Below are 288,358 nucleotides of genomic sequence, written 5' to 3'. Positions count from 1 at the left end.
GAGAAAGAAAAGGGAAAACCATCACAGTGTAGTGGAAAACAGGTTTATCATGCCTGGCAAGTAGAATATAAAGCTGTTCAGTTTGTCGTCTATGGAAATTATTTCATAATCACCTATATTAAAGCAAGCATAACATTCAGAATACAGAGGACAATCTTCTCCATCACTGACCTTCAAGCCACACCACTGTACAGTGGTACCAGGATCCTTTCAGCTACCGTTGCTACTGGTGTGGGAACACACAATGCAATGCTTACCAAAGTAAAACAAAAATACGCCAAGAACAAAATGATTTTGCCATATGGGATGCAAGAGAAAATAGTTTAGTCCAATACTGAAGAGGCAGAGGCTTATCTTCAATCCCGTCATCTAAGCATCCCAATACAAAGTGTTAAGGTGGGATTTACTATCCACCTAAAATCTGGATTTCTGTAACACAAAGTTGCACAATGCTCTCCCTTCCATTACTTACTGCCAAAGAGCGCTATCCATGGGTGGTCTAAGGCCGTTTCCACGCAACCACCCAAGGGGTTTGATATAAATCTCCACAAAGAATCATGGATAAGGATTTGCACCAAAATCCTGTGCCTCCCAGAGGCAGTCACAATGTGGAGAAATGTTTTCATTTTTCCTTGTTTGTATTCTACAGCAAACATACGTAGTGGGAAAAGCCTTAAAGCATACTTTTTGTACTGGAAGGGAGTCCTTCCAGCACAAACCTATGCTTTAGGGAACACAGATATCTCTGTTCTATGGTGCAAAGGTGTCTTCGTTGACGTATAGCTGCCAAAAGTGTGTCAGTGCTGCAGAGAGAACAGTGCCACATTTTAGTAGGTATTGTGCGGCTCTTCTATGTCCTTTTCACTCAACGCATCAACATCTTCAGCTGTACACACTGCAATAGTAGACGTTCCAAACAATTGCTAATTTTGATGCTGATGAGAAAACTGGCTCACAGTTGCACCCTGGGAAACACGAATATCATGAGATCGTTAATCACATTTTTTGAGGCATTTACATTTCTGACTATCCCAATGTTGAATGACAGTAGTAACTGATTCTCACTTGTTCTGCATTTGAATTACAATGATATCTGTAATGAAGGCTGTGGTCTAGAATGGAATGATTCACTTGAGCATGGCTACGATATTCCAGCTAACCAATTGATCCACTACCTCCCCAAAACTACTCAATTATTGTGGCTTTAAGGTTTTCGAATTTAACCATACTTGTACGTTATCTGAACATTTTTCATGAAACGTGTGTATTTTCTCACACCTGTAAATCTGAGAATCATATGAGTCTGTTCGAATTCCTTAACAGGGTTCTGCAAAGTCAGTCCTGGAGAGCCGGGTCCATGCCAGATTTTTAGCATATCCACATTTAGAAAAATGTAGATTTCTGAAACATCTTTTTTCTAAATGTGGATATGCTAAAAACCTGGCATGGCCCTGGCTCTTCAGGACCGACTTTGCAGAACCTGATACAGATACAGAGATCACCCTGACGGGAATGAAATCAATTTATTTTAAGCGAGGCACATAGCTGAGTTTAAAGCATAAAAGCTAACCCCTAACGGGTCAGGCCTATCCCACAAAGGCTAAAGACGATGGGCAGAAGTATCATCATTTTATGCTGTGCAGCAAGCCTCCTTCCTGCACTGTGTGAAAGGCAAAGGGCCGGAATGAGCCGTATCTAACATGATGCAGCACATTCATGTCTTTTCCTTACATTGACGCACAAATATGCTGCCTTGCGCCACACAGACAGGATTGTTTTTGTTTAGGAAGGGGCACCTTCCAACACAAAAAAAATCCTCAGATGCATTTTCCTGTTTCTACTTGTGCTGCACAATGCAGCACACTTAGAAAGAGGAAACACTGTGGCAAAATAACAATGTTTCTCATCATTGCGCCCACCCACTTGAGGGGGCTCTATGTTTCTGTAGCAAGTCTGTCTTCAAGGCGTTGAAGAGGTGAAGATAGTTTATTGATACCACAAAGTATGCCCATGACATGCAACTACCAGCCAGCTCAGATCCTAGTGACAATTGACGTGAGAATGCTAGAATCCTCGTCTGGCTGCACGTAACTACAAACACAAGGCTTGTTCAATACTGCTCATGGAAAAGTTCACCAAACATTGATAGTACAGCCTTAACCTGCTCTTCAAGAATGCATATACTCTAATTTGGCAAATCACCTGCCTTTACTGGGTTGTTAGCTCGAGGTACTAGATACAAACCCATTCTAGCAAGGTCTTGCCAACCGATGATGTCTTTGCCCTTGATTGCTACATAAACCTTTGTGTGTGTTTCTCTTCCCAAACTGTTTACCTTTGCATTGAAGCAACACAATATTTCAATATCTTTTCACCCAAATGCCTTAGGGACACATGTCACTGGATAAGAGGGGTTTGCTGCTGCCCCATTTGTCATAAAACGCATGGTAATTGGTGAGCCAAAATCTGCCATGATCTGTAAAGAAAAGTTATCAATATATGCATCACATATACGTCCCTTAACTTTAGTGCTAAACATTACACTCTACTGTCTACACAACACTGTTAATGGTGTTAGCACATGAATAGACATAAATATCTACATTAATACAATGCACTGGGCCTTCACTACTCCTACACACACTTTGAAAATGTCCAATTGTTTGAAAGATAAGCATCTGTGTCGAATGGCTGGACATCATGCAAAGTTAATAGGATGGTTCTTAGAACCACATCTATAACAAGTAGTAGATCGTTTCCTCAAGTTCCCTCTCTGCATATTCCCTTTGGATTGAACTATGCAAACTGATTGATCACAAATGAAGATGTCAAGATTATGACCAAACTTGCAGGTGGCTGCTTACATTCTGAGTGCAGACACATACTCTCCCACCCTTTCCTCACTATGTTGTCTCTGTTTGAAGAATTTAAATCTCTTTAACATAATGTTTGGTTCTTCATAGATATTCAATTGCTTCTGCAGAGGTGTTCCAATGGCCGCCCCCAGGTTGGCCACAGGAAGCTGATAAGGGAGGTAAATTGTCAAAAAAGTGTTGAGCTGTTTGTCCCAGACTGCCAAATAACCATTCAAATGTGTGTTCAGGACTATAGTTGCATGCATCAAAAGCCACAAGGTGGTTCTCAAACATCCTGAACCATTATGACCATTTTATTTAGGGTTTTCCAGGTCATGCAAGAAATGGAGGTGGTTGTGTAATTTGTTGTGATGTTGCCATGGTGGTATACAATTGTTGTTATTTGTTCAATAACAACAATTGAACAAATCGAGAAGATATGCCCCCAAAAATGAAGTTTGAGAGTAAACACTTAATAAAGTCATGAAGCAGTAGAAAGAAATTCAGCTGACGAAAGAGTTGAAATAATTATAAAATGATTTCGGCTAGTTGGTAGTTGAGTTGAACTCATATAAAGATTGTGCAAGAAATCAGTATGCATGTTCAATAAATGCCACTTTGCCCAATCCAACATGACCGCTCTTGGGGCTTAGCATGAAGCAGAGAGGACAGGAAATACAAACCGTGCTGACACGCTGTCCATATCCTGGCAACAGTAAATAATAGGCTGGAGCACGCCAAGCTCCAACAAAGATATCACGCAAGCATGTAACTACGTGGCCTGCTGAAATTGAAGCACAGAAGGATCGTGATGTGAAGATACTATAACGTCACGGCATTTGATGAGTTTAATGGATGCATGTGTATGGAAGTTGCCCAAAATACTGTAGAAATATCTCCTAAAAAACAGTACCTTAACTCCGCTGCTGTCTGTATCGCAGTAGATGCTAATGAGGAATATCAGCAAACTATCCAAGCACATGGCTCGCTAGTTGAATGTCAGCGTAACCATGGGTACCAACAAAGTGCCGAAAAGGTAAACTCTCCATCTATGGGCATGTAGAAGATCGTTGTCAAGTTGTGGTAAGTACGACTTCAAGATGTTGAAGAGATGAAGATACTTTATTGATACCACAAAGTACACCCACAGTATGCATTTTGCAGCATGTTTACAAAGAGGAAAATGCCTCAGAGGATTGTTTTCATACATGAAGGTGCCCCTTCCTGGACAAAAAAATCCTGCCTGCATTGAAGCAAGGCAGCACATTGTGCACCAGCACAAGGAAATTACAGGAATGTGCTGTATGTTGTTAAATACAGTGCATCCCTACTTTTTCTCTTTCACACAGTGCAGTGCAGCAAGGTGGCTTGCTGCAGTGTATGAAATAATGATAAATCTGCCCCCAAGAAAAGGAGCATTGGGGGATCATGCTGTTGAGGTGGCTTGTACTATTCTGCAAGTATATGGGACTGGACTGTCCTAACTTGTTCTATATTAGTATCATACCTGCAAGTGTGCCTCAGATTCCTTTGAGTTCCTGTATCCTTATTTCTCACTAAAGCTTGCCTGGGTCTTAGCTTCGTGGTCCCCCTCAAAAATAGATAAGATACTGTCAAGTGGACTGTTTCAGTGAGATTGGATGAGAAAAGATCCTGCTAGATATATTCTGAGCCTCTGCACCCCTAGGACAATTTGGCCCAGAAATATGGCTCTCTCCCTAGCACAAGCTCTGATTTGAGCTGCCGTGCACCACACACATAACTTTGTGCCATAGTGCAAGCATGTTTGCATGAATCTAGTATAGGTTTTGTACTGGAAGGGTACCCTTCCAGTACAACATACTATGGGGCTTATTTAAGAGCCCCTAGTGCCTCCTTGTGCCACACTAGCATCATTTTTTTCACTCTAATGTGGCCCAACAAGGCCAAATTTGAGGCGCCAAATTTACAAAATGGCACAATGCATGCATTGCGCCACTTTGTAGCCCTTTGAACTACAATGTGCCTGTGCCAGGCATATGTATGCAAAGGGTGGGGGGGCGAAAAAATGGCACAAGAAATCTGAGAGATTTCTTTGCATAATTTTTTTCAGCACTTTTAATGCCTGCTCAGAGCAGGTGTTCAAAGGAGGCACACCATTGTTTACAATAGGCCTCAATGGGCTTTGCAGGATTACCATCAACAGTTTGGACGCTAATCCTGCAAAGCTCCAAACTGGTGACAAAAATTTTAATGCTAGTTCCCTAACTACTGCCAGGGTGCACCTTGGATACGGTGCACACATGGTGGCGTTAGGGGGACAATAAGGGGCACAAGAAAGGTGGGGCTGCACTGGGTGCAGTGCCACTTTTCTTAAATATGGCCCTATGTGTAGACACACTTTAAAATGTTCCAGACCCTGTATGTGTGCTGTACAGTGCAGGACGCATGCAAAGTCAGAAAAGGAAGGCAACTTCTCCTTTTAATGCCTGATTTCACATGCAATAACTTTTGGTGCAAAACCCTCTCCCAGATTATGGAAAATGTCACGCAGTGCAGCACCCAAAAAAGCGGCACTGTGCTGCGTGACAAGGAGAGCACCATATTCACATAGAAAAGGCTCGCTCCTCCCCTCTCCCTATTGCTGGTGCTGATTTCAGCTGCTGGGTGCTATGCTCACACCTTAGTTCCATATTGCTAGGGTGTGTGCATGAGACTAACATAGGTTTTGTACAGGAAGAGTACCCTTCCAGTACAAAATACTATGCCTAGACAAGTGGAAATGCTTTTCCTTCTTTGTATGTGTGCTGTACAGTGCAGCACAAATGCAAAGTCGGAAAAGCAGGGAGAAATAAAAACATTTCCCCCTTTAGTGCCTGCTTTTCAAAGGAGTTACTTTTTAGTGCTAAACTCTTTATTTTGATGTTTTAGAACAGAGTTTTGCATCAAAAGTATGGGTGTTAGCATGGGTACGCCCATGTCCACCCAAGTATCATCCCCTTGACGCAAAGTAATGCAAAGCTGCGTTTACCGCTGCTTTGAGTTACTTTGCTACACACACCAATGCAAACACCTATTTGCATTGGTTCATGAATGGCAAAAAATGTTTTGCGTCGGGTTAGCATTACAAAAGCAACGATAAACTGATGCTAAACCTTTGAGAATCTTGGCCCTAGTCTACCATTGTTTGTAAATAGGTTTTTCATCAAAGAGCATGTGTGGATACATGTGAATGCCCATGTACCACACATGTAATGCCCCCTTGGAGCTAAGTAACTCAAAGCAGTGCTTGCTCTGCTTTGTGTCTCTTTTAGAGTACTTTCCAGTGCAAAACCAGATTTGCGCTAGAAAGTAATTAAGAAAAAAAGAGATTTTGTGCCTATTTGTGTTACTTTTGTGACACAAATACAGCACAAAATCTTGGTAAATATACCCCTTTCTGTACCTGTTTGCCACAGAACACAAATTGTACAAAAGTTTGCTGCTGTGAAATTCATAGATTTTCACAAATTTCTCGTAATGTTAAATATGTAAACGTGCTGATTGCAATGAAAATATCACACATGCCTAGTTCATAATGGGTTTTGGATGCTCGGTCACCTGTCCTGATATGAATTTGATGATAGTGCTCAATAGAGTGGGAGTCGTTAGGTTGTACTGGCCATTTTGTTAGTGGTGTGGGAAATAGGTTGACCTGCAAGTGGTGATGGCTGTCATGATGGGACGGGCAGGTGCGGCTCCTTTGTAATGGCGAAAGAGCGTCACCCCCCTGGCTAGGCCAGGAGCTGAAAAATAAAACAATATTTCTTTATCGTTTTCTCTTTTAACTGCTGGCTCAGGCAGCACCATGTGAAGGGAGAGTTGGGGCAGGGCCACAGGAGGGGGGTGAGGGGAAGGGAAGGAGCAAAGAGTGTGTCTTAGGCCAGCCAAACACACATGCACACTTAGGTTTCTCCAGCCCTGCTGTGTTGAACAGCCGGGATGGAGAAACTGCACATACCCCAGAGCAGTGTCTGAGCTGCAGTCCAAGCCACTCAGACCAATCCTGATGCTGCTTTCATGCTAGGTTTAACATGAAAGCAGTACCAGAATAGCTGCGGAGCCCCTGCTGGGACACCAGAAGGAGAGGAGTGAGGCGTCAGGAGGCGGCTGCACCGGCAAGAGGTAAGATTTTTTCATCTCCCCCCCACCCGACCCTCCCCTCAAGATTTGCGGCCACTGGTGATTGGACGTTGAAAGGAGCAAGCAGCAGTGCCCCGTGTAATTTGTCCCACTTTCAAGATAGATACTTGTCCCTTTTGAGCTTTGAAAAAAAACAAGGCCCAGATTTAAGAGGGCCTAGTGCCTTCTTGCACCTCATTAGCATCATTTATTTTACGCTAATGTGGCCCAATGAGCTCAAAATGTCAGTGCCAGATTCACAAAGTGGCGCAATGCATGCATTGCACCACTTTCTGGCCCCTTGCTCCACATTATGCCTGCACCAGGCATAATGTATGCAAGGGGGGCACTCCCCTGTTGAGGGGGGTGAAAATGGGTGCAAAGAAATATAAAAGATTTTTGCCCAGATTTAAGAGGGCCTAGCGCCTCCTTGCGCCACATTACCATATTTTTTTATTCCAATGTGGCCCAACGAGGCCAAAATCGCTTCACCAGATTTAACAACATGGTGCAATGCATGCATCGCGCCAATTTGTAACCCCTTGCGCTACATTGCACCTGCACCAGGCATACCGTATGCAAGGGTGTGTTCCACTATTAGGGGGGCCAGAAAAATGATGTAAAGAAATCTAAAAGATGTCTTTGCGCCATTTTTTGTGTCATTTTTAACACCTGCTCAGAGCAGGCATTGAATGGGGGAACAAACACAAAAAGGAGTACGGGGTTCTTTTATTACAACGAGGGATGGATCTATGGTGCATCAGTTGTGCCACCAGATCCCTCGTGGTCCTCTAATGGAGGCGGGGTATCTGTAAGCTGTGGTACTGCAGAGGGTCTGGAGAACAGGGGGAGTTTCCTTTACGGACTAGGTGGTCTCATACACTATATAGTGTCGTGCTTCATCATATGACCACCTAGCCCCACCCAGGTAGGACAGTGCCACCTGGGCGGACTCAACCTCACTGTTAAAGGAACAGGAGGGAGTGCGAAAATTTATTCTGGTTCTGGAAACAGAGGGATCCAGCTAATCTAAGGAATAAAAACGCCTAAACAGATACCTGTATAAGTATTTAATAAAAGGTTCTGTTTGGTGTGGTTAAAAAATGGAGATTGGGACACCTCTGTGAGAACAAGGACTCACAGGGTCACCTATCTAGGAAGTAGAAGCCGACATGTTTCTGCTCTCAGTAATGAGCTCTGGAAAGTCTCGGGGCATTCATCAGGGCGAAGGATCCCTACTACTCATGCTAAGAGTATGAGAAAAACACGGTACAGTGAGTAAAAAATGAGAATGGGCCTACCTTACCAGGAAACTACCTGGTGGGGGCCTATAGGAAATAAAACAGACCGACAATGAGAGTAGCATTGTGACACAGCACTGCACAGCAAACCACAGCACACGTGAGGCAGATAATCATGCAGCAAACAGAATTACTGAGTGCAAAATACATTCATCACATATAATTTATGGACAAAAATCATATCTAAGTAGTGGACAGTATTACTAGGACGGTATGTAGGAAGTTCTTACCCTGTCTTTAGAGGCTACTGGCCTCTGGTGACCGGGAGAGGGAGTGTCCCCTTATAGTCAGACACTAAGGTTCAAAAGAAGGGGGAGAAGGAGGAGAACACAAAGATAAAAACCAAAACTTAAAACCAAAAAGGAATGACCTGCCTCTGGGGTTCAAAGGCGAGGCCCAGTAGTGGAAGACCACCTGCTAGGTTTCATAAAACAAAAGCGCCTGTCCCAGAGAGGAAGGCGGGAGATGAAAGAAAAAAAGGAAGGAAAAGAAAAGATCAGAAAAAAAGGAAAAAAAGCAGAAAGAAAAAAGGAAGAAAGGAGAGGAAACAGGAGGGAAACAGGTAAAGGAAGAAAAGAGAAAGAATGAGAAAGCAGGAAGCACATTAAAATCTTATCTGTGTTGTCCAGGTTTTGCCGAATCACTCACTGCATCAAAGGAGGCGCTCACTGTGCGCCTAAACCGTCCTCTCCCAGGACCGCTTGGATAAAGTGGTCTGGGAGAGACGGGTTAATATAGTGTTAATCGCCAAGGTAGATTGTAAACAGGTGGAGAAAATCACTGCCGCAGCCCGTGGTCCGATCGATAATTGGACGTGGGGCCCGGAAGAGGAGCTTCCATTAGGGTCGGCCGGTTCGTTGTGTTTGCGATTCCGTGGGGGCCTACGCCAGGAAGTGACGTAGATCACATCTGGTCAACAGGGCTCGCAAGAGAGCGCGCAATAACAACAGGGACCACTTGCTGCAGCCCCGGGCAGTGAAACCAGACCTAGAGAAGATCGTGTGTGTCACCACCTTTAGCCCTTTATCCAACAGGATTCAGAAGATCATTAAAGAGGACTGGAAGATCCTCACATCAGGTGGTTTACCATTCCAGCAGCCACTACATGCATATAAGAGAGCTTCTAACATACGTGACCTAGTGGTCCACACAAGACCTAAAGAAAAACCCCATCCCAGACAGACTACGCTCTGGCATCTTCCACCCCCAGCAGGCCACTACCCTTGTGGCAATTGCAGCGTGTGTCGTCTAACCCTTAAAACTACCACTATTAACCTAGACCTCAAAACCCCATGGGTACAAAAATCTCACGAACTGCAATAGCAAGAATGTGGTTTACTTGATCAAATGTCCCTGCCAACTCAAATACGTGGGTATGGCCACCAGAAAGGTCAGTACTAGAATCTGCGAACACAGGAGCACGATCCGGTGTAAACACGATGCAACCAAATTGACCAGTCACTTCCTTCTGAAGAACCACTCTCCGGATGACAGGTCCTGGACAGTCATCAAGCAACTACCCCCCACAACCCTCAACATGTCACAGAAACTGTTTCGGGCAGAACAACGCTGGGTGTGGAGTTTGCACACAGACACTGCTGGTCTAAACGATGAAATACCCTGGTTCTCTCTTCACAATTAGGCCCTCTGCTATTTGCCTGCTGAACCGAGTTGGTCTTTCTGCCATCTCTGTCTTCTCCCTCTGTCCTGGTCCTCTGCGCCTTTTCTTGTTCCCTCCACATCCACTTCTTCTGCCCCTTTTTACCCTCTTTCCTTTCCCCTCTCTCCCCCATCCTACCTCTCCCTCTCCCCCTTCTCCCCCCTTTCTTTCTTCTTTTTTCTCCCCCTTCTTCTTGCGCTGCCCTACCTCCCCCATTGTGTCTTCCATTCTCTTTCACCTTTTTATCCTGGCTCTTTCTTCTCCACCCCACTCTTTTTTCTCCCCCCTCCTTTCTTTCCTTTGTTTCTTCTCCTCTAGCCCCCCTAAACCCTCCCCCCCTCCTTTTTTTCCTTTTTTTCCTCTTTCTCCTTTTTAATTCCCCCCCCGGACCCTTCCTCCTCCCACCCGCCCCTTCCTCATTCTCATTTCTCTCATCCCCCTCTTTCCTGGCCTCCATTCTTGAGCCCCACCCCCGTCCCCCCCTCCGCCCCCTCCTCCATCTGCCCTTTCTGAAGCCTTCCTCTGGCTTTTGTCCCCCTTTCTCTTTCCCTTTTCATTTCCCCCTCTTTCGCCTTTTTTGTTTTTTCATTTTTTCAAGCCTGCGGGCCGCCGGGCAGATCCGTTCCCCGGCGATCCCCGTGGACTACGTTTAATAGACTTCAAGAACACGCTCAAATGAGTAAAAGTAGTCGCAGCAATGAAAACAAAATATATCACAGTACTTCTCAGTTGCAATGTACACAGCAGATAGATAAGATATTCAAAGCAAAGCATAAAAATAAAATTCATCACCGTGTGAGACCTATCTTCAGCTTCATCTTTCTGGGGTCTACAAGTTGATGACTCCGGTCAACTGCGAGAAAGAGATTATCTACCCACACGGGAGACTGGCAACTGGCGCCTAGTTCCAGCCTGAAGTCAAGCAGATTAGAATCTAAATCTCTGAAGCCCCGAGTCATCCTTACAAAAGCGTGCCCCCTCCTCTCAGACTCGGGAAAACTACGCAAGCATTTGGAGACTGGCCAGATCTCCTAGACTTCTCCTCTTCCCAAGCCTGAGCAGAAAGGAAAACACCAAATGTACTCTCTCTTATCAGGTCTAGTCTGGTGGGAAGAAAACAGCTTGGTTCATCTTGTGGAAAAACACAGCTTGGAAGAATACAGACATCTGCGATGTTTCAACTGCAATGTCTAACTCCACGTTAAAGCCAATAGGCAGCTAACCTAAATATCAAATGCAATATCTAATGTCATGTCAAAGCCAATAGGCAGCTGAGCTGAATACAAAATGTGATGTCTAATATCATGTCAAAGTCAATAGGCAGCTAAACTGAATACAGCATGTCAAAGCCAATAGGCAGAATACAGAATGTAATGGCTAATGCCATGTCAAAACCAATAGGCAGCTAAATTGAATACAGAAAGTAATGGCTAATGCCGTGTCAAAGCCAATAGGCGGCTAGGCTGAACAAAACATACAGGCGGTCATTCCAACCGTGGCGGTCGGCGGTGAAGCGGCGGTAAGACCGCCAACAGGCTGGCGGTCTTTTTTCATGTATTCTGACCATGGCGGTTACCGCCATGGCCAGCCGGCGCTTCACCGTTCCGACCGCCATGGCGGTAACGACCGCCGGGCTGGAGACCTGGGTCTCCATCCCGGCGGTCGTCAAATACCGCCGGCGGTATTCCAACCCTCCTGACCCCGGATTACCGCCATGGATTTCATGCGGTTTGGGACCGCCATGAAATACATGGCGGTAAGCACCATCAATGCCAGGGAATCCCTTCCCTGGCACTGATAGGGGTCTCCCCCACCCCCAACCCCCACCCGACTCCCTCCCCTACCCCCCCCACCACCCCTGCCACCCCCAAAAGGTTGCAGGACCCCCCTCCCCCACCCCGATCCCCAACATATACAAACACATACACGCACGCATTCATGCATGCACTCATGCACATACACACACCCCCCCGCATTCATGCACGCACTCATGCACATACACCCCCCCCGCATTCATGCACGCACTCATGCACATACACACACACCCCCCCTCATTCATGCACGCACTCATACGCCCCCTCAACATACACACACACACACCCCCATGCACGCACACAACTCACAACACCTCCCCACCCCCCTTCCCTAGCGGACGATCACCTTACCTTTTCCGGTGATCCTCCGAGAGGGAATGGGACCCATGGGGGCAGCTCCGCCGACACCGCCACACCAACAGAACACCGCCACAGCGAATCACAGGTCCGGAAACGGGCGGAGCGCTGCCAGCAGTCAGAATGGCCCGTGCGGAAGACCGCCAGCACTGGCGGTCTTCCGTACGGCGGTCCCTCGGCGGTCGATTGAAAAGACCGCCGAGGTTGGAATGACCGCCACAATGTGCTACTGGTGAACATTGAGCAACTAATATGCGCAGTGGTGAAACACAAAGTCATTGGTCAAACACAATTAATAGCATCACAGGGCCCCACGTCCAATTATCAATCGGACCACGGGCTGCGGCGGTGATTTTCTCCACCTGTTTACAATCTACCTTGGCGATTAACACTATATTAACCCGTCTCTCCCATACCACTTTATCCAAGCGGTCCTGGGAGAGGATGGTTTAGGCGCACAGTGAACGCCTCCTTTGATGCAGTGAGTGATTCGGTAAAACCTGGACGCTTCCTGCTTTCTCATTCTTTCTCTTTCTCTTTTCTTCCTTTACCTGTTTCTCTCCTGTTTCCTCTCCTTTCTTCCTTTTTTCTTTCTGCTTTCTTCCTTTTTTTCTGATCTTTTCTTTTCCTTTTTTTTTTTTCTTTCATCTCCCCCCTTCCTCTCTGGGACAGGCACTTTTGTTTTATGAAACCTAGCAGGTGGTCTTCCACTACTGGGCCTCGCCTTTGAACCCCAGAGGCAGGTCATTCCTTTTTGGTTTTAAGTTTTGGTTTTTATCTTTATGTTCTCCTCCTTCTCCCCCTTCTTTTGAACCTTAGTGTCTGACTATAAGGGGACACTCCCTCTCCTGGACACCAGAGGCCAGTAGCCTCTACGGACAGGGTAAGAACTTCCTACATACCGACCTAGTAATACTGTCCACTACTTAGATATGATTTTTGTCCATAAATTATATGTGATGAATGTATTTTGCACTCAGTAATTCTGTTTGCTGCATGATTATCTGCCTCACGTGTGCTGTGGTTTGCTGTGCAGTGCTGTGTCACAATGCTACTCTCATTGTCGTTCTGTTTTATTTCCTATAGGCCCCCACCAGGTAGTTTCCTGGCAAGGTAGGCCCCTTCTCATTTTTTACTCACCGTACCGTGTTTTTCTCATACTCTTAGCGTGAGTAGTAGGGATCCTTCGCCCTGATGACTGCCCCGAGACTTTCCAGAGCTCATTACTGAGGGCAGAAACATGTCGGCTTCTACTTCCTAGATAGGTGACCCTGTGAGTCCTTGGTCTCACAGAGGTGTCGCAATCTCCATTTTTTAACCACACCAAACAGAACCTGTTTTTAAATACTTATACAGGTATCTGTTTAGGCGTTTTTATTCCTTAGATTAGCTGGATCCCTCTATTTCCAGAACCAGAATTAATTTACGCACTCCCTCCTGTTCCTTTAACAGTGAGGTTGAGTCCGCCCAGGTGGCACTGTCCTACCTGGGTGGGGCTAGGTGGTCATATGATGAAGCATGACACTATATATTGTGTGAGACCGCCTAGTCCGTAAACGAAACTCCCCCCCTGTTCTCCAGACCCTCTGCAGTACCACAGCTTACTGATACCCCGCCTCCATTAGAGGACCACGAGGGATCTGGTGGCACAACTGATGCACAATAGATCCATTCCCTCGTTGTAATAAAAGAACCCCGTACTCCTTTTTGTGTTTTTGCAGTTATTTTGGGAGCTGAGTACGGTTGTGTTCTCTCACCCCCCCTCTCCCACATACTCTCTCGTTGTGTATTGATTGAATGGGGGCACAACATTGGTTACAAGGGGCCCCTATGTTCTGTTCAGGGTTAGCACCAACATTTTGGCATTAACCCTGAACAGTACATCGATTGCCCCTACCCTGCGCCATGGTGCACCATATTTTAAATATGGTGCACACATTGTGGCAGTAGGCTGCACTAAAGGGTGCAAAAAAAGTGGTGCTGCACTGGGTGAAGTGCCTCTTTTCTTAAATCTGCCCCTTCTTTACACCATTTTTTTGGCATTTTTAACACCAGCGTTAAAAGGAGGCACGCCATTATTTATAATGGGCGTCAATGTGCTTTGCAGGAGAAGGCCCAGATTTAAGATGCACTACTGCCAAAATAGCGTCATTTTTTTACGCTAATGTTGCGTTAGGCTTCAAAAATCACCACGCCATATTACCAAAGAGGCGCAATGCATTTGTAACCCCTTGCCCCACATTATGTCTGTGCCAGGCATAATGTATGCAAGAGGGGGACTTCCACTGTTAGGGCACAAAGTGATATAAAAGATTTCTATTAACCATTTTTTGCAGCATTCTTAACGCCTGCACAGAGCAGCCATTAAAAGGAAGCGCACCATTATTGATAAAGGGCCTCAATGTGCTTTGCAGGATTAGCATCACAATTTTTTCGTTAATCCTGCAAAGCACCAAACTAGCATTTCAACACTAGTTCCCTAACTGCCACCATGGCACACCATATGTTTAATACAGTGCACACATGGGGCTCTTGGGGGGGTGCAATGGACCGCAAGACAAGTGTTGCTGCATTGGATGCAGCGCCACTTTTCTTAAATCTGTCCCTGAGCGCCAAATCTGCAAAGTCCCATACTAGTGCCCAAATTGTTGACCGTAGTTCCCTAACAATCTCGACGCATGGGTGCGCTAAGGGGCTCAAGAAAAGCAGGGCTGCATTGGAAGCAGCACCACTTTTCTTAAATCGGGCTCCAAGTTTGCAAGCACTAGAATGTTTGCAAGCCATTGATACGGGTTCTTGTGAGTGACACATAATGGCAACACGAAGTTCACATTCACATTGTTAATGAGGATTTTGATCTTGTAAAGCATTGATTTTGAACACCACCGGTTAACAGAAGTGACATCGCTTTCAAGGTGCTTCTTGTGTAGACTCCTCCGTAAATGAGCCCTTTCTGCTTGCTGCGCCTTCAGGTGAGAACATGACATCAGCTAGTAGTTATCATTGTACAGTTAGCATTGTGGTGGTATTGGAAATAATTAACAATGTGGAAAAGTCAATGAAAATAAACAGCGCAAGAGACCGCTTTTTTGGTTTTCGGAAAAGATAATCATTAACTAATGCTTCATGTCGGAAATGGGGGCGCAAGGTCCAGTATCTTCAATCCTATAAACAGAGATTTTTCTGCTGCAAGTATACGTGATGTTTGGCCAAACGCTCTATTGATGTACTGGGATCATCAATAACTATGTGAATGTGTCTATATTGTTATCGGTCGCCATATGGTGTCAGATGCTGCCATCAAGTGGTCATTCCTTTGAATAACCTGTATGACACTTGCTCTTACAATCTTCTTTTCCTTAATAAAAGATGCTTGCCGACTCCTAGTTAAACAAGCATGTGGTAAGAAAGTTTAAAAGGGCTGAGTAAGGTAGCATAATTTCACTCTGCCGTGCAATTCTATTATATTGTTCTATTATTTCTATAGCACGCTCCCTAACCCTTATAATACCTACAATTATAATTTTATTTCTCCTGTATGATTTGGAGGTCTGCAAAATCTTTGTTTGCAGCCTTCGCAAATAACTCTGGAAAGATTCGCAACAGCAAGAGTTCTGAAGATTTTAACTTAGCAGGAAAATCACAATTTCGCATTAATTCATGATTCTTTTTAACATGTGTAACACTGACAAAATATTTCTGCATCAGATATACTGTCCAGATAATAGGCCATCATTCTGAGTGGCCCGCTAAAACTGTGATGTAAAAAATGCAGGATAATTCCGTTACTGTTGATGGTACTGTGATCAAGAAATAATAATCTATACTCCTTAGTGGGGACCTTTAACTTCCTTTGCCCTCGTTTTCCCTGCAATACCTGTAGAATGTACGTGCTCTATTTGAGTGTTATGCTCCGGGTTGTACCCCCTCTCCTACTTTTTTGTGATTAACTAATCCATAAAAAGCACCATCACGCGCACATTTTTATTGATCATTGAGAAATGTACAGGTCTTAAACTTGTGCAAGTACCTGTGTAAGTCTACTATGGTTAATGTTTATATCCAGTATTGCCTAATAACCTTGAATTTAAACTCATTTGCATTTTAATAATAAAAAAATAAAAAAACAACTGTGCTGGAAAATGTAGGCATAGCATTGCTCTGCAATTATACCATTTACAAAGTATTTCTATCCCAAATGGAAATTGTATGCAACATTTTCCTTTTCATATTTATCTTTTCAGAGCTTTTCTATGTACAATGGTAATGCAAACAAAAATAACGCCAAGGCCCCTTATTCAGAATGGCCTCCAAACTGTTACGTTCAGTAGAAATACAATTCCCCCCCTTAACATGCCTGTTAGAAATGGGGTTTTTGGTTGGCAGTTAGGTTGCCCTCTGTCCAAGCAAGAACCCTCACTCTAGTCAGGGTAAGTCACACACAATCCAAAATCAACCTGTGCTCACCCTCCGGTAGCTTGGCACGAGCAGTCAGGCTTAACTTAGAAGGCAATGTGTAAAGCATTTGTGCAATAAATCATACAACACCATAGCATAACACCACAAAAATACACCACACAATATTTAGAAAAATATATAATATTTATCTGGGTATCTTCAGGTCAAAACGATCAAAGATGCAATATGAATTTGTAAAGATATCACTGAAAAGTGATATAAAGTGTCTTAAGTCTTTAGAAAGTAAACAGAGTCTCTTTCAAACACAAAGTACCTGGTTTCTGGTGGAAAATCTCCTCAGAGGGCCACAAAGGAAGAGGTGCGTTGAAAAAGGGTGTGTGCGTCGATTTCTCCCCAGCACACACGGACTTGCGTCGTTATTTTCCACGCGGGGAAGTCGGGCGTCGTTTTCCGGCGCGCGGACAGTCTCTTTCTGTGGGTCGCGGGGATTACCAGATGTCCCGGGTCTGTGCGTGGATTTTCCTGCTTGTTTTCCGACTGCGCGTCGTTCTGCGGGGCTGCGCGTCGAAGTTTCGATCTCACGGCAGGCGTTGCGTCGATTTCTCCTGCGGAGTCGGGCGGCGTTGTCCTTGCGAGGCCGTGCGTCAAAGTTTTGATCTCACGGCAGGCGTTGCGTCGATTTCTCCTGCGGAGTCCGGCGGCGTTGTCCTTGCGAGGCCGTGCGTCAAAGTTTTGATCGCACGGCAGGCGTCGTGTCGATTTCTCCTGCGGAGTCGGGCGGCGTTGTCCTTGCGAGGCCGTGCGTCAAAGTTTTGATCTCACGGCAGGCGTCGCGTCGATTTCTCCCGGGAAGTCGGGCGGCGTTGTCCTTGCGAGGCCGTGCGTCAAAGTTTCGGTCGTCCCGAAGGCGTCGCGTTGATCAGCGTCGGTGTGCGGCGTTTTTCTTGCCGCGGAACAAGCTGTTCGTCGAAAAGTTCGGCGCACGGAGCGTCCAAGAGGAAGAGTGAAGTCTTTTTGGTCCTGAGACTTCAGGGAACAGGAGGCAAGCTCTATCCAAGCCCTTGGAGAGCACTTTTACAGCCAGGCAAGAGTTCAGCAAGGCAGCAGGCCAACAGCAAGGCAGCAGTCCTTTGTAGAAAAGCAGACAGGTGAGTCCTTTGAGCAGCCAGGCAGTTCTTCTTGGCAGGATGTAGTTTCTGGTTCAGGTTTCTTCTCCAGCAAGTGTCTGATGAGGTAGGGCAGAGGCCCTGTTTTATACTAAGTTGTGCCTTTGAAGTGGGGGTGACTTCAAAGAGTCTCTAAGAAATGCACCAAGTTCCCTTTCAGCTCAATCCTGTCTGCCAGAGTCCCAGTAGGGGGTGTGGCAGTCCTTTGTTTGAGGGCAGGCCCTCCACCCTCCCAGCCCAGGAAGACCCATTCAAAATGCAGGTGTATGCAAGTGAGGCTGAGTACCCTGTGTTTGGGGTGTGTCTGAGTGAATGCACAAGGAGCTGTCAACTAAACCTAGCCAGACGTGGATTGAAGGGCACAACAAGTTTTTAGTGCAAAGAAATGCTCACTTTCTAAAAGTGGCATTTCTAGAATAGTAATATTAAATCCGACTTCACCAGTCAGCAGGATTTTGTATTACCATTCTGGCCATACTAAATATGACCTTCCTGCTCCTTTCAGATCAGCAGCTGCCACTTCAACAGTGTATGAGGGCAGCCCCAATGTTAGCCTATGAAAGGAGCAGGCCTCACAGTAGTGTAAAAACGAATTTAGGAGTTTCACACTACCAGGACATATAACTACACAGGTACATGTCCTGCCTTTTACCTACACAGCACCCTGCTCTAGGGGTTACCTAGGGCACACATTAGGGATGACTTATATGTAGTAAAAGGGGAGTTCTAGGCTTGGCAAGTACTTTTAAATGCCAAGTCGAAGTGGCAGTGAAACTGCACACACAGGCCTTGCAATGGCAGGCCTGAGACAGGTTTAAGGGGCTACTGAGGTGGGTGGCACAACCAGTGCTGCAGGCCCACTAGTAGCATTTAATCTACCTGCCCTAGGCACATGTGATGCACTCTACCAGGGACTTACAAGTAAATTAAATAGTCAATCATGGATAAACCAATCAGTAGTACAATTTACCCAGAGAGCATATGCACTTTAGCACTGGTTAGCAGTGGTAAAGTGCCCAGAGGTCAAAAGCCAACAACAACAGGTCAGAAAAAATAGGAGGAAGGAGGCAAAAAGTTTGGGGATGTCCCCGTCAAAAAGCCAGGTCCAACAATGCCCCATGAGGTAATTTAGCACAGAACCACATTTTTGTCCATGTAAAATTTGAAAGATAATGCATGGCGACGTTTGATGAGGTAAATAGGATATAAACGTAGAAAACATCTAGGGTTACCTTGTTGTAAAAACAAAACCAAGTTACTCCTCATTCTGACATATGACTCTCGAATTTGGGAGCTAAAACTACCAGAGGAAAATATGACATTACTGAAACGTGGGTTTATGATGTTGTTCTATATGAGCCGCTGAGCTTTCATCCTCCCAAGCGTGGCATGCTCAAAATAGTGTCTGTGGTAGTGGTTTCAGGCATGTGTGGGCTCAGCTTCACCGTTGAGGAAGTTCGTCCAATAGAGTATGTGAAGAAACTATCCCTAAACTCGCTATATAAGTGTGAGGGGAAGAGGGACAGAAAACCCAAACAATGTTAAAATGACATAGATGAGGACCTTGAACTATATCAAGGTCGTGACAGTAAGATTAAAAGCAATGCACAGAGTAAGATTTATCCTGCATATCAGATCAGCATGTTTCAGCCCTCTAAAACAAGCGCATTCAAGGTCTATGGTTTTCATCAAGAGAGGTAATTTCCTCCCATGTAGGACTCTTGAAACTAAGAATACCACACATAATAATGTTCTGTGAAACAGTGATGTGGGAGTCATATTACAAAGCCCAATGGTCACGAATTGCTGGCAGTATTACATTCTTCAGAAATCGAATGGCCTGTATCATAACATCACCCCATGAACTAAAAGGTGAAAAGTATAAACACTGTTTTCTAACATTACATGGAATGCTTACCCTTGCTATTTATTCAGCTATTCATAGAAACTCTTTCATAGGACTTGAGGGATGAATATGTCAGAACAATCACACGGAAAGAAAAGAAGCTGAAATGAAGGGACAGGCTCATAAGAGAGCTTCAAAAACGAAGAGTAAATGTATAGGATCATCCTGGCTCACAATCATGGTTATGCAAACTGTGTACCTATAGTTTACATCTCATCATGTCCAATTACATCTCCTAAATGTGTGTAAGGCTTTTACAGGATCAGGGCTGTAGGAAAGGGGATTAGTATTAGGGGAGGACACGTGTCCATCACAAAGGATAAGGCCGCCACCTGATAATTGTCACACAAATTAAATATAATAAACCTGTGCTTAATCTCTGGTATCGTGACACAGAGCAGCCAGGCGTAAGTCAAAGGCATTTGTAAAAATAGTACTTAAACAATAGAAAATGTGACACAAAACACAATAAATATCCACAACCAAATTTAAAATAAAGAGTAAAATATTATGAGTAAAATAAGTCCAACAAAACTCACAACACAAAATCCAATAAGGGGAATAGGAGATATACATTTGTAAAAATTTCAATTGAAGAAAGCAGTGAGGAACAAAGTGTCCAATATTAGTCACTTGCCGTGGTAGACTGGAACATATACATTAAGTGGACTGGTCCCATTGAAAGTTTTGAAGTCAAAAAAGTTCAAAAACATTTATAAATCTAATTTCAGAAATGGACTTTGTCACTTTCTCAGAGAAAAATCTTGAAATTACCAATGCAGAACAGGACTTCGTCAGTTTTTGAAAATAACATTCCTTTTAGTATGGGGCTCTATTGAAACTGTAGCTGTCCATGTGGAACTGAAGGTTGGATACCTGAAGCAGGTTGGTCTCTCAGTTGCTCTGGAACTTTTGAGATTTCTCACTGAATTTTCGGAGCTCAGAATGAGACTTAGGGCCTGATGTAGATTCTGGCGGTGGGGTCACAACGGTGATGGATAACATCTACCGTAATATAAATTCTATTATATTCCATGGGATTTAGAATTAAACGGATAGAATATCGCTGTGACAGAGTAACCCCTCTGCCAATATCTAAATCAGGTCCTTAGTCATTTTATCAAAGTTACAGAGATCTCCATGTGACATGGAGCTGAAATTCAAAACATCATAGTGGAACTTCTTGGATACTTTTTCAGTGGGCCCCACTGAAGTTCTGGAGGAAAAGTTTTCAGAAGCTTCCAAACTTTCTTTTGGTGTCCAAACAAGTACATGGGTACACTTCTAAGCCCTCAGGACCATATGGGGAGACAATTAGGGGGATGACTCTGTTTGCGCTGAAATAGTGTCATTTTTTTTAATGCTATTTCAGTGAAAACTTAACTCCATATTTATATTTTGACGCTAGACCCGTCAAAATATTGGAGTCAAAGTCATTTTTTTCCTGCAGTAAACTACCTTGCGTCAATGAGATGCAAGGTAGGTGTTCCCAGGAAAGAAATGACTCTAAGGCCCTAACGCCTTATTTATCCTCCCGTTGAGGAGGCTTCACAAGAGAGAGGAAGGGAGGGATGCAGGGAGTAAAATGTAATGAGAAAGCAATCAAATATGGAGAAGAGAGAGAGGGGAGAAGACAAGAGAGTTAATGGGTGAATGGAAGACGAGTGAGAGTGTAAATAGAAGGAGGGAATAGGGCTGGTTTGTGCATTTTTTGCCTGGGCTGCTTTTGGCCCATGTTTTAAATGGGGTCTCTAGTTGGTAGTGGTATGTAACAAGTGCAAGTAGGGACCACCACTCCAGTCAGGGTAAGTCAGACATACCCTAAAAGATAATCTGTGCTCACTCTCAAGTAGATTGGCACAAAGAAGTCAAGCTCATCTAAAGAGGCAATGCATAAAGTATTTGTGCAGCACACTCAGTAATACAATGAAAACATCACAAATAGACTCCACACGGGTTTAGAAGAATAGACAACAATTTTATGAATAAATCAAGACCAAAACAACAAAAATCCAATAAATAGAAGTCAAGATATTAATTTCAGCAGAATAAACAAGTTCTAGAGCTTACAAGCTAATATTGTTTTAGAGGTTACTTGAGGTCACACTGGACCAGGGCAAAGCCAAGAGTTCAGGCTGATGCAATAGAGCGCAGGCTGGCTATAGGACCCATGCAAGGTCTGCTGAGCAAAGTACCTTAATCCTGGTTGCAGTCACAAGATGCATTGATTTTCCTCACGCAGTGCTGACAATGCATCAGTTCTGAAGGCGATGCGCCGGTGCTGTGATGAGGTGGTTCTGAAGCTGATGTGTCAGACTTCTCCATGCAGTGAAGGGATGCACCAGTCTTCCTTCAGGAGTGGCGGTGATGCAGTGGCTCTGATGAGGCGACGATTTGATGGTGAAGCGCTAGTTCCAAATTCAGTGTGCTGGTCCTCCTACTGCAACAGGGTTGAAGCATTGGTTGCCACTCCAAGCAGGCAGAAGGGGCATCCATTTTGCTGGTGCAAGTATCTGGGTCCACTTTCAGTGAACCAGGCACAGGAGCAGTGGTAGAGACTTTGATATCCCTGAGTATCTAACTACAAGAGCCAAGCCAACAAGCCCTTGCAAATCACTTTGGGGTGTAAGGCAGATTCCAGCTTTCCCTCAGCAAGGTCAGAGCGCATCAGGCAGGAGGGAAGCACAGCAGAAAAGCAGTCCTTCCATGTCGGTAGTCCAACAGAGTGACAGTCCTTGATGTAGCACAACAGTTGTTCTGACAGTCGAGTTGTAGGTCCAAAAGTGACTGATTTACTGGGGTTAGAGAGCTAGTACTTGTACCCAAATGTGCCTTTGAGATGAGGGTGACTTCAAATAAGGGTCTATGAAGTGCACAAGTATCCTTTCTTCCACAGCCCTGACTTCAGACTGTCAGTAGGAGATAATCAGCCTTTTGTGTGGAGACAGGCACTATCTATTCAGGTGTAAGTGTCAGCCCCTCTAGTCCTTCCTGCCCAGGAAGAGCCATCAGAATGCAAATGAATGCAGGTGAGCACTCTGACACATCTAACTTCCCTGTGTTTGTGGCTGTCTAGATGGAATGCAAAAAGTGTAGCTGTCACCCTCCCCAGATGTGTAGTGGAGACAAGCTGCAGGCACACAGAGCTCTAAGAGCAAAGAAAAGCTCACTTTCTAAAAATGTCATATCTAAAATAGTAATGATAAATCCAACTTTACCATTAAAGAGAATTTAACATTGCCATTCCAAAGTTATGAAACATGACCCAACCACTTCTTTTTAATCGGACATTGCAGTTTAAAAGTGTATTAAGGACCTCTCAATGTTACCTTGCAAGAGGAGTATACCTCAGAGTAGCAAAAAAACAAATATAGGCATGTTTCATTACCAGGACATGCAAAACCTAAAAGTACATGTCCTACATTTTACTTACAAAGCACCCTGCACTATGGACTACTTAAGGCCTACCTTTGGCATGACATATCTAATAAAATGGGAGTTAAAGGCGTGGCAAGAAGTTTTAAATGCCAAGTCGAGGTGATAGTAAAACTGTACACACAGGCTTTGCAGTGGCTGGCCTGGGACAGGTTTAAAGGGCAACACAAGTCAGTGGCAGAATTAGTGTTGCAGACCCACTAGTAGCATTTAATTTACAGGTGCTGGGTATATGTATCCCACTTTGCAATGAACTTGCAAGTACATTAAATATGCCAATTTTGTGTACACCAATGTTATCTTGTTTAGAGGAGAAGCATATGTACTTTAGCACTGGCCAGCTATGGTAAAGTTCTGTCAAAGCCCAGCTCACCTGAGTCCTTGTTCAGTTCTGATGGAGGTTGAAGACAATCCAACCCCACCCTGAAACTGCTTGTTCCAGCACACTAGTTTTTAAAACAGTGCACTAAGAACAGAAGCTCAAGGGAAGGGGGGAAGTGGATAAAATAAAAAAAAGAGACAACACCGTTCTTGCGTTTCCACTGTTGAAGTGCTGCACAAATCTGCGGCCCTCTCTGACTTCTGTAGAAACTAGTGCCTAATGAAACATAAACAAAGAACAGATAAGTACAACCTATTCCTAACTGGGTTCCTGACTATCCCTTTATTTATTACAAATTTTCTTCTAAAAGTACCTCTTGGATCCTGGTCTCTAGTTTCCAGGTTTGGAATGTGTTACTGCTCTGGGATGTGCTTTCTATTACTCTAAAGCTTCTAAAACATTAAACAAATACCGTTATCAGAATTACCAATATCAAACATTCATCTTAATATAACTAAAGCCTAAATTCCCAATAGCAGACTCACTTTTCCCATATTTCCAGAATCTTTTATAAAACAAATACTGTACTTTTACGTCAAAATACAGCATGTAATTTGTGCAAGTCCTTGATTTACTGTTTGCCTTGCTGTTAATGGTTTCCACGGTTCGATTCTTAAAAGTTCCATAAAAAAAAAGTATGTTTGCTTCGCAAAGTTCCGCAAAGTATTCTTGTAACAAAGAGTTTGAATCACTATGTTCGTGGAAGGTATCTTGTTTCAAATTGTCTATACACGAATCCAGAAATTGTTGTCAAAGTTCTTTCAGGTAATAAAAGTTTTGCACTTACTTGTTGCTGGCAAGAGATACTGATTAGTCTAACCTTGTGTTCTTTCTCTTTTGCAGGTTGCTTGTAGGAGAGAGGCTGAGGCAAGGAGGAACCGGAAACCGGAAGAAGGAAGAGCCAGCAGCTGCGCCCATTGAAGCCAATGAAAGTCTGTAGAGAGCAGGAGTGCCAGCGCCGAGGGATCTGTCCTCAGGTAAGCGGGAGGTAGACGAGCACAAGCACTGGGTGAGGCTCGGGGCTGCCTTTTATAGACAGGGCTGGGTGTGGTCCTCACATGCTGCACATGTTCTTGAAAGGTGTGCAGAGCTGGGTGTGGTTTGAAGAGCTGGGTGTGGTCCTCACATGCTGCACATGTTCTTGAAAGGTGTGCAGAGTTTCAGTTATTATGCAAATGAGTTAAATTAACACATGGCCTAGAGAGGAGTGTTTTAAAGAAGCCTTGGTAAAAGCAAGGCCCAATGTGTAAACAAAACAGCACATTAAACAACATACACAGAAGCCTAGGGGGGAAGATGAGATAACAAGAAAGGCTTTCAATAGTAAGTTTAAAAGGGAGCTATTACAGAACCCACTAGTGCAGTGAGAGGGGACATGCTCTTTGCTGTGCACAAACCCTAACAATTTCACAGGGTCATAAGGTCAATAAAAAGAATCAACAAAAATATGAGACAAGCAGGCAAAAAGATTTGGAGAAGACCACCTAAAGGCAGGCAGGTCTCACAGCTCACCAGTCCAGCCCTGCTCAGGTCCTTTTCACAAGTCATGGATATAAAGTCCTGCAAGTTAAATTTTTCCTGGTATCCTTTCACAAGTCCAGCAGTGTCCTGAGCAGAGCTGAGCGAGGATTCAAATTTGCAGGGTTCTCCAGCTTGTCAGTGGGGTACACTCGAGACACTTCTATTCCTACACTGACAACTGATTAAATGTTTCCATTTTCTGGGCTATTTATTCATTAGTTCACATTTGCCTTACTGCAAACAGGCCCAAAATACAACATGCCAGGGGAAATCAAAGATTGCCAAAGTCTAAAGCCAAGCTAAACTTGGGCTCTGAGAGCTGGAAGTGTGTCAGGAAGTGTACTAATGAAATTATTACTGTACCCCAAATACAACACAAAACTCCAGTTTAAAATAGGCCCTGGACCTACAACATAAAATGAGATAGAAGTCTAGTAAGAAAAAGTAGGGTCCTTTAGTAACCAGAGGGATACACAGGAATTGTGATCTTGCCCTTTTTAATCCCTTTCAAAAGAAACAACAAAGTTTTACATGTGTCTCAGACCGGTATATCATGAAGGAATTGACACTGCTGTGTCAACAGGAAGGCAGCTGTCCCAACTATTAATATTCTGCTGAGCTTGCTGAGCCATCCCTGCCCATTCAAGTCGACATGCCAATGAAAGTGTGTTTTTCCTTGGTAGAATTTCACACCTTAACCTTTTCACTGCCAGGCCTTTTCCCCCTCAGGTGCCAAACCTTTTTTTGGCTGTTTGGGGCAGTTCGCTCTTATTCCCTCATAACTTTTTGTCCACATTATCTACCCACGCCAAATGTGCGTCCTTTTTTCCAACATCCTAGGGATTCTAGAGGTACCCAGACTTTGTGGGTTCCCCTGAAGGAGACCAAGGAATTAGCCAAAATACAGCAAAAATGTTGTTTTTTTCAAAAAAATGGGAAAAAGGGCTGTAGATGAAAGCTTGTGGTTTTTTCCCAGAATATGGCATCGACAAAGGGTTTGTGGTGCTAAAATCACAATCTTCCAAGCTTTCAGGAACAGGCAGATGTGAATCAGAAAACCCCATTTGTCAACACAATTTCGGCATTTTACTGGTACATACCCCATTTTTACTATTTTGTGTGCTTTCAGTCCCCTTCCAGTTAGTTACAGAAATGGGTGTGAAACCAATGCTGGATCCCAGACAGCTAAACATTTCTAAAAAGTATACAACATTCTCAATTCAGCAAGGGGTAATTTGTGTAGGTACAGCAAGGGTTTCCTACTGAAAATAACAGCTGAAATAAAAACAAATATTGAAATAGAGGTGAAAAAACAGCAATTTTTCTCCACGTTTTACTCTGTAACTTTTCCTGCGATGTCAGATTTTTTAAAGCAATATACCGTTAAGTCTGCTGGACTCTTCTAGTTGTGGGGATATATAGGGCTTGTAGGTTCATCAAGAACCCTAGGTACCCAGAGCCAATAAATGAGCTGCACCTTGCAATGGGTTTTCATTCTATACCGGGTATACAGCAATTAATTTGCGGAAATATAAAGAGTGAAAAATAGGTATCAAGAAAACCTTTGTATTTCCAAAATGGGCACAAGATAAGGTGTTGAGAAGCAGTGGTTATTTGCACATCTCTGAATTCCGGGGTGCCCATACTAGAATGTGAATTACGTGGCATTTCTCAATTACACGTCTTTTTTACACACTGTCTTACATTTGGAAGGAAAAAATGTTGAGAAAGACAAGGGGCAATAACACTTGTTTTGCTATTTTCTGTTCCCCCAAGACTCCAGATAAAAGTGGTACCTCACTTGCATGGGTAGGCCAACTGCTCGCGACAGGAAACGCAACATGGACACATCACATTTTTACATTGAAATCTGACATGTTTTTTGCAAAGTGCCTCACTGTAGATTTTGGCCTCTAGCTCAGCTGGCACCTAGGGAAACCTACCAAACCTGTGCATTTTTTAAAACTAGACACCTAGAGAAACCCAATATGGGGAGACTTGTGGGGCTCTCACCAGGTTCTGTTACCTAGAATCCTTTGGAAGCCCAAATCTTCCGATAAAAATGGTACCTCACTTGAGTGGGTAGGCCTAGTGCTCGCGACAGGAATTGCCCCAAAACACTATCTGGACACATCAAAATTATCAAATACAAAACTACCTATTTTTGCGGAGGGGGGGCACCTGTGTTTTTGGTCCTGGGCTCAGCAGCCATCTAAGGATACCTACCAAACCCAGACATTTCTGAAACATAGACACCCGAGGGAGTCCAGGGAGGTGTGACGTACGTGGATCGCCCAATGTTTTCTTACACAGAATCCTCAGCAAACCTCAAATTTAGCTACAAAATCTCATTTTTTGCACAGTGCCTAGCTGTGGATTTTGGCCTCAAGCTCAGCCGGCACCTAGGAACACCTACCAAACCTGTGCATTTTTTAAAACTAGACACCTAGGGGAATCCAAGATGGGGTGACTTGTGGGGCTCTCCCCAGGTTCTGTTACCCAGAATCCTTTGCAAACCTCAAAATTTGGCCAAAAAAAACACTTTTTCCTCACATTACGGTGACAGAAAGTTCTGAAATCTGAGCGGAGCCACAAATTTCCTTCCACCCAACGTTCCCCTCAGTCCCCCGGTAAAAATGGTACCTCACTTGTGTAGGTGGGCCAAGTGCCAGTGACAGGGAAGAGCCAAAAACATGTCAAAATTGAGGGGGAACCAAAGCGGGTCCAAGAGGGCAGTTTGAAAAAAAACATTTTTAGGCTGACAAGTGCAGCAGAATTTTTATCGCTATAGATGATGCAATGTTGGGTGGTAGGAATTTTGTGGATTCCTGCTGATTCCGAAGGTTCCATCACAAAAATTTGGGGAAAATGTGTGATTTCTAGTAAATGTGGCACCCCAAGACACCCATCACAAAACACTTTCTGGACCTGTGAACGAACAGAAGAAAGACAGAAACTTTTATTTAAGAACTGTGAGGGGGACCTGAAGGGCTGTACCTGTTCCCAGTTCTACCTAGGAGAAGGACATGAACTCGAAGAGTAAGTTGTTTTCCCTCCTGTATGGCTACAGGGACACAAACTACAATAGGCCCCAACTGACCTGTAGCAGCTGGAACTGAACTTGGCTGGGGAACTCTGCTGGAGTGATGCTTGATACCCCAAGTGCTGGCCCTGAGGTGCTGATTTTATCTAACTGTCCTTCCTATAATACCGCCTAAAAGTTAGGACTTTTATACTTCCAGACCTCTGGAGGACCACGACCAACCAACCAAGCCAATTCCCACAAGGCCCAGCTCTGTTGGCTAAGGAAACAGGCTTCCTCCACTCAGAACCCTCTCTGCAGCAGCAAATCTATTTCAGAAGGTCCTCTGCAAGATGGTATTGTGCCTCATGGAACTCATCTACCAATATAGGCTCCAACCTTGTTCCACTGGAGGGTTCAGCACTCCAGAAAGAGACTAAGGGCCTGATTTACAGTTTGGAGGGCGAGTTACTCCTTCACAAACATGACAGATATACTGTCTGCCCTATTACAAGTGCATTATATCCAGTTGCACTTGTAATACAGCAGAAGGGAATATCAGTCATGTTTGTGATGGAGTAACTCATCCGCTGAACTCTAAGTCCAAACAAAGAAATCTTGACCAGGCAAAGGCACCAAAAGTATCCAAACAGAAAAAGGATATATCTAAGCATGAAATTCAAGCCTTCCAACTTGTTTTTTTTTTTTCCACATAAACTAAAAGGTTTAGGGGCACTTTGACTAATGACTATCCAGCCTCTCGTTCTTCTTATAGGATACAGTCTGCAACCTTGCCATGTTGGAAGATTTCAGCTTCCATTTCTGAGACTATGGGGGTCATTCCGACCCCGGCGGGCGTCGGGCGCCGCCCGCCGGGCAGAAACCTCCAAAAGACCGCACCGCGGTCAAATGACCGCGGGGGTCATTACAACTTACCCGCTGGGCCGGCGGGCGATCTCCAAAAGATCGCCCGCCGGGCCAGCGGGAAAGCCCCTGCAAAGAGGAAGCCGGCTCCGAATGGAGCCGGCGGATTTGCAGGGGTGCGACGGGTGCAGTGGCACCCGTCGCGATTTTTAGTGTCTGCAAAGCAGACACTGAAAATCTTTGTGGGGCCCTGTTAGGGGGCCCTGCACTGCCCATGCCAGTGGCATGGGCAGTGTAGGGGCCCCCAGGGGCCCCACGACACCCGTTCCCGCAAGCCTCTTCCTGGCGGTGTAAACCGCCAGGAACAGGCTGGCGGGAAGGGGGTCGGAATCCCCATGGCGGCGCTGCAAGCAGCGCCGCCATGGAGGATTCCCTGGGCCAGGGGAAAACCGGCGGGAAACCGCCGGTTCCCCTTTTCTGACCGCGGCTTTACCGCCGCGGTCAGAATGGCCCGGGAAGCACCGCCAGCCTGTTGGCGGTGCTTCCTCTGCCCTCCACCCTGGCGGTTTGAAACCGCCAGGGTTGGAATGAGGGCCTATGTCCCAAGGTAAAATGTCTGACCTGGATGAACCTATTTGGAGTATGCCACCTGTGCTCTTTCACAATTGTCCTGAAATCACGCCTCGGTCCCAGTCCCCTGCAATTGTAGACTGTTATTGGTGCTTTACTTTTTCTTTGTACTTTTTTCACTTAAACCTTCAATAATTCTTATCTGTTATTCCCCTAATTGGGTTTTTGTCATTTTGGTGTCATTTTGCTTATTATATTTTTAATACTTTACATATTTTCACTAAGTTAAACCTGTCTGCTTTGTGCCAGAGCTACCAGGAGTTGAGCTTAAGTTTAAATTTCTGAAAAACCTTTGCCTGGACTTAATAGTTTGTTAACTTTATCTGTTGGGCTTCTATCCATCCAATTTAATAATTACCTTACTGACAGCCTTGTAAATGTACAGAGTGCCTAGCCAAGCATGTACACTGTACATTAAGGTTGTCAAAAATAGGTCGTGAAGGTTTTTACTGCTTCACCATGTGGATTGTCTGATGCAAAAATTAAGCAAAAAAATATCTTGCCACTTCCTTAGTTTGAGTAGCATTTTTACTGAAGAGAGTTAGTAATAACAATATGAGAAAAACTAAAAATGTTGTCCCAGATTTACTAAGTTTTTGATGGGGTTGCATTATGTTTGTCATACACATACCAGGCGCTAAATCCATTTTGAGGCTTACAAAGCTTATTTTGCATGGCTTTGCATTGCTTTGTAAGAAAAGAAAATAACACAGGGCTGTGAGGAGTCTTTACATGGATAGAGCATGGTGATTCCCATGCATCCACCCCTGTATTTTGAATCAAACACATATTTACTAAAGTCAGTAAATAGGGGTTTGTGCCAAAATGTTACACTTATTCGAAGCTGGTGTAACCTGTAAAATATATTTATTTATTTTTGTTTCTTTTTCATGTGTGCTGTATCCTGCAGCACACATTCACAAGAGGAAAATGCTTCTAAGAATAGTTTTTGTGGAAGAAAGTATTCCTTCCTGTACAAAAGCTATTCTGACCACCAGTACTTAATTTGTAACATAATGAGTGCCGGTACGCAAAGCACTGTTCAAAGGACATTGGCTGGTGCTATTAAATCACCCCATGCCGAATGCCAAGGCTGCATCTCTTGAATCCACCTCACCCCTCCTTAATCCACTGCCAGACACTCCCTGTCCCTTTATCTCACTCTTGCAGGCTCCTGCTTTATCCCTTGTTGATGGTTGTTCCATCTTCTCTAACTTTTTCTTTACAGTTTTTGTGTTTTCCATTCCGTGCTCTAAGGGAATGTCTGAGAAGGAAAAATTAGTGCCAAGGGGCCCCACCAGCCCTACAAATGAGTGCCAGTGGACCCAACAGGCAACGACCAGCTCAAATTAAGCACTGCTGACCACAACTAAGGCAATAAAGAAGTATGACTGTCTCTAAACGTAAGCAATGATTTCATGTCTGGTAATGCCCACTTGATTCAAGAAGACAATAGAGAATGGAAAATATTAAGCAATTGTTCACTCTGGAACTTTGAAACCTCCACAATATTTATTTAGGCTGGTCAGTGAGCTGTGGTTTTAGTCTCTAGAAAGTCCGGGTCAAAGTGCTCTCTTTGGGTACTTGTTAGAATTCATTTCTGGGGGACAGGTCCTGCTTCTGCAAAAGTCAATATAAACAAGGTGTCATTTATGCGGCCAGTAAATAATTTTAAGGACCGACTTGTATACTAATAGGTTGATTCTTAAAATTCTGAACCGAACTGAGTTGGAATATGACCTACCTCATGCATATTAATGAGGTAGGTCACTTATTCTGTCTCATCTTGATTGAAGGCCACCACCGGGATGGTGGCCCACTGGCAGCAACAGACCATCATGTCTCTAATTTCGTTTTTATAAAGCAAACCATTTTCTTCTTTAAATGCCTTTGAGGAAACAGGACACTGTTTAAAAAAGAAAGGTTTATTTATTTATTTATTTATTTTTAAATACGAGGAGGCAGCAGTTTGTCTAGACCTCCTGGACAAACATTTTTTTTACATTCGCAAAGGGAAGGGGTCCCACTTTCCTTTTGTGAACGAGATACTACCTTCTTTGAGGTATCAGTAAAATATCCGTGTTTTACAAGCAGGTTTTGCTTGCAAAACATTGATATATTAGATATTAGATATCGAGACATTATTTTAAAAGGATTGCTTCTGCAGGCCCTTTCCAGATATCGGCCCCTTCCAGATATCGAATCGGTATCCTTTCAGAATCCCAATTTTAAGAGCCAGAAAATATTTTCAGACTGCTAAAATGGGATTAGTGAATAAGAAAAGCAATTTAACGCACTCAAACACCAAATCAGTTCATTTGTGACCGTTGTAAATCTTAGTACATCTGGCGGCCAAGTTTCTTGCATAAAGTGTGTGCATGGCAGGTCCTCACTTTATGGTCTTGTGCAATACGGCATGCATGCACAGAGCCAGTGCATCACCTCATGTACACAGATGTCCCCCTAGATCATAGAATATACACTAGGGGCCCATAGATCATAGTATCGATGACAAAACCTATACTTTACTCTCTATATGAAAAGGGATTGTACACCACAGTCTGCGCTGAGGAGTAACAGTGTGCAGATGTAGTGGTACCGTGTCCCAGGGGTGACAGGGGTCCACTGCTTATGGATTATTACTGTCTTCGCTGCCATACCAGAGGGTGCTGGCCATTTTCCTGATCTGCATTGGAGCTCACAGCACTCTTACAATACCATTGTCTGTGCACCAAAAGCCTATGTATTACAGCATTTACATAAAAGACCGATATATCACAGCAGGTACAGGAAGAGCCTGCATATCACGTTTGACTCCACTTACCTTATATCACAGTGTGCACTCCAAGAGCGTGCACATGGCCAAACAGACTCCACTGCAGCATCTACTCCATGGTCCTGTCCTTCATTTTGTTCAATTTTAAGTTGAAGACATATTTTGAGTAGAAAACTAATTTGACCAAGTATATGGCTTTGCAGTAATTTTGACAAACAGTGAAAATCCCCTCGCGTAATTTTTGGTCAATGAAAGAAGGAAGACATTATTAGGCATTATTTATTAACGTAAGATTCAAAATTCATAAAACGCATCAGCAGACCTTTACATAAGGCTCTGAGTAAAAGTACTGCATCATTTAATTTTGTTCTCCATGGAATATGACAACATGATTTACCAACCAGCTGTCAAAAACCAGAAGCCATAAATTAAGCTGATGCATTTGTGCCAGCATGGAATTAAATCCATCATGCACAGGCCTTATTGAACACACCAGTGAGACCTTTCTGTTGACCTGTGATAGTTTTATGTGACAAACAACCCTTGTGTAATAGGCTGTGCAATCCATGGGGCTTTTCATGGGACCCCTCTCGGCACCCGTCGAAAATGCTAAGTGGCTTCAGCTGTGATTCGTCTTATAAAGTATCCTTGCGGAGTGATTGTGCTTCAGCTCAACGACTGTGCAGCTGCTTCCTGCTCCTTCGCCATCCTGAAGTTAAGAAATGTGTGTATGTATAGCAAACACATATTTGTCTATGCCAGTTTTTCTTTTTCTTTCTAAAGCATAATTAAATGAAAGTGCTTTTCTTTTTTGCACATAAATACATTTGCCAAAGATAATGCATTTGAAATTATCAATTTCTTCACTGTAACATACTTAGGCCCATATTTATACTTTTTGACTCAAATCAGCGCTATCGCAGATTTGCGTCAAAAAGTTTACCACCAGCTAACGCCGTTCCAACGCGCCAGCCGGGCACCTTATTTATGGAATGACGTTAGCCGGCGCTGCGCCCTGGTTAGCATCAAAATAACAGCAGAGGCGAAGGGAAGACTGGGGGATGTGCGCCAAAGAATGGTGCAAATCAGGTTAGAGTCAAAAATATTGGCTTTAACCTGACTAGCGCCATTTTTTGGGGCACAACCCCCATGGAAATGACTCCTGTCTTAGCAAGTTAGGCCCCCCATGCCACTTAATACAAAAAATATATATACTTACCTGCACTTACCTGCACTCACCATGGATGGGTCCCCCCCATCCATGGGTGTCCTCCAAGGGTGGGCGAGGGTGGCAGGGGGTGTCCCTGGGTGCAGGGAAGGGCACCTGTGGACTGGTTCCATGGTCTCCCACCATGGAAATAAGCCCACAGGTCCCTTAACGCCAGCCCTGACCCAGGCGTTAAAAAACTGCGCTAATCCGTCTGGACATCTGTTTTAAGGCCCACCTCCTCCTGTGTGTCATTTTGATGCCGGAGGATGAATAAAGCGCACATGCCTTAGAGACATTTTTTGCACTGGAACACCTACCTTGCATGTCATTAGCGCAAGGTAGGTTTTCACGTATAAAAAATGACTCACACTCCATAACTTTGGCGCTGGACGGGTCTAGCGCCAAAGTATAAATATGGAGTTAGGTTTGCACCGAATTTGCGCCAAAATAAAATAACTCAAATCCGGCGCATACAGAATATAAATATGGGGTGTTGTGCTACACTGGGGCCGGGTCTCCTTCATACCAGTGCATATGCCACTTGGGACCGCTGGTCGTACCACCTCTTCTTTATTTCCTCCACAGAGCGCTGTGCTACTCCGACAGCGCAGATTTTGGGCTGAATGTCTGCCCAGAGTCTGCGCTTTTTATTCTCAGGCACCTGGAGTGAGCTTTTCCCAAACAAATGGTCATGGCTCCTCACAACCTCCTCTGTGAGCACCTCCAGCTCTTGCTCACTAAACTTTATTTTCCTTTTCCTTTCTCCCTTCTCCTTTCCCTGTGCAGAGGTGTCCATGGTGGTTCTGCAGTGCTGCCTTCTTCACAGAGTTGCTCACTGTGGCTGGGCTGTCTCCCTCTGAGTGCTACTTTGGGTGTGGCACCTGCAAACTGCCTGGAATGACTCACTTCCTACTTGTGATGTCATCAGGCTCCTCCAGGTGTGCGTTCTCGCAATTTGCGATTTTCAATTACAGAATAGCAATTTGCGTTCTCGCAAATTGCGATTCGGTATTTGGGCCACGCAAACCACAAATAGCGATTTTTAAGAAATCGCTAATTCCGAATCGCAATAGTGATACATGGCCTATTGCGACTCGGAAATAGCGATTTCTTAAAAAGCGCTATTTGCAAATCGCAAGGCCCTATCATGATACATCTGGCCCTAGATTTAGAGAAACGGATCACAGAACTAGCTATGGCCACTGAGAAAGTACACTTGTTGATGGTAGGTCAAGGTTAGGCTGTCGGGTCAGTGCAACAGCTTTTTGAAGCAGTGTGCCTTAGATCTATTCTCAGTTGTAGTAGAGTTGGTGCTGCTGAAGCAGATGTCTTAATTATAATTTTTTTATGAATATTTACGTATTTTGAATAATGACTTTTGCAGAAAAATGAATAACGTAGAACAATAATATGCACGTTTGAAAATGTGACCTCGAAGAATGGCCACCAGTGTTCACGAAATGTACTAAATTCTAATCAATCCATATGAAATATCAAAAATGTATTAGATTATTGTAGTAATATGTCATATTAAGAGTTATGAATTATGTTATTGCTTATTAATTGTAGGCCTTAACTTAGTGAGTGTCTTGGCCTCGTTTGCCAGGCCTCATGCAGAAGCTGTATTTCTTAGCGTTTAATATAAAAATGCTGATAGGTTGAACTAACTGTGAAATGCTTATTGTTATAATAAAAGGCTTAGCAGAAACTTTCTATGGGAACTGACGGACAGGAGATGAAGTCTCTGGTAATGTATCCAGTTGTGTGTAATGTGCATGTAATGTACTTTCCCAGGACTTGAACAATGAAGACACTGACTGGAGACGAAGATGCAACAACATTGATACCTGACAAGCTGGATGATGAGAACATCGTAAGGTGAACCAATCAACCACATGTGAACTGTGAAATATAAAAATTCATAGATTTGGTGTGTGAACATCATTGCACAGAGTAATAACGTATGATTAATTTACCAATTGGAAATTGGGGGATAGTTTGGGGAACTTTTATATAACAACGTGACAGAGGAAAAAGATAGCAGACTTTATTCTGATTTGTGAGGCGATATTGCGAAGACGAGATTCGAGATTTTGTCATTGGGCTCATGCTCTCAGACTGAGAGCCTGATGCTTTGCTGATCGATTGATGACCTGAGGACGAAGACTGATTCTGATTGCTGACCTATACCGTGGATAGGTAGATATGACAATGACTGAATTGCATTTTTATGCCTTTTCTTTATAGGTACCAACTGCACTGGCTTAATACCTTTCTTTAGGGGGATGTTTTCAAAACTTGAGTTCTAAATTGTTTTGCATGAAGCCCCACATGCTGATGCTAATCTGGGTTAGTTGAGGTTATTCACTGACGAATTGCAGAGACAAATGGTTGACGGACTATTTTGCAGAACTTTATGGACATCTTAGCCTTGCTGAATTGGGTTTTACTAATGTTTTGTGTTGATGCCTTGGAATGTCTTTTGATTTAAGCTTTGATTAGATCATGTTTTCTGCAACTTGTTGATTAACCAGCATTATTAAAATTAGTTGATTTGAGTTGATGATTGAGATTCATGACTTTAGTATTGTTAATACAAGGGAAAAAACTTCTCAAACTTAAAATTAAAGGTGTGGTTATTCATGGCTGAAGAGTCATGGTGTGTAAAATTTACTGACTCCATTGATTATTGATTTGACTAATGTTTATTGATTATTGTGCATTGATTATTGTCTCTGTACTGAAACTATGGTAAGAACACCTTAAACTAATCAAAAGGTTCATCGACCTACATGCGTATCCCTGTAAGTTTACTAATTAAGGATCGACGCGCTAACAGTTATGGTAGCAGAGGATGGCTTGCTATAGGTGTACAGAACTGAGTGACAGGTGTTAGTAGTTGTGCTATGAGACTGATGGACAGGTGCTCTTAGTCATGGTAATAGTTTAAAGATTGATCAGTTAGAGAATTCAGTATTATTGAAATTTGAATTCTGTTTTAAACAAAATGGAATTTGTAGAGAGAATGATGTTCCCTTGAGCCCAGAAATGACTTTCCCAGATCCTCAATCCTGCTAGTAGTGTGGGGTATGTTCTCGGCGTTCCAGTGATAGAGTGAGAGACATAGGTTGTGCTTGCACTGCTTATGCAAATTGCAGGTGAATTGTGATGTATGGAATGCTTTAGGGAGTTTGCATACTCCAAATTAAGATTTAGTAGGAGTGTGCATACTCCGCAATGTGAGAGTAGGGAAGTCATCGAATTTCAGATGTGTGTGGCGCTTTGTGCTAAAAAATTGGCCACGTCGTTGATGTACGGACGGTGTGTGGTCTAAGGCTCCGGAGTATATTGGAAAAGTGTATGAGACATGTGGTTATATGTTGTAATCTGTCTGGTTTAGTAGGTTGATCGGGTGTGGTCAACGAGTCAGTGTATGTGTTAAGTGGGCGAGAGGAAAATTTCAACTGAGATCTGGCGAGTCCTATGTGCACCAGGACAGACCCACTGATCAGTTGAGAGTAAGGTTTGAGGGCCGAATTTTCCTGCGAATCTGGGAGACCGAGAAAGAGGAATAGCTGTATGAACGAAAGGGCCATCAGTGAAAATCTGTAAAGTTTCTGAAGCTATTGTGTTACCTTCCTGTAGAAAACCAGCAGATTTGTATTTGGTTTTTGGGTTTGAATTTGTGCTCGCAATATTTTGCATTCGTTTTGTGTGAATTGGAGTTTAGGAGGACAAACTGCAAGACTTTGTCAGCCGCAGAACATTTGAGTGTGACGTCATTGGAGATGTGCTGGGATAGGTCGCTTAGTGAGAAGAGTCATGCACGGATTGGCAGCCGTCCATGAGAGGCAATTGGTTGAGAACGTTGGTGAAAGGAATCTTGGGAGTAAAAATCAATTCCTGATTTGAATTTGAATAAACAACCAGTAGAAGAGACGAAGTTTTTCAAGGCATTGAAGAGTGCCCTAATGGGAGACGTGTAGGGTGAATGTAGGAGAGCCTACACCACCAGAGGGCACACCAACTTACATTGTAATGGAGGAACGAGGTGTCACGCCATGTCTTTGGTTAAAGCAATGGTGCAAGTTGACAGAGAAAAATGGGAGCTTAGTGTTTCCTGAGAATGGAACATTTAATCTGAGAATTGTGGAGCAATTGCGGATGGCGCTATATCAATTGAAGCCCCTTCTGAGACCAGCACATTTTGAGGCGTTAGCAGTTTGGGAGCTGGTGGCTAGACCGCAACAGCAATTGAAATTTGAGAGGAGAGTAAGAAAGGTTGAAAAGTCATTAGCGGAAGCAAGATGGGATTGGGAACAGAAGAAATAGAGATCAGTGACCTGGCAGGATGTTAAGTTGTTTCCAGTAATTACACAGGAAGACGAGACAGAAGGAAAGAAGGCAGCAAGAAAGTCTAATAAAGGTTCGCCTGAGAGGAAGGAAGCTAGAAAGTCTTCCATAGTGGAGGAGGACTCTGATGCTGAAGATCTTGTTACACAGATACGGAGAGATCGATCATCACTGTATACAGTGCATGATGATGGTCCGAGTACTAGCATTGACAAAACAGCCCCGGCACAGGCAATGGGAACAGTGAGCCCAGTACAGGCTAATACTAGCCAGACACAGGGTGTGGTGCAAGGACCTAATGTGTTGACTACTCCAGTAGTTCAGGCACAGATGCATTCACCACCCATACAGTGAATTTATCCTGATTTGCCTGTCTTAGAGACGACTTCGAACTTAGTGGCAACTATGGAGCAAGTGGATCCAAGACTACTGTTGGTTCAGACTGAGCCAACTCTGATTTTGTTGCCCCAGGTACAGCCGCAGGGGATGCCAACATTTACTCCAATGACAGGGACACAGTCGGACTTGACACCGATTATGAATCAGAGCATGGGAATTACTCTCCCACAATGTTCAGGTGCTAGAGCAGCCCTAGATGCAATATCGCTGCTGATTACTTTTGGTCCAGCGGTACCATTATTTGCGCAGAAGAACCCAGGAGTGAGTGAACAAGGAGAGATGCCCCAGAGTCTAGTGAGGAGGGGTCCAAATGAGCAAGTTCAGGTAGTCTCTTCTATGAGCCAGACCTTTGATGGGTCGAGATCATTGTTAGATCTCAGTCCACTCGTTGCACTTTCCAGATGCTGTGAATTGACCTAGTGCAGGTCAGAGTCTGAAATTATTGACACCGCAGACATCAAATACAGTGGTACAACAGGTGCCACTGGTGAATGCAAGTAACATTTTGTTACAGGGATTGACAGCTCAGCAGTTGACCGAATGGCTAGACAAGCTGAATACCTCACAGAATGCTTCCAAAGGTGAGGAGCAGATAAATTGTGTCAGATTGAGCATGGAAGCAGGTGAACTGGTTGAGGGAACAATGGGGGTGAATAGATTAGAGTCCTACACCGAAGCAGAGTTGAGATACTTATGCCTGAGAATTACAAGAGAGGTAAGCAAGGTACATCGGAGACTAGCAGATTTGGCAGAGGAGCATGGCGTTAAATTGAGAAAACTAAGCATTTGAAGAGAAGCTATAGATTAGATTTTGAAGCTAAAGATTTCGAACACATGGGGTCTGCCGTAATGAAGGCGCACCTTAAGGAATTATTGCAGAGTGCTCAGGTTTGGCGAGCATTAGAAAAGTGGGAAGGCAGATGGGTGAAGAAAAGAGATAAAAAGAAACAAGATTCATTAGAAGTGAATGAAATTGTACAACAGGACAAGGATCCGGTACAAATGAGGGAAATTCCAGGAGAAAATTTTGTTCATGTTCCTTGGAGTAGGAGTGATATTCTGTCATTCACGAACGATTATCCAAAGCTGAGGGAAAAGCCGATAGAGTGCTATCAGCAGATGGACAGATTTGTGAAGCTCTCGAAATGTCCGTGGGAAGACTTGAATACCTTACTGGAAATAGTGGTTCCAGCTGATCCATGGGTTGAATGTAACAGAGCTGTAGATTGGCCAACAAGTGAGCCAGAAAGACATAAGAGTACAGGTGCACCATCTCCTGAAGTAATGAAACATTAATATAAGGTGATTGATTTACTAAAGACGAGGATTTTGCCCCAAAACATTGATTGGCAGAGAATTGACAGTACAGTGCAGAAGGTGAAGGAATCAATACATGCGTACAATGAGAGATTGTTGAAGGCGTTTAAGGAGTATAGTGGCAAGGAAGCAATTGAGCCGAGGGACATGCTTCATTTTGTGTTCAGGTTTTGGAGGGACTAAGACCTGAGATAAGTCAAAAGATTAAGAGTCATTTGATTTGCTGGCAAGCCATTCCGATTGATGAGGTGTTGCAGTATGCAAAATACTGTAGTGATGAAATTGAGTTGACGCAGCAAATTTTGAAAGAGAAGGCAATGGTGATGCAGATTAAGGCAGCTCAAACAGGAGTGCAGGGAACTTTTGTACAACAGATGCCACAGCAGAAGGGAAATGTCATGTTTCAGCCTCAGATGAGAGGTGGAGGTCGCGGATGTAATATGAACCATGGTCCGGATTTGAATACTGTAGTGGGTCAGAATGATGTGCAGGGAATGAAGAAGCTATTGCTGTGCCACATTTGCAGAGCCGTTGGACACTGGAAGCGGGAGTGTTCGATGATGGTGCAGGAGGGTGTTGTTCAGCAAAATACCAACATCAACACATTTCAGAATATGAGAGGACCGAGATAATTGTGAATCAAATGCAGAATTGTCAGCCTATGCAAAAGGTGCAATTGACCTGTGCACAAGTGTCACAGTTGCAACCAATGCAGCAGCAGGTTCCCATGGAACCTAGACAGCAAATGCAGATACCTCAAGCCCCGATGGAGCAGCAACAGATGATGCTTTCTCAACAGGTCACAGGTCAGAAACAAGACAGAAGTAGTAATACATTGCACCAATTCCCGTTACACAGTGAGAATGAAATAAGTGGTGACTGCATGAGCGATAGTTCTGATGAGGAGCCATGTTTACTTGCGAATTCTCCAGAAGTAGATCAGAGAGGACCCTATGTGAGAGGAAAGGTGATGGGTCACAGAGTCTCATTTCTGGTAGACACAGGAGATGCACACTCTACGGTGAGAAGTGCAGAAGTTTAAAATTTGCCCCTTTCAGGTCAGACAATTCAAGTTGTAGGAGTAGCAAATCAGTATTTGACAAACCCAATTACAGATCCAATGCAAGTTGAGATTGGCAATTTTCAGGGACTGCAAAGGCCTGCGATTCAAGCTCGGTATCTTTACTGTGAAGGGACTTGCTGTGTAAGAAAAGTTGTCCGAATACTTGTTTAAATGATTGAATTGAGATTCAGACAAATAGTGACGATGAGGAAGACCCAGGCCCCAGAAACTGAGTGTGAAACTACAAATGAGGAGTACCTATTAATTGAGTTTTTCCCAATGTTCACAGGGAGAGACCTTCATTCTGATTTGCAGCGAACAGTGCAAGAAAATGTGTGGGATCTGAAAGGGAAAGAAGTGGGTTTAATCAAAGGAGTGGAGCCGATTAAAGTTACTCTAAAGCCAAATGCAGTGTTACCACAGCCTCCCCAGTATAATATGCCACAAGATGTCCTGATGAAAGTGGCTCATATAATTGCAGATTTTGTGAAGCAGGGAGTTTTGAAGGAGGTGTTGAGCACCTCATTTAATTTACCGATAATGGGTTTGAAGAAACCGTGTGGGAAGGTTTGAATTGTTCAGGATTTGAGAAAAATAAATTACATAGTGGTCAGGTGTTGTCCCATGGTGCCCAAACCAGCTGTAATAATGTTTCAGATTCCTTGTGATGCAGAGTGGTTCACAGTGGTTGATTTGTCACAAACATTCTTTTCTGTGCCTCTTCATGAGGATAGTCAATTTCTCTTCAGTTTCAAATTCCTAGGTCGAGTCTACTGCTGGTGTAGACTTCCTCAAGGGTACACGGAGTCACCATACTTGTTCAACCAGATTTTGAAAAATAATCTGGAGTCATTAGAATTGACTTTCCAATCGACTCTGGTGCAATACATTGATGACTTATTAATTGCATCTATGACAAGGGACGAGTGTAAGTATGACTTGATTGCCCTGTTGAATAATTTGGGAAAGTATGGTCATAAAGTGTCACCTTTAAAATTGCAGTACTGTCAGAAGGTAGTCAAGTATTTGGGACATCAAATTGAGGAAGGGTCGAGGAAAATATCCAGAGAGAGGATTACAATGATACTGCAAATAAAGCCCCCAACTACACAGAGAGATGTTAGAATGTTCCTCGGAATGGTGGGCTATTGTCACCAATTGATTCAGAATTTGTTAGAAATCTCAAAATCATTGCAGAAGATGACACATAAGGATGTCACAGCCCTTATAATGTTAGATGAAGATCAGATGAAAGCGTTAACTGAGTTGAGAGAGAGTTTGTGCAGGGCTCCAGCGTTGGATATGCCTGACTACACAAAGCCTTTCACATTGTTTTGTCATGAGCGTGATGCATGTTCATTGTCTGTCTTGACTCAGGTCCATGGAGGTGCTCATCGCCCAGTAGCATATTTTTTAGCTACTTTGGAACCAGTTGCAGCAGCCTTACTAGGTTGTCTGCGTGCAGTTGCTGCAGTTGTTCAGAGTCTTTCACAGTGCGAAGGAGTAGTGATGGGATATCCCCTGACTGTAATGGTCCCTCACGCAATTGAGATTTTACTGTCAAAAACCTAATACCTGACTGGTGCGAGGTTGAATAGGTATGAGACGAGTATCTTGGGTGCTCCAAACGTGACACTGAAAAGATGTACAGTGCTGAACCCGGCAACTTTACTTCCAAGTGATAGTACTGAAATTGAGAAAGAGGAAGATGTTGAACATGATTGTCTCGAAGTAACTGAGTTGTGCACAAAACCAAGACCTGACATTAGAGATACCACAGCACAGGGACACTGCGAGCAGAATATACTGTATGCACAATTACAGGTACCATAGTGGCTTCCTGGCTTCGAGGAGTGTATTCTGCTCAGGTAGCAGAATTGGTCACTCCTACTAAGGCTCGCCATGTGTCTGCTCGATTAAGAGTCACCATCTACACGGATATCCAATACGGATTTGGAATAGTTCATGATTTTGATCAATTGTGGTCGCAGAGAGTTTTTTTTACCTCTACGGATCACCAGTGAGAAATGGTGAAAGAATAAAGGAGTTGTTTTATGTGATTCAACTGCCTAAAGAAATTGCCGTGGTGAAATGCAATGCACATCTAAAGTCACAGGACTACTTGTCACTAGGGAATGGATATGCGGATCAAGTCGAAAGGTTTTGCGCTTTGAACTGTATATCGTTCAAAGATAAGTGTAAATTGTTACCTGAAGAGGACACAACATGTACAAGTTTTACATTAAAGGTAGTTGATACTTTAGAAGAGTTAAAAACTTTGCAGAGTAATGTAGATAAGGAAGAGAAAAGGCATGGAGCAAAATGAAATGTGTTCAAAGAGAGGATGAGCTGTGGGTATCTGAGGAGGGTCATATGGTTTTGCCAAATAGCCTGTTGTCTCAGATGGCGAGGTACTATCATGGTCAGGTACACATTGGGAGGGACGCCATGGTACGTCTGTTCAAAATTGAGTGGTTTAGCCCCAGGTTTAGACAAGCAGCTGAAGCAGTCTGCCATCGATGTGTTATTTGTCAGCAATTAAATGCAGGGAAAGGGACAGTGGTAAATTTGAGCCACATTGGAAGAGCATGAGGTCCATTCAACAGAATGCAATTGGATTTCATTGAGATGCCTGTGTGTGGAGATTTGAGATATGTGTTGGTGATTGTGTGCATCTTAAGTCATTGGATTGAAGCGTACCCTACACGGAGAAACAATAGCCTCACAGTAGCAAAATTGTTGCTTAGGGAATTGATACAGAGTTTTGGATTTCCGATCTCTTTATAATCGGATAGGGGAATGCACTTCAATAACGAAGTGATTAAATTGTTGTGTGCAGCACTGAATATTGAGCTGAAGAAGTTGCATTGTAATTACCGCCCTGAAGCATCAGGACTAGTGGAAGAGATGAATGGTACCTTGAAGTCATGAATTGCAAAGATGTGTACAGCTACAAATTTGAAATGACCTGATGCATTGCCTTTGGTGTTGATGTCAATGAGAAACACCTGACAGGAAAACAGGATTTTCGCCTCGAGAGATTCTTATGGGCAGAGCAATGAGGTTGCCAGCAGTTCCCTTAGATGCACTAGTGAACATTACAGATGATATGGTGTTGTATTACTGCAAGGGTCTGGCTGATGTAGTCCGCTCTTTCACTCAGCAGATGGAGGCCACCACACTGCCACCGATCCATGATCCAGGGCACAACCTGAGAGCTGGCCACTGGGTTGTTGTTCGAAAACATGTTCGCAACTGCCAACAGACAGGCAGAAGACAATGTACCGCCCACCCCACCACAACCCACCAATCTGCCAGCTTTTCCAGGGCAGTACCAACGGCATCAAAAGCACGTCGGAAACAGGACTTGGAAGGGAAACCACTCACCTCTCGACACTCAGCGAAGAACCAGGATGCCATGGAGCCCGAGCTGCAGGTCCTGCCCATGCTGGTCTACCTCCTCATCTACCAGGAATACGAAAGGTGGCGGCGCCAACCACAGTGAGTACTACACCTAGTACACAGGGGATGGGGGAGGAAAAAGAGAGTGGCACACACATGCAACACCTCCACCCTCCCCACAACACCATACACACAAACACATGCATCAACATTACATTTACACCCCGTAACCCTCTGGAAGAACGCAAGGACCAAAGGAATTGCGTTAAACAGTGATATTTCAGAAATAGGCAGATATACGTAATAAATAGTAAAACAGTATATACAAAAATATACAATATGTACATAAGACCGTACATTGTACATTCAATATGTCCGTGGGCCACTGGGCCAAAAATCATGGGCCAAGCCCACACTTGACTCCTGCCTCAATATGGAGAGAACACTGCAGGGGCATCAGGTCAAAAACACATAGGCACCTCAGGGGGATGGGGCAGGATGGGCACCTCAGCCGGAAGATGTAATAATGCCACTGCTCCTCGAGGGGGCTCCATGCCCACTGCTTGGTCCTGGGGAGTGCAACGCCACAGTCTCTCTAGTGGGTGGTTTGCCCACTTCTTGGTCCTGGGGAGTGCAAAGTCACAGTCTCACAAGTCTCTCAAGTGAGTGGTTTGCCCACTGCTTGGTCCTGGGTAGTGCAAAGTCACAGTCTCACAAGTCTCTCAAGTGGGTGGTTTGCCCACTGCTTGGTCCTGGGGAGTGCAAAGCCACAGTCTCACAAGTCTCTCAAGTGGGTGGTTTGCCCACTGCTTGGTCCTGGAGAGTGCAAGGCTACAGTTTTCCAAGTGGATGGCTTCTTCCACTGGTCCTGGAGGGGGCTTTGTGCCCAGTGTGCTTCATCCTGCCAAGGATAGGGTGAGTGGATTCATATCTCCACTGGTTCTGGAGGGGGCCTTGTGCCCAGTGATGCAACACTTGGGGTGTGGCAGTTCACAGTCCCTCACCTGGGTGTCTGAGGCACAAGATTTGCAAGGAACGGGTTGCATTATAGTCCATGGAGCCAGGGCTAGACTCCATTCTGGGGCGGATAAGGCTGCAATCTGCTGGTAGTGCAGTGCTGGTGAGGGTGCTGCCAGTGGAGGTGGGAGGTTCCAGCCCTTCTCCTGCAGCCACGGACGGCTGCCCACTGGGGCTGCTGCTGCTGGTAGTGGTCCTACTGTCAGCTGTGCAGGTGGCAGTGCTTGCGGCGTGGCCTGCGGCAGTGTGAGCAGTGGTGCAGGTGTCGGTGCTGGCCGTGGTGCAGGTGCTGGCAGTGGTGGAGGGAGGCTCCAGCCCTTCTCCTGCAGCCACTAGGACTGATGCTACTGACAGTAGTGGTGCTAGTGGCGGTGCAGGTGGCAGTGCAGGTGGCGGTGCAGGTGGCGGTGCTAGTGGCGGGGCTACTGGCGGTGCTGGCGCAGTGCAGGTGGTGGGGCAGACGGTTGTGCTGGTGGCTACCAGGCCTTCACCTGCAGCCTCCGACGGCTGAAGTGCCCTGCCTGGTGTTTTGTGCCCCTTCCTCACCTGGCAGATGGTGGTGTGACCTTGGCTCTGGCAGCTGGAGTTTTTGAGGAGACCTTGCTGGGTTGTTTGTGCTCCACACCCTTGCTTTACCTTGGCAGGTGGCAGGATGGTTTTCTCCTTTGCAGGGGTTGGTGGCACACTGGCTGGGCTAATGGGTGGCCCCTTTGAGCCTCTGTGAGTTGCAGGTACCACAGCAGACGTCGACTTGGTGGGTGAGGTGCTGGCCTGGGTTCTGGACACCCTGGCCCGAGGGGAAGAACTGGGGGGGAGGGGTAGGGAAGAGGTCAATATTTGCCAGGTAAAGCTTCTTAGAGACACTAGGGCAGGAAGATGGAGAGGGTTTGGGAGTGGAGGAAGAGGAAGTGGTTGTAGGAGGTGTCTGTCTGCTGAGTTTGGGTGCAGGTGCATGGTCTGGATGCTGTTGTGAGGTGGATGGCTGTTGGGTGGGTGGGTGCTTGCGTTTGTGTACTTTGGGAGGAGGTGTCACAGACACACCTAGAGAGGATACAGGGGACGTGTGCATGGATGTGGGGGTGGTGACTGCCCGTGAGGGGTGTGGTGTGATGGGCGTGCTGGTGATGGAGGTAGTGGATGAGGATGTAGTGCATGCAGGTGTGAGTGGAGACGCTAGTGGCCGATGAGGAGGAGGGGGACACAGTGGAGGCAGTGGATGTTCGTGTGTCTGCATGGGGATGCTGCTTGTGTGAGTGCCTGTGAGATGAAGTGTGGTACTTGTGTTTGCCTGAGCAACTTCTTGGGTGTTGATTTGGGTGAATGCTGGTCTGAAGGTGTGCTTGGGATAGGCTGGGGTTGCGGGGATTGGGTCTGGGTAGAGGAAGTTGGAGGAGGGAGGCTAGAGACAGGTACAAGGGCTGCCATCAGTGCTGAGGCCAGAACCTGAAATGCTCTCTGTTGGGCCGCTACGCCACAGTGAATGCCCTCCAGGTATGCATTTGCTTGTTGCAAATAACTCTCGACACCATGAATGGCATTCAGTATGGTTGACTACCCAACAGTGAGGGATCTCAGGAGGTCAATAGCCTCCTCACTGAGGACAGCAGGGCTGACGGGGACAGGGTCTGAGGTGCCTGGGGCGAAGGAGATGCCCACCCTCCTGGGTGAGCGGCACAGGAAGCATGCTGAGGGGCTGGTTGGAGGGCGGTGCTGGTACGGGGGTGGTGGCTGTACCTGTTGTTTTGGTGGGCACAGAGGTCTCCGCCACCGCCAGGGAGCTTTCATCAGAAGAGGAGTCGATGTCTGTGGTCTCCCCTCCTCTCCCTGTTGTGGTGTTCCCCTCGCCCTCCATCCCACTGGTTCCCTCACTGTCAGTGGATTCAGCCTCCAGGCCCATGTAGGATGCAGCTCCCTCCCTCAACGGTGCCTCTGCTCCTCCGCCAGATGATGCTAATGCACACAAGGACAGGGTGACAAAACAAAAAGGGGGGGAGAGACAGAGGATACACTTGGTCAATGCCAGAAACACCACTACCGTTGGCGTACAAAACACACGGAGCAGCGCTATGCACTAAACCATGCACTACCAGTTACTAAGATAGTCACCAGCCCATGGGGTACAATGCCTACCGCCATTAGCTGCACCCCTGAAACCCACAGGACCCTGCCCAGTAGTAGATGACCACTAACACTATTGGGGTAGGAGTGCTTCAAAGCCTGCCCAACAAGGGACCTACCCTGCCATTTTCACCCTGGCCTAGGGGCACCCATAGCCCACATCCCCCACCCAGGTAACTCTTAACGTGCGCAAAGTCCGGATTCACAATCTGTTCTCACCAAGTTGTGGCTGCAGTGATGCCTTCAAGCGCCCAGCCAACTCCGGATAGGCCACCGCCATGATGGAGAACATCAGGGTGTCATGGTGCGACGGGCACCCCTTCCTCATTGGGAGGCTGGCCACAGCTGGGCCTCAGCCATCTTCTTTGCCCAGCGGCGCAGGTCCTCCCACCTTTTGCGTCAATGGGTGCTCCGCCTGTCAAAGACCCCCAGGGTTCGCACCTCCTTGGCGATGGCTAGAAAAAATACCCTTTTTCTGGTGGGTGCTGACCTGCAGGGAAAAGACAGCAGAGAAAGGATTAGTCATACCATCCGGACTGTCATACTCATGGCCCACCATATCCCTCTCATCCCCTTACGCACATACATTGACCACCATACATGCAGCACTCTGCCCAGGACCCCTTTGCCCCCCCACATGTGGCTTACACAGACAGCACTCCATACATTCATGGCCCACGCATCATGTTCATAGTGTACTCACCTGTTTGTCTGGAGGACCGTAGAGTAACATGTACTGGAGTTGGACACCATCCACCAGTTTCTCCAACACCTCCGCAGTGAAGGCAGGGTCCCTTTCCCCAGACACATGAGCCATTGTCGCTTCCAGACACAGGTCACAGCAGCACTTGCAGTGTAGGTCCTCTCCTGTTGAAGGTCAGGTAGCAAATGAGTCAACAGATAGAAAATGGCGGTCACGTCCACGGCGGTGCGTACTGTCACCGCCGCCGTACATCGCCATTGGCTCCTGGAACCTGTAGGCCCCAATGATAACCAATGTGAAGTTGTGCGGTCTTCAACTGCCTACCCTGATGGCACACAACGCCAGCGGAATCACCTCATTTCCATTTGTCCCTCCTCACATGTCAGGCAGCCGCCATTTCAGGGGGGCAAAAGGCATGGCACCTAACTGCGTCACAGCAGACACTGGCACAGAAACTTACTGTCGGATTCACATACTGGTTCTGTAAAGGAAAAAAAAATCATCATTAGTGCAATAGATGTTTGAATATGACCCTCTGCTCACTTTTTTCTTCCATAGGCTTCAACCGTTGAGTCTGAATATGAGATTGCGACACCCTCCAGTGTACAGACCCCTGGTGGACCTTGCGACAATGGAGGACAGGCACATTATCATAACCTACAAACTTTATCGGGCCACAATCCAAGAACTGTGTGCCCAATTGGAGCCAGATGTCAGCTATCCGCCAGCCCACAGGTATCCCCCCTCTAGTGCAGGTCCTGTCAGTGCTCAATTTCCTGGCAAGTGGTTCCTTCCAAACAACAGTGGCCATGGCAGCAGGGATGTCTCAGCCAGTGTTCTCCAACGTGTTCACCAGAGTGCTGTCAGCCCTGCAGAAACACATCGTATTCCCCCAGGTAGAGGATTTGGCCACAGTGGAAGCTGACTTTTATGCCCTGGGACATATCCCCAACATCATTGGTGCCATTGATGGCACACGTGTGGCATTTGTCCCCCCGGAGAAATGAACAAGTTTTCAGGAACAGAAAAGCTATCACTCTATGAATGTGCAGATGGTGTGTTTGGCGGACCAGTACATCTCCCATGTGAAAGCCAAATATCCTGGCTCTGTGCATGACGCCTTTATCTTAAGGAATAGCAGCAGCCCATATGTGATGGGCCAACTCTAGAGGCACCAGGTGTGGCTAATAGGTGAGCCCAAGGTCGCAACACAGTATAAGTAGGTGTCTGGGTATGGGGTTGTCCCTAAGGGTTAGTGTGTGTCTAACAGTTGTCCCTTGATATTTGCAGGTGATTCTGGTTACCCCAACCTCTCATGGCTACTGACCCCAGTGAGGAACGCCAGGACAAGGGCAGAGGAACGTTACAATGAGGCACATGGGCATACAAGGAGGATTATTGAAAATACCTTCAACCTCCTGAGGGCCAGGTTCCGGTGCCTCTATCTGACAGGTGGATCCCTCTACTACACACCAAAGAAGGTGTGCCAGATCATCGTAGCATGTTGCATGTTGCACAACCTGGCCTTGAGACGTCAGGTGCCTTTTCTGCAGGAAGATGAGCCTGGAGATTGTCTTGTGGCAGCGGTGGAGCCTGTGGACAGTGAGGAAGAGGAGGCAGAGGAAGAACATGTTGACAACAGAAGTAATATAATAGAGCAGTACTTCCAGTGACACACAGGTAAGACACTGTAACTTCACTATACTTTTCAGTTTTCTGTTGGACATTGTACATGGCAGCCTGATTCCTCTATGTCCATGGCCACTTACTGTACCCTTTGGCATCTCTTTTTTCAGATCTCTGTGTCCCACTCTGGCTCCTGCTATGTGTACTGCTGTCAATCAAAGGTTATTCCAAAGTATATTTAACTGTACATATGACTTGCAATGCTTTGATAATGTTGAACTAATACATATTTCAATCATTTGACAGACTCCAGATTTGTATTTGTTCCAAGGGTGTTTATTTAAGTGCTCATAAGTAGAGGGGGATGAGCAATGGGCTGGGGTGATGATGGAGAAAAGTCCAGAGTATAGTCCAGTCTCTTGGTATCACTGGTGCATTTTCCAATGGGGCATAGGAAGGGGAGGAATGGCAGTTCAAGGTGGACAGGATGACAGAGTGGGACAGAAGGGCGACAATCGGGGAGTCTTATTTCCTGGCGGGGGTCTTGGCAATGTTCTCTGGCTTCTGCATGGATCGCAGGGACCATTTGCGGGGTTGTTCTCCTTTCTGCAGGGGGTGGGGTGCTGGTGGTTTGTTGTTCCTGTGGCGGGGCCTCCTGTCCACTAATGCCGGCGGAGGTGGAAGGCTGTTCTTTGGTGTGGCTAGTGTCAGGGGCCCGTTGTTGTGCCACTGCCTCCCTCATGGTGTTGGCCATGTCAGCCAGCACCCTTGCCATGGTGACCAGGATGGTGTAGATGTGTTTGAGGTCGTCCCTGATCCCCAGGTACTGTCCCTCCTGCAGCCTCTGGGTCTCCTGCAACTTGGCCAGTACCTGGCCCATGGTCTCCTGGGAATGGTTGTATGCTCCCAGGATGTTGGTGAGTGCCTCCTGGAGAGTGAGTTCCCTGGGCCTGTCCTCCCCCTGTCGCACAGCAGTCCTCCCAGCTTCCCTGTTGTCCTGTGCCTCTGTCCCCTGAACTGTGTGCCCACTGCCACTGACCCCAGGTCCCTGATCGTCCTGGGTTTGTGGGTTTGCCTGGGGTCCCTGTAGTGGTGGACACACTGCTGATTGACGTATCCTGGGGACAGTGGCATTGGCCCTGTGGGACTTTCTGTGGTGGTGTTTCCTGAGGAAGGAGCCTCTGTGGACGGTTGGGACTGTGGCAGGGTAACCAACTGTCCATGGGTCCCTGATGGGCCCAGTTGGTCATCCTGATCCAGGCGTGCAAAGCTGCTGTTGTCACTGTGGCCCTCTTCTGGGGGGGACTGGATGTAGCTGGCACCTCCTCTCCAGTGACGTTAAGTAGGGGTCCTGTGGGGAAGCAAATGCAGTGTTAGTGTATCTGCGTGTGCCATCTTGTGCATGGGTGTGTTTCCCTGTATGATTGTGATTTCCCTGTCAGCTTTGCCTTGTGTGTGTGGTGATTTTGTGGGCTGGGTGAGTCTCTCTACTGGGCATGCTGTGGTGATGGGTGTCCATGCAGGTCTGTGATGGGGGTCCATGCGTTGGTATTACACTTGGTATTGGGATGGGTGGGTTGTGATATTGGGTTATGTGTGAGATGTTGGAGTAATGGGGGTGAGGGTAGGGGTAGGAGTTTGTGATGGCATGCAGGTAGGGTGGAAGGATAAAGTAGTAAGAATTTGACTTGCCAGAGTCCAGTCCTCCTGCTACTCCTGCAAGGCCCTCAGGATGAATTATTGCCAAGACTTGCTCCTCCCCTGTCCTCTGTACGGCTACCTGGCGTCTTGCAACCACAAAATGTACCTTTCCCCGTAGGTTGTTTCACCTCTTCCTGATGTCATCCCTAGTTCTGGGGTGCTGTCCCAAGGCGTTGACCCTATCCACGATCCTCCACCATAGCTCCATCTTCCTTGCAATGAACGACTGCTGCACCTGTGATCTGAATAGCTGTGGCTCTACCCGGATGATTTCCTCCATCATGACCCTTAGCATCTCCTCCTAAAACCCGGGGTGTCTTTCGGGTGCCATGGATGTGGTGTGAGTGGTGTGTGTGAGGATGTGTGGTGTGATGTGTGGTGTGTTGTGTTGAGTGGTGCGCGGATGGTGTATGGGTAATGATGTATTGTGACTGTGAGTGAGTGGGTGGTCCTGGCTTGTCTCTCTCTCCTTAATATCTGTTTTTTTCGCTGTAAGGGGTTGTGGGTAATGTGTGTGTGTGTTTTATAGTTGTATGGGTGTGGTGTGTGTATGTGTGTCAAGTGTGTGTAGTTTGAATTGTCCAATGAGGTGGTGTCTTGTAAGTGTGTGTGTATTTTGAGCGCAGCGGTGTGTACCTCCAATGGAATACCACGGTTGAAAGACCACTGCAGTGATTTGTGGGTCGTGATACTGTTGGGGTATTCCTGTTGGCGTAATGGTGTGGGTTTTGGTACCGTCTGTTTATCACTGACCTTTGGTCTGGCAGACTTGTGTGGGTATCTGTATAGTGGCGGATTTCTTAATGTAGGTCATAGTACCTGTAGCAGAATACCGCTGTGGTCACGGTATTTTGGTGGCCGTCAGCACGCCCGTAGGTGGCATTTACCACCAGGGTTGTAATGAGGGCATACGTCTTTTTGTTTTGACAGGGAAGTTCAGAGTCAATATTTTAACGTGACCTGAAGAAGATCAGTGAACTGAACTATTGAAACAATCTGAGAATTATTTTTGAGAAAGAGACTGATGAAAGTAACTGGAAGAGACATTGATAACAGACATTGATAACCTGATTTGACTTTTGAAACCTGATTTTGACAAAGCTGCTAACCGATTTTGACAAGGAGAAGGGTTCCTGGAGGTGAAACTGATCTGCTGAAAGAATTGTCTATTTTTGATTTTTGATGCACGTTTTCTAAGTTACTTCTGCTTTCAGATTCTTAACAGATCATGGCTGATGTAGATAAGCAAATTTGGGATGTTAGGCGCTGTAAATATATGAGCATTGGTTTGCCAATTATGTGCAGGATTTTGTGTATAGTGTTGATTGTGGGTATGTCTGTTCTTGAAGCGAAAAGAGCCAACCATACTTCTGCTTTTGAGACTACAACATTAATGGCTTCAGAGAGATTCAAGTTAGACGAAAAATATTTGCATGACTTTACTAATGCTCAAGGAGAACTTTCTTCTAATGTTTTCTATCACCGAGTGAGTATGTTGAGACGATGGATGCAAAGGATTGTCGTTTGTGTACACAGATTCCTTCATCAGTTGAGGAAGGAGTTACCTACCATAGTTTTCCACTAACATAGGGGATACGTTGTAGTCTGTTACTAACAAGATTCTATAACCCGGAGTATATTCAGTATTTCTACTCTAATCATGACATGTGTTTTCATTTGTTCATATTCTTAAATACTTAAGTAGAGTAGCTAAGGATAATGACATAGAATTAGTTAGAGGATTCTTTAACCTACACTAACGTTTGCCACAGCTTATGCTCACAAAAATAATCTTGCATGGCTACTTAAACCATTTGAGAAGAGCTTCTTAGATCATACTGGTGACAGAAGAAAGGCATGGAAAGAGAAATTAGAAAAAAGCTTAGAGAAAATTATTTACAAAAATGTTCATGCTTACACTGCACTTAAAATGCAAGGAAAATTAGCTTTAAATGCATTACATGTAGGGAAGCTTTGTATATAGGCCTAAATCGCGCACTGACACTTTATATGTGGGTACAAGTGAATGTATGCATGTGTTTTTGTTTCAGAGTAAATGGACATTTATGTTGAATGGGCAGGGCTCTGTGATTCCGGGGATCTATTATATTTGTGGACTTAATGCTTATTACCATCTTCCAAGAGAATGGTATGGGACATGTTATTTGGGGATAGTTTCCCCAAAGATCTACCAGATGGAGGATTTGAAAAAGTTTCAGAAGATGACAGAATTACATCATAAGAGACAGAGGAAGGAGACCTCTTCTGCGATAGTGGGAAATATATTTGGTGCGGTGATTCCTTCATTGGGAGTCATCCTAAATTCGATTAAGGTTCAAAAGTTGTCTATTATTGTGGATAACATGCTGACACATTTTTCAGGGTATATACTCCTGATAGATACTGAATTGGCTGCAGATAGAGCTATGTCTCTTCCAAATTGTCTTGCCTTAGAAATTCTGTTAGCGAAAAATGGCGGAGTCTGTAAAAAAAAACTCTTTGCTTTGCTGTTCTTACATTCCTAACAATAGTAAAGAGATAAGGGACTCACTAATCTGACTAATGCAAGTAGTGATTTGAAGGAATTGAAAGAACCAGGTGTTTGGGAAAAGGTTGGTAAGGGGTTTGCTTCAGTGAGAAATTGGCTCAGTAGTATTTGGAATGGGGCACTATTGGAAATCATACAGGGAATATTAATGGTCATGGGTTGGCTATTAGGAATATGAGGATTATGTAAACTATGTAAAAGAATTACATTGAAGAAGTCTAAAAATAATCAGAGGAGGGAAGAAAAGAAAAGAGTAATAATTTTTAGGGACAATTCAAGGGGAAAACAAAATGCTGAAGAAATCGAACTGAAAAACTGTGGGTAGTAAATTTGGTGTGATGACATATTTAGTCACCAGAGGAGGGATTGCTGAAGCCGATGTCTTAATTAGAAATTTTTAATGAATATTTACGTATTTTGAATAATGACGTATGTAGAAAAATTAATAACTTAGAAACATAATGTGCATGTTTGAAAATGTGACCTCGAAGAACGGCCACCACTGCTCACGAAATGTACTAAATTATATTTGATCCATTTGAAATACTGAAAATGTATTAGATTAATGTAGTAATATGTCATAATAAGGGTTTTGAATTATGTTATTGCTTATTAATTGTATGCCTTAACTTAGCAAGTGTCTTGGCCTAGTTGCCAGGCCTCATGCAGAAGCTGTATTTCTTAGCGTTTAAAATAAAAATGCTGACAGGGTGAACTAACTGTGAAATGCTCATTGTTTTAATAAAATGCTTAGCAGAAACTTTCTATGGGAACCGATGGACAGGAGATGAAGTCTCTAGTAATGTATCCAATTGTTTGTAATGTGCATGAGATGTACTTTCCCAGGACGCGAAAAATGAAGACACTGACTGGAGTCGAAGATGCAACAAAATTGATACCTGATGAGCCGGATGATGAGAACATCGTAAGGCGAAACAATCAACGACATGTGAACTGTGAAATATCAAAATTCATAGATTTGGTATTTGAACATCATTGGGCAGAGTAATAACGTATGATTAATTGACCAACTTCAAAATGGGGGATAGTTTGGGGAACTTTGATAAAACAACGTTACAGAGGAAAAAGACAGCAGACTTTATTCTGATTTGTGAGGCGATATTGCGAAGAAGAGATTCGAAATTCTGTCATTGGGCTCATACTCTCTAACTGAGAGCCTGATGCTTTGCTGATTGATTGAAGACCTGAGGACAAACACTGATTCTGCTTGCTGACCCATACCGTGGATAGGTAGATATGACAATGACTGAATTGCATTTTTATGTCTTTTCTTTCTAGGTAACTTCTGCGCTGGCTGAATACTTTTCTTTAGGTAGATGTTTTCAAAATTTGTGTTCTAAATTGTTTTACATGAAGCCCCACATGCTGATGCTAATCTGGGTTAGTTGAGGTTATTCACATGACGACTGACGAATTGCAGAGGCAAATGGTTGACAGACTATTTTGCTGAAATTTATGGATATTTTAGCCTTCCTGAATTGGGTTTTACTAATGTTTTGTGTTGACACCTTGGAATGTCTTTGATTCAAGCTTTGATTAGATCATGTTTTCTGCGACTTGTTGATTAACCAGCATTATCAAAAAAAGTTGATTTGAGTTGATGATTAAGATTCATGACTTTAATTGTTAATATAAGGGAAATAAAACTTACTAAACTTAAAATTAAAGTTGTGTTAATTCATGGCTGAAGAGTCATGGTGTGTGAAATTTACTGACTCCATTGATTATTGATTTGACTAATGTTTATTGATTATTGAGCATTGATTATTATCTCTGTACTGAAACTATGGTAAGAACACCTTGAACAAATGAAAAGGTTCATCGACCTCTACACGTCCCCTTGTAAGTTTACCTATTAAGGATCGACGCACTAATAGTGCTAACTGATCTCTCGTCAATAGGGATGCTGTTCCAGATCATGGTTGCATGAACAATGGTAGGTTACCTTCTGGATCTTCCCATCTTCAATATTTTGTCTCCAATCTGGAGATATCCAGCATTAGGTCAGGTGTTTCCTCCAAACGTGCCTAATTTGATGCTATGTAAACTTGGGTCTTGTAGATTCGAACTTCAAGAATAGGTCTTTTAATGAGAGGGTTATGTGGTTGAATTTCTGTGAGCACTTGCTGAGCCACAATACTGCAGGTAGAATTATTTTAAGGGGTGCTAGGGCGGTATGGAGAGACAGGTCAGGAGGGAGTTGCCTCTGTCCAGGACAAATGCTCATGTGATTGTTCTGAAGTCACTTTTTTGGAGCAACAGCATCACCTTCTTCAAATGGGAGAGTTGAGATCAAGCTGTCTTGGCCTTCCTTGGACTGTGTTGCTTGAATGAGAGGCCTGTGTCGAGGGTGAATCCCAGAGTTTTTGCTTTTTCTGTTAGCAGCTTGAATGATGCTTGGTAGGTTTGAATTGAAGGCTTAGCATTGAATCTGCAGTTGTTTAGTGCTGTTGGAAAACAGGAGGAATTTAATAATTGTGGCCTTTAGCTTCAGGATGTTAGATGATATCCAAAATTGGATGCGTCTGAGGTGGGATTTTTCTCTCTTTATATTGTTGAATGATGATTTTTTATGTCGATTTGGATATTTTCTGCATATTGCTGTTTGTAAGAATGGCTTCAAGACCACCACCACCCAGGGCCAGCTCCTGTTATGTCCTGGGGTGCCCACCCCAGAACACAGCTGTTTGCTGTGACTTAGTGGAGCTGACTGCTCCCACGAAGTCACAGCAAACACTCCTCTTGTAGTAAGAGAGCACTGTCAAACAGTTCTCCCTCACTGCAAGCAGAGGTTTCCTCTGTTTCCCTGCCCATGGACATGCAGGCGGGGAAACAGAGTCAGTGGGTGGCCTTGGAGCATCTAGGTCACATTGCCCGGCCCTGGGGGATTCCGTACCCAGTGGGTGAGATCGGCCCTAAGGAGGGGGGCTATTCGTCCCTCCTCCCCAGAAAAAAATAATAAGTAGGCTGGGTCCTGGGGAATGAGATCCCCGGTGCTGAGGTCAGCCTAGGGAGTGGGGCTGTTCCGCCCCCCTCCCAAAAAATATTTAGGGCATGCCTCAGGGGATGGGGTCTCCAGAGCTGAGATTGACTTGGGGCGGGGGCCGTGCTGCCCCCCTACCCCAAATAAACAATTAAATATTTAGCCTGGGCTCTGCAGGATGGGGTCCCAAGTACCGAGATCGGCCTGCAGAGGTAGGGCTGAAATGCAGCGCAGCTCGGAATTAGGTGGGTATAAACCCTGCGGTCATACCTCACTGCGCATGGCCTTTGGCAGTGTGTAGCATGGGTTTGATTTGTTATAGGGGCTCGTCTCCTGTGGCCTAGCCCCACTGCACATGGCCGAAGGGTATGCAGAGCACGTGGATGGGTTGTTAGAGGAGTCCAAACACAGCCACGCATAGACAAAGGACGTACACTGCAGTAGTTGTATTAACATATAGTAATTAAAATTACTTTATGTTAAAAAAAAAACATAGGCATTCCCTCAAAAACCCAAAGGTTACAGGGATGGTATAGTTAGGAAATAGAATTAAAAAAACATAGAAATTGATCTAACTATAACAGATGAATTTCTATGGTTTTGTACATTTAAAATGTGAGCCTAACTATAACGTTCCTGTAGCCTTTGGTTTCTTAAGTGAAAATATATATATATATATATATATATATATATATATATATATATATATATACATACATATATATATATATATGTATGTATATATATATATATATATATATATATATATATATATATATATATATATTATACCGATATATTATACATATGTATATATGTAATATATAATATAATAGATATATATATATATATATATTTTTTTTTAGACTTAAAAAACAAAAGTTACAGGAACGTCATAGTTATAATATAGATATTCACTTAAAAAAACAATGTTTACAATGGAAGCTTCATTTGCACCAACCTACGTCAACCTCTATCTGGGATGGTAGGAAAAAGCGGTGGCATGGTCGGATGAATTAAGTCACTAAGGCCTGCACTGTGACCTTGGCGGTAAATACCGAATACGGCTGCGCTGACTGCCACCAGCATACCGCCGCGGAAGCAGACATCCGTCCACCACATTATGACACATACATACGAAACCGACAGAAAACATCCACAACCACAAATCCGCCAGACCCATTGAACGTGATAAACTGTTGGTACTACCACCCATACCATTACGCCACCAATACTACGTCCTCCTAATATTGACCCAGCAATCACCACAGCGGACATTTAATGACGGTAAACCACTGGTGATGAACACGGCTACGGCGGATATGGCCACACAAAGACAAAACAAGACAACATTGGCCAGAACAAAAAACCCACACCTGACACAAATTACACACACCCCACACACCCACCAACAGCACTATAAAACACACACCCACATCACCCACAAATCTTTGCAATCACAAAAAGACCCCAACAGATAGCCACGCAAATCACAGAGACAATTTCACAAACACACCACAACCACCCACTCATACGTCATGCACCACACACCCCACACCCCACCACATTACTCAACATCCTCTGCACAACACACACTACACAACACCCATGTCCCCACAAAGGCACCCTCGTTTCACTGATGAGGAATGTGGGTCATGGTTGAGGTAATAGTTGGGTAGAGCCACAGCTGTTTTGAGCACAGATCCAGCAGATATCTGTTGCCAGGAAGATGGAGCTATGGCAGAGGATCGTTTACAGGGTGAACGCCATGGGACAGCATCGACAAACAAGGGACGACATCAGGAAGATGTGGAATGACCTATGGGGGAAGGTGTGTTCCATTGCAGCAAGGCACCAGCTCGCTATCCAGAGGACTGGCGGTGGACCCCCACCTCCTGCCCCACAGCTGACAGCATGGGAGGAGCAAGACTTGCCAATAATGCATCCTGAGGGACTCACTGGAGTTGCCGGCGGACTGGAGAGTGGTGAGTCAACATTTACTACCTATCACCCCCCATACCTATATGCCACCACCACTCCTCACCCTGACACCCAGCACCCCACTCCATCCCACACAGTGCACCACCACAATTAAGAAACCTAAATGCCAAGCCCTGCATGCCATACCCACTGTATGCACATCCCTACCAGCCCTCCATGTACACTCACCACCACTGCATTCACAGCATGGAGAACTAACAATCCCACAATCCAGCACATACACAAACAAAAGTGGCAGGGCAACAGCAATAATATAGGGCAAGCTAGGGTGCAGAAAATTTCGCAGACATGTAGCATAATAGACCACTTACATACCCACAGGCACCCCAGCCAATATCAGCAGCGAAGAGGTATCACGGCTACCCAGTCCCCCACCAGAAGATGCCCCCTTTGATGACAGCAACTCTAGACTTCTGGATCTGGATGAACCACCTGGCCCATCAGGGACCACTGGTCAGTTGGCTACCCAAGTCCACACCCAGTCCCCCCCTCAGTATCCAACACCACAACAGCCACCCAACGTCCCCAGACCTCTGTCCCCAGGGCACATCAATCAGCAGTTTGCCCACCTGTACAGGGGCCCCAGTCCACACCTCACAGGCAAGAGAATGACGGTCCTGCGGTCAGTGCAGTGGCACACTGTTCAGGGGACACAGGCACGGGGCCAGGGACGGTTGGAGGACAGCTGTGAGCCAGGGGAAGGACAAGCCCAAGTAACAGACTGCCCAGTAGGCACTCACTAATGTCCTAGGGGTTTACCAACAGTCCCAGGACAAAATGGGTCAGGTGATAGACATCATGCAGGAGAACCAGCGGCTGCAGGAGGGACCCCACCAGGAGATCAGGAAAGAATTGCAGGCCCTGAACACAACCATGGTCTCCATTGCATGGGTGCTGGGTGATGTGGCCAACATCATGAGGGATTACACATTACACCAGCGGGCCCCTTCCACTAGCCAGTCAACTGCCCAGCCTTCCACATCTGCTGCAATTAGTGGACAGGAGGCTCTGCCAGAGGACCCACAGGCCACCAGCACCCCTCTCCCTGCAGAAGGTGAACCGCCCCGCAAACGGTCCCTTTGACCCAGACAGACACCAGAGACACTTGCCAAGACAAAGACCACTGCCAGTAAATTAGGCCCTCCTGAATGTCCCCCTGTGTTCCACTGTACACATTGTCTACTTTGAACTGCCATTGCTCCCCTTCCTATGCCCCCTTGGACACTGGACCTGTGCTACAAAAAGACTGGCCCACTACAATGGACTATTCCCAAGCATCACCCAATTCTATTGCACTCCCCATTGTATTCCAATTTTAAATAAATACCCTTGGACACAACTTGAGTAATAGTGCTTTATCTACAGGTAATGTCCAGTAATGTTGTTCCATCCAACAAATGTGTCTCAGCAGTCTGTAAACATCACAACAGTACACTGTTGGAACAACACCATTATCTGCAATAAGGGAAGGCATAGGTGACAGTCAGGTGGGATGCAAAGGGAATGACTTGCATTATTCGTCAGCCACACAGTAAAACACTAAAATGTAGAAATGTTTAGTTCAACAGTCTTACCTGGGTGTCATTGGAAGTACTGCAGATTCAAATATGACCTGTTGTCCACATCCTTCTCCTCTTCCTCCTCCTCACTGTCCTCAGTGTCCACTGCTGCCACAGCTGCATTGTCACCCCCCTCCTCCTGCAGATAGGGTGCATGCCATCTGACGGCCAAATTGTGCAACAACCAGCACATAACAATGATTCTGTAGACCTTCCAGGGGAGTAGCATAGGGATCCACCTGAACCTAGCCTTCAGGAACCTGAAGGCCCTTTCTACAATCCTCCTGGTACACCCATAAGCATCATTGTACCTAATTTCAGCCCCTGTTCTCGGATTCCTAACAGGGGTTATGAGCCATGACAGGTTTGGGTAGCCGGAATCACCTGCAAGAAATATGGGACACACATCAGCCTTAAACAATGCCATGGGCTATGAATCCTGAAGCCATACACTTACATACATTGGGTGGGGACGCAGGCTCACCTATTAGCCACACTCTGGCCCTCATTATGACCCTGACGGTGGGTGATAAAGGGGTGGTAATACCACCAACAGGCTGGTGGTAAGTATCCCCAAATTCTGACCATGGCGGTGATATCTCCCGTAGACAGCCAATGTATCACACCAACCGCCAGGGAGAAAACAACAGCCACCATGGCAGTAGCCGCCAACAGCCAGGCGGAAGACAAATTACCGTCTACCATATTTTGACCCTGCAAAATGCCACCTTTTCTGGGGCGGTACTGATGCCAACAAAAGCCTGGCGAAAACAGAGCTCAGAAGTGAAAGGACTCACCACTGGAGACACAGGGAAGAACCACGTTGCCAAGGAACCACAACTGCAAGTTTTCCCGATGATCTTTTACGTTATGCTCCACCTGGAACACCAACGCGGACGAAGACGATGACGATGAGTACAGCCGCCTAGCACACAAGGGCGGGTGGGAGGAAAACAACAGTGACACACACACGCACAACACACACCATTCACACACACACACCATACACACAACCAGCTGCACAAGAAAAACAATTTGTCCCTGAAAATTGGCAGAATAATGCAAGCACAACAGGAATTGACTAAAGGGATTGTAATCAAATCAACAACAAAATTAATAATTTGAATTGGCAATGAAACAGATATGTACACATGCACACAAAGGGACACTGCCCAGTCCAAAGTTCAAAGGGCCCACATGGCAACAGGGCACACTGACCAACTCGAACCCTGAGCACATCCGGATAGAACACTACAGGGGCATCAGTTTGCAAATAGGCAGGCACCTCAAGGGGAGGGAGGGCACCTCACCCGGATGAGGGAACAAGCCCACTGGTTCTGGAGGGGCAACATGCCCATTGCTTTGTCCTGTGGAGTGCAAGGCCACAGTCTCTCAGGTGGGTGACTTGCCCACTGGTTCTGGAGGGGGTAAATGTCCAGTGCTTTGTCCTGCGGAGTGCAAGGCCACAGTCTCTCAAGTGGGTGGCTTTCCCACTGGTTCTGGAGGGGGCAACATGCCCATTGCTTTGTCCTGGGGAGTGCAAGGCCACAGTCTCTCAAGTGGGTGACTTGCCCACTGGTTCTGAAGGAGGCAACATGCCCGCTGCTCTGTCCTGGGATTGCAAGGCCACCGTCTCTCGAGCAGGTGACTTGCCTACTGGTTCTGGAGGGGGCAACATGCCCATTGCTTTGTCCTGGGGAGTGCAAGGCCACAGTCTCTCAGGTGGGTGACTTGTCCACTGGTTCTGGAGGGGGCGACCTGCACAGTAGCCCCTGGAGGGTGGACTACATCGTGTCCTCCGGCGGTGATGGCTGCATGGTGGTGGTGGTTGGAGGAAGCTCCTGGGCAGCCCCTGCACTCACTGATGGCTGCATGGTGGTGGTGGTTGGAGGAGGCTCCTAGCCAGCCCCTGCACTCACTGATGGCTGCACATCCATAGCTGGTGGTGGGGGCCCGAGACAGCTGGTAGTGGTGCCGGTGTTAGCCTGACAGCTTCCACTGGTGTAGAGTTCTTCGTCTCTTCCTGTTCATAGGTCGGGGATCGCTTACCCTTACTGGTAGGGGTGGATGGGCTCTTCCCCGCTCTGTCTGGTGGTACAAGTTCCTTCCCCTTCCTCACAGCTGGTGCAATCTCCTTTCCCTTCTTCACAGCTGGTGTAGGCTCCTTCCCCTTCCTCACAGCTGGTGTAGGCTCCCTCCGCTTCCTAACAGCTGGTGTAGGCTCCTTCCCTTTCTTCACAGCTTGTGTAGGCTCTTCCCCTACCTCACAGCGGGTGTAGGCTCCTTCCCCTTCCTCACAGCTGGTGCAGGACTCTTCCCGTTCATCCCTGGTGGTGCTGGCTCCTTCCCCTTCAGTGTCATAGGTCTTGTGTCCTTTGTAGGTGTTGCTACCACTGTCCCTGTGGACTGTTTGGCTAAGGTGCTGGGTTGTGTCCTTGGTACCCTACCCAAACGTGCAGTATGGGGTGAGGGGGAGGGAAGAGGTCAATTTGGGAAAGGAAAAGCTTTTTTAGGGACCTTGGGGCAGGAGGAGGGAGGAGCAATGGGAGTGGAGGATGAGGGAGTGGTTGTTGGATTTGGGTGCAGGTGCATGGGCCGTATGCTGATGTGAGGTGGATGGCTGTTTGGTGTCTGAGTGCTTGTGTTTGTGTTCTTTAGGAGGGGAGGACAGACAAGGTGGGAGAGGACATGGGGGACACGTGCATGGCTGTTGTGGAGGTGTCTGCCTGTGAGGTGTGTGTTCTGCTTGTTGTGGTGATGCTGGTAGTGGATGTTGATGTAGTGCATGCAGGTGTGAGTGTGGATGTAACTGGTAGGGAGGTAGAGGCGGAGGAGGAGAGGGAGACGGTGGAGGTTGTGGATGTTGTTGTGTCTACCACGGTATGGTGTTTGTGTGAGTGCCTGTGGGATGAGGTGTGCTGCTTGTGTTTGCCTGTGCCTGTGTGCATGCTCGTCTGTTTGTGTGCTTGGGATGCATTGGAGATAAGGAGAATGGGATAGGGAACAGGGACAATGGCTGCCATCAGAGAGGAGGCCAGAGCCTGAATCGATCTCTGTTGGGCCACTAATCCACTGTGAATGCCTTCCAAGAATGCATTGCTGCATCTGGGATGCCAGCCCCTGGATGGCATTCACAATGGTTCACTGCCCTACAGAGATGGATCTCAGGAGGTCAATAGCCTCATCACTCACGGCAGCAGGGCTCACTGGGGCAGGGCCAGAGGTGCCTGTTGCGAAGGAGATGCCCACCCACCTGGGTGAGCGGGCACGGGAAACCCACTGAGGGGCTACTGGGAGGGCAGTGCAGGTACCTGGGTGGCGGCTGTACCTGCAGCTGGAGTTGTCCCATCGGAGGACAAATCAGAGTCAGTGGTGTCACTTCCTGTCCCTGCCATGTTTCTCCCCTGACCCTCTGCCCCACTGGTCCCCTCGGTGTTGGTGGACTCTGCCTCCTGGGTCCCGTAGCTGCAGCTCCCTCACTCACCAGTGCCCTTGCTCCTTCACCAGATGATGCTACTGCGCACAAGGACATGATGACAAAAGGAGGGAGAGGGGAGAGACAGAAAGGGAGCACAGGGTCAATTGCAGCACCAACAGCACAGATGGCAGACACATTACTGTCACACACTGAGACTGAGAATGGGTAGTATGGTCCATACTGGCATACCATTGGCTAAATACCACAGCGGGAAGGAGACAAACACTGCTAGCTACACACCAGCTGGGCCTAGGTAAGCCCTGCCTGAAATGGGAAGCCACCTACCTAGCTATCTAATACATGCTTTCAACCCTATTAATCTGAGCTGGACCACGCAGCAATGTCTGAACTGGCATATTGGGGCATCCACTGTCTAGTACCCTGCACCCAAATCCCATGCCAGGCAACAGAGATGGTTGACAAACATATTGTACTCACCACCTTGTGGCTGTTGTGATGTCCTCAAGCGCCCATCCAGCTCTGGGCAGGCCACAGCCAGTATACAGGCCATCAGGGGAGTCAGGTTGCGATGGGCACCCCTCCCTCGTTGGGAGGACATCCCCAGCTGGGCCTTCGCGGTCTTCTAGGCCCAGCGTCTCATGTCCCCCCACCGTTTTCTGCAGTAAGTGCTCTGCCTTCTATGGACCCCCCGGGTCTGCACGTCCTTGGCTATGGCATGCCACAACCCCTTCTTTTGATGGGAGCTGACCTGCAGACAAGACACAGAAGGTGGGACATCATGAATCTCACAATCCAGCCTGTAACACATATGGCCCACAAAAAGCATTATCCCCTCATGAGGCACACACATGACCCGTATCCCCGCATTAGCGCTGGCAGCATCCATACCCCACCACCTGACACAGTGCCAGTACACACACATCTCCATTCATCCATGTCGCATGCAACTTACCCATGGTGCACTCACCTGTTGGTCTGGAGGTCCATACAACTGCCCTTACTAGGGTAGGACCCTGTCCACAAGTCACTCCATCTCCTCCAATGTGAAGACTGGGGCCCTTTCCCCTGTTGTACAAACCATGGCAGGTTCCAGCCTCAGGTCACAGCAGCACACACAGTGGAGATGTCATCGTGTGGAAAGTTAGGAATCAAGTGAAGTGGTAAAAAGAATGGCGGTCTCATCCGCGGCGGTGAACACTGGCTCTGGCCTCTTCACTGACGGCAGCCAGTGTCCCTGTTTCATCCGTTGCCCCCTCCAAGTACCACGCCCAGTCCCAGTCTCCTCACCCCCAATCTATCCCACGCACACATTCTGACAAGCATGCACTCAAACAACACACAAGACTTGCACAGACAAACACAGGCAGCACACTTCAGTCCACAAGCACTCACACAGCCAACATACAGATGCACACACATCATTCACTGCCTCCACTGTCTCCCCCTCCTCCCTCACAGTCACATCCTCACTCACACCTGCATGCATTGCATTAACAGTCCCAGAACCTGCCACCTGCACAGCCTTGCCCACAGTCACCACAACAGCATACCTGCAAACATGCACCCCACACACCACATGCGCTGTCACCACCACCACCACCTCATGCAGCACACCCACCTCACTTGCAGACACCACCACAACATCCATCCACACGTTCTGTTTGTCCTCCCCCACCCTGTCTGCCTCCCTCCAGAGACACACAGGATCGCACTGAGGCTCCCAACAGCTATCCACCTCACACATGCACACTGTCCATGCACCTGCACCCAAGTCCAGCAGACCTCCTCCTCCTACAACCGCTCCCTCTACCTCCACTCCCATTCTCCCTTCCACATCCCACCCCACTGTCCTTAAGAAGCTTTTCCTTGCCCACCTTGACCTCTTCCCTCCCCCTCCTCCCGTCCTGCTTGTAAGAGGAAGGTCCCACCACCCCAGCCCAGTACCTCAAGCACCCAGTCTGACACAGATCCACCCCCAAAGTCTCCAGCTGCCACTAAGGGGCACATGAGTGCGATGCTAGCCCCCGCACCAAGGACACTCCTCCCCCAAAAAACAGGGGGCTAAAGAGCCGCTCCCTCCAAAACAGACTGGCAAGACTATGGGGCTACTTCCAAAATCTAGGGCCAAGGAGGCCCCACCCAAACTCCAGGGCAAGGAGGCCCCAACAAAATCCAAGGCCAAGGAAGTCCCCACACAAATCTAAGGCCAAAGCGCCCCACAAAAGTCCAAGGCCAACGAGGCCCCAACAAAAAACAAGGCCAAGGAGGCCACACCCAAATCCCTGGCAAAAAAGGCCCCACAGAAATCCCTGGCCAAGAATGCCCCACACAAATCCCTGGCCAAGGAGGCCCCACAAAAATCCAAGGCCAAAGAGGCCCCACTCTAACCTATGGCCAAGGAGGCCCCATTCGAAACCATGGCCAAGGAGGCCCCACTGAAAATTGTGCCCATTGAGCCCTATCCGGAACCAGAGGTCATGGAGCAGCATCCCGAAACACAGGCCAAGGAGTAGCATCCGGTATCAGAGGCCATGGAGCAGCATCCCAAATCAGAGGCCTAAGAGTGTAGTGAATCCTATCTTTTTAAAATGGGAAACAGGAGTTAGCTTAGCCTTTGGCTTGGTGACTCGTGCTCCCATTACCTAATGACTTTTACCCTACTTAGGTTGCTCTGTTTTAGCTATATATTTTAGGATGGCTGCCTTATTTCAAGTTAGGCCAATGTTTTTGTTTCACATTCTCAGTGCCACCAAGCTAAGGCGTCAATATCAAGCGTCAAATATTAAAAACTGTATGTGTTCACATTAGGTACTTTCCCTCTTCATGCCTTCGAGGGAATTGTTTACATAAATTGCCTTCCCAAGCATGTCTTGTTATCTATTGTTTGGGAACAGAGCTACGTCAGGGGTCCGAGCAGAGCTGTATAAATGCAACTCACTTAGACAGATAGTCAGAGGGATTCCGACCAGATGCCATCGCTGCTATCGATGTAGCATGTCGCCTTGACGTAGACCCAGTCTTCGTGTCCCTATGGAGTCTGAGCTAGCGACCTCATTCCAAAGTAACCAGGGTTGGGGGGCTCTTCTCATGGACATGGCATTGGCAGATTAGGTTAAACACACATAGCTCTCTCCTAGGTTAGAGATTAGGTTCACATTATTAGGGTATTAGGACATATTTCATATCTCACGTCATTTCATGTCATTGCAAGATGGTGGGGTCTTTGTATTAATGACTCTTGTCTTTACCATTCTGTTTCTTGCACTATTCATTATCCTAATCATTGCAGCACATGTAATTTATTGTAGATTGCAGATTTGTTAAATAAAACCTATTGAAAACGTAACTGCATCTCCTCCATTGCCTATGTTTGATTGAGGCATGTTCTTCATATGTGAGAAAGGGGTACACAACCCTCCCTGAGATGTCACACCCTTGAGTCTATGTGTAAAGGCTGCCACAAATCACCTTTTAATGTTTAGGTTTTTGGTGAGGTGCTGCTTGTGAGCCGGGAGGGTTGGGGCGACAGTTGTGACTTGATGTAGGATAGGCATAGTCACCTACAAACATTAGTACTGTCATCCTTAAACCAGCAGTCTTGCTTAGAGCAAGAGTCAAACTACGGCAGGAGCAGCATCCAGAACCAGAGGCCAAGAAGCACCATCAATAACCAGTGCGCAGGCAGCCCCCTCCAGAACCAGTGGGCAGGCAGCCCCCTCCAGAACCAGTGGGCAAGCACCTCCCTCCAAAATCAGTGGGCAGGAAGCCCCCTCCAGAACCAATGGGAAGGAAGCCCCCTCTCAATGGGTGCCCTCCAACCACCTCACAACCTGAGGTGCCAGCCCATTTCCACATGATGCCCCAGAACAATGGAGTCCTGTTGTTTTCAGGAGTCAGGCTGGGCTTGGAGTTTGCCCTGTGGCCATTTAGGACTTTGGACTGGCCTTTGGGCCTGCATGTATTTCTTTATGCAGTTGTATGTTTTTGCATTTTACAAATTCATACAACATGAATACATTGGTCGGAACTGTGTATGTGTGCTGGGTTTCTTAATTCTGGGGTTATGTTACTTTTATTTTCCTGTGTATGTGGTTTTGGGTTTGTGGGGTTTGAATGGTGTGTGCTGTGTGTGTCTGTCACTCTCCCTCCCTTGTGTGCTAGGTGGCTGTACTCACCGTCGTCGTCTTCATTGGTGCTCCAGGATGGCCATGGCGGGGTACAGCATCTGAAATACTTGCAGTTCTGGTTCCATGGCGGCCACGGACTCCTGTGTGTCCCTGGAGGTGAGTGTCTCCTTTTATATGATGTGTTTTCACCAGGCTCTTGGTGTCGTTGCTACCGTGGCGGGGTGCTAGTCATAATAAGGTGGGCGGATCCCTCTCTTCCACCTCCCTGCCTGTAGGTGGCTACGGCCATGTTCGGTGTTCATACTGCGCTGGTGGTTGGTGTGGTACATTGGCTGTCTGTGGGAGGGCTCACCGCCATGGTCATTATTTGACGGTCATTACCGCCAGCCTGTTGGCGGTGATACCACCATGTTAACCCTGGCGGTCACAAGACCGCCAGGGTCATAATGACCACCTATATGGAGAGAGTTGTGCTATGGGTGCGCTTCATTGATGATTTATTTTTGATTTGGGATGGCCGAGAGATTGAATTATGAGAATAAATCAATATAATGAACAATAACAACTTAGATATACAATTGGTGGCCATCTGGAGCGACACTAAAATTGAGTTCTTAGATGTCCCAATGGAGGTGAAAAACAGACAATTAGAAGAAAAAAAATTCTACTGCAGACCTACAGCCTGCAATTCAATTCTATATGCAAATAGTGGACATCCGAGGGCCTTAAAATGGAGCATCCCATATAGTCAGTTCTTATGAGCTAGCAGAATATGCTCTTGCGATGCAATGTTTGAGAAGGAAATATCTGCTATGACACATAGGGGATCATTACAACCCTGGTGGTCTTTGACCACCAGGGCTGTTTTGGCGGAAGCACTGCCAACAGGCTGTCGGTGCTTCCTGGGGCATTACGACCGCGGTGGAAGCTCCACGGTCACACCGCCGGGACCGGCGGTTTCACCGCGGTTTAAATCCCAGGGGATTACGAGTCCCCCTCCCGCCAGCCTTTTCATGGCAGTTTTGAACCGCCATGAAAAGGCTGGCGGTAAGGGGAGTCGCTTGGTCACTGGGGGAATGGGCAGTGCAGGGGCCCCCTGCCACAGCCCACTGCAGCTTTTCACTGTCTGCATAGCAGACAGTGAAAAGCGCGACAGGTGCAACTGCAACCGTCGCAAAGCCGCAACACTGCCGGCTCCATTTGGAGCTGGCTCCTGTGTTGCGGCCGAGATCCCCGCTGGGCCGGCGGGAGGAAACCAGGTTTCCGCCCGCCGGCCCAGCAGGGATCTCATAATAGACCCCCCGGGAGTGCGGCCGCATTGGTGGCCGCCCAGCAGTTCAACCTTGGTGGGCGGCCTCTGCCGCCTGCCAAGGTTGTAATGAAGGCCATAGATTTCTCGAGAGAGGATATCCTCAAAAGGTTCTCACAGATGCATATGAAAGGGCAAAAGGCCATAAAAGAGAGGACCGACTTTTCAAATCTCAGAAGCCCAGCGCATAAAACAATATTGAATCGTCTCAACTCAGATTCTTTTTGAAGTTCAACAATAAACACAAAGCAGTGAAAACTATTTTGACATGAAATTGGCATGTTTTGCAACAAGACGAGCATTTAAGGACTAAGATTGAGCCACATCCGCAGATTACATATCGTAAAATGAGGAAGTTGGGAGATATTTTAACGAAACGTTTATGCAAAAGGAAAGTGCAATATGGCTCCCAAAAAAGAGTTTGGCATTTAGGAATTACGGCCGCTGCAAAGCATGCAACTACGCCTTGAATACACAGTCTTTTATGACATTTGAGGAAAAACTGTGCTCCATCACAGAGAGGATCATGTGCAACACTGATCATGTAGTGTATGTCATCTAATACGCATGTGCAAAAATATATTTTTTAAGTACCATTCATAAGTTGAAGATCCGATTCATGCAACACCTTAGAGCAATTAAGAATCAAGACAGATTGTATCCCATAGTAAAACATTTTTGGGAAATACACAAAGGACATTGCAAGAGTTTGAATTTCTTTAGAATTCAACGTGTGAAAGTAGATCCCAGTGGGGGAGATAGGGTACTGGAATTAAGGAGAATGGAATCTAGGATGATTTTATCCCTGGGGACAAAAAAAAAATAGGGACACAATGTAGATGCTGAATTACATGTGCATATTTAGAAATTAATTGTTTCTACGAGTAATGGGAATAGGTTTGAAATGGAACAACAACTTTACTCTACATGGTGGTCCGCCTTAATAGGTGTAAGTACTGAAATTAAGGAGAATGGAATCTATGATGATTTTATCCCTGGGGACAGAAAAACTATAGGGACACAATGTAGATTCTGATTTACATGTGATCATTTAGAAATTAATGCAATCTACAAGTAATGGGAATAGGTTGGAATTGTAACAACAACTTTACTCTACGTGGTGGTCCCCCTTAATAGGTGTAAGTGAGACCATTGATTTCTTTCTGGAAAATAACACATAGAGATCGATTGGTACCCCAGCAGTAAGGTTATAGGTTGGAAAAGTAATAGTACCCTTACCTGGCTTTATCCCACAGTGGTACTTTTTAAACAGTTAACTTATGTCATTCTCAAGGTGCCATTTGGAAAGGTAACATTCTAATGTTGTAAAATGCAATATATGCACTACAAACCAATAGTTAGTAAGGGGTTTAGGAGGTATTTGTTTTGTTGCTTTTCTAATGATGGGTCATGTGTTTTTGTACTTTGTAACACTCTATTGTTAGCAACTACCTTAAGTAGTTATTCTTTCAATTTCACTGTTTCTCAGATCTCAGTATATTAACCAGATTATAACTTTTTATTATTTGTTGTCTTTATATTTTGAAGCATTTTGAGGAATGTCCAGGGAACATTTTCTGTATTCATATAGTATTTCTTTATGGCTAGTCTATATATGTATATTTTTCGATAATATTGCCTATTATTAGGATGTTACAATGCATAACACGATGCACTTTAGAAATTAATGGGTGCAATCCAATTGAGCATTGCTCTAGGTTGCAGAACTTGACAGAATACTTCACGTTTGGCATCTGTAGAGAGATGAAGAGAAACAGCACAAGTCATTTTACCATATGTTGAGGTCTTCAAGAGTCCAGTCATTTAATAATTTATTTTACATCTAGTGAATTCCTCAGTTTTTACTTTTTAATGATGTGATATATAGAGCACGAGTCACTTTATACATTTGGACCTCAATATGTGATTATATTGAGACAAATATCAATTGGATGTTCATCTCATGGGCAACATAGATGTAATTTCATGATTTTTAACAATATTAATAAGTCACTGTTCTACATGTCATGTTGCGATTTTGGTGACACACAGCATGTTATGCTGTAGTTTAATATCAATAATATTGCTTGAAATGTTTTGGTTTATTGAATAATGCAGTTTGCACTGCCCAAGTCATTTTATATATTTTGTGCAGGATATCGAACCACTGTCTGTGAATTTAGTCATATAATAATTTATCTCACAGTTTTTGAGATTTATATCCTTTAACTCTCAATGATGTGATATGCACAGCACAAGTCACTTTACAAATTTGGACCTCGATATATGATCATGTCAATAGATGAACAAATTAGATATCGATCTTATGGACTTATGGACGCTGGGATGCAGCTATTGGTGGTATAAAGGAACTCACCCAGATCACAATATATATATATATATATATATATATATATATATATATATATATATATATATATATATATATATATATATATATACACACACATATATATTACCTACTGGCGGTCACCTAGCTTCCATAGAAAAATCATTTTTTGACTTACCTATCTCTTTCGCACCATTTGACAAATCTTCCTGAAATTTTCCAAAAATAGCACCCTAGTGATTCTTGTTTCTCATGGAAAGATACAGGGTAATCCGTCAAGCAGGGGCGAGAAAAAGGTGGGGTCAAAAAGGTTTTTTTCCTATGTTGATTCCCAAAGGACCTTTAGTCAAAACTACCTCCTGAACTACTGGAAGGAATTACAGGAAATTTGGCAGAAAGCTAGGTTGCAGTACACAGATTACATTTTCATGTATTTAGTGATAATCCATGCAGTACGTTGGGAGATATTAAAATTAAAAGGAAAGCAAATTTGTATATCTGGGCTCGAGACGATTTTGTGATGATCACAAAGTATTCATGAGTGCATGTGACAGCAGAGATGCTGTGATTGACTGTGGTTAAGCTGGTTATAAAGTTGCAGCTGTCATCTTAGGGAATGGGTTATGGTCCTCAGGACTGGAATTTGATGTGGAGAGTGGCATAAGGGGTCGGGGGGGAGTTATAATGACTCCAGGGCTGTTATGTAGGAGGCTATAGTGGTCTAATAAGACCTTAAAATATTTTTTTCATCTAGAGTTGTGATAATCACAAATAAATTGAGATGCTCAGCTTTCCCCCTGTGTTGTGTTGCAACGCCTTAGTGAATATTGGCGACAACAAAAAAAAGAATACAGTTATCCACTCAGACAGTGATGCACTGACTTACAGACCCACTGAGTCTCATGCACCCACTCACAAACTCACTCAGACACTGACATTCCCACTCAATGACATCCACTCACAGACCACTCAGAGCCTCGTGCACCCACTCACAGACCCACTAAGATACTGATGCATCCACTCACAGATCCATTGAGACCATCATGCACCCATTCACCAACACACTCAGAAACTGATGCACTCACTCACGGATCCACTCAGACACTGACACACCCACTCACTGACCAACTCAGACACTGATGCATCCACTCAGAGACCCACTCAGACACTGTCACACCCACTCAAAAACCCACTCAGACCCTCACACACCCATTCACCGACACTGATGTATGTATTCACAGACCCATTGAGACCCTTACACACTCACTCACAAATCCAACCAGACCCTCATGCATCTAATCAAAGACCCATTGAGACCCTCATGCATCCACTCAGACACTCCTGCACCCACTCACAAATCCACTCAGACCCTCATGCACCCTCTCACAGACCCATTGAGACCTTCATTCACCCACTCACAGACCCACTCAGACACTGATGCACCCACTCACAGATGCAGTAAGACACTGATGCACCCACTCACAGACCTTCTGAGACATTCATACACCCACTCACAGACCACTCAGAGTGTAATTCATCCACTCACAGACCCCCTCAGACACTGATGCACCCACTCACAGTTCCAGTGAAACACTGATACACCCACACACAGCCCACTGACACACTGATACACCGACTCACAGACAACTCAGAGCCTCATGCACCCACTCACAGACCTACTAAGACACTGACACACCCACTAAATGACCCACTCAGACCCTCACACACCCACTCACAGACCCATCATGACACTCACACACCCAGTCTCAGACCCAATCAGACACTCATGTTCCCATTTACTGACCCATTTAGACCCTCGCACACTCACTCACAAATCCACTGAGGCTCTCATGCACCTAGTCAAAGACCCATACAGACACTGACACATCCACTCATAGATCCACTCACTCAACCCTCATGCACACACTCACAGACCCACTCAGACACGGATGCACCCACTCACATATCCAGTGAAACACTGATGCACTCACTCACAGACCCACTCAGACACTGAGGCACCTACTCACAGACCCACTCAGACCCTCACACAGACCATCACAGACCCACTCAGACACATACACACCAACTCACAGACCAACTCAGACCCTCCTGCACCCAGTCACAGACCCACTTAGACACTGATGCACCCACTCGCAGATCTATTCGTACCCTCACACACCCAATCACAGACTGACTCTGACTCAGACACTCACATATCCGCTAACAGACCCACTCACACCCTTGTGCACCTACTTAAAGACCCACTCAGACACTGATGCACCCACCCACAGACCCACTCAGATACTGACACACCCACTCTCAGACCCACCCAGATCCTCCTGCACCCACTCACAAACCCCTCAGACCCTCACACACCCTCTTTTACACTCAGACAGCCACTCTCACACCCAGAGACCCCAGAGATCCCCTGTAACACCTATTCTCACACAAAGAGAGACAGACTGGCAATATGCAGCATAGGGTTGGGTTGGTATAGGGGTTGGCAACCAACCGCGGCCACACAAGGCCAAAGGACGTGCACAGTGGTGGTTGGATTAATGTTTAGCAATTTTAAAAAACAGGGAAATTCACAGAAAAAAACAAAGGTTACAGAGACGTTATAGTTAGGAAATGAATTTGAAAAACCTAGAAATTCACTTAAAAAACCAAAGGTCACAGGGATGTAATAGTTAGGTTCTGAATTTACACGTACGAAACCATGGAAATTCAGCAGTTATAGTTATAATTCTTTCAAGTACCTATAAAACACGACCTAAGGTAACTATAACTTGCGCTCTCGCCATGCACTGCTAATTACCCCACCAATGTTAGCAATCATGACATCTTTGATAACATCATTGATAATGACCCTGTAACATCTACAGTAAAATTATTGATTAGATAACTGTGCATGGCGGGGGCGGGAGTTATAGTTACCTTAGGGTACAAGTTATAGTTACTTGAAATAACTCTTCGTGGTGTATTCTAAAGTGATTTTACCCTGCTGGGATTTCATGAATCATGCTTGAGAGAAGACTGTTTTCTTATGATTTTCCCATAGAGGTTATGGAAGGTGCTCCAGAAGCTAAAAAGAGAGCATATTTTGTGTGTAAATTCACACTATCTTTCTCAGCCATATGAGAATGAAGTCAAACTTTTTCAGTAAAACATGATTCCAGAAGAAGCAGCCTGTTATTTGATCCTCCTGTGTTCTACTGCAGCCTTCCAGAGTGTTCTAAAGAACAACTAGAGCGCTAATAGTCTTTCTTATGACAAAAGTGTGGCATACCTGAAGCCATCTTTATTGACTCAAACTGGTAAAACTTAAAACATTTAATTTAGAAAGGAACAAAATGAGGGGGTTTATTTATCATAGAAATTATAGTTTGTGCTGCAGATGCAAAAACTAGTCCTCAAATATCTTTCTTTTCTATTTCATAAAACATTCTGACATGCGGACTGAAACATACAGTTTCAACACCGGTAGCAGACTGCCAGTTAACTCCCAGGTTATCAGCAGCTCTCATAGTTCTAATGAGGGACTATTGTGCTAGCATTCTGAATTTGTGTCAAAAGTGTGCCACAACTGAATGCCATCTTGATGGAATCAAAGTTGAAAACAGAAAGGATTTTCTTATGAGGATACTGCAGTAAATAAGGAAATTACGGAGCCAGGCCCTATGCCTAATCCCTAATCCAACAACATTTCATCACAAGTCAGCCGAAAGAGATGCCTCGACTGACGACAAGAGAAAAATCTCCAAAATAGAGACTAAGGGGCTAAATTTGAATTTGCCAGTCCGACTGTCAGACAGCCAAACTATCAGGGATGAGGATGTCATCAAACCGACAGCCCCAACCCCCATTGTATTACAATATTTGCACTGGGCGTTTCAGTTGAAACATCACATTATGACATTTCCGCCGGTCAGCATGGCAGAAACAGTGCCACGCATTGGCCTCGGCTCCATCAGGGAACCGAGGCCAATACCATTGCACACCAGTACCTTTCGAATGCACACTGTCTGCATAGCAGACAGTGCACATTCCGGGGTGCTGGCAGGGGGGCCTCTGTGGCCCCCAGCACTGCCTTTCCCCTAGCCTTTTCATGACAGTGTTCCCACCATGAAAAAGCTTGCAGAAAGTGAAGTCATGATCAGCACAGTGGTACTGAACTCGACACTGCAGTGGCTGACCACGACTCCAACCACCGCTAACCTGTCATCAATCCATGATCTTGGTTGTGTAAGCGTTCCCCTGGTGGTCTGACCACCAGGATCATAATCCAGCGGTTGGACCACCAGGAGTGTGGCAGTCCTACCGTTACTATGCGTCTGGAGGTCCTCAGACCACCAAGCTCATAATCAGCCGAAGCGTCAGAAGGTAAAATTTTGACAGAGGCCTACTGCTCAGAGTTTCTGACTTGGACTCCATTGCGATCAGCCTCAAACTTGATTTTGCCCAGTCAAGCATGATCAGATGTCCCCGGTGGGCGCCTATTGCTTTTAAGCACTAGAAAGCACATTTTTACTTTTAGGGGGTCATTTTGACCTCAGCGGTCTTTTCTCAAGACCGCTGAGGGACCGTCGTGCGGAAGACCGCCATTGGTGGTGGTTTGCCACTCGCCGTATTATGACTGTTGGCAGCTCTCCGTCCTTTTTCGGACGGAAAGCCACTAACAGCCATACTGGCGGGTGGCGGGGAAGTGGAGGTTGCTCCACTGCCACGTCAACAGAACACCACCCACCGAATCACGTCCTGTGATTTGGCGTGGCAGTGTTCTGTTGACGGTGTGGTGTCGACGGAGCAGCCCCCAAGGCTCCCGTCCCCTCCCGGAGGATCGTCGGACCAGGTAAGTCGATCGTCCGTGAGGGGAGGGGGTGGGGGGTGTTGTATGTTGTGTGCGTGCATGGGGGTGTGCGTGTGTGTATGTAGTGGGGATGTCTGAGTGCCTGTATGCTTGCGTGGGTGTCGTGAGTATGGGAATGAGTGCGTGTATGTCTGTAGATATGTCTGCATGGTTGTGTGCATGTATGTTTGAATGTGGGTGTGCGTGTCTGCCTGTGTGTGTGGATGTTTGCATGTATGTCGGTGTGTGTGCGTGTATGTGTGTTAGTGGTGCCTGCGTGCGTGTCGTGTGTGCATGAGTGAAGTGATGTTGGGGATTGGGGTGGGGAGGGGGGTCTTGCCACCTTTGGGGGGTGGCAGGGGTGGCGGAGGGTATAGGGGAGGGAGTCGGGTGGGGGGTGGGGGAGATCCCTATCAGTGCCTGGGAAGGAATTCCCTGGCACTGATATAGCTTACTGCCATGGATTTCATGGCGGTTCAAACCGCAGGAAATCCATGGCGGTAAGCCGGGTCCAAATACCGCCGGCGGTATAGTGACGACCGCCGGGCTGGAGACCCTGGTCTCCAGCCCAGCGGTCGTCTAAGCCCTGGCGGGCGGAACGGAGAAGCGGCAGATGACCATGGCGGTAACCGCCATGGTCATAATTAAAAAAAAAAAGACCGCCAGCCTGTTGGCGGTCTTAACGCCGCTTCAACGCCTTCCGCCAGGGTCATAATGACCCCCTTAATCTTTAAGAAATCATATCTCTGGTCTCTACATTGTATTTTTGTCGTTCTGGTGTCATTTTAAAGATAATAATATTTCCTATTCTTCTAAATTTGTAGTGTATGTTGTGTTTTACTTATTTACTGCTTTGTTGATGTGAAATGTTTTCCACACCTGTCTCCTAAGTTAAGCCTAAATGCTCATGGGCCGAGCTACCAAGGGTTGAGTAAGAATGAATTTATGGAAACCTTGACTGTACTAGTGTGGGATTGTGGCCTGTTGCTAAGTGTTGGTACCTACCTGCTCTTACTTATAATCTAATTTGCAACAATGCTTTCAATTTATGTTTCTAATTATACCTAACACTAAAGTAGCAGTACTGAAAATTATAAAATGAAAATAAGAATAGAATTTCTTATAAACCCCAAACACAACAAGCTTTCAACATTACGTAACTATAACTTAAAGTAAAACAGCCCAAACACTGCATTGTTTAAAAATATAAATAAAATAAAATAAAGGCTTAAGAAACACAAAATGATTTTTAAAACACCTAACACTAACAAATGTTGTTTTTAAGTATGCAGCTATCAAGCACCGGTTCCATAGTGTTCGAACATATAAAACACCTCAATCAACATCTGTTTCAAAATGAAACAACATCCAATCTGCAAGCATACAATATAAGCAAAATGTAATGCACATTTATATATTAATGCTACCTAAAACTATGATTACATATAATGAACATATCATTCTAAAACGAGTTACAAAGTCAAATCTCAAAAAAGCAAACTGTTATTGACTGACATGGAAAATAATTGCAGTCAAGAGAGGACAAGCACAGGCACGATCTATGGGGGACAGCCTGTTGTGTTCCCCAGATGCTACCAACCAGATGCAGACTTTGGCCATATGTTATCAGAGTGCCCTACTCTACAAGTATACTGTGAGACATTTTGCTGGGATCTCCCCTGCACCCTTGAGGTATGCCTCTTTGTTGGGTTCTCTTGACACAAGAAGCTCAAAACTGGCTCCAGATTTCTGGACCTGGCCCTCGCCTTAGCTAGGCGCAGAACCACAATACACTGGAAGGCAACACTGGGACCATCCATAGAATCCTTGCCCAGGGATGTCACCCAATGTTCCAGGGTGGAAGAGAGCATCCTGCGTCAGGATGGTGGGAGAGGGCTCAGATGATGCCCTATAGCAGAGCTATGGTCTGAGTTACTGGAGATTTGAGAGCGCCTGTGAGGGGAAACAGGATCAGACCACAGTGAGTCTAGCGGAGACGACTTGGATTCAACCTCACCAGACACGAATTGAAAGAACACTTGATACATTGACTGCACTCCCCCCCTCCAACATAGGGAGAATGAAAGTACATACAACGGATGTCTGGAATGACTTAAACCACTGATGCACCCACGCACCCCCTCCACACAATTCAGTAACACCAGAAATCCCCTGAGAGATCCCCTCAGAGACCAGTTACGGTTAAGGTTTTGTTAAGTACTATCGTTTTTATTATTTCTCCCTCGTTGCTATTCTTGTTCCCTGTTCCTTTTAACATCACTTACCAACTTGCCTTCTCTTCCTTCAGGACATAAGAATACTGCAGTTACATGGGATAGTAGACTAGGACCGGGGAACCAACAGCTTTCTGGGTGAAGGCCCAACTGATCGACCTACCAACTTGCCTTTTCTTCCTTCAGGACATAAGAATACTGCAGTTACATGGGAAAGTAGACTAGGACCTGGGAACTGTTAGAAATTGGGTTCCTGGTTGGCTAGGGTATGCACCTCAGCCAGGCAGAACTTACCCACTCTAGTCAGGGCAAGGGAGTTACACATCCAAGATAACCCCTGCTCACCCCCTTGGTAGCTTGGCACGAGCAGTCAGGCTGAACCCAGAGGCAATGTATAAAGCGTTTGCACAACACACACAACACACGTGACGCAATATCCCCACCACAAAGGAAACACAACACCAGATTATATGAAAATATACTGTATTGTACACAAGGCAATTATCAGACCAAACATCACATATCAGTACTATCCTGCTACCTTAGCAGTTGTCAGAACGTTACACATTAGTTACACTGCAACCTAGCAGTAGTCACACATAACACACAGGTTACTCAGTATTCTACAACATAAGCAGTAGTCAGGAAAACACGTTATTACATCACAGCACTTGTCATAAGAATATCATAAAATGCCCATAGTAGGAACATTAGAAAACATATGGCAAGTTAGAAAAACATATTAGCAAGCATGTCCATAAAAGGAACATTTGCATACACATATGTAAAAACATCAAACGCAGGTAGGTAATATATGAATCAAACAAAAGTCTGTAGAAAGAGCTTTGGATTGCAACTATATTGTTCCTTTAAACAGTACCTGGCTGGATGAAGGCACCTCCAGTGCCTAGAAGGTGAACAATGGGGCCCCCGGCGCTCCTATGCGCAAAACGGGGGCCTCCCTTATACTCTGGGGTCAGAGGAGGGTGACATGCACTTCCTCTCTTTTATAGAAAGGCCCCTCCGGGGACCGTGATTACTGGGGGCCCCCCAGGGCTTCAACCGGCCCTCATGAGGGGGGCAAAAGCCAGCAAAAACAACTTAGGGCAGGAGGGGGGCACCACGCACCCCTCCGGTTTAATGACAGGCCCCTCCCGGGACCCGCGATCTCTGGGGGCCCCCCCCCGGACCTCCACTGGCCCTTCCACCAAGGGGGGGCCCACAATAATTCCCGTTTTACCTAACAGCAGAAAAGGAGCGTCCTGCTCCTAACGCAGAGGCCAGGGGGAAGGGGGCACTCCCTGCGCCTTCCCCTGGTTCTGCCGTGAAGCCACAAGAAGATCGGACCCCTCCTGGGGCCCGAGCAGACACTCACCTGCACCCGATGCGGTGTGCGAGTGTTCTTCCAGGTTCCCGGGCCGCTGCGGTGATCTTATTTAAAGGGGCACAATGCAGCAAGGAGCCTACGAGCTCCCAAGGCTCCATAAGCACGCTGCAATCAGCGCTATGGCAGCCGCAACCATGGAGATGCACCCCTCATGAAGAAATGGATGCAGGGGTCAGTGGCCACAGCACCCTGCCCCTGGGGAGCAGAATCTTAGGACAAGGTCCTCAGGTGGAGGGCCCAGCTACAGGCCAGCACAAGGGAAAGGCAGCAAGTGGCAAGTCCTTCACAGTGACCAGGCAGGTCACAGGTCAGCACAGCAGCAGCAGTCCATGGCGGTTCCTGGTGAGTCCTTTCAGCCTTTGGTGTCCAGTTCCAAGATGATTCCAAGAGTCTCCAAATTGTGGGGAAAATTCCCCTGTACTTATCGTCAGTTCTTACAGTGTTTTACAATGGTAGGGAGAGGAGGTTCCAGCCAGATACAACTGGTTCTGGGAGTGCCCCCTCTCTCCTTTCAGCAGAGGCTCCAAACATCAGTGGTGGGTTAACGACCCTATTGTGTGAGGCCAGGGCACAGTCTTTACAAATGCAGGTGTGCCCCGCCTCTCCCTTCTCTCAGCCCAGGAAGACTATTCAGTATGCAGATGCACCTCTGTGACACCTCCACCCTCCCTGTGTACAGGCTGTCTGAAAAGTATGCACAAAGCCCCAACTGTAACTCTGCCCAGACGTGGATTGGAGTCAAGCTGCAAAACACCAGAGTCATAAGCACAGATAAATGCGCACTTTCTAGAAGTGGCATTTCTGTGATAGTAATAAAAAATACACCCACACCAGTAAGCAGCATTTATTATCACCATCACAACCATACCAAACACGCCTACACTACCCCTCATAAATCAGACAATACCCCTTACACATAAGGCAGGCCATTTTTAATGCAATCCTATGAGAAGGCAGCACTCACAGCAGTGAGACACCAAGTTAGGCTGTTTGTCACTACTAGGACAGGCCATGCAATATGGCACATGTCCTGCCTTTCTACATACATGGCACCCTGCCCATCGGGCTAGCTATGGCGTACATTAGGGGGCGACTTACATGTAGTAAAAGGGGAGTTCTGGGCATGGCAAGTAAATTTAGATGCCAGGTCCCTGTGGCAGAAAACTGGGCACACAGGCCCTGCCCTAGCAGGCCTGAGACAGTTTTGAAAGTCTACTTCAGTGGGTGACGCAAGCAACGCTGCAGGCCCACTAGTAGTATTTAATTTACAGGCCCTGGCTATAGAGATACCACTGTACAAGGGACTTATAGTTAAATTAAATATGCCAATTAGGTATAAGCCAATCATACCAACTTTAGATGGGAGAGCACCTGCACTTTAGCACTGGTCAGCAGTGATAAAGTGCTCAGAGTCCTAGAGCCAACAGCGAGAGGTCAGAAAAACCAGGAGGAAGGAGGCAAAAAGACTGGGGATGACCCTGCATAAGGCAAAAAGTCAATCAGGAACCAACAGTATTCTGGGTGAAGGCCCAACTGATCCAACCTAAGTAAACATGCCATCAGAACACGCAACTCATCAGACATGAGCCAATGCATAAGACGAAACCTGAATGAAGCATACTATCTGGAATGAAGCTAAGCGATGAGTACTGCATAACTGATGCCTAATGTCAAAACTGCTGATGCATGTAAAATCCCATGCTATGAGCTGTGATGTACAGGAAAAACCATACAACCAATAAAATATATTTAAAAAAAAAAGAGAGGTCAATCACAGAAAATACCCATTGGAATTGTACAATGCATTATCCAAATATATATTATGGGAATGCCACAACTAGAAAACAAATCTGTGCACCAAATGTTGTAGAAGTCAAACTTTGAAATGTGCTCCAAGACCTTAGAGAAGATAGCACTAATTGACAAGAAACCAGAGAGTTGGAAAAGGGCTCTCTCTGAAGGGTGACATCGATTTTGTTAGCTTTAGGAATCTTTGCACTTTACTACTGCTAATCAGTGCTAAACTGCTTGTGCTCACTCCTTAAAATGTGGTAACATTGAATTATCCACAATTGGCATATTAACTTATAAGTCCAAAGTAAAGTGCACTGTATGTGTACAGGTTATGTAAATTAATTGCTACTAGTTGGCCTGCAGCACTGATTGTGCAACCCACTAAGTAGCTCTTTAAACATGTCTCAGGTGTGCCACTATAGGGCTTGTATGGGCAGTTTGACTGAAATGTCGACATGGTATTTAGAACCTCTTGCCAAGCCGTAAACTCCCCTTTTATTACATATAAGTCACCCCAAAGGTAGGCACTAGGTAGCCCATAGGGTTGGGTGCTGTGTAAGTAAAAGGTAGGGCATCTACGTTTGAGTTTTGCATGCTCTTTTTCATGAAAAACACCTACATTTCATTTTTGCATTTCTGTGAGGCCTACTCGTTTCTTAGGTTAACATTGAGAATTCCGTAATACACTTTTAAGCTGTAATTCCTGATTAGAAAGGAGTATCTGTATCATGTTTCATATCTGGAATGGTAATGATAAATCCTCTTTACTGGTAAAGTTAGATTGAACATTACTATTTTAGAAATGCAACTTTTAGAAAGTGGACTTTTTTCTGCTCTTACAGCTCTGTGTGTCTGCAACCTGTCTCCAAAACACATCTGGGTTGGGTGACAGATACACTTTTTGCATTCCCTCTAGTCAGTCACAAACAGGAACATTAGGTGTGACTGAGCACTCAACTGCATTCTGGTATCTCTTGATGGGCAAAAAGGGTGGGAGATGGTGACACACCTGAATGGACAGTGTCTGTTCCCACACAATGGGCTCATTATCCCATACTGATAGTCTAGAACCAGGACTGAAGAAGAAAGGATACTTGTGCATTTCAAAGACCCTTCTTTGAGGGCATCCTCACTTCAAAGGCATATTTGGGTATAAGCACTGGGTCTCTGACCCTGCCAAACAGACACTTCTGGACCTACAACTGCACCCTGTAAGAAGAACTGCTGTGCTGAATCAAAGGCTGCCACTCAGCTAGACTTCTGTTCTGGAACAACTGCCTTTCTGCTGTGCTGTCCTGCTGCCTGCTGCTATCTCACCATTCTGAGGGAGAGATGGACTCTGCCTTGTACCCCAAAGTGATCTCCTAGGGCTTGTTATCTTGCCCCCTGTTGCTAAAGACTCTGGGATATCAAAGTATTTTCCCCTGCTCCTCTTCCTGGTTCAGTGTAGGTGGACCCAGATACTTGCACCAGTGAAATAGATGCATCTCCTGCCTGCTGGAAGTGGCAACTGATGCATCAACCCTGTTGCTGGAGTAAGACCTGTGTATCACACTTAGGGCCTGAACAGCATCTTCAGAACTGCTGCACTGACAGTCGCATCCCCTGCCTTCTGGAAGTGGCTCCCAATTTATCGGCATCGATGCAGCACTGAAACCACTGCATCACCACTATTCCTGAAGAATGATTGTCTTATCTTTTCCAGAGCATCGGCTTCAAAATCAATGCATCACAACTTCAGCACACACCTTCAGAAACCAGTGCATCCCCATCAACATGTGGGAAAAATCAACTCATCCCTCGACTGCGGTAGTGACATTGAAGCATCTACTGACGCATCATTCCCACTTCTCATGCTTGTGACCAGGAACAAGGTACTCTGTTCCCCAGGCTTGCATGGCTCCTCTACACGGCCCATTCTCCACCGCAGTCGGCTTGAACACTTGTCTTTACCCTAATCCAGTGCGACCTCAAGTAATCCCTGAAGCGTTGTTTGCTTCTAAGCACTAGAAGTCTTTTATTCTTCTAAAATTCATATCTTGACTTTTATTTATTGGATTTTAGTTTTTTTGGTCTGTATTTATTTATAAAATTATTGTCTATTTGTGTAACATAGCTAACCTGGTGTGGAGTCTTTTTTGGTACATTCATTGTATTAATGTGTGTGAGGCAACACTAAAGTAAGATTTATTAAGCCACACAAGGCCACCTTGCATGGCGCACAGTGGCTTGATAAATCTGGAGTAACACAACGCATTGCAAATCACTGCTTTACATTACTCTGCCTGAGGGAGGCATTCCATGGCTGGAGTGTGAGTGTTCCCACACATCCATCCATGGATTGTGGCGTATTTCCAGATTCACGATTCATGGTATACCTGGGAATGTGTCAAAGTCCTACTTTTCATCTATGCCTCCCAAGGTGATGGATTACAAGAAGAAATACCTTTATTTCTCTTCATTTTTTTAACACTTTCTTATGTTTGCTGAATTCTGCAGCAAACATAGAAAGAGGAAAAAAGCTCAAAGGATTGATTTTGTGCAGGAAGGTGTACATTCCTGCACGAAAACAAACCCGCCTGCAACATAGGCTCCCTTGCACCATGGTGCAAGGGTGCCTCCATTGGTGCTACTCAGCCAAAAGAGCACCACCGCAATGAATGTCAAGAATGAATTGTATAATGTTAAATACAGTGCATTCTTACTCTTTTCATTTCAGGCAGTGAAGCACCATGCTGCATGAAAATGTAATAAATATGCACTTAAATGTTGAGTCATTTTTATGACAAAAAGTGACTCCTAAATTCTTTATTTTCTACAGTATCATTTAAAGAGAATGCTTTCAGTTTTAATCCTTTGATTTCATCAAGATAGCCTTTAGATGTGCCACAGTTTTAGCATAAATACATGTTAGCTGGCTAGTTATTTATTGAACCATGTAATGAAACGTTGATAGAACACTAGTGAATCTACTAGGAGGCTGTTGCTGTTGTGGAAGTACATGTTTTACTCAGCATATGAGACAATATTCTCACATAGCTATGAAATATAGTATGCACTCATAGAAAATGAGCTGTGATTTTAGCTTTTGAGGTGCATTGTACAAAGTCATTGAGAAAATCATGGGTGAAAACAGTTTTCTTTCAAACATCGTTGATCAAATCCCAGTAGAGGGTCAACATTTTTCACAAGACAAAATCACCTGAGAACTCACCAAATATTCTTAAAATTAGTATAACACTACCATCAAATGGTTTAGCTAAATTGTTCATCCATTTTATCTGCATCTGAGAAAAAAGTTTCTATTTATAGTTAGTACCTAGTTTCCATGGGAAGTCTGTTTTTATTTTGCTAATAACTTTGTTGCAGTGTGACAAATCTTCATGAAATTTTTAAAACTAGTTTCTCTTCAGCTGCTGTTTGGAACATTTTGGGGTGACCCCATGAAGCAGGAGGTTGAGAAAAAGGGGCAGTCCCAAAATGAGTTTTCACAATACAATTTCCAGTAGGGATTGCAGACACGACTGCAGTCTGAACCACTGAACGGAATTACACCACATTTAGCAGAAAGCAAGATCTTGGTCCGGAAAGAGTGCATTTTGTACTTTGGTGTAAATCTGTTCAGTATTTTGGAGTTAATAAAGTAAAAATATTTATGTATATCTAGATATGCGGATCCTCAGCCGTGACTGGCTGGCCACAGTCTGAGATGAAAGCCTAAATTTTGTACATCAGGACTCGGTTCCCAAAGGGGAATTTAACATTTAGAAGTGATAGAAGGGTTCGGAGTAGAGGTACCCTGACACCATGGACCCAATGGAGGTGTTTGTGAGGGATCCCTCATGGGCAAGAAATTGTAAAAAAACCTTTTGTGAGAAACTAGGGCTGATTGCAGAGGCCCCATAACTTTTTGCCCCCATTTTCCACTTTATGCTGGTGTTTTCCTGACTCTGATGGTGCCCTGGGTACTGCTAACCAGTCCCAGGGCCTGTGCTCTGTGTAAAATGGATATGCAAATTAGGCTAATTATAATTGGCTAAGTTAACCTACCTATAAGTCCCTAGTATATGGTAGGGCATGTAGGTTTAGGGACCACAGCATAGGTGGTGCACACCTAGGTGCATTGCTGAGGTGCCCAGTGTCATTTTAAAAGCAAGCCTGCCTTGCTGGCTGCTTTTAAATTAAAGTTATATGCAAATTCGACTTTGGAATTAAAGGTACTTCCAAAGTCTTAAACTACCTTATTTTTACATATAAGTCACCCCTAAGGTGTGCCCTATGTGCCCCCAGGGCTGGGTGCCATGTAACTATAAGCAGGGATTTTATAAAAATAGATTTATAAGCCCTGGTGAGGTAAAAACAGCCAAATTCGTTTTTCCCTCATTGAAGTAAATGGCCTTCATAGGCTAGAATGGGCAGACTTTATTTTAAATTTTAAAGTCTCCTTAAATGTTACATACCAAGAATTTGGTATCAAATTGATTGTTGTAATAAATCCCACAACTTCCAGTTGTTGGATTTAATATAACTAGTACAGGTAAAAAGTTTAGACTTTACCTAAAAAGTTGCCAATTTCAGCTCTGCATTGTTTTTGCTGCTGTGCTCTGATTGGTCAGCCTGCAGCAGCTTCTGCCAGGCTACTTTAATGAGGTGTGAAGTGGCCTGGCTTCACACAAAGGAATGTGCTTGGGGGAGAGAATCTCCCCTCAGCAGATGGTGAGGCAGGAAGGGGGAGGGCTGCCAAACTGGTCTTCAAAGGCAGAGAAGGACATCTGGAGCACCCAGCAACACCCCTACATCCTGCAACCCCAGACAGCTAGGTGCCCCCTTGATTAGATTAGGAGAGGGGTGTGTTTATGATTTTTAGCCACACCAGTGGGTGGGCTCAGCCAGACCTCTCCTCCAAAAATCAGATTCATCCATTTTGGATTTTTAGAGACTGTTGCCTTCTGGGATGGATTTTTGCCACACTTCCCAGGAAGTGGTCATCACAGGGGTACGACACTGTCCCTGATTGGAGAACCAGGGCCCCCCTGCTTTTCACCCAGGAGCAAGGATAAAACTGGCAGACCTGCACCCACGCCTCAGATCCCCTCCAGAATTCAACAAGAAAGGAACTAAAGAAGAAGAAGGACTGCCCTGCTGGACCCCTGGCCTGCACCTGGACCCTGCAATCAGAAGGACTGCACCAGCTGCACACTTGGGCTTCACCACAAGAAGGACTTTGCCTGGCTTCAACTGGTTCAAGGAGGGACTCCCTGTTTGCTACAGGTGAAAAATTGCTATCCAGAGTCCCCTGCACCAACTCCTGAAAAAGTGACCAGCTGACCACTGTCCAGTGGCCAAAAAGGAGTTTGCGCCAGGTGCATTCTGGGAGTTGAAGTCCGCACTTCCCAAGGACCATCACAGAACTTCTGGACCCTTGGGGTGAGCTGTGGACCCCAAAAGAACCTTAAAAGAACATCTGGGTGAAGCCCCAGAAGTTTGGAAAAGATTGGAGAATTTTTGAAAAAAAGCTCCATAAAGTGACCGACCCGACGCGGAAATTCTAGCCGGCTTGCCTCAACCGTGACCCGGCCTGACTTCGTGGTTCATCCCGGTAAAGAAAAACATCCAAAAAAGAGACTAAGTCCGAACGTAAAAAGTTGACCGGGACCTCCCAGCCATCGTATCCGAGAAGGGCTCCATGGACGTCGGATCAAGATCCAGGTTTACCCCGGTCGAAGGATTTTCATCTCGAAAAAACGACTAAGTCCGAAGGTAAAAATCACCACCGAGGAAACCGACTTCGCGTATCCGGACAAGGGCTCCAGGAGGTCGGATTCAACTGGCAGGTTCGTCCCGGTGAAGAAAAACTTCAAAATAAAGACTAAGTCAGAAGGTAACTTTTTAACCGAGGCCTCCCGCGACTTGTAGCCGAGCAGGGCTCCATCGCGGTCGGCCTGAAAGTTTGACTTTGCCCCGGTCCTGGTGCAACCAGATGACCCGATTGGCGCTTTTTGTTTCTAAGCGCTAGAAAATAATAATACTTTAAAAATTCATATCTCCGGTTCCCCTGAACCGATTTTAATCATTTTTGTGTCATTTTAAAGATAAAAATATAAGCTATTTTTATAAATTGGTTTTGGATTTTTAAACTGTTTCCTGTGTTTTATTTAATTACTGTTTTGTGATATTTGAATGCTTTACACTTTGTCTCCTAAGTTAAGCCTTTACGCTCGATGCCAAGCTACCAAGGGTAGAGCTGGGATTCATTTACTGAGACCTAACTGTACCTATGTGGAGGTTAGTGGCTTGTTGCTAGGTGTAGGTACCTACCTGCCCTACCAATAACCCATTTTCCAACATAATTGGTGGCAGCGGTGGGATCCTGTACTTGTGTTCAATATCACGTTACAGTTTTAGATAAAACAAATTAAAAATCCTTTAAATTGTCCTAGTGCAAAAATTGTTTTTAATTTTTAATTTTATTTTTTTTTAAATTAATTTGGATTAATTTCAATTATTGAATTTTTGTAATTTTTCTAAATTCTTGTTACCAATTTTTGCAAAAAGTTTTTGTTGACACAAAACTAGGGAACCATGGAGCTTGATCTGGCTAGCCTACCCACACTGACAGTAGTCCAGCTTAGGGGGTTGTGTATTGAGAGAGGGTTGCCTGCAACCACTGATCTCAGGAAGCAAATCCTGATTAAATCCCTGACAGCATGGGCTGAGGCCCAAGAGGTAGAGACAGAGGAAGCTCCAGAGGAGGAAGAAACAGGGGAAGATGCTAACTCTAACCACTCAGGGGAGGGAAGGCATCCGAGCCTAAGTGAGGAAGAGGAAGAACGGTCCTCAGTAGATACAGTCACTAGGGGCAGGCCCAAAACTAGTGGTAGGAAGGGGGTCCCTTCAGGAGGAGAGAACCCATCCATCAGAGAAAGAGAGCTGGAGGCCCAGCTAGCATACATAGCTTTGGAAGCAGAGAAGCTGGCCCTAGAAAAGAAAAAGTGGGCATACAAAGAGAAAAGAGATGGAAGCAGCGATAAAGAAGCTGAGGTGTCCATGGGTGGGGAAGCTTGCCCCAGATTACCCAAGGGGGTGGTTCCTGCTTATGTAGAGGGGGATGACATAGATAAGTGGCTGGGGGCCTTTGAGAGGGCACTCCAAATGAGAAGGGTTAGGCCTCAATACTGGGGTTCCCCTTTGTGGGAGTTGGTCCCCAACTCAGGGAGGGATAGACTTCTGACCTTAAGGGGGGAGGAGGCAGATTCATACCCTAGTATGAAGAGGTGCTTAGCCAAGAAGTTTGGACTGACCCCAGAGCAATATAGAATGAAGTTCAGGGACACCCAGAAGGTCAGTACCCAGTCTTGGGTTGACTTTGTGGACATTTCACTAAAGGCACTGGAGGGCTGGATTATTGGCAACAAAGTAAATACTTATGAGGGGTTATACAATTTGATCATGAGAGAGCACATCTTGATCAATTATATCCAAGAAAGGTTACGCCAGCATCTAGTGGACTCTAAGCAGACCAACCCTAGAGAGCTAGGGGAGGCAGCTGATGAGTGGTTGAGAACCAGGGTGGTTGTCAAGTCCCAGGGGGGAGACTCCAAGAAGGGGGGGACAGGTCCCCAAAAACCTAAGGAGGGAGGTGGTAAGCCCACCACAGAGACTCCCTCTGTAGCCCAGAACCCTAAGAAGGAGGAGAGTAAATCCCACTCCCACTCTGACAATCAGAGACAGGGAGACCCAGGGTTAAAAAAGCTCTTGGACAGTAGGGCTTGCTTTGACTGTCAGCAGACAGGTCACTTCAGAGGAGATGCAGCCTGTCCAAAGAAGGTGGTTAGCACTGGGCTGTCCAGTGTAGCCATAGAGGAGGACTCCTCAGATGATGAAGTCCTCCTAGCATTGTGCTGGGAGACAGGACCAGATGGTAAGCTGGTGATCCCTGAGGGTGGGAGTAGGCACTTCCACCACATTCAAGTGAATGGGATCCCTACCACTGGCCTGAGAGACACCGGTGCCAGTCACACTATAGTGAGTGACCGGTTAGTGACCCCAGACATGTATGTCCCAGGAAAGACAAAGAAAGTCAGGATAGCCACAGGGGAGGTCACCTCCAAGCCTGTAGCCATAGTGCCCCTAGAGAGGGAGGGTATCCTTGACTGGATTAGGGTGGTAGTCAGTGCTGACCTCCCCCTAGATTGTATCCTGGGCAATGACCTCCCAGAGGTGAGTCTGGTCACAGATGGGGTGGTCGCCCTGGGCGCCCCCCCAACCCAAAGTCCTGGGGAGTCAGTCCCTACAGTTAGGAGACAGGGCTCCCCAAGAAAAGGAAAGAAGAAAAGGAAGGGTAGGCCACTCTTAAAGAGAGTTCCAGGGAGCCAAAGGCCTTCTGCCCCAGTAGGGGGGGAGCCCAGAGTTGGCACTGGTGAGGCCTCCCCTGACCCCAAGGAAGCCCTGAATAGTCAGGCAGCTGTCCAGATGCAAGGTGTTGCCCCTGCACTGACAGAAGGGAGAGTGGAAGGAGGGTGTCTGCCACAGGAGGAGGTAGCCCCCCACTCTAGACAGCAAGAGGGGTGCCAGGACCCCAAAGATGCCCCTAAAGCAGCTCAGCCACCTGTCAGTGGAGAGCTTAGGGTGTGGTTCTGGGTACTGACAGCTGTCAGTAGCCTCTGCTGGGTGCTAGCCTTCCTGGCAGCACTGTACTTGCCCTGGGAGGCAGACCCCAAGGCCAATAGCAAAATAGGCCCCCTGACCCTGTTGGTCATGGTGGGGTTGCTCAAGTGTTGGGTGACATCTTTGGGTAAGCTAGGTGTTGCCCTAGCAAAGTTAGGAGTAGGGGAGGTGGGCACCTCACTACCCAAGTTGGCAGAGAGAGAGGAGGAAGACCCCCCTAGAGGGAAGTTTCAGTTTGAGTTGGGTCCTTTTACTGTTGGGATGGCTTCACTACCCAGAGGGAGTGACCCTGACAGGAGGATATAAGGCAGAGTAGGCCCTGCAAAGGGACAGCCAGTTTTCTTCACTGTCTTCCTCGCCTAACAAGCCAGGAAGACTCTCCCAGGGTTGGGCTGAGTCTCCTGGGCGTGTGGGCTGGGGAGGGGTTGTGTGAGAAACTAGGGCTGATTGCAGAGGCCCCATAACTTTTTGCCCCCATTTTCCACTTTATGCTGGTGTTTTCCTGACTCTGATGGTGCCCTGGGTACTGCTAACCAGTCCCAGGGCCTGTGCTCTGTGTAAAATGGATATGCAAATTAGGCTAATTATAATTGGCTAAGTTAACCTACCTATAAGTCCCTCGTATATGGTAGGGCATGTAGGTTTAGGGACCACAGCATAGGTGGTGCACACCTAGGTGCATTGCTGAGGTGCCCAGTGTCATTTTAAAAGCAAGCCTGCCTTGCTGGCTGCTTTTAAATTAAAGTTATATGCAAATTCGACTTCGGAATTAAAGGTACTTCCAAAGTCTTAAACTACCTTATTTTTACATATAAGTCACCCCTAAGGTGTGCCCTATGTGCCCCTAGGGCTGGGTGCCATGTAACTATAAGCAGGGATTTTATAAAAATAGATTTATAAGCCCTGGTGAGGTAAAAACAGCCAAATTCGTTTTTCCCTCATTGAAGTAAATGGCCTTCATAGGCTAGAATGGGCAGACTTTATTTTAAATTTTAAAGTCTCCTTAAATGTTACATACCAAGAATTTGGTATCAAATTGATTGTTGTAATAAATCCCACAACTTCCAGTTGTGGGATTTAATATAACTAGTACAGGTAAAAAGTTTAGACTTTACCTAAAAAGTTGCCAATTTCAGCTCTGCATTGTTTTTGCTGCTGTGCTCTGATTGGTCAGCCTGCAGCAGCTTCTGCCAGGCTACTTTAATGAGGTGTGAAGTGGCCTGGCTTCACACAAAGGAATGTGCTTGGGGGAGAGAATCTCCCCTCAGCAGATGGTGAGGCAGGAAGGGGGAGGGCTGCCAAACTGGTCTTCAAAGGCAGAGAAGGACATCTGGAGCACCCAGCAACACCCCTACATCCTGCAACCCCAGACAGCTAGGTGCCCCCTTGATTAGATTAGGAGAGGGCAGGAGAGGGGTGTGTTTATGATTTTTAGCCACACCAGTGGGTGGGCTCAGCCAGATCTCTCCTCCAAAAATCAGATTCATCCATTTTGGATTTTTAGAGACTGTTGCCTTCTGGGATGGATTTTTGCCACACTTCCCAGGAAGTGGTCATCACAGGGGGACGACCCTGTCCCTGATTGGAGAACCAGGGCCCCCCTGCTTTTCACCCAGGAGCAAGGATAAAACTAGCAGACCTGCACCCACGCCTCAGATCCCCTCCAGAATTCAACAAGAAAGGAACTAAAGAAGAAGAAGGACTGCCCTGCTGGACCTCTGGCCTGCACCTGGACCCTGCACTCAGAAGGACTGCACCAGCTGCACACTTGGGCTTCACCACAAGAAGGACTTTGCCTGGCTTCAACTGGTTCAAGGAGGGACTCCCTGTTTGCTACAGGTGAAAAATTGCTATCCAGAGTCCCCTGCACCAACTCCTGAAAAAGTGACCAGCTGACCACTGTCCAGTGGCCAAAAAGGAGTTTGCGCCAGGTGCATTCTGGGAGTTGAAGTCCGCACTTCCCAAGGACCATCACAGAACTTCTGGACCCTTGGGGTGAGCTGTGGACCCCAAAAGAACCTTAAAATAACATCTGGGTGAAGCCCCAGAAGTTTGGAAAAGATTGGAGAATTTTTGAAAAAAAGCTCCATAAAGTGACCAACCCGACGCGGAAATTCTAGCCGGCTTGCCTCAACCGCGACCCGGCCTGACTTCGTGGTTCGTCCCGGTAAAGAAAAACATCCAAAAAAGAGACTAAGTCCGAACGTAAAAAGTTGACCGGGACCTCCCAGCCATCGTATCCGAGAAGGGCTCCATGGACGTCGGATCAAGATCCAGGTTTACCCCGGTCGAAGGATTTTCATCTCGAAAAAACGACTAAGTCCGAAGGTAAAAATCACCACCGAGGAAACCGACTTCGCGTATCCGGACAAGGGCTCCAGGAGGTCGGATTCAACTGGCAGGTTCGTCCCGGTGAAGAAAAACTTCAAAATAAAGACTAAGTCAGAAGGTAACTTTTTAACCGAGGCCTCCCGCGACTTGTAGCCGAGCAGGGCTCCATCGCGGTCAGCCTGAAAGTTTGACTTTGCCCCGGTCCTGGTGCAACCAGATGACCCGATTGGCGCTTTTTGTTTCTAAGCGCTAGAAAATAATAATACTTTAAAAATTCATATCTCCGGTTCCCCTGAACCGATTTTAATCGTTTTTGTGTCATTTTAAAGATAAAAATATAAGCTATTTTTATAAATTGGTTTTGGATTTTTAAACTGTTTCCTGTGTTTTATTTAATTACTGTTTTGTGATATTTGAATGCTTTACACTTTGTCTCCTAAGTTAAGCCTTGACGCTCGATGCCAAGCTACCAAGGGTAGAGCTGGGATTCATTTACTGAGACCTAACTGTACCTATGTGGAGGTTAGTGGCTTGTTGCTAGGTGTAGGTACCTACCTGCCCTACCAATAACCCATTTTCCAACACCTTTTTTTGGTGCATAAGAGGATCTGTTGACCAACTGTGGCTCTCAATGAGACCCACTGTCTTCTCGCAAGTGGATCCGTAGACCCAGTTAAAAAACACACACACTCACTCCTACTCATTCACATACTCAAACACCCACTTCCACAACCACTCGCACATGCATACAGCCACTCACACACCCACTCACAGACCCACAAAACCATCCATTCACATTCCCACTCACAGAGCCATTCCCACACCCCGACACACCCACTGACACAAACACACACACCTATAAACACACACAACCACTAAATCACCCATTTGCACACCCGTACAGCCACTCACACACCCACTCAAAGACCCACAAAACCACTCACACACCCACTAAATTACCCATATGGTCACTCACCCTCCCACTCACATACTAACACACCTACTTACAAACACATACAACTGCTCATACACCTACTCACACACCCACACAGTCATACACTCACAGACCCACAAAACCACTCACACCGACGCAACTACTCACACACCTACACAGTCACTCACACAGCCACTTACACACCCACACACAGGCCCTGACACATTTATAGAATGCATTGTTGGTTTAGTACTTAATATGTGCTTTTATTTGGGAATGGATCTGCGGATTCACTGTGTATCATCCTGCAATATTACTGGCAGACCCCTTATTTGCCAGAGGATTCTCAATAGTGTAGTGAAACCATAAAATGAATTAAAAAAGAAAGACTTGATGCATTACATTTATAGAATGACTACATAAGTTACCTTGCTTTTTTTAAAATTATTTTTAGTTTTAAATATATAATAAGAATGAATGTGTGAAGAAAATATGTTTATAAACTGGTAAAAATATATAATAGTAAATTGAACTTATAGGTCACATTGTAGTGCAATGTATATTTAAATTGTGAATTTCACTAAATAAACAAAGGATACAGAGATGTTATAGTTAGGAAATAGCATAGCAATTCTCTGAACATACCAAAGGTTACAGTGACATTATACTTAGGAAATAGAATTGAAAAACCCATAGAACTTCACAAAACAATGGTTACAGGGATGTTATAATTAGGTTCAGATTTTACACCAAAAAAACACAGAAATTCAGCTGTTATATTTAACTGACCTAACTATAACTGATGCCCCCCACAATGTACTGCATATGACCTCACATATTAGATCACTCATGACATGATCAGTGACATTGATTGGCCTTAGCTTGTGACTTGGACCGAGTCTATCACAACCAGATAACCGCGATTGGTAGTTTTACTATCGGAGCTTGATTTTAACACACCATTTAAAAGTGCATATCTCCGGATTTACTAATTGGATTATTCTGGTTATGGTTTAAAATAATTTATTAAAAAATCACTTGATTTTTTTAAATTGGTGTTTTTTTTTCTCGTCTTGTGTTCTCACTTTATTACTGTTTGTGTGCTGCATAAATACTTTACACGTTGCCTCAAAGTTACGCCTGACGGTTTTTGTGCCATGCTACTAGAGGGTTAATCACAGGTTCATTTTGTGACTTTAATGTTTCATCATGCGGGAGATTGTGGCTGTTGCTTGAAAAGGGCTCACACCACCCTCAACCAACAACCCAATTTCTCAAAATGGGGCTGATCTAATAATATTTCTTCAGGCCCTGAATGTGACGTGTTGTGGAGTGTAGGATGTCCTTAAGGGGAGCCAATGTAGTAACTCTGTAGCATTAACTAACCAACAACAATTGGATTAACCACTAACCCAGGGTTTTGACTGTAGTGAGCTACTCATCGTAAAGAGCTTCAACACTTCTTCAGGGCTAGCAAGTGGTAGATAAATGCAATTAAAATACAATACAAAGCATTTTATCCCAATAGGGCTCATTGTCTCAGTCTGTGGCAAGCACACTGAGTCAAGGGTGCACACTGGGGCAAACAAGACAGTGTGCCTGATATTTAATTTGAGTGCAGAATTTTTTGCTCAATTTATAATGTGTCCCAGGGGCAAAAATAGCTTATCATGTAGAGCATGTGCTGTTGAGATCTGTTTGATCCGCAGATTGTATGTTTAAATCCTAGGACAATTGACCTAGCATGTCATCCATTCGAAGCTGTTGAAATGAGAACTTATTGTTACATGTATGTGTAAAGCTGGCTATCATTCATGTGGGTATGTACTGGGTAAATATAATTCTCCCTCAAGGAACCTAGGGCCAGATGTAGGAAGGCATTAGCGCCTCGCAAATGGCGAAAAACGCCATTTGCGAGGCGCTAATGCCCTCTCGCGATGGAGAAACACATATTGCGAGTCGGTATCGACTCGCAAAATGTGTTTCAGACTCGCAAATAGGAAGGGGTGTTCCCTTCCTATTTGCGAGTTACACCGCAATGTAGAGATGATTTGTGACCGCGAAAGTGGTCGCAAATCAACTTGAAGTGGATGGTAACTCATTTGCAAACGGGAAGGGGTCCCCATGGGACCCCTTCCCCTTTGTGAATACTCACAAAAATATTTTTTCAGAGCAGGCAGTGGTCCTGTGGACCACTGCCTACTCTGAAAAAAACCGAAACTAAAAGGTTTCGGTATTTTTTCTATTTGCAGCTCGTTTTCCTTAAGGAAAACGGGCTGCAGAGAGAAAAAAAAAACTGCTTTATTGAAAAGCAGTCACGGACATGGTGGTCTGCTGTCTCCAGCAGACCACCATCCCCGTGAGTGCCTAGACTCGCTATGGGGTCGCAAACTGCGACCCACCTCATAAATATTTTTGAAGTGGGTCTTTGCGACCCCATAGCAAGTCGCAGAAGGTGTCTGAGACACCTTTCTGCATTTCCTATTGCGAGGTGCAAATTGCGAGTCGCTGGGACTCGCAATTTGCACCTCGCAAAAGGAAACCTACGTACATCTGCCCCATATTGCCAAAAAACAAAGACGGCCTGGTACTAGCTCTCTCTTCTGAAGAAAATCAATCCATTTGTTCTAGAAAGTGACTTCAGAACGTTTGCTGAGGCCCTTGTACTCTTGCATCTAGATGATGGTAATTTCCTACTGAGTGGACTCTCAGATTTAACACTAGTACCCTATAGGGGCATCCAACATGATGCAGCATGTCTAATCCTGGACCTGAAGAACTATGATCACATCACCCCCTTCTTAAAGGAACTCATTTGGCTCCTCTTGACAGCCCACACCATACTCAAAACCAGCTTCAACCTTTACAAAGCCATCACAATCAGCACCCTTGCTTATCTTGCAGACAAGCTCACCATCTCTGATGGTTCTCAGCACTCCAGCAACCAGGAAACCATCAGACTCCAGACTAAAAAGTGTAAAAAAAGAAAAAAAACAGGGCAAGAGGCCTTTTCCATAAGCCCAAAAGATCCAGAACAACATTGCTATATCCACCAGGACTGCCTCAACTCTGCTTTCACTAAGCAAAGAGTTAAAGGCTCACCTCTTTAGAAATCATTACATCACATTGCAGTAACTAATCACAACCTAGCTCCCTCTCCTATTGTTCATTGACTTTATGCTTATCCTTTGGCCATGCATAGTGCCCCTCTGACTGTTTTGCTAGGTTTGCACTATAGAACAGAAATACCATAAACATATATAATTGTAAACAAACGATTTCTAACATAGTACACTTTGGATAGAAGCATGATACAGATGAAAATTCTTCTACTTTTTCTTTTTCTTCTTATTAGTTTTAGGATAGGGAAAGATGACTTACACCAATGTTAGAGGTTAAACCTTTCATGTATGCCAGTTCTTGTTTGTTCTGTACAGGTCTGCATTGCATCAGTTTGCTGCTACTCAATACTGAGTGCTCTGAGAAGAAAAAATCTGCAGTAAACAACAATGATGAAATGCCTTATATCTACCTGCATAATGCATTTCGTCAATTCTGTACTGAAATTAAGGACACCTTTTTAACTTAGTGTGAAATAGCACATGGTTATAGTTATTTATAGCTGCAAATGCAAAGTAGACGAATATTTAATTTGACTGCAAGAAACTGACCAGTAGAAGAAGAATGAAGGTGATACAAAGCTCTGCAGATGGGTTGCTGAAGTATGGGTTTAACTTATTGACAGGATAGGTCTTGCAGTGATTGTTGTAATTAATGTATGTAGTAAGCTTAAATTAAAGCAGAAAAAAGACCTAAAAAGTGATTCACTTCTTTTCTAATAAATGCACATGAAGGTCAGGTGTCATTTCATCGGTCCTGTATGTACCCAAAGGCCAGCTGGGTTATGCCCAAAACAAAAGATTAACAAGCATTGGCAATGCCAATAGGTTTGGCTTCAAAAGAATGTTGTATTGTAATCTGAAGCATGATATGTAAATAGCATGGCAATACATATGTATTTGAGTGGAAGCAAAGAACTGTACAGAAATATTGGTAGAAGTTTAAAGGTCAGATGACAGTTGCACTGTTAAGCAAAACCTAAAAATCCATGTTGGTAATCTGTGCTGCTGCCAGAGAAAAACAAGATAAGTTATCTAGGTGTCTAGGACACTTTAATAGCATTCCAATGTCATGTGTATGCCTCTTGTAGTTCAAGCTTAAGCAACTGGATAAATAAACAAAATGATCACACCTGCGAGGAGGGCAAGCCTTTTTTTGTCGAAACACGCAGATTCTTTCCAATTAATACATATGCTCCTGGCTCCTAACATGTGGGCAGAGCCAAAGCCCCTCTCTAGTTCTCTAGTGAAGCTCACATAATTGTCCGGCGACAGTTGTGTTGTCAAGCCATACCAAATAACACTGATTCTGTTTGTGGCAATATTACTTTTACATTCATGAGACAATGGGACTTTCAGATTGATTTATATTTCTATCAATCAAAGCAACTTATCAGGAGTCACCATAAGTGTCAAGCTACATTGAAGTAGGGCAGGATGGAATAGCATTTGCACAATATTGCCAATGACCATTCACCTAGCAGAAACTGCTGCTCCTAGGTACTGCCACAAAGCAGTTTGCTAATTTAATTTGGTCCCTCTTTCCTTCTCTAAATACATAATTATGAAGGTCTTATACAATGTATGCAGAGCCTAATGTGTAATAGAATGAGTGCCAAAGCTCTTTTTAGAAACCCACAGTGGTGCTTTTAAATGTCAGTGTGTAGAAAAGTTGGTTATTAGTAGGTGGAGGAGTGTACCTTCAGCTAGTAATAATATCACAACCTCAAATTAGTTCCTGTCAAGCCACAATAAATGAATCATTGCTCAACCTTTGGTAGCTTGGCAATGAGCAGACAGTATAAACTTAGGAGACAGGAAGTGTAAAGCATTTAATATTGCCAAAAATTTAAAAAGTAACAGACAAAACATAATAAAAATCCAACACCAGTTTAGAAAAATAGAAAATATTTTATCTTTAAAATTACACTAAACTGACAAAAATCTGAAGTAGGGAACCAGAGATATGACTTTTTAAAGAATATTCTTTGGTATGGCATTTAAAACCCTAAAGTGATAACTGGGCTATCTGGTTGCACGGGACCGGATCAAATCTACAAGTTCAAACTGACTGGGATGGAGCATGAATTGGATACAGTACCAGGTAAGTTCCTTTGAAGTTTTACCTTCTCAAAATTGTGCCAAGAGTCACATTCGTGGGGAAGACGGTTGCCAGGAGCAAGGACAGCATCACAGGCAGTGGTCCAAAGAGCCCACAGGTTTTGCTGACAGACCGTCCTGAGCAGCAATACTTGCTGTGCACCGTGGCACCTCTTGGAGGTCAGGAACTCATTGCAGGCAAATCTAGGAGCCGTGGTCAGTTGTTTCTTGGCTTCTGTGGGTAGATAGCTGTGTTTTAGCACAGACCAAGGGTTCAGAAGCTCTGGATTGCCACTTAGGGACTAGGAGTCAATCTCCCACAATGCACTTGTGCAGTCTGTAAATATTCAGGTGTAGCTTGCAAGCTAGAGTGATCCTTTCTGTGGACTTGCAGGTGACTTCTCACACTTTTCTTCCTGCTGCTGCTCAGGGAGTCCACTCCTTTTCCCTTTAAGACATGTACAGTCCTTTCTTTGTGGAGCCTTAAGAGTGCAGCAGGTGCAGTCCTTATGAGTGCAGTCACTCTGTGGTGCGGTCCAAGGGTCCAGCAGGGCAGTCGTTCTTCTTCTGATGTTCCAGGTAGTGATCTGAGGGGCTCCTGCAGATTCCCCATATTTATTCCCAATTCTGGGCTGGCGAAAAGAGGGGGCACACCATCCAATAGGGTTCAAGTTGCTACCCTCTGTTATGACAACTTACTGGAAAGTGTGGCACAGTTTTGTCCCAGAGTTCACTGTTCTTCAAAAATCAAATCTCCTAAAACTACTTTCCTGAAATAGTTATAATAAATCCGGCCTTGGCACATTGTCAGATTTACTATAACTATCATTTAGAAACTTTGAATGAGATTTCTATCTACCTCCAATCAAAAGTTAGACTGTATTAAAGTTTAAAAAACCCTCCCATGTTAGCCAATGAGGCTAGCAGCACTACAATGGGGAAAAACTACTTTGGATGTTTTTCCCACCAGGGTATACTAAACATGTTTTGCTTTGTCACTTCTTCTTATAACAAGGCACCCTACCTTTTGGGCACCTAAGGAAGACCTAAGGAGTTTCTTATATGTAAGAGTGAGGTTATTTTGGACTTTGAAAGTACTTTTAATTCCAAAGTCGATTTTGGACATAGTTTTATTTTAAAACCAGCCTGCAAGCCAAGGCTGGGTTTAAAATAGCACTAGACACCACAGCAGTGCACACTTAAGAGCATTAAGTCCACTGGGGTCCCTAAACCTTCCTGCCCTATTATATACTAGAGGCTTTCAGTATTGTGCCTTTGCCTATTAGAATTATATCAAGTACCATAAACTTTTAGGGACACAGCACTGGCCCGGGGCCTGCTTAGCAGAGTCCAGTGCACTTTCAGAGTCAGTATTCACCAGCCTCTATCCAAAAAATGGGGGTCCAAAAAATGGGGGTGACCAGGGCATAAATGATGACTTTCCTGCACAGCACAAGTAGTACCAAGGTTCCATAGTTTTGAATCACTCTATCCCTCTTCTATTCACTGTCAGACACCCGCTCCCCCTTTATCTCATTTGTGCAGGTCCCTGCTTTCTACATTTTTCTGCCTTTCTATCCCTACTTCTTTCACTTTTATGTTATGTATGTTTTTCCCTTTCTTGTTCATGGTCAATGTCTGATGAGATAAAATAAGTGCTGTTCCTCATACAGATGAGTGCTGGTCTGCCTCACTGAAAACCACCAGCTCAAAGTAAGCACTGGTGCTTGATTACTTGGACTAAGTTCAATCATTGTTTCACTGTGTTTAGAGCTAAATGGAATTCCCTTTTAGTCTGTCCTGTAGTGGTGATCTTAAAAAGACCTCCTTCTCTTAGTGCTATAATACCAGTGGGTGGTGAAATCAATGATGAACAGTTGAAAATTCACCCCATTTCTCTGTCCTTCTGGCACGCGGATTGACTGGAGATTTATTTGTGTTTCTTTCTCAGTACGCTACATACTATCAGTTTGTATCACAGAGATAAGCTCACAGCGAGTGTCCTCAGAAAAAAGCTCACATAGTCGTGCTCAGTAGAGTTCAATACTTTGTCATTGGTTGACTGTCAGCTTGCACGCCGTAGCCAATTAATTGCCAAACACATACAAACAACGCATTACACTCACTGTACATTGACCACACTTTGGTCAAGACAGTGGCAAATGGGATTTCATGACACATATTGAGAAATTCATCAGGACCTGCAGTTCAGCATGCATGGTACCTTGCCTCCGCCTCTTTTGTTGTTCTCCTAATGTCCAAGACCATGCAGGTGACAGTAGGAGCATCATGTATGAAGAATGGAAACTTTCTGAACATATGGTTGCAATATTTGTAGGGAAAGGTTTCAACAAGAGACTAGCCCACATGAAATGTCTTATCGCATGATTATAAAAAAAAAAATAACCTGCTTTAGTCACTGTTACCTCAGTGACCTTTTAAGATATGGGCAAAATAGGCAATTGCCCTGAACTCCCACCTTCCAAGAGGCCCCCAGCTAAAGTTAATTGGACAAACGTATTTTCTGCCATAATATTATTACTCATAAAAATCAGTTTCTTAAATAAATTGATAGCCAAGCATGTTTAAAAGAGAATTAGGGCCACATTTACACCATGGTCTTAAATAAATTGATAGCCAAGCATGTTTAAAAGAGAATTAGGGCCACATTTACACCATGGTAAAGTCACCAAAGCAGAGTAAAATGCTTGCATCCGTATTTACATTGCAGTACAAAATTTAATATGTGTTGGAAAAAGTGCTCTTTCCTGAGTGCAAATACCGATTTGACCTACTTTGCGTTACTTTGGGCCAAAGAACCGTTACTTGGATGGGATAGTGCAAGAACCCACATCTCTTGATTCAATGGCAGTTCCACTAATATAGCTTGATCGGATTTTTGATTAAAAATACCACCTCTTTAAAGCAGGTGTTAATATGGAGAAATGTTATAATTTCTGCAAACTTTCCACACATTGCATGTGTGCTTCACTGTGCAGTACATATACAAAGTGCAGGATATTTAAAAATGTGTCTAGGCTTAAAATTTTGCAAAGGTATGCTTATCATACAAATTCTATACAAGAGAGCACATACAAATACACATACACACACCTCTGCACCTTGGTGTAAATTATGTAAGTAGCAGTAGTTCATTTGTAATAAATATGGCTCTGTGCTGCTTTCCCCTCTTGCGGAACTCAGTAAGGCAAATTGGTTGCTACAAGAGTTTACTCAATGAAGGAAATCTGCCCCTTAATGTGCATGCTGTGCCTGCTTAGTCTTCGTCCTCACACTCTCAGGCAGTTGGTGGCAATTAAATTGGAAAATAAACTTTCTGTGCCATTCTATCCTTACTTCTCCTCTTCTACATTAAGGCGGTCATTCTGACCGCGGCGGGCGGCGACCAACGGTTCCCGCCGAAAGACCGCTCTGCGGTCAAAAGACCGCGGCGGCCATTCCGGCTTTCCCGCTGGGCCGGCGGGCGACCGCCAGAAGACCGCCGGCCTGCTCAGCGGGAAAGCTCCTTCAACAATGAAGCCGGCTCCGAATGGAGCCGGCGGAGTTGAAGGAGTGCGACGGGTGCAGTGGCACCCGTCGCGATTTTCAGTGTCTGCAAAGCAGACACTGAAAATCTTTATGGGGCCCTGTTAGGGGGCCCCTGCACTGCCCATGCCAGTGGCAAGGGCAGTGCAGGGGCCCCCAGGGGCCCCACGACACCCGTTCCCGCCATCCTGTTCCTGGCAGAAATTACCGCCAGGAACAGGATGGCGGGAATGGGGTCGGAATCCCCATGGCGGCGCTGCAAGCAGCGCCGCCATGGCGGATTCCCTGGGCCAGCGGGAAACCGGCGGGAAAAACCGCCGGCTCCCCTTTTCTGAGCGCAGCTTTACCGCCGCGGTCAGAATCGCCCAGGAACCACCACCAGCCTGTTGGCGGTGCTTCTGCTGCCCTCCGCCCTGGCGGTCATGGAGCGCCAGGGTCGGAATGACCCCCTAACTGTTTTGATTAACCTCTCTCTCCAGTGGTGGCCTACAGGTAAGACATATGGTGGAGCACAATGGGGCTCAAACTCACCATATCTGTGGCTTCCACTGGGGTCCACTGAGCAGGAAAGGAATTACTTCCTCCTTGATCAGTGGAACAGGATTCCAACCACATCTCGAGCTGCTCCTATGCGGTTTTCAGCATGAGAGCAGCTTCAGGATTTGTGGGAGCATGCTAACCCAGAACTCATTTTGAGGCTGGGAGCCTGTGCTAGCAATCCCCCAGCTGTTCCACAGCCCGGAGATTGCTGGGGCGACACGGCACACGCTGGGCTGGCTGTAGCTGGACAGCTAGCCAACCCGACATGCACACTGTAGGGGACGTCAGTCAGCCTGCAATTGCAGGATGCAGCCCCTCCCCTGCCCTCATGCTCGCGCTGTACACAGCACAAGCGTGAGGGCAAAAAAATTGCATTAATTAATTAATTATGCCATTTTGTATATTTGCAGCAGGTAGGGTGACGCTTCTCTGCTCCTTAGGACAAGCCACCCCTGTCTCTCTCTATAACTCTGTGTACCTTCATTCTCTCTATCTCAGGTCTTTACTAAAGGATCTTTGTCTACTTAAGTATTTTTTCAATAGACCCAATATATCTCACTCAATTTTATCCCCATATCTCTCTGTCATGGCCTTGCCCCTCTCGCTCTATCATTCTCTGTGTCTACATCTATATCATGCTTGATGCACTCCTTCTACCTCAGTTCTCATTCTACCTCCTCCCCCTCTCTATACCTCACTGCAGTTTTTCCATATGACGTTCCTATCGCTCCTCCATCTACTTCACTTCTCACACAACCTCCTCTCTGTTTTAATACCACCTCTCTGTCTCTCTCCCATGTCTCTTCTACTTTCCTTCTTTCTACCTCCCTCTGAGCCCTCTTTCTACCTCATCACTTTCCCTATACTCTCTATTTCTCTCTACCTACCCCACCTCTCTATATCCCACAGCTTTCTCTCACTACCTAAGTTCTGGATTTACTTCATTATTAGTTTACCATATCAGCTCTCCAACTACTCTTTCTCTCAATATAACTCTGTTCTCTTTCCTTCACCTCTTAAATATCTTACTCCTTTCTGGCTACCTCTATTTCTATATCTCTAACCCTTTTCGTCTGTCATCACGTTCTTAGACCATCTCTCTCTCTTTCACTCGGTCTGTGTCTGTGGCACTAAGTATGCCCAGGGCCTGGAAATAAATGCTACTAGTGGGCTATAGCACTAATTGTGCCACCCCACTAGGTAGCCTCTAAAACATGTTGTAGGCATTTGATTGCACCCTGTGTGTGCAGTCTAAACTGCCTTTTGACCTGGCAAAATAAACCCTTTGCCCTCCCTAAATCTTCTATTTTAATACACACAAGCCCCACCTAAGGTAGGCCCTAAGCAGCTATAGGACAGGATGCAGTGTATTTATAGATTTGGACATCAATGTTTAAGATGTACATGTCCTGGTAGTGAAGAACTCTTAAATCTATTTTTCATTACTGCAAGGCCTGCCTCTTCTATAGGAGAACATTGGTTTAACTCATCACATTTAATAAATGAGAACTTTCAAAAGGGAGCAGGTGGGGTGACAAGTTTGATTTCTTAATGAGTGTAATTTAACACCCTCTTTAATGTTAAACTTTACTTCACAATTCTGAAAATGCCACTTTGGAAACATTTGCATTTTCTTCCACTAACCATTTGGTGTCTAGGCTGTTTTCTAGGTCACATGATTTAGTGTAGTTGGGAGTTGGACTTTGTATTTTGTTCCCAGACAGCAAAACCAAGGTGCATAGGTTTTGGTAGAAGGGGCCATCTCTGACTGACTTGAGGAAGGGAAGGAGCTATCATCTACAACATGTGAACACACTCACAAAAGGTGTGACACTAGTCAGTTGTGACCCCAGACACACTGGGACGAATGCAGGGAGGCAGACAATTCCAAACACTTCTCGGGGTGGAAACCACCAGAACTTTTTCCAATCTTAAAGTGTTCACCAATTATAAATAATGGACCCTCATACCCAATTGGTTAGGGAATGCATTGTGAACCCATCACCACCATAGTGATTCCAAGGGCTGGTTGGCTGGCCTCCTGATCAGAGCCTCAGGGACAGAAAAGGGTCCATCCACTTTGAGCCCAGCACCTGGACTCTGTTTGTTGTGAGTCCTACCCACCAAGTGGTGCCACCCCTGTTCTGGACACCTTGGAAGTGGACCTGTGGGTCATCTGCCAACCCAGATGTGGCTTCTTGGGCAGAAACATTACTTTGCCATGCACCCTGACACAGGGCTTCACATTGCAGCCTGCAGTCTACTTGGAACCTCCACTGTGCAATACATCCTTGACACAGGCCTTCAAGGCACAGGGTCCTTGTCAACGGCATCCTTGATGATGCTGCAGGACATCACAGAACTCTGCATCTCTGCCCTGCAGATTCCTCACAGGTGCGCAAGGAATTTTTGATGCAAGACAAAGCAAGATTCTGCATCGCAGCTCTGCAGTTTCTTCACCACTGCATGCTGCATCTGTGACATAAGACTTGGAATCACAACCCCTTTGTATATGTCATCCTCAATGACAGCACAGGACCTCCCATCGCAGCCTTGCAGCTCCTCAGGACTGCCACTGTGGAACACATCCTCAACTCAGGATCTCGCAACAGTTCGCAACATGGATTTAAGGTAGTTTGATTAGTGGACCTAACAAAGTCCCTGGATGTGACCAACGCTCCGCATAGATTGGCCTGCTTTTGTGACTTTGTCTCGGTCTATTATGACCAGAAAATCACTGTTGGCACTTTGTTTTTCTAAGCACTGTTTTTACCTAAAATGTTGAAATTGGTTATGTCAGATTCTACTGATTGGATTTTTGTCATTTTGATCTCAAAAAATGTTTTACATTTTACTCTATTTTCCTTAATTGGTGTGGGATTTTTCTTGCTTTCTATTTTCATTTTATTATCATTTGAAGTACTGCATAAAAATTTGACACAATGCCTCTACGTTATGCCCTCACTGTTTTTATGCCAAGCTACCAGAGGGCACAGGTTAATTTGGGGCTTGCCTGTGACTTCACCCTGACTCAAAATGTGGCTGCTGCTTGAGTAGGGTTTGACTCCCTCCACCAGTAACCCAATTTCCATCAACAGTCCTGTTTTCATAAGTGTAGAGGCTCTGCAGTCATAAAGATACTATCAGTAAAATGCCTTTGTAAATGGCAAACAATTGTAAACTTACACAAAAGTGTATGATTACTTTTGTGAATCAGGTCATGTGTTCATATGTCTGTTTATAATGTGGTGCGGTAGTCCACCATATATCTAACTAGCCACCCAAAAATGGCAATAACATGTTGGTTAGACACTAAATTCAGCATAAAATGCTATTTTGCAAGTAAATATTCTAGAACCAAACTCAAAAAGAAATAGCTTCATCAATGCTTGTTCAAGCTTCCTTTTGGTGCTATTAGGCTGCCAAACACCAGGCAGCTTGATATTTGGTTGTTTTTTTCCTGCCAATGTTTCTCAAGGTTTCACACGTAATTCAAAATTGTTTTGCATCACGAGGGCTTGAATAAGGCAAAACGAGGTATTACATTCAAAGTTGCTCCAAACAGCGGGCCGCAGAATATATCTTGTCCAGGGTCCCACAAATCCTTAAGACATCACTGTGTTACCTAAGTTAATTCTACTCAATGTGCTTTTTTAATAATAGACGAATGTAATTAGTCTGTAGCCAAACCTCTCACCCTCATAAATTTATGCACAGTGGAGATTATTGTAGAGAGCCACTCGGGCTCTCCTACACTATGTATCCACAGGTGGACATGTGGGAGGATGATGCGGCTGAGGTAATAAATAAAAGGTGACGCGCCGTGCATCGGCAGTTACCCTGGCAGCACTCTACTGCTTGTGTGTCGTGTTGTTCTTACTGCGCGACATGTTAGTCGCGTGGCCCCCATAACCTAGGTCCATGCCACATTGGTGATGAGGGGCAACCCGACCACGAAGGTGCAGCGTTCCGGGGCGCGTGGTGTGTGCCCCCACAGAGTGTTCGTACTGGTCATTGAGAGTGCAGCATGGCAGGCGGGCCCACTGTCTGACTGGGGTGCTGGTGGTGCTGAGCATCAGGCCGCATGCGAGGGCGGTCTTACCTGAAGACTGGCTCTGCCGCCACATCGTGATCCGGAGGAGCAGACGCTCTCCCAGAGATGTGGGAGCCTGCCCACCGCAGACTCTCCCTTGTGCTTCTACTACCTCGTTGGAGCAGAGAGTGGCAGCATAAGGAAGAAGGTCCCTGCCCTGCCCAGTGGCTGTCCAGAGCATGCCTGCCATCGGAGAGCGCTCCGGCTGAAGAGGCTTACATGGCATTCAGCGCGCATCAGCCTAGGGCCAACGCGAGGCTGCAGCTCCAGCAATTTTAGCGTGCGAAGGTGTTTCAAGGTGAGCGGCCACAAAGTGAACACTGTCCCAAAGAGGGACCCCACCTTCACCACACAAGGAACTGGACATAAAGAACAGTTATGCTTGCAAAAGTAATTGTGGAGTAGCCAGCTGTGAAGAAGAAAAAAGAGAGTACAAAGAGACAGTAAATTAAACCAGTGGTGCCTGCAGAATCAACATTTACTAGGGGAACCAGTGGAAGAGTGCAGAGGTACAGTGCCAACCAATAGTACATTCATGGCACAATGAGTTCCTCCCAGGAGCACTGTGATCAACAGCCACCACTACCTGTCGGGGGGGCTCATTAGTCAGTAGTGGCACTACCCCTTTTCAGTCAACTAACAGACCCTGCCACGGCAGCGCCAAGGTGGCACCATTGGCTTGGCAGGCTAGACAACTATTTCTGTGCCACAAGGGAAACTGATGGTGCTGTGCGACGCTCGCTCATCTTGCACATGGGAGGGGATGAGTTGTATGAGCTTTTTGGCACACTTCCCAATATAGGAGTGGCTGATGATTTCAACGTGGCTGTTGCCGCCCTGATCTTGTATTTTGACCCTCAGCTGAATCCTGATTATGAGAGGTTCAAACTTCGCCAGGCACAGCAAATTGATACCAAATCAGAGGACATGTTCTACACCAGGTTGCGGAAGCTGACCAGCACCTATGTAGGCCTCAACCAGCACGAAGAGATCAGAGCACAGGTCCAACATGCTGCAAAAACGTATATTGCTACAGCCTAGCGTTACACTAGATGAGATCTTGATTCTGGCGCTCTCTCACAAACTTTGGCCAGTCGGGTCGATGACATGGCCATAGCACGAGGACATTCTGTGGCTGTTTCAGGAGCGCCCCCTGCCCAGCGACCATCAAAAAGGAGCAGGTAGACACCTTGCAAACACGTCCGGAGCAGCAGCATCTGTCACAACCCCTGAGGCCCAGCAGAAGACACTGTAGCAGCTGTGGGCTGGAACACAGGATGCCAGGGGTGGGCCCCGTGAAGGGAAAAAGCTTCAACAAGTGTGGGAGAGCGAATAATTTTGCAAAATTGTGTTGTGGAGGCTGATTCAAACAGATGCTGGTGCCAGAGAAAACAGCAACAGTAAGACACCTGGTGCCAGAGGTGCGGGCGAGTGCAGATGGTGGCACAGGGGAAGGAGGAAACACATGGTATGCCAAGGATGAGGAGGAGGACATCTTCGTCATCTCCTTCGCAGGTAGAGGACACCAGAAGCGGTGTCCACCCCCATGTGCACGGTGGACATCCAGGGCACCCCCGCTGTGGTACTTATCAACACTGGGGCATCAGTCAATGTGATGGACGATATCTTATTTGACCAGCTCACACCGCGACCAATGCTGACTCCCTGCAACTCAAAGATATATACCTACGATGGGTGTGAGCCCCTACCCTTGAGGGGAGCCATTGAAGTTATTGTCACCAGCCAGGGCCTCTCGACCCAAGCCAAGTTCCATGTTGCTGAAGGGGACTGTGGGACCCTCCTGGGGTGCCACACGGCTGAATACCCTGAACTAGTCTTTTTTGCATGACAGGTACATGAGGCCCATGCTGACACCTTGCTGAACGATTTTCATCAACTGTTTTGGGGGCTCAGAAAGCTCAAAGGCAAACAGTTCAAGCTACATATTGATCCGGCAGTGACACTCACGGATCTGTGACACCGAAGGGTCCCATTCCATCTCTGACCAGCGGTGGAGAAGGAGATGAAGGTACTGGAGGACCAGGGGGTGATAGAGAAAATCACAGGCCCCACTCCATGGGTGTCACCATTGGTAATAGCTCCCAAAAACAATCAGCCTGGCACCATTCACCTGTGTGTCGACATGAGGCTGCCCAACCGGGCTATAAAGAGGAAAAGGCATATCACACCCACTATGGACGACATTGTGGTGGATCTGAATGGGGCCCAGTGGTTTTCCAAATTTGATCTGAACTCTGGGTATCATCAGCTTGAGCTACATCAAGAGATCAAGAACATTACCACATTCTCTATGCATGTAGGGCTCAGGAGGTTTAAGAGACTGAGCTTTGGTGTGTCCTCCACAGCAGAGGTATTTCTAAATGCCATACTGTCCGGCCTCACCGGAGTACTTAACCTCAGTGATGATATTCTCATCTTCTCCAAGACTCTGGAGGATCACCATCTCAGGCTGTGTGCAACACTCCAACGGCTCTCAGATGCGGGTCTCACGCTTCATAAGAAAAAGTGTGTGTTCTAATGAAACTCAATTGACTTTTTTGGATATATATTTTCCCACGAGGGGTTACAAGTGGGCCCCAAGAAGGCAGATGCCACCAGCTTTGCACCCGTATCACGGAATGTCACGGAGGTACACAGTTTTCTAGGCTTGGCCACGTACTGTGGCAGGTTCATCCTTCAGTTGGCTACTACGGTGGAACCGTTGCGACAACTTACCGGGGCCAAGGTGCAGTGGAACTGGAGCCATGAAGTGGATGAGGCTTTCAAACCCATAAAAAGGGCCTTGCTCGATAAGGCCACAATGGTATATTTCAACCCCTGATGAAGGACTGGGGTGGTGGTGGACGTCAGTCCCATTGGATCGGGTGCTGTGTTACTTCAAGAACACAGGGATCAGGAGTGGGTGCCCATGGCCTATGCAAGCCGGGCCCTGTCAGAAGTTGAGACTTGATATGCACAGGCTGAGAGAGAGGCATTGGTCATTCGCTGGGCATGCCAGATTTTTCACTTGTATGTATATGGACTGGAATTCCAAATTGTCACCGACCACAAGCCTTTAGTCTCAATGTTTGCATGGTTGACGAGGTTGGCTCCCCCGAGGATTGAAAGGTGGGCCGTCAATTTGGTGCCCTATCACTTCAAGGTTATCTACCGCCTGCGGGTGAACAACCCTGTGGACTACCTTTCACAACACCCTGCCATACCCCTGTTGGAAGGAGCATTAGGAGATGAAGGGGACACAATGGAAAGTTTTGTGAGGATGGTGGTGCAAGCTGCTTGGCTGGTGGCTCTCACCCTGCAGGAAATAGCTGAAGCCTCCCACAAAGACCTGGTCAAAAGCCGGGCTAAGGAAGCTCTGGATTGAAGGCAGTGGAAGAAGTTTCTGGAAGGTTTAAGGTATCTGGACCAGGATGAACGGGCAGCCATGCAGGTCATGTGGAAGGTGCGGGACGAGCTGTCCGTAGGGACTGATGGACTGCTCTTACGCAGCCAGAAGCTGGTAATTCCCCGCTGCCTGTGGGAACAGAGTGATTGAGCTGGCCCATCAGGGCCACCAAGGGGCCATCAAGATGAAGGCTTGCCTTCAAAGTAAGGTGTGATTCCCTGGCATGGACTCCCTGGTTGATGAGCGAGTGGGCAGGTGCTACCCTTATGCTATCACTGCTATTGAGCAGCCTACCGCTCCGGTGATCACCAAATTGCCCAGCACCTGTCCATGATCCAAGGTCAGCATGGATTTTGGCAGTTTCAAGGATGGGTGGCTGAGGCTAGTTCTAAAGGACTCTCACTTGAAGTTCCCAGTAGTGTAGTTGGTTCCGTCAACAGCATTTGAGAATGTATGACCCATGTTGGAAAAGACATTTGCACTGTTCGGTCTTTCTGAGGAGATAAGGACTCATAATGGCCCGCCGTTTCATGGGCAAGACTTCAAAGAATATTTGGACCATTTAGCAGCACGTCATTGATGCATCACCCCACACTGGCCGCAGGCTAACGGCGATGTGGAAAGATTTATGCGAACCTTGAACAGGCCCCGGCTCAGGATCGGGGTAGAGCAAGGGAAAATTTAGAGGGGTGTATGAAACAGTTAGTGAGAGCTTACCGGCAAACACCTCCATTGCACTACAGGGTGCGCCCCTGCTGTGTTGATGTTTAAGCAACCTCCCTAGGACTGCATTCTTTCAGGATCACGGTGAGGCCCTACGAGGTTGATCCGGAAAGTGTTTAGGAAAAGAGGAGGAGGACCAATCAGAAAGCCAATCCCCTGCGAAGAACCAGGTGCCTTGACATCCATGTGGGGGACACTGTTGTAGTCAAGGACTGACATCCGGGTTGGAAATTCAGAACTCCCTATGAACCCAGTCAGTGGAGCGTGGTTGATGTGCACGGGACCATGGTGATTGCCCAGAGAAAGGATCAGTGGGTCACCCGAAATGTGTCCTGGTTCAAGCGAATGGAAGGGCCAGATGAAAGCACTCCTGCTGATGCTGAGGAAGTGGATGACGTGGCAGACCATGAGATAGTACCAAATGAGATGCCAAGGAATGGCTAAGGTCCAAGTTTAATCGCTGAGCCGGTCCCTGATGCAAGGCGACTGGTTGATCGAGGAGGCCGTGGTGAGAAATATCATCTACAACCTAATCCTTCCCCTTCCCAAAGACTCTGAGATTTTGCGTGCTGAAGGCAGGGCTGAACACTCAGGGCCGACGGACTTGATGTTTCTTTATTAATGAAGCTGAGTGTTCTCTATTTTGTTTGTTCTTTCTCTTCCACTCCAGTTCTTATTGCCCCTGCTGACATTTTCCCTGAGCTGGTTGTGTGTATAGTTGGCCCAAGTTGGGCTGTTTTCCAGTTGGGGTTTGTTTGTCTGAATGAAGCCTTGGAGGAATATAGAGAGCCACTCAGGCTCTCCTATACAATGTATCCACAGGTGGACATGTGAGTGGATGATGCGGCCGAGGTAATAAATAAAAGGGGACATGCTGTGCATCGGCAGTTACTCTGGCAGCACTCTACTGCTTGTGAGTCATGTCGTTCTTACTGAGTGAACCGTTAGCCGCGTCGCCCCCGCGACCGAGGCCCACACCACAATGATGACCTTATCCATCGAAAACACAAGAGAAAGTATGCATTGTTTTTCTGAAACCATTATACGAGGCCACGTGGTTGCTAAATGAACTTATTAGCAGCCTAAAATATTGTTAGCCTAAAAGTATAAATCAGCCTGCTAACTGAGCTGCATTTCAGACCCCGTGCTCCCTCTTTCCGACTATTTTCATTAGACATATCACCTATTGAATCTGTTGTAGGCTCCTTTCTCCAGCAGCAGCAGCGTACTGTTGATTAATTCCCAAGCGGAAGTTCTTGAATTGACAGGCGGTAGTGGCTAGTGAACAGCGCAAGGAGCTGATACGGAAACAATAGACAGGCGCGTGCCAACATTGATCACATTGTTAGATATGTCTGGCGGTTTCGCTCAGCTCCGATTGTTGTAGGAGGTCAGCGTTGCAGAAAGCAGCTTAAAGTCACCAATCAAATGTAAATGTTAATAAAAAAGGAGGCAATTGTTTTCTCATATTAGCAACAGCTTCTTCTTTTCCTTAAACTCGAATCCATCTCTATTACAGATCATCAGCATGTTGTTGACAAGGCTGCCTTTTGCTTTGTTCTCCACATCTCTTCTGAAAAGTAATATTATTCTGAACTTTATTTCAATATTTTGATGATAATCTCAAATTGTAAGTTATTGGGTTGTTAATATAGGTGGAATTTAATTTACATTAAAAGAACAAAGCCCTTATTTTTTATTTATTTTTTATTGATTTTATCTTATTAACATACAGAAGAAAAAAAACAGTCCCTTCACAGTATCATAACAAAAGAAAATTGTCATCATCTGCAATATCAGCGTACATGGCGTAGGAGAAATCAGATAGGCACACATTAATCGCTGTAATCCAATCTACCCTTTTAACCACTCAATCCATTATTGGTGACAGAATCCGTACCAACTACCACAGGGCAGCTTCTGGTAGTGATGTGATGGCATTATCCTACCGCAAAAGAAGGGGACACCGGCCGATACAAACAAAAAAGGCAGGTGGGGCATACAGCCAGGCATTAGCAATCATTCACCTTCCTGGCGTAGATGCCAACAGACAGAGGGGGGTAACAACACAGTCCGGGCTTTTCCGGTTATTTCACTCACTCGACTTGGGCCGCTAAGAGGTTATTCAATGGGGCCCAAATATCTTTGGGTCCAGACACTTCAGGCATCAGGTTCCAGTAGACCGTGAGCTGATCATGACAATAAGCAGCATCACTTAGCCATTCAGAACAACGCGGCACTCTCGTCCCACCCCAACACATGGCCACTCTACGCTTGGTCAGCAGCAATAGCAGGCCCACCAAGCGCCTATGCGTTACCCGAAGATCCTCCACGTACCCAAGCAGCGCGGTTCTAGGACTGGCAGGAATCTCTGTTTCGACCATTTCAGAGATTGCATTAAAAACTGCCACCCATAAGGCGTGAACATCCTTACACTCCCATGCTAAATGTAAAAAACCAGCACCCAGCGCCCGACAGCGTACACAGCGCGTATCCTCACGCAACCCCAAGGAGTGCAACCACGCTGGGGTGTAATATAGTCTGTGCAAAAAATTAAAGTGCAGCAATCTAAATCTATAATTTGGTGTCAACGCTCTCATATGCGCACAGCAATCGCGCCACTGGACCTCTGGGATGGGCACTCCCAGGTCCGCCTCCCACGCGAGCCTAGACAGTTCTCGGAGATTATTTCTCTGCTCCTGCATACAGTTATATAATTTGGTAACCAGCCTATTAGGCGACTGCGCACAGCAAAGAACCTCCAGTGCACGGAACACCACAGGTGCCTCCGCCGAACCACACAGGCGATTTCGCAAAAAAGAACGGACTCGGATAACATACATACGCTGAAGTGCCGTGCACTCGCGGTCAGCCAGCACCTCAGATACTTCAAGCAGGCGACCCTCCGCCATCCAATCTTTCATCTCGGTCAGACCAGCATCTCGGAGAAACCCACGTACTCCACCGTCGCGGTACAGCTGTCCATCGGCTATCGCCATGACTGGCAGAGAGGGAGCGAATGGGACAGCGACCCCGGACCGCCGCATCAACATACCCCACGCCCGCATCATGCATGCCACCGTATCAATCCCCCGCACCCGGGACGGAACACGTCTACCGAATGCCCGAGTCAGGTCATCCGGCCATACAGAGTCGCTCTCAGGCGCCATGTGTGGCAAATAACGGATAGGATTCAGCCAGTAATACGCAAAATGCGCCTGAGCACAAAGATAGTCTAATTCTATATCTGGCGCAGCGAGCCCACCCAGTTCGAACGGCAGCGTCAGCCTCTCCCATGAAATGCGTGCACGTCGGCCCGCCCATACCAGACAGATCAGCGCCGAGCGCAGACGTTTTAAGTAGCCTCTCGGGAGCGGGAGAGTTAGATTAACAAATAAGTTCAAAAACTTCGGGAGGACCACCATCTTTGCAATAGCAATACGCCCTATCAATGATAACGGAAGGGCCCGCCAGGCCTCAACCTTCCTCTCCAGCCACGTCAGAGCAGTGCCATAGTTAGCCCGCCACAGCTCCTCCACAGCGCAACTCAGCTGTACACCCAAGTACCGCACCGGGCCATCTGCCCACACCAGAGGGTATCTAGAGTCATACCGCGACGCCCCAGGGGTCAGAGGCAACACCACAGATTTAGACCAGTTAATAGTAATACCTGAATAGGTACCAAAGCGCACGATCTCATCTAGCAGCATATCCAGATTTTGGTCAGGATTCCGTACATATAATGCAATATCATCAGCATACAGAGATATCAGGATAGGACGCTGCCGGAATTGTAATCCTCTGTCATTATATTTCTGTCGAAGCCGGGCCGCCAAGGGTTCCATCGCCACTGCAAAAAGGAGAGGGGACAGCGGGCATCCCTGTCGCGTGCCACGCGCAACCGGAAACGTAGCCGACACGTTCCCATTAATGCGCAATCTAGCAGTGGGCAACGTATACAATAGTTTAATCCAGCGAAGGAAGCGCGCACTAAGTCCCACCCTACCCAGCAGAGCGAACATATAGTCCCATGTCAGGGAATCAAACGCTTTAGCTGCGTCCAGAAAAACAGCTGCTGCATTATCATCCTCTGCCAGTGTACTGTCCACGCGAAAAAGGTGCGCAAGTTGTGGCCTGTAGACCTTCCCGGGACAAAGCCCGACTGTTCCGGTAGCACTAATCTAGGGAGGAGAGGTTGCAATCTCGCCGCGATCATTTTTGCTAGGATTTTGTTGTCAATATTTATCATGGAAAGCGGATGATACGAATCGCATTGAGTCGGGTCCTTTCCAGGTTTCAGGATCGTCACTATCAAAGCCTCCCTGAGTGAGGCCAGTAGCGACCCAGTCTCCAGGGCTTCTGAATAGACCGCCAACAGCCGGGGAGCTAAAATATCCACATACTCTTTATAGAACGCGGGGGACAGGCCGTCCACCCCAGGAGACTTCTCTCCCGGCAATCCACGTATGGCCGCAGCCACCTCTTCTACTGAGAATGGTTCGTCTAAGTATTTCCTGTGCACCTCATCAAACCATACTAGTGCAATATCCTCGAAGATCACCTGTGCATCAGTCACACTAGCGCCCACCGGAGCCGCATAGAGCCTCGTGTAGAACTCAGTAAACACCTGCATAACTCCACCCGATCCCGACACGCTCCCACCCTCACCATCCATGACCTCAGAGACATAATCACTGGCCCAAGGTTTGCGAAGTAACGCTGCCAGCGTACGTCCAGCCCTTTCGCCCTCCCCATACTGGCGTGCACGGGCCTACCTCCCGAGGAAGCAAATCTCCCTAAGGGAGATCTCCTCATACAGCGACACCTCTCGACGAATCTCCGCAAGAACATCACTGGACCAGTGGGATGCCAGTCGCCTTTCCAACTCAGCAAGCCGCGACTCAATTTCGGCCATCTCTCGCCTTAGAGTTTTAACTATACCATGCTGTTTCGAGAGACAGACCCCTCTGATAACAACTTTAAATGCCTCCCAAAGAGTACCTGGGGACTCAAGCGATCACTGGTTCTCGGCAAAATACAGTTTAATCGCCTCAGGTAATTACTCTCGGAAGGCCGCATCTCGAAACGCCCCCTTAGGCAGCCGCCACATAACCGACCCACCAAATTCAGTTGGTATCTCCAATTCCAGACATACCGGCGAGTGATCCGACAACGTACGAGGGAGATGGTCGACCGCTCTAGTCCAGGCCAACACATCCCTGGTACCCAGCCAGCGATCAATTCGAGACCAGCTACCGTGTACATAGTTCAAACATGTACCTTCCCTCGCCTCTATGTGCCGCTGTCGCCACAAGTCTACCAGCGCACCATCTCGCATCACGCCTTCCAAGGCTTTAGCCGCCGCAACGTGCTGTATCCTGGCCAAGCTCTCCCTATCCATCTTAGCATCTAGCACTACATGAAAATCTCCCCCCCAGAGCACCGCACCCGGCTCCAGCGACTCCACCAGACGCCACAGCTCCAAAAAGAAACCTGGATCATCAACATTCGGCCCATATGTAGCAACTAAGCGACACTCTTTGTCTAGTAGCACACCACTCATCAGTACATATCTGCCATTTGGGTCTACCAGGACCTTCTTCGTGCGCCACTGCAGACCCTTACGAAGAAGGATTGCCACTCCACGGGAATAACCCGAGTACGTGGAGCAGTGCATCTCACCTACCCACCCAGTTCTTAGTCTGCATATTGTGGACTCCACCAAGTGCGTCTCCTGAAGCATACAGACATCAATTGCATGTCTCTTAACATATGCAGCCACAAGTCGAGCTTTCCTTCTATCATTAAGTCCTCGCACGTTCCAAGTCAAACATCTAACCACAGTCACTTCCTCACCCTTCAGCCCAGTCAGCAATCAGCCAGCATTGCACGCAAAGATCTGTCCCCACCTGCCATAGATTTAGCAAAGGATCAAATAAAACTTCCATACAAAGAAAAAGGAACAATACCCCACGAACATGTGAGATACCCCCCACCCACTCAGGCCCCCCAATCGGACCCAACCAGTGACCCACCCATCTTGACCCCAAAACCCTCCTTGAGAACAAAAACAGTGAATAACAGGACTCATCCTAGGTGCTGTAACCGGCCTGGTACCTCTCCGCCCAGCTGACACCGGGAGAGAGGGTCCCGTGGGCCAGCTACTAGACATCAGGCGGACGGATCCAGGCAAGGAGCAAGCCAACACACCCAAGCGGCTCCAGCAATGAGTATCAGGTCGATCGGAGCTTATTAGTCATTGTCACTCAGAACCGCGTCGTCATCGCCACGGCCCCGGCGCTCCGCAGTCTCCTGTCTCTTAGGCAACTGCCGAGCGAATTTGGTCGCCTGTTTCAGATCCGCAAAGTAGAGCATCTTACCCTCGTGGCGCACCCTCAGATAAGCGGGGTCTGGCAGGGTAAAGCTTACTCCCGCTTGGTTCAACAGTCGTTTAACCGGCAGGAAAGCACGCCTCTGGGTCTGCACACCGAGAGTGTAGTCCGGGATTTTTTTTTTTTTCGGAGTTCTTATAAAGCAACGGACGTCTCTCACTTGCCAGATGAAGCACAGCGTCACGGTCACGGTAGTTCAGTAGACGCGCGATAATTGGGCGTGGGGGGGTCCCCGGCGGGGGTCGCGGCCCCAAAGACCTATGAGCTCTCTCAACCACTAACATCCGGGAGAGCTCACCAGCGAACAGATCAGATAGCATCTGCTCTATGAAGTCTTCCATTCGGCCCATCTCGGTCGCCTCTGGCAGCCCCACAATGCGAATGTTATTGCGGCGAGATCTTGCCTCCAAGTCCTCGTTCTTGTTGCCTATGACTTCAAGAATACGCTCCATTCGTGCAATCTGATCCCTGTCACCCTGGCGCGCGTCCTCTATCTCAGATGTGCGTGACTCCAGGGCCTCAAACCTGGAGTCGTCGTCGTCTACACGTGCCCTGATGCGATCGAGTTGTTCAGTTACATGATCCAGCTTGGCGTCAATGCCAGCCAGGCTGGTCTTAAGGTCCAAGAACATGGACTTCACCGATGCCTCAGGGCCATCCTCCCCGTTCGTCTCCTCACAGGGCTGGGAGCTGGCAGCAGCGTTCTTTTTTTCCCCCCCTTCAAAGGTAAGTTTGGCCTGGCGCTGATCAGCCTTGCCCATTGTTCCACTCTGCACCCGCACCTCTGACCTTGCCCAAGTAATTAGAACCAGTCACTAGGGAGCCCAGAATCCAGGGGCCTCCTCAGACAGCGTAGAACTCACCACTGGACTAGCACCAACAGCCGAGGTCATCAAATAGCAGGGCACCAGAGCATCAGCCAGTTCCCTCGGGCCCGCTCGGCCCACATTGCCCAGCCGGATAGTCACCGCTCGTTCACCCTCCTCGGGCCTTCGCGATCACAGCCATCACCGTCCTCAACCGGGTGCTGCCTCGTGTTCTCGATTAGCGGCCCCCAGGAGGGCCCGCCTAAGTATTCCGCCCAAGTATTCCGGGCGGTACCTCCCCAGAAGCCAAGGGAGAGCAACTGCGAACTTCAAGTGTCCCCCTGAAGGCTTCACCACGGCAGCTTGTCTCCGTTCAGGCCTCCTCCTCGCCCGTTAAAGCCGCCCGTCCCCCGATGGATCACGGGGCCCAGCGGTACCTCCTCCGCGGCAGCGCCACCGTGATCGAGCGCGCCGCAGGGCCGCGACTCGGCCGCGTCACCGAATAGCCCCCAGGCGCAGCTCCGGAACCCGGCCACACACCTCCAGGAGGAGTCACGGGCCTCCACGTCTGCCTGCCCGCTCCGCGTCCTGCACAGCTCCGCTCCCAGGCACACACATCTGGCTGCAGTCGCGGGCCTCCGCGTCCGCTCTTCCGCCCTGCACCTTGCGCGCGCAGGCGCGTCCGACAGCAGGCCCGCCCGCGTCTCTCCTCAGCTCCTCCGGCCGCACCGCCGCTCCCGAGCCGCCAAGAGCAGTCCAGGGGCTCCTCCTAACAGGGTGCACTAGGCTCGCACCCGCCAGCACCGTCAGATGGGAAAATATACGGATAAACGGCCACGGGCCAGGCAGAGCCTCACGTAGTGACGGCCATCTTGCCCGGCGGTCAGGCCACGCCCCCAACAAAGCCCTTATTAGGAGCATCTTATACAATAGGTATTGCAGGCACAATGTCCATCTTCTACATAAAAAGTAATGTCACTCTGAAATTGAACTTGATTTTCAATACTTTGATGATTTTGCCTCATTGTAGGTGGTCGCTCTGCCTATTTTAAGGAGCAGGCAGATGTATTTAAATTTACATTGACAAAAACCATTTTAAATGCGCCCTAGACAATGTCCTGCGGCAGGTACAATGTATAAACTTTCTTTGGAATTAACTGAGGAATTTGATTCTTTTACATCAGAATTGCCTTTTTATCATTTTTTATAGAACTGGTACTGAGCCTACAGGTTGTGTACGCTGGAGGACTTCCAACTTCCCCCACGCATTCTCTTCATGAATGAACATGATCACAAACCTCTAAGGGAAAGTGTCCTGCATTTAGGGCTTCATTACGAGTACTCTGGCTTGCGGAGGTGGTGATCATTCCGAATTCCCACAGTTAAGATATTGGCGATCTCCATTTGCTCCAGGGGCTCGGACTTCGGGGGCCATTCTAGGCTATACTTTCTGGGGAAACATTACCAGCCAGTGGTGTTTCCACAGAACATCTGATTACTCGATGGGACTGGTAGTTCTGTTAATGGCCTTATCCGAAATTTTAGGCACCACTAACGAGGCAACTGGCATAAAGTTAAGTGGTTCGAAGATATCGATGTGTGAGCACCCAGCCCTTCCTAACATGCACTTCTGTTATAAACCACTTAGCAAATACAAATCTGCTCCCCGTTTCTTTTTCATTAATACATACCGGCCTTCAATCATTGTTGGGCCCTTTTGGTAGCATTTTCTGCAAATAAGAATTTTTTCTGAATCTTTGAGTCACAGTTACGGTATGCTACTCATTTGTATCCTATAAAACTGCTGTTGTTGTCCTGTAACGTGATTAGATATTTAAAACCAAGCTTTGGTATCACTGTTTATTGTCCTCCTTAAGAACAACCCAACTTACATCAGTATATGTTAATATCTTACCTCCATCGAATGCTGCACAGATGACCCTCATACTCAGCCATGACTATGCTCCTCCAGCACCACCCAATAATACAAACACCACATACTCCCTCAAGGAAACTTAACAAAAACCACATCTGATCAATCTTCAACACAAAAATTATGTACCAAATGGATTGTGATTGAAATGGCCCTCTCTGCAGGGTGATCCCCAAACTTTTTACCTTAACCCTTGTGTTTTCTGAACACGTTTCTGTTGACTTTTAGGACTTTATCACAGCTAACCAGTGCTGAAGTGATCCTAAAAATTGGCTTACACCCAATTGGTACATTTAATTTACCATTAAGTCCCTTTTAAAGGGGGAGTACATGTATCCAGGGCCTGTAAATTAAATTCTACCAGTGGGCGTGCAGCACTTATTGTGCCACCCACTTAAGTAGCTCCTTTTAAACATGTCTGCCATTGCAACCTGTGTGTGCAGTTTTCAACTGCCATTTTGACCTGTCAAAATAAACCCCTTGCCACCTAAATCTTCTTATTTAATGCATGTAAGTCACACCCTAGTGTAGGCCCTAACCAGCATGTAGGGCAAGGTGCAGTTTATTTTAAAAGTCTGGCATGTACTTTTATGATTTACATATCTTAGTAATGAAAAGCATCTAAATTCATTTTTCAAAACTTCATGGCCTATCTCTATCATAGGTTAACATTGAGTTACCTTATTACATTTAATAAGTGATAACATTTGATTGGGAGCTGGTAGGACTGAGGAATTGCAATTTAAACCCCTCTTTAATAGTAAAGTCGAATTTGAAGTCACAATTCTAAAAAATGCCCCTTTTAGAAGGTGGCATTTTCTTGCCCTAAGCATTTGGTGCCTGCAGCCTGTTCCTGTGTCGCTTGACAAGGTATAGTTGGCAGTTGATCTTTGTGTATTCCTCCCAGGCAGCATCACAATAGAGAGTCTGGGTGTTAGCAGGATTGGCCATCTCTGGCAGGGTAGAGGAAGCGAAGATGTCACCTACCACCCTTTAATTTTAAAGACAGTGGCTCAGCTCAGACACAAAGGACTTCCCACTAGCCTATTATGCCCCCAGACAGACTGGGACCATGGCAGGGAAGCAGGAAATTCCAGACACTTCTGTAGGGAGAAACTCCAGAAGTGTCTTCCTATTTAAAGTGGCCATCTAAAAAGGGGACCCTCAGACCCCCTCTTCAGTACACTCATGGACCTGTAGATGCTGCAGAAGAAGGATGCCCTGCTACCCTGCTGTTTGAGTCCATCGCAATGGAATATATACATATCACCAATATCAAGGTCTGCCCTCACGAGATAAATCCGGGTGGACCTTCAGTTTAGCCACAGCAGAGACTACTCTGTGTCAATCTGGATGGGCGGACATGTAGCCATTTTTTATTATTTATTACCAATTGGACCATTATATTTATTCTTTTCAAAAGGAATATCCACTTTCAGGTTTTTCCTTTTGAAACAAAAAAAATAATACTGTTTGCTACAGCGCTGTTTCCTGCCGAGGCAGCATGTCATGGTGGTTCCTACCAAAACATTTAGAAATGACCGGCTGCTTGGGCATTATTTATACATTTGTTGTGCGGTCTTTCAGTCATGGGGATGGAGTAAATTACTCCATCCCCATGTTGGAATGGCGGGCCACCTGCCATGATATAAATCGGGCCCTTAATCTTTAAGAGTATATATCGCCCATTCTACTGATTGGATTTCTATTCTTTTGGGGTCAAAGACTTTATTAAAATGTTTTTCTAAATTGGCGTAGGATTTTCCTTGTGTTGGATTTTCATTTTATTACTGTGTGAGTGCTGAATAAATATTTAATGCTTTTGGCCAAGCTACCAGAGGGTTGAACACAGGATGAAGTAGTGACGTTAGTGGTTCATAATGACAAAGATTGTGGCTGATTGCTAGAGAAGGGCTCACACTCCTTTCACCCAACAATACAATTTCCAAACAGATTGGTATTTCCAAACTCCAAAGATCACTCACCAATCCATCATTTTGTGTCCCTAATTTCCAGCAAATTACATTTAAACTTCCCCTCACTTTATCTTAAGCATTGGAAACACCCCATTGTCCCATTATGTGCACAACTTTGTGTCATAGTCACTTGGCAGGGCATGTGTTGTCAACTCAAAAGCACATTGATTTCTTCTCACAAACCTACATTTAAAAAACTAGGGGCATATTTACAAGGAGCTTGCACTGCATTAATTTTTTTGATGAAGTGACGGCCCATTCACTGCTCCCTATTTTCAAAGTGACATATTGTGTGAAATGCATCACTTTTGTCTGTCCCGTGTCAATTTTTACCTGCGCTCCTACTGGCTGCATCAGGTAACGTTAATCATATGCAAGGTAGGGGTTCCCCTTAAAATCCCATGTAGAACGGATGCATCCATATTTACAAGAATTAGGGAAACTGACGCATGACTGGCAAATAAAGGGCAGACTCCAAAATTCATCAAAATGTTTTCACATCGGTAACCCAGGTGTAAAAATGCAGCATTGGCACTGGTACATAAGCAGAACATGCCCAAAATACTATGGCAAGCTCAACTATGCCATGGAGCTACTCCTCCTTCAGCTCGGAGTACTGAGAAGACAACGGCCACAACTACCAACCCCACTGCCATAGAGGCAGTGCAAGAAAATGGAGTGGATATACCGGCAGAGGACTACCCTCATTGACCACAGGGAGGAGGAATTCATCACCTACTATAGACTCAGTAGGGAGTCCATAGTCCAGTCCTACACCAGATTCCACCAAGGCTGCAGATAACATCCCAGAGGTGCACCGATGTCCCTCTGCAGGGCAAGCTGATGGCAGTATTACACATGATGCAGTCTGGCTCATTCCAAGCCACCACAGTCAGAGTGGTAGGAATATTGCAGCCATCATTTTTGGCATTCCTCCCCTCTATTCTTGATGCCATCAAAAGCCTCACATGAACAAAGTTCAGTTATAACAACAGGAAGCCACATATTCACCATTCCCATCATGTGCCTGTCTTTTACTATGCTGCCCATTGTCTACAGGTGCAGGTGGCAAATCCAGAACACTACATCATATAGAAAAATATGTCCTACACCGTCCTCAATCAGTGAGGCAGGACAGTTCCGACAGTTTCACAGTTGCACTGTACAGCACAAAACTCAAAACACTCTCTCCTTTTGTACTGTCAAGACAGTGGACACAGTGCTCTACCATGTGTAGACTATCATGTCCCACAATGAGATGACCTCATTAATTCCCTCTGGCCGTAGCTAATAAACAATAGTGACTACTTCTGTTGCATACAAATGCGTGTGAATGAATGCAACAACATTATTCGGTCAGGCTAAATCTGGTGTGTGTTACTTCAGAAATGCCAACAGTAGGCCAGCACAAACATAATTTAGAAGTGTGAGAGAAGTATCTCTTCAATGGCTAACTGACTCTCGGTACTATAATGATACACCATGGTCATGGCATTGGCACTCACATGTTAGGCAAATAGTAGGTGTAACACACAGGCCAGTATACTTGTATACGTAGTACAGTGTCAGTCATACCAAAAATGTATGTGCATGCATGTCAATCAATGTCAGTACACCTCCCATATTGGCTGAATAGTGATTGAGTCATTCAGGACACAACACAGAATGTAAATGGATGTGAGCACATCAACCATCATGACCATTGTCTGATTGTTCCCCTCCTGTGTTTTCAGCTGACCACAAAATGGTCTGCAGACATGGGCCATGACCCCATATGTACATCCCCAGATGGAGGCACAGCACAGATACAATCATGCCCTCAGCAAGACCCGGTTCATTAGTTTAGCGGACATTACTAGAGTCAAGCTTTTGCTGTCAGGGGGAGATCCCCCTTATGGTTTGTAAAATAATCCTTGTGTGCTGCATTTTGCATAAAATCTGTGTGTGGACCAATGTCTCATGGGATGAGGGAAATGTGGACCATGAAGGCCCTACTGAGGATGAAGAGAAAGATGAGGATCAACATCAAAATGTTGCAACAATAGCTGTGACATTGCAGAGAGACCAAATTGCTACAGTTTCTTTTCAGATGCATGAGACTGATCTAGGCATAAAATTGTATGGACTACGTGACAAAAAGGGTAATAAAATGACCAATAATTTTTTAACACTACCAATGTGTGAACAATCTTAATTTTAAGTTACTGTAAAACACACAAATATCACATCATATATTTGAGTAATTGGCACACAACAAAGGTATGTAGCAATGTATAACAAACAGGGCTGGACAACATCTAGTTTTCACAAAATTGTGTGCATGCCAATGACATGTGCCAAATGCAGGTGTGTTGGGAATACAGACAACAAACAAAGACTGCAATGTGTGCAAGTTTGGACAGTTCATGATAATGTGTTCTGTTGCAGTGTAAATAATGTCAGACAACAAAACTGTTTTAAAATTTTTAGATAAAGTAAATATTGTCCATTGACTATGGCCCTCATTCTGACCCTGGCGGTCGGTGATAATGCGGCGGCCAAGCCGCCAACAGGCCGGCGGTCCAAAATATGCAATTCTGACCCTGGCGGGAACCGCCAACACAGCCCGCCGCATTAACACTCCGCCCGCCACGGCGGAACAAACAAACAGCGCGGCGGTCCCCGCCAACAGCCAGGCGGCAGACAATGTACCGCCCACCCTATCACGACCCACCAATCCGCCACCTTTTCCGGGGCGGGAGCACCGCCGATAAAAACACGGCGGAAACAGACTACGAACGGGAAAACGCTCACCTCTACGCACTCCACGCGAGATTCCGGCAGTATGGAACCCGAGTTGCAGGTCATCCCCGCACTCCTATACCTGCTCCTGTACCAGGAGCACGCCCGGCGGCGCGGAAGACATCGGTGAGTACTGCACCTACGACACAGGGGAGGGAAAAGATTACCGGCACACACCCACCCACCCACACCCACTACAACACACACATCAATGCATTCCCACAGATCACTGTCACAACCCACAAACCCCCCCCTCCGAAATAATGCAAAGACCAAAAGAAGAGATCATAAACAGGCAGATATATTGAAATATGGACACCAGTAATCCCAATAAATAAATAAACTATGTACAAAATATATACAGCTACTAAATGTAGTCCAACCACTGTCCGTGGACCACAGGGGTCCTGTGCAAAGGGGCAAGGCCCAGTCCCACGACAAGAACTCCACGGAGAGAACACTGCAGGGGCATCAGAAAGAAAATAGGACAGGCACCTCAGGGGGAAGGGAAGGGTGGGCACCTCAGCCACTTGAGTACACGACGCCAGATCCACGAGGGGACTCCATGACCACTGGCCCATCCTGGGGAGAGCAAAGCCACAGTCCATACAGTCCATACAGTGGGTGGCCTGCCCACTGGGCCATCCTGGGGAGTTCAAAGCCACAGTCCATACAGTCCATACAGTGGGTGGCCTGCCCACTGGGCCATCCTGGGGAGTGCAAAGCCACAGTCCATACAGTCCATACAGTGGGTGGCCTGCCCACTGGGCCATCCTGGGGAGAGCAAAGCCACAGTCCATACAGTCCATACAGTGGGTGGCCTGCCCACTGGGCCATCCTGGGGAGAGCAAAGCCACAGTCCATACAGTCCATACAGTGGGTGGCCTGCCCACTGGGCCATCCTGGGGAGTGCAAAGCCACAGTCCATACAGTCCATACAGTGGGTGGCCTGCCCACTGGGCCATCCTGGGGAGAGCAAAGCCACAGTCCATACAGTCCATACAGTGGGTGGCCTGCCCACTGGGCCATCCTGGGGAGAGCAAAGCCACAGTCCATACAGTCCATACAGTGGGTGGCCTGCCCACTGGGCCATCCTGGGGAGAGCAAAGCCACAGTCCATACAGTCCATACAGTGGGTGGCCTGCCCACTGGGCCATCCTGGGGAGAGCAAAGCCACAGTCCATACAGTCCATACAGTGGGTGGCCTGCCCACTGGGCCATCCTGGGGAGAGCAAAGCCACAGTCCATACAGTCCATACAGTAGGTGGCCTGCCCACTGGGCCATCCTGGGGAGAGCAAAGCCACAGTCCAAACAGTCCATAACAGACTCCACTGCCACTGGAGGAGGCATGTTGGCCAGAGGACATCCTGCAGCCCTGCCCGAGACAGATCCTGCCCTGCCACGTCTGCCAAAGGGCCAGCGGTTCTTGCCTGGAAGGGCCCAGTTCAGCGCTTCTTGCCTTGAAGGGCCCAGTTCAGCGCTTCTTGCCTTGAAGGGCCCAGTTCAGCGCTTCTTGCCTTGAAGGGCCCAGTTCAGCGGGTCTTGCCTTGAAGGGCCCAGTTCAGCGGTTCTTGCCTTGAAGGGCCCAGTTCAGCGGGTCTTGCCTTGAAGGGCCCAGTTCAGCGGTTCTTGAGACGGCTGTCCCCAGCGGAGCGGTGCTGGAGACGGCGGGGCCCAGTTCAGCGGTTCTTGAGACGGCGGGGCCCAGTTCAGCGGTGCTTGAGACGGCGGGGCCCAGTTCAGCGGTTCTTGAGACGGCGGGGCCCAGTTCAGCGGTTCTTGAGACGGCGGGGCCCAGTTCAGCGGTGCATGAGACGGCGGGGCCCAGTTCAGCGGTGCTTGAGACGGCGGGCCCAGTTCAGCGGTGCTTGAGACGGCGGGGCCCAGTTCAGCGGTTCTTGAGACGGCGGGCCCAGTTCAGCGGTTCTTGAGACGGCGGGGCCCAGTTCAGCGGTGCTTGAGACGGCGGGGCCCAGTTCAGCGGTTCTTGAGACGGCGGTCCCCAGCGGAGCGGTGCTTGAGACGGCGGGGCCCAGTTCAGCGGTTCTTGAGACGGCGGGGCCAAGTTCAGCGGTGCTTGAGACGGCGGGGCCCAGTTCAGCGGTTCTTGAGACGGCGGGGCCCAGTTCAGCGGTTCTTGAGACGGCGGGGCCCAGTTCAGCGGTGCTTGAGACGGCGGGGCCCAGTTCAGCGGTGCTTGAGACGGCGGGGCCCAGTTCAGCGGTTCTTGAGACGGCGGGGCCCAGTTCAGCGGTTCTTGAGACGGCGGGGCCCAGTTCAGCGGTGCTTGAGACGGCGGGGCCCAGTTCAGCGGTTCTTGAGACGGCGGTCCCCAGCGGAGCGGTGCTTGAGACGGCGGGGCCCAGTTCAGCGGTTCTTGAGACGGCGGGTCGCAGTTTAGCGGTGCTTGAGACGGCGGGCCCAGTTCAGCGGTTCTTGAGACGGCGGGGCCCAGTTCAGCGGTTCTTGAGACGGCGGGGCCCAGTTCAGCGGTGCTTGAGACGGCGGGGCCCAGTTCAGCGGTTCTTGAGACGGCGGGGCCCAGTTCAGCGGTGCTTGAGACGGCGGGGCCCAGTTCAGCGGTTCTTGAGACGGCGGGGCCCAGTTCAGCGGTTCTTGAGACGGCGGGGCCCAGTTCAGCGGTTCTTGAGATGGCGGGGCCCAGTTCAGCGGTGCTGGAGACGGCGGGGCCCAGTTCAGCGGTTCTTGAGACGGCGGCCGGTCTATGGCCAACTGCTCATTGCCTGGTGGTGCCCTCCTGGGCAGCGGGGATGGTGCTCCTTCAATGCCCACCTGGGCTGTGGGTGGTGGGGCCCTCCTGGCCAGCTGGGCTGGGTCCTCCCTGGCCAGCGGCTATGGGGGTGGTGGGCTCCTCCTGGGCAGCAGGCCTGCAGCCTGACCTCTCCGACTTGCTGCCCTTGCCCTCCTTAGTCGGGAGTCTGTGGCCCTTTCCTCCCTTTGGAGCTGTGGCTGGTGACTGTGTCTGGGTGGTGTCCGGGGGGGATGTAGAAGCCGGGCTCCTGCGGTGCCCCTTCCGCCTTCTGCTCCTCTTCCCAGGGGGTGGGCTGGCTGTCCCCTTGCTGCTGGGCGAAGATCCAGACATGCGGGCTGGTGGGCTCCAATACCCCTGCACCCTTGTCAAGGGGGCTGCAGGGCTGGTGGTGGCTGAGGTGCTCTTCTTACCCCGACGAGAAGGAGGGGGGGGCTCAGGGTCAGGAAAGAAGTTAGCAGTGGCGAGGAAGAGTTTCTTGGGACAATGGAGAGTGGTAGGTACAGTGGGAATGGGAGTGGAGGGAGAGGATGTGGTTGTAGGTGAGTCACGTTTGCTGTCTTTGGGTGCAGGTGCAGGAGGGATAGGCTGTCGTGAGGTGGATGGCTGTTGGGTGGGTGGGTGGCTGCGTTTGTGTGGTGTGGAAGAGGGGGTGACAGACACAGTGGGAGAGGACACAGGGGACGTGTAAATGGCAGTGGGGGTGGTGACTGCACGTGTGCGGACTGGACTGGAGGGTGTGCTGGTGATGGAAACACTGGCTGATGGTGAGGTGAATGGAGGTGTGAGTGTAGACGTCACAGGGAGGGAGGAGGGAGACAAAGAGGTGGGGGTCACAGAGGTGGTAGTGACTGTTGGCATGTCTGCATCGGAATGTTGCGTGTGTGAATGTCTGCGTGATCTGTGGTGCTTATGTTTGGATGAGCTTCTCTTGGGTGTTGAGGTGTGTGCAGGCTGGTCTGATGGTGTGGGTGGGACAGGCAGAGGAACAGGAGACTGGGAGGAGGGAGTTAGTAGAGGGAGGCAGGAGACAGGGACAATGGCTGCCGTCAGTGCTGAGGCCAGAGCCTGGAACGATCGCTGATGGGCAGCCTGACCCGAATGAATGCCCTCCAGGTACGCATTGCTGCGATGAACCTCCCTCTCCACCCCCTGGATGGCATTCAAAAGGGTAGTCTGCCCAACAATGAGCGTTCGGAGGAGGTCAATGACCTCCTCACTGAGGGCAGCGGGGGTAACAGGGGCAGGGCCTGAGGTGCCTGGGGCGAAGGAGATGCCCGGCTTCCTGGCAGAGCGGGCACGGGGCGAACGCTGAGGGGCTGCTGGGAGGGCGGTGATGGTGCGCTGGGTGGCGGCTGTACCTGTAATGGCGGGGGGCACGGATGGTGCCACCCCCGCAAGGGAGCTCCCTTCCGAGGACGTGTCCGTGTCGCTGCAGGGTCCAGTCGTCCCCGTTGTGGAGCTCCCCTCGCCCTCCGTCTCACTGGTCCAGTCAGACTCTGTGGCATGGCCCTCCTGGGCCATGTGAGATGCAGCTCCCTCCTGCCCCGATGCCACTTCTCCTCCGCCTGATGATGCTGATGCACACAAGCACAGAAAGACAAACAAAAAGGGGGGGGGAGAGAGAAATAAAGGGATATTGAGTACATGGATCTCCGGTACAGTTAGCGGACATGACAGACACAGATGCACCCTGCACTAAGTTGCGCACTTGGGGTCCGCTACGCATTCCGTGGAACATGCCCTACACGCCTAGAGTTGACAACTGCACCCATGGATGACACGGACCAGGGATGGCTGTACTGACACACTACTGAGGGTGTTGGCTGGGGACACAGGGGCTTACGGGGGTGCCAAGCCTACAGATATCGCCCTGGCCTAGGGGGACCCACAGCCCTCCTCCCCCACCCAGACACCTCCACTGCGCGACAACAGAGTAGATAATGCTTGGACTCACCCCCTTGTGTCTGCTGTGCTGCCCTCACGCGCCCATCCAAATCAGGGTAGGCCACCGCCAGGATCCGGAACATCAGGGGGGTCAGTTGACGGCAGGCACCCCGCCTACGTTGGGAGGCCATCCCCAGCAGAGACTCAGCGGTCTTCTTGGTCCCGCGGCGGATGTCCTCCCACCTCTTGCGGCAGTGGGTGCCCCGTCGATGGTGGACCCCCAGGGTCCGGACTTCCTTGGCGATGGCACGCCAAATCCCGATCTTCTCATGGGCGCGGACCTATGTGACACGTACAGGGAGGGAGAAATACCACGTTCAAGTTTGTCTGCATTTTCGTTGCCAGTGGGCCAACGCCCCCCATCCCCGCCAGGCCCCCCGCCAGGCCCCCCGCCAGCCCCAACAAGCCCCCCATCCCCGCCAGGCCCCCGCCAGGCCCCCCGCCAGCCCCAACATGCCCCCCATCCCCGCCAGGCCCCCCGCCAGCCCCAACATGCCCCCCATCCCCGCCAGGCCCCCCTCCAGCCCCAACATGCCCCCCATCTCCGCCAGGCCCCCCGCCAGCCCCAACATGCCCCCCATCCCCGCCAGGCCCCCCGCCAGCCCCAACATGCCCCCCATCCCCGCCAGGCCCCCCGCCAGGCCCCCAAGCCAGCCAGTGGCCCCAAATCCAGATTGAATTAAACTCACTTGTTGGTCTGGAGGACCGTAGAGTAGCGCATACTGGGGGAGGACCCCATCCACAAGTTTCTCCAACTCCTCTCCAGTGAAGGCAGGGGCCCTTTACCCAGGCGCAGCAGCCATTGTCCCTTCCAGACCGAGGTCACAGCAACACTTGCAGTATAGGTCCTCTCCTGTGAAAGTTCAAGTCGCAAGTGGATAAGTAGATAGAAAATGGCGGTCACGTCCGCGGCGGTGCGTACCGCGGCGGTGCGTACCGCCACCGCCGGCGCCCTTCGCCATTGGCTCCTGAAACCCATAGGCTTCAATGTTAACCAATGCGGCTTCGCGCCGCGGTCTTCGCCCGCCGCCCGCCGCGGTGTGCCACGCCAGCGCATTGACCTCACATCCCATTGTCACACTTCACAGGTCAGGCAGCCGCCATTTCGAGGGTCCACATGGCTCAATTTCAACTGCGTCACACAGGCCTAGGCCTTGCATAGCCACTCAGACACGCCATTCACTGCATAGAGAATTGTTTACTGTGCTAGCTGTGAGTACGTACCTGTGGGTTGCTTGACTGTGTGCTCCATGTTGTCCTTCCTAGGCACCGTCCGCTGGGTTTGGCGAGGAGACGGATGAATCCTCCCGTGTACCGACCGCTGGTGGACCTGTCGACAATGGAAGAACGCCACATTATCCTGACCTACCGTCTTAACCGTGCCACTATACATGAACTGTGTGCCCAGCTGGAGCCCGACCTGATGTCCCCCATCCGCCAACCCACAGGGATTCCCCCTCTGGTGCAGGTCCTGTCAGTACTCCATTTCTTGGCAAGTGGGTCATTTCAGACAACAGTGGGAATTGCTTCTGGGATGTCTCAGCCCATGTTTTCGAAGGTGTTATCCAGAGTGTTGTCTGCCCTGATGAAATACGTGAGGAGCTACATCATTTTCCCTGAGGTGGGCGAATTGGCTGCAGTGAAGGGTGATTTCTATGCCCTTGGACATATTCCCAACGTCATTGGTGCCATTGATGGGACCCATGTGGCTTTGGTTCCCCCAAGAGACAGGGAGCAGGTGTACAGGAACAGAAAAAGTTACCATTCCATGAACATCCAGGTGGTGTGTTTGGCTGACCAGTACATCTCGCATGTAAATGCCAAATTCCCAGGGTCAGTGCATGACGCCTACATCCTGAGGAATAGCAGCATCCCTTACGTGATGGAACAGCTAGAGAGACACCGTGTATGGCTATTGGGGGACTCTGGGTACCCCAACCTGTCGTGGCTACTGACCCCAGTAAGGAATCCCCGGACCAGGGCAGAGGAACGGTACAATGAGGCCCATGGGCGTACTAGGAGGGTGATCGAATGCACCTTTGGCCTCCTAAAGGCCAGGTTTAGGTGCCTGCATATGACAGGTGGATCCCTAATGTACTCACCTAAGAAGGTGTGTCACATCATCGTGGCCTGCTGCATGCTTCACAACCTGGCTTTGCGCCGCCAGGTGCCTTTCCTGCAGGAGGATGGTCGAGACGGTGGTGTTGTGGCAGCGGTGGAACCTGTGGAGAGTGACGAGGAGGAAGACGACGGGGCTGAAACAGACAACAGGGACAGAATCATTGAACAGTACTTCCAATAGGACACAGGTAACAATTCAAAGATAATTTAGTAAATGTGAACTACTCTCCTGCATCTCTGCTGCCTGTCTATTTGCCCCAGTGTATGATGACTGAGTTGTGGCTTTTCCCTCCCTATTTCAGATCTGGGGTCCCCACTACGAGTCCTGTGCTTCGTTTCCCCATGGACTACAGCTTTGTGGCAGCTGTTTGTTGACTTCACTATGTACAAGGACATATTTGCACTGTCATGTCAATTACAATATTTTGAAATCACAGCCAGACTCCAGATAGTTTTGTGCAAAATAGGTGTTTATTTAAGTGCTCAAAATGGGATGGGTGGTTTCAAGTGGGTGGGGGCTATGGTGAAGGAATGTCCATGGCAGAGTCCAGAGTAACAGTCACACAGGTGCATTGTCCAGAGGCCTGTGGAGAGATGGAGCATGGGCAGTTCAAGGATGGACAGGGTGACAATGTGGGACAGTGGGATGACATCAGGTGGTATCCTTTGCTGGCGGGGGTCTTGACATCCTACTCTGTCTTCTTGCGAGATCTCAGGGCCCTCTTGCGGGGTGATTCTTCTCCTGCAGGAGGTGGGGGTCTGGTGGGCTGCTGCTGTGCGGGGGCCTCCTGTCCACTAGCGCCGGCGGAGGTGGTTGGCTGTTCTTGGTCCAGGCTAGTGGCAGGGGCCCTTTGGTGTTGTTGAGTGTCCGTCCTGGTGTTGATGAGGTCCTGCAGCAGCCCTACCATGGTAACCAGGGTGGAGGTGAGGGCTCTGATGTCCTCCCTGTACCCCCGATAGTGTTCCTCCTGCAGTACCTGGATCTCCTGGAACCGGGCCAGTACCGTCGCCATCGTCTCCTGGGAGCGGTTGTATGCTCCCATGATGGTGGTGAGGGCCTCATGGAGAGTGGGTTCCCTGGGCCCGTCCCCCCCCTGTCGCACAGCTGCCCTCCGAGTTGCCCTGTTTCCCTGGGCCTCTGCCCCCTGGCCGGTGTGCCCACTCCCACTGCCCCCAGGTCCCTGTTGTTGTTGGGGTGGTGGGTTATCCTGGGTGCCCTGTAGTGGTAGACACACCGCAGATTGACGCGCCCTGGAGACAGAGGCATGGGCCCGCTGGGTGGGAGCTGTGCTGGTGTTCCCAGAGGGGTTTGGGTCTGTAGTGGCCTGGGCCTGTGTGAGGGGAACCGACTGTCCAGAGGTCCCCGATGGTCCGGGCTGGTCATCGGTGTCCAGGTCGACAGAGCTGCTGTCATCGCTGACGGCCTCTTGGGTGGGGGGTGTGGAGAATTCTGGGCCCTCCGCGGCGGTGTGTTGACGGTCGGGTCCTGCAGGGGTATAGAGGTATGGTTATAGTTTCAATGTGTGGCATATGGGTGTATCTGTGGGTTCCCGTGTCCCCAAGTGCTGGCATTCGTGTGTGGGGGCTTTGGTGAGGGTGGCTTGTGGGGGGGATGTGTATATGCATTGGGCATGCTTTGGTGATGGGTGTCCATGCTTAGTGGACGCATGCAGGCCTAGGTTTTTGGATGTGTGGGTTGTGATGGTGAGACATTGGCAGGGAATAGGTGTGCTGGGGGTGGGGGTGAGGATGGTGGTGGGGGTGAGGGTGGGGGTGAGGATGGGGGTGGGGGTGAGGGTGGGGTTCGAGGATGGGGGTGAGGGTTGGGGTATGATTTGGCATGCAGGTGGGGGGGAAGCAGTAGTGAAGCTTCAACTTACCAGTATCCATTCCTCCGCCGACTCCTGCGAGGCCGTCAGGATGCAGGATGTTCAAGACTTCCGCCTCCCATGTTGTAAATTGTGGGGGTTGAGGTGGGGGTCCTCCGCCAGCCTTCTGCACGGCGATGTTGTGCCTGGATACCATGAAACGCACCTTCCCCCGTAGGTCGTTCCATCGCTTCCTGATGTCTTCCCGATTTCTGGGGTGCTGTCCCACAGCGTTGACCCTGTCGACAATCCTCTGCCATAGCTCCGTCCTCCGGGCAATGCTGGTGTATTGGATCTGTGTGCCGAACAGCTAGGGCTCTACCCGAACGATTTCCTCCACCATGACCCTGAGTTCTTCGTCTGAGAAGCGGGGGTGTCTTTGGGGTGCCATGGGGTGGTGTGTATGATGTGTGGGGTGGAGTATGTGTAGTTAAGTGTGTTGAGTGTGGTGGTGTGTGTTGTTTTGTGTGTGGATATTGTGTGGGTGATGGTGTTGAGTGGCTGTGGCTGCTAGTTTGTGGATGGTGGTGTCTCGCTCTGGCCTTCTTTCAGAATTTTTGGTCGTAGGGGTTTGTGGGTGATGTGGGTGTGTGTTTTATATTGTATTGTGTGTGTGGGAGTGGTGTGTGTATGTGTATCAGGTGTGTGGAATTCAAATCGGCCAATGTGGCTGAGTTTTGTTCGTTTGTGTGTATTCTGACCGCGGCGGTGTGTCCCGCCAATGGAATACCGCGTTTGAAAGACCGCCGCGTGGATTCGTGGGTCGTAATGGCATGGGCGTATTTCTGTTGGCGTGACGGTGGAGGTTTTGTCACCTCCACTTTTCCGCCGACCGCTGGTCTGGCGGTCTGTTGTGGCTGTCGGATTTTCGGAGGTTTGCCTGCTGCGGGTCAGAATGACAGTGGCGGGTTTCCGCGACCGCGGCGGGATTATGGAGGATTTCTGACCGGCGGTAGGCGCCTTTTACCGCCGGGGTCAGAATGACCACCTATGTGTGTGTTGTATAGCCACTCATTTGTACAACCCCCTAAGTGGAGAATAGTAGAGGCAATTCATAGTCTGATGCCTGTCAGCTGAGACACTTAATATGTGCATGGGGACACAGGCCAACCCATGCAGTCTACATATGCTACATCAATGCTTGCAAGCACATATAAAATACATTGTGACATATTACAACACACATATAAATGCAAAATGAACATGTGTGGCAGTACAAGATTGACTACTTAGTACCAATCCTGCCTCTCTGCTAATATGCAAATGGACCAAACAGGTATCTCTCCTACCATGTTGGTCTTGCACTCGGATACAAACAATAGGTTAACTCCTGTAACTACATTACATGTGTGAATGCTAAGAAACAACACAAAGACTGTGATTATGAAACCTTTTCAGAGAAGCATCAACTAAATACAAAGTGAAATCCAGCCAAGGTAAAATGCACTGATGCATTCTAGGTCAGAGTGGCAGAATGTGCAAATAAGTGGCCAGGGGAACATCTTGTGTGAATGCACACCCACATCCTAAGTACAAGTAACAGCTCAATTTGACAACGTTATGATGCATGCCAATAGCAAACAGATACCTCCTTGGAATAAATCAGACTATTTTTGGCTAGCCAAACTGGCCTTGTGAACACCAAAATGTTGATAAAGATATGAGGCAAAAACGAACATGTACTGGCACTGTGCACATACAATACATATCCTTCCAGACCAAAGCCATACAGCAGATGTGTGTGTACCATGACATGATATGGTGGTTGTTGGACATGACTCTCTGGTACCTGTTGGTATGCACACATCAAAATGTGTCATATATGCCTAGACACATTCATTGCAAATCTAGACAGTGAACCTGTCCCTTGGATGCCACATATTCTGTAGAGTGGCTGAACTAGCCAGTGTATGTCACTCCCTGAGTGGGTAATGCATCCACAAATCAATCTAGAATAATAACGTATATAGATATGGTTGAATGTACCACAAGCAGGTGCTGCTCGTATCCCACTACTCATGGACCTCAGCTGGCACAAACATCTGAAACATATACATGAGGCCTTGCCACGTCACCCTGTGTAGCTCATCCTGGCATCACAGCTATGGAGTAAATCAAGGCAGCTCAATGGACTGATTGGGCCTACTCTGTGTTATGGGTGCATTATATGGAACTTGCAGGGGATTTTGCCAGCTAACACACATGACTCATATACATTTTTGGATGTAAACATAGTGTAGTTGAAAAGGCTCATGCATTTATCCAACATGACATTAAGTTCAATCAAAGTCATCTTTTCACCTTCCTGCATATAAACCATGCATGGTTTCGTTTGCCATGTTCCATGTGTGCTGCATGATGCAGCACACATGGAAACTGAAAGACCAAGGATGTTTTTCGCCTAGTTAAGCCTCTTCTCGGGATGTGTGAATTGGAGGCCCTGCACAAGGTTCATGTGCATCTAGAACCTGGGTCAGTGTCAAACTTCATGGAACTTGAATGTGAACCCCCCACTGCAACACACATGCAAAACCCCCTTTGGTGCAGAGTAAAGCAATGCTGTGCTTCACGCTTCCTTGCTTTACTCAGTGATTATAATGGCAGCTTCCCATTGCACCATCAGTATGAGTGTGCATTCTATGCACCCCAATTTTCAAAAAAGGGAGTCTCCTGTGGCATGGGATCCTTGTTTATAAGCACCCTAATGTCAACAACTGAAGAACACTCATAGCTAAATTACCTACCATTTGGTGTCATCATTGTGCCACTCTTGTTGTACATCCATTACATAAAATTCCAGTAGAGAATCCTAAAGCCAGAGAAAAGGCAATCTGCCACACCTTGTGTGCGCTTTGAATAAAGTTACTGCAACTTAGCGTCAAGTGCTGCAATGCATGACATTTCTTTCTGTAAGGCATTCCATGGGGGAACATAACTGTTCCCATCGAAGCACGCATTAATTTAATGCAATACCAGATTAGACAAGATATGCACCCAAAGAATTGCATGATGTCTCCAAACATCACAAAGGATGGTGTGACTATGAGAGAAATATGTCTGTGACATTGTCATTACCTTATTCTATGTGTGCTGCATTAAGCAGCTCTCATTGGAAAATGGAAGCAACTCCATTTACATAATCTTTTGTGCAGGAAGGGGCTCCTTCCTGCACAGCACCAATTATGCAAACAACACAGACACCTATGCACCATGCTGCAAGGGTCAGTGTGTTGTGCTAGTCTGTCTGCACTGTATCAGCGTAAGAGACACACAGAAATGAATAGCTTAATTTTTATGGAGGATTTCTGCCCTCTCCATTCCATGCAACACAGTGCATCAACTTGCCTAGCTGCACTGCATTTCCTCATTGATTAGGCAATAGGCCCCTTCACATGCCAGCTGTTCAACCTAAGATCCTTAGCGTGGTCTCCCCTGTCTTTTTTGCCTCTTTTTCCCATGTTTTGACTGTGTGCTGAACTTTGTTTTTGCTGTTTTTGGTACTCTGGGCACTATACCACTACTGACCAGTCGTGAAGTGCAAGTGACCCCTGTGTAAAATATATGTGTATTTGGCTTGTCCATGATTGCCACATTTGATTTACTAGTAGGTCCCTAGTAAAGTGCACTAGTGTTGCCCAGGGTCTGTAAATAAAATGCTACTAGTGGGTCTGGAGCACTGGTTGTGCCACCCACAAGAGTAGCCCTGTAAACATGGCTCAGACCTGCCACTGCAGTGTCTGTGTGTGCAGTTTTAAACAGACAATTTGACCTGGCAAGTGTATTGACTTACCAGGCCCAAACCTTCCCTTTTTATACATATAAGGCACCCCTTAGACATAGGTAGCCCAACCGGCAGGGTGCAGTGTACGTTAAAGGTGAAACATGTAGTGAAGTGTTTTACATGTCCTAACAATGAAATACTATCAGATTCGTTTTTCACTGTTGGAAGGTCTATCCCTCTCATAGGTTAACATGGGGGCTACCTTTAAATATATTTTAAGTGTAGTTTCCCTTTGAGAGCTGATGGAAATATGGAGCTTGGTGTCTCTGAACTCACAATTTTAAAATACATCTTTTGGTAAAGTTGGTATTTAAATTGTCCGTTTGAAAATGCCACTTTTAGAAAGTGGGCATTTTGTTGCCTAAACCATCCTTTGACTCTGCCTGCCTGTGTGTCTGGGAATGACTGACAGTTGTGTCCCCTCTAGACAGTGACACAGAAGGAACTGGGGTGAAGCCTGCATATCCTGATGGGCCATCTGGGCTAGATGGAGGGAGGAGTGGTCACTTACACTTGAATGGGCTGTGCCTGCCCTCACACAATGCAGTGTCCAACCCCCTGGTGTGTGTGTGTGAGACAAGGCCTGGGCAAAGCAGGATCTTGTAAACAACTGAGACTTTCCTTTGAAGTTTGTTTACTTCAAATGCAGAAAGGGTGGTGAAAAAGTAGTGGACCCAAAACCCAAGATTTCAATATTACTTCTGGAACCAAGAGGAACCTCTGCCACGGAGAAGAGCTGATGGAGGAGTACTGCCCCTTTGCCTGTGATTGTTCTTTGCTGGGCTGGCCTGCAGTTGCTGCTTCTGCCAGAAGAGACTGAACTAGCGGCACGGTCATAATAGCTAGCGGAACACCGCCAGCCTGTTGGCGGTGTTACCGCCAGCTTACCGCCAGCCGCCAGGGTCGTAATGAGGCCCATTGTCTGAAAAAAGATTTACGATAAAATTACATTTTATGAGGTCACACATGTAGGCACACAGGCACAGAAACACACATAATCCTGTCAATACTCAAGCAGAGACACAACAGATGGACAGCCTTGGATTACTGATGCACACACACACAAAAAAAATCAATGTATAAATATAGTATTATAGATGAGTAACATTGAACACTGGTGATATTGTTTGTTAACAGGTTCTGATTGACATCAAGCAAACAACAAGAGTGAAGCTCTCATTCTCTGTAATCTCACTCAGAACCCTGAAGTGACATCCCAGATATTCACTTTTTACCCATGTGTAATTTTATTATATGTGTCACACCAAAAATCATCTTCCCCTGCTGTCAATTGTTACACAGAGGCAAAAGACCAATGTGCAGCTATACATGACATGGCCTCTCCATGTAAAAAAACTGACCTCTACCTCTGCCCTTCATTATAGAGGAGAGCCGGTGTTGCATTAGCAGGATCTCAGAGACGCCTGTCAGAGCACCTGGAATTGCTTTATAATGTAGCAACAGGAGGTAACAACTTCTGTAATTCCTTGTTGCTATGTCAGAACAGTGAATACCCAGATTTGGAATCTGGTGTTCATGCTACTGGCTCTCAGTAACAGCCATATATATAACACATAGAATTACAGATGAGTAGTAGTGATTGGGAGGGATGTTTTCAATGACAAGTTCTGAGTGACATCAAATAGGCGGGAGTGAAGCTCTTGTCTATGATGTCACTCAGAGCCCAAAGGTAAAACACATCCCCTTTAATAACATTTTACCCATACATATTTCTATATGTAATGTACAGCCCCAAAAATGACCTTCCCCTAATTTCAACTGCAATGCATGGGCTAAGGAGTAACTAGAAACCCTTGTATTAGATGGACTGTCTCCCCTGCCCAAAATTGTAAAAGAACACATGAGCTCCTGCCATCCACTCCCAACACTCACTTTGACTTCCCTTCCCTCTCCTCCAGCAGCTGTGATCACTTCTTTTCAGTGTTGCTCTGACAGGCTCTTAAACAGCCCATCCAGAGCAGCCCCAATCCACTTTATGACATTGCAACAGTGGTTAACAAGTTCAGTTACGCTACATCATAGCAGTAAATTACTCGATGTGCACAAACATAATCAGCCATTAACAGTGACCAATCAACTTGACACTTAAAGACAGACAAACTCAAACATATATGGTGATCAGATATGCACACACTTTGTTTTACAGAATCACATTTTTATGAATTGTAAGTGAGCTGTTGAGAGACCTGGCCTGTTTTTCCAAGGAAAAAAGTTTCTGGCCATAGCCTTATGCTCTCACAAGTGCATAGAAATGGATAATAACAGAACACTGCTAGTGAATTATTTTGGGCCTGATTTAGAGATTGGCGGATGGGGGTTACTCCATCGCAAACATGAGGCATGCCCTGTGTGTTGTCTTATGATCCCTGTTATATCCTATAGGAATCGTAATATCGTAATATGGCGGACAGAATACTCATTATGTTTGTGAGGAAGTAACCTGCCCACTTTAAATAATGCCCTTTGTTTAGATATGAATTACAAAATGATGGACATAACAATTATTTTTTTAATGACATGGATTTCATTTTGGAGAAGCGAATAGCAACCCCAGATGGAGCACTATTGTTAGATCTGGCATCCTTGGCCTGGTCTCTCCTGACTTTTTTGCCTCTGCTTCCCATGTTTTGACTGTGTGCTGGACTCTGTTTATGCCGTTTTTGGTAATCTGGGCCTTTACCACTGCTGACCAGTGCTAAAGTGCAAGTGATCCTGTGTAAAGTGTATGTGTAATTGGTTTTTCCATGATTGCCATATTTGATTTACTAGTAAGTCCCTAGTAAAGTGCACTAGAGGTACCCAGGGCCTGTAAATCAAATGCTACTAGTGGGCCTGCAGCACTGATTCTGTCACCCACATGAGTAGCTGTGTAAACATGGCTCAGACCTGCCACTGCAGTGTCTGTGCGTGCAGTTTTAAACTGCCAATTCAATTTGGCAAGTGTACCCACTTGCCATGCATAAACCTTCCCCTTTTATACATGTAAGGCACCCCCTAAGGTAGGCCCTAGGTAGCCCCATGGGCAGGGTGCAGTGTATGTTAAAAGTGGGACATGTACTGATGTGTTTTACATGTCTTAACAGTGGAATACTGCCAAATTTGGTGTTCACTGTTGCAAGTCCTATCTCTCTCATAGGTTAACATGGGGGATGCCTTCAAAAATTCTTAAAGTGCAGATTCCCTTTGAGAGCAGATAGAAATAAGGAGTTTGGTTTCTCTGAACTCATAATTTAAAAATACATATTTTAGTGAAGTTGGTTTTTAGATTGTTAGTTTGAAAATGCCACTTTTAGAAAGGAGACCTTTTCTTGCTTAAACCATTCTGTGACTCTGCCTGTTTGTGGATTCCCTGTCTGGGTCAGATTGACAGTTGAATCTCTTCTAGACAGTGACACAAAGGGAGCTAGGGTGTAGCCTACATATCCTGATGAGCCCTCTGAGCTATAGTGGAGGGAGGAGTGGTCACTTACACCTGAATGGGCTGTGCCTGCCCTCACACAATCCAATCTCAAACCCATTGTGTGAGTCTGGGGCCTTGCCTAGGCAAGGCAGGATCTTGTGAACAACAGAGACTTTCCTTTGAAGTTTGCCTACTTCAAAGGCAGAAAGGGATATAAGTAGTCAACCCAAAACCCCAGAATTTAGATCACTTCTTGAACCAAGAGGAACCTCTGCCAAGGAGAAGAGCTGAGGAGGCATGCTGCCCCTGCCTGTGACTGTGCTTTGTTGGGATTTCCTGCAGTTGCTGCTTCTGCCTTTCAAAGGGGATGAAGACTAACTTTGTTGTGCATTCTTGCTTGAGAAGACTCTCCAAGGGCTTGAACTGAGCTTACCTCCTGTTTTGAAGTCTCAGGGCCATCAAAGACTTCCTCTGCCAGCACCTGGACTCTCTACTAAGACTCCTGCCAAGTGGTGCCCTTTTCAGTCACTGGGCCCTTGAAAGGTGAAGTTGACAGAACAAGAGCTGAAATCCAAGCATAGAATGCGATACAGAGACATTTTTTATGCACTATCTGCAATGGGGCACCACCCGCTTTGCGGCAAAAATCAACGCTCCACCTGCATCACAGCTGGGAGATCGATGCATCTCTCCTGGAGAAACAATGCAATACCAGCTTGCGGATGCTGATAATGAAATAAACCCAACGCAGCACGGTTTTCTAACACCGTGCAACCAGATTTTTCCACACATCATCCCTAGGCATCAGAGTCATTGTGAATTGGCACTAATCTAAGGTGCAAAATCTTGAAATCGATGCATCTGTCACTGCGCCTATCTATGTGACTGATCTAGGATTCCTGTTCGCGCGATTGTCTGCTGGCTACATGCCACCCCCGTGACCTGTCAGTCTGCAACCTCTGGCATAGATCTGAGAGCCTGCCTGATCACGTATCTTTGTGCGGGTTAGATGGAGAGTTCACAACAGGGAATCTAATAGTGGTGATGCAACTTCATTCTTACATTTGAATGTATTGTGTGCATCAGCATCAATTATTCCAATATTAACATTCCACCCTCTAGTTGAATTTTCAACTAGACCAGCTAACTCATACATCATGACAGTCCAATAGACGGGGCCCTGTTGTTCTTTGTCTAGTCCTACCTCCCTAGCTAATTGCATTCTACCAAATTTGAGGACTGTATTCTTACAGCAGAAAACCCCTACTTCCAGGAAACCACACAAAACAGTAATATGATGAAAACAGGCAACAATGACATGCACTGACCGGTCAGCCACCAGGGGAGCCAGGTGAACCAGTTTGTAAGCCATTCCTGCTCAGGGGCACCGCCTTCCTCAATCAAGTCTTTTTGTAGTTACGCAATACTTGGATGGCAAGAGTCAAAGGGGCATATTTATACTCCGTTTGCGCCGAAATTGCGTCGGTTTTTTTGACGCAATTTCGACGCAAAACTAACGCCAACTAACGCCATATTTATACTATGGCGTTAGAGGCGAATAGCGCCAAAGTTCCCGGAATGTGCGTCATTTTTTAGCGTGAACCCCTTCCTTGCGTTAATGATATGCAAGGGAGGCGTTCCCGTCTAAAAAATGACTCCCAGGCCTTTACGTGATATTTATACTCCCGGGCAAAAGAGACGCCCGGGAGTGGGCGTGGCTAAAAACGGCGCATTTGCGCCGCTTTTTAACGCCTGGGTCAGGCATGGCGTTAAGGGACAAGTGGGCTCAAAATGAGCCCAGAGTGCCCTCCCCTGCCCCCAGGGACCCCCCCTGCCACCCTTGCCCACCCCAGGAGGACACCCAAGGCTGGAGGGACCCACCCCAGGGACATTCAGGTAAGTATTTTTTTTATTTTTTTTAAATAATTTTTTGTGGCATAGGGGGGCCTGATTTGTGCCCCCCTACATGCCACTATGCCCAATGACCATGCCCAGGGGACAGAAGTCCCCTGGGCATGGCCATTGGGCAAGGGGGCATGACTCCTATCTTTACAATGATAGGAGTCATGTTGATGGGGGATGGGCGTCGAAAAAAAATGGCGCAAGTCGGGTTACGACGATTTTTTCGACGTAACCTGACTTGCCCCATTTTAAGACGCCCATGCGCCATTTTCCCCCTACGCCGGCGCTGCCTGGTGTACGTGGTTTTTCTCGCGCACACCAGGCAGCGCCGGTCTGCTTGCGCCGGCTAACGCCATTCAATAAATACGGCGCCCGCATGGCGCTTCAGAATGGCGTTAGCCGGCGCAAAACTTTTTGACGCTAAACTGCGTTAGCGCAGTTTAGCGTCAAAAAGTATAAATATGGGCCAAAGTTTCATTGTTCATGTCATTGCTTGGTACGAACGTACAGCAAGTTGCACTGATCTTCATGTATACCCCACCCTCCATTGTGGTCATCAAGTCCTACACATAACGATGTTTCATCACCATGAGGTGGATGGCTCTCAATACTTCCTTGATTGCAGTAAGACCAAGCTCAGTGCTGTTCATCATTTTGAGCATTTCCCATCTGATTATTTGCAACCAGCAGGCGTTCACTTTGGTCTGCAAGGTGAAGAAAGGTATGGACACTCCCACTATACTTGTGCCTTGGTGAGCAGTCTGAATTCTTCTGGAATGTCCTTGCACTGAGCTCAGCCAAAATATTCAGTAGTTCTTTTGTATCAAGCCTGATGCAACAGAGGCTTCTTTTTACTTAGCGGGTGTTGGTACAGTTTCGACAGATCTTCCCCGGGAATGACCAGGGTCAAGGTGTGCATGGTGCCGAGGGAGCAGAGGCCACACCATCCAGAGACGGGCTGAGTGTATGAAAAATCATCGGATTGACAATAAGCAGGTCATTACAACCCTGGCGGACAGTGTTAAAGCGGCGGTAAGACCGCAAACAGGCCGGCGGAAAAAAAAGGGAATGATGACCGTGGCGGAAACCGCCAACAAAGACAGCCACTTTAACACTCCGACCGCCACGGCGGTACAGACAAGCAGCGCGGCGGACACCGCCAACAGACAGGTGGAAGACAAAGTACCGCCCACAGTATTACAACAGGCCAATCCGCCACCTTTTCCGGGGCAGATTCACCGTGGATAAAAACACAGCGAAAACAGCCATTTCAATGGGAAAACGCTCACCTCAACACACTCCACGAGGAAGGAGGGCACCATGGAGCCGGAACTCCAAATACTCCCTGCGATAGTCTTCCTGCTCCTCTACGAACATCAGCAACGCGGCCGCCGAAGACAACTGTGAGTACTGCACCTACGACATAGGGGAGGGGGGAGGCAAAAGTCAGGGGCACACACACGCAACACCCCCACCTCCACCCCGACTCTCGCACACTACAACACACACACCAATGCATTTCCAAACATCACAGTAACAACCCCCAACCACCCCGGAAGAATGCAAAGACAAAATGAAATGAATTCAACCATTGTAATGTATCAAAATACAGTAAGCTAATATATACAGATATATATCCTCATTCAAAAATTTATACATCATGATTAGTAGTGCAGGTATGCACCATTCAATGTCCGTGGACCACTGGCCCCAAAATGCATGGGCGAGGCCCACACACGATACCTGTCCAGAAACGGAGAGAACACTGCTGGGCTTCAGATCGAAATACAACAGGCACCTCAGGGGGAAGGGAAGGGGGGGCACCTCAGCCGGATGACAGCACCACGCCAGATCCACGACGGGGCTCCATGCCCATTGATGTATCCTGGGGAGTGCAAAGCCACAGTCTCACAAGTCCTTTAAGTGGGTGGTTTGCCCACTGTACTAACCTGGGGAGTGCAAAGCCACAGTCTCACAAGTCCTTTCAGTGGGTGGTTTGCCCACTGTACCATCCTGGGGAGTGCAAAGCCACAGTCTCACAAGTCCTTTAAGTGGGTGGTTTGCCCACTGTACCAACCTGGGGAGTGCAAAGCCACAGTCTCACAAGTCCTTTCAGTGGGTGGTTTGCCCACTGTACCATCCTGGGGAGTGCAAAGCCACAGTCTCACAAGTCTTTTCAGTGGGTGGTTTGCCCACTGTACCATCCTGGGGAATGCAAAGCCACAGTCTCACAAGTCTTTTCAGTGGGTGGTTTGCCCACTGTACCATCCTGGGGAGTGCAAAGCCACAGTCTCACAAGTGGATAACAGTCTACACTGGTTCTGGGGGGGAACTGGTGCCCAGAGTGCTTCATCCTGTTAAGGACTGAGGTAGTGGATGCTGTTCTCCACAGGTTCTGGAGGGGGACTGGTGCACAGAGTGCATCATTCTCCCCGTGACGGTCCCAGTTCTGTCACTGGCCCTGGCGCATATGGGCTACCGGTGCTTGATGTTGCGGTGCTTGCCCTGTTCAGCGGTGCTTGACTTAGCAGTTTCTGACCTGTTCAGCGGTGCTTGCCCTGTTCAGCGGTGCTTGACTTAGCAGTTTCTGACCTGTTCAGCGGTGCTTGCCCTGTTCAGCGTTGCTTGCCATGGCGGTCTTTGCCCTGTTCAGCTGTGCTTACCATGGCGGACTTTGCCCTGTTCAGCGGTGCTTGACTTTGCTGTCTCTGACCTGTGCAGCAGAGTTTGCCATGCCTGTCCCTCATTGCCCAGCGGGGCTGTGGCTGCTGGGGCCCTCCTGGGCACTGACTCTGGCGGTGGTCTCCTGACCAGTGACGATTGGACTGCCCTCCTGGGCACTGACTCTGGCGGTGGCCTCCTGACCAGTGACGATGGGACTGCCCTCCTGGGCACTGACTCTGGCGGTGGTCTCCTGACCAGTGACGATGGGACTGCCCTCCTGGGCACTGACTCTGGTGGTGGTCTCCTGACCAGTGACGATGGGGCTGGCGGTGGAGTCCTGGGCAGCGGGGATGATGGCGGCCTTCTCTGCCGTGCTGCTCTTCCCAGACTTTGGCGCTTTCTTCTGCCCCTTCCCCACCTTGGGAGGAGTCACAGCTGACTCGACACTCCCCCCGGGACCCTTGTGAGCGGCTTTGCCGGCAGGAGTCTTCACCATCTCCCGTCGGGCACTGTCCAACTTCTGGTGCTTCACAGGGGGGGGACTGGCTGTGCTTTTGCTCCGTGTCACAATGGCTGCCCTGGTGCCCAGTGCACTCCACATACCTCTAACAGGCACCACTGGTACCGGACTTTTTTGGGCTGAGGTGCTACTACGGGACCTATGAATTGGAGGGGGGGTGGTGGGAAAGAGGTCAACGTTGCTCAGGAAAAGTTTCTGACGAACACTGGGACGGGTAGCAGGAGGGGGTCTGGGAGTGGAGGAAGAGGAGGTGGTTGTAGGAGGTGTAACTTTAGGTGATTTGGGTGCAGGTGCATGTTCTGGAGGCTGTCGTGGAGTGGATGGATGTTGGGTGTGTGTGTGCCCGCGTTTGTGTACTGGGAGAGGACACAGGGGACGTGTAAATGGTAGTGGGGATGGTGAGTGCAGGTGAGCGGGGTATGGTGATGGGTGTTCTGGTGCAAGTCCTAGTGGCTGTAGTGGTAGTGCATGCAGGTGAGAGTGTAGATGACACTGGGAGGGAGGAGGGAGACGACAAGGAGGGGGACAGAGTGGAGCCAGTGGATGTTGCTGTGTCTGTATGTGGGTGATGATTGTGTGAGTGCCTGTGGGATGTGTGGTGCTTATGTTTGCCTGAGCTGCCCTTGTGTGTTGAGGTGTGTGCAGGCTGGTCTGATGGTGTGCTTGAGATAGGCAGAGGTACAGGGGATTGGGTCTGGGTGGAGTAAGTTGGATGGGGGAGGCTAGACACAGGGACAATGGCTGCCATCAGTGCTGAGGCCAGAGATTGCAGGGTTCGATGATGGGCAGCCTGACCAGAATGAATGCCCTCCAGGAATGCATTAGTGTGTTGCAACTCCCTTTCTACACCCTGGATAGCATTCAAAACGGTAGACTGCCCAACAGTGAGTGACCTGAGGAGGTCAATGGCCTCCTCACTGAGGGCAGCAGGGGTGACAGGGGCAGGGGCTGAGGTGCCTGGGGCGAAGGTGATGCCCACCCTCCTGGGTGAGCGGGCACGGGCTGAAGGCTGAGGGGCTGCTGGGAGGGCGGTGCTGGTAGGGGGGGTGGCGGCTGTACCTGTTGAAGTGGGGGGCACAGATGGTGCCGCCACCACAAGGGAGCTCCCATCGGAGGACGAGTCCGTGTCACTGTTTGATGATCCGGTGGCCGCCGTGGAGCTCCCCTCGCCCTCCGTCCCACTGGTGTACTCAGAGTCCGTGGTGTGGCCCTCCATGGCCATGTGGGATGCAGCCCCCTCGTGCTCCGGTGCCAATGTACCTCCGCCTGATGATGCTGATGCACAGAAGAACAGGGAGAGCACAAAAAGGCGGGGGGCGACGACAGAAGAAAGACAGGTTGAGTGCATGGCTTACCGCTACCGTTGGCGGACAATACAAACACAGCAGCCCCCTGCACTACTACGCGCTCTTGGCCTCTACAGATGCAGTTCATGGGATATGGCCTACATGGCTATGGCCGACATCTGCACGCATAGATGACACAGGGGCATGAATACCTGTACTTGGCACTCTACAGAGGTGGGGGGGGTGCCACATGGCCTGCATTACGGAGGGGCCTAGCCTACGGAACTCGCCCTTTCCATGGGAAACCCACAGCCCTCCTCCCCCACCCAGACACCTCCACTGCGCGCAAAGTCAGCAGAATGAGAGTGTACTCACCCCCTTGTGTCTGCTGTGATGCCCTCATGCACCCATCCAACTCAGGGTAGGCCACCGCCAGGATCCGAAACATCAGGGGGGTCACGGTGCAACAGGCACCCCTCCCACGTTGGGAGGCCATCCCCAGCTGAGCCTCCGCCGTCTTCTTGCTCCAGCGGCGAATGTCCACCCATCTTTTACGGCAGTGGGTGCTCTGTCTCTGGTGGACCCCCAGGTTCCGGATGTCCTTGGCGATGGCAAGCCAAATATCCTTCTTCTGGTGGGCACTGTCCTACATGACATGTACAGGAGAAGAAGAGATGTCATTAGCAACTGCACTGTCGAAGTGAGTGGCCCACATCCTTGCCATGTGGCACATGCATTCATAGTCCTTTGTGCTCGCAGAACTCTTCCCCCTTCCTTCTTACATCCAGCCCTCTCCACTCAGTCATAGCCCATACAACTTGCACCCTATGTACTCACCTGTTGGTCTGGAGGATCGTAGAGTAGCGTGTACTGGAGGAGGACCCCGTCCACGAGCTTCTCCAACTCCTGTGCAGTGAAGGCAGGGGCCCTTTCCCCAGACACACGTCCCATTGTCTCTTACAGACCGAGGTCACAGCAGCACTTGCAGTATAGGTCCTTTCCTGTCAAAGATCAGGTATCGAGTGATTGAACAGATAGAAAATGGCGGTCACGTCCGCGGCAGTGACATCTGCGGCGGTGCGTATCATCACCGCCGGCGCACTTTGTCATTGGCTCCTGGGACCCATAGGGTCCAATGTTAACCAATGCAGCATTGCACAGCGGTCTTAGACCGCCTACCGCGACAGTGTACAACGCCAGTGCAGTTACCTCACATCCCATTGTCCCACTTTAGAGGTCAGGCAGCCGCCATTTCAGGGGCCCACATGGCTTAATTTTCAACTGCGTCACACATACCTAGGCCTGGACTCAACACACAAACATACAACTTTTTGGATTTTGTTTCGTGTTCTGTGTAGCTGTGGGTACATACCTCTGAGTTGCTTGACTCTGTGGTCGCTGTTGTCCTTCCTAGGCACCGTCAGCTGGGACATGTGAGGAGATGGCGGAATCCTCCGGTGTACCGACTGCTGGTGGACCTGTGGACAATGGAGGAGCGACATTTAATCATCACCTACAGGTTTGACCGTGCCACAATCCAGGAACTGTGTACCCAGTTGGAGCCAGACCTTATGTCACCAATCCGCCGTCCCACAGGAATCCCCCCTCAAGTGCAGGTGCTATCAGTGCTCCATTTCCTAGTAAGTGGGTCATTTCAAACAACAGTGGCCATGGCATCAGGGATGTCCCAGCTTATGTGTTCCAACGTGTTGTCCAGAGTGTTGTCTGCCCTGCTAAAACACATGAGGAGCTACATCGTTTTCTCTCAGGTGGAGGATTTGGCTACTGTTATAGGTGACTTCTATGCCCTTGGACATATCCCTAACATCATAGGTGCCATTGATGGGACCCATGTAGCTCTGTTCCCCCCTCACAGGAGTGAACAGGTGTACAGGAAACGGAAGAGTTTTCATTCCATGAATGTACAGATGGTATGTTTTTTGCAGACCAATACATCTCCCAGGTAAATGCTATGTTCCCTAGCTCTGTGCATGACGCCTACATCCTGCGGAATAGCAGCATCCCTTATGTGATGGGTCAACTCCAGAGGCACCGGGTGTGGCTATTAGGGGACTCTGGTTACCCCAACCTGTCATGGCTATTGACCCCAGTGAGGAATCCCAGGACCAGGGCAGAGGAATGCTACAATGGGGTCCATGGGCGGACTAGGAGGGTGATCGAACGCACCTTCGGCCTCCTGGAGGCCAGGTTCAGGTGCCTCCATATTACAGGTGGTTCCCTATTCTACTCACCAAGGAAGGTGTGCCAGATCATCATCGCCTGCTCTATGCTTCACAATCTTGCTTTGCGACGCCAGGTGCATATTCTGCAGGAGGATGGTCCAGATGACGGTGTTGTGGCAGCTGTGGAGCCTGTGGACAGTGATGAGGAGGAAGCAGAGGAAGAAGACATGGACAACAGGGACTCAGTCATACAGCAATATTTCCAGTGACACACAGGTGAGAACACTTTCTTGACTACTACATTTACTTTCACAATTCTACCTTTATCCTGTCTGTCTATTTCAAGCAGTATTTGGTAACTAAGTTTTACATTTCCATTACGGTTTCACAGGTGTGGTTACCAACGTGTGTCATCTGCTTCCATCCTTCATGGACTTGTGATGTGTGACATAGGTATGTTGACATTACATTTTCTAACGGATTTTGTCATTGTCATAGCTAATACACATTTTCAAAATCACTGACTGATTCCTGAGATTTTTGTGCTTCAAGGTTGTTTATTGAAGTGCTAATTATTTGAGGGGGTGGTAAAATGGTGATGGGTGATGGTGGAGGAATGTCCATGGCAGAGTCCAGTCTATTAGTCTCACAGGTGCATTGCCCATATGGGCATAAGAAGTGGAGCTGGGACAGTTCCAATATGGACAGGGTTACAAAGTGGGACATTGGGACGACAATCAGGGTGGTCTCATTTCTTGGCGGGGGTCTTGCCATCGTGCTCTGTCCTGTTCCTGGATCTCAGGGACCGCTTGCGAGGTGGTTCTCCGTCTGCAGGGGGTGGGGTGCTGGTGTGGTGGTCCTGTGGTGGGGCGTCCTGTCCACTAGCGCCGACAGAGGTGGTGGGCAGTTCATCGTCCATGCTAGTGTCAGGGGCCCCTTGGAGTGCCACGGTGTCCCTCATGTTGTTCTGTATGTCCTTCAGCACCCCTACGATGGTGCCTAGGGCGGAGCTGATGGTTCTGAGTTCCTCCCTGAACCCCAAATACTGTTCCTCCTGCAGGCGCTGGGTCTCCTGAAACTTGGCCAGGACCATAGCCATCGTCTCCTGGGAGTGGTGGTATGCTCCCATGATGGAGGAGAGGGCCTCGTAGAGAGTGGGTTCCCTTGGCCTGTCCGCCCCCTGTCGCACAGCAGCCCTCCCAGTTCCCCTGTGTTCCTGGGCCTCCGTCCCCTGGATCGTGTGCCCACTACCACTGCCCCCAGGTCCCTGTTGTTGTTGGGGTGGTGGGTTATCCTGGGTTCCCTGTCGTGGTGGACACAGAGCTGATTGACGTGTCCTGGGGACGGAGGTATGGGCCCGCTGGGTGGGTGCTGTACTGGTGTTACCAGAGGGTGGAAGGTCCGTGTTGGGATGTGCCTGTGCGAGGGGAACCGACTGTCCCGAGGCCCACGATGGTCCGGGCTGGTCATCTGGATCCAGTTGGCCAGAGCTGCTGTCATCACTGTGGGCCTCTTCTGTGGGTGGAGTAGAGATGTCTGGACCCTCCTGTCTGGTGACGTTAGGTAGTGGTCCTGCAGGGGTGTAAAAGCATGATTATTGCATGTGTGCGTGTCATGGTGTGCAATGGGTGGGTAAGTGTGTACCCCAGTGCTAGCATTCCTGTGTGGGGCCTTGTGTGATGATGGTTAGGGGGTGTTGTGGGTATGTGCAGTGGGCATGCTTTAGTGATTGGTGTCCATGCTTTGCTGTGTCATGGAGGGCTTGATGTTGGGATGGGTGGATTGTGTTATTTGTACATTAGTGAGGAGTTGGAGTGATAGGGGAGGGGGTGAGAGTGGGGGTGTGTGATAGCATGCAGGTAGGGTGGGGGATATGATAGTTAAGATTTGACTTACCAGTGTCCATTCCTCCACTGACTCCACTGAGGCCCTCTGGATGCATAATGGTCAAGACCTGCCCCTCCCATGTTGTTAGTTGTGGGGGAGGAGGTGGGGGTCCGCCGCCAGTCCGCTGTACTGCGATGTTGTGCCTGGAGACCACGGAACGCACCTTCCCCCGTAGGTCGTTCCACCTCTTCCTGATGTCGTCCCGATTTCTTGGGTGCCGTCCCACTGCGTTGACCCTGTCGACTATTCTTCGCCACAGCTCCATCTTCCTTGCAATGGAGGTGTGCTGCACCTGTGATCCAAATAGCTGTGGCTCTACCCGTACGATTTCCTCCACCATGACCATGAGCTCCTCCTCGGAGAACCTGGGGTGTCTTTGCCGTGCCATGGGGTGGTGTAGGTGATTTGTGGGATGGTGTATGTGGTGATGAGTGTGGTGATGTGTAGTGGTGTGTGGTGTTTTGTGCGTGGAAGTTGTGTGGGTGATGGTGTTGAGTGCCTGTGGATGCTAGTTTGTGGATGGTGGTGTCTCTCTCTGGCCTTCTCTCTGTAATATTGGTCATAGGGGTTTGTGGATGATGTGGGTGTGTGTTTTATATTGTAATGGGTGTGTGTATGTGCATCAGGTGTGTGTATTTTGAATTGTCCAATGTGGCGGTGTTTAGTAGAAGTGTGTGTATTTTGAGCGTGGCGGTGTGTACCACCAATGGAATACCGCGGTTCAAAGACCGCTGCGTGGATTTGAGGGTTGTGATAGCGTGGGCGTATTTCTGTTGGCGTGACGGTGGAGGTTTTGTTTTCGCCAGTTTATCACTGACCTTTGGTGTGGCGGACTTGTGTGGGTGTCTGAATTTTGTCGGATTTCGAGATGTGGGTCATAATAGCTGTGGCGGAATTCCACGGCTACGGCGGTATGTTGGGGGTCTTCTGCATGGCGGTAAGCGGCTTTTACCGCCAATGTTGTAATGACCACCAAAGTGCTTTCCATTGTCCAACCAGATGATGTCTGATACCCCTCACCTCAGTATTACCTCCCTGACAGGGAACATTACCACTGACTTGGCATTTTATTATCGGCTTCGATCTACCTTGACTATGGGCAGACCACTACAATCAGGTATCGATAGTTGGCACATCGATTTATCAAGTCAATAAAGTCAATGTGTTATGCTCTGAAAGGCCCCATTGGTCTGGGGATTGCCAATGACATGACCTTGAGAGTAGGTTTGGGTAAGTATAACTGGCAGACGGAGCATCCGTTTAAATACTTTGTCACTGTTTTGGTAAGGTTGGGGATAAACCAGTTGCTTTGAAGTTCTGCTATCATGCTGTCTTTAGCTCTCTGTGTTGGCAATTGTAACTGAGGCAAAAATATATTGACTAAGCTCTGCAGCATGACGGGTTTCCTTGTCGGTATGTGTGTTGGTGAATGCGGTTGTGTGCGGTTTTGCTCCTTTTCTTCAGGCAATGCTGTTTCCTGTGACTTCCTCAGGGACAATCCTGCTGTTTCTGTGTAAGACTTGTCCTGTGGGGTGCCGCATCTGTTGTAAACCTGCTTCCTCAATTGTTCCATAAGCTGCCCTTTTTGCATATTGACCAGCTAATGCATTTCCCCGGACAGCACATTTTACCACAGCCATGTGTTTAGGCAGGGTCTGCACATCAATTAGTAGCTCAAGGAGGTCCTGGCTTGCGGCGGGCATGCCACCTAACTTCAGAAACCCTTGTCTTCTCACCTTCCTGTGCTTTAATGCACAGTGGTGGTGACATAGAGGATCAGAATAAATGGTTAATGCCTTACCTGAGCTTTCTGCGAGGGATTCGATTAGTACTGTCAGTTCTGCAGCCTGTGCTGAAAGATTGGGAAGGAGAGTTAGCTGTGCGGTGACTTGCAGTTTTTCTGAGGGCTTGTAGCTACAAGCCACTACTACCGCTGCTCCAGTGTGTCTCACCCCAGTTTCTTGATCTATCATGGAGAATCCATTGATGGATAGTGCCTCACTTCTGCCTGGCTGATTCCCTCTGGGGTGTATGTTGCACAGTCATGGATCTTTTCCTCCTCTTGAACCTTGTGGGCTAGGAAGGTTGCTGGGACTACAAGGTGGCATTGTATTATTTTTAGTGATGGTTTGGAGAGAATCATCTTGTAACCCAAAAGCCGTTGTGTAGTCAGTGTGCCACAAACACTGAATTTTCTGCATACACTGCCAGCGGTGCCCTCATCACTGTGGTGGTGCATTTGTCAACACCAAAGGCGGCTTCTGCCAGTGCCTGTTCGCATGGGAAATGACCGCATGACTGAGTCCAAAAGCCCACTTAAGTACACAAGAGCTTTGTGCCCCAGGAGATATTCTTGTGTTAGGACTGCTGACACAAGCCCATTTCTGTAGCTAAATAGGAAGAATTCAATATTATAGTCGGGCGTTCCTAACACAGGGGAATGCGCTTTCTGTGTTTTGAGTTTGCAGAATGCCTCGTGCATCTCAGGCATCCATGCTAGTTTCTCTACGGCCTCAAGTAAGGGGGCAACGACCCACTGACAGACGTAGTTACATTGCCCCAAATACTTCTGCATGCCCTTTTTCATTTTCAGTGTGGCATAGCCTTGGTAGAATCTGTGTGCTCTGACTTGATCCACCAAGCTGCCACTGACATCAGCTGACCCAGATAACGGACTTCCTGTTGTACATGCTGCATCTTCCCCTTCTCCACTTTGTATCCTCTCTAAGCAAGTGCAGTCAGTAATGCTAATGTGTCCTGGCGACATAGGTCCTTAGAGGGACTGAATATCAAAATGTCATCAGCATGATGTATCAGAGTTACTGTGGTCCCACCTTAGTATTCTGTTGAAGATACTGAGGGACACAAAGTACCCTTGCAGCAGTCTCCGGTTTAGCAGCTGATCCCTTGAAAAGTGAATACTGTCAGGTACTGGATGTCAGAGTGCAGTAGAATGCTAAAGAATGCGTTCCTGACGTCTATCATGGAGAAATAACATGCTTCTGAGGGTATGTTAGTATGATGGAGGGGTCGGGAACCACTGGGAATTCTGGGACCACTATGTCATTAAGAGGGTGCACGTCCTGTACCAGGCAGCAGGTCCCTCCTTTACTGTTTTGGACCAGAAAGATCAGTGTATTGCAGGGGGAGACCCCTACATGGAGGACCTTATGATTAACTAGTGCTTGGATTGTGGGTGCTATACCCTCAGCTTCCTTGGGGAGAGGGTACTGACACACCCAGGATAGGCTGGCCCCCTCTTGCAAAATTATCTATACTGGTTTGGCGGTGTTGATGGGGCCCACGTCATAAGGACCATTTGCCAATAACTTTGGCGGTACTACTGACAATTCTTGTTCCTGCCATGTTGTCCATACCGCTATGGGCAACAGAGCCCATTCCACAGTTCTACCTTAACCTTAACTTAATCAGCATAGATGATCTCTGAGGCTCCTTGACACTCACTCAACAGTTGATCATCAGTTACCTCCTTTATACTGAAGACAGTCGGAACGAAGATGATACATGTCCACCCTGCGTCTACTTGGCCGGTGGCCAACAGGACCCCATATCCGGGCCACACCTCCATGGCCTCCAAGCAAAGCAATGCCTCCTCTGGGGGTTTCACATCATGGTGACAAATTCGTAGGGCAGCTGTAGCCTTTGACCCAGCAATCCGAGTGCGTTGGTAATTATTGTGAGGACAGTAATAGTGAAGGCCATCAGGTTGGTGTTGCTGCTCTTATCAGCCAGTCTGTGCAGTGTGGGCAGGTTAAAGACATGAGCCTTGATGGGGTAACAACAGAGGTTGAGCAGGTCATTGTCCCATCTTCTGAGAAATTAATGGTCATATTTAGTATGGCCATTAAGGCCCTCATTACGACCCTGGCTGTTGGTGTTAAAGTGGCGGTAACACCGCCAACAGGCCGGTGGTAAAAAAAATGGAATCATGACCATGGCGGAAACCGCCAATACATAGAGCCACTTTAACGCTCTGACGGCCACGGCGGTAGCAACAAACACTGTGGCAGTAATCGCCAACAGCCAGGCGGAAGACAATGTTCCGCCCACTGTATTACAAGAGGCCTATCCACCAGCTTTTACAGGGCAGTACCAACGACATCAAAAGCACAGCGGAAACAGTGCTTTAAAGGGAAACGGCTCACCTCTCGACACTCAAGGAAGAACCAGGACGCCATGGAGCCCAAGCAGCAGGTCTTCCCCAAGCTGGTGTATCTGCTCATACACCAGGAGCACCAATGCCGGCGACAATGACCACGGTGAGTACTGCACCTAGCACACAGGAGAGGGGGGAGGAAAAAGAGAGTGACACACACACGCAACACGAAACACCCCCACCCTCAGCCTCACCCCCAACACCATACACACCACTGCTTGGTCCTGGGGAGTGCAAAGCCACAGTCTCTCAAGTGGGTGGTTTGCCCACTGCTTGGTTCTAAGGAGTGCAAAGCCAGTCTCTCAAGTGGGTAGTTTACCAACTGCTTGGTCCTGGGGAGTGCAAAGCCACAGTCTCTCAAGTGGGTGGTTTGCCCACTGCTTGGTCCTGGGGAGTGCAAAGCCACAGTCTCTCAAGTGGGTGGTTTGCCCACTGCTTGGTCCTGGGGAGTGCAAGTCCAAAGTCTCTCTAGTGGATGCCTTCTTCCACTGGTTCTGGAGGGGGCTTTGTGCCCAGTGTGCTTCATCCTGGCAAGGATAGGGTGAGTGGATGCCTTCTTCCAGTGGTTCTGGAGGGGGCTTTGTGCTCAGTGTGCTTCATCCTGGCAAGGATAGGGTTAGTGGATGCCTTCTTCCAGTGGTTCTGGAGGGGGCTTTGTGCCCAGTGTGTTTCATCCTGGCAAAGAGGGGCTGAGTGGATGCCTTCTTCCACTGGTTCTGGAGGGGGCTTTGTGCCGAGTGGGCTTCATCCTGGCAAGGAGGGGCTGAGTGGATGCCTTTTTCCACTGGTTCAGGAGGGGCCTTTGTGCCCAGTGTGCTTCATCCTGGCAAGGATAGGGTGAGTGGATGCCTTCTTCCACTGGTTCTGGAGGGGGCTTTGTGCCCAGTGTGCTTCATCCTCGCAAGGAGGGGCTGAGTGGATGCCTTCTTCCACTGGTTCTGGAGGGGGCTCTGTGCCCTGTGTGCTTCATCCTGGCAAGAATATTGTGAGTGGATGCCTTCTTCCACTGGTTCTGGAGGGGGCTTTGTGCCCAGTGTGCTTCATCCTCGCAAGGATAGGGTTAGTGGATGCCTTCTTCCACTGGTTCTGGAGGAGGCTTTGTGCCCTGTGATGCAGCACATAGGGAGTACAGGATCACAGTCACTCACCTGGGTGTCAGACCCACACGATTTTCTGTGAGGAGGATGCATGACACTCCACGGAGGCAGGACTACACTCCATCCGCAGGCGGGGACGGCTGTACAGTGGTGGCAGTGCCGGTGCAGGTGTTGGTGCTGCCAGTGGTGGGGGGAGGCTCCAGCTCTTCCCCTGCAGTCTCGGATGGCTGCCCACTGGGGCTGCTGCTGCTGTCAGTGGTGCTGATTGAGGCGGTGCAGGTGGCGGTGCTGGCCACGGTGTAGGTGTTGGTGCTGCCAGTGATGGGGGAGACTCCAGCCCTTCCCCTACAGCCTCGGACAGCTGCCCACTGGGGCTGCTGGCAGTGGTGTGCTTGCGGTGGGGCTTGCGGCGGTGCTTGCAGCGGTGCAGGCCGCGGTGCTGGCCCCGGTGCAGGTGCCGGTGCTATCAGTGGTGGGGGGAGGCTCCAGCTCTTCACCTGCAGGTTAAAGACATGAGCCTTGATGGGGTAACAACAGAGGTTGAGCAGGTCATTGTCCCATCTTCTGAGAAATGAATGGTCATATTTAGTTTGGCCATTAAGGCCCTCATTACGACCCTGGCGGTTGGTGTTAAAGTGGCGGTAACACCGCCAACAGGCCGGTGGTAAAAATAATGGAATCATGACCATGGCGGAAACCGCCAATACATAGAGCCACTTTAACGCTTTGACGGCCACGGCGGTAGCAACAAACACTGCGGCAGTAATCGCCAACAGCCAGGCGGAAGACAATGTTCCGCCCACTGTATTACAAGAGGCCTATCCACCAGCTTTTACAGGGCAGTACCAACGACATCAAAAGCACAGCGGAAACAGTGCTTTAAAGGGAAACGGCTCACCTCTCGACACTCAAGGAAGAACCAGGACGCCATGGAGCCCAAGCGGCAGGTCTTCCCCAAGCTGGTGTATCTGCTCATACACCAAGAGCACCAATGCCGGCGACAATGACCACGGTGGGTACTGCACCTAGCACACAGGAGAGGGGGGAGGAAAAAGAGAGTGACACACACACGCAACACGAAACACCCCCACCCTCAGCCTCACCCCCAACACCATACACAGCACTGCTTGGTCCTGGGGAGTGCAAAGCCACAGTCTCTCAAGTGGGTGGTTTGCCCACTGCTTGGTTCTAAGGAGTGCAAAGCCACAGTCTCTCAAGTGGGTAGTTTACCAACTGCTTGGTCCTGGGGAGTGCAAAGCCACAGTCTCTCAAGTGGGTGGTTTGCCCACTGCTTGGTCCTGGGGAGTGCAAAGCCACAGTCTCTCAAGTGGGTGGTTTGCCCACTGCTTGGTCCTGGGGAGTGCAAGTCCAAAGTCTCTCTAGTGGATGCCTTCTTCCACTGGTTATGGAGGGGGCTTTGTGCCCAGTGTGCTTCATCCTGGCAAGGATAGGGTGAGTGGATGCCTTCTTCCAGTGGTTCTGGAGGGGGCTTTGTGCTCAGTGTGCTTCATCCTGGCAAGGATAGGGTTAGTGGATGCCTTCTTCCAGTGGTTCTGGAGGGGGCTTTGTGCCCAGTGTGCTTCATCCTGGCAAAGAGGGGCTGAGTGGATGCCTTCTTCCACTGGTTCTGGAGGGGGCTTTGTGCCGAGTGGGCTTCATCCTGGCAAGGAGGGGCTGAGTGGATGCCTTTTTCCACTGGTTCAGGAGGGGCCTTTGTGCCCAGTGTGCTTCATCCTGGCAAGAATATTGTGAGTGGATGCCTTCTTCCACTGGTTCTGGAGGGGGCTTTGTGCCCAGTGTGCTTCATCCTCGCAAGGATAGGGTTAGTGGATGCCTTCTTCCACTGGTTCTGGAGGAGGCTTTGTGCCCTGTGATGCAGCACATAGGGAGTACAGGATCACAGTCACTCACTTGGGTGTCAGACCCACACAATTTTCTGTGAGGAGGATGCATGACACTCCATGGAGGCAGGACTACACTCCATCCGCAGGCGGGGACGGCTGTACAGTGGTGGCAGTGCCGGTGCAGGTGTTGGTGCTGCCAGTGGTGGGGGGAGGCTCCAGCTCTTCCCCTGCAGTCTCGGATGGCTGCCCACTGGGGCTGCTGCTGCTGCTGCTGTCAGTGGTGCTGATTGAGGCGGTGCAGGTGGCGGTGCTGGCCACGGTGTAGGTGTTGGTGCTGCCAGTGATGGGGGAGACTCCAGCCCTTCCCCTACAGCCTCGTACAGCTGCCCACTGGGGCTGCTGGCAGTGGTGCGCTTGCGGCGGGGCTTTGTGGCGGTGCTTGCAGCGGTGCAGGCTGCGGTGCTGGCCCCGGTGCAGGTGCCGGTGCTATCAGTGGTGGGGGGAGGCTCCAGCTCTTCACCTGCAGCCTCGGACAGCTGCCCACTGGGGCTGCTGCTGCTGGCAGTGGTGCTGCTTGCAGCAGTGCTTGCGGTGATGCTTGCAGCGGTGCAGGTGGCGGTGCTGGCCACTGTGCAGGTGGCGGTGCTGGCGGTTGTGGTGGTAGCCTCCAGGCCTTCTCTTGCAGCCTCAGACTGCTGAAGTGCCCTGGCTGGTGTTCTGTGCCCCTTTCTGCCCTTGGCAGATGGTGGTGCCTCATTGCTTCTGGCAGCTGGAGTCTTTGACTTGGCCTTGCTGGCTGGTTCTGCCTCCTTCTCCTTGCTGGATGCTGTCCCTTTTTTGCCCTTGTCAGGTGGCGGAACCTTCATGGCCTTGGCAGGTGTTGGTGGCCCAGTGGCTGGGCTGATGGGTGACTTCACAGCTGCAGAAACCACAGCAGACGTGGAGTTGGTGGCTGAGCTGCTGGGCTGGGTTCTGGCCACCCTGGCCCGAGGTGAAGGACTTGTGGGAGGTAGGGAATAGGTCAATGTTGGCTAGGAAAAGCTTCTTAGGGACATTGGGGCAGGAAGAGGGTGAAGGTTTTGGAGTTGTGGAAGAGGGAGTACTTGTAGGAGGTGTCAGTATGCTGTGTTTGGGTGCAGGTGCATGAGCTGGATGCTGTTGTGAGGTGGATGGCTGTTGGGTGGGTGTGTGCTTTCGTTTGTGTACTTTCGGAGGAGGGGTCACAGGCACAGTGGGAGAGGACACAGGGGAAGTGTGCATGGATGTGGGGGTGGTGACTGCCAGTGAGGGGCATGTAGTGATAGGCGTGATGGTGATGGAGGTAGTAGATGAGGATGCAGTACATGCAGGTGTGAGTGGAGACGCAACTGGGAGAGAGGTGGACGAGGAGGAGGGAGGGGACACAGTGGAGGCAGTGGATGTTGGTGTGTCTGCATGGAGATGGTGCTTGTGTGAGTGCCTGTGAGATGAAGTGTGGGTCTTGTGTTTGCCTGAGCCACTTCTGTGTGTTGATTTGGGTTAAAGCTGGTCTGAAAGTGTGCTTGGGATAGGTTGGGGTTGAGGGGATTTGGACTGGGTAGAGAACGTTGGAGGGGGGAGGTTGGACACCGGGAAAATGGCTGTCATCAGTGCTGAGGCCAGAGCCTGAAATGCTCTCTGTTGGGCCGCCACACCAGAGTGAATGCCCTCCAGGTATGCATTTGTTTGTTGCAAATGCCTTTCAACACCCTGGATGACATTCAGTATAGTTGACTGCCCAACAGTGAGGGATCTCAGGAGGTCAATAGCCTCCTCACTGAGGGCAGCAGGGCTGACTGGAGCAGGGCCTGAGATGCCTGGGGCGAAGGAGATGCCCACCCTCCTGGGTGAGCAGGCATAGGAAACACACTTAAGGGCTGCTGGGAGGGCAGTGCTGGTACGGGGTGGCGGCTGTACCTGTTGTTGGGGTGGGCACAGAGGTATCGCCACCGCCAGGGAGCTTTTTTCGGAGGAGGAGTCGCTGTCTGTAGTGTCACCTCCTGTCTCTGTTATGGTGCTCCCCTCACCCTCCATCCCACTGGTGCCCTCACTGTCAGTGGATTCGACCTCCAGGCCCATGTGGGATGCAGCTACCTCCGTTGTTGGTGGCTCTGCTCCTCCATCAGATGATGCTAATGCACACAAGGACCAGGTGACAAAACAAGAAGGGGGGAAGAGACAGAGGATACACTTGGTCAATGCCAGCAACAACACTACCGTTGGTTACACAACACACAGGGATCAGCCCTATGCACTAGGCCATGCACTACCAGTTACAAAGCTAGGGCCAGATCTGTCTAAAAACCAATTTGCGATTCTCTAAATGGGCTCGCAACTTTAAGGAATCGCTATTTTATTGATTCCTTAAATTTGTGTTGCGAATGCCTTTCATAAATACTGAAAGGCATGTTTGCATTCGCAAAAAGCACCCATCCAACTCCGGATAGGCCACCGTCAGGATGCGGAACATCAGGGAGGTCAGGGTACGACGGGCACCACTTCCTCGTTGGGAGGCCAGCCCCAACTGGGCCTCAGCTGTCTTCCTTGCCCAGCGGCACAGGTCCTCCCACTGTTTGCAGCAGTGGTTGCTCCACCTGTCAATGAGCCCCAGGGTCCGCACATCCTTGGCGATGGCACGCCATATACCCTTTTTCTGATGGGCGCTGACCTGCAGGAAAACATGCACAGAAAAAAGGGATTAGTCAGACCGTCCGGACTGTTACACTTATTGCCCACAATATCCCTCCCATCCCCTTACGCACAGACATTGACCACCAGACATGCAGCACTCTGTTTAGGACCCCTCAGCACCCCCCAACACAAGGCTTACACACACAGCAATCCATACATTCATGGCCCACGCATCATGCTCACAGTGTACTCACCTGTTTGTCTGGAGGACCATAGAGTAAAGTGTACTGGGGTAGGACCCCATCCACCAGTCTCTCTAACTCCTCCAAAGTGAAGGTGGGGGCCCTTTCCCCCGACACTAGAGCCATTGTCGCTTCCAGACACAGATCACAGCAGCACTTGCAGTGTAGGTCCTCTCCTGTTGAAGGTCAGGTAGCAAGTGAGTGAACAGATAGAAAATGGCGGTCACATCTGCAGCAGTGCGTACCGTCACTGCCGTCATACATCGACGTTAGCTCCTGTAACCCTTAGGGCCTAACAATAACCAATGCAAAGTTGATTGGCGGTCATCGACCGCCGACCGCAACGGCGCACAACGCTAGCGGAATGACCTCATTTCCACTTGTCTCTCCTCACAGGTCAGGCAGCCGCCATTTCAGGGGGGCACAGGCCATGGCACATAACTGCGTCACAGCAGACATTGGCACATCAACTGACTTTCGTATTCACATACTGTTTCTGTAGAGGGAAAAATCCATTTTTAATTTCACAAATGTGTGACTATGACCCTCTGCTCACCATTTTCCACCCTAGAGTTCAACCGGTGAGGATGATTAGGAGATGGAGACATCCCCGTGTACAGACCCCTGGTGGACCTGGCGACAATGGAGGACAGACACATTATCCTTACCTATAGATTTGATAGGTCCAGAATCCAAGAACTGTGTTCCCAATTGGAGCCAGACCTGATCTTAGCTATCTGCCAGCCCACAGGTATCCCCCCTCTAGTGCAGGTCCTGTCAGTGCTCCATTTCCTGGCAGGTGGTTTCTTCCAAGCAACAGTGGCAATGCAATCAGGGATGTCTGAGCCAATGTTCTCCAACGTGTTGACCAGAGTGTTGTCTGCTTGCCCCTCAACCCCCCCCCCCCCGGATAAATGAACAAGTTTAGAAAAACTATCACTTTATGAATGTGCAGATGGTGTGTTTGGCGGACCAGTACATCTCCCATGTGAATACAAAATATCCTGGCTCTGTGCATGATGCCTTTATCTAGAGGAATAGCAGCATCCCATATGTGATGGGCCAACTCCAGAGGCACAGGGTGTGGTTATTAGGTGAGCCCAAGGTCGCAACACAGAATAAGTAGGTGTCTGGGTATGGGGTTGTCCCTTAGGGTTAGTGTGTGTCTAACAGTTGTCCCTCGATATTTGCAGGTGACTCTGGTTACCCCAACCTGGTATTCCCCCAGGTGGAGAATTTGACCACAGTCAAGGCTGACTTTTATGCCCTGGGACATATCCCCAACATCATTGGTTCCATTGATGGTACACATATAGCATTTGTCCCCCCTGCCTCCAGAGAAATGAACAAGTGTTCAGGAATAGAAAAAGCTTTCACTCTCTGAAAGTGCAGATGGTGTGTTTGGTGGACCAGTACCTCTCCCATGTGAATGCCAAGTATCCTGGCTCTGTGCATGATGCCTTTATCTTGAAGAATAGCAGCATTCCATATGTGATGTCTCAACTCCAGAGGCACCGGGTGTGGCTAATAAGTGAGTCCATGGTCCCCACCCAGGTGATGTAGTTATATGGGTGTAGGGTTGTCCCTAAGGGTGAGTGTGTGTCTAACAGGTATCCCTCGATATTTGCAGGTGACTCTGGTTACCCCAACCTCTCATGGCTACTGACCCCCGTGAGGAATGCCAGGACAAGGGAGGAGGAACATTACAATGAGGCACATGGACGAACAAGGAGGATAATTGAGAGAACCTTTGGCCTCCAGAAGGCCAGATTCCGGTGCCTCCGTCTGACAGGTGGATCCCTGTACTACTCACCCAAGAAGGTGTGCCAAATCATTGCTGCATGTTGCATGTGGCACAACCTGGCCTTGAGATGCCAGGTGCCTTTTCTGCAGGAGGATGAGCCTGGACATGGTATTGTTGCAGCGGTGGAGCCTGTGGACAGTGAGGAAGAGGAGGTAGAGGAAGAAGATGTGGACAACATAAGTTCACTCATTCAACAGTACTTCCAGTGACACACAGGTAAGACACTGCAACTTCACTTTCCATTGCATTGTTATGTTAGACATTGAACATGGCAGCCTGATTTCCCTATGTCTATGGCCACTTACTGTACCTTTTGGCATGTCTATTTGCAGATCTCTGTGCTCCACTCTGGCTCCTGGTGTATTTACTGCTGCCCACTACAGGTCATACCTATATATATATATAACTGTACATTTGAATTGCAATGTTTACAGCTTGTTAAACTAATACATATTTCAATCATTTGACAGACTCCATACTTGTATTTGTTCCAAGTGTGTTTATTTATGTGCTAATAAGTGGAGGGGATATTGCACTGGGCTGGGTTGCTGATGGAGGAAAGTCGAGGGTAGAGTTCAGTCTATTTGTATCACAGGTGCATTGTCCAAGGGGACATAGGAAGGGAGCAATGGCAGTACAAGGAGGACAGGGTGACAGAGTGGGACACAAGGGTGAAATTCGGGAGAGTCTTATTTCCTGGCGGGGGATCTGGGCAATGTTCTCTGGGTTCTGCCTGGATCGCAGGTACCATTTGCGGGGTGGTTCTCCTTCTGCAGGGGGTGGGGTGCTGGTGGCCTGTTGGTCCTGTGGCGGGGCCTCCTGTCCACTAGCACCAGCAGAGGTGGAGGGCTGTTCATCAGTGTGGCTAGTGTCAGAGGCCCGTTGTTGTGCCACTGCCTCCCTCATATTGTTGGCCATGTCTGCCAGCACCCCTGCAATGTTGACCAGGGTGCAGGGGCACTGGGAGAAGCCTGCTGGACAGGAACAGGAAGTTGGAGTCTCTGTGGCACTTCCTTTTGCTGAAAAAAGAGTACATTAAAAAAGTACTCCTCGCACACAAAAGACCAATTCAAACAGTCCATTAGATGAGGTTTGTAACTAAAAATTGTATTTTTGAGATTTAGCTGCTTGAGCTTCTCCAGGTTGCAGCCGTGCTCGATCGCGCTCACTCACATTCATCTATGTCACAAAAAGAAGCGCCGGAAGTTAACGGTGCATCTGCAAAATCTTGCGCGAACTCATGGTCAGGTCGAAATTCTTGTTTACACACTTGAGTGCCGGGCACGTCTCTCGTCGACCTTTAGAGTACATCAATGGGAACAAAACTCCGCTCTGCTTCGAAGTCTATCGGTGACTTCGCAAACTCAACAAGCGGAGCAGAGTTTTTTGCCCAGGCCTAGTTTATATATAGGGTGTTGCGTGTGGAGAGGAGAAGTGGAGAGGGACATGGGGGGTTGGTTGCATAACCGGGCCCTGCAGCCAAAGCCCCAGCCACGCATGCCAATAAATATTAATGTACCTTAAAAAACCCTAGTAATTCGCTGAAAAAACAAAGGTTAAACTAACATTACAGTTAGGTGAAATGTTCAGTAACAATGTAATGTTTTCAACTCTACAAACTACAGAAATTCATCAATTATTTGCTAGTTAGCTCATGTAACTATAACTTTTGCCCTAGGGTAACTATAACTCACTCCCTCAGCATGCACTGCTAATTACCCCACATATTACACCACTCATGACATCTTCTATAAGATGATTGACAATGTCACTGCAACAAAAATATTAATGAGAAAACTGTGCATGGCAAGAGGCACGAGTTACAGTTACCCTAGGACACAAGTAATATTCTATTTGTATAACTTGAGGTTGTTACTGAACATTTCACCTTATGATAACATTACTTTAACCTTTAATTTTATTCCATTGAATCATAAACTCTGCTGGCCGAGTGGAGTTCTTCACCCACCCCTACATATGATCCTGAAACACAGTCCAGTAGACATGTGGACACACAATGCAACCATCTAAATCTATCTTCTCTCACAGAATAAGGGGTGCAGTAGTAGAAAGTGGTTACCTCTACACCAAACATCAAAGAGCCCAAAATAGATCACATGAATTATTATAGAATGCAATTCTGTTTGAAAAGCATGCAGAGAATTAGAGACCAAAAGATAAAACTCTATTCAAGAACTTCATATTGAAAAACACACGCTCATCAGTTTTAACCCGGGAAAGGGCGTCAGGAAGTATAAGAGCATATTACAGATGAGAAGGGGACAAAGAAAGATTTCACACATATACCTCCTGCAAACGTCAAGGGATGAAAATCCTGGACTTTCCTGTCAGACTTCCACTAAATCTTATCACCAAGTCAGGACTCAGAAAGGAGGGTGTCCTCCCCCCTAAAGAGATGTTACCAAGATGAAAAAGACAAACAGAAAGTCAAGTGCTCATAATCCTTCTGAAAGCAATGGCTTAAACAGAAAATTGCCCCTCAATTTCTGAGAATGTCAAAGTATATGAAGGAAGTAATCAATATGTACTTTGTGTCCCTGAAGTCACAGCAACACTCATACTAATGCTTGTTGTCTTGACATGCACAGCTGAAAGAGACTGTGAAGATAGTCATTCCCGGACAAGATGGTTCCTATATTTTGAATGTCTCATCTTAATGTGAATCTGAAATTGTCAAAATCTAAATGGAAAACAGATCATCCAGATAAGAAGGTGTATCACATCCTACACATGTAGTAGACCTAGACCTAGACCCAGGATCAATACTCTGATTGTGTAGATGAGTTAGGCAAACACTCTGAAACACTTGTAGCAGCAGCCCACGTAAAACCTCAGAAGCATGTCAACAAACAACCATGGATCAGGAATCCCTCCCAGAAGACATAGAGATCACCTGCTAGAGAGAGTCCCTCTTGAAGAGACTCACTGATTTGACCTGGGTAAGAAAGCCCATCTCAAACATCATATCAAATGTACCCAAGAATCTGTGCTATCAGAATAGCTTAGAATACATTTGTAGCCTCCTACTCAGGGAGGGAGTGTAAGATGAAAAACTCTCTATAACAAAGAAAAAACAGACTACTGAATCCATCTGTCTGATACTAACAACCTTTCATGAGGCTATAAAGGGCACATGATCCTTCAAAAATATGAGCCATACCTTTAAGAGGCAAAGCTAGAGGTAATCAAATTAATTATCTGCCCCTGGTATCAGGCACTCAACTGATGGTTAAAAGGATAAGATGGCTTTTGACTGGCAGAAAGATCACGCAGCACTTTTTCTAGTTCCAGTTCAATGTTTGAAATGCAAGTGTCTCCTTAAAACAAGAGACCAATCTAAAACATGATAGACTCCTACAGTACTAAGCCTAAAATTAGACAAGAATTAGGCTTAGACCTCCAATCAGCTCACTTCTGAAACCATGAACCAAAAGACTGAGGATTTATCACAAATTGGAGGATACTGTAGAGGGGTCTGATCCTGAAGGAACTGAAACAAGGATGTAGTATTTCCAAGGTGCCATTAAGCCTCTTGTGATCAAAAAGTTACAAGAGAAATACATAACTAAATAGATTATGTTAACTCAGTTTCTTTCTCAGAAGAAATGTGCAGATTTATACTCTGATGGGGCCAGCACTCTTATTAATATGCAAAAGAGTGCTGAGACAGCCACGAAAGGGAAAAAGAGGGATCCTGGAAGCTATGGTGCTCTGACTACTGCCTTACTCTTTTAATGAGACAAAAAGAAAAACATGATCCTGTTGCTTCCTCTGTCACCTTTACGCAGGAGAGATGGAAAAAAGCAAAAAGAAGTACAGTGCATTTTGTATGATTTAGCTAACAACTGCTAAATACACTGCAAACAGATTTAATAAAGAAAAATAATGAGGTGCTCTCTGCAACTGTGCCAGAACAACATATTTCACAGTGTAACAAGCACCCACCATTGCCAAACAATGAATCAACCTACATTACACCACAAGTAGCTTCTGAAGTGACAAGAGTCTAACATGAACTTGATGCTTAGTAATCATGCATGGCAATAACCAGAAAGGTATGTAATGTTACATGTCATCTAAAATGAAAGTAGTGTACAATGAAGGAAGAATACTGTATGTATGACTAATCAACAGAATGCACAGCACATGAAGCAACTGCTATGAAAAACTCAATACTGTGCACTGCAACAATGATATGAACTCCAAATATGTGTCATTACAAGCAGCTACTCCATTTAAAAATAAAGCAATGTGTTATAATTTTGAATAATCATAAATGTGAACCATGCAAAAAGCAGCCACGGTAATCTCAAACAAATGAGGTGCAAAGGAACCACCGTTAACCGACCTGTGCTTGGCACCACAAGTATGGTAACATGAAAAACTGTGCTTCGGAACCCCAATGAATCAAACAAGTATGGGGCCTCGTATGTTTTCAGTAGTTTACCGGTGCTGTCAAGGAGGGTTAAATACCAGAAAGGGCATGATGTGTGCACGCCTTTTACAAATGAAATCAAGTGGATTTTAAAAGCAAGCCCACGAACCAATGGAACTGATGGGTGTGACATGGGCATGGTTAAAAGCCCACCAAGAGATTACAACAGGAGCAAGAGCGCTTGCGCGCTCGACCCTAAAAAGTAAGCGAAGCCCCAAGCAGATGTTGTAATCACAAATAAAAGTGGTGCACTGTAACTGCAATTACACTGTTTGTGTTTGATACCACCACTGCAACTTAAAATGAAAGTAGTGCCTTGCAACCTCCATGAACTAATAAAGTGGGCGGAGTCCCAAAGCAGATGCTGCAGCCACATAGAAGCGGTGCACTGTAACTGTGATTACCCATCTGTGCTTGGTACCACCAGTAGAAGTTATAACTAAAAAGGGCCCAGCACCTTAAAAAACAATAAAGGCTGCCCCAGCTAAACCTTCAACAGCCCTCATAGGGAAACAAAGACACAAAAAAGAAACAGAAACCGCTTGGAAAGTGGTGGAAAGTTAAGGGTGAATAGGAACATTCACTAATACCAAGAAGGAAACAAAGAAGTAATGGGTGAGTATTGGCAATTCCCTGGAGCAGACAGTGACTTACTGTACCTTGATATTTCCGTCTAAAACACTGCTCCATTCGAATCACTTTTCCCAAATAGGTATACCTGCTTTTGACTGGCAAAAATCTTCATGGGGAAAATAATGGATGTGTGGTTGTTTCCACAAAATGTATAATTCAGGTTTGACTGCTGAATCTTGTTAGTGGTTAATTAAGGATTTGCAGTAAACGTTTAATGAGAGGCACTGATGGTGGATGCATGTAGTATAAAATACAGAAAGGAAAACTGTATATTCCTCAGATTACTATAGGAGCCACACCCACCAGCAGAACTCTAGGCCCAGGCCCATTCTCCATAAAACCTCCATTAAACAGTGCCTCCTGAGTCAGTTGAACACTTAATTGACATCCAGTGAGGCAACCCAGTGCTCATTCTTGCACTTCCTTGACTAGTATATGATTCTGAATAGGTGACAGAGATTAAGGAAGGTGTTCCATCTTAAAATAAACCCACTCTGAACTTGGTACACCATGCCGTAGGCTACTAGCATAAGTGGATTTCCTAGCATCTTCTATTAGATTGAAATCTCAATAAAGTAATGAGAGCACATGGTATTACGTCAACGACAGGGGATTGCTACCCAGTTTCGGGAGCACCACTATTAGCACTTCTCGCAACATGCTAGAAGTTGCCCCATGTGTCTCACTGCTTCGAGCGTTTCCAAAAGCTTGGGTGCAAGACCTAACAAATATGTTGCATAGAATTCAACTCGGAATCTGTTAGGTCCCAGAGTTTTACCCCTGACCATTTCTGTTATAGCTACTTGGATTTCTTTGATGGTAATTGGTTCCTACACTTTTCTTCTTTGAACTGCATTGATAGATGGAAAAGCACCGCTATCTAGGAACATCTCAAGGTCATCCTTCCCTAGGGTGGGTGTGTAGAGTGTTGGATAATAGGAGCAAAACATTTCATTGATCTACACCTGCATGTTGACAACCATCCTTGTGCAGTTTTGAATCACACCCATCAGCACCTTGTGGGTTTTAGATCTCAACAGCCAGACTAACTATGTCCCACCTTATACCCGTCCCCATGTTGCCAAGCCTCCCAGTCTTGGTAGTCAAGTGACTTAGGGTCCATGGACCACCATCATGATGTTGGAGGTCTGACTGCCATTATGAGTCATGTGGGCCAATGGAACAAATATCCCTGCGGTCCTGCCAGCTCCCCCAGGCAGCGCAGACTGCTACAGTCACGAGGCAGCACAAACAGACCGGCAGAGCCTGTGTTTCTGCCGGACACATTATGAGATTGCACATCGCCAATGTGACCATGACGGTCGAACAACGACATCTCAGCCAGAAGAAACGGGGAGTATAAATGAAGACACTCACCTACAGACAGCCTTACACATCCGGTGCCCCCATGGAGCACATCACACATGTGCTGCCGCTGCTGTTGATCATCGAAGGTGCACAAAATCCACACTACCATGGATGGAACCAACCATAAGTACACGCACACCTACCTGTGTCATTACACTCAACAACATAGCATTGCACCGTCTTCCACATCACATGGGGATCACGCTACGGGCACCAAGTACACGTATCATTTTGTCACAGGTCTGAAACATACACAAAGAAGGACAACTCATAGTCCACGGCGTTGACCCTGTCCACGACTCTCTGCCATAGCTCCATCTTCCTTGCAATGGACATCTGCTGCACCTGTGATCTGAATAGCTGTGGCTCTACCTGGATGATTTCCTCCACCGTGACCCTTAGTGCCACCTCTGAGAACATGGGCTGTCTTTGTGGTGCCATGGGTGTAGTGTAAGTGGTATGTGTGAGGGTGTGTGGGGTGATATGTTGGGGTGTGTGCTGTGAGGAGCGTGGATGGTGTATGGGTGATGGTGTCCTGTGGCTCTGATTCAGTGGGTGCTCCTGGCTTGTCTCTCTGTCAGCTGGCAATATTCTTTTTCATTGTAAGGTGTTGTGGGTATTGTGGGTGGGTGTTTTATGTTGGATTGGGTGTGTGGGTGTGGTGTGTGTATGTGTGTCAGGTGTGTATAGTTTGAATTGTCCAATGTGGTGTAGTTTTGTTAGTGTGTGTGTATTTTTAACGCGCCTATGTGTACCGCCAATGGTTTACCTCTGTTGAATGACCGCCGCGGTGATTTGTGGGTCATGATGCTGTGGCCGTTTTTCTTTTGGCATTACAGTGTGGGTTTTGGTACCGCTAGTTTATCACTGACCTTTGGGCTGGCGGACTTGTGTGGGTGTCTGTATAGTGGCGGATTTCTCTGTGTGGGTCATAATACCCGTAACGATACACTGCCGTGGTCACGGTATGTTGGCGGCCGTTTGCACGGCGGTCGGAGGCATTTACCGCCAGAGTTGTAATGAGGGCCTAAGTTTTTCCTAGGAGATTAGTCTGGAATGAGGCGTGATATAGCAGCCATCCCTACATGCAGCTTCCCCCCCATGTCTAACTCCAGGGGTTTTGTGGTGAAGAGGACCCTCATAATCATGCCTGAGAAGCCCTGCGTGTCCATGGAGTCTTTGGATAAGGGCACAATCCCTTCTTTTTAATGTAATTTTGTTGCCCCGTGTCAACCTGGAAGCAGTGGGTGAGTTATTTCCCAGTATTGTTGTTGCTCAAATGAAAATTTTAAACTGGAAACAAGAGAGAAGAGGCAGATGGCAAAACAGGAAACAGTTTAAAGAAATATTAGGGCCGGGAGAGCAGTCACAGCACCTTGGCCTGAGGACTGTCTCTCATAGAACATTGAAATGACCTATGTTTTATACATTTCTCTAGGCAATAAACATATAAAGCATCTTTTTCCTGGCGAAATATTCAAACTATTGACAAGGAGTCGTAGACACCATTTCCAAATAGGCAATGCGGGTGGGCCTCAACCTACCATGGACACTATGTGGACTAGCGAGTACATGTCCAGATGCCTGATTGGCTAAGCATACCTACCTAGATGTGGCATCTAACTTTATGGTGTTTTGGGAATGTTGTGTCCCTCTGGCCATTTGTGCTTCATTGGGGCCAATTTCTGGGGACCATTGTAATGTTGCTGCCTATCTGTGGGATCTAATCTAAGCTTGATTGTTTGGCTGTTGGCTAAAAGTTACCCCATCTGTGACCTGCTAGGCATTAACTTTTAGGCTTGGGCCGCAGAACCTGAATGACCACATACCAACTTGCTGGGGTTGACAAAGAGTTCATGACAGTGGAATCCAACATGTGTGATGTGACTTCATTTGTGTATGAAAATGCATCATTCGTGTATAAAGGTCTCTTGTCATTGTGTGCATTGATTGATCTGACATTAACATTCCCCCTTCCAGTTGAATTTTCAACCACAGCATCAAACCCATAAGTCATGACAGTCAGAGAGTTGCCAATTTGTTATAAACTTTCTCATGAACTGGGGTGAGGTGGCGAGCAAAATAATAATGGATTAAACCCAGATCTGTGACTGGGGGTGAGTGTTTAAATAGTTTCTACGCTCAGTCCATCATTTTATTTTGTTTTGTGATGTTGCTTTGTGCACCCTAAGTCGCAGGGGTATGCCCAGACGTGGGTCCCTTGCTTGCTGCACCACTGGATTCAAGCTAGCCTGGCTCATGAAGGGTGATACCCTGAAACCGGACCCTGGATGCTTGTTTCCTGTCCAGGGAGACCCTGGCATAGCAGTTTGGGCTAGAATGTTCCCATGGGGAACAGGGTCAAGACTGATTTGCATATGGCTGGGTCTAAACAGGGGTGACGTGGCGCACACAATAACAATGGATTAAACCCAGATCTGTGACTGGGGGTGAGTGTTTGAAAAGATTCAACACTCTGTCCATCATATTATTGTGTTTTGTGATGTTGCTTTGTGTGCTCTAAGTGGCAGGGGTATGCCCAGACATGGGTCCCTTGCTTGCTGTACCACTGGATTCAAGCTTGCCTGGCTGATGAAGGCTGATACCATGAAACTGATCCCAGGATGCTTGTTTACTGTCCAGGGAGAACCTGGTCTAGCAGTTCGGGCTGGAATGTTCCCATGGGGAACAGGGTCAAGACTGATTTGCATATGGCTGGGTCTAAACTGGGGTGACGTGGCAAGCAAAATAACAATGGATTAACCCAAAATCTGTGACTGGGGTGAGTGTTTGAAAAGTTTCAACACTCCGTCCATCATTTTTTTTTTTTTGTGATGTTGCTTTCTGCGCCCTAAGTGGCAGGGGTATGCCCAGACATGGGTCCCTTGCTTGCTGCGCCACTGGATTCAAGCTAGCCTGGCTGATGAAGAGTGATACCCTTAAACCGGTCCTAGGATGCTTGTTTTTTGTCCAGAGAAAACGTGGCCTAGCAGTTCGGGCTGGACTGTTCCCATGGGGAACATGGTCAAGACTGATTTGCATATGGCTGGGTCTACACGGGGGTGACATGGTGAGCAAAATAAAGATGAATTAAACCCAAATCTGTGACTGGGGGTATGTGTTTGAAAAGTTTCAACACTCCATCCATCATTTTATTTTGTTTTGTGATGTTACTTTGTTATTTCACCTTTCTCGGTACATTTTCTCTACACAATTTAGACATTTTTACAGCAAGAAACACCCACATTTAGGAAACCCCACAAAAATAGTAACATGATGAAAATTGGTAACAATGATGTGCACAAACCGGTCAGCCACTGGGCGAGTCAGAAGTCCTAGTTTGTGAACCACTCCTGCTCAGGGTCACCTCACACATGTCTCTCTGCAGTTGGTGCAGTGCTTGAATGGCAAGTGTCACAGTTACATTATTCATTTCATTGCCAGGCATGAAAGTGCAGCAGGATGCGCCAATCTTGGCATTCATCACACCCCCCATTTCGGTCATCAAGCCCTAAACATACTGATGTTGCATCACCATGAGGCAAATTACTCTTAGTCCCAGATTTAGGAAATGTGGCACTGACATAGTTCAGCGCCACTTTTCTTGTGCCCTTTAGAGCCCCCCAAAATACCACCATGTCGGTAGTCGGGGGACTAGCGTCATAATTTTGTATTCTAGTCCTGCGTTTTGCAGGACTAGCATAAAATTTTTTGACCCTAATCCTGTAAAGCACCCAGGGGCATATTTATACTCCGTTTGCGCCGGAATTGCGTCTTTTTTTTTAATGCAATTCCGACGCAAAACTAACTCCATATTTATACTTTGGCGTTAGACGCGTCTAGCGCCAAAGTCCATGGAGTTTGCGTCATTTTTTAGCGTGGACACCTACTTTGCGTTAATGATATGCAAGGTAGGCGTTCCTGTCTTAAAAATTGACTCCGAGGCATGTGCGCCGTATTTACACTCCCGGGCAAAATTCACGCCGGGAGTGGGCGGGTCAAAAAAAATGACGTACGCCCGCTTTTGCGCCATTTTTTAGCGCCTGGAAAAAGCAGGCGTTAAGGGACCTGTGGGCTCTGAAGGAGCCCAGAGGTGCCCTCCCATGCCCCCAGGGACACCCCCTGTCACCCTTGCCCACCCCAGGAGGACACCCAAGGCTGGAGGGACCCATCCCAGGGACATTAAGGTAAGTTCAGGTAAGTCATTTTTTTTTTTTTTTTGTAGCATAGGGGGGCCTGATTTGTGTCCCCCTACATGCCACTATGCCCAATGACCATGCCCAGGGGACAGAAGTCCCCTGGGCATGGCCATTGGGCAAGGGGGCATGACTCCTGTCTTTGCTAAGACAGGAGTCATTTCTATGGGGGTTGGGAGTCGAAATAAATGGCGCAAATCGGGTTGAGGCGAAAAATTTGCCTCAACCTGACTTGCCCCATTTTTTTACGCCCAAGCCCCATATCCCCCTGCGCCGGCGCTGCCTGGTGTACGTCGTTTTTTTCCACGCACACCAGGCTGCGCCGGCGGCTAAAGCCGGCTAACGACATTGATTAAATACGGCGCCCGCATGGCGCTTCAGAATGGTGTTAGCCGGCGCTAATTTTTTTGACGCAAAACTGCGTTAGCGCAGTTTTGCGTAAAAAAGTATAAATATGGCCCCCAGAGTCCCATTGAACACAATGGGAGCCTTTTTTTAACGCCTTCACTTAGGAGGTGTTAAAAAATGCTGATAAAAATGGTACAAAGGAATCTCACAGATTTCTTTGCACCATTTTACGCCCCCCTAGCGCTGGAATGCCCCCTTGCATATATTATGCATTGCGCCACTTTGTAAATATGGTGCAGCCTTTTTGCCCTTCCAATGCCACATTAGCATAAAAAAATTACACTAATGTTACTTTGGAATGGCGCTAGACCACCATAAATCTGGGCCTCAGTTCTTCTTTGATGGCATTAAAGCTAACCTCTGTCCTTTTCACCATTTTGAGCATCTCTCACCGTGTTATCTGCAACCAGAAAGGATTTGCTTTTGTCTGCAAGGTGAAGAAGGGTATAGACCCTCCCACCTAAACTTTAGCATCAGTAAACAAATTAATTTCCTCAGGAATGTCCCTGTACTGAGTACAACCAAAATATTCAGTAGCTCTTCTCCTTCGAGCCTGATGCAACGTGGTCGTTTCCTTCCTCAGTGGGTTTTGGAACAGTTCAGACGGATCTTCTCCGGGGATGACCAGGGTTGGGAGGTGTATGGTGATTAGAAAGCAGAGGCCAGGCCAATCAGGGATGAGTTGGGTACTACGCACTGCCATTAGGTGTCCATCATCATGGAGGTGCCACATTGCATGTCCAGATTGTGCAGTATCATGCCACAATTCTCATTCATGCTTAGTGAAATGGTTCCTTTGCCTCAGACACATGAGGAATACAATGTGATATTTCATGCAATTAGGGGTTGCCCCTCCCTTCTGTCCATGTGTAACTGTCTCCATCAGTGACCCAGATCTCCTGACACAGAGGCCCATATTTATACTTTTTTAGCGCTTCATTTGCGTAAATGTTTGACGCAAAAACGGCACAAACTTTTAAAATACAATTGTATTTATTGAGTTTGTGCCATTTTTGTGTCAAAAAGCGGCGCAAATGCGGCGCTAAAAAGTATAACTATGGGCCAGAGTGTCTACGTTGTCCTTCAACCCTCCCCTATGAGACCCATTCCCCTTCATGTCATCGAGGTGGATGGCCCTGCACTGAAACTCCATGTCTAGGGTCCATTCGTTGTTAAAGAGGACAGCCCCAGACATGCTTGGGGTCACAATGGGACCTCAGATAGAAGGGGGAGCGAACATGTTTGTGCACAGGCTAGGTGGTTTATATATCTCCAAGAATCTCTTCTTGTGAAAATCCATGGACCAAACAGTATCCTCCCTGATAGCTCCTTTTCCGGGCATCCTGTCCAGCTCAGTTTGGATATCGCTAGGCTCAGTGAGAAGGAACATTGCTGTGGGATTGGTTTCATAAGGGTCATATTTGCTACTACCCTAATGTACCCCTAATGACATAACATGACTCCCCGTGATGTATTAAAGCCCACGGTGGTCATGTGCAGACACCACATGTTGTGTAAAAGGGCTCGGTGTAATGCCTGTGTTCTACTGGTATTGGGTGCAGTGTAATTGAAGGTGTGGTGAATGAGGTCCCTACACAAACATGGAAACTCATGAATAGGCTCTATTAGGTCAGACTGGTTGTTGGAAATACATGGATGGGGTAGCATCCCTGGCAACCAGAGAATGTATAAATGCAATAATACACATAACATAGGCATGATTGTAGTTCTTGAGCTGTTTTGGGCTGAGATGTCTTGTGGTTTTCTCAGTGACGGGGTAAATGGTTGAAAAACAGTATGGAAAAAGCCCTTGGGGCAAGATGTGGCACGGGATCCAGCTGGGGGTATAGATGCGAGTGTGTTGTGGCTCTTGATCCTGCTTGATATCCTAGTGCGCCCGCTGAGATGACGATGGTCCACTGTAAAGGTGGTGCACTTTACGGCTCAAATGCAGACCTGTTGAGCAAGAGCTATGTTTGGTCGTAATGAAAGAAATAACATTGCATATCTGTACCTCACCAATTTATTTCTATGTTTTCATGAACTTTGGAGAGGCACCAGAGGGTGGCCCCAATAAGCATACCATGTTCTGTAGGGAATAGGTTATTTATAAACATCTAATTTTTACACTTTGTTGGGTTCCCCCCTCTCTGTGCTTAACTAAGTATACTTTAGGATGGTGTGTTTTACAAGGTTATTCTCTTGTAACAGGTGCTTTTCAACCTTCTGTAGGAAGTTGGTTCTGTATATAATCTCTCAAAGTAAGAGATAGTGTGCACAGAGTCCATGGGCTCCCCTTAGAGGTAAGATAGTGGCAAAATTAGATAATTGTAATGCTCTATTTTGTGGTAGTGTGGTCGAGCAGTAGGCTTATCAGAAGGTAGTGTTAAGCATTTGTTGCACACACACAGGCAATAAATGAGGAACACACACTCAAACACTTAACTTCAGGCCAATAGTTTTTATATAGAAAAATATATTTTCTTAATTTATTTTTAGAACTACAAGTTCAAGATTTGAAGTAAATACACAAAATGCAAGGTACTCCATACAGGTAAGTTAGGAACTTTGAATTAGAGCATTAGCATACACAGTTTTGGCAAAAATGGCAATAAGCTATTTTAAAAGTGGACACTGCAAAAATCAACAGTTCCTGGGGAAGGTAAGTAATGGTTAGTTTGTCAGGTAAGTAAAGCACTTACAAGTCTAAGTACCTGGGCATAGGCAACCCACCTTTGAGGGTTCAAGGCAACCCCAAAGTTACCACATCAGCAGCTCAGGGCCGGTCAGGTGGAGAGGTGAAAGAGGTGCCCAAAACACATAGGCGCCTATGAAGAGCAGGGGTGCTCTGGTTCCAGTCTGCCAGCAAGTAAGTACCCGCGTCCTCGGAGGGCAGACCAGGGGGGTTTTTGTAGAGCACTGGGGGGACACAAGTAGGCACACAAAACACACCCTCAGCAGCACAGAGGCGGCCAGGGGCAGTGTGCAAAGCAGGCGTCGGGTATTGTATAGGATTTAATGGAGGGACCCGGGGGTCACTCTAGCGGTGCAGGCAGAGCACAGGGGGGCTTGTCGGGCCAGCCACCCTCCAGGCTAGGCAGAGGGTCGCCTGTGGGTCACTTCTGCACTGAGGTTCGGTTCCCTCTGGTCCTGGGGGCTGCGGGTGCAGTGCTTGGTCCAGGCATCGGGCTCCTTGTTACAGGCAGTCACGGTCAGGGGGAGCCTCTGGATTCTCTCTGTATGCGTCGCTGTTGGGGTCAAAGGGGGTTGTCTAGGGTTACTCACGAGGTCACAGTCGCCTGGGAGAACTCCCTGTAGTGTTGGTTCTCTGGAGCTCGAGCCGGGGGCGTCGGGTGCAGAGTGTGAAGACTCACGCTTTTGGCAGGAAGAGTGAGGTCTTTAAAAGTTGCAAGAAAGTTGCTAAATTGTTACTGTTGTTGAGCAGGGCCGCTGCTCACAGGAGTTTCTTAGTCTTCTCGTTCAGGGCAGTCCTCTGAGGCTTCAGAGGTCTCTGGTCCCTGTCGGATGCGTCGCTGTTGCAGTTTTCTTCGAGTCAGGAGGGCTGGGGCCAAAGCAGTTGTCGGTTCCGTCGTCTCCGCAGGGCTTTCAAGTCAGCAGTTTTTCTTCTTGTTTACGGTTGCAGGAATCTGATTTCCTGGGTTCTGGGTTGCCCCTAAATACTAGATTTAGGGGTGTGTTTAGGTCAGGAGGGCAGTAGCCAATGGCTACTGTCCTAGAGGTTGGCTACATCCTCTTTGTGCCTCCTCTCTGAGGGGAGGGCGGCACATCCCTAAACCTCCTAGGGGAATCCTCCAAAACCAAGATAGAGGATTTCTAAAGGCAGGGGTCACCTCAGCTCAGGGCACCTTAGGGGCTGTCCTGACTGGTGGGTGACTCCTCCTTGTTTTTCTCATAATCTCCTCTGGATATGCCACCAAAATTGGGGGCTGTGTCCAGAGGGACAGGCATCTCCACTAGCTGGGATGCCCTGGGGTGATGTAACAAAAGGCATGAGCCTTTGAGGCTCACCACCATGTGTTACAGTCCCTGCAGGGGGAGGTGAGAAGCACCTCCACCTAGTGCAGGCTTTGTTTCTGTCCTCAGAGAGCACAAAGGCTCTCACCCCAGGGGGGCAGAAACTTGTCTCAGTGGCAGGCTGGCACTGACCAGTCAGTCCTGCACTGAAGGATTGGGTAATTTATAGGGGGCATCTTCTGAGATGCCCTCTGTGTGCATTTTGTAATAAATCCAACACTGGCATCAGTGTGGGTTTATTATTCTGAGAAGTTTCATACCAAACTTCCCAGTATCCAGTGTAGCCATTATGGAGCTATGGAGTTCCTTTTGACAAACTCCCAGATAATATACTCAAAATGGCCACGCTGTACTTACAATGTCTAAGAATAGACTTAGACACTGTAGGGGCATATTGCTCATGCAGCTATGCCCTCGGCTGTGGTATAGTGCACCCTGCCTTAGGGCTGTAAGTCCTGCTATAGGGGTGATGAACCTATACCATAGGCAGTATTTTGTGGGCATGGCATCCTGAGGGGGATGCCATGTCAGCTTTGCCTTTTTCTCCCCACCAACACACACAATCTGCAAAGGCAGTGTGCAAGTGTTAGGGGAGGTGTCCCTTAGGGTGGCACAACACATGTTGCAGCCCTTAGGGACCTTTCCTGGTCACAGGGCCCTTGGTACCACTGGTACCTTTTACAAGGGACCTATCAGTGTGCCAGAGATGTGCCAATTGTGGAACAATGGTACATTTTTAAGTGAAAGATCACCAGTGCTGGGGCCTGGTTAGCAGGATCCCAGCACACTTCTCAGTCAAGTCAGCATCAATATCAGGCAAAAAGTGGGGGGTAACTGCAACAGGGAGCCAATTTCCTACACCTTCTAATTGACGCTATATTGGCATTGCCATCCCTTTGGTGCCCTAGTGTGTGCACAGGGCAGTGTCAGTGGTGCAAGGCAGTGTTTCCAGCCTACACATATGGGGGGATGCAAAAGGGGAGGTGTCACGCACTGAACGTTGGTTGGTGAACAGAACGTGCCCTGATATCACGTGTGCACCTGTTAGAAATGGGGTCTCTAGTTGGCAGAGGTATTCACCTTTGTCCAAATAGGGACCACAATCCTAATCCGGGTAAATCACACACAATCTAAATTATCCTGTGCCATCCCTCTGGTAGCTTGGCACTGAGCAGTCAGTCTTTACTTAGAAGGCAATGTGTAAAGTATTTGTGCAATAAATCATACAGTAACACAGTGAAAATACCAAAAAAATTCACCACACAGTTTTAGAAATATACATGGTATTTATCTGGTTAAATTAACGTAAAAACAATCAAGATTCAATAAGCACACACTGAGATGTCACTTTTGTAAGATTAAAAAGAGTCTTAAATCTTAGAAAACAAAATTTTTGGCACACAAGGAGTTTCCTGAAGAGATTAAGGGGGTCATTCAGACCCCGGAGGGCGGCGGGAGCTGCCCGCCTGGCGGGAACCGCCGAATGACCGCACCGCGGTCAAAAGACCGCGGCGGCCATTCTGTGTTTCCCGCTGGGCTGGCGGGTGACCGCCAGAAGGCCGCCCGCCAGCCCAGCGGGAAACCCCTTCCCACGAGGACGCCGGCTCCGAATGGAGCCGGCGTAGTGGGAAGGGTGCGACGGGTGCAGTTGCACCCGTCGCGAATTTCAGTGTCTGCAATGCAGACACTGAAATTCTATGTGGGGCCTGCTTACGGGGGCCCCTGCAGTGCCCATGCCATTGGCATGGGCACTGCAGGGGCCCCCAGGGGCCCCACGACACCCCTCACCGCCATCCTGTTCCTGGCGGTCGGAACCGCCAGGAACAGGATGGCGGTGAGGGGGTCGGAATCCCCCATGGCGGCGCAGCAAGTTGCGCCGCCATGGGGGATTCCTCAGGGCATCGGAAAACCGGCGGGACACCGCCGGTTTTCCTGTTCTGACCGCGGCCAAACCGCCGTGGTCAGAATGCCCTGCGGGGCACCGCCAGCCTGTTGGCGGTGCTCCCGCCAACCCCGGCCCCGGCGGTCCTTGACCGCCGGGGTCGGAATGACCCCCTAAGTCTTTTTGGCCCTGAGGCTTCAGAAAACAAGAGGCAAGCTCAATTCAAGTTCTTGGAGAGCACTTCTCAGCAAACTCAGAGGGCAGCAGGGCAGTGGGTCAACAGCAGGGCAGCAGTCCTTCTCAGCAAAGCAGTCCAGATGTGTCCTTTGGGCAGCCAGGCAGTTCCTCTTGACAGGTTGCATGTTCAGGTCCAGAAGTGTCTGAGTTGGTGGAGTCAGAGACCCCGTTTATATACCCAAAGATGCTTTTGAAGTGGGGGAGACTTCAAAGCATGGTTTTGAAGTGCACAGGGTCCCCTTTCAGTACAGGTCTCTCTGCCAGGGACCCAGCAGGGTGTTCGGAAGTCCATTGTGTGAGGGCAGGCCACTAGTCTTTGAAATGGAAGTCCCAGGCCCTCCACCCTTCCAGCCCAGGAAGACCCATTCAGTGTGCAGATGAGTGCAGGTGTGACTGAGAATCCTGTGTTTGTGGTTGTCTGGGTGAAATGCATAAGGAAGCTGTCAACCAGCCCAGATGTTGGTTGGAGACAGGCTGTAAGGCACAGATGGATTTTGAGTGCAGAGAAATGCTCACTTTCTAAAAGTGGCCTTGCTAAAATTGTAATAAAAAATCCAACCTCACTAATAAGCATAGTTTTCTATTACCATTCTGGCCATAATAAATATGACTTGGTTACCCCTTTCTGATTAGAATCTATCACTCAAACAGTATATGAGGGTAGTCCTAATGCTATACTATGAAAGGAGCAGGCCTCAAAGAAGTGGAAAATGAATTTAGGAGTTTTCCACTACCAGAACATATACAACACACATGTTCTTGTTCTGCCTTTTACCTACATAGCACCATGCCCTATGGATTACCTAGGGCCTACCTTAGGGGTGTCTTATGTGTGGAAAAAGGGGAATTTAGGGCTTGGCAAGTACTTTTAAATGCCAAGTCAAAGTGGCAGTGAAACTGGACACACAGGCCATGCAATGGCTGGCCTAAGACATGGTTAAAGGGCTACTTATGTGGGTGGCACAAGCAGTGCTGAAGGCCCACTAGTAGCATTCAATTTACAGGCCCTGGGCACATGTAGTGCACTTTACTAGTGACTTACAAGTAAATAAATATGCCAATTGGGTATGAGCCAATGTTACTATGTTTTTAGGGAGAGAACACATGCACTTTAGCACTGATTAGCAGTGGCAAAGTGTCCAGAGTCCAAAGAAAGCAAACATGAGGTCAGAAAAAGAAGAGGAGGAAGACAAAAAGTTTGGGGTGACCCTGCAGAGAGGCCATTTCCAACAGCACCCCTCTGGTCTCAGCATGTGGCACTCCCCGTGGTACTCCCAAGTGGGGCCATGTGTCCTAACTACGCCCTTTTTCTCAAGGAATCCTTTGGGCTAGCTTTGGGCTTCTTCATTTCCCTAGACTCATGAACTTTAATGTTATCTATTGGTAGGGGTCGGCGTGAGGCTCCATGACCCCAGTGTCTCTGATTTGAGGAGTTCTACTTTGGAATCGTCGCTCCCTTTGAGCAGTATGAGGCTTTGCATGATGCCCTATAGCTAAACCTGTTGCAGGTGTGAGCTTAAGTCTTTGTTCTGCTCAGCTCAGGGCTGCAGTTGATATTTTGGACTCCCCTCCCTAGTAACCCTCTTCCTCAGACCATATCTTTTTGGGTCTACTGTTCCTGGCTTCTATTAGGAAGTAAGGAGGAGTCAAAAGACATTGCTATGTGGGGAGTCTGGAGCAAGGCCAAGAAATTGGTGGAGTTTTTTTGCCTGCATAATGGTGATGGACAGGAGTGGCTGGGTGTCCTGGTGAACCCCATATCTACTTACTCAATGCCTTGTCATGCCTCGTTAGAATTCATGCATTGTGAGTGATATGTGGTCATGCTGTCCTGAGCGCAGAGAAGGCTGGCTCCTGACACTGGAGGACATCTTTGTTTTGGAGCAAAATGGGGGGCCCCATTTGGCTGGGGGCCGTTGGAGGCACTATTGCTGTTGGGACCAAGTGACAAAGAAATTTTAGGTCCTGACTGGGGGCCCGAAAATAGGGAGCTTTTTAATTTAGTAATAGGAACCCATCCCACTTTGCTTATGGGTTTGAGGACCTTGAGGGCTGTCTTTTAAACAGCAGTGGAGGAGCTGCTTTGACCTTGTCAACCAGCCTGCCCTCCCCCTGGAGTGTGGTCAACTAGCCCCACCCTGGGGGGCCACCAGCGGATGGGGGCCCAGGCCCTAGTGGGCACCCTAAATGATGAACTCTGGTGAGGATGCCTAATCGACAGCCACACAGCAGCCAGGGATGGCAGACTCTAGCAAGGACATCCAAGCAACAGCAATGCAACAACCCTGAATGTCCCAAATACAAGTAAAACATTGAAATCCCTAATGTTATTCTTATTTTCCTTTTATTTTGAATTCTACTGCAGTGAATTTTAAGGTGTGCTCAAAATGTATACTTTGTACCGGGATGCTAAGGTTTACTGCACAATTCGGTTCTGTGTCTACATGAAAGCATTGCTTTCCCAAACGGCTACCCTTCCCTGTCATGGCTGCAGCAGATCCATGAAGGGCCTGGTTTTCTAGTTACGGCTGCTGATGCCATGTGCTGGTCAAGATACCTGACCCCTGCTGCGATGGTGTGGCAGGGGACTCATGCAGCTGAGTATAAGCTGCTGCTACGTTTTCCTGGATCTGATTCTGTGGATGGGAGTTCTGCGGGACCTGGCCTCAACTCATTGACTTCTGTATGTGGTCTGCCTTTAGCTGGCATCTCTCTGCCATGTGGCCCATTCTATGGCAATAGTAGCACTATATGGGGTTTGGCTGCTGCCAGCCACCCTGGTTTCCAGCATTGTGGCCATTTTGGAACCCTTAGGGGTCTTGCAGTGCAATTCCCTTCATGACTGGTGCCATTTGCATGCTTGCTGCCAACATGGCTCCCTTGAGAGTGGTCTTCCTTAGCTTATGCTGGATCAATTTAGCGTTGTCCCTCTGGGCCTGTTCGTGCTTCTCCTTATATTTCTCTTATTTCTTCTTGTGGAAGTGCAGTATGTGAGCTTATATTCCTCACCAGAGTTTAGTTTCTACCCCTACTACACTGTCCAACCCACTTTGTATGCCAGAGGGCAGCCTCTTGAGAATGTTATAAAAGAAAACGACTTGAGGGCCTGTATATGTCCAGGGCTGTCCTAACTCCTGTCCCCACCATTCTCTCATCCTGTCTAGGAAGTCCTTTCTAGGAAGTCCCAGTTCTCATGGTTTCTGCCATTGAACCACCTATGTCCGCGCAGTCAGGGAACATTTTCCTCAGGGGCATCCATAGTTGTTGCCTGTATGAATTAAATGTGACCCCATTGTGCTCAGAGTTGGTCAATGTGACCGTTGGGATGCAAGCATGGGTGAACACTATGTTGGTCTGCTCACCGATAATGCTGCTTATTAGACTCTTAACATTGTCTATCCCTATCCTGTGCTGTTTTAATTAACGCATGACATCCATTTCCCAGCCCCATCCAACATCATTGGCAGCTTGGCTCTTAGCTCCTTCTTATCCATCTGGGCCCTTGGCACATAGATGGTCCCTTACGTGCCCTGATGTAGTAATAGGCATATTATCGCTCTGTGCATTTCAACTGGTTTTCCTTCTACATAGCTTTCCCATCCCCTCAGACATTCCTAAATGTTAGGGAAGTTCCACTTTGGATCTCCCCCTACATGTTGGATGCAGTCTTCCGCAACCGCTATGTCCTCTGAAGCAAAGGATTCCTCCTCCAAGCAAGGCCCTATCGTACTGATTACTCCTCTCAGTCCAGTGGGCTAGCAGGTAGAAATTGGTTGGGCAAATATTTTGCCTTCTGAGCTGCTATGTCCCTTGGGGTTGGTCTACCTGTGCTGGGTGTTCGGGGGTAGTAGCGGACATCCACGTTGCTGCTCTCCTCATGTGCATGCAGTAGCGCCATTTTGGTCCTCCTATATCTAAGCTGGGTCCACAACAGGCTGCCTTGCTCCCTAATCTCTTGATCAGCCTCTCTCTTTCTCTGGCACTCTGGTGAAGTATGGAACCCAGTTAAAAGCTTCCCTCTTGACTCTATCTCGGATTCTTCTATGACTAGGGCTCCATACCTATTCCTGCTATTGTCAGGTCGAGGGTGTGCCTCCCTGCTCTCATGCAGGGGTTCCGAGGTGCTTTCTCTCTCTTTTTCTTTCTCTCTCTCTCTCTCTCTCCTCCATTCACACCTTCCCTGTGACTCCCATTTAGATTGTCTCCTTCACTCAGAGCTATGTGTTGTCCTTCTGAGTCGGGACCTGTTCTCATGCTCATTCTTCATGGTCTCCTTGGCTACCTGAGCATCCCCTGTGGCTCCCTCCTCAGTGTCAGATCTTAGAGGGCTGGGTGCTCTTCCCTCACTCTTGCTACCTATCTCACTATCCCAGACGGCTATAAATCTTCCCTTCACTCACATTTGTACCCCAGGACGAGCAGGGGTGTGAGCTCCTTATGCTTCTGAGGCTCAGTCAGCTGGTAGCGTCAGATTGGGGGGGGTCGAGCTTCAGTGGGCTCTAGTACTGGACTAGGATGGTACAATGAGTGTCAGGCCTATGGGCCTGTCGGTCCGAAATGTCTAGACCTAACAGCCTGCTTGAGCTCCCTCGACTGGCAGGTTAGTGTATCCAAATACTGGGATACAAGGCATCAGGGAGAGCACCTTCATACCTACATATGGTAGGGATTTGTGGATGCAATTTGGCAACAAAATGGCAAGCCTTACTTTGGCATCAAACAACACATTGTGCAAATCAACAATTTCTTCATGTATACATTAAACATTGACAACAACACAACATTCAACATTTAAGACAAACATAGTCACATTGGTCTACCAGCATCATAATATCAAAACAACACCATTTCAACTGGCAGGGGAGATGCTGACTAGGCCCCAAAAAATCAGGGGAAGCACCTGCCTGCATTACCTTAGCTCTGCCCACTCCTAGTGCTCGTTATACTGTGATCAAGGGAAGTTATGTGATGCTAGAAGCTAGGGAAGCCTGACAATCTTGTCAATTCCAGCTCAGGGGAAAACATTGTAACAATTTGTGGGGAGAAAGACAGGACTTACTTCAGTGACCATAGACTCTTCTTGGAAAAACACAGCCATGCCCTATCTCCGGGATCCCAATTGCTCTGGTACCATAACATCTGAATTCCCCCTATGTCACACCCAGGGGTCCTTGGTACCAGCTATGTCATGCCTAGCTGTCCAAGCAAAGAACACCTCTCACTTCTTGCAAATACCACCAGTGTTAAAAACTGGTGGCACTGAGAAAGCCAGGGTATTCTAATAAGATCACGGTGTGGGCCCTACATCACACCCAAAGCCTATGTGTTGTGACTGCATCATGACCAACGGTCCAAAAGAGGCACTCCTTAAAACAGAGAGCTAGCCCTATGTCATACCCAGAGCCGTATTAGTACCATCTGGTTCATGCCCGGAGGTCCAAGCTGCCAGCAACCCAAAAACCCTGTATTACACTGTGGGGTCACACGTACCGGCTGCGTTATGCCCAGAGGTCCAAGCGATCACCCTGCCTGATGCTTACAATCAAGAAAGTGACTCCAGCAGATTTCCCCTAGTTTGCCACACAACAAATGGTAGGACTAAGGCTCTGATGTAGTCTCTTACCTTTGTGACAGCGGCCTCAGGACGGACCTCGACCGTGGATTCATCAAAACTTTCAATCAATTAAGGCATCTTCTCACCATTCTTGTTTGTGCAAATTTGAATCAGTCGGAGCAGGGTCTCCTTCCTTTAGTAGCAATCTAGTTCAAAGAACCAATCAACTCCTATCTGGCTCGGCAAAATGTTGTTCGAATGAGAACTTACTTTAGGATACAAGGCATCTGGCAAAACAAGAAAAGATTTGTTTAGTTAAAGTTTGCAGCCGGGAGAGTGGTTACAGCATCAAAATGACCCAGGTTTTCTACACTTCTCTGGGAGCAGTAAACACATTAAACATTCTTTCCATGGTGAAATATGCAAACTGTTGACAAGGAGTTGTAGATTCAATTTCCAGATAGGGAATGCAGGTGGGACTCGATGTGGTGTGGACACTAAGGGCCAGATGTAGCAAAGGTTTTTACCCATTCTATGTCTATGGGAAAAAGTGTTCGTACATATGGCCCTAAGTGGGCTAGCGAGTACATGTCCAGATGTCCGGCCTGAGGGGTACGTGGCGCTGTGTGTGCTGTGTGTACTGCGTCCTGATTGGCTATGTGTACCTTTTGACATGTGGCATCTAACTTTAGTTTTGGGAATGCACATGTGACCTCTGGTCATTTTTGCTTTCTTGGGGACAATCTCTGGGGACCATTGTAGTGTTGCTGCCTATCTGAGGGATCTGATCTAAGCTTTTGGGTTTGGCTGTCAGCTAAGTACTACCCCATCTGTGACCTGCCAGTCAATAACCTTCAGGCCTGGGCCGCAGAGCTTGCCTGACCATGTACCTACTTGCTGAGGTTGACAGACAGTTCATGAGTGGAAAATCCAACAGGGGTGATGTGACTTTTTTGTGTATGAAAATGTATCATTCACGTACAAAGGTGTCTTGTCGTTGATCCATTATAACACTGTCACAGTCGATTCCTCATTGAACTGCTGAGTCATTGACAGTATGGAACACATTAGAGTGGGTGTGTGTGTGTCATTCACAGGACGCAGGACTACCCCGTGTTGGCCCTGCAGTTCATTTAGTTCTGGGAGCTGTATGGGTATTGGGACCCGGTGCCAGCTTTGGGAGTCCCCTGTACTACTTCCTCGAAACCTGCTGCTTTGTGCTTTATTCTTTCTGAACTGCTGCAGCGGTACCATTATTGGTGCCACCACCTTCTGTGCCATTGCGGCCACAGCTGTTCTGACCTGGACTATCTGCTCCCAACTTAGGGATTTTACAGTAACAATTAGGTTTTGACACAACTACTTCTTGCTTGCTCTCTCTTCCCTTCTTGCTATAACTTGCCTTTGTTCCCACCTTACGAGGCATTGCTGCATGTAGGGGAAATTTCAGTTGGTATTTCTCCTCCCGGATCCGATGCAATCCTCTGCCACAGTCATATCTTCTGGCTTAAATGACCCTCCCCTAGGCCAGGACCAGTCAAATTGGTTCCCCTCCCTAATCCAGTCTCCCAGCTAGTCTCCAAACATGCATGCAAAGACATTTCTTTTGTTTCTTCCTACTGTTTCCCTTGGGGTTGACCTTAATTGTCATTCGCCTGGGCCTAGCAATACCCACTCTCCTCTTCACGGTTCCAGAAGATTAGGATCCCTTCCCTCACCCTGGTCATCGCAATGTCTATAATCGATATGAATTTCCCTGTCACTTGAGTGCATTCACCAGAACCAATGAGCGTGCATGTTCCCTGTGCCACTGGGGTTCGATGGACTGATCATGATGGACGGGGTGAACTTTTATGGGGTTCTAGCACTGGACAGGGGTTGCACTGGGATTGCCTGGGCCTGATGGCCTGTTAATCTTTGATGCCTGGACCTATCAGGTCGCTGTTCAATAGGGGCTCCTCCTTCTCCCTCGACCGGCTGATTGGTGTAACCTAATGCAGGAATATCAGGCACTTCCATTCCTGTATACGACATGTGGACACCTTGCTTGTTGACTGTGGGGTAGTCTGGTTGCTGGCCCACTTAGGAGCTGATTTAAGAAAAGTGGTGCTGCACCCAGTGCAGCACCACTTTCCTTGTGCCCCTTAGCCCCCCCTACTGCTACCATGTGTACACCATATTTAAAATACGGTGCAGACCAGCGCAGGGTAGGGGGCAATAGCATAAGAATTCCTGATGCAACTGATGTACTCTGCAGGACTAGTGCCAACATTTTGGTGCTACTCCTGCAGATGTCCATAGAGGCCCATTGTATTCAATGGCATGCCCCTTTTAGCAGGAGGTAACAGTGCCAGACAAACTGGTGCAAGAAAATCTCTTAGATTTCCTTGCACAATTTTTTCAGCCCCCCCACCTAACTGGTGAACGCCCCCCTTGCATACATTGGTGGTCATTACAACCCTGGCGGACGGTGTTAAAGCGGCGGTAAGACCGCCAACAGGCCGGCGGTAAAGAATTTGGAATTATGACCGTGGCGGAAACCGCCATCAAAGAGAGCCACTTTAACACTCCGACCACCACGGCGGTACAAACAAACAACTTGGCGGTCACCGCCAACAGACAGGCGGAGGACAAAGTACCACCAACAGTATCACAACCTACCAATCCGCCACCTTTTCCGGGGCAGATTCACCGCGAACAAAAAGACGGCGGAAACAGGACCTCGAATGGAAAACCTCTACATACCCCACGAGGAACCAGGACGCCATGGAACCAGAGCTGCAGATCCTGCCAGCCCTTATCTTCTTGCTCCTCTACCAGGAGCACGAATGCCGGCGGCGAAGACCACGGTGAGTACTGCACCTACGACACAGGGGAGGAGGGAGGGAGAAAACAGGAACACACACACGCAACACACAACACCTCCACCCACACCCTCACCCACGACAACACACACACTAATACATCATGATACATTATAGTTACACCCCCCAACCTCCCCCGAAGAATGCAAAGACCAAAGAAAATGAGTGTAACCATTGTAATATGTTAAAATGCAGTACGCAAAAATATACATATATACACAATTAACAAAATATACACCAAGAATAGTAGTCCAGGTAGTGCTCCATTGAAGTCTGTGGAACACTGGGCCCACACGGTATGGGCGAGGCCCACACAAGATCCCCGACCATGACGGAGAGAACACTGCGGGGGCATCAGATAGCAATAAAACAGGCACCTCAGGGGGAGGGAAAGAGGGGCACCTCAGCCTGCTGAGTGCATGATGACAAACCCACGAGGGGGCCACATGCCCACTGTTCAATCCTGGGGAGTGCAAAGCCACAGTCTCTCAAGTCTCTACAGTGGGTGGTTTGCCCACTGTTCAATCCTGGGGAGTGCAAAGCCACAGTCTCTCAAGTCTCTACAGTGGGCGGCTTGCCCACTGCTCTATCCTGGGGAGTGCAAAGCCACAGTCTCTCAAGTCTCACAAGTGGGTGGGTTGCCCACTGTTCCATCCGGGGGAGTGCAAAGGCACAGTCTCTCAAGTCTCTACAGTGGGAGGTTTGCCCACTGCTTCATCCTGGGGACTGCAAAGCCACAGGTGGTCATTACAACCCTGGCGGACGGTGTTAAAGCGGCTGTAAAAAATGTGCAATTACGACCGTGGTGGAAACCGCCAACAAAAACAGCCACTTTAAGACTCAGACCACCACAGCGGTACAAACAAACAGTGCGGCGGTCACTGCCAACAGACAGGCGGGAGACAATGTACCGCCCACACTATTATGACAGGCCAATCCGCCACCTGTTCCGGGGCGGATTCACCACGTATAAAAACACGGTGGAAACAGGAATACCGAAGGGAAAACGCTCACCTCTACACACCCCACGAGGAACGAGGACACCATGGACCGGGAACTCCAAATTCTACCTGCGATAGTCTTCCTGCTCCTCTACCAGGAGCACGAACGCCGGCGGCAAAGACCACGGTGAGTACTGCACCTACAACACAGGGGAGGGGGAGGCAAAAAACAGGGACACACACATGCAACACGCAACACCCCCACCCTCACCCACTAAAACACACACACTAATACATATTAATACATCACAGTTACACCCCCCAAACACTCCGGAAAAATGCAAAGACAATAGAAAATGAGTGTAACCATTGTAATATATTAAAATCAAGTATGCAGAAATATATATACACCATTCACAAAAGATATACCAAGCATAGTAGTCCAGGTAGTGCTCCAATTAAGTCTGTGGAACACTGGGCCCACACGGTATGGGTGAGGCCCACACAAGATCCCTGACCATGATGGAGAGAACACTGCAGGGGCATCAGAGAGCAACTAGACAGACACCTCAGGGGGAGGGAAAGGGGGGGCACCACAGCCGGTTGAGTGCACAACGCCAAATCCGCAAGGGGGACACATGCTCACTGTTCAATCGTGGGGAGTGCAAAGCCACAGTCTCTCAAGTCTCTACAGTGGGTGGGTTGCCCACTGTTCAATCCTGGGGAGTGAAAAGCCACAGTATCTCAAGTCTCACAAGGGGGTGGCTTGCCCACTGTTCCATCCTGGGGAGTGCAAAGCCACAGTCTCTCAAGTCTCTACAGTGGGTGGGATGCCCACTGTTTAATCCTGGGGAGTGCAAAGCCACAGTCTCTCAAGTCTCACAAGTGGGTGGCTTGCCCACTGTTCCATCCTGGGGAGTGCAAAGCCACAGTCTCTCAAGTCTATACAGTGGGTGGCTTGCCCACTGTTCAATCCTGGGGAGTGCAAAGCCACAGTCTCTCAAGTCTCACAAGTGGGTGGCTTGCCCACTGTTCCATCCAGGCGAGTGCAAAGCCACAGTCTCTCAAGTGGATAACAGTCTCCACTGGTTCTGGAGGGGGGCCTTGTGCCCAGAGTGCTTCATCCTGCCAAGGACAGAGGTAGTGGATGTGAATCTCCACTGGTTCTGGAGGGGGCATGGTGCCCAGAGTGCTTCATCCTGCTAAGGACAGAGGTAGTGGATGTGATTCCACTGGTTCTGAAGGGGGCCTTGTGCCCAGAGTGCTTCATCCTGCCAAGGACTGAGGTAGTGGATGTTATTCTCCACTGGTTCTGGAGGGGGCATGTTGCCCAGAGTGCTTCATTCTCCCAGTGACGGACTCAGTAGCGTCAGTGCCGTTGGCGCTCATGGGCCAGCGGTGCTTGAGGCGGCGGTGTCCTGTTCAACGGTGCTTGAGACGGCGGTGCCCTGTTCAGCGGTGCTTGAGGCGGCGGTGCCCTGTTCAGCGGTGCTTGAGGCGGCGGTGCCCTGTTCAGCGGTGCTTTGGGCGGGGGTCTCCATTGCAGGGACTCAGCTGCTGGCAGACCTTCATGGCCCAGCGGGGCTTTTGCTGGCGGTCCTTCATGGCCCAGCGCGGCTTGTGCTGGCGGTGCTTCATGGCCCAGCGGGGCTTGTGCTGGCAGTCCTTCATGGCCCAGCGGGGCTTGTGCTGGCGGTGGCCTCCTGGGCAGCTGGGCTGGTGCTGGTGCTGGCGGTGGCCTCCTGGGCAGCTGGGCTGGTGCTGGCAGTGGCCTCCTGGGCAGCTGGGCTGGTGCTGGAGGGGGTCTCCTGGGCAGCTGGGCTGGTGCTGGCGGTGGCCTCCTGGGCAGTGGGGATGATGGCGGTCTTCTCCGCCGTGCTGCTCTTCCCAGACTTTCCGGGTTTCTTGTGGCCCTTCCCCACCTTGGAAGGTGTCACAGCTGATCCCACACTCCCACCGGGATCCTTGGGAGCGGCTTTGGTGGCTGGAGTCTTCCCCCTCTCCCGCCGGGCACTGGCCAACTTCTGATGCTTCACAGGTGGGGGACTGTCTGTGCTGTGGCTCCGTGCCACACTGGCTGCCCTGGTGTCCGGTGCACTCCAGATTCCGGTGACTACTGGCACCACTGGTCCCGGAGTTGTGTGACTGAGGTGCTAGTTCGGGACCTATGGGACGGACAGGGTGGGGGAGGTGTGGGAAAGCGGTTGCACAGGAAAAGTTTTTTTGACACAGTGGGACGGGTAGCTGGAGGGGGTTTGGGAGTGGAGAAAGAGGTTGTGGTTGTAGGAGGTTTTCGTTTGCTGACTTTCTGTGAAGGTGCATGCGCTGGAGGCTGTCGTTAAGTGGATGGCTGTTGGGTGGGTATGTGCCTGCGTTTGTGTATCTTGGGAGGAGGCGTCACAGACACACTGGGAGAGGACACAGGGGACGTGTGAATGGTAGTGGGGGTGTTGACTGCACGTGAGCAGGGTGTGGTGGTGGGTGTGCTGGAGAGGGACGTACAGTAGTGGCTGTAGAGGTAGTGAATGCAGGTGTGAGTGTAGACGAGACTGGGAGGGATGAGGGAGACGAGGAGGAGGGGGACACAGTGGAGGCAGTGGATGTTGGTATGTGTGCATGTGTCTGATGCTTGCGTGAGTGCCTGTGGGATGTGTGGTGCTTATGTTTGCCTGAGCTTCCCTTGTGTGTTGACATGTGTGCATGCTGGTCTGTAGGTTTGCTTGGGATAGGCTGAGGTAGAGGGGATTGGGTCTGGGTGGAGGAAGTTGGAGGGGGGAGGCTAGACACAGGGACAATGGCTGCCATCAGTGCTGAGGCCAGAGTCTGAAAAGCTCGCTGAAGGGCCGCCTGACCAGAATGAATGCCCTCCAGGAATGCATTTGTTTGTTGCAACTGCCTTTCTACACCCTGGATGGCATTCAAAATGGTAGACTGCCCAACAGTGAGGGACCTGAGGAGGTCAATGGCCTCCTTACTGAGGGCAGCAGGGGTGACTGGGGCAGGGCCTGAGGTGCCTGAGGCAAAGGTGATGCCCACCCTCCCGGGTGAGCGGGCATGGGGCGAAGGCTGAGGTGCTGCTGGGAGGGCGGTGCAGGAGGGGGGGGTGGCGGCTGTACCTGTAGATGGGGGGGCACAGACGTTGCCGCCACCACAAGGGAGCTCCCATCAGAGGAAGAGTCCGTGTCACTGGTCTCAGCTCCTGTCCCCGCCGTGGAGCTCCCCTCGCCCTCCGTCCCACTGGTTAAGTCCGATTCCGTAGTTTGGCCCTACATGTCCATGTGGGATGCAGCCCCCTGGTGCTCCGGTGCCACTGCTCCTCCGCCTGATGATGCTAATGCACACAAGAACAGGGAGACCACAAAAAGGGGGGGATGACAGAAGAAAGACATGTTGAGTGCATGCATTACTGCTACCGTTGGCGGACACGACAGACACAGAAGCCCCCTGCACTACGCCGCGTTTTTGGGCTCCACTGTTCAATTCCTGAGAAATCTCCTACAAGGCTATGGACGACATCTGCACACATAGATGAGACAGGGGCATGACTAGGTGTAGTTGGCACTCTACAGAGGTGGGGTGGGGTGCCACATGGCCTGCCTTACAGAGGGACCTTACCTACGGAACTCACCCTGGCCTAGGGAAACCCACAGCCCACCCAGACCCCTCCACTGCGCACAAAGTCAGCAGAATGCAAGTGTACTCACCCCCTTGTGGCTGCTGTGATGCCCTAAAGCGCCCATCCAACTCCAAGTACGCCACCGCCAGGATCCTGAACATCAAGGGGGTCATGGTGCGATGGGCACCCCTCCCACGTTGGGAGGCCATCCCCAGATGAGCCTCCACCGTCTTCTTCCTCCAGCGGAGAATGTCCTCCCATCTTTTCCGGCAGTGGGTGCTCTGTCTGAGGTAGACCCCCAGGGTCCGGACGTCCTTGGCGATGGCACGCCAAATATGTTTTTTCTGGTGGCCGCTGACCTACATGATTTGTACAGGGGAAAGAGAAAGTTATTACCAACTGCACCGTCAAAGTGATTGGCCCCCATCCCTACCCTTGCCATGTGACACATGCACTCATGTTGTTTCATGCACGCCGCACTCTCCCCCTTCCTTCTTACATCCACCCTTCCACACAGGCATAGCCCATACATCATGCTTCCAGTGTACTTACCTCTTTGTCTGGAGGACCGTAGAGTAGCGTGTACTGGGGGAGGACCCCGTCCACGAGTTTCTCCAACTCCTCCGATGTGAAGGCAGGGGCCTTTTCCCCAGACACTCGAGCCATTGTCTTTCCAGACCGAGGTCACAGCAGCACTTGCACTGTAGGTCCTCTACTGCCGAAGATCAGCTATTTAGTGATTGAACAGATAGAAAATGGCAGTCACGTCCGCGGCAGTGCGTACCGTCACCGCCGGCGTACATCGTCATTGGCTCCTGGGACCCATTGGGTCCAATGTTAACCAATGCAGCATTGCGCCGTGGTCTTCGACCGCCTACCGCAACAGTGTACAACGCCAGCGCAGTTACCTCACATCCCATTGTCCCACTTTAGAGGTCAGGCAGCTGCCATTTCAGGGGCCCACATGGCTTCATTTTCAACTGCATCACACATACCTAGGCCTAGACTCAACACACATACAGGCCACTTTTGGAGTTCTGTGTAAGCTGTGGGTACATACCTCTGAGTTGTTTGACTCTGTGCTCGCTGTTGTCCTTCATAGGCACCGTCCGCTGGGACATGTGAGGAGATGGCAGCATCCTCCGGTGTACCGACCGTTGGTGGACCTGTTGACAATGGAGGAAAGACATGTGATAATCACATACAGGCTTGACCGTGCCACAATCCAGGAACTGTGTACCAAATTGGAGCCAGACCTGATGTCAGCTATCCGCCATCCCACAGGAATCCCCCCTCAAGTGCAGGTGCTGTCAGTGCTCCATTTTCTTGCAAGTGGGTAATTTCAAACAACAGTGGCCATAGCATCAGGGATGTCCCAGCCTATGTTTTCCAACGTGTTGTCTAGAGTGTTGTCTGCCCTGCTGAAACACATGCGGAGCTACATTTTTTCCCCTCAGGTGGAGGATTTGATTTGCCTACAGTGAAAGGTGATTTCTATGCCCTGGGACATATCCCTAACATCATAGGTGCCATTGATGGGACCCATGTGGCTTTGGTCCCCTCCCCCACAGGAGTGAACAGGTGTACAGAAACCGGAAGAGTTATCATTCGATGAATGTACAGATGGTATGTTTGGCAGACCAGTACATCTCCCATGTGAATGCCATGTTCCCTTGCTCAGTGCATGACACTTACATCCTGCGAAATAGCAGCATCCCTTATGAGATGGGGCAACTCCAGAGGTACCGTGCGTGGCTATTAGGTGAGCACCTGGAAGCTAGTCAGTGGGAATGGTTGTCTGGGTCTGGGGATATCCCTCCAGGTTGGTGTGTATCTAACAGTTGTCCCTCGCCTTTTGCAGGTGACTCTGGTTACCCCAACCTGTCATGGCTACTGACCCCAGTGAGGAATCCCAGGATAAGGGCAGAGGAACTCTACAATGAGGCCCATGGGCGAACTAGGAGGGTGATCGAGCGAACCTTCGGCCTCCTGAAGGCCAGGTTCAGGTGCCTCCATATGACAGGTGGATCCCTATTCTACTCACCAAAGAAGGTGTGCCAGATCATCGTGGCCTGCTGTATGCTTCACAACTTGGCATTGCGACGACAGGTGCCCTTTCTGCAGGAGGATGGTCCAGATGGCGGTGTTGTTGCAGCTGTGGGGCCTGTGGACAGTGAAGACGAGGAAGCAGAGGAAGAAGACATGGACAACAGGGACTCAGTGATCCACCAATATTTCCAGTGAAACACAGGTAAGGATACAACCCTGCCTACTACATGTACTTAAACACTACTGCCTCTCTACTGTCTGTCGTTTTCACCCAGTGTATGGTCACTGAGTTGTCACTCTCCCTTACGATTTCACAGATCTGGGTCCCACAGTGTGACATCTGCTTTGATTCCTCATGGACTAGAGCTGTTTGACATAGGTATGTTGACATTACAAATGAATGAGCTTTTTGCCACAGTTATTGCTAATACAGTATTCCGAAATCACAGACAGACTCCAGATTGTTTTGTGCTTTAAGGGTGTTTATTTTAGTGCTCAAAATTGGAGGGGGTAGCAAAATGGTGAGGGGTGATGGCGGAGGAATGTCCATGTCAGAGTCCAGTCTGTTAGTCTCACAGGTGCATTGCCCAAATGGGCATAGGAAGTGGAGCTGGTGCAGTTTAAGGATGGACAGAGTGACAAAGTGGGACAGTAGGATGACAATCAGGGTGGTCTCATTTCTTGGCGGGGGTCTTGGCATTGTTCTCTGTCTTGTTCCTGGATCTCAGGGACCGTTTGCGGGGTGGTTCTCCCTCTGCAGGGGGTGGGGTGCTGGTGTGGTGGTCCTGTGGCGGTTCCTCCTGTCCACTAGTGCCGGCGGAGGTGGTGGGCAGTTCATCGTCCAGGCTAGTGTCAGGGGCCCTTGTAGTGCCACAGTGTCCCTCCTGGTGTTGAGTACTTCCTTCAGCACCCCTACGATGGTGCCAAGGGTGGAATTGATGGATCTGAGTTCCTCCCTGAAGCCCGTATACAGTTCCTCCTGCAGGCGCTGGGTCTCCTGAAACTTGGCCAGTACCGTTGCCATAGTCTCCTGGGAGTGGTGGTAGGCTCCCATGATGGAGGAGAGGGCCTTGTGGAGAGTGAGTTCCCTGGGCCTGTCCGCCCCCTGTCGCACAGCAGCCCTCCCGATTTCCCTGTGTTCCTGGGCCTCCGTCCCCTGGACCGTGTGCCCACTGCCACTGCCCCCAGGTCCCTGTTGTTATTAGGTTGGTGGGTTTGCCTGGGTTCCCTGTACTGGTGGACACACTGCTGATTGACGTGTCCAGGGGACAGAGGTATGGGCCCGCTGGGTGGGTGCTGTGCTGGTGTTTCCAGAGGGGGAAAGCTCTGTAGTGGCCTGTGACTGGGTGTGGGGAACCGACTGTCCCAAAGGTCCCCGATTGGCCAGGCTGGTCATCTAGATCCAGTTGGACAGAGGTGCTGTCATCACTGTGGGCCTCTTCTGTTGGTGGTGTGGACATGTGTGGACCCTCCTGTCCGGTGACATTGGGTAGGGGTCCTGCAGAGGTATAAAGGCATGATTATTGCATCTGTGTGTGTCAAGGTGTGCACTGGGTGGGTGACCTTGTACCCCAGTGCTAGCATTCCTGTGTGGGACCTTGTGTGATGATGGTTTAGGGGGGGTGTATGGGTATGTGCAGTGGGCATGCTTTAGTGATGGGTGTCCATGCTTTGTTGTTGCATGCAGGGCTTGGTGTTGGGATGTGTGGTTTGTGATGTTGGGACATTTGTGAGGAGTAGGAGTGATGGGGTTGAGGGTGGGGGTATGTGATATCATGCAGGTAGGGTGGGGGATGTAATAGTAAAGCTTTGACTTACCAGAGTCCATTCCTCCAGCTACTCCTGCGAGGCCCTCAGGATGCAGAATCGCCAAGACCTGCTCCTCCCATGTTGTTAGTTGTGGGGGAGGAGGTGGGGGTCCGCCGACAGTCCGCTGAACCGTCAGGTGGTGTCATGAGACCACAGAACGCACCTTCCCCCATAGGTCGTTCCACCTCTTCCTGATGTCCTCCCGATTTCTTGGGTGCTGTCCCACTGCGATGACCCTGTCCTTTATTCTTCGCCATATCTCCATCTTCCTTGCAATTGAGGTGTGCTGCACCTGTGATCCGAATAGCTGTGGCTCTACCCGGACGATTTCCTCCACCATGACCCTGAGCTCCTCCTCCGAGAACCTGGGGTGTCTTTGCCGTGCCATGGGGTGGTGTAGGTGATGTGTGGGGTGATAAGTGTGCTGATATGTAGTGGGGTGTTGTGTGAGGTGCGTGGAAGTTATGTGGGTGATGGTGTGTGCCTGTGGATGCTAGTGTTGTTGCTGGTGGTGTCTCTCTCTGGCTTTCGTTCTTGATTTGTGGTCATAGGGGTTTGTGGGTATGTGTTTTATATTGTATTGGGTGTGTGGGAGTGGTGTGTGTATGTGTATCAGGTGTGTGTATTTCGAATTGTCCAATGTTGCTGTGTTTTGTAAATGTGTGTGTATTTTGAGCGCGGCGGTGTGTACCGCCAATGGAATACCGCAGTTGAAAGACCGCCGCGTGGATTCGTGGGTCGTGATAGTGTGGTCGTATTTCTGTTGGCGTGACGGTGGAGGTTTTGTTTTCACCAGTTTATCACTGACCTTTGGTGTGGTGGACTTGTGTGTGTGTCTGAATTTTGGCGGATTCCGTGCTGTGGGTCATAATAGCAGTGGCGCAATTCCGCAGCTGCAGCGGTGTGTTGGCGGTCTTCTGCGTGACAGTAAGCGGCATTTACCGCCAATGTTGTAATGAGGGCCATTATGCCTGGTACAGGCATAATGTGGCACAAGCGTTTACAAAGTGGCAGAATCCGTGCATTGCGCCACTTTGTAAATATGGTGCATGTAAAAGCCACTTCAGTGGCGACTTAGTGTAAACAAAATTACACTATGGTGCCGCTAATGTGACGCTAGGGCCTCTTCAATCAGGCTCTCAGTGTCCATGCCAGGTCGAGGCCTCCTCAATGGTAGCCCATTATTCTAGTAATGCTTCTTGTCCTTCTTTTGCCCTGTGTATTTTGTCTGTATGTGTGTTCTCATGTATTCTATTATGTTGGTGTCAAAGGTACCCTCCTTTGGCCAGGGAAACATGTGTGACGTAGTGTGTGTGTCCAACTTGTGGCAAAACCTGTTAAGCTTCTTAGCCTGTGTGAGAGAACCTAGGCCCATATTTATACTTTTTGAGGCAAACCAGCGCCGGCGCTGGTTTGCGTAAAAATTTTTGCCTCCGGCTAACACCATTCCTACGTCCCATGCGGGCGCCTTATTTAAGGAATGACACTAGCCGGCGCTGTGGAGTGGTCAGAGTAAAACAAAAAAGACTCAAACCAGGCAGCGGCGGCGTAGGGGAAATGGGGGTTGTGCGTCAAAAAATGGTGCATGTCAGGTTTGAGGCAAAAATCATGCCTCAAACCGGACTTGCGCCATTTTTTGACGCACAACTCCCATTGAAATGACTCCTGTCTTAGCAAAGACAGGAGTCATGCCCCCTTGCCCAATGACCATGCCCAGGGGACTTCTGTCCCCTGGCCATGGTCATTGGGCGCAGTGGCATGTAGGGGGGCCCAAATTAGGCCCCCCTATGCCACTTAAAAAAAAAAAATACCTACCTCAACTTACCTGTACTTACCTGGGATGGGTCCCCCCATCTATGGGTGTCCTCCAGGGGTGGGCGAGGGTGGCAGGGGGTGACCCTGGGGGCAGGGAAGGGCACCTCTGGACTCCTTCCATGGTCAGAGACCATGGAAGTGAGCCCACAGGTCCCTTAATGCCTGCCCTAACCCAGGCTGTGCGCCATATTTTAAGGCCCGCCCCCTCCTGTGCATTAAAATGACACAGGAGTATAATTAAGGCGCACAGGCCTTAAAGTCATTTTTTGAGCGGGAACGCCTACCTTGCATGTCATTAACGCAAGGCAGTTTCCCGCATCCAAAAAATGACTCACACAGAGGAATTTTGATGGCCCCGGGTGTCAAAGTTTAAATATGGTGCACGGTTTGTGCCGAATGTGCGTCAAAATATTTGATGCACATTCGGCGCAAACAGAGTATAAATATGCCCCCGAGTTTCTATGCTTCTGGGGCAATTCCATGATAAATTTGGGCAGTTTTTTAGGACACGGTTATACTTCAGAATTTTCCTAGGATTTTAGAAATTGTAAGCTATATGCACCAAACTGTTCTACTTTTTTAGGGAATCTTAAGCTTTTACTCTGGTAGTGTGGAATATATACCCAGGATTATTAGATCTAATCTGGTAGTGGGAAAATAGATACACAGGGATTACTAGATAAAATGAGCTCAGCATTTTTTACAGATGCTTCAACAAAAATGTTTACCAGACACAATTAACAATGCATATGTAGGATCACAACCTAAAAGAAAATGCAGTTGTTAATTCAAACTGGTGTAGTTTGGCATCAAAAAAGCGAGCCTTACTTTGTTATCAAACAGCAATTTGTGAGAATTAGCAATGTCTTCACACGGAGTCATAAATAAAACACAGTTACTTTAAATTACCAGCGTCACAATATCAAAACAACACCATTTAGATTGGCACAAGAAAAACTGATAAAGCATCAAATGATGACTTTGTCTAAAATACCTTAGCCCGCTTCTAGCTCGTGGTGTCCCGTGACCAGGGGAAGCTTTGCGCACTACACGGTATTAGTTGAGCCCAATGATCTTATCAATATCGGCTCTGGGGCAAAACATCAATAATTTATGTGGAGAGAAAGGATGAAGCTTCAACAACTATAGGCCCTTCTTGGCCAAAAGCAAGCTAAGCCCAGTCTCCTGGATCCCAATCCTTTTCTTTCCATAACGTCTGAAATACACCCTATGTCACACCCAGGGGTTATGCGTACCATCTGTGTCACGTCCAGAGGTCCAAGCAGGCACACCTCTCAATTCTTTCAGATAGCAACAGTGTTAAAAAACTGATAGCACTGAAAAATACTTTTAGACTTAAATAAGATTGAGGTGGGGCTCTATATCACACCCAGAGCCTGTGCGTACCATCTGTGTCACGCCCAATGGTCCAAGCAATAGACACCTCTCAAAATTGAGATGGCAGGTGTTGGAAAATGGGTTATTGGAAGGGCAGGTAGGTACCTACACCTAGCAACAAGCCACAAACCTCCACATAAGTACAGTTAGGTCTCAGTAAATTAATCCCAGCTCTACCCTTGGTAGCTTGGCATCGAGCGTCAAGGCTTAACTTAGGAGACAAAGTGTAAAGCATTCAAATATCACAAAACAGTAATTAAATAAAACACAGGAAACAGTTTAAAAATCCAAAACCAATTTATAAAAATAGCTTATATTTTTATCTTTAAAATGACACAAAAACGATTAAAATCGGTTCAGGGGAACCGGAGATATGAATTTTTAAAGTATTATTATTTTCTAGCGCTTAGAAACAAAAAGCGCCAATCGGGTCATCTGGTTGCACCAGGACCGGGGCAAAGTCAAACTTTCAGGCCGACCGCGATGGAGCCCTGCTCGGCTACAAGTCGCGGGAGGCCTCGGTTAAAAAGTTACCTTCTGACTTAGTCTTTATTTTGAAGTTTTTCTTCACCGGGACGAACCTGCCAGTTGAATCCGACCTCCTGGAGCCCTTGTCCGGATACGCGATGTGGGTTTCCTCGGTGGTGATTTCTACCTTCGGACTTAGTCGTTTTTTCGAGATGAAAATCCTTCGACCGGGGTAAACCTGGATCTTGATCCGACGTCCGTGGAGCCCTTCTCGGATACGATGGCTGGGAGGTCCCGGTCAACTTTTTACGTTCGGACTTAGTCTCTTTTTCGAATGTTTTTCTTTACCGGGACGAACCACGAAGTCAGGCCGGGTCGCGGTTGAGGCAAGCCGGCTAGAATTTCCGCGGCGGGTCGGTCCCTCTCTGGAGCTTTTTTACAAAATTTGTCAAATCTTCTCCAAACTTCTGGGGCTTCACCCAGATGTCCTTTTAAGGTTCTTTTGGGGTCCACAGCTCACCCCAAGGGTCCAGAAGTTCTGTGATGGTCCTTGGGGGGTGCGGACTTCAGCTCCCAGAATGCACCTGGCGCAAACTCCTTTTTGGCCACTGGACAGTGGTCAGCTGGTCACTTTTTCAGGAGTTGGTGCAGGGGACTCTGGATAGCAATTTTTCACCTGTAGCAAACAGGGAGTCCCTCCTTGAACCAGTTGAAGCCAGGCAAAGTCCTTCTTGTGGTGAAGCCCAAGTGTGCAGCTGGTGCAGTCCTTCTGAGTGCAGGGTCCAGGTGCAGGCCAGGGGTCCAGCAGGGCAGTCCTTCTTCTTCTTTAGTTCCTTTCTTGTTGAATTCTGGAGGGGATCTGAGGCGTGGGTGCAGGTCTGCCAGTTTTATCCTTGCTCCTGGGTGAAAAGCAGGGGGGCCCTGGTTCTCCAATCAGGGACAGGGTCGTCCCCCTGTGATGACCACTTCCTGGGAAGTGTGGCAAAAATCCATCCCAGAAGGCAACAGTCTCTAAAAATCCAAAATGGATGAATCTGATTTTTGGAGGAGAGATCTGGCTGAGCCCACCCACTGGTGTGGCTAAAAATCATAAACACACCCCTCTCCTGCCCTCTCCTAATCTAATCAAGGGGGCACCTAGCTGTCTGGGGTTGCAGGATGTGGGGGTGTTGCTGGGTGCTCCAGATGTCCTTCTCTGCCTTTGAAGACCAGTTTGGCAGCCCTCCCCCTTCCTGCCTCACCATCTGCTGAGGGGAGATTCTCTCCCCCAAGCACATTCCTTTGTGTGAAGCCAGGCCACTTCACACCTCATTAAAGTAGCCTGGCAGAAGCTGCTGCAGGCTGACCAATCAGAGCACAGCAGCAAAAACAATGCAGAGCTGAAATTGGCAACTTTTTAGGTAAAGTCTAAACTTTTTACCTGTACTAGTTATATTAAATCCAACAACTGGAAGTTGTGGGATTTATTACAACAATCAATTTGATACCAAATTCTTGGTATGTAACATTTAAGGAGACTTTAAAATTTAAAATAAAGTCTGCCCATTCTAGCCTATGAAGGCCATTTACTTCAATGAGGGAAAAACGAATTTGGCTGTTTTTACCTCACCAGGGCTTATAAATCTATTTTTATAAAATCCCTGCTTATAGTTACATGGCACTCAGCCCTAGGGGCACATAGGGCACACCTTAGGGGTGACTTATATGTAAAAATAAGGTAGTTTAAGACTTTGGAAGTACCTTTAATTCCAAAGTCGAATTTGCATATAACTTTAATTTAAAAGCAGCCAGCAAGGCAGGCTTGCTTTTAAAATGACACTGGGCACCTCAGCAATGCACCTAGGTGTGCACCACCTATGCTGTGGTCCCTAAACCTACATGCCCTACCATATACTAGGGACTTATAGGTAGGTTAACTTAGCCAATTATAATTAGCCTAATTTGCATATCCATTTTACACAGAGCACAGGCCCTGGGACTGGTTAGCAGTACCCAGGGCACCATCAGAGTCAGGAAAACACCAGCATAAAGTGGAAAATGGGGGCAAAAAGTTATGGGGCCTCTGCAATCAGCCCTGTTTTCTCACACAACCCCCCCCCAGCCCACACGCCCAGGAGACTCAGCCCAACCCTGGGAGAGTCTTCCTGGCTTGTTAGGCGAGGAAGACAGTGAAGAAAACTGGCTGTCCCTTTGCAGGGCCTACTCTGCCTTATATCCTCCTGTCAGGGTCACTCCCTCTGGGTAGTGAAGCCATCCCAACAGTAAAAGGACCCAACTCAAACTGAAACTTCCCTCTAGGGGGGTCTTCCTCCTCTCTCTCTGCCAACTTGGGTAGTGAGGTGCCCACCTCCCCTACTCCAAACTTTGCTAGGGCAACACCTAGCTTACCCAAAGAGGTCACCCAACACTTGAGCAACCCCACCATGACCAACAGGGTCAGGGGGCCTACTTTGCTATTGGCCCTGGGGTCTGCCTCCCAGGCCAAGTACAGTGCTGCCTGGAAGGCTAGCACCCAGCAGAGGCTACTGACAGCTGTCAGAACCCAGAACCACACCCTAATCTCTCCACTGACAGGTGGCTGAGCTGCTTTAGGGGCATCTTTGGGGTCCTGGCACCCCTCTTGCTGTCTAGAGTGGGGGGCTACCACCTCCTGTGGCAGACACCCTCCTTCCACTCTCCCTTCTGTCAGTGCAGGGGCAACACCTTGCATCTGGACAGCTGCCTGACTACTCAGGACTTCCTTGGGGTCAGGTGAGGCCTCACCAGTGCCAACTCTGGGCTCCCCCCTTACTGGGGCAGAAGGCCCTTGGCTCCCTGGAAATCTCTTTAAGAGTGGCCTACCCTTCCTTTTCTTCTTTCCTTTTCTTGGGGACCCCTGTCTCCTAACTGTAGGGACTGACTCCCCAGGACTTTGGTTTGGGGGGGCGCCCTGGGCGACCACCCCATCTGTGACCAGACTCACCTCTGGGAGGTCATTGCCCAGGATGCAATCTAGGGGAAGGTCAGCACTGACTACCACCCTAATCCAGTCAAGGATACCCTCCCTCTCTAGGGGCACTATGGCTACAGGTTTGGAGGTGACCTCCCCTGTGGCTATCCTGACTTTCTTTGTCTTTCCTGGGACATACATGTCTGGGGTCACTAACCGGTCACTCACTATAGTGTGACTGGCACAGGTGTCTCTCAGGCCAGTGGTAGGGATCCCATTCACTTGAATGTGGTGGAAGTGCCTACTCCCACCCTCAGGGATCACCAGCTTACCATCTGGTCCTGTCTCCCAGCACAATGCTAGGAGGACTTCATCATCTGAGGAATCCTCCTCTATGGCTACACTGGACAGCCCAGTGCTAACCACCTTCCTTGGACAGGCTGCATCTCCTCTGAAGTGACCTGTCTGCTGACAGTCAAAGCAAGCCCTACTGTCCAAGAGTTTTTTTAACCCTGGGTCTCCCTGTCTCTGCTTGTCAGAGTGGGAGTGGGATTTACTCTCCTCCTTCTTAGGGTTCTGGGGTACAGAGGGAGTCTCTGTGGTGGGCTTACCACCTCCCTCCTTAGGTTTTTGGGGACCTGTCCCCCCCTTCTTGGAGTCTCCCCCCTGGGACTTGACAACCACCCTGGTTCTCAACCACTCATCAGCTGCCTCCCCTAGCTCTCTAGGGTTGGTCTGCTTAGAGTCCACTAGATGCTGGCGTAACCTTTCTTGGATACAATTGGTCAAGATGTGCTCTCTCATGATCAGATTGTATAACCCCTCATAAGTATCTACTTTGTTACCAATAATCCAGCCCTCTAGTGCCTTTAGTGAAATGTCCACAAAGTCAACCCAAGACTGGGTACTGACCTTCTGGGTGTCCCTGAACTTCATTCTCTATTGCTCTGGGGTCAGACCAAACTTCTTGGCTAAGCACCTCTTCATACTAGGGTATGAATCTGCCTCCTCCCCCCTTAAGGTCAGAAGCCTATCCCTCCCTGAGTTGGGGACCAACTCCCACAAAAGGGAACCCCAGTATTGAGGCCTAACCCTTCTCATTTGGAGTGCCCTCTCAAAGGCCCCTAGCCACTTATCTATGTCATCCCCCTCTACATAAGCAGGAACTACCCCCTTGGGTAATCTGGGGCAAACTCCCCCACCCATGGACACCTCAGCTTCTTTATCGCTGCTTCCATCTCTTTTCTCTTTGTATGCCCACTTTTTCTTTTCTAGGGCCAGCTTCTCTGCTTCCAAAGCTATGTATGCTAGCTGGGCCTCCAGCTCTCTTTCTCTGATGGATGGTTTCTCTCCTCCTGAAGAGACCCCCTTCCTACCACTAGCTTTGGGTCTGCCCCTAGTGACTGTATCTACTGAGGACCGTTCTTCCTCTTCCTCACTTAGGCTCAGAGGCCTTCCCTCCCCTGAGTGGTTAGAGTTAGCATCTTCCCCTTTTTCTTCCTCCTCTGGAGCTTCCTCTGTCTCTACCTCTTGGGCCTCAGCCCATGCTGTCAGGGATTTAATCAGGATTTCCTTCCTGAGATTAGTGGTTGCAGGCAACCCTCTTTCAATACACAACCCCCTAAGCTGGACTACTGTCAGTGTGGGTAGGCTAGCCAGATCAAGCTCCATGGTTCCCTAGTTTTGTGTCAACAAAAACTTTTTGCAAAAATTGGAAACAAGAATTTAGAAAAATTACAAAAATTCAATAATTGAAATTAATCCAAATTAATTTAAAAAAAAAAAAAAAAAAAATTAAAATAAATTTTTGCACTAGGACAATTTAAAGGATTTTTAATTTGTTTTACCTAAAACTGTAACGTGATATTGAACACAAGTACAGGATCCCACCGCTGCCACCAATTATGTTGGAAAATGGGTTATTGGTAGGGCAGGTAGGTACCTACACCTAGCAACAAGCCACTAACCTCCACATAGGTACAGTTAGGTCTCAGTAAATGAATCCCAGCTCTACCCTTGGTAGCTTGGCATCGAGCGTCAAGGCTTAACTTAGGAGACAAAGTGTAAAGCATTCAAATATCACAAAACAGTAATTAAATAAAACACAGGAAACAGTTTAAAAATCCAAAACCAATTTATAAAAATAGCTTATATTTTTATCTTTAAAATGACACAAAAACGATTAAAATCGGTTCAGGGGAACCGGAGATATGAATTTTTAAAGTATTATTATTTTCTAGCGCTTAGAAACAAAAAGCGCCAATCGGGTCATCTGGTTGCACCAGGACCGGGGCAAAGTCAAACTTTCAGGCCGACCGCGATGGAGCCCTGCTCGGCTACAAGTCGCGGGAGGCCTCGGTTAAAAAGTTACCTTCTGACTTAGAGGGTCATTCTGACCCTGGCGGCCGGTGGCCGCCAGGGCCACCGACCACGGGAGCACCGCCAACAGGCTGGCGGTGCTCCAATGAGCATTCTGACCGCGGCGGTTCAGCCGCGGTCAGAAGCGGAAAGTCAGCGGTCTCCCGCTGACTTTCCGCTGCTCTTTGGAATCCTCCATGGCTGCGGAGCGCGCTCCGCAGCCATGAGGATTCTGACCCCCCCTACCGCCATCCAGTTCATGGCGGGAAAGCCGCCATGAACAGGATGGCGGTAGGGGGGGTCGTGGGGCCCCCGTAAGAGGGCCCCGAAAAGTATTTCAGTGTCTGCCTTGCAGACACTGAAATACGCGACGGGTGCCACTGCACCCGTCGCACCTTCCCACTCCGCCGGCTCGATTACGAGCCGGCATCCTCGTGGGAAGGTCGTTTTCCCCTGGGCTGGCGGGCGGTTTTACTGGAACCGCCCGCCAGCCCAGGGGAAAACTCGTAATACCCGCTGCGGTCTTTTGACCGCGGCGCAGTAATTTGGAGGGCGGGATCCTGGCGGGCGGCCTCCGCCGCCCGCCAGGGTCATAATGGGGCCCTTAGTCTTTATTTTGAAGTTTTTCTTCACCGGGACGAACCTGCCAGTTGAATCCGACCTCCTGGAGCCCTTGTCCGGATACGCGATGTGGGTTTCCTCGGTGGTGATTTCTACCTTCGGACTTAGTCGTTTTTTCGAGATGAAAATCCTTCGACCGGGGTAAACCTGGATCTTGATCCGACGTCCGTGGAGCCCTTCTCGGATACGATGGCTGGGAGGTCCCGGTCAACTTTTTACGTTCGGACTTAGTCTCTTTTTTGGATGTTTTTCTTTACCGGGACGAACCACGAAGTCAGGCCGGGTCGCGGTTGAGGCAAGCCGGCTAGAATTTCCGCGGCGGGTCGGTCCCTCTCTGGAGCTTTTTTACAAAATTTGTCAAATCTTCTCCAAACTTCTGGGGCTTCACCCAGATGTCCTTTTAAGGTTATTTTGGGGTCCACAGCTCACCCCAAGGGTCCAGAAGTTCTGTGATGGTCCTTGGGGGGTGCGGACTTCAACTCCCAGAATGCACCTGGCGCAAACTCCTTTTTGGCCACTGGACAGTGGTCAGCTGGTCACTTTTTCAGGAGTTGGTGCAGGGGACTCTGGATAGCAATTTTTCACCTGTAGCAAACAGGGAGTCCCTCCTTGAACCAGTTGAAGCCAGGCAAAGTCCTTCTTGTGGTGAAGCCCAAGTGTGCAGCTGGTGCAGTCCTTCTGAGTGCAGGTTCCAGGTGCAGGCCAGGGGTCCAGCAGGGCAGTCCTTCTTCTTCTTTAGTTCCTTTCTTGTTGAATTCTGGAGGGGATCTGAGGCGTGGGTGCAGGTCTGCAGTTTTATCCTTGCTCCTGGGTGAAAAGCAGGGGGGCCCTGGTTCTCCAATCAGGGACAGGGTCGTCCCCCTGTGATGACCACTTCCTGGGAAGTGTGGCAAAAATCCATCCCAGAAGGCAACAGTCTCTAAAAATCCAAAATGGATGAATCTGATTTTTGGAGGAGAGATCTGGCTGAGCCCACCCACTGGTGTGGCTAAAAATCATAAACACACCCCTCTCCTGCCCTCTCCTAATCTAATCAAGGGGGCACCTAGCTGTCTGGGGTTGCAGGATGTGGGGGTGTTGCTGGGTGCTCCAGATGTCCTTCTCTGCCTTTGAAGACCAGTTTGGCAGCCCTCCCCCTTCCTGCCTCACCATCTGCTGAGGGGAGATTCTCTCCCCCAAGCACATTCCTTTGTGTGAAGCCAGGCCACTTCACACCTCATTAAAGTAGCCTGGCAGAAGCTGCTGCAGGCTGACCAATCAGAGCACAGCAGCAAAAACAATGCAGAGCTGAAATTGGCAACTTTTTAGGTAAAGTCTAAACTTTTTACCTGTACTAGTTATATTAAATCCAACAACTGGAAGTTGTGGGATTTATTACAACAATCAATTTGATACCAAATTCTTGGTATGTAACATTTAAGGAGACTTTAAAATTTAAAATAAAGTCTGCCCATTCTAGCCTATGAAGGCCATTTACTTCAATGAGGGAAAAACGAATTTGGCTGTTTTTACCTCACCAGGGCTTATAAATCTATTTTTATAAAATCCCTGCTTATAGTTACATGGCACCCAGCCCTAGGAGCACATAGGGCACACCTTAGGGGTGACTTATATGTAAAAATAAGGTAGTTTAAGACTTTGGAAGTACCTTTAATTCCAAAGTCGAATTTGCATATAACTTTAATTTAAAAGCAGCCAGCAAGGCAGGATTGCTTTTAAAATGACACTGGTCACCTCAGCAATGCACCTAGGTGTGCACCACCTATGCTGTGGTCCCTAAACCTACATGCCCTACCATATACTAGGGACTTATAGGTAGGTTAACTTAGCCAATTATAATTAGCCTAATTTGCATATCCATTTTACACAGAGCACAGGCCCTGGGACTGGTTAGCAGTACCCAGGGCACCATCAGAGTCAGGAAAACACCAGCATAAAGTGGAAAATGGGGGCAAAAAGTTATGGGGCCTCTGCAATCAGCCCCAGTTTCTCACAGCAGGGCTATATCACACCCAGGGGGGAAATGTCCTAAACAACATGGCCTTAGCCACACAACGCGGCCTAAGCCATGCAGACTTTTACCACGCAAGGAGAACAAGATGTGCCTAAACCTCGACTGCCTTTTTCTCTCCCTTAACCACGCATGTGCCTAAACCATGCATATGCGTGGTTAAAGCAGAGATAAGACAGAGAGCATTCTAGTGGTGTGGAGATAAGAGCAGGAAGGATTGGGAGAATACGCAGCCAGATAAGTGGGGCTGCCTCCGGGTTGGAGGGTAGTGTTTAAGGGAAGGGGTGGATTTAGTGCTTAGAGTGGGGGGTTGGATTCACTCATTTTTTAGTGCTTAGGGTAGGTGGGGGTTTCAGGGTATGTTATTTTTTAGGGCTTTCGGATAGTTTATTTTTTAGGGGTGGGGTGGCTGTTTGGGCAGTCTATTTTTTAGGGACTGGGAAGGTTTAAGGACGGGCAGGAGAAGAGCTTCGGTAGGTTTTGGGGGGTAGTTTTTAGCAATGGGGTGGATTTAGGGCTTAGGGTGGGTGGGGCTTTTGGGGTAGTTTAGTTATTAGGGTTGGGGGAAGTTTTAGGGCTCAGGGCGGGTGATGGTGTAGGGGTAGTTTATTGTTTTGGGGTGGGGAAGGTTTAAGGAAGGACGGGACAATGGCGGAGAGGAGGATGAATTGGGAAGGGACGCAGTTAGGTAAGTGGGGCTGGGGTAGGGTTTGGGGGTCATTTTCATCAGTGGGGTGAATTTAGGGCTTAGTGTGGGTCGGGGTTTGGGTTAGTTTATTTTTTAGGGGCTGGGGTGGGGGGTCAGGGCTGTTTATTTTCTAGGGATTAGAGAGGGTGGGGGGCAGGGTAGTTTAGGCATTAGGGGTGGGGAAGGTTGTAGGGCTCAGGGTGAGTGGAGGATCTTGGGGTAGTTTATTTTTTAGGAACAGGGTTGAGGTTTGGAGTAGTTTATTATTTAGGGCTTAGGTTGGGTGGGGGATTGTGGTAGTTTAGTTATTAGGGGTGGGAGAAGATTTTAGAGCTCAGGGTGGGTAAGGGGTATCAAGGTAGTTTAGTCTTTAGGGGTGGGTGAGGTTTTAGGGCTCACAGTTGGTGGAGGGGTTGGGGTAGTTTTTTTTTATGTAAACAGGGGTCAGGTTTTTTTGGGGGGAAATATTTAGGGGTGGGGCAGTTTTGGGCCTCAGGGCAGGTGGGGGGTTGGGGTAGGCTTTTAGGTTAAGGGGGGGTTGTCTAACACAACCATGCATGCCATTTCCACATATTCCTTTACTAAGCATTCGGTTACAACAGAATTAGTTGTGAAGGCATGTGTGCTAAGGGAATGCGTGGAAAAGATGTGGTTGTGGTTCCGACGGCGTTAAGGCATGCCTGGTTCTGGCATGCGTGGTAATGTCATACAACCCTCCCAGGGCCCATGCGTACCATCTGTGTCATACCCAGCAGTCCAAGCGATCAATCTTGTGTCACACCCAGGGGACAAGCATACCATCTGTGTCACGCCCAGGGGTCCAAGCAAAGAAAAACAAATAACATTCCCCTCTCCCAGCACGCTGACTATGGAAAAAAGTGACTTCTTTCAGGGGTACAGTTTTTCCTAGTTTTCCGTACACCAAATACTGGATTAGGGCTCTGGTGCAGTCTCTTTCCCTTCTGAAGGCAGCCTCATCACGGACCTCTGCCCCACGGATTCAGCAGATCCTCCAATCAATTGAGGGGTTTGCTCACTGTCTTGTTAGGGTTCTCTTCCTTCGTTTGCAGTTGGGTCCAATAACCCAGCTCCTAATTGGCTTGCCAAAACATTGCTCAAATGAGAATTTACCTTTAAAATACAAGAGACATCTGGCAAATCAGGAACAGTTTGTTAAACTAAACATTATGGAGGTCATTACAACCCTGGCGGACGATGTTAAAGCGGTGGTAAGACCGCCAACAGGCCGGCGGTAAAAAAATGGGAATTATGACCGTGGCGGAAACCGCCAACAAAGACAGCCACTTTAACACTCTGACCGCCATGGCGGTACAGACAAACAGCGCGGCGGTCACCGCCAACAGACAGGCGGAGACAAAGTACCGCCCACAGTATCACAACCTACCAATCCGCCACCTTTTCCGGGGCGGATTCACCGCGGATAAAAACACGGCGGAAACAGCCATTTCAAAGGGAAAACGCTCACCTCTACACACTCCACGAGGAAGGAGGGCACCATGGAGCCTGACTCCATATTCTTCCTGCACTAGTCTTCCTGCTCCTATAAGACGATCATCAACGCCGACGGCAAAGACACCAGTGAGTACTGCACCTACAACATAGAGGAGGGGGAGGCAAACGCAGGGACACACACACGCAACACCCCCACCCCCACCCCGACCCTCACCCACTACAACACACACACCAATGCATATCCAAACATTACAGTAGCAATCCCCAACCCCCCCGGAAGAATGCAAAGACAAAAGGAAATGAGTGGAACCATTGTAATAATTCAAAATACAGTAACCAAATATATACATATATATATATATATATACACATTAAACAAAATATACACCACGATTAGTACTGCAGGTAATGCACAAGTCATTGTCCGTGGACCACTGGGCCCAAAATGCATGGGCGAGGCCCACACTAGATACCTGATCAAAACGGAGAGAACACTGCTGGGGCATCAGATAGAAATACAACAGGCACCTCAGGGGAAGGGAAGGGAGGGCACCTCAGCCAGATGAGTGCACCACGCCAGATCCACGAGGGGGCTCCATGCCCATTGATGTATCCTGGGGAGTGCAAAGCCACAGTCTCTCAAGTCTCTACAGTGGGTGGGTTGCCCACTGTACCATCCTGGGGAGTGCAAAGCCACAGTCTCTCAAGTCTCTACAGTGGGTGGGTTGCCCACTGTACCATCCTGGGGAGTGCAAAGCCACAGTCTCTCAAGTGGATAACAGTCTCCACTGGTTCTGGAGGGGGACTGGTGCCCAGAGTGCTTCATCCTGTGCAGGACAGACGGAGTGGATGCATGTCTCCACTGGGTCTGGAGGGGGACTGGTGCCCAGAGTGCTTCATCCTGTGCAGGACAGAGGTAGTGAATGCATGTCTCCACTGGTTCTGGAGGGGGACTGGTGCCCAGAGTGCATCACTCACCCCGTGACGGTCCCAGTTGCGTCACTGCCCCTGCCGCTCATGGGCTAGCGGTGCTTGCCCTGTTCAGTGGCGCTTGCCCTGTTCAGCGGTGCTTGACTTGGCAGTGCTTGCCCTGTTCAGCGGTGCTTTCCCTGTTCAGCGGAGCTTGCCATGGCTGTCTTTCCCTGTTCAGCGGTGCTTGAGTTTGCAGTTTCTGACCTGTTCAGCGGTGCTTGCCCTGTTCAGCGGTGCTTGACTTGGCGGTGCTTTCCCTGTTCAGCGGTGCTTGCCCTGTTCAGCGGTGCTTGACTTGGCGGTGCTTGCCCTGTTCAGCGGTGCTTGCCCTGTTCAGCGGAGCTTGCCATGGCTGTCTTTGCCCTGTTCAGCGGTGCTTGACTTGGCGGTGCTTGCCCTGTTCAGCGGTGCCTTGCCCTGTTCAGCGGAGCTTGCCATGGCGGTCTTTGCCCTGTTCAGCGGTGCTTGCCCTGTTCAGCGGCGCTTGACTTGGCGGTGCTTGCCCTGTTCAGCGGTGCTTGCCCTGTTCAGCGGAGCTTGCCATGTTGGTCTTTGCCCTGTTCAGCGGTGCTTGCCCTGTTCAGCGGTGCTTGACTTGGCGGTGCTTGCCCTGTTCAGAGGTGCTTGCCCTGTTCAGCGGTGCTTGCCATGGCGGTCTTTGCCCTGTTCAGCGGAGCTTGACATGGCGGTCCTTCATTGCCCAGCTGGGCTGGGGCTGGCGGTCCTTCATTTGGCACTTGGGCTGTGGCTGCCGGGGCCCTCCTGGGCAGCTGGGCTGTGGCTGGCGGTGGCCTCCTGGGCAGTGACTCTGGCGGTGGCGTCCTGGCCACTGACGATCGGGCTGCCCTCCTGGGCAGTGACTCTGGCGGTGGCCTCCTGGCCACTGACGATCGGGCTGCCCTCCTGGGCAGTGACTCTGGCGGTGGCCTCCTGGCCACTGACGATCGGGCTGGCTTCCTGGGCACTGACTCTGGCGGTGGCCTCCTGGCCAGTGACGATTGGGCTGGCGGTGGCCTCCTGGGCAGCGGGGATGATGGTGGTCTTCTCCGCCGTGCTGCTCCTCCCAGACTTTGGCGATTTCTTCTGCCCCTTCCCCACCTTGGGAGGAGTCACAGCTGAGTCGACACTCCCCACGGGACCCTTGTGAGCGGATTTGCTGTCTGGAGTCTTCCCCCTCTCCCGCCGGACACTGTCCAACTTCTGGTGCTTCACAGGGGGGGGGGACTGGCTGTGCTGTGGCTCCGTGTCACACTGGCTGCCCTGGTGCCTGGTGCACTCCACATACCTGTAACAACAGGCACCACTGGTCCCGGAGATTTTTTGGCTGAGGTGCTAGTACGGGACCTATAAATTGGAGGGGGAGGTGAGAAAGAGGTCAAGCTTGGTCAGGAAAAGTTTCTTAGGAACACTGGGACGGGTAGCTGGAGGGGGTTTGGGAGTGGAGGAAGAGGAGGTGGTTGTAGGAGGTGTAACTTTTGTGGCTTTGGGTGCAGGTGCATGCGCTGGAGGCTGTCATGAGGTGGATGTATGTTGGGTGGGTGTGTGCCTGTGTTTGTGTACTTTGGGAGGGGGTGTCACAGACACAATGAGAGAGGACACAGGGGACGTGTAAATGGTAGTAGGGGTGGTGAGTGTACGTGAGCAGGGTGTGGTGGTGAGTGTGCTGGTGCGGGACGTAGTGGCTGTAGTGGTAGTGCATTCAGGTGAGAGTGTAGACGAGACTGGGAGGGGGGAGGGAGACGACGAGGAGGGGGACACAGTGGAGGCAGTGGATGTTGGTGTGTCTGTATGTGTGTGATGCTTGCGTGAGTGCCTGTGGGATGTGTGGTGCTTATGTTTGCCTGAGCTTCCCTTGTGTGGTGGGGTGTGTGCATGCTGGTCTGATGGTGTGCTTGGGATAGGCTGGGGTACAGGGGATTGGGTCTGGGTGGAGGAAGTTGGAGGAGGGAGGCTAGACACAGGGACAATGGCTGCCATCAGTGCTGAGGCCAGAGTTTGTAGGGTTTGATGAAGGGCAGCCTGACCAGAATGAATGCCCTCCAGGAATGCATTTGTGTGTTGCAATTCCCTTTCTACATCCTGGATGGCATTCAAAATGGTAGACTGCCCAACAGTGAGGGACCTGAGGAGGTCAATGGCCTCCTCACTGAGGGCAGCAGAGGTGACAGGGGCAGCGGCTGAGGTGCCTGGGGCGAAGGTGATGCCCACCCTCCTGGGTGAGCGGGCACGGGGCGAAGGCTGAGGGGCTGCTAGGAGGGCGGTGCTGGTAGGGGGGGTGGTGGCTGTACCTGTAGAAGTGGGGGGCACAGATTTTGCCGCCACCACAAGGGAGCTCCCATCGGAGGACGAGTCCGTGTCGCTGGTTGCAGATCCTGTGACAGCCGTAAAGCTCCCCTCGCCCTCCGTCCCACTGGTGTATTCCGAGTCCGTGGTGTGGCCCTCCATGGCCATGTGGGATGCAGCTCCCTCGTGCTCCGGTGCCACTGTACCTCCGCCTGATGATGCTGATGCAAACAAGAACAGGGAGACCACAAAAAGGGGGACGACGACAGAAGAAAGACAGGTTGAGTGCATGGCTTACCGCTACTGTTGGCGTACAATACAGACATAGCAGCCCCCTGCACTACGCCGCGCTGTTGGGCTCTACAGATGCAGTTCCTGGGATATGGCCTACATGGCTATGGTCAACATCTGCACACATAGATGACACAGGGGCATTTATACCTGTACTTGCCACTCTACAGAGGTGGGGTGGAGTGCCACATGGCCTGCATTAAGGAAGGGCCTAGCCTACGGAACTCGCCCTGGCCTAGGGAAACCCACAGCCATCCTCCCCCACCCAGACACCTTCACTGCGCGCAAAGTCCGCAGAATGATGTTGTACTCACCCCCTTGTGTCTGCTGTGATGCCCTCAAGCACCCATCCAACTCAGGGTAGGCCACCGCCAGGATCCGGAACATCAGGGGGTCATGGTGCGACGGGCACCCCTCCCACGTTGGGAGGCCATCCCCAGCTGTGCCTTCGCCGGTTTCTTGCTCCAGCGGCGAATGTCCTCCCATCTTTTATGGCAGTGGGTGCTCCGTCTGTGGTGGACCCCCAGGGTCCAGACGTCCTTGGCGATGGCACACCAAATATCCTTCTTCTGGTGGGCGCTGACCTACATGAAATGTACAGGGGAAGAAGAGAAGTCATTAGCAACTGCACCGTCGAAGTGAGTGGCCCACATCCCTAGCCTTGCCATGTGGCACATGCATTCACAGTCCTTCATGCACGCAGAACTGTGCCCCCTTCCTTCTTACAACCAGCCCTCTCCACACAGGCATAGCCAATACAACGTGCTCCCTGTGTATTTACCTGATGGTCTGGAGGACCGTAGAGTAGCGTGTACTGGGGGAGGACCCCGTCCACGAGCTTCTCCAACTCATCTGCAGTGAAGGCAGGGGCCCTTTCCCCAGACGCACGAGCCATTGTCTCTTCCATACTGAGGTCACAGCAGCACTTGCAGTGTAGGTCCTCTCCTGTTGAAAATCAGGTATTGAGTGATTGAACAGCTAGAAAATGGCGGTCACGTCCGCGGTGGTCACGTCCGCGGCGGTGCGTAGCATCACCGCCGGCGTACATCGTCATTGGCTCCTGGGACCCATAGGGTCGAATATTAACCAATGCAGCATTGCGCCGCGGTCTTCGACCACCTACTGCGATGGTGTATAACGCCAGAGCAGTTACCTCACATCCCATTGTCCCACTTTACAGGTCAGGCAGCCGCCATTTCAGGGGCCCACATGGCCTAATTACCAACTGCGTCACATAGACCTAGTCCTTGTCGCACAACACAAATACAGGCCAGATTCTGTGTATGAATGGTGTTCTGTGTGGACTGTGGGTACATACATCTGAGTTGTTTGACTCTGTGGTCGCTGTTGTCCTTCCTAGGCACCGTCCGCTGGGACATGTGAGGAGATGGCGGAATCCTCCTGTGTAAAGACCGCAAGTGGACCTGTTGACAATGGAGGAGCGACATTTGATCATCACCTACAGGTTTGACCGTGCCATAATCCAGGAACTGTGTACCCAGTTGGAGCCAGACCTAATGTCAGCAATCCGCCATCCCACAGGGATCCCCCCTCAAGTGCAGGTGCTATCAGTGCTCCATTTCCTTACAAGTGGGTCATTTCAAACAACAGTGGCCATGGCATCAGGGATGTCCCAGCCTATGTTTTCAAACGTGTTGTCCAGAGTGTTGTCTGCCCTGCTGAAACACATGCGGAGCTACATTGTTTTCCCTCAGGTGGAGGATTTGCCTACAGTCAAAGGTGACTTCTATGCCCTTGGACATATCCCCAACATCATAGGTGCCATTGATGGGACCCATGTAGCTCTGGTCCCCCCCCACAGGAATGAACAGGTGTATAGGAACCGGAAGAGTTATCATTCAATGAATGTACAGATGGTATGTTTGGCAGACCAGTACATCTCCCAGGTAAATGCTATGTTCCCTGGCTCAGTGCATGACGCCTACATCCTGCGGAATAGCAGCATCCCTTATGTGATGGGTCAACTGCAGAGGCACCGTGTGTGGCTATTAGGGGACTCTGGTTACCCCAACCTGTCATGGCTATTGACCCCAGTGAGGAATCCCAGGGCCAGGGCAGAGGAACGCTACAATGACGCCCATGGGCGGACTAGGAGGGTGATCGAACGCACCTTCGGCCTCCTGAAGGCCAGGTTCAGGTGCCTCCATATGATAGGTGGTTCCCTATTCTACTCACCAAGGAAGGTGTGCCAGATCATCGTGGCCTGCTGTATGCTTCACAATTTAGCTTTGCGACGAAGGGTGCCTTTTCTGCAGGAGGATGGTACAGATGACGGTGTTGTGGCAGCTGTGGAGCCTGTGGACGATGATGGGGAGGAAGCAGAGGAAGAAGGCATTGACAACAGGGACTCAGTTATCCAGCAATATTTCCAGTGACACACAGGTGAGAATACATTCCTGCCTACTACAAGTACTTTCACACTTCTACCTCTATCCTGTCTGTCGATTTCAACCAGTATATGGTAACTGAGTTGTACATTTCCATTACGGTTTCGCAGGTGTGGTTTCCAACATGTGTCATCTGCTTAGATTCCTCATGGACTTGAGATGTGTGACATAGGTATGTTGACATTACAGTTGAGAACGCATTTTGTCACTGTCATTGCTAATACACATTTTCAAAATCACAGACTGACTCCAGATTGTTTTGTGCTTCAAGGGTGTTTATTGCAGTGCTAAATATTGGAGGGGGGTTGTAAAATGGTGAGGGGTGATGGTGGAGGAATGTCCATGGCAGAGTCCAGTCTATTAGTCTCACAGGTGCATTGCCCATATGGGCATAGGAAGTGGAGCTGGGGCCGTTCCAATATGGACAGGGTTATAAAGTGGGACAGTAGGATGACAATCAGGGTGGTCTTATTTCTTGGCGGGGTCTGGCATCGTGCTCTGTCTTGTTCCTGGTTCTCAGGGACCACTTGCGGGGTGGTTCTCCGTCTGCACGAGGTGGGGTGCTGGTGTGGTGGTCCTGTGGCGGTGCCTCCTGTCGTCTAGCGCCGGCGGAGGTGGTGGGCAGTTCATCGTCCATGCTAGTGTCAGGGGCCCCTTGGAGTGCCACACTGTCCCTCCTGGTGTTAAGTATCTCCTTCAGCACCCCTACGATGGTGCCCAGGGCGGTGCTGATAGTTCCGAGTTCCTCCCTGAAGCCCAAATACTGTTCCTCCTGCAGGTGCTGGGTCTCCTGAAACGTGGCCAGTACCGTTGCCATCGTCTCCTGGGAGTGGTGGTATGCTCCCATGATGGAGGAGAGGGCCTTGTGGAGAGTGGGTTCCCTAGGCCTGTCCGCCCCCTGTCGCACAGAAGCCCTCCCAGTTCCCCTGTGTTCCTGTGCCTTGGTCCCCTGGACCGTGTGCCCACTACCACTGCCCCCAGGTCCCTGTTGTTGTTGGGGTGGTGGGTTATCCTGGGTTCCCTGTAGTGGTGGACACACAACTGATTGACGTGTCCTGGGGACGGAGGTATGGGCCCGCTGGGTGGGTGCTGTGCTGGTGTTACCAGAGGGTGGAAGGTCTGTGGTGGCCTGTGCCTGTGTGTGGGGAACCGACTGTCCCGAGGCCCACGATGGTCTGGGCTGGTCATCTAGATCTAGACACAGAGCTGCTGTCATCACTGTGGGCCTCTTCTATGGGTGGGGTGGAGATGTCTGGACCCTCCTGTCTGGTGACGTTGGGTAGTGGTCCTGCAGGGGTGTAAAGGCATGATTATTGCATCTGTGTGTTTCATGGTGTGCAATGGGTGGGTGACCGTGTACCCCAGTGCTAGCATTCCTGTGTGTGGGCTTGTGTAATGATGGTTGAGGGGGGTGTTATGGGTATGTGCAGTGGGCATGCTTTAGTGATGGGTGTCCATGCTTTGTTGTGTCATGCAGGGCTTGGTGTTGGGATGGATGGTTTGTGATATTGGTACATTTGTGAGGAGTTGGAGTGATAGGGGTGGGGGTATGTGATACCATGCAGGTAGGGTGGGGGATATGATAGTTAAGATTTGACTTACCAGAGTCCATTCCTCCACCGACTCTTGCGAGGCCCTCAGGATGCAGAATAGTCAAGACCTGCTCCTCCCATGTTGTTAGTTGTGGGGGAGGAGGTGGGGGTGCGCCACCAGTCCGCTGTACCGCGATGTTGTGTCTGGAGACCATGGAACGCACCTTCCCCCGTAGGTCGTTCCACCTCTTCCTGATGTCATGCTGATTTCTTGGGTGCTATCCCACTGCGTTGACCCTGTCGACTATTCTTCGCCATAGCTCCATCTTCCTAGCTATGGAGGTGTGCTGCACCTGTGCTCCAAATAGCTGTGGCTCTACCCGTACGATTTCCTCCACCATGACCCTGACCTCCTCCTCCGAGAACTTGGGGTGTCTTTGCCGTGCCATGGGGTGGTGTAGGTGATGTGTGGGGTGGTGCATGTGGTGATAAGTGTGGTGATATGTAGTGGTGTGTGGTGTTTTGTGCGTGGAAGTAGTGTGGGTGATGGTGTTGAGTGCCTGTGGCTGCTAGTTTGTGGATGGTGGTGTCTCTCTCTGGCCTTCTGTCACAATTGTTGTCGTACAGGTTTGTGGGTGATGTGGGTGGGTGTTTTATATAGTATTTAGTGTGTGGGAGTGGTGTGTGTATGTGTATCAGGTGTGTGTCTTTCAAATTGTCCAGTGTGATGGTGTTTTTGAGATGTGTGTGTATTTTGTGCCCGGCGGTGTGTACCGCCAATGGAATACCGCGGTTGAAAGACCGTCGCGTGGATTCGTGGGTCGTGATAGCATGGGCGTATTTCTGTTGGCGTGACAGTGTCGGTTTTTTTTTCGCCAGTTTATCACTGACCTTTGGTGTGGCGGACTTGTGTGGGTGTCTGAATTTTGTCGGATTTCGGGATGTGGGTCATAATAGCTGTGGCGGAATTCCGCGGCCACGGCGATGTGTTGGCGGTCTTCAGCACGGCGGTAAGCAGCTTTTACCGCCAATGTTGTAATGACCCGCTATGTCTGGGAGAGTAGTAACAGAACCGGGGTCTGAGGACTGTCTCTCAACGTACATCAGTTCAGAGTGATGTTTTATACAATTCTCTGAGTACCATAATACAATTAAAACATTCCTCTCTTGTTTAAGAATGCAAACAGAGTCATAAATAAGGACCTGATAACAAATGCAGATGGGCCTTGTTCTTGCGAGGACACAATGTTGGCCAGCTGGTAATGCATTGAGATGATCGGCCTGAGGGATGCATTTTTGCTGCGTGTGCTGTGTGTGCTGTGTTTTGCTTGTCTAAGTGTTCCTAGCTATATGTGGCATCTAGCCTTATGGTGTTTTGGGGAATGTGTGCACCCCTCTGGCCATGTGTGTGTTTTTTGGGGCCAATTTCCTCAGACCATTGTAATATCGCTGCACATATCTATGGGACTGATCTAGGATTCCTGTTCACACATTTGTCTTCCAGCTACATGCCACCTGTGACCTGTGAATTTGTAACCTCTGGCCTAGGTCAAAGAGTCTGCTAGATCACAGTCTTCATGCCGGGTTGATGGAGCATTCTCGACAGGGGAATCTAATAGTGGTGATGTGACTTTGTTCTTAGATGTGAATGTGTTGTTGTGTGCATCGACATTAGAGTATAGTAGAGAGTATTTCAGACTTCCTGATAAAGGATCCCAGGATTCGTATAGTGATTGAAAAATGTGGGTTAGAATGTGAATCTTTCGAGGTATACCTTGTTTCAAGATGACCACACTTTACGGAGTGCTCACAAGTTTACAGATTTTGACCAAATCAGCATTACTTACACTCTGCACAATCTGCAAGAGAGTGCTATCTGTGCTACAAAATTGTCCGAAACCTGAATGACTACTGCCCAGGAGTCTATTATCATGGCTAAATTATCAGAGTTAAGAGAAGACAGACTCTCAACCACCTTACCAATTCAAGAAATTCCTGAAACTAAGCTAAAGTTGGTGAAGTAACTAGCTTGAGCTGAATATTCATAACGATCATGTTTCCAAGGTTTTAAAAAAATAAGAAAACACAGCTAGTGCCAAAGAAGAATTAACTAAAGTAGTTCACTAAGGTAAATGCAGCCTTTATATATTCTTGGAAATATTCCTAGGAACCTCATCAGTTAAGTTAAGTGATTCAAATGTTTCATTTTCTCAGTAGTGATAAGTCAGTCAGAGGGTTAATCATTTGTGATGGGGAACTCCTACCAACTAACCACTCTAGGTATGCCAAAACACAGCTCAGAGGGAATTACTGGTATTTATGGGGCACAAAACTCAGAGCAGTGTGAATTCTAGTCTCTTGGGTGACCCCAGCAACTTGTCCCAGTCTTCCAGAGGTAAAAAAACACCTGGAGACCAGCTGTAGTCCCTGGGTGCCACCAGGATTTCAAGGTCCTTGGGTTCTAGTGTTTGTCCTCCTCTTCCAGCAGGAATCAAGAATCAGGAGTCTTCTGTGAGGGCCGTCATATTCAAGTGGAATATTCACTGATCCAGGAATGTTCTAAGCAGGTGGTGGTTGAGGTACCAGATTAATGTGACAGTGTACTTTTGGAACATGCCACCCAGGAGCCCTTGTTTCAAGATGGCAGAACTCAGGTGCCACAGCTGCCCCCAGGATGGCCTGTCTTCAGCTCTTTAGCCTCTTCCCTATTTAAATAAGCTCTCCTTTAATCTGATGGGGTAAAAACTGGCTCTGATACTTGCAGTAATTGGACTGTGGCTGTCTGGCAGGATCCTGGAAATGAATAAGAGAAGTCCTCCTTTGCATCTCCAAGTCAACAGATGTAGTCTCAGAGCTGCTTTGTGTCAGGCAACTGTTCCTATCCACTCCTGAATAGCCAATCGCTACTACGTGAAAGCAGTTAATACCAATCTGAACTTCCTGGATTTTAGAGGCAGGCTACTGCCCTTTAGACCAAATTTCTTAATTCTCCCAAGTCTCCCAACCACAGATATGTAGTCCAGCACTAGAGGTGTGATTAGTGGAATAACTGATTTTAAGCCAGTTCTGAATCAGGTAGCCTAAAATAAGGTCTTATAGATGCAGTTTTCTACTTACAATATTAAATATCTGATTTTAGTATTCTATCATATTTTTAAGTTTGGTAAGAATACATTTGAAGCTTTTTGTAGCATTTCTGAAAACAGTGATAAGAAATAAAGGCCTTCATTATGAACTTGGTGGTGTGGGCCGCCATGCCGGCGGTGGCGGGAAATCCCACCATCCGGCATGGCGGCCCACACTGCCACATGGCAGGGAAAGTCTGGCTGAAGGGGTGCTCTGGGCCCCCCTAGGGGCCCATGCACTTGGCATGGGCAGTGCAGGGGCCCCTGTGCAGTGCCCCATCGCGCAGGTCACTGCCTGATTTACGGGCAGTGATCTGGACGATGGGTGCAGCTGCACCTGCCGCACAGAGGCATGGAGCTGCCGGCATTGTCCCGGACAGGCATTCTGCTGGGCCCAGCAGAATGTCCATTATACAGCAGGGGGGTTCCATGGGGGCTGGAGGTCACTGGAAAGACCGCCAGCATGAACACCATGGTGAAAACCGCTGTGTTCATAATGACCCCCAAAGACTTTAATCACATCCGTGTTAATTCTGGGAAAATTCTACCATTCCGGTTTTTTTCCTCTGTGAGTCACACCTGAGGATTTTTTTTTTCAAAAACACCCCGGGAGACACGGAAGATCTTCCGTGTCTCCCCCCACCCCCCACCGCCCCCTTTGTGACATCAGTACGCCGCGAGGCGCGCTGACGTCACTGGGTTTTAACTGTTTTGTTTTCCTTGCGGCCGCTTCCTGCTCTCATGGGGAAAACGGCCCCAAACGGCCTTCCCGATGTTCGGGAAGGCCTTGTTTGAAAAGTGAGACTCTCCCCTTTCAAACGAGGCGTTCCTGAACAGGTTTCCTGGCCCATGAGGACCAGGAAATGCCACTTTACCAAGGATTTCACTTGTGGGGATCGGCTCCCTTGGTAAATGGGCCGGCCACCGGGGCATCTTTTTTTTAAAAAAGGTAGGGGCCTGGGGTCAAATAAAAATTGACAGGGGTTCGCCCATGGGCAGGGCGACCCCCTGTGGGGCAATATTTTTTTTTTTAGTAGTTGTATGGTTTCCCTCAGTGCCAGAAACCATACAACCACTAAAAAAATATATAGATCTATATCTATATAGAGCTATATATATATATATATATATATATATATCTATGTAGATAGATATGTCTATCTACATAGATAGATATACTTATCTACATAGATAGATATATCTCTATAGATAGATATAGATCTATATATATCTATATATCTATATATATATATTTTGTAAACAAAAATTGAATGCCGCGCACTCCGTTCAGCTCAACAGGAATTTATCAAGTTTATTTGATGCAAAAAAAGAAAACAACACGTTTCGACTTTACAGTCTTCTTCCTGGTTTCACAGTCCTTCCTCTGTTATAACTATTTATAGTACTTCGTTGCCAAAGTTATTATAATGCATTATGGTCTAGATAGTTTTTTATGTGTAATATATGATGTACAAGTAACCTAAAAGATTATAAAAAAAAACACTAGTAACTAGAAAATGCATTGGGATTAGATGTCCAAACAAAGTACAGTAGAGGAAGGTGCAATCAATCAATTACATGAATTATCCCCTCAGAAGCCAGAAGAAATAATAACAGATCTGCCAAATCTGGTGATAAATCTTTCAGATTGTGAGCTAACTTCATTTGAACTTCAACTATTAAATAAGGTTTCTCATTTTGCCCTGAGAAACATTTTGACTATGTGAATACTCAAATTGATATTTATAAATTTATTTGAAAACTGAAATTGGCAAAATATTATTCTATGTATTCCAATAATTTAGAATTGGATCATGAGGAAGTAACAATTGATAATTCTAAGACACCAGACTTGCAAATTGATCAGATTGCAGATTTGAAAACTCTTTTTGATTTATACTATGATTTACTGGATGAAGAGTACACTGAATCAGAAGTCCTTCAAGAATTGGAAGTAGAAACTTTTTAAATAAAAATCAAAGTTTTGTCCAGTTTTATCACCTGGAAAAAAAATTGATATATCTTCTGAATTAGTATTGGAGGATTTGAACAGGATACAAAAGATAAAACATCACGGACAACGGGAAAATGTAACTAAACATGAACGATTGGCATTAAAGAAATTGGCCAGTAATAATAACATTATAATTAAACCTGCGGAGAAAGGTGGAAATATTGTAATTCTCAATATACGAAGTTATATGGCTGAGGCATACAGACACTTAAATTATGAATCTAATTATAAAAAATGAAATCATAATCCTATCAATCGAATGATCCATCAATTACATTCAAGACTAGATGACTGGTATCAACAATCACTTTTGAATAAAGAAGAATACCAATTTTTGAAGAAAGAAAATCCAACTATTCCCACAATTTACTTCCAACCTAAAATACATAAACCATTAACAGCACCACCAGGGAGGGCAATAGTTTCAGCTTGTGACTCATTATATGAGAGAGAATTTCAGATTATGTAGATTATTATTTAGCACCCATTGTGATGACCTTAAGTTCATACATCAAAGATTCAGGAGATTTACTGCGAATTTTGTCAAATATAAATTGGTCAGATGAATATTTATTGGTCACAATTGATGTTGTGTTGTTATATACATCTATCAATCATGAAATTGGTCTGAAAGCATGTGAATATGTTTTAAGGCAGAGAAGTATTTTGGAGTTTGAGCACTCAAAAATGTTACTATCTGTGATAGAATTATGTTTGAAAAATAAAATTGCACTTTGGGTTCGATTTATTGATGATTTATTTATAATTTGGCAAGGATCACAAGAGGATTTTCAATCTTATTTCAATAAATTGAATAAGAACAATATAGGTTTGCAATTTACATGTGAAATGAGTAAATCATCAATTAATTTTTTGGACATTAATATCTATGTGGAGAATAATAAATTAGAGACCACAGTCTATCATAAGAAAACTTCAACGAATAGTATTTTGCATGGCAAAAGCTTTCATCCCAAACCTCTCATAAAGAGTATCCCGTATGGGGAGTTATTAAGAATGTGCAGAACCTGTTCCAATGATCAGGAAGTTGAGCTAAAATATCAAGACACCATACAAAGGTTCAAACAGAGAGGGAATAATCAGAGAATTGTGCAAAAACATCTAGAGAGAGTACGAATCATCCCTCGGGAAGAGACAATAATTCCTAAACAATTGAGGACAACACAGGACAAATTAGGTGAAAACAAAGTTAGAATGGTAATGGACTATACGAAGGAAAGTGGTCTAGTTAGAAAACTCTTATGTAAACACTGGCATGTTATACAAAAATATCCAGATTTGGGTCCTAAAATTGGCTTAGCTCCATTAATAACGTATAGAAAAGCACCATCATTAAAAGATCACCTCACAAGAAATCACTTCACCAAAAAAAAAATCACCAAAATTGGTTGACAGAACAATAATCTGGGTTTATAAAGTGTAACAGTTGCAAAGCATGTAAAATTGGGAAATCGACTAAGGTAGTTAAACTATGGAATGAAATGGAATTGAATATTAAACATCTAATTACTTGCAACACAACATTCACAATCTATGTAATTGAGTGCTATTGTGGTTTGAAATACATAGGGAGTACAATTTGCATGCTAAAGAAAATAATTTTAGAACACATTAGAGCGGTTCGCATAAGGATTTCACATATGCTATTGCTAAACGTTTTCAACAACATGAAGTGAACAGTTGGAAAATGCTACGCTATTATGGAATAGATCATATTCCTGAACATGAGAGAGGTGGAGAAAGAGTAAACAAACTTAGACAACTTGAATCCAAATATATTATTTTAATGAGGACTAAGAGCCCTTTGGGATTGAATAACGATGAAGAGCTTTCTATTCATCTTTAAGTTTTGAAAATCTGCAATTATAATTATAATTTTTATGATGTCTTTATAAAATTTGAATAGTTCAATTGAAGATAAATGTTAAAATGATAATTTGATACAAATTTTCTGTTGATGTGGGCAAAACTATTTTGTGTAATAACCATTGAGGCTAATCTTCAAAAGCAATTATAATTAATTATGTGTAGTACAAAATATATTATTTTTGTTGCCAAGTTTCCAAGTGACAAAAATTCAATGTTTATTAATTCATGTAATTGATTGATTGCACCTTCCTTTACTGTACTTTGTTTGGACATCTAATCCCAATGCATTTTCTAATTATTGGCGTTTTTTTATAATCTTTTAGGTTAATTGTACATCATATATTACACATAAAAAAACGATCTAGACCATAATGCATTATAATAACTTTGGGAACGAAGTACTATAAATAGTGATAACAGAGGAAGGACTATGAAACCAGGAAGAAGACTGTAAAGTCGAAACGCATTGTTTTCTTTTTTTGCATCGAATAAACTTGATAAATTCCTGTTGAGCTGAACGGAGTGCGCGGCATTCAATTTTTGTTTACAAAGTTAATCGAGGGCTCGGCCAGTCTCTCTACCTCGCACCAGCTGAGTGCACGCCGTTTTCCCTTGGCGCGCTTTGTTTGAATCATATATATATATATATATATATATATATATATATATATATATATAGATCTATATCTATCTATAGAAATATATCTATCTCTATATTCGGTTTTCATATATGTATATATATAGATCACTTTTGTCAATGCATTTGTGGTTTCCCTAGGGGCTGCAATCAGCCCCAGGAAAACCGGACCCACATATAAAAGTGATATAAAAATATATATATATATATATTTGCAACCATTTGTCTTGCAGTTGCAGCTTGCGTCTTCAAAGCAATGCACATACTTCAATTGACGCGTTTGAACTGTAGCTTTTAAGCAGCAATAAAAAAGTAATGTAAGTCTTGTGATTATGTTTCTGCTACAAAGAGATCAGACTTTTGTCTGGTGGCAGTTTTGATGCCATAAAGTAGCGAATAAGGTTGATATGCCTACTGCAAAGAGCAAATCTGTATTTTATGTAAATAGCTGAGTACATAAGTAAAGTCAGAAATTAGCTGTGCTATAATACAAATTAAATGTAAGTGCGGGTCGGCTATGGAGAGATGAAGGGCACTTTTCTTGGGTGGTAGTGAGGGAATCTGAGGAGGATGACATGGGAGTGGAAACACCAATAATGAATGTTGGACAGGTCCCTAGAGGTGCTAAAGACTGTGACGATTGGTATGCCACAGCATGTTTTTTGAGTGTATTGAAAGAACATGCTGATTGAGGGAAAAAGCGAAGGTAAGGTGACTTCTACTGTTGCACGTATCACACACACACACACACACACACACACCAGCAATTTTGTGACTGTCTACGTAGGCTACTGTTTTAGAGCAACAGTTTAGTCAGTAGCAGAGATGGCATCTCGTTGGATGACTGCTTCTCAAGCCCTCACTCAGGTTATAGAGGACAGCTCTGACATAGGATCAGAGACTGAGACAGCAGATACTGAGACAGCATCTGAGGTATAGGACAATGACACAAACTCTGGGAGTGATTTTTCAGTCAGAGGAGTCCCATTCGATAACTCCTCTTCCAGTAATTATGAGGGAGGTGATGAGGACAGTCCTGCTGTCCCTTTGCAAGCACAGTCTGTTCAAGGGATAATAGCGGGTTAGCCCAACCCAGAGAGCAGGTGCATGCGGAGGCAAGCACAGAGAGAGAGTGCTCTCTTGAGAGCTCCCCAATTTAGTTCAGCCCCAAATTCCACCACCCAAATCGTATTGTGGAGACATCAAAATTATCTATCACAAAACAAACTCATTTTGTAAGGCAGGCCCCTGTGTTTTTGGTCCTGGGCTCGGCGGTCATATAGGGAAACATACTAAACCCAGACATTTCTGGAAACTAGACATCCTGGGGAGTCCACAGAAGTGTGACTTGTGTGAATTCCACAAAGTTTTCTTACCCAGAATACCCTGCAAAACTGAAATGTTGAATAAAAACTCTATTTTTTCTTGCATTTCTGTCACACAAACTACAGGAATATGCTGGGATCCAAAAGAAACCCTACCACCCAGTGTTTCCCCACCTGTCCTGAAAAAAACACTACCCCACTTGAGTGCCTGTACCTAGTGCCTGCGTCAGGAATGGATCACCCCACAGTCAACAGTTGCCCTCATGTAAGGACCAACATGGACCGTTGTGTGATCTATTCCTGTCGCGAGCACTAGGCCTACCCACACAAGTGAGGTACCATTTTTATCGGGAGACTTGGGGAAATTCTGGGTGGAAGGACATTTGTGACTCCTCTCAGATTCCAAAACTTTATGTCACCGAAATGTGAGGAAAAAGTGTTAATTTTACCAAATATTGAGGATTGCAAAGGATTCTGGGTAACAGAACCTGGTGAGAGCCCCACAAGTCACCCCATCTTGGATTCCCCTAGGTGTCTAGTTTAAAAAAATGCACAGGTTTGGTAGGTTTCCCTAGGTGCCGGCTGAGCTAGAGGCCAAATTCCACAGCTGGGCACTTTGCAAAAAAGAGGTCGTTTTCTTTGGGAAAATGTGATGTGTCCACGTTATGTTTTGGGGCATTTCCTGTCACGGGCGCTAGGCCTACCCAAACAAGTGAGGTACCATTTTTATCGGGAGACTTGGGGGAACACCGTGTAGAAGGAAATTTGTGTCTCCTCTCGGATTCCAGAACTTTCTGTCACCGAAATTTGAGGAAAAAGTGTTTTTTGGCCAACTTTTGAGGTTTGCAAGGGATTCTGGGTAACAGAACCTGGTGCGAGCCCCACAAGTCACCCCATCTTGGATTTCTCTAGGTGTCTAGTTTTTAAAAATGTGCAGATTTGGTTGGTTTCCCTAGGTGCCGGCTGAGCTAGAGGTCAAAATCATAGCAAGGCACTTTCCAAAAAACAGGTCTGTTTTCTTTGCGAAAATGTGATGTGTCCAAATTGTGTTTTGGGGCATTTCCTGTCATGGGCGCTAGGCCTACCCACACAGGTGAGGTACCACTTTTATAGGGAGACTAGGGGGAATGCTGGGTGGAAGGAAATTTGTGGCTCGTTTCAGATTCCAGAACTTGATGTCACTGAAAATTGAAAAATTTTGAAGTTTGCAAAGGATTCTGGGTAACAAAACCTGGTGAGAGCCCCACAAATCACCCCAACTTAAATTCCCATATGTGTCTATTTTTCAAAAATACACAGGTTCAGTAGGTTTACTTAGGTGCCGTCTGAGCTAGAGACCAAAATCTACAGATAGGCACTTTGCAAAAAACAGCTCTGTTTTCTTTGGGAAAATGTGATGTGTCAACATTGTGTTTTGGGACATTTCCTGTCACGGGCGCTAGGCCTACCCAAACAAGTGAGGTACCATTTTTGTCGGGAGACTTGGGGGAACACTATGTGGAACAAAATTTGTGGCTCCTCTCGGATTCCAGAACTTTCTGTCACCGAAATTTGAGGAAAAAGTGTTTTTTGGCCAACTTTTGAGGTTTGCAAGGGATTCTGGGTAACAGAACCTGGTGCGAGCCCCACAAGTCACCCCATCTTGGATTTCTCTAGGTGTCTAGTTTTAAAAAATGTGCAGATTTGGTTGGTTTCCCTAGGTGCCGGCTGAGCTAGAGGTCAAAATCATAGCAAGGCACTTTCCAAAAAACAGGTCTGTTTTCTTTGGGAAAATGTGATGTGTCCACATTGTGTTTTGGGGCATTTCCTGTCATGGGCGCTAGGCCTACCCACACAGGTGAGGTACCACTTTTATAGGGAGACTAGGGGGAATGCTGGGTGGAAGGAAATTTGTGGCTCGTTTCAGATTCCAGAACTTTATGTCACTGAAAATTGAAAAATGTTGAAGTTTGCAAATGATTCTGGGTAACAAAACCTGGTCAGAGCCCCACAAATCACCCCAACTTAAATTCCCATATGTGTCTATTTTTCAAAAATACACAGGTTCAGTAGGTTTACTTAGGTGCCGTCTGAGCTAGAGACCAAAATCCACAGCTAGGCACTTTGCAAAAAACAGCTCTGTTTTCTTTGGGAAAATGTGATGTGTCCACATTGTGTTTTGGGACATTTCCTGTCACGGGCGCTAGGCCTACCCAAACAAGTGAGGTACCATTTTTATCGGGAGACTTGGGGGAACACTATGTGGAACAAAATTTGTGGCTCCTCTCGGATTCCAGAACTTTCTCTCACCGAAATTTGAGGAAAAAGTGTTTTTGGGCCAAATTTTGAGGTTTGCAAAGGCTTCTGGGTAACAGAACCTGGTGAGAGCCCCACAAGTCACCTCATCTTGGATTTCCCTAGGTGTATAGTTTTCAAAAATGAGCAGGTTTGGTTGGTTTCCATAGGTGCCGGCTGAGCTAGAGGTCAAAATCCAAAGCTAGGCACTTTCCATAAAACAGGTCTGTTTTCTTTGCGAGAAGGTGATGTGTCCACGTTGTGTTTTGGGGCATTTCCTGTCACAGGCGCTAGGCCTACCCAAACAAGTGAGGTACCATTTTTATCGGGAGACTTGGGGGAACACCGTTTGGAAGGAAATTTGTGGCTCCTCTCGGATTCCAGAACTTTCTGTCACCGAAATTTGAGGAAAAAGTGTTTTTTGGCCAACTTTTGAGGTTTGCAAGGGATTCTGGGTAACAGAACCTGGTGCGAGCCCCACAAGTCACCCCATCTTGGATTTCTCTAGGTGTCTAGTTTTAAAAAATGTGCAGATTTGGTTGGTTTCCCTAGGTGCCGGCTGAGCTAGAGGTCAAAATCATAGCAAGGCACTTTCCAAAAAACAGGTCTGTTTTCTTTTGGAAAATGTGATGTGTCCACATTGTGTTTTGGGGCATTTCCTGTCATGGGCGCTAGGCCTACCCACACAGGTGAGATACCATTTTTATAGGGAGACTAGGGGGAATGCTGGGTGGAAGGAAATTTGTGGCTCGTTTCAGATTCCAGAACTTTATGTCACTGAAAATTGAAAATTTTTGAAGTTTGCAAACGATTCTGGGTAACAAAACCTGGTGAGAGCCCCACAAATCACCCCAACTTAAATTCCCATATGTGTCTATTTTTCAAAAATACACAGGTTCAGTAGGTTTACTTAGGTGCCGTCTGAGCTAGAGACCAAAATCCACAGCTAGGCACTTTGCAAAAAACAGCTCTGTTTTCTTTGGGAAAATGTGATGTGTCCACATTGTGTTTTGGGACATTTCCTGTCACAGGCGCTAGGCCTACCCAAACAAGTGAGGTACCATTTTTATCGGGAGACTTGGGGGAACACTATGTGGAACAAAATTTGTGGCTCCTCTCAGATTCCAGAACTTTCTGTCACCGAAATTTGAGGAAAAAGTGTTTTTTGGCCAAATTTTGAGGTTTGCAAAGGCTTCTGGGTAACAGAACCTGGTGAGAGCCCCACAAGTCACCTCATCTTGGATTTCCCTAGGTGTATAGTTTTCAAAAATGAGCAGGTTTGGTTGGTTTCCATAGGTGCCGGCTGAGCTAGAGGTCAAAATCCAAAGCTAGGCACTTTCCATAAAACAGGTCTGTTTTCTTTGCGAGAATGTGATGTGTCCACGTTGTGTTTTGGGGCATTTCCTGTCACGGGCGCTAGGCCTACCCAAACAAGTCAGGTACCATTTTTATCGGGAGACTTGGGGGAACACTGTGTGGAAGACAATTTGTGGTTCCTCTCGGATTCCAGAACTTTCTGTCACCGAAATTTGAGGAAAAAGTGTTTTTTGGCCAAATTCTGAGGTTTGCAAAGGATTCTGGGTAACAAACCTGGTGAGAGCCCCACAAGTCACTCCATCTTGGATTTCCCTAGGTGTCTAGTTTTCAAAAATTTGCAGGTTTGGTAGGTTTCCCTCGGTGCTGGATGAACTACAGGCCAAAATCCATAGCTAGGCACTTTGCAAAAAACAGCTCTGTTTTCTTTATGAGAATGTGATGTGTCCACTTTGTGTTTTGGGGCATTTCCTGTCACGGGCGCTAGGCCTACCCACACAAGTGAGGTACCATTTTTATAGGGAGACTTGGGGGAACGCTTGGTGGAAAGAAATTTGTGGCTCCTCTCAGATTCCAGAACTTTCTGTCACTGAAATTTGAGGAAAAAGTGTTTTTTTGGCAAAGTTTTGCGGTTTGCAAAGGATTCTGGGTAACCGAACCTGGTGAGAGACCCACACGTCATCCCATCTTCGATTCCCCTAGGTATCTAGTTTTCAAAAATGTGCAGGTTTGATAGGTTTCCCTAGGTGCCGGCTGACCTAGATGCCAAAATCTACAGCTAGGCACTTTGCAAACAACACGGCAGATTTCAATGTAAAAATGTGATGTGTCCATGTTGCGTTTCCTGTCGCGAGCATTAGGCCTACCCATGCAAGTGAGGTAACATTTGTATTGGAAGACTTGGGGGAACACAGAATAGCAAATCAAGTGTTATTGCTCCTTGTCTTTCTCTACATTTTTTCCTTCCAAATGTAAGACAGTGTGTGAAAAAGACGTCTATTTGAGAAATGGCCTGTAATTCACATGGTAGTATGGGTGACCTGGAATTCAGAGATGTGCAAATAACCACTGCTTCTCAACACCTTATCTTATGCCCATTTTGGAAATACAAAGGTTTTCTTGATATATATTTTTCACTCTTTATATTTCAGCAAATTAATTGCCGGTATAGAATGAAAACCCATTGCAAGGTGCAGCTCATTTATTGGTTCTGAGTACCTAGGGATCTTGATGAACCTACAAGCCCTATATATCTCCACAACCAGAAGAGTACAGCAGACGTAACTGTATATTTCTTTAAAAAATCGGACATCACAGGAAAAAGTTACAGAGTAAAACGTGGCAAAAGATGGCTGTTTTTTCAGCTCAAATTCAGCTGCTATTTTCTGTAGGAAAACCTTGTAGGATCTACACAATTGACCCCTTGCTGAATTCAGAATTTTGTCTACCTTTCAGAAATGTTACGCTTTCCAGCATTGGTATGACACCCATTCCTGCCACTAACTGGAAGAAGGCCGAAAGCACAAAAATAGTAAAAATGGGTTATGTCCCAGGAAATTGCCTAAATTGTGCTGAAAAATGTGGTTATCTGATTCAAGTGTGCCTGTTCCTGAAAGCTAAGAAGATGGTGATTTTAGCACCACAAATCCTTTGTTGATGCCATTTTCAGGGAATAAAACACAAGCCTTCTTCAGCAGCCCTTTTTTCCCATTAAAAAAAAAAAACACTGAATTTTGGCTGATTTCTCGGTCTCCTCCAGGGGAACCCACAAACTCTGGGTACCTGTAGAATCCCTAGGATGATGGAAAAAAGGTCGCAAATTTGGCTTGGATAGCTTATGTGGACAAAAAGTTATGAGGGCTTAAGCGCGAACTACCCCAAATAGCCAAGAAAGGGCTAAGCACCTTGAAGGCCCAGTAGCTAAGAGGTCAATGTTTACAAATTCATAACTTTGCTTGTAGTGGATTTTCATTGTTTTTACCTTGTTTTATTCAGATAAATATAATTCATTTTTCTAAACCAGTGTTGTATATTTTTGTTATGTTTTCACTGTTACTGTATGAGTTATTGCACAAATACAGTACAGATTGCCTTCTAAGTTAAGCCTGCCTGTTGTGTGTCAGGCTACCAGAGGGTGAGCACAGGATAATTTGGGATCTGTTGTGACCAGTGGGGGCCAATAATTTTAGGAGGCAGGGGGCAGGCAGCACACTCACACTCATTAATTCACACATGCACACACATCTATTTACAACACTCATCAACATTCAAACATACATGCACGCACCAAACATTCATTTAAAAAACACACACACTTACCTTCAGCTCGGAGGTCCTAGGAGGGTTGGGACTTAGGTCAGCCAATGAGGAAAGGCAGCAGTCCCAACTTTGTCACAGAGTGGGATGAGGTCAGTGAGACTGCTGACCCCTCCCCAAGCTGCGACGAGGTGCCACTGATTGACACTCGCCCATGGTGCTTCAGGACTTATACCTGAAGCGCCCAGGTCGAAGCCAATGGGTGTCACCTCGAGGCACCTATGCTGAGCTGAGGAGGTCACGCCCATAGGAGCTGTGATCTCTTCAGCCCAGCAAAGTTCAGGTCAGACAGCAAGGAGTTTGTGCAAATCAAGCATTGTCTCACTCCTGGCTGCCTGATCTGAACATGAAGAGTGTCTGTCAGGCTGACTTTTGCTCAGCCTGACAGGCACTCTTCATGCGGGTCAAAAGGTGGGGGGGTGTCCACTTGGTCCTAAAGGACGGGCCGTGGCTGGTTGTGACTTACACTGACTAGGATTGTGGTCCCTACTTTGACTAGGGTGTATGCCTCTGCCAACTAGAGACCCAGTTTCTAACACATTCAAAGACTGTTTCCTTTAGGGATATATTAATGTTTTGTGACTAAAATCAGGTTGCAAAATATTGATGGCCTCATTTACAAGGTCTTTGCGCCACAGTTTCATCATTTATTTTTGAAGCAACAGAGGCGCAAGCAATGCTTTACACTGATCCACATTTACAAACTGACGCATTGAGCCCAATGCGTCAATTTGTAAAGACTTGTGTCACATCACACCTGTGCCAGGTGTAATTTATGTGAGGTAGGCGTTCCCTCGGGAAAAGCCACGCAGAACTGACGTAGTGAAATTTACATTTCACTGAGTCGTTCTGCGACTTCACTGCATCAAAATTTTAACACCTGCTCAGAGCAGGCAGTAAACTGACACAGGGTTTTTCTCCATGAGAGCCTTCTTTGCATTGCTGGAGTAGTGTCATTATTTTTAAGCTAGTCCAGCAATGTGTCAATTTAGCATCACAGATGTGTCAGAATTTCTTATGCATCTGTGAAAATGTGTGCCATGGAGCTCTGTAATGTAAATACAATGCATCCATGTTGTTGTAGGGTGTCGTAGTTCAGTGCAAGAAATCTGACGCATTGGAGCTGATGAGTCAGTTTCTTGTAAATGAGGATCTAATTTTTTACCTCCTCTTCAAGGGAGGTGGTAAGTCATTCACAAATAGGAAGTGGTCCCTTTGGGACTCCTGGTCTTTTGTGAATGTTCACAAACACGTTTTAAGAGCAGGCAATGGTTCAAGAGAGCACTGCCTGCTCATAAAAGAAGATAGTATTATTTTTTTTTAACGTGTCCCATTTTCATTTAAGGAAACAAAAATGCTTTATGTAGCTTGTCATTGCAGCCCATCATGGTGGGTCTCAGTGTGTGACCTCCGTCTTGCACATTAATGAGGTAGGTCGAATTGCAACTCACTACGAATCTGTAATTTGAGAACCAACCATTAATACATAGGTCAGTTCTCAAAATACCATTTATGGATTCCTTAACTGGAATCTTTGTCCATGTGGCCCCATATTCTGATGCTGCTGCTACCTAATGGGAAAAACGTGTCAGGTACTGGCTTGGCTGTATAAATGAAATACATTGTTTAAACCATTTAGCAAACGACATGAGTAGACCCATTTTTTTATTATTCTTTAGCTTACACTTAGGCATTATGAAAACATATATTTATGCCCAATCACGGGCTGGAAACCGGTTCCAAAAATCTAAATGGTGACAATTTGCATTGTTTTAATATGTAAAGATATTGAACATAGGCAGCAAATAACTGGATTCAATTCTGTTGTAAACCCTATGTTTATATAAAAAGCTGGCCATGCATAAATTTATCAGTGTCACTTCTGGTCAAGGGAACACCATAATAGATCATTAAATAACCATATTTAGATCAATCTTAAGAGGTGAGAAGGAGAACAACACTCCTATTTCTTGTTATTTGGACCATCAAGTAACTGCCCACCAAACAAATCCCAATTTCAACATGCTGTTAGTATTGTTGATGCTGGAAATAAAGAAAAACGTTCAAATGAAAACACTTTCTAGAAAAAATTAACATGTGATGCAAACACTGCACGGGGCATACCCTTCTCACTTAGACCCAGATTTATACTTTTTGAGGCAAAACTGCACTAATGCAGTTTTGCACCAAAAGGTTTAGCACCGGCTTGGGCCATTTCTGTGCACCAGTCGGGCACCATATTTATGGAATGGTGGAAGCCGGTGCAAAGGGTAGGCTAGTGGCAAAAAAAATGATGTTAGTCGAGTGGGGCTGGTTGTATGGAAGAAAGGGGATTTGCACCAAAAGATGACGTTAGGCAGGTTAGAGTTGAAAAAATGACTCTAACCTGCCTAGAGTCATTTTCGGATGCAAAACCATCCATACTACATGATTCCTGTCTTAGAAAAGACAGGAGTCATGCCCACCACCTCAATGGCCAGGACAGGGGACCAGGGTCCCCTTGGCATGGCCATTGCACCCTGTTCCAGGTATGGGGGCCCATTTCAGGGCCCCCTATGGCACTTTAAAAAATAAAATAAAAGACTTACCTGTATTTACCTGGGATGGGGTCCCCCATCCTCTGCTGTCCCTATGGTGTGGGTGTGGGTGCCCCTGGGGTTTGGGGAGGGCTCCTGTGGGCTTATTCCATGGTGTTCCACCATGGAAATAGGCCCACAGGTCCCCTAACGCCTGCCCTGACGCAGGCATTAAAAAATGGGCCAAAGCAAGCTTTGCACCATTTTTTGACCCCTACTCCCTCCCGTGCACCATTTGTGCACAGGAGTATAAATATGGCGTTAAGGCCATAGAGTAATTTTTTGCACGGGAACGCCTACCTTGCATCTCATTAAGGCAAGGTAGGTTTCCACATCCAAAAAATGACTTTAACTCCATAAATTTGGCGTTAGGGAGGTCTAGCACCAAAGTATAAATATGGAGTTAGTTTTGCATCGAATTAGAGTAAAAAAAATTACGCTAATTCGGTGCAAACAGAGTATAAATATGCCCCTTAGGGTGAAAATGCAAATGTATTTGTGATGTCATTATGTGCGCCCTAAGTGGCTAGGGGTATGCCCAGACATGGGTCCCTTGCACCACTGGATTCACGCTAGCCTTGCTGATGAGGGGTGATATCCCAAAACTGGCCCCAGGATGCTTGTTTCCAGGCCAGGGAGGACCTGGCTGGGCAGTTTGGGCTGGACTGTTCCCAAGGGGAGCAGGGCATGACTAATTTGCATATGGCAGGGTCCAAACTGGGGTGATGTGGTGCCAAAACAAGGATGGATTAAGCCCAGATCTGTGACTGAGGGTGGGTGTTAGAAAAGTACTAACATTCCTTCCAGCATTATATTTTGTGATGTTTTTACAATCAGCCGTAACTACACCCAAGCCCTCAGTCACCTGCTCTAGCTGTTCATATGTCTGGATTTCCAATGCTGCTTTTCATTAAAATAAAAAATAAAACAGATTGTAAATTATGTCAATCCATTATGATGAGATATTTGGAGACTTGCGTTCAACTCAAGTTATAAATTTAGAAGCATGATAGAACATGATTGAGAAATTGGTGAGTATTGCATTATCTGCATTGCCGTACTTTCCAACTGGGCAACGTTCTGCTGCATCATAAAATAATCTCGTCCAAAAGAAAAGCGTCTGTATTTGGGTATACACATTTCAGGTGAAAGGAGTTTCACGAGGCATTATTTCTTTATACACAGTCATAAATGCTATTCCCACAATTACCCTCTGAGAGGCGGTATTGTATAATATATTATTCCGGTTAGCAATTTTGAAATTAAAAAGAACAGAACTGGACTACACTCGTTTGAGAATTTTTATTTCATTAATAAATACATCTTGATGTAAAATACATACAAACTGTGATATCAAAGCAAGCGTATCAGCATCGGGCCTAGCTGGTATATTCATTAAGATTTTACGTCGTGTTTGCGTCACAAAAATGACGCAAATCGGCGCTAAATCTCTTTTTGACTTATTCAAGGGTGTATTTTTAAGCCCCTTGCGCTGCCATTGGGTCACGTTTTATAAGGGGAAAAAGTGACGCACCAGTGGTGCAAGGGGATTGTAAAAATGTCCTTACTTATCAGCCCACAACTTTTTTTGCGCTGGAAAATATCTCCACATTATTGGGGGGCATTTTTAAGAGCCCCCAGCACCATTTCAACTCCACATTAGTGTCATTTTGTTACGCTAATGTGGTGTTAGATGGGCAAAAATGCTGCTCCATATTTACAAAGTGCCACAATGCCTGCATTGTGCCACTTTGTAATCCTTTGTGCTACATTATGCATGCACTAGGCAATATAAAGGGGGTGTTTCCCCATTAGGGGAACTATGATTCTGTGCACCATTTTTTTGGGCACTTTTAACGCCTGCTCACAGCAGGCGTTAAAAGGAAGCTTCCATTGGTTACAATGGTCCTCTGGGTGCTTTGCAGGATTAGCACCAGAATTGTTTACGCTAATCCTGCAAAGCGCCAGGCTACTGTCAAATCTTCGGACGCTAGTCCCCTAACAACCACCATGGTGTGCCATATTTTAAATACGGCACACACATGGTGGCGTTAGAGGGTGCTAAGGGACACTAAGAAGCGCAAGAAAAGTCAATTTTGCTTAAATATGCCCATGCGTTTCTTAATGCCAAGGTGGCGTTACATGGGTGGTACATGGGTGTTCCCAAGCAACCAAGGCTTTTTGCTCAAAAACCCTGGGACTCATTTCCAACTTTTTGGGTACGCCCATGTACAACCCATGTAATGTCCGCTAGATGCAAAGTAATGCAAAGCAGTGGTTTGCGCTGCTTTGCGTTACTTTGCCACATAAACCAATGCGTATATTTCAATTTGCATTGGTTTGTGAATCTCAATTTCTTTTTAGCGTTACTAAAGTAATACTAACGCAACGCTAAACCTTTGAGAATCTGGGCATGAAAGCTGTCACCCAACACTGCGCAGCAGCCAAAAATGTGTCACAAGAACAAAGCAGGAGAGCACCATATTCACATACAAATTACACTCTCCTCCCCTCTCCTTAGCATTAGAGCGGATTTCTGCTGCCATACTCCAGGCACACACATTAGTGCCATAGTGCTGGGGTTTGTGCGTGAGTTTAGCATAGGTTTTGTACAGGAAGAATATTCTTCATGTGCAAAATACTATGCATAGACAAGTGGAAATGCTTTTCCTACTATGTATGGGTACTGTACAGTGCAGCACACATGCAAAGTCGGAATAGCAGGGAGAAATAAAAACATGTCTTCCTACTATGTATGGGTACTGTACAGTGCAGCACACATGCAAAGTCGGAATAGCAGGGAGAAATAAAAACATGTCCTCGTTTAATGCCTGCTTTTCAGCAGTGTTAATTTTTGGCACCACACCCTTTCTACTAATCTTTCAGAATAGGGTTTAGGGCCAATAAGCATTGGTTGTAGCATGGGTACATCCATGTACCACCCTTGTAACACCCCCTTGAAAGAAAGTAATTTAAAGCAGTGTTTCTCACTGTTTTGCGTTACTTTGCCAAACAAACCAATGCAAATACCAATTTGCGTTGGTTTGTGAAACCCCTAAAAAGTTTTGCATCGGTTTAGCATTACAAAAGTGACATATTCTTGATGCTAAACCTTTGAGAATCTTGGACATTATGCATTCCTGTCCTTTCTGCCTGCGCCGGCGCACAAGTTGGTGCCTATCACCAACACAGGCACCCTTGCACCATGGTGAAATGGTGCTGTGCTGTTGGTATGATTGTTTTTGTACTAAAAACATCAATGGAGGCTCTTTCTTCTTTCAGATTGCAGCATGCATAAAGGGAGCAACAAATGTGGAGAAATAAAGTTATTTCTCCTTGTTACGCCTCCCCTGGGAGGCGTAGGCTTTTGATGCATTTCCAGGTTTACAAATCCTTGAAAATCTGGGAATGTGCCAAAATCCATGGGGATTGCATGGGAACACCCACTGCAACACCTGTGAAATGCCTCTTTGATGTGGTGTTGCATGGCCTTGTAGATATGGGTCTGCAGCCTGCTTTTCCAGTGCATCACGAATAGTGATGAACCGTTCTGCAAGCCACTTGCAAATATGCTTCCTAGAATTTACCTGATCATCACCCTTGGTGGTACAGTGAAATGCATGTGCATATTCAGAGACTGTCCACAGTTGTTTTGTCAGTGACAATTATTTTATTTCCTTTTTATCCATAGCCAGCCTGTGAAAATATTTCAGATAAGTTAGCTTATTTTTTCAAGTTGCCTGGAGGCTTATCAGTGGTGGAGGTTGTTTTTTAAATAAACATTTGGGAATATCACTCCTCTTCTTGTACTCTTAAACTAGTTGCATGAAAAGGTTCAACTTCTCTTACACTACTTAGGCTCTCAACATGAGTGCCTGGCTCAGAAGGTGATTATCTTTTTTTTTAAATCCGATATCATATGGAACTTTAAAATGACGCATAACATGTGGGATGCTATTTATGTATGGTAAGTATTACACTCTATTCCGACCAACTTGTGAACCAAGAACCTATAAAATCATTGAGTGTGAACTTGAAGCAGGTAACTTATTGCACCACAAATACAATATCTTAAATGATATAAATCAATGAAATGTCTAGTATCAAACAATATATTTGTTCTAAGTATTTTGATTTCTAATTTGCGCTTTTCTTGACTTGACTTGTAATTGACTGGTATTGTATCTACTAGGATGATGAACGCACTAAATACTCACACACACATATATTCACTTAAAAAAACAAAGGTTACAGGGACGTTATAGTTAGGGTCTAAATTTACACAAACAAAACCATAGAAATTCAGCAGTTAGAGTTATTTCAAGTAAGTAAGGTAACTATAACTCACACCCCCGCCATGCTGAGTTTTTCTTCAATAATTTGACTGCTAATGTTTCATCGATATTTTTAATGATAATATAAAAGTTGTTATGAGTGTGATAATATCTGGGGTAACTAGCAGTGCATGGCGACGGTGCAAGTTATAGTCACTGTTGGACCTTTTTGCTTATGCAGGGTCATCCCCATCTTTTTGCCTCCTGCCTCCTATTTTTTCTGACCTGTTGCTATTGATTTTTTAACTCTGAGCACTTTACCACTGCTAACCAGTGCTAAAGTGCATATGCTCTCTGTGTAAATTGTATTGTTGATTGGTTTATCCATGATTGGCTGTAAATCAAATGCTACTAGTGGGCCTGCAGCACTAGTTGTGCCACCCACATAAGTAGCTCTGTAATCATGTCTCAGACCTGCCACTGCAGTGTCTGTGTGTGCAGTTTTAACTGTAAATTCGACTTGGTAAGTGTACCCACTTGCCAGGCCTAAACCGTCCCTTTTCTTACACGTCAGACACCCCTAAGGTAGGCCCTAGGTAGCCCCAAGGGCAGGGTGCAGTGTATGGTTAAGGTAGGACATATAGGCGGTCATTCTGCGGTCACCGCCATCTGGCCGCACCGCGGTCAAAAGACCGCGGCGGCCATTCTGGCTTTCCCGCTGGGCCGGCAGGCGCCCGCCAAAGGAGCGCCCGCCGGCCCAGCGGGAAAGTCCCTGCAACACAGAGGCCGGCTCCGAATGGTTCTCCGGTGTTGCAGGGGTGCGACGGGTGCAGTTGCACCCGTCGCGATTTTCACTGTCTGCTAGGGGCTGGGCCCTGTTAGGGGCTGGCCCTGTTAGGGGGCCCCTGCACTGCCCATGCCAGTGGCATGGGCAGTGCAGGGGCCCCCAGGGGCCCCACGACACCCGTTCCCGCCATCCTGTTCCTGGCGTAAAAACCGCCAGAAACAGGGTGGCGGGAAGGGGGTCGGAATCTCCATGGCGGTGCTGCTTGCAGCGCCGCCATGGAGATTCAGCACAGACAGGGGAAATCCGGCGGAAATCCGGCGGGAATCCGCCGGATCCCCTTTTCTGACCGCGGCTTTACCGCTGCGGTCAGAATGGGCAGGGAAGCACCGCCAGCCTGTTGGCGGTGCTTCCGTGGTCATCCACCCTGGCGGTCGACTGCCAGGGTTGGAATGACCCCCATGGTACTGTGTTTTTTATGTCCTGACAGTGAAATATTGCTCAATTCGTTTTTCACTGTTGCAAGGCCCGTCCCTCTCATAGGTGAACATGGAGGCTACCTTTACATCTGATTAAAGTGTAGATTCCCTTTGGGGGTGGATGGACATGTGGAGTTTGGGGTCCCTGAGGTCACAATTTAAAAATACATCTTTTAGTAAAGTTGATTTTAAGATTGTGTGTTTGAAAATACCACTTTTAGAAAGTGAGCATTTGTTTGCTTATACCATTTATGTGACTCTGCCTGTTTGTGGATTCCCTGTCTGGGTCAGTTTGACAGTTAGGCTGGTTGCACCTCACACTAGACAGTGACACAAAGGGAGCTGGGGTGTAGTCTGCATTTCCTGATGAGCCATCTGTGCTAGGAGGGAGGGGAGGAGTGGTTACTTATACCTGAAAGGGCTGTGCCTGTCCTCACACAATGCAGTCTCCAACCCCCTGGTGAGTGTCTGGGGCCTAGCCTGGGCAAGGCAGGATTTCATATTCAAAAGAGAATTTACCTTGAAGTAGGCCTACTTCAAAGGACAAATTGGGTATAAGAAGGGCACCCAAAACCACAGACTTAGATCACTTCTGGACATCAAGAGGAACCTCTGCCTGGAGAAGAGCTGAAGAGCTGAGGAGAAGTGCTGCCCTGCCTGTGACTGTGCTTTGTGGAGCTATCCTGCAGTTGCTGCTTCTGCCAGAGTAAGAGGGCAAAGACAGGACTTTGTGTGCCTTCCATCTTGTGAAGAAATCTCCAAAGCCTTGATTTGTTGTTTAAAGTCTCAGGGACAGCAAAGACCTCTCTCTGCCAGCACCTGGAGTCTCTGGAGAGACTCCTGCTCTGACAAGCGGTGCCCTATCCAGTCCCTGGGCCCTTGAAAGGAAAGCTGGTGGAAATCCAAGGAAATCGACTTTGGACGATTTCGGACCAACGCCGCTGCTGAAACCGGTGACGCTGCCTGCAACCGACCTAGTGATCTTCCCGGAAACGTGACAGCCTTTGCAGGCCCGACACCGCTGCAGCCCCACTGAAGTCTGTGACTCCGTGGAAGTTGCCGCGACCACGTCGTGACCGACGCCCCTCTAAGTGCGCGGATTCAACGTTTCGTACCAACACCGTGATCCCCGACTTTGCGCATCGACTTGTTTTCACTCTTCACCAAAGGTACTGTACTTGGGGGTTTACGCGACTCCGTGTCCGGCGCTGCTGGTGTTGGCTTGTTTGGAACGACTCCATCATGACGCCGTGTTAACACCTCATCGAAGGATTTTGTGTTTTTAAGTGCTAATTTTGAGTTTAATCTTTAAAAATTCATAACTTGACTTGTGTATGTCGGATTTTTGTTGTTTGGGTCTTGTTTTGTTTAGATAAATATTTCCTACTTTTCTAAACTGGTGTTGTGTCATTTTGTAGTGTTTTCCTTAAGTTACTGTGTGTGTTGGTACAAATACTTTACACCTAGCACTCTGAAGTTAAGCCTACTGCTCTGCCAAGCTACAAAGGGGAGAAGCAGGGGTTAGCTGAGGGTGATTCTCTTTTACCCTGACTAGAGTGAGGGTCCTTGCTTGAACAGGGGGTAACCTGACTGTCAACCAAAGACCCCATTTCGAACAGGCACCTGCTGCCAGGCCCTGAGGCCAACCCCCTTTAACCCTATGCTGTGCATGGCCATTGCCCGTGGGCAGTGGGGGTTGGATGCAGAGCTTATCCTGCGGCCTATGTCCAACCTTTCTAGCCACCCAACCCTGTGCTGTGACATTATAAAACATGTCATGAGTTCTGTAATACCTGGGGTAATTAGCAGTGCATGGAGAGGGCATGAGTTGTTGTTACCTTCAGTCAGGTCCTGTGACCAAGATCCTATTACCCCCAAAGCCCGTGCCATGCATGGCCTTCAGCCATGTGCTGTAGGGGGTTGGTTGCAGGGCCAGGCCTGTCACCTGTCCTTGTGGCCAGCCCCCACACCCATCCAAGCCTGTGGTGCTCAGGGCCTTTGGCCGTGCTCACTGGGAGTTGGCCACAGGGCCTGGCCGCAGGGCCTGGCGTCAGGCCCTACAGCCTACCTCTATAACCACCAAATGCCGTGCCACATGTGGCTGAAGGAGGTTGGCCACAGTGCCTTTTTCTATGGGTGTGAGAATAGGTTTGAGACGGTTTCTTTGGGTGTGAGAGTGGGCATGACAGTGTCTGTCTGGGTGTGACAGTGGGTGTGAAAGAGTCTATGTGGGTGTAAGAGTGGATGTGAGAGTGCCTTTCTGGGTCTGAGAGTAGGTGTGAGGCAGTGTCTCTGGGAGTGAGAGTGGGTGTGAGAGTGCCTCTGTGAGTGGATGTGTGAGTGTCCATGTGGGTCTGTGAGTGGGGGTGTGAGAGTCTGAGTGTGTCTGTGAGTGAGTATGTGAAAGTCTGACGGGGTGTGTCCGTGTCTGAGTCAGTCTGTGAGTGGCAGCGTGAGTCGCTGAGTGGATCTGTGAGGGGGTATGTGAGAGTCTGAGGGGTTCTGTGAGTGAGTGCATGAGTCACTGAGTGGGTCTGTGAGTGGGTGCCTAAGTGTCCGAGTCAGTGTGTGAGTGGAAGCATGAGTCACTGAGTGGGTCTATGAGTGGGTCTGTGAGTGTGTGAGTGTCTGAATGGGTCTGAGAGTGGGTGCATGATTCCCTGAGTGGGTCTGTGAGTGGGTGCATGAGGCACTGAATGGGTCTGTGAGTAGGTCTCTGAGTGTCTTAGTGTGTCTGTGAGTGGGTGTGTGAGTGTCTGAGTGGGTCTGTCAGTGGGTGTGTGAGTGTCTGAGTGGGTCTGTGAGTGTGTTAATGTATATTTTTCAACATTTTTCTCTGCAGGGTTTGTGACTTCATCACAGAGGTACACAGGAGACCGTGTTGAGTCCACACAGGTGAACAAAATATGTTTTTGGGTATTTTAAAACGCATAGGGGTCCCAAAGAGACCCCTACAACACACCCACGGGGTCAGGGTACCTTTATCTATGCCCCTTCTATAGTTTCCAACCTTTATTTTCATCCCCCAGGACCATGTCCATGCTTTATAACATGGCAGCCACAACTTACGGCACAGGTCGCGGCCAGCGAATCACAGCCCTGCTCCTGGCACATGGCCCACCGCGCAGGAGTCACGAAGGATCCGCGTCCCTATAAATACAAATATGGATTTCCTTTAATTTCTCCTAAACTACCAAACAGATTTACACCAAATAAGATACAGGCTAATCTCCATTTCAAGAGCTTCCTTTCAGTCAAATGTAGTGTATTTCCATCCAGCAGTTCGGGTTGCAGCCACGCCTAACGAGTCTATCGGAATTATCATGCAAAATGCACTTTTTTCACCTCTTCCCCACTTTTTCTTGGCTCCTACTTTACCGATCACCCTGAAACTTTCCATGCACAATAGGATTCTAGAAGGAACTTTTTTCTAACGTTTTGTGAAGATTTGTCAAGCGTTGATAAAGACATAGGCAAGTCGAAAAATGCTTTTTCTATGGAAACTAGGTCCTAGCCTACCTATAACCACTAGTAGGACATATACATACATATATTTATATATATATACATATATATATATATATATATATATATGTATATATATATATATATAGAGGGAGAGAGAGAGAGATAGATTTTGTCAGTCCACCATAACACATTTCGACCACCACATATGGCCTTGCTCACATGAAACAAGGGTCATTTTGGCATATATATGTAAGAACACATTTAAGTTAAAAGCTCTAATATGGTTCAGGCCCAAAGAAATAAAATTAATGAATTTTGCAAAATATGTTTCTTTTTGTATGCAACACATGCCATAACTAACAGCTTCTCATTTTTTCTCCTGCCAACTGTTTCTGTCTACAGGTGCTGTTGGCAAAAACATATTTTGCTCATGGCGGACGCTGAGTTATTGTCAGGGCAACTGGAACTGCTTGGCAATGGAGGATCAAATGATTCAACAGACTTAAGTTATGCAACAATGAAAGGATAATTATGTAGTGTAGTGTGGCACATTTTGTATTATGTCTTAGTTTAGTCAAATTTACCTTTTTAGCACCATTTTAACACTCAGTACCAGCGATAAGTAACTGAAAGGTGTCCACTCAACATTTGCAAAGGGCCTTCTACTGCACATCCGTACGTATAACCACACTTTTTGCTACTTTTGTTCCATTTGAGCTAGAAATTTATTTTTGTTAAAATATGCAGATTGAGCAGCAGATGAGGCAAACGTGGCAAACACCATGGCCGCATATCACATAATTTAAGAAGCCTTGGTTATGGTCTGTGTTTTGTGCTTTTTAGCCATTACTAGAAAGTCAGATGTTTACGCATTTGAGCCAGAAAAAAGACTTACGGCATCATTTATTAGGAAATGGTGCAACTCGGTGCCACAAACAATTTTGCTGCGCTGAGCTGGGTAATTTCCAGACTGCAGGGATGTGCCATATTTACAAGAATACGGCACATCCCTATGTTCTCCCCTATGCTGGCGCTAAATTAGGTGCCTCGTGCCAATTCAGACACTCCTGCACTATAATACAAGGATGCCTGCGTTACAGGGAATGGTTGTTTATGTGCAGGAAGGTGCCCCTTCCAGCACATAAACAATCAACAATGGTGAATTGTTGCTTCTATGTGTGCTGCAGAATGCCAGGTTTGATAAATTTGGAAATGCCTCAAAATTGGACTTCTGTGGAAAACCCACTCAACACCAATGGAACGCCTCCCTTGCACAGAGTATTACAATGCAGTGATTAGTCCTGTGTTGCAAACTCCAGATTTTTGAAGCCATTCAAAGCCACGCAAAGTTGCGTTGTGTGGCTTTAAAAATCTGACTTAGAGGTTTTAATCATGCATGTATCACATTGCTTGGTGCAAGCATGACAGAAAGCTCTAATAAATATGCTCCTAACTATACGTGTCCTGTTTTTTTAAATACCTTGGACCCTGCCCTATGGGCATTTAGGGTCTTCCTTAGTAGGTTGTATAAGTATTAAAAAGGAAGGTTTAGGCTGGTGAAATGTTTATGTTGTCAGGTTAAGGTAGCAGGTTAAAACTGCACACCCTTGGCTGCAGCCTAAAATATGCTAATTTAGTGGGTGTCACAATGAGTGCTGCAGCCCATTAGTAGAATTTAATGTACAGCCCCTGGGTACAGGTAGTGCCATATACTAGGCATGTAAAAATTAATTAAATGCATAAATTAAGTATATGCCCATTTTAACATGTTTGAAAGGGAGAGCACAAGCAGGTTAGCTAACCCGAGGTTAGCAGGGGTAGACTGCACAGAGTCTTATGGCCAACAAAAAAGGATTCAGTAAAGAATCTGAAAAATGGGGGATGACGATGCAGAAAGAGCAGATTTGCATCAATGCCTCACTGACCTTAACTTTCATCATGGGCCACAAATATAGGAACAATGTACATGATAAGAGCATTGGATAAAGCACATCCTTTCCAGCATCATAAATGTCCATTTTTAACCAGATTTAGATGACTGGTGAGTGCTTTCACTAGCAACTTGCACTCTGTGTTTGGTAGGGATGTAGGCCTGCAAGAAGCAGAGTCATTAGGTGTATTTTTTATTTGTGGCTCAATAGTATAGTGACCGTACAAAGGTCTACTGGGAAAATCCCCCTCCTCTCTTGTCCCCATGAACATATGGAGGATATAATTGGACCTGTTTGTTTAAATACTTCAGTTGGATAGGGTTTGAACCTGTGGCTTTCCCTCCCTTCATCTGTGTCAGTGTTTCCATAGGACCTTGTACGTGAAGACTTTTTTCCGTCACTTGATCAGCATTTTATAAAGTCTGAGCCGATGGATCTGTATTTAAGTTATCCATCTTGGTCAAGTCACCCAAATCCCCAGAGCTATATACTGATTCTAGAGGTAAGCAAAATTACCTTTGCTACATCTGAGTCTTTTTTGCATCACCCTGCCTCCTTCATTTCCAACACTCTAGGGCATGTTTATGAGAGCCTTGCACCACCATTGTGCCAACATTTTTCATATATTGGCAGCGCAAGCACTACTCCAAATCTATGAGACAACGCATTGGCCCAAATGTATAATTTTTTTAGATTTCTGTTGTCTAAAAGCTACGCCACAACCAGCTGTGACACACAGAAATTAATATATGCAGGGTTGGCATTCCCCTGCAAGAAGTCACAGAAAAATAACAAAATGATATTTATACCTTTGGCACTGTGTGCCACATCATATGGGTGTGGCAACAAAGCCCAAATATGCCAACATTCACAGTGCATCGGTGACCCAGGCATAGGAAATGATACAGTTTCTGTGCTATTTAAAACCGAACATCCAAAAACACTTTCTCAAGATCCACTTCGCCATGGAAGTCATTACCCTGGGACTAGGAGTGGCAACAAAGGAGGAGGGCATGTCTTCTACCAGCGAATCTCCCTTATCAACCTCAGGGAGGGTGAGGTGATCAAATTCTATAGGCTCAGGTGGGAGTCCATAATAGAACCGCTGCAGAAGAGTGTGAAAGTCTGCTGCCACCAGCTGAAGGGTCCACCCAAGGTGAAACTGATGGCTGTGTTACACATGCTGGCCTCTGGGACCTTCCAGGACACAACAGCAAGAGTGGAATGAATATCACATGCATCTTTTTCTGCCTTCTTGCCCACTGTCCTGGATGCCATGATTCGCCTCACACCACAATACCTTCTCTTCCCGAAAAGACACAACAACAACAGCTGTAGACCAAGCAAGGCTTCTATGCCATTGCAGGTTTTCCACATGTTTTGGGGCTATGGTCTGCAAACATGTGCAATTGAGTCCCCAGCCGGATCAGCACATCTGTTCTGCAGTCAGAAACACACATAATCAATCAACGTCCAGGAAATTGTGGATCATCTGGGGAGGTTTACCAATATGCTTGCCATATACCCGAGGAGTGCACATGATCCATAATTCTTCAGGCACAGCACTATAAATGAGCGCTTCTAAAATGGGCAATATGGGAATGGCCTACTTGTTGGTAAATAAATCTGTACTATACAATATACTAATTAAAATGTTAAAATGTATGACAGACTAGCCATATCTGTGTCTGTTGATAGAGCTAGGGCCATCCGTACAAGGGGTATGCCTCAAACTTGCACCATGCATCATGGTACATACATAATGCAATTCCATAACTCTGATATGCTAAGGCACACAAAACACCTTTGGGTGGTTTCCTATGTCAAAGAATATAGGACAAATGCAGTCCTGTGCAAAATGCTGTGTTGGTGTTTCCATCAACCTCTCATGGTTGATGACATATGTTATCTATACCAAGCACAGGAAACTTGGGAACGTATCCAGAATTAGTGTCCCCCAGCTGATGTGTAAGAAGGAAAAATAACTGTAGTCCCTAAAGTCACCACAGCTTACTATGTGTGCTTCAGTCTATGGCATACATACATAGTTGACTCTCCTTTGAGGGTAATGTGTGTGTATGAATGTGTCTTTTCCTGCACTAAGGGTAATCTGCGTGCAAGGGTGACTATGTTTGTGCTAGGCAGTTCATTTTGTGACAGTGCAGGGTGAAAGGTCAGGAAAGTACCATGCAGTAAAAATACAGTGCAACATTGCCCTTTCCCGGTGATGTAGTGCAGTATAGATGGGTGACTTTATTCACTGCACTGTGCCACCTCCCAACATTTCTGGCCTCTAGTGTCATGTGCACACGTATCTAATGATTTCACCTAATGACATTCCTGCATTGGTCTGTCTATTCCAGTAACTACAGACCATCTGTGAGCAGTATATATCACTCCACTCTGTGTAAAGGAATAGAACCACTTCATCTGTAAATCTTAAGGAATCACGTCAAAATCCCTGTGTTAGTCAGAAAATGTCTGTACAAAGGGTGCACAACAGATAATGGTGAGATGAGTGTCCCCCTCAATGGTGTACACGTTCAAGGAATCAGTTAAATGTCCACATTTTGAATGGTGTGATAACAAATACTGTCGTAATGACACACAGACAAGTATAATTGTATATAGTACAAAGTTATATAGCCAACACTGAAAGTAGCCTATGCAAAGATCATGTAGAAATGTAGTCCGCACAAAGCTTCAAAAATCTATATTGTGTAACTTTATGAAACCAACAATACAAAAGAGATGCGTCTCACCCACACTGACAGTGTAGTACACACATACACGTAGTGACTAAGCCGTATTGACTATTGCAAACAATGTGATAGTTCATCACTTTTGTGGTGTCTTTCACCCAAATGAAATGCTTATCAATACAGCTGTAGGGAGCTAGTCACAGCTCCGCCTGCATTCCTGATTGCATCTACTTATACCCCTGCTGATGCCTCCTGCGTGCCACTGTTGCTCCTTTCCTCCCGGCATCCCGCCTCCCACCCTGGCCCCTCCCATCTCCTAATACATATTATGGAGGCCGCAGCTTGGTCTTGCTGAGAAGTGCCTCACCCACTGGGCCAGCCACAGACCTCCTGCCCACTGCTGACAGCTCTTCCTGCATTCCTGAGCCTGATTGTGACAGCTTTGCCCACATTCCTGAGCTTGATTGCGGCAGCTCTGCCTGCATTCCTGAGCCTGATTGTGACAGCTTTGCCCGCATTCCTGAGCCTGATTGTGGCAGCTCTGCCTGCATTCCTGAGCCTGAGTGTGACAGCTCCAATGCATTCCTGAGCCTGATTGCATCTGCTCACGCCCCTGCCGCTCCCATTCTCCCACTATCCCGCCTCACACCACAGCCCCTCCCACCTCTGAGGACATGTGATGGAAGCTGCAGCACAGCTGTGCAGCAGACACGTGCAACAGGTGTGCTGCCGGTGCGCCAAAGGCAAGCCAATCTGCGCCCATACATGCCTGAACCTTGCCCAGTGCCAGGATTCATGGTCCTCCCTCCGCTACACCACCAAGGAGCTCCAGGCCTGAACGTCAGACATCCCATCAACAGCTGCTTCACGGCCTCCTCAAGCTCAACCAAAGGACCCTTCACCTATCTACACTGCTGTTTCTCCTGCAAAGCAGGCCCACCTGCGCACACTATTGCCCACACTACACCCACATAGAAGACTACAAACAACCAAGCACCACTCCAGTGAACCTTGATAAATGCACGCTCCTCATGCAGACATGCCATTGAAATCTGGAACACCATCACCACCCAAAACCCAGACATTGCCTTTATCCTTTATCACCAAAACATGGTTAACACCCTTCTCAAACCCTGACATCGCCATGGCCACCCCCAATGGCTACAAGATGATAAACTGAGACCGCAAAACAGGCAAGGTGGGGGCATCACCATCATCATCAAGGAAGCCATCCAATGCACCATCACTGATGACAACACCCCTCATAGAGCACCTCAGCTTTCGACTCCAGACCAACGCCAACATCACGATACAAGGCACCATTGCATTCAGATCCTTGGGACCATGCCCTGCCTTCTGTGATGCCATTGCCAACCTTATCACCCCCTTACCATCAACTCCCTCTACTACGTCCTACTCAGCGATCTAAATTTCCAATCTAATGGTCCTAACAACAACTACTCCACTTCCCTCATAGAGAACCTCAGCAACATCGGCCTCAGCCAACTGGTCACCAAACCCACACACAAAGCCGGACACACACTGGCCACTATCTTCACTTCTAGCAACGGAATCAATTTCACCTATGTGACTAAACTCACCTGGACCAACCACGTCACCGTCCACTTTACCCTCTCCTATTCCCAAGACACCGTCTCCAAGCACCTCAGCACCCCCCACCAAAGCTGGAGCAAGGTTACCAAGACCCTATGGGCACAGGCCCTCATCACCGCACAAGCCAAGCCCATGGAAGACCTCGATCTCAACCTGGCTGTCCAAAACGTCACCCCCAGGATCACCAAATCTGCGGACAGAGTCACCCTGCTGAAACCAGCCAAAACCAACAACACTGCCATGCCAGGGAGATGTTACACTCCGAAGCTCAGAAATTCCAAACTCAACTCCCACTGACTCTAGAAACAATGGGACATGACCAGGGAACCCTCCAACAGAGCTGCCTATAAGGCAGCCCTCAACAACTACCACCACCACTTCAAGGCAGCAAAAAGAGCAGCAATCACTTCCTGCATCAACACTGCAGCCAAGCATATGAAAGAACTCATTAGAATCATCAAGGAAATCTCCAACCCAATAGCCACAGAGACCAACATCCAACCATTCCAGGAACTCTGTGACATCTTCTCAGACTACGTCCACAGAAAGATTACCAATATATACAACAATTTCAAACCCCAACCCTTTACCTCCAGCCTAGCCAACATCTCCCAAGCACCGAACACCAGCCACGCAATAACCTCCTGGTCCCCGATTATCACACCGACCACCTCAGCCATCATATTATCCAACAACTCTGGGGCACACACTGACCCCGCCCTCTACTGGCTTTTCGACCTCAGAGTGAACACTATTAGCAGGGAACTAACCTGCATCCTCAACACCTCCATATCCACAGCAACCTTCTCAGATGAATGAAAGCATGCAGAGGTCAGACCCAATCGAAAAACCCTACGCCGACCCCAGTGACCTCTCCTTGCTCCCCTTCCCAGCCAAAGTGTTTGAGAAAGTCATCAACCAACAGCTCACGATTACCTCGAATGAAACCACCTTCTTGACACCTCACAATCAAGATTGTGGGCCAACCACAGCACAGATACTGCACTGATCCCTGCTAAGGATGACATCAGGACCCTCCTCGACAGAGGAGGGTCTGCAGCTGTAATCCTTCTGGACATCTCTGCAGCATTTGATACAGTCCCCAGCACACTCTTCTCAACAGACTCTACAACATAGGCATTAAAAAAAAAACAGTGGGTTGCCTTTTTCCTCTCAGGCTGCATGCAAAGCATGAGCCTCCATTCCTTCACTTCTACACCCAAGAACATCACCTGCAGAACCTCCCCCTCACCCCTGCCCTGTTCAATATTTACATGAACCCCTCGCAGACATCATCAGAACCTATGGACTCAATATAGACTCCTACGTCGATGACACTCAACTAATTCTCTCACTCAAAAAAGACCCCCACGATGACAAAGCCAACTTCTACAACGCTATGACCAATGTAGTAATTTGGGTGAAAAACAACTGCCTCAAATGAAACACAGACAAAACGGAAGCCCTGATCTTCGGGAAGAACACTTCTGTATGGGACCACAGCAGTGGCTAGCAGAGCTCAGTACAATGCCTTCTCCATCAGACCACACACAAACCCTTTTATATCTTCAACGACTGCCAACTATCCATGAATCGACAAGGAAACTCAGTTGCTTCCTCCTGATTCTACATCCTGCATATGCTCTGCTGAATCTTTAAGCGGATCCCTACCGACACCAGAGAGACAGTCACACACACCCTGGACACCAGCCGCCTCGACTATGGCAATGCTCTCTACTCCGGAGTGTCCTCCGAGCTACTTAAAAGATGCCAGACTCTACAAAACACTGCAGCCAGACTCATACACAACCTCTCCAAACGCTCCAGCATCACCCCACACCCTAGGAACCTCCACTGGCACCCTGTCCAGAAGAAATGCCAATTTAAAATCCTCACATTTGCATATATGGCTCTCCACAACCTAGAACTATCCTACATCAATCATCGACTGAGCTTCTACATCCCAGCAAGACAACTACCCTCCCCTTCTCTCAACCTTGCACACACGCCCCACATCCATTGCAGCTGCAGCAGAAGCTGCTTCTTCTCCTATACAACAGCCAAGTCCTGGAACAGCCTGCCTCTCCACCTCTGAACAGCTCCCTCCCCGGCGGACTTCAGAAGGAGACTCAAGATGTGGCTTTTTGATGGAGACACACCACCCTCATCACCCAAATATCCTTAGGGGTGATAGTGTTGCGCTTTACAAATGCTATGATTGAATGTGAAACTCATAGAGTTCTACAAAGTGCTGTGAAAAATGTTAAACATCAGTCAAGAACATAGATTAAAGTGCAATCTTTTCAAGGCATTACAGTGTACTCAGGATACCAATGTCAGCATTCAGTGGTCACAGCAATGATGACAGAGTTAAGGCATAGAAGTGCAGATTGCCCTAGAAGTTAGAATCATTTGCAAACATGTTAGGAACTAAAGTACTGCGTTTTTGAATTGCAGTAGACAAATACTTCTTACTACATCAGTGTCTCCCACAAAAAGATGGCCCACATAGCAACACATGTGTGTCAATCAAACTGCACCATGACAACTTCTCAGGCAAAACCAATAGCTGAAGTCTGACAATAAATTAGGTAACAATGCATGCTACATGTCAGAACTGCACCACAGGTATGCACCAAAATAGCATGTGAAGGAATTGAACTATTAACCCCTTCGCTGCCAGGCCTTTTCCCCCTCCTATGCCGAGACTTTTTTTGGCTATTTGGGGCAGTTCACACTTATGCCCTCATAACTTCTTGTTCAAATATGCTACCCACGCCAAACTTGCGTCCTTTTTTTCCAACATCCTAGGGATTCTAGAGGTACCCAGACTCTGTGGGTTCCCCTGAAGGAGACCAAGAGATTAGCCAAAATACAGTGAAAATTGTTTTTTTTCTTCATAAAAATGGGAAAAAAGGGCTGCAGAAGGCAGCTTGTGTTTTTTCCCCTGAAAATGGCATCAACAAAGGGTTTGCGGTGGCAAGATCACCATCTTCCCAGCGTTCAGGAACAGGCAGACTTAAATTGGAAAACCCCATTTTTCTATACAATTTTGACATTTTACTGGGACATACCCCATTTTTACTATTTTTTGTGCTTTCAGCCTCCTTCCAGTTATTGAGCAAAATGGGTAAGAAACCAATGCTGGATCCCAAAAAGCTAAACATTTCTGAAAAGTAGACAACATTCTGAATTCAGCAAGGGGTCATTTGTGTAGATCCTACAGAAAATAACAGCTGAAATAAAAAAATATTGAAATTGAGGTAAAAAAACAGCAATTTTTCTTCACGTTTTACTCTGTAACTTTTTCCTGCGATGTCAGATTGTTTAAAGCTGGACTCTTCTGGTTGGATATATAGGGCTTGTAGGTTCATAAAGAACTCTATGTACCAAGAGCCAGTAAATGAGCTGCACCTTACAATGGGTTTTTACTCTATACCGGGTATACAGCAATTCATTTGCTGAAATATAAAAAGTGAAAAATAGGTATTAAGAAAACCTTTGTATTTCCAAAATGGCCACAAGATAAGGTGTTGAGAAGCAGTGGTTATTTGCACATCTCTGAATTCCAGGGTGCCCATACTAGCATGTGAATTACAGGGCATTTCTCAAATAGACGTCTTTTTTACACACTGCCTTACATTCAGAAGGAAAAAATGTAGAGAAAGACAAGGGGCAATAACACTTGTTTTGCTATTCTGTGTTCCCCAAGTCTCCCGATAAAAATGGTACCTCACTTGTGTGGGTAGGCCTAGCGCCCACGAAAGGAAACGGCTCAAAACACAACGTAGACACATCACATTTTTTCACAGAAAACAGAGGTGTTTTTTTGCAAAGTGCCTACCTGTGGATTTTGGCCTCTAGCTCAGTTGGCACCTGGGGAAACCTAGCAAACCAGCGCATTTTTGAAAACTAGGCAACATAGGGGAATCTAAGATGGGGTTACTTGTGGGGATCTAACCAGGTTCTGTTACCCAGAATCCTTTGCAAACCTCAAAATGTGGCCAAAAAAAAACTTTTTCCTCTCATTTCGGTGACAGAAAGTTCTGGAATCTGAGTGGAGCCACAAATTTCCTTCCACCCAGCATTCCCCCGAATCTCCCGATAAAAATGGTACCTCACTTGTGTGGGTAGGCCTAGCGCCCACGAAAGGAAATGCCCCAAAACACTATCTGGACACATCATAGTTATCAAATACATAACTACCTGTTTTTGCAGGGGGGCACCTGCGTTTTTGGTCCTGGGCTCAGCAGCCTTCTAGGGAAACCTACCAAACCCAGACATTTCTGAAAACTAGACACCTGAGGGAGTCCAGTGAGGTGTGACTTGCGTGGATCCCCCAATTGTTTTCTTACCCAGAATCCTCAGCAAACCTCAAATTTAGCTACAAAATCAAAATGTTCCCACATTTCTGTGTGGGATCACCGCACTGGGACACATTTCATACCACCCAATGTTCCCCTGAGTCTCCCGGTAAAAAGTATACCTCAGTTGTGTAGGTGGGCCAAGTGCTTGTGAAAGGGAAGAGCCAAAAACATGTCGATATTGAGGGGGAACAAAGGGGGGCCAAAAGGGCAGTTTGCAATGCTGAGACAATGCTGGGTGGTAGGAATTTTGTGGATTCCTGCAGATTCCGGAAGGTCCCATCACAAAAACGTGGGAAAAATGTGTGATTTCCAGCCAAGTTGAAGATTTGCACGGGATTGTGAGTCCAAAAATGGTGCAGGGTGCATGTGAAACACACCACCCTGGAATCACCCAGATGTTTAGTTTTCAGATGTGTCTAGGTCTTGTGGATTTTTCTACATGGCAGCATCCCAAAGTCCATAAAGTGCAGCCCTCACCATTCTAAGTGGGACGATTTTGAGAGTAAGCCAAGTTCTCATGGCCCAAATGGAAAACTAAAACCCAAAATAATCAAATGTCTTCTTGCTTGCTGTGGGATAAAATGTTTCAGAGTGTGGGGCAGAGCTGAAAGATTGTTACCCCCTTCAGTTGAGGTGGGGGCGTAACCAGGCCCATGCTGGTTGGTAGCCACCACCCCAATATATATATATTTTTTTAATTCCCTGGCATCTAGTAGACTTTCTGCCCCCCGGGGTGTGGATCAGGGGTAATTGCCCCATCTGCCCAACTTTGGCCCCATTTGTTTGGGGTGGGGGTATGGCCATACCCCCACCCTCTTATTTTTGAAAAAAAAAAATCCCTGGCTCTTGGGGGCAGATGGGCCTTCCAAAAATAGGCCCATCTGCCCCCAATGGGGGGCAGATATGGCCAACAGTAATGTGCTCCCATGGTGAGTGACCCTTACCCAAGGGGCTGCCCCCCTAAAGAAAACACATGCATACACACACACCAATCCCTGGTGCCTAAGTGGTTTCTGCCCCCATAAGGGCAGATTGGCCTAACAAAATTGCTCCCCATCTCTAAAAAAAAAAAGAAAAAAAAAAACACCCCCCAAAAAATTTGCCCTGGCGCCTAGAGGTTTCTGCCCCCCTGGGGGCAGATCGGCCTAATAACAATAGGCCGATCTTCCCCCGGGGGGCAGAAATGGCCTAAAATAAATTTGCCCCCCAACCCCCCCCGGGAACGACCCTTGCTTATGGGGTCGCTCCCCTTGAGTGACATTGGCGCAAAAACAAAATCCCCGGTGCCTAGTTGTTTCTGCCCCCCTTGGAGGCAGATTGATCTAAAATTGGCCGATCTGCCCCCAAGGGGGGGCAGAAGTGGTCTAAATACAATTTGCCCCCCAGGGGAGCAACCCTTGCCTAATGGGTCGCTCCCCATCTCTAAAAAAAACAAACAAACAAAAAAAAACACACAAAAAAAAATAGCGCTGGCGCCTAACAATAGGCTGATCTGCCCCCAGGGGCGGCAGAAATGGCCTCAAATAAATTTGCCCCCTGCCCCCCCACTGCCCCGGGGAGCGACCCTTGCCTACTGTGTCTCTCCCCTTGCGTGACATTAGCGCAAAAAAAAGTGGGACCAAAAATCGGCCGATCCGCCCCCAAAGGGGGCAGAAATGGCCTAAAAACTATTTGCCCCTCCAGGGGAGCGACCCTTTCCTAACGGGTCTCTCCCCATCTGTAAAACAAAAAAAACAAAAAAAATCCCCGGTGCCTAATGGTTTCTGCCCACCTTGGGGGCAGATCGGCCTAATTAGAATAGGCTGATCTGCCCCCCAGGGGGGCAGAAATGGCCTAAAATAAATTTGCCCCCAGGGGAATGACCCTTGCCTAAGGGGTCGCTCCCCTTGCATGAAATTCACGAAAAAGAAAAAAACTCCCTGGTGTCTAGTGGTTTCTGTCCCCCTTGGGGGCAGATTGGCCTCATAAAAATAGGCCAATATGCCCCCAGGGGCGGCAGAAATGGCCTAAATATAATTTGCCCCCCTAGGGGAGCGACCCTTGCCTAAGGGGTCGCTCCCCATCTCTAAAAAAAAAAACTAAAAAAAAAATGATCCATGGTGCCTAGAGGTTTCTGCACCCCCCACCCCCGGGGACAGAAAAGGCCTTCAAAGAAAATGCCCGCCCCCCGGGAGCGACAATTGCCCAAGGGGTCGCTCCCTCATGCCAATTTCCTAAAATAAATAAATCCCTGGTGTCTAGTGGGCGTTTTAGCAGCTGGATTGCTTGCAATCCGGCTGCTGAAACGCTCAGAGAGACTTCAAAGGGAAGGAAATTAATTTCCTTCCCTTTGAAGCCTCTCCGGCCTCCTCCACGTGATCGGAAGAGAAATGTTGAGCATTTCTCTTCTGATCACGCTGGAAGCTGAGCTTCCAGCGCGATGGGAGGGGGCCTCTGTGATAGTCAGCACGCGATCGGGCGCTGATGTCACAGGCGGGGTGTGGGGGGGTCGGGTGTGGAAGGCGAAGGGCTTCCCCTTCCATCCCTGCCTTGGGGGGGTGGGGGGAACCCCACAGAGGGAGCGCTAGCGCTCCCTCAGGGCTCTACCCAGGACGTAATGGTTACGTCCTGGGCACACAAGCACTGTGCCTCAGGATGTAACCATTACGTCCTGGCCACAGAAGGGTTTAAATGCTGTGTCAATGTCATGTAGGCCACCCACAACCTCAATGGTTTGACATGGACATATGTATGTGTGAGTGTCTAACATACTGGCCATGTCATTACCTACCTAGGATGGACCAAACGTCTAACGAATCTGATCAATAATATGTCACTCAATACATGTAGTGAGTACACATAACTTGGAGTGAGCAAAAACTTCTCTAACGACCCATCACAGTAAGCTACAGGAGAAGCATGAAAGTTAGGATTTAGAAGTGTCCAAAGTATCAGGCCATGCTCATTATTTGCTATTACATAGGGAATAGGAACAGACATGTGTAAACCTATGTCCAACTGTATATGTAATAAACAATGGGGCATACTGTGAGAAACATGTATGAGTTAATCTGTACACATAACGCACATGTACAGAAATGTTGCTGAAATAAATAGCAAAATAATTTTTATATGTTATGTCTTTTTCACTTTCAGCTGACCAAGGATATGTTCTGCAGTCTTGGGTTAGGATCCAAATAGCACATCCACACACTGACCCAGGACAACACTACAATCAGGTGCAAGGGAAGATCCGCAATATTGTGTCCAGGTTTATATGCCTGGACATGTCAGAGGGCAGATTGTTAGACTCACTCACTTTGGTCTGCAAGATCATACTAGTCTGTACTATGCTTCACAAAATCTGAGTAAGGACAAATGTCCTGAGGGACGATGACCCAGAAGATCGGGAGCCAATGGAGGAGGATGAGGATGATGGAGAGGAGATACTGCACACAGTGGTTGGTAGTTGGCGACGCAGCCACATAGTTCAAAACATTTTTTGCTTAAGAAATTAAGGGCCTGATTTAGAACTCTGTGGACGGGTTACTCCATCATAACAGTGACGAATATCTCATCCGCTGAACTCTAAATCCCAATGAATATAATGGGATTTAGATTTTGGCGGACAGGATAACCATCATTGTTGTGACAGAGTAACCCATCTGCTGAGTTCTAAACCAACCCTAAAACCTTTATGAACAAAGAATTGCTAACAAGTTAAATGTTCATCATGAAAATAAATGTTTAAATCCAATATTTGTGAATGCTTTTATGATCTAGTCACAGTAAACATCAAGGCACCCACATCTTGTCATGTAGAACTAGGTTAGAATCAAGTCATCAGAACCGTGAGTAACATGGGGCCATGCATCTCATTAATAAGTTCCATCCAAACAGAAATGCAATGTGATTTAGTGTAGGGAAAAAAAGGGACAGGGCAGGCATGCCACATCACCAAACCTAAATTGAACATAAGTTTCAGCACGCACTTAAGCAGTGCCAGGCTTCTCATCTAGTAGTCTTGCTGTGTTCTGCATCAGCAAAGTGTGTTACCGAGGTTACTCAGTGAAGATTGGAACAGAAACCCACAACTACAATACCCTTTACAAACCTCACATTGTAGTGTGTTTCACCATTGTGGTAGCATGCAGAATGGCTGCATTTTTCCTGAACTGATGTTGTTGCAGATACCATCAGATATAATGAGTGACAGTTCTCTTAGACAAACGGGGCCGGCCCTAAATGTGATTGACCAGGACAGCGTCCTGTGCAAAAATAAAATTAGGTGTTTGTTGTGGGGGTAGGGGCCATTGCAGTTTGATGGCAGGAGGTGTGAGGAAGATGAGAGGAGGGCAGGGGGTTGATGGTGTGCTTATAATTAGGCTGAGGTACATTAAGGGATAAGTACAAAGGACCTGACTTGAGAGGCCCTAACGCCACCTTAGTGCCACCATAGTTTACTCTAACGTGGCTCTAAAAGTGTCTTTTTACACTTGCCAATTTTACAAAGTGGTGCGATGTATGCATTGCGCCACTTTTTAAACCCTTGCACCACATTATGCCTGTGTCAGGCATAATGCATTCAACCGCGGTGTTCCCCCGTTAGTAAGTTAAATTGACTATTTGACCCTAGGTACTGATGCTAAGGGGTCAATCACCTATCCCAAAGGTCTGTTGGTGTGTGGCATACTCACCCCTGACCAACATCACATTTCCTGAAACATGTGTGTATGTTCATATCATGTGCAGAACATGTGTGCCTCTGCAAAACATACACAACATAATGTTATGATATTGTGTGGGTTGTTATAGTGTGTTCTGTTTCAGACTTTCTATCAGAATCCAAAGGTAGTGTAGTTCCAAACAGTGTGCGATGCTTGAGTGTGTGTGCGGTACCTCATGATGTGTGTTGCCCTTTAACATAAGTGGGTCACAGTATTGTATGCATATTGTACTGTGGGTGTAACAAAATGGACATATAATAGGTATGGCCACACAGTGCAGCACAGATAGTCTGCCTCAGCCACAGCTATGCCTGCAGGCAAATTGCTAAAACTGTACTGTATCTTACAAAACACTTTAAAATCTTACCTTTCTTCGCTGTGTGGGGCTGCATTGGCTAACTAAGACAAATGCAGGCAAACCTGCACCATGCACCATGAGGCAAAGATGCAACTGGCAGGCACTTATGTGACCATGATGGTGCATTTCTTAGCTAACCAATACGTGTTGTGAGCCATGATGCTCCATCTATGTGGGCTTCTATAAAGAGGAAATAATGAAATAGAAAGTAACAAGAAGATGGCAAGCTTTAACTCCATGTAATATTACTCCCGGAAGGGTATAACTTACTGAAGCATTTGCAAGTTTGCCTGGCATTGTTCCTTTGCAAATGCATAGATTACCATCTGATGTGAATAGTTAATCACATGCAAAGGTCAAGGAACCTCTCTTAGGTGCAGGGTAAGGCTACACAGTGGTTTGCTATATATTGTGATTAATCTCACTTTTCAGGGATACTCAAAATGGACTTGTTATTATCAAACTATAGGCAAACAGATTTGCAAAACACATTTAGCAAGGAACATTGTGCTTCCACCACACATATTGTTTCAGCTATATAGGCCAGACTACAGATGTGTCTGACTCCCACAACATTACATAGTGGAAGTTACCTGGTTCAGTGTGCAAATTAATTCCCGCCTTATACTCACAGGTGTCATAATGATCCTACACCATATCTATTGTATTCAACCGTTTTCTCAGTAAGCTGGATGCCACGTACCCTGTAGACTGGCTGACCCAATCAGTCTCTTTGCTTCCCTTAGTGTGTAGTGCATCTGTAACACATCTTTTGACAGGAATCCAGACATATGGTCTTCATATAGATGTTGTGCATAATAGGGAAGACAATAGTGTTGATAATCAGCATGGTAACGCTAAATATATATTAGACAAGAATCTGCCTACTCTACAGCTAACTTCGTTCTCCTAAGCACACTACAAACTGCCAAATTAACAAAAAAGTGGAAATATATCTACACATTAAAATATTTTTTTATCTAAATAATTATTTTGTCCATCAATATTTCAACATTAAGAAGGTAAACATTCACACATATGCACACTAAAACCACTGATAAATCACACATCAGAAAAAACAACCTGTCAGGTAAGAAAAAAGGAGCAAGGAAAGTGAGACAAATATGTTTTTCCTGCATTGCACAATTCCCTCCAGTATATCCTAGACAATATGCCAGGTGAGTGGGTCAGAACCCACACATTGACCCGTTTGTGCATCATATTGCCCCCGTTGCATGGATCGTAAGCCACGCAACAGCGTCAATGTGTTGAAAACAATGCATTGCGGCTAATGCTCTCTGCATTATTCACACATTGGCAATTTCTGTACCGATCCATCAGAAAAAATTACGCATTCGTAAAAAACAGGTGGGATACACCCAGGAAGTGATGCAATGGTTGTGGAAGTGTGACGGTACCCCCACTTTCTCTTACTCTCTGTTAATCTGTGATTGGTGATGGGGGTGTTTTGAGAGTGAGTCAGTGGATCTATAGCATTTTGGTCTTGTCAGTGTGTGTTCTGTCCATATTGTGTCTCTGTCTGTTACATATGTTGGTCAGTGTTGTGTTGTTGTAATGTTTGTCTTTGTATTGTCAGTAGTTGGTCTTTGGGTTTTATTGTCGGGGTGGTTAGGTTTTGTTGGGGCTTTAGAATTTGTGTGATTTGGGTGTTGTGTATTTGGGAAGGTGTTGAAATGTTAGGGAGGCGTAGCAATTTCAGTGAGGCCTAGTTGTGAGGGTGTTTTTAGTTAATAGTGCATTATTTGCCAAGGATGCCTGCAGCTGGAGGCAGGGTGAGCCAGGGCTACCTTACAAAGGAGAAGAAGTACAGGTGGGACCATGTGCAGTGGCATTAATAAAAGATCTTCAGAGTGGACCGTACTACCATCCAGATGAAGCAGATGTGATTTCCCAGGAGTCCGATGTTATTGAATACCTTGGACTGGTCATCTGTGGACCTGTAGGTATATATGTATATTTTATCTGATTTTTGTGATTTACCTTTATCAGTAATGCCCATCATAAACATGGTCTGTACCTCATTTGTGTTTTTTTCAATATGACAATGTGCATCATTTATATTAGGATACATTTATATAAAGAGATTATGTAAACTAAGGGTACATAGTGAGCCTCAGAGTACCTACATTAATGAAATGTAAAAGATGCACCAATTAATTTTCAAAGTTCCCATACTCTGTATGTACCAATGCAATGATAAGTGGGTTGTACTTCTGAATGAAATACCATAGTTTAGAGGCATTTCCTAAGTTGACCTACAGAAATGACCAGGGGATGCTAACAAATTGCTGCATTGTGCTCAACCTGTACATGGATTGCTTTGTCTGATTAATATATACATCTGCAGAGCTGTGTGTTTTTCAGTCAAAACAAACTTTATACATGCTGAGAAGCCACACAGCCTTACATAAAGTTGGAATGTACAACAGCTCACTACTACTCAGCACTCGACACATCATTGCCAGTTCTGTCTGTCCCTACATTTAGGAACTTCTAGTGCTAAATGTGTCACCCATGTTTCATGGTACACTGGAGTCTGAATTTATGCTGGCCAGAATTACTACAGGGATCACATCCTTCAGTTATGCTTCAGGCATGTGATGATGGGTACATCTAAACTTTTGTCTCCAGCCAGGTCAGGCCTGCAAGCAGACTAGATCCGTTGAACAATCTGGGAATATTTACATGCGTGTATGAGCTGTGTATGAGCTGTTGCATTCTTCTAAAATACTGGGATAGCAGAGTTTTTTGTTTAAAATTGTAAACATTTGAGATGTAATTTTTACAATGGAATGTCCTCATTCATGTTTCCTAGGTGGATATCTTCCATTCACCAGGGGAGAGGATGACACCTTCCAGGACCCCAATGCCACCAGTGTTAAGAGTGCATGCATGTGCCATTTTGATGTCTGTGTGGGATCTTTGTGATATGTTAAATTGTGATGTGTGGTGGGAGTTACCACTCAACTACCACCAATCAGCTGACAGTCTGTGAACCTGAACAGACCCCACCAACAGATCCTTTAGTGATGATCACTGACTAAAATATTTGATACTGTAAGGTGTATATAAGCAGGTCCAGGGTAACTAAACATCTATAATTGTGATGTGTGGTGGGAGTTGACACTCACCTACCACCAATTAGCAGACAGTCTACAAATTGGAACAAATCCTTTTGTTATGATCACTGACTAACATATTTGATGCTGTAAGGTGCATGTAAGCAGGCTCACAGTAACTAAACATCTATACATGCTTTGTTTAGTGACACATCTATAGCCACAAGGCTTTGGGCTCAGTGATCCACAGGAACACATTAATTCATACAACAAATAGCAGAAATCCAGATATTCTGGAGTCAATGTATTTGGTAGAACACTGATTTCTGTTTTTCTGAATCAAGTCTGAGAGGAGATCCATTGTATATGTTCACATTTATGCATGACAAAGGGCAGATGATGTGCCATATCCCTACACCGTTCCTGTTACCAAACATGGACATTATAGGTATCATGGAATCAGATTCACACACTGCGATTTTGCAACATATGTACCATCAACATGCAGCATAATGGCTTCAGCCATGCTGCATTCTTTCACACTCTCTACATAACGCATTTCAGTTTTACTGACCACAAGCTTGGACTAAATACCTGCTGTGTATTACATATTATGTTTGTAGAAGCCATAACTGTCCCTGTAGCAGTATGAAAAATCTAAAGCAGAAAATGTAAACATATACAACAGTGGCATCATGTTAACCAGCACAATCTAAGCAATTTTGAATATGGTGGTTGCAGCAAATGTTTTTGGTACTGGACCACCATATTCTTGAGTAATGTCTTTGGCCCATTACAGACAACACATGACATACCTACATGTGTATCTGTTCATGTCTTTCTTCATTATTGTATGGACATATAGGGCCCAATGTATGAGCATTCCAGATTGTGAATTGCAATTTGCATTTTTTGCACGTCACAATCTGGAAGCTACAACAGTGTCAACCACACTGCACTTCCCAATGGGGTCGCAAATGACCTACCTCATCAATAATCATGAGGTAGGTCGCAACTTGCAACCATATTGGGAATGGCTGTGCTCAAAGGGCTGGTGGGATGCTGGGGACAGCAGACCACCATGTCTGTGACCGCTTTTTAAATAAAGCAGTTTTTAAAAAATGCAGAATGCTTTCCTTAGAGGAAAACAGGATGCATTTCAAACAATAAAATTGAAAGTTTTCTTTTCATTTTCTCAGAGTAAGCACTAGTCCGTAGAACCACTACCTGCTATGAAAAAATATTTTCGCTTCCATTCACAAAGCGGAAGAGGTTCTTTGGGGACCGATCTACTATGCGAATGGGTTAACACCAATTTGAGATTGGTGTTAACTGCTATTGTTTTGCGACTGCAATTGCGGTCGCAAAACAATCATACATGCCACTGTGATTCACAATTAGGAAGGGACACCCTTGGAATGCCCCTTCCTAATTGCGAGTCACAATTCCTATTTTGTGAGTCGGTCTTTGTATGCCGGCTCACAAAATAGGAATCGTACAGTAGAAAAGGCCATTTTGCAGTCACAAAAAGGTAACATCGTCTTTTGCTGCCGCAAAATAGCGTCATTAATCAGGCCCATAGTTCTTCAATGTGTTAGCCTATCCCCAAAGTATGTCTGTTGTAATCTAGCCTCAGTGGTACTTGAGCCTCATTCAGAGTAATTGTGCAAGGGTCCATGCATCATATCAAACCTTTTTTTAGGCCATATGAGTAGTCCAACAAGCATACAGGCACTATTGAGATTTTAAGTAGACTTAGTGATGTATGCATTTGAATGCAGCCTTGGGATAACGTGTGTACTTTAAGTATGCCTCCTAACAGTTTTCTCTACAAGTCTGAAGCTGGAAATTCTTGCTACATTTCTGTACAATTGCCTGAGCCTCCATATTCGTTATGTTCCCCAGTCATGGTTTAGAAGAGGTGCATAACAACCCCCATCCACTTATTGATTATTGGACACAGAGTAAGGACTGTCACACTAGTCAGAGCAACTGATAAACACATCCAGTTAACCCCCGCTCACCCCTGTGGTAGCTTGGCACAAGCAGAAAGGCTTAACCCAGAGACAATATGTAAAGTATTTGCACAACACACACAGTAATACAGTGAAGACACTACAAAATTACTCAGCACCAGGTTAGTAAAATATCCAATATTTATCTGAACAAAACAAGATCAAAATGACTAAAATCCAACATACGCAAGTAATGTTCTGAATTTTTAAATGGTTAAACTTCAATATAGCATTTGGAAACACAAATGTGGTGATATCACGGCATTGTGACAGTGTTGTTCCCAACAACCCGACTCTAATGGCAAAGGTCATGGAGTCATATGGACCCCCAGGTACAGTACCTTGCGAAAATGAGGAAACAAGCCCGGTGCACGGTGTCGGGGATCGTGGCATCGCTGGATTTGATGCAGTGTCAGTTCGGATGCTGCGGGGCAAAGGAGCAGAGGTGTCACAAAGAAGTGTTAGATCCTTGCTGCGGAGCGGTGGAGGTTGGGTAGCATCAGTGTGAAGCATTGAATCCGCGTACTCCCAGTGGAGTCGATATACGGCAGTCACACACCAGAAGGCAAGAGACTGCATTGTGTGAGGGCAGGCACAGTCCATTCAGGTGTAAGTGACCACCCCTCCCACCACTCTAGCCCAGATCCCTTTGTGTCACTGTCTAACAGAGATTCACAAACAGCCCAACTGTCAGTATGACCCAGACAGGGAATCCACAAACAGGCAGAGTCACAGAATGATTTAAGCAAGAAAATGCCTCCTTTCGAAAAGTGGCATTTTCAAACTAACAATCTAAAAACCAACTTCACTACAAGATGTATTTTTAAATTGTGAGTTCAGAGACCCCAAAGTCCATATCTCCACCTGCTCTCAAAGGGATACTGCACTTTCAGTATATTTAAAGTCAGCCCCTGTGTTAACCTATGAGACAGATAGACCTTGCAGCAGTGAAAAACGATGTTGGCAGTATTTCACTGTTAGGACATGTAAAACACATCAGTACATGTCTGTTAGGGTTTGTGCACAGCAAAGAGCATGTCCCCTCTCACTGCACTAGTGGGTTCTGTAATAGCTCCCTTTTAAAACTTACTATTGAAAGCCTTTCTTGTTATCTCACCTTCCCCCCCCCCTTGGCTTCTGTGTATGTTGTTTAATGTGCTGTTTTGTTTACACATTGGGCCTTGCTTTTACCAAGGCTTCTTTAAAACACTCCTCTCTAGGCAATGTGTTAATTTAACTCATTTGCATAATAACTGAAACTCTGCACACGTTTCAAGAACATGTGCAGCATGTGAGGACCACACCCAGCTCTTCAAACCACACCCAGCTCTGCACACCTTTCAAGAACATGTGCAGCATGTGAGGACCACACCCAGCCCTGTCTATAAAAGGCAGCCCCCGAGCCTCGCCCAGTGCTTGTGCTCGTCTACCTCCCGCTTACCTGAGGACAGATCCCTCGGCGCTGGCACTCCTGCTCTCTACAGACTTTCATTGGCTTCAATGGGCGCAGCTGCTGGTTCTTCCTTCTTCCGGTTCCTCCTTGCCTCAGCCTCTCTCCTACAAGCAACCTGCAAAAGAGAAAGAAGACAAGGTTAGACTGATCAGTATCTCTTGCCAGTGACAAGTAAGTGCAAAACTTTTATTACCTGAAAGAACTTTGACAACAATTTCTGGATTCGTGTATAGACAATTTGAAACAAGATACCTTCCACGAACATTGTGATTCAAACTCTTTGTTACAAGAATACTTTGCGGAACTTTGTGAAGCAAACATTTTTTTATAGAACTTTTAAGAATCGAACCGTGGAAACCATTAACAGCAAGGCAAACAGTAAATCAAGGACTTGCACAAATAACATGCTGTATTTTGACGTAAAAGTACAGTATTTGTTTTATAAAAGATTCTGGAAAAGTGAGTCTGCTATTGGCAATTTAGGCTTTAGTTATATTAAGATGAATGTTTGATATTAGTAATTCTGATAACGGTATTTGTTTAATGTTTTAGAAGCTTTAGAGTAATAGAAAGCACATCCCAGAGCAGTAACACATTCCAAACCTGGAAACTAGAGACCAGGATCCATGAGGTACTTTTAGAAGAAAATTTCTAATAAATAAAGGGATAGTCAGGAACCCAGTTAGGAATAGGTTGTACTTATCTGTTCTTTGTTTATGTTTCATTAGGCACCAGTTTCTACAGAAGTCAGAGAGGGCCGCAGATTTGTGCAGCACTTCAACAGTGGAAACGCAAGAACTGTGTTGTCTCTTTATTTTATTTTATCCACTTCCCCCCTTCCCTTGAGCTTCTGTTTTTAGTGCACTGTTTTAAAAACTAGTGTGCTGGAACAAGCAGTTTCAGGGTGGGGTCGGATTGTCTTCAACCTCCATCAGAACTGAACAAGGACTCAGGTGAGCTGGGCTTTGACAATGTCCCACCTTTAACATACACTGCCCCCTGCCCATGGGGCTACCCAGGGCCTACCATAGGGATGCCTTACATGTATAAAAAAGAAAGTTTGGGCCTGGCAAGTGGGTAAAGTTGCCAAGTCCAATTTTCAGTTTAAAACTGCACACACAGACACAACAACGGCAGGTCTGAGTCATGTTACGGGGCTACTCAGGTGGGTGGCACAATCAGTGCTGCAGACCCTCTAGTAGTATTTGATTTACAGGCCCTGGGCACCACTAGAGCACTTTACTAGGGACTTACCAGTAAGTCAAATATGCCAATCGTGTAAAAGCCAATTACACATACAGTTTCACATAGGGAACACTTGCACTTTAGCACTGGTCAGCTGTGGTAAAGTGCCCAGAGTAACAAAAACAGCAAAAACAGAGTACAGCACATAGAAACAACCTGGGAAGCAGGGACAAAAAGTAAGGGGAACCCATGTCAAGAATGCCAGGTCTAACAGGTATGATGCTAATTTTGAATGTGTGTGGTCATGAGTACCTGCATGTTATGAGTGCTAGCATATAAACAGATGTTTAGGGTCTCTTCAGTGTAAGCATTGATGCTATCATATGTGCTTGTTGAGATTTTCCTGTTTCTAGAGCTCATAATTTGTGGATGAGTGAAACATATTCATTGGCTCACATGCCTCACAGGCCACATTTGATCCATGTACACATTTCTATATTTAGTCAGACGTTTTCATTGTGTGCTGGTCCAGTAACTGAAGCTTTATTTCACTCCATGACTTTCAATTGGTAGACAAGACATTCCATATAATGCAATAGTAGTGGATGTACATGATGTCTGGGCATATACAGCAAGAGTAGGTGATAGTGACTGTAGCTCATAACCTTGAGATGTTAAAATGTTGGTTCTGTGTGTATTTATAAACCATTGTATAAGTGGTCTTTTCTGGAACAGACGTCCAACACTTTTTAGGAATAAATGTATTTACATGCGTGGGTTCGCCATAAGCATTTATACTTTGTTTGAGGCAACAACACAAAAATTGATGGTCAGCAAAGGATGTCCAGACAGAGTCCATTTGAGAGACATGGCATGTGATCTGTAGAGGTATTGAGAATTTCAGTGAGGAGATACAAATTGCCATTCAGGAAGGTATACCACTCCACAAGTCATAGGTGGATAAGATTAACAGGTGCACCAAAAATGACATTTCTGGGTAACAAACGTGGTAGCATGATGATAGACACAGGACAAATGGGAAACTGTCCAGTGGGCCCAGCAAATGTTGCCTGGCAGTTCTCAGATGGAAATTGGAGAAATCCACATCTTCATCCTCTGATGGGTGTTATTCCCCTCTCCACAGTTAATGGTGTTTGTGTGAGGGCAAAGTGAGGCACACATGCACACACCAAAGGCAGAAGATGTGGCTCCTCTGTCCCCAGCAGTATTTGTCTGAGCCATTAAAGCAGCCAGCAAATCCCTAATAAGGGCCTGGTGGGTGGCGTACAAAGCAACAACATTGCAATTGAGGCCACCCATTGTTATATAGGAGTCCATCTCTCGCTCCATGGATTCCATGTTACGGATAGCCCCCAGCTGCGTGGCTACTTCACTAGGGTCCTAAATAGAAGACTGATATTTTTCTCTCTGCCTCCTGACACCAGCAATGTCAGCTAAGGACTGACCCATACTATGGAGGCAAATGTTTGTGCCTTTCATTGCCTCAGAAGTATCCTTATTTGGACTGATGCACCTACTGACTCTTTCTAAGGTACCTGCTATGGTCTCCATCCCCACAATCACCTCATCAACCATCCGCTGCTGGACTACTACCACTCGCTGTTGGAAGACAACTTGGGGGTTCTCAGAGTCCACAGCTGTGCTTGGACTGGTAGATGAGGCATTTTCTGGAGACCCTGTAATGCTGTAATCCCCTGCCAAGTCCGGAGAAGAAGATTCTATGGAATCCAGGAGTTGCTGGAAGATGCCATCATCCATGGGGAGCAGGAGCTTATCACTAACAGGTGGGCCATACAGGTGAAGCTGCTGTACAGCAGGTGTTGATTGTCGATCTGTATTTAATGGATTTTTTTTTTATTATGATCTGTTATAGATAATGTCTAAAGTATGTTAAAAGACAAACATACCCTATTAATGTCCACTTTATGTTGCAGATAGATGTGTTGAGCATATGTTACTATGAATGAATGAAGCCAACCCAACCAAAACAACCAACATTAGGTACAAAATACACTTGGCCAAAATTCCTATCCTGTCAGAACTAGGGCTCATGCCAAACTGCACAAGAAAGTAGAGATGATAATCTGTAACATTTACCTACCCTATTGCCAACATGATTCGGCAGAGACATTTCACTTGCCAACCATCCCCAAAACCAGCCCATCATTATGGATGACTCATCCTGTTACTTTTCACTTCCCTGTTTAACAGGCTCCTACTTTAGCATATGTAGCATAATCAGACTTGTGTGCTTACACCTGCCTCCTAGCACTTGCAACACCTTCTGCCAGGCCCACAGCACATGTCAAGTGCAGTGCACTAATGCCCTCTTCTATGGCATCCCTTTCTAGCTACTACACACGTACAACACTATAAAAAAAAGCAGTGCATGACTTTCACTCAGTCTACATTGCCACACATACATCACTCCTCTACTCCTTGAGATCCATTGGCTCCCAATTCAGACACACTGCCAGTTCATTGTGCTCTACACACCTATAAGGCAGTATACTAACAGATGTACCAACGTCTCACACCATCTATGCTTCCGACAAACAAGGACGTCTGGTGTGCATCACTTGGATTAACCCCCACCCCCAATATTCATTTGTACAAGACAGGAGGTAGTGTTGTCTCTAACAGAACAGATGACACCTGTAAGGTCTGACTCATCAGATCAGGACAACTATGTTCATTGTAATTTCATGCTAGTGAGTGTACACATGGCTGTTTACATGATCCTAATTGGAGATACTCCACATACTGAATCCTGGGATTCCCTCTCAAGTGGAAAGTTCATACTCTGCCAACCCCTTTCTTTCCATTAGCTCACACTCCACTTTTGGCTGTGTAGCCCCAAGAAAAAACGTTTGCTTCATAGTGCAGCGGGCCTGCATTGTAACAGTCAGGTTGGATGGGATTCTACGGTCCATGCATGATGCGCTGATCCATTCCAAGTTTTTTTCTTTGTATTGCGGGACTTATAGTCCTCGGCACTCTTGTAAAACATTAAAGTCACAAGTTGCAGTATTTAACCTGGACTGGGGCATCACATCATGCATGGATTTGAGAAACTTGGGTGAGCTGGACTGGACAAATTGTCACTGGCAAACTAAGATTTCTGTAATGTATGGGTTGACTTGTTAGACACTCTTGCACCTTCCCTTGGACAGAACGCAGAGCAACAAAGTTTGTTGCAGCACTGCACAACATGACACGTTTAAACATATTGTTTAATGATGGCACTTACCCTGTAGATCACACTGCTCCTCAATGGCTGCACTGTCCTGTCTGGCAACTCCTGCCACCAACTCTGTTGGGATAAGTAATGCCACCTGCTCCTTCAATGGGTGCCACTCCTCTTGTTCATCTGGTCCTCCTCCAGTCTGCATGGTTGCCTTCAGGTTCTTGGCCAGTTTCTCCTTGGTTCTGTGCTTGCTATCTTGCACGTATTTTTCAGCTCAGAAACAGTTCTTTTTGTGTGGCCAACACTGTTGATCTCATCTACTATGGACTGCCAAATAGCTTCTATCTACCCTGATGGCAATTTAGAGGTTATAAAGAAAAGGTGTTCATTTTTTGTCACCTCAGCTATTAATATCTGTTTCTCCTCCTCATTGAAATTGCTCTTCCTCATCCCCTGGACTTCTGTCTGGACATTTTGGCCGGTGTTGTGGTCATTAACCTCACGGCTTGTGCGTACCGCTCCCTCCATTTCTTGAATTTGTTGTTTGCAGAACTGTTTTTTAAATGCATTGTTTTTTTAGGTTTCTCTAATGCACAATGCAGTCCAATATGACACAAAACTGATTTGAGGCACATAAACATTGCTTTATGTGCCACAAATGAGCTTTGCATCACTTTTGGAACAGATTTGTTATGACACAGTGCACCATCCTTTCCAGCGATGCATTGACATTTTTGATACAGCCTGGGGCCTTATGAAATGGTTCAGTGTATCGTAAATATGGCGCATCCATGTCACATTAAAGTGTTGCACCGCAGAGCAAGTTTTTCTGATGCATCTATGCGTTGCTGCAGCGATGAGTCAATTTTCATAAATCTCGGCCTCAGTATCCACATCTGACTGTCCTTTCTCTTGCTAAATGGGGTCAAAAATGTCCGACCCTTACTGCACACCTTAACCCTAAAGTTCTTCACAAACAATTGTACCCTACCCTCCTTTTCGACCAGGTCTTTATATTCCTTTTTCTTGGTCATAACCTGATGCTTGATAGACACTGAGGTACAATGTATATTTCGCTCTGCCAAGTCCATAACTTCGTCCCCTATATTCGTTGACAGTCTTATTCTTGCATTTTATTTTCCCACATTTTTGTATATAGTTTGTCCCATACAGAAAAATGTTAAATACTTACCATATGTCAACTGCCAACGAAACTGAACCTTAATTCTCCTCAAAGTAGTAGTCATTACCAGATGGCAATAATGCTTCTTTATCACTTAGCTCCCAGGTATCCATTCAACGGACATTCATATGACAATGTTTACAATTAGTGGAGAATGATTCGCTGTGCCCCTGGCAAAGTATGTCACATTTTTAAAAATACAGCTGAAGGCTGCAGGAAATAATAATAAAAAGAATGTGTTGAGAAGTATTTTCCTACCCTCCAGTGAATAAAGAAAATTGAATATGATTAAGTTGAGCTTCCCTTCTTAAATCCTACTGGCCCAGGAATGTCGAAAATTCCCTCCAGTCTTGATCTACCTTCTTTTGACCTCTCAGTAGGCGTTGATTTATCCAATCACCCTACCATTACCAGGTTAAAATCTCCCCTGGTCAAGAGTCATTCCACTGCCATCACCACTCCTGTCTTCTTTTCCACACGGGCTTCGGTAGGCATTTACACAGTTATGGGCACAAGGATCTCTTTCTGGTTGCTAAACCTTAAACAACTCCCAGATCTCATCTGGATTCGGGAAGTGCCATGGTTGTCCTTCAGCAGGTTCGCAGTGTCTCAATAAAAAAAGCTATAGTTATTTGAGTTCTTGTTTCCTATTCCTTCTTCATTGTTTTAAAGATGCTTCATAGTTCTTGAGTCCATTTGTTAAATGCGAGCGCTTTTCACATTCCATTAAGGAATCGCAATTTGCAAATGACATGGTGCAAAATTAGTGATTTGTTATTTTTTTCTGTTCTTTTAGCAATTTTTGTGAACTCTGCTTTAAATATCTTCTGTACATTTGAAACATGTTTTTGCGATCTCAAACCATTCTGCAAATAATTTGCAATTTACTAAAAGTTAGCCCTATACTTATTAAAGGTGACATTTCTCACTTTGGGCTGCATGTGCTTTTTACCATCTATAATGTTTTATGCTACATATAAAGGCATATTTTCAAGGAATTAGCATAGGGCAGTGCTGCAAGTATTTTTGCTGCACTATCCTTCACCAATTTGAAATGGCAGAAGTGTACCTTATTTATAAGATTGAGTGCATTTATGTCCTTCCCCCCTGCTCTGGCACTCAATTTTGCTTCCTAGAGCATACGCAGGCACCCTTGCACCATGGAGCAAGGGTCTCTGCATTGTAGGGATGATTGTTTTTGTGCAGGAAGTCACACTTTCCTGCATAAAAACAATCATGAGAGACATTTTCTTCTATGTGTGCTGCAGAATGCAGAATGCAGCACACATAGAAAAAGGAAAAAAATAAGGGGAAATAAATGTATTTCTCCTCGTTGTGCCTCACTTAAGCCTCCCCTGGGAGGCAAATACTTTTGATGCATTCCAAGGTTTAAGAAGCCTTTTAAATTTGAGAATGTGTCAAATGCCATGTGTGCTACAAGGGAATACTCACTGTAATGCCCATGGCATGCCCCCCTATTACAGGGTGAGGCAATGCAGCGACTTACACTGCAGTGCCTCAATCGATACCTACAAGGAATGCCATGCAGGGTGACTTCACATGGCCTTGAAGATATGGCCCTGCAGTGTACACCATCTGACCGTCACTAAAAGTAACATTCCAATGGTGCACAGGGGCTCGTAATTAAGCCCCGAAATGGCTCAAAAGGTTTGTCGCGGGAATTAACAATTTTATGATGTTGTTTCCCGGGGTGAAACTCTGAGCCATTTTTCTCAGCAGCCTCAGAATCAGCAAGTGATTCAAAATTCCACAGTAGCAGTTGGTACTTCTAAAAATGTAGATGATTTGAAGTGGTAAAGGTAAAGGTTGTAGCCAGAGGCCCAGCTTATTACTGAAGTATACTGAAGGTTTCTAGTTTTTGAAGTGGAGTAGGCTGTAGCCAGTGTCTCAGTTGCTCTTTTTATTTCCCAATTGGACACTTTCTGACTTACATCAAATCACTAAGGGAATTGTCATTGAAAGTAAGTCATCACTTATCTTTCAAACAGACTTCGACCCCTTTCTGAAGATATTCACTAGTCAACTCTGCTACAAAAACAATCCAGAAAGGTGTTTTCCTTTTTCTATGTGTGCTGCAGAATAGAGCATAAAGAGGAAACAACGAGGATAAATATAGATATTCCTCCTTATTGTGTCATCCCTGGGGAGGCGTACAGTTGTGAGGCATTCCCATGTTTACACACTCCTCTAAATTTGGAAATGCTTCAAAACCCATTGATGTTGCATCGGAAAACCCCTGCAAGGTGCATGGAATGAATCCCTGATGCTGTGTAAGGCAATGCAGCGACTTGTGCTGCGTTGCCTCACACATGAAAAGCCACACAAAGTGGCTTTGCGTGGCCTCAGAGATATGGGGGTGCAGTCTGCACCGCCGGAGCATCAAAAAAGTGATGTACCGGGGGCACAAGGTGCTTGAAAATATGCCCCTGAGTCCTTTTTACTCTGTCTATGATATTTGTATGTGAACAAAATAGTTTTTGATCAAAGCAATATGAAACTATACTAGTGTCTAGGCTTGTTTAATTTTACTGCAAAGCAGACAGTTTTCTTGTTTTTGACCCATCATCATCTCCCCCAGAACCTAGTGATACACAAAAACTTGTGCATTCATGTATAGTATAAAGAAGACTAACATTTTGGAAAACAGATTAATTTTGTAATGCTGTTACATTAAATTGGAAAATATGTGCCTCGCGGGTGTATTCCAATGTTGTAAATGCTAGTGCAAATTGAGGCAAAGCAAGTAAGTCACTCATCATGGGGCAAGAAAGCTTCTGTCCTCTCACTTTCCTGCATATTTTTCATCAGTACTTCCCAGGAGCTATACCTGTCTATTGTTCATTTATAAGTGTCCTGATAGCAGGCACTAAACTAACACTAATAAATAATGTATGTTGTTACAAGCTAGAATTCTGTATTTCGCTATTCAGACGTCCATTTATCAACTGCATCTTCAAACATATGTGACACATGCACTATTATAATGTACCATTTCATTGTAAAGGTATGCTCATAAGTATTGTTTCTGCACACCTGAATATGACTTCAACAATTTAGAATCTGAAATATAATAGCTCAAGCACATTAAACAACATATAGGCCCTCATTACGTGTCTGGCAGTACTGGGACAGCCAGAGTCACGTTGGAGGTCGGATCACCGCCAAAGCAGCAGCCTGACCTCCACGTTACAACCCTGGCAAAGCCACCATGGTCCGACCGTCAGCACCACCAGTCAACAGCCTGGTGGTGCTGGCGGTCTTAATCTTCCAGGGCAGCGCTGCAAGCAGCTCTACCCTGAGGATTACGAGTCCCCTCTCTGCCGGCTTTTGCATGACAGTCCTACCGCCATGCAAAGGCTGGCAGAGACAGGGTGGCATGGGAACCATGGGGGACCCTGCACTGCCCATGCATTTGGCATGGAAAGTGCAGGGGACCCCAAGGGCACCCCAGGTCTCCCTTACTGCCAGCCTTTCCATGGTGGTGTTTACCGCCATGGCCAGGCTGGCGGTCGGGGACTCATAATCCCCAGGGCAGCCGTGCTTACACCGCTGCCCTGGGGATTATAACCGCCAGGCGAATGCCTGGCAGTATAGTGGAGGGGCCGGCAGTATGCTGTGGCTATAGCGCCATGGTCATAATAACTGGCGGAACACCGCCAGCCTGTTGGCGGTGTTACCGCCAGCTTACCTCCAGCCGCCAGGGTCATAATGAGGCCCATTATCTTTATTACCGATAAACCTCACAATGTACATAACACATGTGAAGTCAGTATGCTTATGTTGGACCAGGCCCTTTTTGCAGGGTCATCCCTACACTTTTTGCCTTCCTCCTCCTATTTTTTTCGGACCTCTTGTTGTTGGCTCTAGGACTCTCAGCACTTTATCCCTGCTGATCAGTGCTAAAGTGCAGGTGCTCTCCATTCTAAAGTTGGTATGATCGGCTTACACATAATGGGCACAGTAGATTTACCTGTGAGTCCCTTTTACTGTGATATCCCTATACCCTGGGCCTATAAATTAAATGCTACTGGTGGGCCTGCAGCGCTCCTTGCGCCAACCACAGAAGTAACTATTCAAACCAGTCTCAGGCCTGCTTGCGGAGGGCCTACATGCGCAGTTTACTGCCACAGGGACCTGGCATCTAAATTTACTTGCCAGGCCGGGAACTCCCCTTTTACTACATGTAAGCCATCCCTAAGTTAGACTCTAGCTAGCCCTATGGGCAGGGTGCTATGTATTTGGAAGACAGGACATGTGTCTGGTTGTGTGGCCTGTCCTGGTAGTGACAAACAGCCTATTTAGTTTCTCACTGCTGTGAGTGCTGCCTTGCTCACAGAATTGCTTTGGAAGTGTCCTGCCTTATGTCTACGGGGTATTGCCTGATCTATGAGGGATGGCGTAGGCATGTTTGCTATGGTTGTAATGGTAGGGAGAAATGCTACTTACTGGTGTAGGTGGATTTTTTATTATGTTTATAGAAATGCCACTTCTAGAAACTGAACATTGCTCTGTGCTTATGACCTTGATGTTTTGCAGCTTGACTCCGATCCATGTCTGGGGCAGAGTGACAGCTGGACTTTGTGCATATTTTTCAGACAGCCTGTACACAGGGAGGGTGGGGCTGTCACAGAGGTGCATCTGCAATTTGAATGGTATTTCTGGTCAGAGAGAAGGAGAGATTAGGCACACCTGCATGTGTATAGGCTGTGCCCTGGATTCAAATAAAGGACTCGTTTACCCCCAACTGATGTCTGGAGCCTGTGCTGGAGGAGAGAGAGGACACTCCTAGAACCAGTTGGAACTGGTTGGAACCTCTTATCCCCCCTTTATAAAAAGTTGTGCAAAACTGAGCATAAGCACAGTGGGTTTTCCCCATGTTAGAGAGACATCAATACACTACCGAACTGGACACAGAATGCTGCTGGAGGGACTCACCAGGAACCGCCTTGGACTGCTGCTGTTGAGCTGACCTGTGACCTGCTGGGTCACTAGGAGGAACTGCCAATGACTACAACTCTTTGTGCTGGTCTGCTTAGGCCCTACCACCCTGTGCTACCTTTGATTGTCACCAGGGGCTGGGTGCTGAGGTAACTGTTCCCCTGCAGTTTTTTTTTCTGCCTCACAGTGCTGATGAGCTCTGCATCTAACTAATTTCCAGAGCACATGAAGAGCACTTCATTGGTGTCTTCCTTGGCACAGGTACTAGGATACAATTGGAAAGATCGCTGGCACCTCTAGCATTGTGTTGAGTGACTCTACAGTCTACATGTTCATTTTTCAGCTCTGTGAAGTCTTGCATGTGCCAAAAGATGGTAAATATCTCCTTATAATCCTTGCAGTTATAATGCCCAGTATTCCCATTGAGGAGTTCAGGTGATTGCATAACCCTTAGCCACAGATGTGTATTTTTATGTTTCATATTTATTTTGGGGTAGTTAGCTTAAAGACTTTTTTCTTCAAAATGCTGCTAACAATGGGCACTGATTGTAACTGCAAAGTTTAGGCTTTGTGTGCCATTCTTGAATACATTGTTAACAACAATTGGTAATGGTAATGGATAGTAGATTTGGGGACTTCTGTGGCTGCAGAATTTACAGCACAATAATAAACTCACTGCATTTGCAGCTGAAGTTGCAACATTTGCGGATTTCACCAAAAAAGTAATTTTTCAAATAGTTAAAAATAATACTGACAGAGAAGGTGTTGTACAATTTGCACTCTCACATAATTTAAATAAGCATGCTTCATAATTTTGTCGTCCATGCATTTGAATTAAAACTTATATTTGACAGAGAACCATGAAATATGGCAAAATGGCTAACCTCTCCAATGTATTATTTCCCATAATCCTAGAATCCTAGAAGATGTTGTACACATCATTTCCACTTATCTCAAGCTTAGGAAATAATTAATTTGAAGGTGAAAACTGAACTATCTCCGAGGATGTGGTAAGGATGGGAATGCTGTACTGTGACAAGGAAAACCAGAACTCAGAGCAATGAAGATTACCAGTAAGTAACTGGGCTATTAACTTTTCATCCGTTTTTCTTGTCCCAGGCCTTACCAACTGAACTTAGACACAAGCCAAAGGTTTGGGATTCTCCATATAATGCAACACATCACAGAAGGAATTTACTACTTTGGATTCTATTTATCCAATACTGGGTTTACCACTGAATCCAGAACACAAGAACCAACATGGAACATTTCGCTCAAACTAACGTTTTAGTGCTTCATGAATACATGACCATGGGGCAGCATTGCAAATATCAGTCATCGATGTTCCTTTAAATGCTGCCTAAGAAATAAAAAATCCTCAGTTAATCTTCCTTTAATATGGGTAGAGAGAGATAGCGAGAGAGAGTTCCAAAAGCAAATGTGATGGTTTGCTTCATCCATCTACTCTGGATTGGCAATAAAGAAGGTGGGCCTTGTACTGAAAGGCCAAAAGGGACACAAATAAAAGACACTTTTCCAAGAGATGGAGTTCTAGTGAAGTACATTTTCAGCACATAATAACACTTTGTCCAAAAGATATTTAAGAATGGCTCAACCCTTTAAAGAACACCCTGAACCCTTCTGCCTGAAGGAATTGCCATAAAAACAAGACCTTGAAGAATAGAAACTTAAAATCAGCTGCATCTAAAGCTTTAAACTGTAGAGTCTCTAAATCTTGCAGAACGGAAGGCAGATCTCAGGAGAGATCTGAACAATATTTAACAGGCCTTTTCATAAATAAACTTCTCGAGAGCCTGGTCACTAAACAGCAATTGGCTCCATTTGTGGAATTCTAAAAGTTCTAATGGCTATGCATTGCAATCTAAGGGTGGTAACTACAAAGCTAAGCTGGAATCCATCCCTTTAGAAGTCAAATAGTCTTGGGGGTACTCCAGAAGCTGACTTAATATTTCTAGAACCACACCTTTCTCAAAATAATGACAATATTGAGAATAGGACTTTAGTATGGAAGGCATCTACACTGCTGAAATAGTCAACCGCATGGAAAAACCTCTTGGCAAACAAAGCCCATCATCTGATGATTTTACCTTTCAAGAGTAATGCCCCCAGCTGCAGGCGGATCAGGGATGCCTAGAATCTGAGCAGACCTTCAGAGGCTCAAACGTTAATGGAAAACTTTCTTGTGTTTGTACTGCTGAAGGAAAGGATACCATGGATACCATAAATGAGAGGTCAAATGTAGAACAATAGTTTCTCCACCTGGTCCTCCTGAAATTTCCGAAACTGCTTCTGAACAGACTGTGAGAATGACAGAGCATTCAATGTCCACCCTCCATCTCAAATATGGAATCAGGGACAAAAAATGGGAAAGGAGAGCATCTTCTTTGAAAGCAAATGGATCTGGCACTGGAATCATCTATCTTTAAAAAGGACAGGATAGTCTGAAGGGGCACCATTTTGAATGCCAAGTGGAGATGTACGTTTTTACACATTTTAAATGCAGTGTTGGCCTGGAGTCCTAGAAGGTCTTTTACATCAGTAACAATGTTGAGTAGAAACTTTTACCCTGTATAAATTTGGAACTGGAGTTATCACATTCTTGTCCAGTAAATTCTGTATTCCTTCCTCCGGGGTGATGTTGAGGACATAGAATTTGAGGGAAAAAAAGGTTTCCTTGAAGATCTAAGAAGGTTATTTTATACCTCTGTTGAACAATGCCCATAACCCACTCATCTGATATTGATGCATCTCATTCCTCCTGGAAGTAGATTAGCCTTCCCCAAACCAGAGGATGATCAGATGCTGAACCATAATCATGCATTTGATGGGGTGAAGCTCCATCAAAAACATGGGAGCACAAGGCCCCAACCTTTAAGAATATCATTTTGAGAAGGTTGGGACCTGGACTTTTCAGATGAATGAGCCTCCATCCTGGCTGCATCCCTGTCCTCAAAATGAATGACTGATTCATTGAATTTGTATGAAGGGATGGTGCAAAACTTCTCAAGAAACAAAAAACTCTTCTCCTTTAAGATGATTTGGCTGCTGCCATCAATTTCCTTACTTCAGCAATACCTTCTACCGTAGTATGAAGTTGGGAAGAACAATGCTGTGTAGAGAATGTGCATAGGTAAGTTTTTATGAGTTGCATTCACCTTCCAAGATCTTATTTAAATATGTTTCTTGCTAGCAACAGGTGACCTTTCTGCTGTTGCACCCAAGGAGTCACTGTAAATATTTTACAGAAATGGGACTTGTTCCTTCATCATGAAAAAAGTCATTACAAAGCCAGCACAGTCATCGATCGGCTCCACTAACTAACTGGAATGGCATGGCTAGCAAAGAAGTGATGGATTTAACCCAGATCTGTGTCTGGGGGTGAATGTTTTATTTGTTCAGCATTCCATCCATCATCTGTTCTTTTTGCTTCTTCCTAAGGCAGCAGAGTGGCAGAGCAGCTGGACAGTCCTTCATGCAGCAGAGCAGTACTTCTTCTGAGTCTTTCACAGATCCTGAAGTGAAATGAAGAGTTGGGTCTGAGGGTCCAATGTTTATACCTGCTGTAAGCTTTGAAGTTGGAGAAACTTCTGATGTTTTCCCATCACCGATGTGTCTGCAATTTCCTTCCTTCCTCTCTTGGCTGGACCCAGATTGTCTGAGGTCACAATAGACTAGTGTGAAATGCTTTGTTAGTGTGTTGGAATGGCCCCTTTGAGGAGTGTGGTAGGTGACAAATCCATCCTTTCATTCTGCAAGTGATGACCCATTCGGCTAACACCCCCACTCTCTGATGTGATGCCATCTGGGAGGAATACACAGCGGCCAACTGCCAATACACCAAGTCATGTGACCCAGGAACAGGCTGCAGTCACCAAATGGTGAGGTCAAGAAAATGCCAACTTTCTGAAAATGTCATCTTCAAAACTGTGACTTAAAATCTGACTTTCCTATTAAAGAGTGTTTTAAATTGCAATTCTTTAGAGACCAAACTCAGCAGTCCTACCTACTCTCAATGAAAGGTCATCACTTATTAGATGCAATAAGGTAATGCAGTTTGATTCACACATAAGCTTTATTCGGCCAACAGACCATCAAAGCAATACAATACAATACAATATAAATATAAATAAATATCATAATATCATAGCAAGATTTTAAAAAAAGAAAGTAAAGTCCATGTTTGCCCGACTTGGAACAATTTCAAATCATTGTAAATAAAAGATGCGTATGCGCCATGCCATTACTAAAACCTTACTTACTGCATAAATTGTCACATTTTAATTGTGGCTTTTTAAAATCCTCAAAGCTAAAAAACATTTCCTTACGTTCAATTCCCGACAGATTTTGTGAATCCATTTAAACCTTGGGGTTGAGTAAGCGGGACAAAAAAACATAAAATGTTCTACTGTTTCGGAAGAAGTGCCACATGTGGGACAAATATCAGAGCTTAACTTAGGTCCCTATCTGCTCGTCAAGGCCTTCAAGGGTAATGTTCCGAATCGAAATCTGGCATACAAACTTTTGCCTAGTAAATCAGGTATTATATCTAAATATAGTTCGAACTCTGGGTACCATTTAAAATCAATAAACAAATTAGTTAAATGACCATTCGATTTTTGAGAAATGTAATTATTACGTATGTGGGACCAGTAAGCTCCTTTCAGTATTTTTACATGGGACTTCACGAGCTGCTGGGGATTCTCCCAAAAATTCCTCAATCCCAGCGTGCAAAACCAACCGGATACGTATTTGATCCATGGGATGGACGTAGAGTTAGGGCTTTTTAACAATTCTAATAGAGAAAACTTATATATGGCCAGTTCGGGAACTACCCAAAGCCTCACCCAATATAATAGAGGCCGTAAGATAATTAAATCAGCTATTCGTTTAAACCCTAGGTCTAAAAATAGGGGGGTTAATGGGGTGCTAGTAGGGCAAGCACATAAAGCCCGTGCAAAGCTATTCTCAATTTTGGTTATCCTACTACTATCTGACATGCCCCAAATCTCTGCGCCGTAAACAGCAGCACCCTGTGCCTTAGCCACATAAATCTTTACTGCTGGAGACACAACTTTAGCGACCGTATTCCTATAGAGTCGCAATATGGATGCTGCCCGATGTTGCAAGAGCCCAGCACTCTTGCCAACTTGTTCCTCCCAAAGGAGTGAATCTGTAAGTCTCACACCCAAGTAGTCAATGGAGCTAACCTTGTCCAAAATAGCTCCATCTAACCTAATAGTACATTTCTTACGAGGGCCAGAGCGAAGCACCATCAATTTCGTTTTCTTCGAGTTCAGCTCTAAACCAAAATTCCAGCAGAATGATTTAAATCTGTCTACAAGAATTTGAAACCCCATAGGGGTTTTTGAAATCAATAGAGAGTCGTCCGCAAAAAGGAGAATTGGGATTTTCTGATTGACTAGGGAGGGAGCATCGTTCTGGCATGTCATTAGTTCTTGGACCACCTCGTTGATGAATAAAGAAAACAGAAGTGGTGCAAGCACACATCCCTGACGAACACCTCTTTTAATGGGAAATTTGTTAGTCAATTCACCTTGATTGCCCCATCTTACTTGCGCGTATGTGCCTTCATGCATGCGTATTAATAGGTGGATAATATCGGGTGGTGCCCCTATTTTGTGTAACACTCCCCAAAGCTTATCTCTTAGGACCAAATCAAAAGCAGAGCGCAGATCAACAAAAGTGACATATAGAGTTTGCTTTGCCAAGACTACATATTTCCAGTGTAGCACGGTCAACCTAAAAGCCTGGTCAACCGTGCTAACTCTAGAGCGGAACCCTGCCTGAAGCGGTGAAAGGATCTGCTGCTCCGTCACCCAGCTCGATAGTCTAACTAGCAACTGTTTGGCAAAGATTTTTTGTAAGTTGTCGATTAAACTGACCGGTCTGTAATTGATTGGAAAGTTTACATTACCCTTTTTGTAGATTGGGATAATTTCTGCACCCTTCCATGTCTCAGGGATCTGTCCTCCTTTTGTGATTTTATTTGACAGTAGGTTAATATACCAGGTCCATATGGATAACTCTGATTTATAAAGGTCACCTGGAATTTTATCGGGACCTGGGGCTTTACCTGACTTTAAAGAGTTGATAGCATCTGCAGTTTCTTCTAAGGAGAAACAAATATAACTCTCAGAGTTATATAGATTCCCATCAGGTGGAGAAGTGGCATGGTTAGCATTTGGTAAAATTAGGGGGTCTAATCCCACTTTATCACAGTCAACAGCCCCAGTGGAGATAGTTCCTTCATACAAGAGAGAGAAGTGCTCCACCCAGGTTCCGGGTTGAATATGGTTCCTTAGATTAGACCTACCCCCTCTCTCGTACTTAGTCAGCAGTTCCCAGAAAAGCGTATTGTTGTTTGCTTTTGTAGCATCTAACAAATCCTGCCAAATAGCATCTTCCCAAATTTTCTTTGAATGTAAAATTGTCTTTTTATACATACATCTTGCTTGTTTGATCGCCCCCGTGGACCCGGCCTTTATGGCCTTTCTAAGCTCGGTCTTAGCCCTCATACATGCATCATTAAACCATCTACTGTTAGATGAACCCCCGTGTTGCCGGCTTACCATGGCTGCCTTTTTATAAAAAACACTTTGAAGTTTGACCATCATATCTTCGTGGATATCAAGAAGTGGGATGGCTTCCGGCTCAAGGTCTTCGTAAGCTGACAGATTATCTAGAAGCACTTGATAAATCTTACGTAGCAAATAAGGGATTGACATGACTTTGGGCCACCTCACCTTTGTATTAGCATTATTTAAGGTAGGGGGAGGGACCATTGATGGTTGCGTATTCGAGGTTCTACCAAAGATATTCCCAGAAAGGGTAAGCAGCAGTGGGAAGTGATCACTCTCGCATCTTGAATGTACCCTCATGTCTAGCAGCAGTGGCCAAAGACGCACATCCACCAAAAAATAATCAATTACACTGGCCACAGAACCTCGTAGGAATGTCGGTGCAAGGTTTAAATCAGAAGGAGTTCGACTATTGCAGGCCCTTAGGCCAAACTTTAAGCATAATGTAGCGAGCTGTGCTGCGACACAAGAGCGTGCAGGATAACTATCACCATCCAATTGTGCAATCCCCCATAATTCGTCCTCTTCCACAGTGAAATCACTAAGGAATGCAGAGGGTTCGAAAGTGCAATTTACATCCCCTGCGATAATTAAATAGGAATTAGTTTGTATCGTGTCTAAAAAGTCAGAAAGTAGAGTTAAAATATGTGATTCTGTACCACGTGCAACAGAACGGGCATAAACATTGATAAGAGTTATGTTAAAATTTTGCTGAAAAGAAATTTGTAAACCCATCAAGTCGGGACAATCAAATTCTAAAACCTTATAATCACATTGGAGCTTTGAATTTAAAAGAATTAAAAGTCCCCCTTTTGCACGACCAGTTACTTTCTCTGATGGCTGTGCAGGGATATTAAAAGAGAGAAACCCATCCATACTTGATTGGCCCTCTACCCAGTTTTCTTGGAAAAGACACACATCTTGTGACTTTATGTAGGCAACCCAGTCCACATCATCCAGTTTCCTAGCAAGGCCAACAAGATTCCAAGTCATAATGGATAACCCATTAGTTCCCGTTACAGTCCCATGTTTTGAGGGTAGAGCATCCTTATAATTCGGCTCATTAACAAGGGTCTTATCTGATTTGACTATTGTGGATGCCACTAAATTATCCTGATTGACGGCTTTCTGGGCGGAAGACAGTCATACAGAACCATGATGCAAAAATATGCCTTCCTCCCTAGAGCCTCTCTCATTAACATTGGCAATGGGACCGGACACAGGAACCTGTTTTGAGTCAGATAGATTAGGAACTAGCCTGATGCCTCCTCCTTTTAGCTCCTTGTGCTGTCCCTTGCGTGCAAAAGGTAATGCAGTGTTATCCTCATGAAGAGGTAGACCTTGCAATACTGAAAAAGGAATTTGAGAGTTGTTCACTACCAGGACATGTAAAACCTTATTAGTACCTGTTCAACTTTTTAAATACACTGCACCCTGCCCAAGGGGTTGTTTAGAACGTACTCTAGGGATGACTTGTATGTATTTAAAAGGGACGTTTAGACCTGGCAAAATGTGTATGTCAAAGTGGTAGCTACAACTGCACACATAGGCTTCAATGGCAGGCCAGAGACATGTTCAAAAGTCTATTTAAGTGGAAATCCCAATTAGTGCTGCATGCCTACTGGCTGTACTTAATTGCCTGGCCCTCGGTACATGTAGTAGCACTTTACTAAGGAATTCAATGTGCCAACAGGGTATAAGCCAATTTCACTATGTTTGAAGCAGAGAGCACAAGCACTTTAGCACTAGTTAGCGATGGGAAATCGTGCAGTGTCTTAAGACCAACAAAAACAAATTCAGCACAATAGGAGACATAAGGCAAAATGTTTGGAGGGAAGACCACTCTAAGATTAACAAGTCTAAAAGATGTCTTCTGGCCAAGCAATGAGGAAATGCATGTTTCTCTACTTTCTTTGACTCTAATGTAAATACTTTCCTTACCTTGCAGCACCATGGAGAGGCAAGCTTTCTGATCCTTTCCTTTGGTATGGAATTAAAGAATCCTCTTCTTATTCCTATGCTGATGCATCGGGGAAGATTAAGTTCTCATTTACATGCTAAAGAACTTCTTTCAATTCATTGTCTTGTGTCTTACTTACCTAATTATTTCTCCATATCTAGATCTGCCGAATTAGGAAATTCAAATGGCCACCCTCTGGCTTTAAAAGCAGCAGAAACTTCCAGCTCAATTATCTTCTGAATTTCTCTGTTGCATCTTCTCAACTGCTTAGGTGCCGGAGAAAAGCAGTACTTTGCATGTTCCTGCAGTTCCTGTGGCTCAGAAGAAGAATCACGAAGCCTGCAGCTGCAAGCTGGGAAGGTCTCTCACCTGGACCTGTTTCATACTGTGCTCATTGGCTTCTGGCTGCTGATCTTTCTCTCTCCAAATTCAAAATGGCAATCAATTTGTTTTTTGACCTGGCTTTCACAATCCATTATATTTTGTGTCATATGGTGTCTATGTAATTTTGTTTTCCTGTTATTTTACTTTTTAAATGCCTCAGTCTGATGGGAGGGTGGGTCACAACAAAGCTGTGTTTCTTCTCTTGTTTCCTTCCTCCCTCTAATTTCTGATGATGAATCTTCACTCTTGAGACTTCCACTTTTTAAAAAACTTTTGTCTTTTACCTCCTAGGAAGGTGGCAGCTTCTCAAGAGCGCTTGCTTACCACAAATTCCAGTGTGTGGTGACATTATGGCATTCAGAAACAGTTGCTCTTACCTCTCATAGTGGAATATTATGCTCTGGATTGTGGGTAGGTATCCAGTCCTGAACAGTTTCTCATTGTGGATAATTATGCCTGGTGTTGCACATTCTCCTCCTCACTGACTGAATAAGTTAAGAAGTTCACCTCCTTTGGGGCCTATTATGTGTGCCCTTCTTTTGGTGCTCCACTTTGTACTCCAAATAATTACAGCACAGGCACTCCTTAACAGGGTTTGTACAGTTGTTATTCTGCTTGTCGGTTGCCTTGGAGATGCTTAAAACATGTAAGATTTCATTTGTTGTGAGACCATCACGATGCTGAAGTGAAGCAGAGGTCACATGCCCAGCAATGGTGCCAGTAAATGCTCCTGCCAGGATATACAAGATTCCACACTTCTCTTAAAGCAGAACACACTTCTAAACTAGTTGCAAACAACTCTTTAACTGGCTAACTAAACTCATACACAAATCAACCTGTATTCACAGGACCTCATGAGCAGGCCCGATTATCAGGAACAAGGGTCTCACAAACGTAACATCATAAAAAAATCACTAGAGTTCATTCTCGATGCCATAAAAATCTTACCTTTTCCTATCTTATAGTGTTATGGAAAATAGCATGCTGAAAAGGTAAGCCATGTTGGAGGGGTGTGAAGTTTGAACTCAGCTTAGGTAGACAAGTTCAGTAACCAGGACCAAAAGTGCAGTAGGGAAGGACTGGGGTATAGAAGACAAATAATGAGGTAATTTAGGGTGGCAGAACTTTATTAATAACCAAGACTCAAGAGGCTGAGTGGTTTGCATGTAAAAGTAATAAAAGTGTCTCATTTACATGATCTGTCCAAATGTCTGAAGAAATGTATTACAATGTTATCAGAAAGTAAAGTTTTGTAGCCTTTGTGGTAATTCTCTTTGTTTATGCTCACAATATTATTAGCTCACAAGACTGTTCCTGCAGCACTGGAAGGCGGACTTAGGCAATGTAAATGTACACAGTGTACTACCAGCTAGAACACTTTGTACAAGCTGGTTTAGAGCTTCTTCAGGTACTGGAGGCCTGAGCCTCCTCTGAACCCAGCTGTGTAAGACAGCGCAGTCGAAGAGGTTTAAAGTGTGCATATCAGGCTGACCGTCGCAAAACAGCTGGCCAAAGTGACATGCACACTTTAAACTTTAAGCATAAACCACTCCTCCTCCCTTGCTGTCTGTCAGCAGTGATGACCCTGCCCCA

The sequence above is a fragment of the Pleurodeles waltl genome, chromosome 4_1, assembly GCF_031143425.1.
Source record: "Pleurodeles waltl isolate 20211129_DDA chromosome 4_1, aPleWal1.hap1.20221129, whole genome shotgun sequence".
Classification (NCBI taxonomy): domain Eukaryota; kingdom Metazoa; phylum Chordata; class Amphibia; order Caudata; family Salamandridae; genus Pleurodeles; species Pleurodeles waltl.
This window is presented reverse-complemented; position numbering follows the sequence as displayed.